This window comes from Saimiri boliviensis, chromosome 6 (genome assembly GCF_048565385.1).
Source record: "Saimiri boliviensis isolate mSaiBol1 chromosome 6, mSaiBol1.pri, whole genome shotgun sequence".
NCBI classification, from domain to species: Eukaryota; Metazoa; Chordata; class Mammalia; order Primates; family Cebidae; genus Saimiri; species Saimiri boliviensis.
The window spans coordinates 57705070-57993427 of NC_133454.1; the positions used below are offsets into that span (position 1 = coordinate 57705070).

General features: G+C 39.6%; 1 long non-coding RNA gene across 1 annotated transcript; it reads right to left on the minus strand.

Moving 5' to 3' along the window:
* Nucleotides 1-58762: 58762 nt before the first annotated feature.
* On the minus strand, nucleotides 58763-207591 carry LOC104650663 (uncharacterized). The gene is made up of 3 exons (XR_012518048.1): nucleotides 206759-207591; nucleotides 132653-132770; nucleotides 58763-108233 (listed from the first exon to the last, which is right to left on the minus strand). It is a non-coding gene; the product is annotated as an uncharacterized LOC104650663 (long non-coding RNA).
* Nucleotides 207592-288358: the final 80767 nt, after the last annotated feature.

Here is a 288358-nt window from a genome sequence, read left to right on the forward strand (position 1 = left end):
GGCTGCTATTAATACCTCCTATTTACAGAACACACACCTCAGAAGAGCTCAAAACATTTACAGAAATTAGCCAAGCCCTGCAACATCCTGTCAAGTATGCAGGGGCTAGATCGTACTTTCTTCATTTCAGAGGAAGCAAATGAATTATTAAGAGGGCAATTTTTTTTACTATGCCACAAAGATAGGACACCATCACCCCCTCATTTCTGGGGTTCTGCCAAATAAAATGGGTTTTTCTTTTAATATTGTACTCAAAAGCTTGTTACACCAGTATTTTTAAGACACACACAGGCACACATCATGATGTAAAATCCTGATGTGCAAATATGTCTTCTTTCCATAAATCTCCCCACAAGTATTATCACAGGTTTCCTCTAGTAGGTGATCAGTAAGGATGATTGACTGGTTTGCAATAAACCTAACATCTTTCTGGAGTATTTTTCTTCATCTTTTCCTAGAAGACTCCCAGATTCTGCTCAAATGTTGTTTCCTCAAGTGACTATGAGGTTCCATCTGCAGCCAGGGTTTTGGTGATTCTGTAGTACCCACCTCACCCAGCTCTCACCTCACTGGAATTATTAAAAAGCATTATAGCAAAAAGAAAGGAACTTTGTAGTCTTTGAGATAGACAGGACTCCACTTGAATCCAAGGTCTGCCATTGGGGGACAAGGTAATTAACTTTTCTCTATTTCCTTATCTATAAAAGGAAGACTTTAAACAAGGTATAAAAGGAAGACTTCTCTGTTTCCTTATCTATGAAATGATATAATAATATCTACTTTGGAATTCATCAGGATGCTATTTGTAATACATGAAAATATAAATGATTTACTATTCAGCAATATAGAAATCATCAGATACATCCCCAGTATTAATGAGCATCAATGCTGAGGGATACTCTGTCGCCCTCATAAAGAAATACTAGACATATATAAAGCAAGAACTGATCAAGAAATACTTCTAAGACATATTAAGTGTGAAGGCCAAGTTGATGAGAATATATGTGATTCTATAAACATAAAAAATTCCCAAACTATTGTTGCAACTAAGCGAGTTGTAAGGAAAGCACCACGCTCTGAGATTGAATCAGGAGACCTTTATTGCCAGCAACCAAGAGATGGCTAACACTCAAAATTCTCTTGGCCTGAAGAAGGGGCTTGATTCCTTTTTATACCTTGGTTAGCAAAGGGGGTAGCAAAGCAGAATTTTACAGAAGCAGAACAAGCATGTTAGATAAGGAAGCAGGTAACCAGGAGGCAGGAGGTTCCCAGGATTGTTGGTTACCAAGTGGGGTAGCAGGGGGTACTTTCCATACAATCAATCACCAAGGGGGGTAGGTTATTCACAATAGCAGATAGAGTCATCAAGCAGGATGTAGTTACAATGGTTGCAAGGTGCTGGGTACAGCATGATGCAGCTGTGCACCTGAAGGAGAAATGCAGGGGAGGGAGAGGCCAAGATGGAGTTTGTCAGGCTTACATCTAAGATGGAGTCTGTTAGGCTATCACACTATGTGGTTATCATACAATAATATACAGGCTTACTGAAAAGCAGGGAATGAGATAGGTGAATTAGATAAACTGTATGATGTATGTATAAATAAAGTGCTCAAGAAATGGTAGTTCCTTCTGTTAGTATTATGTGAGTTCCTAGGGGGTGTGACTGTGTTTCAATCTTTTATTTGTAGCTCCTGGCAAACCATAGAGGCTGACTGAGTAAAAGAAAATGACTCAATAAATGACTCAATCAGGAATTAATTGTTGAGTCAGTAAATAAGAGCACTAATGTGAATTACAAAGAATCTTATGTATTGTTTGGAATGTTTTTGAATGTAGGGAGGCAACATAGTCCTTTGGGAAGAAACAGGACTAAGAGTCATAGGACTTGATTCTTGATTAGTATTTCTTAAAGTGTGGTCTCGGGACCACCTGCAGCCAAATCACCCAGGAGGCTTATTAATCATTAAAGATTCCTAGGACCCACCCCTGATCTGAATCAGATTCTTTGAAATTGAGATCCTGCGATCTGTGCTGTAAACAATTTCTTTTTTTTTTTTTTGTCAGCTTTATTGAAGTATGATTGACACATAGAAATTGCATCTATTTAAGGTGTACAACTTGGTGTTTTGATATATGTATACATTGTGAAATGTATATATTTTGACATATGTGTTCATTGTGAAATGATCACCACAATCAAGCTAGTTAACACATCCATTACCTCACATAGTTCTTTCTCTTTCTCTTTCTTCCTTTTTTTTCCTCTTTTTTTTTGTGGTGAAAACATTTAAGATTTACTTGCTTAGCAAATGATGAGAGAAGACACAGATAAATGGAAAGACATACCATGTTCACTGATTGGAAGACTTAATCAGGTTAAAAATGTCTATACTACCCAAAGTGATCTACAGATTAAATGCCATTTTAATCAAAATCCTAATGGCACCTTTCACAGAAAAAAAAAAATTCTAAAACTCATGAAAAGTCACAAAAGACTCCATATAGTCAAAGTAATTTTGAATAAAAGGAATAAATCTGGAGGCATCATGCTTTCTGATTTCAAAATACATTAAAAAGCTACAATAATCAAAGCAGCATGGTAGTATCATAAAAACTGATAGGCATACAGACCAATGGGACAACATGGAGAGTTCATAAATAAATCCACACATTTATGTTATGGTCAGTTCATCTTTGACAAGAGTGCAAAGAATGCATAAGGTGGAAAAATAGTTTCTTCAATAAATGATGTTAGAAAAAACTGCATATCCAGATACAGATGATAGACCCTTGTGTCACATCATATAGAAAAATCAACTCAAAACAAGTTAGAGACTTAAAGTAAGACCTGAACCTGTAAAACTACTAGAAAAAAACATAGGAAAAAGGCTTCTTGACATTGGTCCTTGGCACTGCTACTTTGGATACAATATCAAAGACACAAGCAATAAAAGCAAAAATAGACAAATGGGATCACATCAAATAAAAAGCTTCTGCACAGCAAAGAAAACAATCAACAGAATAAAATGGCAACCTACTGAATGGAAGAAAATATTTTTAAGTCATATTTCTGATGAGGGGTTAATCTCAGTGGTATTTACAGATAAAAGTTTCAGAATTGCTGGTTTAGATCATGTTCTGACTTCCTGTTTGACTTTGGGCAAATCACTAATCTTTCCAAAGTATAGTTTCTTCTCTATAATGTAGTAGTTAGATCTTAAATGCACCTTGAAGTTGTAAAATTTTATACTCATGACTAATCCAATTCCCTGACTTTAGGTAGGTCTGTATATAAGCCACATAAAATGAACTATTCAAACCTGGTTTGAGCGGTCTTTGGTCCTTGGGCTATCATTTGGAAACCTTTCAAATTCAGAAGCTGCTGGCTATTCACCCTTGCTCCTTATAGTCTTTAATTATTAAAACCAACTAGTAAGGACATTATCTGAGCACTGGTTCTAAATGATTAAAACATATTTTAATTTCTAGTACATTTGTATTACAATTACAATAAATATATTAACATAATAACTATAACAAATAATATAACACATATATTCTCTCTCTCACACACACAAACACAACACAGCACAACATACACACATAAGAAAGGCAGAGTAGTATGAAGAACTTGGAACAGATATGAAAAACAATGTTAGGGAAAGATTACTGAAAAATGCCAATAAAATGTCTCTCTTTGGCCTGGGGTATGTATGGAATAAGAAGAATGTGTCCAGCCATTTTTATGAAAATTAAAAGCCAAGAGCATAGATGGCTGAGTTGAAATCTAGCATATTTTAAGTGTAGAGGAAAAAAAATGGCAAGTGATAGTAACAACCAATAAACCCCAAAGGTTTTAGAAGGCAAAATCCAAAACCAAATTAACTTTTCCTTTTGTCTTCCGACACAGAAGTGTTTCTTAGTGTCACAAAAAAAAAAAAAAAAAAAAAAAAAAAAAAAAAAAAAAAAAAAAAAAAAAAAAAAAGCTCTGCATCTTAATAAGAGGGTTCTGAAAGAGGTTTCTACCTAAGAAAGGACTTTGGAGTCAATAAATCTGGATTTTGTCTACCCTATTTATCAGGTATATGGTGTTGGCTGCCTTCCTGAGTCACTCGGAGCCCCAATTTTCTTATCTATAAAATTGAAATCATGCAAGATATATTTCACAAGACTATTAGAACAATGCAATGAAATAATGCATGTGAAAGTGCCTAGCATTGTACCAAGATGTATTGAGATTTTAGTCAATATTGAAAAGAAAGCACACTTCATTTAGCCATGGTATAGAAGGTAATTGCCTCTTGAGCCCTGTCTTGCCTTTGTCAGTGAGCCTGACAAGACAAAATGGTGATTTAGGACTATTTAAAAGGGCCAGGCTTTTGAAAATCCCAAATTGTTTCCATTCTAGAGTTCCTATGTTATTCAACTGTATTCCATGTTTCTTTAGAATTAAAGGCAAATCACGAACCTTATTATATATAAATCCTTTTATCAAAAGCTGGAGTCTAATGACTCTGAGACACATTGAAATGTATCTTTAAAAGGAAAGCCAAGATTATCAATGCTAACACAGGGTAGTGATTTTGGGCTGATGAATTACTAACGTCTAGGACCCTGCCTAACACATAGCAAGTACCAAATATGCTCTAAATGAACACAAGATTGGATGCCTCTAGCTATTTTAAAAGTGGAAACAGACTTTAAAAAAAAATTAATAGAGTATGGATGGTAGAGATGGTGGGGCTAAACTCTAAAATTCATTGGAAATCTGGGTCAGAGTTAAACAAGACATCTGGAAATAAGCTATCCCACCAATAACCCAGATTGCTGGTGTTAAACATTTGTCATAATTCTACTAAACTCATTGCTATAGTTTGAATGTGTCCCCTCCAAAATTCAGGTGTTGCCAATATGGCAGTATTAAGAGGTGGGGCCTTTAAGAGGTGATTAGTCTTTGAGAGGTCCTCTATCATGAATTGGAGTAAGATTCTCATAAAAGACGCTTCATGCATCATTCTGCCATGTGAGAACACAGAGGAGGCTGCACCCCTCTGAAAGATGCAGCCTTCATCAGACAACAGAACTCACCAGCACCTTGATCTTGGACTTCCCAGCCTCCAAAAATATGAAAAATAAATTTCTATTTCTTATAAACTACCCAGTCTGTGGCATTCTGTCATAGCAGCACAAAGAGACTAAGACACTCAAGTTCTGTCACCTCAACAACACCAAGCTCTAAGTTTCTAAGGGAGACAGTTAAAATTCTTTAAGTGACAGCTGCTATCTTCAGAATTATTTGGACCTAAAAATAGGGAACGAAGAGCTCTTAAATATGGTTTCTGATTGACTTTCTTTCCGTTTTTGTTTGTTTGTTTGTTTGTTTGTTTGTTTTTTTGTTTGTTTTTTTTTGTTTTTTTGTTTTTTTGTTTTTTTTTTGAGACAGAGTTTCACTCTGTAGCCCAGGCTGGAGTGCAGTGGCACGATCACAGTTCACTGCAACTTCTGCCTCCCAGGTCCCAGTTCAAGCAATTCTCCTGCCTTAGCCTCCCAAGCAGGTGAGATTACAGGCAGGCGCCACCATACCCAGCTACTTTTTGTATTTTTAGTAGAGATGGAGTTTCACCATGTGGGCCGGGCTGGCCCTGAATTCCTGACCTAGTGATCTGCCCACCTCAGCCTCCCAAAGTGCTGGAATTACAGGCATGAGCAACCGTGCCCAGCCAGTTTCTGACTTTCTTACTGTCTCACTCCTTCCCTGCTACTTTCTCACCCTCATGTCTCTCACTCATACTCACTCTCATTTTCACCTCTGAGTCAGACATCTGGGCTTGCACCTTCCTTAGATGCAGGCCTCACACATTTCTTGTTCACTGCCATGTGCCCAGCCCTGGCATACTGTCAGCCATACAGAAGTACAGAAAAAATAGTTATTAAACAAATTATATATTAGTTGAACAAGTCAGGGAGATTTCATATCAGGTAGAAAAACTCACTGTTTTACCTCTAAAAGTATCCTCAATCATTTGTACTATACTCCACTATTTCTTTTTGCTAGGCATATATTATGTATTCCATGTATTTACTTGTTCACTATCCTATGAGTTGTGAGAGCCTCACGAATGAGGAAAATATCTTCTTCCTCTGCATCCTCTCACAAAGAGCCACTTCAAGGCTCCACCCACAGTGGTTGGTGATTCACCAAGTATGGCTGACTGACTCGGAACCAACAAGATACTTACAGCCTACTCTGGACCTTCCATGGAAGAAGGGACCACATCTCACTCATCCTGGCACTTAGTCCAATGCCTGACACATTAAAGACACTCAATAAATACTGGCCAGGAAGAAAGGAAAGCAGTATGAATGAATAATACTAAAAAAATTTGAATGTTTTATTAAAATCAAACATGAAGCAAAATAAACTAGCATGCTTCTTCCATTCATTGTACCCTGCATTCATTCAACAAGTATCTATTGAATGCCTAGTTTGTGCCAACCAGTGTGCTTTGCACCAGTGATTTGCAGATGAATTATGTATGAGTGAGAAAACAGGTCTGTATGGAATTTCCACTCTAGCGAGGAAGGTGGATGATACACAAATAATTCCACATGTGCTAGCATTGTCCACGGGCAATGAGAAAGTACATCTCTTGTAGAGGTGTTAAGGAAGCACAAAAAAGACAGATGAGTAGGGAGGGATGAGAAAAGGAAAGAGACTAAAAATCTTTAACAAAATATATCTGCCTCTGCAACAAGAAACTTCTTATAAAGACAAATGTACTTAGGACATCAGTGGCTCCTTAAACTCATGATTGAGTATGATGGCAAATTGTGATATAGCAAACAGATATACTTTACGCGTAGCAACACTGACATGCATCAGCCAAAAAAAAACCAACATTCCCATTTGATTGACTTGTTGGACTGACTCAAATGCCCATGCTCAAGTGTAGGCTGGGCTCCCTGACCTTAGCACTAACTACACGAGGTGTTTCAGTATGTTTCAGCAAGTTCTTAGAAGTGGTCAGCTTTTGTTTAACTTAGTTTTCACAGAGATATCTGTTGCCTTGCACTTGACATTCAGTGTAATATTTTGCACCAGGGATTCAAGCTCAGTGGGAAAGAGCAGCAGGGATAGAGGATGAGGAGGAAAGGCATCTGAGAAGTTTTCAAGGTAGAAGCACAGGAACTTAAACACTAAATAAACTACTTGAAAAAGAAATCCAGAAGGGAGTTACAACAATGTTTTAGAATAAATTCAAGCTCAAATGCAACTACTTTGAACATCAAGATGAATAAGAGGAAAACCAAGGTGTTCTAGTATTTGGCCAAACACAACCCTTTGATCTGGCTCTGATAAAACCGTTTCTGTTCTACATTTTTCCTCCCACAACCATAGTGGCCCATACTATACCAGAAGTGAAGTCATGGACCCTGATCTGTAACATGGAAACTTTATAGTTGCATTAGCAGGAAAGATGAGGGAAGACTTAAGTTTACATATGTAGAGATAAAAATGAGTATCTCCCACACACACGAATGTTCATTGGAGCATTGTTTACAATAGCAAAGATCTGGAACCAACCCAAATGCCCATCGATTAGATAGACTGGACAGGGAAAATGTGGTACATATACATCATGGAATATTATGCAGCCATCAAAAACGATGAATTCGTGTCCTTTGTAGGGACATGGGTGAACCTGGAAACCATCATTCTCAGCAAACTGACACAAGAGCAGAAAATCAAACACCGCATGTTCTCACTCATAGGCAGGTGTTGAACAATGAGAACACATGGACACAGGGAGGGGAGCACTACACACTGTGGTCCGTTGGGGGGAAATGGGGGAGGGACAGGGGGTGGAGAGGTGGGGAGAGACAGCATGGGGAGAAATGTCAGATATAGGTGAAGGGGAGGAAGGCAGCAAACCACACTGCCACGTGTGTACCTATGCAACAATCTTGCATGTTCTTCACATGTACCCCAAAACCTAAAATGCAATAAGAAAATAAATAAATAAAAATAAAAATAATTTTTTATTGCATTTTAGGTTTTGGGGTACATGTGAAGAACATGCAAGATTGTTGCATAGGTACACACGTGGCAGTGTGGTTTGCTGCCTTCCTTCCCCTCACCTGAAAGAAAGAAAGAAAGAAAGAAAGAAAGAAAGAAAGAAAGAAAGAAAATAAAAATAAAAATAATTTTAAAAAATGAATGTCTCCCTGTATTGGCCTGTATACAAAACGAGTGCATGGAAACAAGAAAATAAGTCTTGAAACAGAATATTTGTTATCACCAAGCATGTCCTTTTATCCAGGTTTTCGGAATTTTCTTTTTGTCCTAAGGAGTTACCATGTAAATACAGAGGCAGACAGCCAAGGGTTGCAAATATGGTCCTACTACTTAGGTGGAAGCCTAGATAAGTTACTTAACTTCCTCATACTCAGTTGTTTTTTTTGTTGTTGTTGTTTTGTTTTGTTTTTTCATCTAAAGCATGTTGAGTTGGAGAATACATAAAGTCACCTGGCACCTATAGATGTCCAATAAATATGGATTACTTTTTCCCATTTCCTAACAGAAATACCAGGTAAGAACCAAGGTTGTGTTTGCTTAGATGTTTTTTTAAAACAAGGAAGGTTAATGAGCAGTATAAGCAAGTACATGGGGAACATATCTGAAATACAGTATTAAGTAACCAAAGGTGAATACAGGACTCTCAGAGCAATAAGGGAAAGAAAAATGGCACTGTTCCTTTGGGAGATAAATTCCTTGTTTCATTCGCTTTTGCTCTTGTGACCTTCCTGTTTCTGTGGTTCTTTCACATACCCACTTGCTTCTGAATGCCCCAGTGCCCCAGGCTCAGTGACATCTCCTGAAGAAGCTGGCTGCTGTAGACAGCTATATCCCAGCCACGCTGCTATCCTTCCACCCTAACTTCTCAGGTGAGTCCTCCCACTGGGACAACAGGCTCTGAAACTTCTTGCAGCACATGCTGCTGCCCTTACTTGGTTGGAGGCTCCTGAGTCAGGCAGACCAATACCATTCTAATTTTGCTGGTTATTTCTTTTATTGAATCCAAGATTGAGAGAAAGAGGGAAGGGTGCATGGCCACAGACTGCTGTGGCCTTCTAAAGAATTGTTCTATCTGAATGGAGGTAATCAGAAAACTGCTAACAAACTAAATGGCAATTGGCACACTCACAAAAGTTCACTCAAAAGCCTTACATCCATAATCTGTAAAATTTCTAATTGTCACAGAAAAGAGACATAGAAGGTACCTTCTTTTAGTGGTTTATCAGTCAACTGAGCTTCCAAAATATTATGTTTATCAACACATTACATAGAGGACTCTTGTATTTTCCTCATTGGCATAATATAAATAAAATATGAATAATAAGTTATTTACACTGTAATATAAATATTAATGTCCATCTAACAAGCATTTATTTACTACCTTCTGTGGATCAAGCAATGAGTTAGACCAACAGAAATGCATACATGAAAGAAATTTTTATATTCCCTTGAATAGTATTTATGAATATAGTGTGGATACAGATTTCATGAATATACAGTGAAATATCCTGCCATATTTTTCAAGTGCATAAGATTTAGCTTTCATAATATTTTCATAAACATAACATTTTCACTCTTAGTGCATTCTTTCTTCAAATTATTTTTGGCCAATCTCACCAAACTGCCATCTCTAGCTTTAAAAAAATGGGATTCCCATTTAGGATGATGATACGCTTGCTATGGAAATATTGATTCTAAAAAGAAGGACTGAGATCAGATACTGTTGGACTCAAACGCCAAACAGAAGTGAAGCACATTAATGCCAGGATGATGAATGTCCTCACATGAGGCCATCCTTCTTTATAGTTTCCAAGGTAAGTTTGCAGTGGTTTTTGGAGAGAAGAATGAGGAACAAGAATGGGGAAGAGAAAGACAAGTACGGTAGGAAAAAACGTCTGTAGCTAAAACACACAGTACATGTCATTAATAAATTTTAAAAATGATTAAAACATGTTCATTCCAAAGGAAAGTAACACTTGTCAATGGGGTGCTGGGAGTCTAACGCCAGTTGTTATTATTTTTGCCCATAAGAAGTGGGCTTAAAGATGAGAATATGGCATCTCAGAATATGAGACGCCATATTCTCAGTGTTCATTAAATCATGGATCACTACTCAGCTATAAGAAAAAAAAAAAGGGAAATCATGTCTTTTGCTGCAATGTGGATGGAACTGAAGGCCATTGTCCTAAGGGGAATAACCTTGATCTAGAAAATCAAATACCACATATTCTCATTTATAAGTGGGAGCTAAACAATGGGCACACAGAGACATACAGAGTGGAATAATAGACATTGGAGACTCCATAAGGTGGGAGGGTGGGAGGAGAGTGATGGTTGAAAAATTCCCTATTGAGTACAACATTCACTATTTGGGTGATGGGTTCACTGAAAGCCCAGACTTTACCACTATGCAATAGATGCATGTAAGAAATTTGCACTTATATCTCCTAAATTTACAAAAAAATTTAAGAGTGGTGGTTAAACTATGTTGATATTCTTAGGCCCAGCTCCTGCCTTTTTGGCAGCCTGTATCTACAGGCTCAGCTCCAGCCTTAAGAAAAAAAAAAAAAAAAAAAAAAAAAAAGTTGATGCTTATGAGGAATATAAAATGGCAGCTAATGACTCAGTGAATAGACAAAGGCAGGAATAAGCTAAAAGCAAAGAAGGGAAGAAGATACTTGGCACTGCCTATCAGCTCATATACTCTGGTGACATGAGTTCCATGGGACTCTCACCACTATTAGCTACTGGTTTTTGAATGCTTCTCAAATGCCAGGTGCATTACACAATTTACATATACTCTCCTTTAATTCTCAATAACATAATGAGGGAGGTAATGTTTTCCCCATTTTATCCATTTTCTAAATAAGGATGTGAGACATAGAGGAGTGGCATGTCTAAGCTCACATGGTCAGAAAATGTAGAGGCAGGATCTAAGCCAGGACCCAAGCTTGCCCTTATGTTGCTTACCTCTGATCAAGTTCAATCCAAAATTCAAAGTAGGAAATCTAGTTGAAAGGAAATAAGGGTTGCTCCAGAATATTTTCTCCATCTACAATAGTGACTCTTATTATGTGTTGGGTCTCAGACTCACAAAACAAATTTATCAAAGTGGTAGACCCTCTCCTTAGAGAAAGACATATATGTTCACAATTGTTTGCATGTGTACTTTTTAGGGATTTCAAAACTCTGCAAAACTAAGGCTAAGAAACTATGACCTGAAAGTTGCCACTAAAGAGAGACCTAGATTACAGACAGAACCTGACTGGGATGGAGTGAAAAGAAATGTTTCCTTGGCCAAGCCAACCCAGCTGGTGCAAATCCTCTAGTGTAAGCAATTCTTTACAAGCACAGAATTGAACCTTAACAGGACTAGTCATGATAGACAAAAACCCGAAATTATAAAGGTACTCACAAAGAACACAGGTTACAACCCCATTCTTGAGGGACCTTTGAGTGAGCCAGATGCAGTGTGCAAGGGATTAGCAAGAATGTTGCTAGAATAAATGTGAACTTTACAGTTGGGCTGTGCCCCTTGGTCATGACCTTGAGACTCAAAGAATTGGCTCAGACAGTTCTGAGCCGAGTAGCCATTTCACAGACAGCCCACAGCCCAGCAGGTCGCCGCTCTCTCACTTTGCCATCATGACATTGCCATCTGTAGCCACTGAGCTGAGATTTCTCAAGACCAAATTTATCACACCCAAGATTCCATTCTTACATAAGAATCACCTGTCGATGATGCATAAACTTTAGCACCTAGCAGAGCCAAGGGTAATGAGGATTTAAAAGAAAGTGGCCTGAATAAATTCAAGCAGATTTCCTCTCTGTGGGACTGAGTTTTGAAAAACCTTTGTACCCTCATCTGCCTCTCAAAGGAGACTGTCATTTTTCTACTTTCTGTCTGCATCACTATTGTCGGGGGAATGATGCTCTCAGAGCCATAGGCAATCTATCTTCTTGGAGGTTCTGTTCAAGCTCTGACCTTGGTTTGTTGCAGTTGATGTCTCTTCTCACAAGTTTGAGCTTGCTCTCCTCACCAGCTAAATTAACCATAAAGTACCTTGACTCACGTTACTGAAGCCTCAGAGATGTCGGTAGAAGTCCGGAGACCTGCATCACTATGTCAAAGAAAGCACTCTGGGTCAACGAGAAGATTCCCTTATCTTGAAACCTTGGAATGAAGGTACAGCTGCGCTGGCTGAGAGCAAAGAAAATGCTATTTGAAAGCACTGGAAGGAAGGAGAGTTGTCTAAAAAGTGGTGGGATAGGGACCACACTGGATGGTGGGAAGGATCTGGGAAGGAGGATATTCCCTAAACTAAAAAAAGGGCCAAGGGCAAGAAAGTCACCTACAGCTCTATTTAGTGAAATGTGAGAAAATTAAATTAGGGTTAACAAATATCTGAGAAGGTCTGCATCTGTGACCTTGGGCAAGACCTAGTTTCCTTCTCTGGGTTTCCATTTGTAAAATGTAGAAACAGAATGGAGGCTTCTTCCAGTACTAGCATGCCAGGATGGAAGGTAGAAGAAAAGGCCTTTGAAGCCAACATAATTGCTCCTCTGTCCAGAGAAATATAAACAACAATAACTCCAACAGCCTTCAGCTCTGCTTTTGAATGAGTTCTTTGCTTCTGCCTGAGAGGTAAAGTAGTTCATTCCTTGGGGAAAAGTTGAAAGTGGAATGCTAGGCCATGCCCTTCTCACTTTGGTTTCATTATGTTATTCTGAATGATTATTAATACAAAGAACAGTCAATGTAAGTTAACAAGGCTTTACTGAGTATCATGCATCCAAGGCTGCAGTTGGTCCTCTAGGGTAGATGAAGAAAGAGTATGTGACATGTTCTGGGTCTTCAATTCCCTTAGTATCCCTTAACATAGGTTTGTATGCCCCTTATCAAAAGCCAAGCACAAAATGAGCAAAAGTGTGGCTAACTGTTTAAGTAAATCTTACTTCTCTGTATTAACATAAGCAATTGAGTTTAATGAAATTTGCTAATTTTTACGCTCTTACTAATACATACTGCATATGTGTTATGCATATTTGTTGTGTACGTCTATGAGAAGCCTCACTTTGGCATTTATAGGGTGTGTATTGGCTTGATTCTAGTCAGATGCATCTGGGTGAAACACAAATAAAAGTCAATCAAAAAACTTTTGACTTTTCAGGTAAACACATGGTTATACATTTTGAAGTTCCACTCAAGTGCAATCTCTATATGACATGAAAGCAAACTAAATGAATCATTTTGTGAAAACTACTCTAATTCCTGAGTATGCACATTGGTTAATTTTTTGCATATCTCTGGAACGCCAATCCTGCTTCACATTAATTACCAGCAATGCACTATTATTCTTTGATGGGTACTTATTTTTTTGATACCAAGTAAATGGTCAATTATGTCACCTTTGTCAGACTCTTTTGTTTTCCTTTGAAGTTTTCTAAAACTAATCAATCAATTTGTTGTAAATGGCAATCACATCCAAAATATGTCTTGGATACAAAACAGAACTTTTCAAGAAGTAAAGATGATCCAAATGAGGTCTTTCAAATGCAAAATATCTTCATGATAACCTGAAAGTACTTGTCTTAAATGTTCTGTATAAACATACTCTTGTTTATTTTCAATTACACGTATGTAAACACATAAGGTTGAGATAAAACATGGTTCCAGTTACATATTTCTAAGCACCAAGAATGATGAACCAAGAATTAAGATGCATTATTCTTACTTAATAACTAATTAACTATAATATACTGTATTGCTATGTTTTTCTTCCAATACCCCAAAGCGCTATATTTGGAACTTAGGTTTAGAATGGAGTTGATTATTAGACTCTTCAGTACATGAAATGTCAAAGCACTTTTATTCTGTTGCCCATATGGTGAACACAGTAAGAGAAGAGAGGTAGGTATTTAGTGTGACCAACCATTCTAGTTTTCCCCAGGACTGAGGAGGCTTTTGAGACATAGCACTTGCCATGGGAATGGCCAAGGCAAATAAGAGACAAGTTGACCATCCTGCAGGTATTATAATTCCCGCTTATAATTGGAGAAACAAAGGTACAGAGAAGCAAAATGCTTTGCCCAGTTTACTCAGGAAGCGACAAGCAGATGCAGGACTGAGTCCAATGTGTTCTAACAACAGCCAGTTTACAAACACACACATCGGTACTACTTCTTCTGCACCTTGCTGTCTTCTTGAACTTTAAGAAAACCCATGTCGTCTTTTACTTTTTTGTGTGCTACCATTCCAAAAGTGCTAGGGGAATACCATGGGCAGTACTGAATGGAGTCCTTTATCTATGTTGCAAATTACTCAGGAGGAACAACATTGCCACTTTGCGTTTTAAAGAGAAGAATGAGATGTTATAATTATCACAGCCCTCTAAAGCAGAGGAAGCACTAGTACAAGTCCTGTCTACCCACCAATTATCTGTTAAGACCACTAAGATCTCTCTAGTCTTGACTGGGCCAGATGTATAATTTCATGAAACAAATCAACCTAAATGAACCTCAGGAAAAATGGCCAGGTAACCACCTTTTGAACCACTATACGGTAACAGCTAACATTTACTGAAGGCTTACTATGTGTTGGATGCTACGCTTAGAGCTTTACATGGATTCATTCAATTAAGCCTCACAACAATCATTCCATGAAGTTGCAATTATTGCCCCCATTTCACATGTAAGCAAAATGTGGCTGAGAGAGGTTAAGTAATTCACCAAAGTCACACAGCTGATACGGGTTGGAACTTGGATTAAACCTCAAGCAGTTCAACTCCAAAACAAGTGCTTTCAGCCACCCAGTACATCACTTTTGATAAAAACAGCCAAACAATGTTTAATCTGTCCAAACAGTGTTCTGACTTCCAATCACTGAGGCAGTTTACTAGGGTAGATCTAAAACTAGCTAGACTACAAATTGCTGTGAAGCAAAGCAGATATGTCTGTCTACCTGTTTAGGTCAAAAGGTATAAGACTTTCTGGTCATAGATATTAAAGGATCTGAAGGGAGAGATTTTTAATCTGTGGATTAATTTATGAGCTTAACTGTGCCCTGCCAAGCTACTGTTATGTCTTCAGTACCCCATTTCCCTCTCTGAAAAATGTAAATAATACATCCTGAGCTTCTATGAGAAATGATGGGTAAAACAACAGGAAAGCACTAAGCAAACTGTAAAGTGCTTTAAAACAATTATTTCATATGTTAAGCAGCTTACAAACTAGCAATTTCTTCAAATGCCCTTGCAAAGAAAATGAGACACAGCTGCTGGGATGCTCTGCAAAGAGACGGAAATCCAGCTCTTTAAAATGTCCAAGGGGAAAACACACACTGTAAGATTACTCCAAAGATGAATTTTACAAGAAGGATGGAAGTGTCATCAAGTTTTTCCACAGTTAATTCTAAAAGAATGCCAGCATCGAAAAGATCAAAAAAAGCAGTTCTGCAACAGAAATCTGGGAAAATATTCTTTAAAGACATTGCATAATAGAAATAGGAATTAAACTCACCTGAGGAGCAGAAGTGAGGAAGCCAAGTTTATGAGTTCTTCTCAATTTTGTCCAAAGTCAAGTCTGTTGGGAATAAAAAATATTAAGAGAACTTAAAAAAGGAAAAGAAAAAAAAAGAAAGTCAAGAAGGATGAGTTGTCATGGAATGCTATGAAGCTTTGAGAGTGACTCAGCGTTAGCCAAGGGGCAGCAACAATTAAATGAATTTGTTGAAAGAACCCTAATAAAACTCAGTATTCCCTGTAATCTCCTAACAAGATTGCACCACTAAAGAAAATGTTAAATCATGCATTTGGGGGGGCTGTGGTTTGATGAAGTTGGTTGGGGGTGGGGGAACTCAGGGCTGAGTCACAGGCTTCTTAGAGGAAGAGCCATTGGGTCTCTGCCCTCTTGCCTGTTTCTCTCCCTCTCTCCAGGGATTTTAGTTCCTCTGCAATTAGCCAAAAGAAGCAAGTGAGCTGGCCACTGAAGGATGAGAAACTGTGATTCACTTGTAGCATAAATGATCAACCATATACACTGTATAAATAAGTCCTGAGATGGAGAGGCGGAAAGAACTTGTGCCACATCTTTTGCACCCACGAGAATCATCAGTGCAGATGTCTGTTTCTAGATGGAAGAGCACCTAGGCTATCCAAAATGGATGCTGAGCAGATTTTTTAAAAATCCTCTGGGGAAAAAGATCACAATTCCTCTTACTAATTTATTAGTTACTTTTTCTAGCCATTAGGCCCCAGGCTACAAAGACCCTAAATTTCCCTGTTCTAAACTGGCCTTGTTGGCTGTGGATGAACAAGTGGTTTTTTCACTATTGAAAAATATAAATCCTTTATGTATTTGCACAGAGTTATTCTTATACTAAACCCAAAATGGAAACCCAGGCCGTTCTCCTCTCCCTTCCAGGATGAGAATTCTCCACCTTTCAATCCAAGTTACAGAAAGAAAGAAACATTTTGATAATCTGGCATCATTTTTTCCTATTTTCATGGAGTCAGCTATAGACTCAGTCAGTGAAGCATTTACATGTCACATCTTTAAAAAATAAACTGAAAGGGTTAAAAACTGGAGCTTTGACATTTCCATAATAAGCTTTCAAAATGCTTATATTGATTTATTTTTTGTTCTAGAATAGACTCAGGTACAAAATATATTTGAAAGTTGTTCTGCCAGCCAAACTGTTCTCCTTCATTTATAAATAAAGTTGCTCAGTGTTCAACAACTGATTGCCGTGAATGAATGGGGTATGATGTCCTTCAAAGTCTCCAAAGAGCTGCTACAACTTAGTTTTCCCCTTGGGAGAAAAAAAAAGTTATTTTTCTATTGATTTTTTTCTGTTCTGAATAGAAAAAATAAATTAGATCCTTCCTTCCCTCCCTCCTTCCTTCCTTCCCTCCCTCCTTCCTTCCTTCCCTCCCTCCTTCCTTCCTTCCCTCCCTCCTTCCTTCCTTCCCTTCTCTCCTTCCTTCCTTCTCTCCTTCCTTCCTTTCTTCTTTCTTTTTCTTTTCATTCTCTTTCTCCTTCTTTCTTTTTTCTTTCATTTCCTCTTTCCTTTCTTTCTTTATTTTTCTTTCTCTTTTCCTATTTCTGCATTCCTACAGGAAGAGAGAAGGAATATTGTACTTTTCATCAACCAGAGCAAGAGTTACATGAGTTTGAAACACAGCTAGTTTTTAAGGAAACTATACTGTTGTCTTCTGAAATGGGAAGAGAGCTTTTTCTCTCATGGGACAAAAAGTCAGATTTTTCTTCTGTCTTCAACCTTTATCAGTACAAAAGAGTAAACCTCTCTACACACATGTTGAGAAGCGAATCCCATGACTAATTGCAGAGTAAGCAATCTCCTTGATTCAGATCACACCAGCAATGTGCATTTGAATTTAGGTTGGATTCAGATGAATAAGTAAATAACAGTATACTGAAAAGAAGACTGGGGACTTAAAAACCAAATCCCATAGTGACCTCAGTGAGAATTTTGCTCTTTTATGGACAGCTTAGTAGATGAATTCAGTCTTTTAATTTACTTACCAAATTGTGGAGAGCTCTCCCATTGTAGCAGTTAATCATTTCCCCCCCAACTCAATTTCCTCATTCATACAATTGGATTAATACAACTTACTGTGCAGGGCTATAAGGACAAAATACAATGTGTATCTAACATGCTTACCACAGTACCTAGCATGTAAAAGCTGGATGAATTGTTTCTTTCAATTCATTCTTTGAATTTGTTCTCGATGAAGTGATGCTGGCTCTAGTAACCTTCTGTCACCTCTGCCCACAACACACACATACCAACCACACACACACACAGCAGCTAACTAAGAACAATTCCCTAATTTTGTCAATTTTACGGAATCTTTCTTAAGGCACCCCATCACCACCTTGTACCTACTATAGTAACATATTAGTCATTTACCATGGGCCATGCACTGCACTAAGTTACCTTACATGGGCAATATCATTTCATTTCCCCTACAACCCTATGAGTTCAATACTATGGTTATTCCCCTTTTGCTTCAAACTCACTTGATCACTAATGTGAAAGAATCTTGACAAGTATTTTTAAAACATCTATCTTTATATTTTATTACGACAATTGACTGAATATTTGTGGCCCTCCAATATTTATATGTTGAAATCCTAACCCCCAATGTGATGGTATTAGGAGGCGGGGGTTCTGGGGAAAAAATTAGGTCATGGGGGTGGAGCCTTTATGATGGCATTAGTGCCCTTATAAAAGGGACCCCAGAGAGCTCTCTTTTCACCATGTGAGGGTACAACAAAACTGGCAGTGTGACTCAGGAGAGGAACCTGCACGACCATGCAGGTACTCTGATACTGAACCTACAGACTCCACAACTGTCAGAAATAAGTTTATGTTGTTTATAAGCCACCCTGTTTATAAGCAGCCCAAACTAAGATCATTATAATTGCAAAACGTTTATGCAGTACCTTGTTATGTTTTGTAAATTTTGTTCAAGCAAAGCAGTAAAATACAGTTTCTAACCTCCAAAAAGTGACTTTTTATATACCAGAGAAGAAACAGAATTTACATTAAAGGGTCCACCATGTCTTTTTAAAAAAATCATACAGGTGCTTCCTATCTCTGATTTAAGTTTAAGTACTTATTATAAATAGGAATAGTGGAATCTCCTCTTTATATCTATTTAAGAATTGCAGCCAATGTCTACAACATACCAAGTTGACAACACTGGCAAGATGACAGGGGCCAGTCATCTTGTTAAAATGAAGAGCAAGAGATGGTTAAAGATTGTTTCATGGAAATTAACCTATCCACATATAACATCTTAAAAAGTTACAATTTGGCACATTTAATTGGCGAATAGAAAAAATTATATATAAATATCCCTATTTTTGAATAAATCTGAAGGTTAATGAAGCAATGAATAATGCCTATGCTTAATACAGAGATATTTACCAGGAAAAGAAGTGTCCCTAGTTGAAAAGACATTAGATCCCTATTCTAAAATCTCAATTGGTTCATGCAGAAAAACTCCTAAAATAGAACATTGATGGCATACCTTTTGTATTATGTTTGGCTGTGTTTTATTTTTTCAATAAATATTTATAGAGCCATATACCTGAGCTTCATTTTTCTTTTGAACAATTTTTGAAATTTTATGCGATAATGTTTCCTACTTCATGGAGAAACTAAGTGATAACAGAGGGCCTCACTGCTATATTTACCCTCTCTCAAGCAGCATTATTACCCTAAGCATGCCTGTCACTATGGATGACAATATCCTATCTTCTCTTTGAAGCCAAATCTTCCACTTGGACATTAGATACTACGACTATTTGCTGACCCAACAAAATTGCTTAAGGAATTGTTGCTATCTTTCCTAAAACATTAATCTCTCTCTCTCTCTCTACTGGATCATTTCCATCAGCATATAACCATATTGTAATTTCTTCTAACCAAAAACAGCAGCAATAACAAACCCCTTAGGTTGACCTCACTTTCCCCATGTGTCTTCATCCAATTTCTTTGCTTCCTTTCGCAGCAACCTCAAGAGTTGGATTTCCTCACTGTTTCCTATTGCTCTCCTGCTATTCCCTACTAAGCTACTTAAACCAGGATTTGACTGTCACCATTCCACCAAATCATGTTCTTGTTCAAGTCACCAGTGATGCTCACTTGGGAAATTCAATGAGCGACTTTCAGTATTTATCATACTGGATCTATCAGCAGCATTTGGCACTACTTCTCACGCCCCTTTACTTGATGTACTTCATTCTCTTGCTTTTTAGAACGCTACATCCACCTAGTTTTTCTTCTACCTTGATAGTCACACCTCAGTCTCTCCCTGATAGTTTCTTCTTTTTTTCTTGACCTCGTAATTCTGAGGATCCCCAGAGCTGAGTCCTCGTCTTCTCTATTTTTTTTTTTTTTTTTTTTTTTTTTTTTTGAGACGGAGTTTCGCTCTTGTTACCCAGGCTGGAGTGCAATGGCGTGGTCTCGGCTCACCGCAACCTCCGCCTCCTGGGTTCAGGCAATTCTCCTGCCTCAGCCTCCTCAGTAGCTGGGATTACAGGCATGTGCCACCATGCCCAGCTAATTTTTTGTATTTTTAGTAGAGACAGGGTTTCACCATGTTGACCAGGATGGTCTCGATCTCTCAACCTCGTGATCCACCCGCCTCAGCCTCCCAAAGTGCTGGGATTGTCTTCTCTATTTATACCTACTCACTTGATAACATCACTCAGCCTCACAGTTTTTAATCCCAAAATGTTGGTGACTCCAAGGTCTCCCTCTTCAGCCAGGGAAAAGCTGGCATTCTGACTAGCTCCAAAGATGCATGATCAACAACCGACTTGACATCTATAATTAGGTGTCTAATAGTCATTTCAATATCAGTATTTCCAAAACCAAAATCCCAATGTTCCTCACAAACCTGCTCTACCACCCCAATCCATAGCAATTTCATATTTTTAGTTGCTCAAGCCAAAACTTTGCTTTCTTTTCAACTCATACTCCATGTTCCATCTATCATAAAATCTTGTTGGATTTTGCTTTTGAAATATGGCCCTATGCAGACTACTTCTCATAACCTCTATTGACCAACCCATGGCATAAGCCACATCATCTTTTTTGGAGGGTTGCTGTCACAGCCTCCTAATTAGTCTATTTGCTTCTATCCTGGCCCTGCTCATGTAGCCTATATATAATATCCTGAAAGACTCTTGTTAAACAGTCAACTCTTCCTCAGCACCTTGAAGTAACACCCATTTCACTCAGATTAATGCCAAAGTCATCTATCAGTAATCTACAAAGCCTTATACAGCCTCACTCTTGCCTTTCTGTTATCTCTCTGACCTATTATACATTCCCTCTGTCTCTTTGCATCAGCCACACTGGCCTCTTTGCTGTTCATTAAGTGTGTCAGGCAGTCTCCTGCCGTTGGGCCTTTGCTCAGGCTGTTCTCACTGCCTGTGACACTCTTTCCCAGATATATACTTATAGACTCACCTGCCTCAGATCTTTGTTCAATTGACACCCTATTTAAAATTGCAACTGTGCACATAGTCCTCCTCTGCCAGCACATCCCCATCTTGAACCTAATTACTCTGCTTTAATTTCCTCTGTTCCATAGCATTTACTATGAAGAATATAATATATTGGCTGATGTACTGTTTACTCTCTACCTCCCTGTGCTAGAATGTATGTTCTGCAATGGCAGGGATTGGTGTCTGTCTTGGTCATGTCTTTTTTGTTAAGTCCCTAGAATAGTGCTTGGCATAGGAAGTCACTCAATGGGTGTTGAACTAAATTGAATAAAATGGGCTTCCAGGAAAAGAGCCAGAATTGATAATATTGTACCTATATGAAATAAGAACTTGCTTAAAAGAACTTGATAGAGAATTACTGTCTAGTGTCTAATTAGATCACAAAGCAAGAGAGTAGAATACCTGAATACATGGCCTGTTTGTTGGAAAAGAGATGACAACCTGGAATGCTACCTGAAAGAAAATGAAACATATCTTCTCTCTCTCTTTTTTAAAGATTCCGGCAATATATTTTAGAATGACTCCAGAAGGAGCTTGGAACAGACCACAATAATGTATCCTACAAAGTCATGGAAGAGCTGAGCTGAAAACTTAAATTTAAAAAAACTCTGTCGCTCTTTATCTAGGGTTCATTGTGGTTTTATACAGACACTCTAACCCATAGATGTCTGCCTGTGGCTTGTGCTATTGATGCCTTATCTAAGTCCTATTTCATTAAATTAGTCTCAGAAAAGAGCAGCAGTAACCGTGGAATGTGTATTTTTACCAGCCTTGGCAATCTTAAGGAAAATCAAGTAGCACAGTGTTCTCAATGTGTAGACCCTGTCCTGTGGCATTAGCACCACCTAGAAACTGTGACAATTGCAAAATCTTGGGATCCACCCCATCCCATTAGAATTTACAACATCAGAAATCTTAAGGGTAGTACCCAGCCATCTGTGATTTAATAGGTCCTCCAGATAATTTTGATGCTCACTCAGGTCTGAGAGCCATTGAGGAAACAGAATTGTTCATTTACAAGGTTACAATAATTTTCTTAGCAAGGCAGTCTTAGAATACAGACTTCCTCCACTGATAAATGCAATAAATTTGCTCAGTTATCCAGCACCCAACAATGACTCAATGGACTTCTCTTTTGCACTAACTTTTGTGAAATAGTCTTTCTGGGCATTCTGCCTCAGATTAATGAGAAAGAGGTATACTGCTCACATATTCCAGAAGCCTGACTTAACTGATTTCATAATGCTCTAAGCTGCTTGGCTCCATGTTCTTCCTGTTAAGATTTATGAATCCAGATTATAACAGCATTTCTCAACATATCTTCAAGTTGATTATTTTGTTTCAATGGTAAAGTTGACCATAATGGAAGGTGAAGTAAAGGGAAAAGAAAACAATATTGAGGGTTGTGGGAATTTGTCAAAAATGACTTACTAACTAAAAATATTAATCCAAAAGTAGGTCACCAAGTGCCCCTTTGCTTTGATTATTCACATAAAACCCATTAGTCTGTAAATTATTCACTTAAAAACTAGAACTCCATCTGGTCTGTGAAGTCTAAAACAAATATTCCTTAAGGCCATTTCCTAGGACTCTCGCATTCCCATTAAAGGTAGACAGAGATCCCATTTAAACGATGACATAACAAAAACTCAGAGACTTAGCTAAGGTCACATCATGATGGACAAAGTCACAACTAAGGGACAGATTTCTTGAATTTTCTTATAGATGTCAATTCAATGTAATTAACATGTATTAAGTACCTGCTCTGTGCGAGACCCTGGATTAGGGGATGGGGGACGGGGGATGGGGATATATACATTTCTTTTCTTTTTTTTTAGACAGCATCTCACTCTGTCTCCCAGGCGGGAGTGCAGTGACACAATCTTGGCTCACTGCAACCTCCACCTCTGGGTTCAGCTAACTTTTGCATTTTTTTTCTTTTTATTTTAGTAGAGCTGGGGTTGCACCATGCTGGTCGGGCTGGTCTTGAACTCCTGACCTCAAGCAATCTACCCGCCTTGGCGTCCCAAAGTGCTGGGATTATAGGCATGAGGCACGACGCTCGGCATAAATTTCTGACATAGTGTCTGCCTTTAAGGAGTTCAATGCAAGAAACCCTATCTCCCTGATTATTTAATATCTTCCTTTGGCTGACTTCAAACTCCAGTGAAGCAATGAAAGGAACAGTAACAATTGTTTATTTTTACATTGAAGAAATCATGTGACAGAAAGAATTTCAGCAGGAGGAGAATCAAGGTACTCACACTGACCACGCACTATTTAATCAAGGCACCAAGATGTCCTGCATCTTGGTGATGAAGAGATTAAAAGTGCCCTATTGTGGGCCATTAATATTTCATACCAGAACACAATGTAGAGATACCATGTGAGAAAATGATGAGCTTGTAGAAAAGGCAGTGAGAATTGAATCTCGAGGTCAGAGAATAATAAAGGCTAAGTATAAACAAGTCACATTTTACAATTTAAAAATAACATGATGTTCAGATATAGTCCCAAAACAAAGGCATAGTAGAATTGGTCTGCACTTCTGCTTTTCCCTTCATTATATGAGTACAAGGTCAAGTCTGGGAGGTCTACATTTTTCAAAACACTAACACTACTGCTTTAACAAATGTTCAGGTTAAGGCAATAAACTTGTGTGGCTGAGAACTGGAGGCTAAGTTCTGGTCTCCACTCTAATATTCACTGACTTTATAACAAAAGGTAAGACAATTTTGGGTGGTAGAAAAGGTGAAAAATAAAACAACTGCAGGCAGGATTTTATAAGGAAATTAAAGTTTTCCATAAAGCCTTAACACCTACAGAAATATAAGATCATATTTATTTAGTCACCATTTTAAGCATCTGTAATATACTCTGAGTGGCAACATGTCCTGGGGATACCCAAATGCATATGCTGTCATCACTTAGCATCTGTGGAGAACTGGTTCCAGGATCCCCTGCAAATACCAAAATCTGCAGATGCTCAGGTCCTTTATATAAAATGGTGTAGTATTTGCATATGACCTAGGCACATCCTCCTTTATATTTTAAATCATCTCTAGATTACATATGATATCTAATAAAATGTAAACGCTGTGTGAATAGTTGTTATGTTATATTGTTTAGGGAATGACAAGAAAATAATCTGTGTTCAGTACAGACACGACCATCCTTTGCTTTTTCCAAATGTTTTTGATCCAGAGTTGGTTGAATCCCTAGATGTGAAACCCACGAATATAAAGGACCAATGGTAACAAAGTGTTGGTGTTTTTTATTCTATTACTAGAATAGCTGGCAAACATCCTTAGAAGAGTAGCCCAAAGTGACTTGAAGTGTTAAAAAAAAATGGATATAGAGAGCTTTTTGAGCACGTTTAGATTACTTGATGGGAAAAAAAATTTTTAATGGATATAAGAGAGCTCTTTAAGCAAGTTCAGATTGCTTGATTGGAAAAATAAAAAGAAATAGGGAAGGTAGCCTCTAATAACTTAAACAAATTTACAGTATCATTTTAAGAAGAGCTTAGGTCAGTGAGTATGAAAGCAAAGAAAAAGAAAAGTTAGCCTCAAGTCATCGCAAAAGTAGGAAAAAAAAAGATTTGGAAAGAGATTAGGGAGACTTTGATTTTTCTGGAACACTAGAGCTAGTTATTGGGGGAAAAGAAAAACCCTGTCGAGTTGCTCTTCTGAAAACATTTGGAAAGTTATTAGCTAATTCTCTTTCTCAATGAGTTTAAAGATATGACTAAAAGTGGGTGCTAGAATAGTCATTTTCTTGAAGCTCCACTTCTAGAACTCTGAATGGCAATGAGGTAGATTAAAAGTCCGTTCTCTTCTCCCTCCCTTATTTGGCTGGCATGTCTAATTCCAAATTGGAAACTCATAGACATTGCTATGAAATGTATCATAGATCATGACTCACTATGAAAAGGACAAGTGTGCAAGTTGCCTTACCAGTAAAAAATCTTCTGCCTGCCCTCTTTCTTCCTGGGACAAGACTTCAGTTCTTTCTCTCTGATTCATATCCTGAGGAAATCAACATGATACAAAATGGCTGTGTTCAATTAAAAAATGTCTCCAACCCACACTTTAAAAACGTAAGCTCTTTTCAATCCAGATATGTATTATCTTCCTGCGAAAGTCTTTTCCTTCAGAAGAATTTGGTGCCATTTAAGATAGGCAAAACAGGCAGAATGCCATTTCTGCACTGAAAGTTATGCATTTAGCCAACATAATCTGCAAAGTGCACCTGCTGTGGCAATCGATTTAAAAAGATGGGAATTAGTAGGAGAAAGAACTATGGTTTAACGGAGCCCATCAGCATCAGGTATTCTGGTGTCTTCAATAGTAATATTTAACATTAACTGAATGGTTGCTAGATATCAGGTACCATTCTAAGTTTTCCTTGCATTATTTCATTTAATCCAAACAAGTTCATGAGATAAATCCTATTATGGATCCTAACTCACAGATGAGGCAAATGAGATTCATCAGAGGTTAACCAATTTGTTCAAGATGAGGTAGCAAGTAGCAGAGATGGGATTCAAACGAGAACTGACTGACATCAGAACTTAAACTTTTAACCATTCCTCATCTAGTCTTTTAGGACAAAGTAAATACAAGATCCCCATTGTGTATGTGAGAAAACGGAAACTCAGAGAAGATAAGAAATTTGATTAGGAGCACAAAGATTACTGATGTTTTTGGCCTGGGATGTGAGCTCACGTCAGGAGGACTCCAAAGTTCACTTTCCAGTCATATCAATAGAAAACCTAGGAGATGAGCAGATATCCTCACATTCACTCCATGTAAATTATTTTTAACTCAAATAAGCAAATGCCCACTCTGTATAAAACTCTGTGTAAGTCTTACTACACGTAAGACTTTGAAGATAGTATGAAAGAATTAAATATATTGTACCTGCCTCTGATGAACTTTAAATTCTAGTTGACAAAAGAAAACACACAGATGAATAAACCAAGATCGGTTGCAAAGTATTGTGACACCATAGGTAAAATAACATCCTATTCATTAAATAGATTCAGAAGAAATGCTGGGAGAAGCAATGATTAGAGAAGAAATTTGATCAGGAAAAGCTTCCTAGAAAAGGTATAACATGATATGCATGATGAATAGAGTCGATCCCATTGCCTGACTCCCTGACTATTTCATGGGTAGAAAAAAAAAAAGATACTTTAAAGAACCTATGAAGAGAAAATATGATTTTAGTATCTATGAAAAAGGTCTTACGAAAGATATGGCTCACAATTACAGAGCCACAGAAAGGTTAAAGGAAAGGGAAAGACTTCTCTGTGATTATAGTTAAAACTACTAGTGATTACTCTTTCCCTTGGCTAATAGGTTTCCATAGGGTCCCATCAAATACAAACAATAACAGTTATAAATCAAATCTACACTCATTCTTTATGAAAAAAGGCAAACAGGGAGAGGAGAGGGAGAGGAAAAGTCAATTTCAACATTTTCAAGGGATTTTCCATGAGATCTAGTCTGTCTAATAGAAAAGAAAATTTTCTTTTCTGAATTAATTTTAGAAATAGAAATTTTCTAGAGGAATGAACTCAAATGTTGATTGCTTATTTCACCTCCCACCTCCCCAGCAAACCCCTAATTTAATAAAGAATGGACTATTAAAAAGAACCCTTGGATGATAAGCATGTATTCCCTATTTATAAGATTTATCTAAGTTATGTTCAACTTTTTTCAGTCTAAGGCATGGACTTCAGCCTTCAATAGGACTATTTACTGAGACTTCTCCAAGAACATTATCTTCTTATTACCTAGAAGCAAGAAGTATTCAAGGTGTTAATGAGTATTACTAAACAAAATAGTTCTAAATTCAAATAACTTTAGAAAGGTTGAACTCAAATGTTTTATTTTATTTTGCTTTATTGTATTATTTTTATTTTACAGCCTTAGATATGCTCATGTACATTTTGTAGGTCCAGTGGAGACATATTCAGGATTTCTTAGACTTGTTTGACCTTAGGATATCTCCTTATTTTGTGGAACTTATACTGATATCTCATAGACTTCATGTTCCAAGAAAAGAGTCATGCTCTTTCCTCACATAAGTTTTAGAAAGGCGGCTCTTAGAGCAGTTAGGTCCAGGTGGAAGGAGTAATGGGTGGAGAAAAAGGACTACCAACCGGCCATAACTTCGAGCCTATAGCTGGGAGTGATGGGCCTCCACTTTTAGGTTCCTCGACGTCATCATTCAGCGAGTGAGTGACAAATCTCTAAATTTTTTTATGCTTTTCAGGGCCACATTTATAGCCACATGGAAAAGCACCGGAGTCACTCTCCTCTGTAATGATCAGCTCAGTGTTGGTATCAGTGGGAACAAGGGAGACCAAGCAGAGGTTTCTTCCCACAAGATAGCCAAGGGCTGTCTAGAATTGATGGACCACGTGGAGTGAAGGATCATTTACACTGCATGCCTGAACACACTGTGTCAGCTACATTTTAGTGTTTCACCCATAGGCTTTGAAAAGGATTCAAAAGAGTTCAGATTTCTTTTTTTTTTTTCTTTTTTTTATTGCATTTTAGGTTTTGGGGTACATGTGAAGAACATGCAAGATTGTTGCATAGGTACACACGTGGCAGTGTGGTTTGCTGCCTTCCTTCCCCTTCACCTATACCTGGCATTTCTCCCCATGCTCTCTCTCAGATTTCTTTAGTGGGTCATTCTGTATCTGTTGGATGTTCCTTGCCCTTTCCTATATCTGACCAGAGTATAAGACTAATGAAATCAAGCTTCTCTAAACATCTCTTGCATGAGTGTGATTTTTAAATGCTGCCATTATTTACAGCCATTTAAGGAGGAGCAAATGGAGACAGTGAAGAGAAAGTTGCACCACTTAGAGTTCTATTTTGAGACTGAAATCCTCACGCAAAACTCTGTCTACAAGAATGTAGTTTGCTTAGTAGAGAGATTACCTCAAAATTAGCACACCCGAACTACTTAATTCCCAGCACATCACATGTACAGCTGAATCAGATGGCCCACCCTAAAGGCCTGTTTTTCTGCCCTATCCTAAGAGTCAAAAATATACAAAAAGACAGTCAACTCATTAACACATTTGCATTTTGCAATAGCATTAACCAAGATTTTTATCCAGTAAGTAAAATTAACATATTTCTTCATGTAAATATTGTATCATTGCATGTAAATATACTTAGACATCTTTTTATATCATCCAAATATCCTTATCAGTAAAGAATTCTCTATTTTACAGATAAACAGTTTTAATGAACAACTTACGTTTGTATAGTGCTTTACAGTTTACAAGTCTTATTCTAGCCTCAATAAAACTCTGAGAGTTGAATCTTAGTGTCTTCATTTCATGATGTAGAAGTTAAAGATTGAGAAAATATCACCAGGCTAATACCTGACAGAGCGGGACTGAAACCTGGACTTTTTGATCTCAGATTTAACCCTGTCATTTCTTATGAAGTGAGTCAGAACTCACACTTTCTGAGAGATTTCCAGAATAAGTCCATGGTGATCCATTCTATACTCATAGTTCATCGTACTGCAAAATTAGTACTTGATTGGAAACTGTCTTATTTTCCCTGTGTCTCTGTCTTATCTATCACACCCAAACATAAGCCTTTCATTATGTTGCTCTTTGGGGCATCTCCAGCTTTCTCATGTGCTACTCTTACAGCAGAGAATGTTCTCTCCCTTCAGAACCCACACAACCACGCTCAACCCTATTCAACAGGACTCAGGCCAGGAGCAATACCTTTCCCTGCTTGGAAGCTCTTGCTGGTGTTCTCAGCGACCATCCTTGCTTCAGGAAGGATACTCTCCTATGTGCTCCTATAGCAGCCAGTGCTGACATGTGTAATGGATTCCTCCCACTCTCTTGCACAGCCAGTGTCTATTTATCATACATTCCCCACATGACCTTCACCACCTTGAGAACAGGACAACTATGTTACTTCTCTTTGAATCCTTAGAACCTACCACTTGTAGGCTGTTAATAACTGATAAATAAATAATTGAATAAATAAAGTCACACAAAACCAATTAAGGCAGTTAGTTAGTGCCCTTGAGGAGTTCCCGGATTCATGGGAAGAAAAATCAGTAAAGAGACCAGGACAAGCAACACAGCAAGGTGTACTTCCCCAGTACAGATGGGTTCAGGTGCCTTGGGGGCATACACAAGAAGGGATTGTGCTGCCCTGCCAGCCAGGCCTCAGAGAAAGCGAAGTTGAACGGAGTCTTGAAAGGAGAGAAGAAAGTCACCAGTGTTTGTGGAGCTGAGAGAAGCAGGTCGGAACAGGCAGCAGGAAGAGAAGGCAGGCTTTAGCAAGGCTCTATTTTATCTTGACTGCGTAACAACCTTTTCTCTGGGGGAGCTGACCTTCTCTGCATCCAACCTTGGGGTTCTATAGCAGCTGCCAGTCATGTTATCTTGTTTTCCTGGCTCAGAGGACTTCCCAGAGGTTTTGCACGTTTTTCCAGCCTCATGGAGGAAGGTCTAAAAGAATAAAGCTGATCCAGAGAGAGAAGCTTAGGGCAAAGTGGGAGGAAGTGCTTGGGTCCCTGATTCTAGCAATTTCTGGAGCCTGGTATACCCCAGCCCTTTCCAGAGTTTGGTTTTTTACCTAAGTAAATCAAGCTGGGTTTTTGTCACTTGCAAACACTAAAGTACTGACCAACGAAAACCTCAAAAATAGCTGGGTGCAGTGGCTCACACCTATAATCCCAGCATATTGGGAGGCCAAGGCAGGTGAATCACTTGAGGTCAGGAGTTCGAGAGCAGCCGGACCAACATGGTGAAACCCTGTCCCTACTAAAATTACAAAACTTAGCTGAGTGTGGCAGCATGCATCTGTAGCCCCAGGGACTCAGGTGGCTGAGGCATGAGAATCACTTAAACCCTGATGGCAGAGGTTGCAGTGAGCCGAGATTGTGCCACTATACTCCAGCCTGGGTGACAAAGCAAGACTCGGTCTCAAAAAAAAAAAAAAAAAAAAAAAAAAAAAAACCTTAAACATCTTAAACATATCTTCTGTGGGCTGGGCATGGTGGCACACACCTGTAATCCCAGCACTTTAGAAGGAGGCAGGAGGATCACTTGAGCCCAGGAGTTTAAGACCATCCTGAGCAACATAGTGAGACCCTGTCTCTGCAAAAAATAAAACAATTAGCTTTGTATGATGGCACATGCCTGTAGTCTCAGCTACTCAGGAGGCTGAGGTGGGAGGATCTCTTGGGCCCAGGAGTTTGAGGCTACAGTGAGCTATGATCTCGCACCACTATACTCCAGCCTGGGTGACAGAGTGAGATCCTGTCTCTAAGTAAGAATAATAACAATGACTCTCCACTACAGCATGCACATAGAGATAGGCACAAAGTAGCTACTCAAGATTTTGTTTCTCAAATGCACCTTTCCCCATCATCTGTTCAATCCTTTCATTTAAAGACGGAGACACAGACTTAAGTATCTTTTTCAAAGCCACCCATCCAATTCATAACAGATTTTATGCTAGAGCCTGAACTTCCTTCCCACAACAGTGCTCCATCCACCAAACACTGTTTCCTTTGCTTTTTGCTGGCTAATTAGCCTCAACGTAACAGACAATCATGGGATTCATATTTGATGAAAACAATCAAAATGAATAAAGAATTCATCATATGTTTACAAAGTAATGAAATTATTGCTTTTAATTCACTCAACAAATAGTCCCCATATGCATCTGCCTCTGTGGGAGGTGGGTATTTGGGGACAAACAAGACATGCTCCTTGACCTCGAGTAAGTTCACCAAGTGGAGTGAGGAACTGCACAGCTTACCAGAGCTTCATATACCCTCAAATCAGAAATCTGGGAAAATATATACTTATTTTTTCAATTGCTGCTAAGTCCCTTTGAACCAGTTATAAGGCAAACAAAAATGTCAGCTTACAATTTTATAACTGCACTTAAATTTTTTTTATTATTATTATTATTTTAGATGGAGTCTTGCTCTGTCGCCCAGGGTGGAGTACAGTGGTGTGATCTCAGCTCACTGCTACTGGTTCAAGCAATTCTCCTGCCTCAGCCTCCAGAGTAGCTGGGACTACAGGCGTGTGCCACCATGCCTGGCTAATTTTTGTATTTTTAGTAGAGACAGGGTTTCACCACGTTGGTCAGACTGGTCTAGAACTCCTGACTTTGTGATCCACCCACCTTGGTCTCCGAAAGTGCTGGGATTACAGGTGTGAGCCACAGCACCCCGCCTTAAGTTCATTTTTATTCAAAAACAGTATCATCCAGCTGGACCAATTGAATATGGCACTTGGGTTTTTTTGAAAGCACAAAATAGCCTCAAAAGACAATGAATTTCTTCCACTAAGTCTATTAAAAGAATATGCTATAGATTCTGAGGTCTGCTATGAAACAGGAGGTTCAAAGATGTTTTGCCCAAGGCTAGGTAGTATCTCTGTCCTGAAAGGAACTACACTATTCTAGATGAGTATGTTTGTATGCATTTGTTAAAATAATGAATTCTAGAATTTATATTAAATTTCCAGACAGACCTAGAGGCAGATGCCAGGATCACCTTATGTCACCTTGAGTCTCTTCCAGCTCTCTGATTCTACAATTGCTTATACTGGATTTCTTCAACCCTGTGATGGGCTGAAGAGCTATTTCTGTCCTAGTTCTTTGCCTTATATAGGTCAAATCCCATCCCAATGAGTACCATAACAATAACCACCTCATGGCCTGGTTATTTTAGACAACCTGATAAAATGAGAACCAAGTATGACCTCCAAACAGAAGTTGGCTGTTACAGAATTTGATCTGAATATGACTTAAGCAAGGAGGTGACCAGTGTCTTCGGTTTTTATTTTCATGGCACTGGGCCATTGCAAAACAGTCAGATTGAAGGTATCAAGGCTCTAACAGTGAATCCAAACAACTGTACTGAGTCCCTAGTCAGTGACTCCATGTGCCTGACAGATATCACAAAATCAGAATGTCAGGGGACTGAATGCTCTGAATTTCCATGTAAAAATGGTCTCCAACTTATGTCTGTCCACTATATCCAGAGAGTCTCGGGGAAATGTGCCCATCTTAATTTGGGGCTATTAATAAGCCTTCTTTTCATATTAGGCATGCCAAATCTGAGGTTTCTTTCTCCAATCTCTCTCAGGGAGCTAGATTCATGCTTCTTTTGGCATACATTGTTCTTGTTTGAAACGATGTGCTAGTTGCTGCTCGCTGAAACATACCTTTACAAGAGAGTAAAGACCCTCAGGATACATATTTGTTTGGTTGACTCCCAACTATGCTTAATATCTGGGTCCTTTCATTAAAATTAAAGTTCCACAAAAGCATGAAATCTCATGTCTAAAACAGTGCCTGGCACATAGTAAGTGCTTGCTCAATAATTATTTGTTGAAATAATGAATGAATAACGAGGAATACTTATTCTTTAAGACCCAATTCCAATGCCACCTGTCCACTCCCAAAGCAGCTATGTGTCTCTCCTATGATCCTTCAGCACTGTTTGCATTTCCTTACAATAATACTTACAGGATACTCTCTTTGTTGTGTATATCTGTTTTCCCAATTAAGCTGGGGAAAATTTGTGGCAGGAACTATGTTTTGTTTGTTTGTTTGTTTTGAGACGGAGTGTCGCTCTTGTTACCCAGGCTGGAGTGCAATGGCACGATCTCGGCTCACCGAAACCTCCGCCTCCTGGGTTCATGCAATTCTCCTGCCTCAGCCTCCTGAGTAGCTCGGATTACAGGCATGTGCCACCATGCCCAGCTACTTTTTTGTATTTTTAGTAGAGACGGGGTTTCACCATATTGACCAGGATGGTCTCGATCTCTTGACCTCGTGATCCACCCGCCTCGGCCTCCCAAAGTGCTGGGATTACAGGTTTGAGCCACCGCGCCCGGCCGGAACTATGTTTTTTAATGCCACATTCTTTGTATCTAAAATAATAGAAGTTCAATAAATGCTTACTGCTTGAACGGTTGAAAGAATGAATAAATATGTTTCTCTTGTCATGATGAATGCTAAAGATTTGTGATATAACCTTATACCTCATATTTTGCCTGGATTCAAGAGCTTTCCACAGATCAAACTGAAGAAGCCATGAGTCACTGGGCTTGGAGGGGAGGGCTGTTTGTTTGTAGAGGATTTGCTTCCCGACCTCGATGAATCACATGTATAATCACCCAAACTGCATCCTGTCTGGGGAAGTAACCAAAACCCCTATTTCTGGCCCCAATGGCTTTTGGTTTTATGAGTAAATGCCATTGGCATGTCATTAAATAAATGCCCTCGGAAAGTCCTCAGCCAGTGCTGTAACCTACAACAGTCAGGGTCGTGACAGAGAGGCAGTCTTGCAATTGAAGTGCAAGGTGGAGGGGTACCTTTTTTACCTCTTCTAGTGACCTGCCTCCAACTTCTTATCCAATATCGGTCACACTCTACTCCCAGTCAAAGGTGTGACCATGTAATTCTCCTGCACACAAAGAATCAATGGCTCTCACTATCTACAGAATAAAGACCAAACTTCTTAACTTACAATCCAAGGCCCTCCAGAATCTGGTTTCATCCTCTTTCACCTCTCTCATATTCTTCTATTCCCACATAACCATATGTTCCACAAGCACCGAACAATTTTCTGAACACATCTAATCCCTACACTTTGCTCTGATGCTTCTGTTCCCTCAGTTGCCCCCTAGAATGCCACACCTTCCCGTTCTCAAATGTCCAATACCTGTGTATTCTTCAAGTCTCACAAAATGCCACTTCCTCCATAATATCCTCTGTGATTGTCGAAGGAAGAATGACTTCTCCATTAGGAATCTACATACTTAAGATTTTATCTGTACTCCCATCCCATTGTTTATTCTAACAACACGTCCACACATGTTTGTTTCTCTAATCAATTTTCTTAGTCACTGTGATACTTTAAGTCGTAGCAGTGCCTGCACAGTGGACACTCAAAATAAAGATTGGTCGAATGAAATACTGAATTAGTTCAATTGTTTAAATCTTTATCTTTGGCTTGGAATCTTCAGGAAAGCAATGTAGAAATTTCTTATTATTATTTGTTTCATTTTATCCCTCACCCTTTTCCAAGAAAACACGAGATTAAGAAAAAGTTTTGGTCCCAGCAAACAATTGCTGCTTTATGTCTATGAATCTTAAAGGCAGAGTTTTCATTCCAGGCTTCCTTCCTCCTGATATCTAGAACTTTAAGGCCTATTTTGCTAATAGATGTTCTAAGCTCAGAAGGGAAAATATAATTTTGATATTAACTTGAATAAAAAAGAAACATAACTAAGAAAGGATTTACTGTTTCAAAATGCAAACTTTTTAAAGAAGATATTCCAAAAACAAAGACTTTTCTGTTATCTGCTGTTTTGGAATATTCATGCCACAGTGCCAATTTCAGCATGGATACATTCCTGTCAGTATGGATAAGCGAGAGGTGATGCAATGTAGTTTAGCTTTGACTGCAAACCACTTTGCTCTCCTTTCTGTTTATTAGTATAACTGGTTATATGAGTAAGGATGTAGAGGCAGACAAGGCTAAAATCGCCCCAGCCAGGGTCAGATAATGAGAGAAAAGAATGTTAAGAGTTTTGTTTTCTCCACTGTCTTTGGGCAATGGTCACATCTAGGTGTATAAAAGAGACAGGTAGCCATTACTACAGTTTGAGAGCTAGCTCCATTCCTGCTTCTTGAAAGCTACCATTGGGGCAGCATTCTTCCATCTTTAGAGGTCAAATCCTTTCTACGCCACTTTACGGTTGAATGACTATGGAAACGTGGGCGATTTCTTCATCAGTTAAGTGAAGGTAATAATACCTGTTACGACATAACATGATCAGACTTTATAAACTCTAAAGTGCTGTTCAAATATTAACTACTGATGTAAACTCAATCTTGAGTTTGTTTTTTTTTTTCATTGCCTAACACAGGGGTTGGCAATTTTTTTTTTTTTTTGTAAGAGAATGATAATAGCATTTTAAGATTTGTGGACCATGTGGTCTCTGTTGTAACAACTCCATTCTGCCTCTGCAGTAGAACAGCATCCAAAGACAATATCTAATAACGGATGGGCTTTGTTCCAATAAAACTTGTTTTATAACATGTAGTGGATGACATTTGGCCCATGGGACACATTTGCAAATCTCTGTCCTACACCTTTGGTGAGAATGAAACACTAGTAGCAGAGGGAAATATCTAAATTCTGGTTTTAGCATGAAGAGTAATATAGTTGGGTTTTGTGATCGGCTGTCCTGAGGCTTTCAAACATCTTTTTAAGGTACTCTCTTTAAAATTAGAGTTTTAATTTTGTACATTATCACCACCATCTTCATCATCATCAATATCATTTTGCACCTATCTGAGAAGTATTACCAAGAAAGGCATAAAAGAACCCTAGTTTTCTATACCTATCACTTGACCATACTCTCTTCTGGGAAAGACAGCTCTGATTATTGTTAAAGAAAGTATCAATCATACTTGTGGTGAAAGGTCGCTACATTTTTTAACAAATTGGTCCTTTGAGCAAGATGAATTTTAATGGATTGGTTTATTAACCTAAAGGTTGAACCAGACTGAGAGTAACTGAATGATTTGCTCATAATTAGTATTATTTATAATTATTTTACTTGGGAAAAAATATCACCTTAAATGTCAGGATGTTTTTTAATTGCTTCAGATGAGATTCAAAATAATTGACTTCACAAATTTATTTTTAAAAACTCATTTAAAAATATCTGAAGCTGCTGACAGTCTGTCTAGAAGAGGCAAGATATTGATATTCATTACTAGGAACAGGGCAGAAATTGATCCATGATTTTTTTAACCACATGAATTGTGTACTGTGGTCATTTCTGGACTCTGAAATAGCTGCAATACTGATAGAGTGATGCCCTTGTTCCTCTTCCTCATTAACTCTGCTATCTAAGTGCAGATGCTGTGTTTGTGGATGTAGGTATATGTTTCTCACTCAAATACATATTTGCATATATTTTTAATAAAAGGGGGATAGGCACATGCTTGAAAAAAGGGATGTATATATGTATTTGGTATGGTTAGAAAAATACAAATAGCCTATGTATACATTGTGCATCTATTCGTGTGATTTAGATAGGATATAACTTTTTGGCAATGAGTAGTTATATGACAAATTTAGCATTTCTATAAATATTTGATTTATCAGTTGATTGGTGGAGATGAAAAAAAGTAAGAGAACACATTAACAGCTCTGGAAAGGCAGCTTTTCAAATAATTTAAATAAATAAAATAATTTCAATTGTGAAATATGGGTAAATCATGTAAGAAACATGCAGCAGAATAATGGCAATAAAACCTTATAATTATACTGCACTTGGAGAGTTACAAACTGTTGGTGTGCACAGTATAATCTCATGTGCTCCTGACATCTACATTTGGATGCACGAAGAAAGGATGGTAACAGTCTCATCTGACAGATGAACAAGAGAAGTCAGGTGATTTTCCCACCATCTACATTGCCTTCCCCATACACCACGTTGCCTCTGGAACCCAAGGGAAGGGTGAGTGCATCTACAGGCATCAAAGCCAACTTCAGTCTTCACAGGCAGACTCAACCAGCCTGACCCCGTGTGCAGAATCCAATTTTCCATCTAAGATGGTTCAATGAGTTAAGTAATAAACGACCCAGAAAACACACACACACACACACACACACACACACACACAAACATTTCAGGCAGGGAATATAGCAGTGGGATGATTAACTGATTAACAGAGTCTCTTATTTGCTTCTTCCAAGCATATTTAGTCTGATCATGTGCCTGAGACAGTGTGACATTTGTTCCGGCAGCAGTGTCCAGGACACAGACGAATCACTCATCCAGGTAGCCAAGCAGACACCATCAATCATTATTTGCATGTTTGAGAAATACAAAAATGTAGCCAAGATCAGGGAAAATAACATCTGATGGTGGCTAAAAGGTTCAGAACACAAAGATTCCTATTTGTCTGCCAAAGAGGTTACTCTAACATGTGCTGTGGAAATAGAGTCATATATTTAAATTTCTTCACAGATAGTAGGTTAAGGCTAATATATCTTTATAAAATATATGTTATACATTATCTTATTCTTCACATATATATGTGTATACAGATAGGTGTGTGTGTGAAGCTCAGTAGGCAAACCCCCTGTTTAGAATAGGAAGAATATATTAACTAATTAATATTATTCATGCCATCTTTTATTTAACTAGTAATTGTAATCTATTAAGAGCATTTGTTCACACTATCTTACTTACTCAACCCTCAGAAAAACTCCATAGGGCTCATAAGTAATATATTATTATCTTCCTTTTATAGACAAAGGAAAAGGAAATGCAGATATTTCCTTTCTTAAGCCTATCTCGCCAATAAGTGGAAAAGCCTGGACTGGAATGTGGAATTTCTGACTCCTAATCCATTACCTAGAGCGACGGTGGAAGATCCGAAGGAAGAAAGGGAAAGCGTGAAACATAAGTTCTGAGTGGAGAGGACCTGAAAACACCCTCAGACCAGAATTCCTTCTAGTGTGGGTCAAAGTCCGGAGTAGGTGTGGCTATACGACACACAAACCGAATGATTTGATTGACTTCCTGGCACACCTACTCACTCGGAATTTTCTTATGCAACTGAGCCTTCAGTGTCACTCTCCCATCCTCTCATGCCTTGTGAAGTTTCTGGGGTGGCCGAGTTGGAACCAACTTCAAACCCTCTTATGCCTCTGATTCACTTTCCAAACTCTCCCTCTCCCGCTCCGTGGTCAGCCTTTTGCATCACACCCTGCAAACATTTTTTTTTTTTTTTCTTTTGCACTCCTTTGGGATGCCTCCCTCCTCTCTCCCTCCATCTCCCAACTCCTCTGCACGGCCTTTCCCCTTTAATCTCTGATGACCACCTTCTGTGACTGCTCCATCCACTCCTCCCCCCGTCACGGCTGTCCTCTTGCAGGTACCTACCTGTGTGCTCTGCAGCCACACGCACTTCCTGGTTGCCCCTCAGATGTCTTGATTCTGTCTGTCCGATGCTGCCAGCCTCCACCCAGGGCCTGGGAGCTGTGCATGTCTTCGAGCTCTTTGTTACTTTTCCTCCTTAATTTATAATGCTAGGCAAATAACAACACACAATAAAAGATGATATCAGCTGTGTTTCTCGCCTGCAGCCTCCAGAAGTATTATGTTAGACCCCATCATTGCAACAAAGAAATCTCTCAGTTGAGTGAGTGAAAACCAGTTACAGGACAGGAGGAGAAAACTTCTGTGCTTCCAAAATTCCGCAGCCCCAGCTGCCCTCCGGGGGCTCCCCCTTGTGGGAGATGTGGAGCATGGCAAGGCAGTGCCCAGTTGGGACGGTGCCCGGGTGGGAGGAGGGTGAGAAAAGAGTGTTCACACTCAGGGATATGCCCCAGAGGGCATGGGGTCTGTCTCTAGCCATGAAGAACAGCCTCTGTGTGAGTTGCAGGGTTGAGGTACTCTGTAATTTATCAGGGAAACGCTTTGGGGAGACAGAGTCCTCAGTGCCTGGAGGTCTCTGAGTCCAGGTGAGTGTGGTATAAGAAATAAGCCTGCTTGGCTTACATTCTGCATGGGAACTCGTGTATCACAATGTATCGTAAAGTCAGATGTTCACATAAGGTGGTTTTGGGAGACAAGGTGTGGTCTCCACTCTCTGAGTTAAAGACATGATGGTCCAGTCTCCTGGATTCTCCTGCCACCGTGGAAACTTGGTCTCTTGGTGCCTCTAAAGCCCAGGACACACTCTGCTCCCCACCTTAGTGAAAACAGACTGTATGTCCAAATAGTATCTTTTTCCAGAGGAACACACTCTCGTTTGCACTAACCCACCCCGGCAGGTGTTGTTATCATCCTTCTTCTCCTCATTTCAGTGTCACACAGCTTCTTTTGCTTATGGTTATTATTGTTTCATTTTTTGTCTTTATTCCTGTAGTACCTATGTTTCTTATGGAGAAACAGCTCACGAAGTAGTTATGGTTTTTAATAAATGAAGCTTTATTGTTGTTGTTATTATTATTTGAGACAGAGTCTCGCACTGTCACCTGGGCTGGAGTGCAGTGGCGCCATCTTGGCTCACTGCAACCTCTGCCTCCTGGGTTCAAGAGATTCTCCTGCCTCAGCCTCCTGAGTAGCTGGGATTACAGGCACCCACCAGCATGCCCAGCTAATTTTTTGTATTTTTAGTAGAGATGGGGCCATGTTGGCCAGGCTGGTCGAATTTCTGACCTCATGCTCTGCCTGCCTCAGCCTCCCAAAGTGCTGGGATTAACAGGTGTGAGCCACCATGCCCAACCAAAGCTTTATTATTTTAATCCACGTTCCTTCTTCACATATGTTTCAGTACAGAGCTGCCACCAACATCAGAAAGGTCGTGGAATTTAATAGAGGCCAGTGGAAAATGGTCTGAAATTTGTTTTGCTGAAATTAAGAGCTCCCTTGCCAGAACTGCTGGAAGAGTCGATGAGACAATGTGACGTGGCAAAACCAGCTCTAGGCTTCAACACATCTAGACTTGACACCTATCTCTACTACATGTTTTATGTTCAATTCACAACTCTTGCCTCAGTTTCTTTATCCACAAAATGGAGTTAAGTTAGTTTCACAATAAAGATCTCACAACTGGTATGATGGCAAAATGAAATAATATGTCACAAACCACGTGCCAACCTACAGTTCAGTGCTAGAGCACAGTTGTCATTCTGGAAGGTTTCCTTGTTTGGATTCCCCTGCCTGCCCTGGTCAATAGAGACCATCTCACCAGGCCCATGCGTATTTCCTCCATGTTTGACATAATGACCAGTTTTCTCCTGCAGACTGCATCTGGGTCTCTCTGTATCATACCCAGCATACTGTTCTCACAGAGGGAGAGCCAATCAATGCTTCTTAATGGTGTGGCTCATTGTCCTGTACTAAGGATGATTAGTGAGTGTCACTCCCACGTTTCTTCAGAGACAGGACATAGTCTAGACATCCGGGGCAGGAGGATGTCAGGAAACCTGGGTTCTGATCTTAGCTCCACTTGCTAGTGCACTAGAAATGATGCTGGGTTCCACGACCCTCTGATTCTGTTGCAGCTACTTTATGTGCTCTTTCTTCATAACTAACATTGGCACTATAGGAATAAAGACAAAAGACAGCCATAACTTTAAGCAAAAGAAACTGCGTGCCACTTAATGATGATGATGATGATGATGATGATGACAAAAGAGAAGAAGGGATGTCAATTGATGATCTTGCTATGAACCGTGAACTCAGTAAATACTTATTAGACCTATGTTGGGCCTTGGGCTGAATACGAAAGGGTTAAACTGCCCTCAAGATAATTAAACCCTGTTATAAATTCAAGCCAAGAAAAAAAAAAGCAAAAAGAATTTAGAGAATTCAAGAAAAGCTGCAAAAACAAAAAGATTCCTTTTCATGCAAATAGATCTAAAACTGAGAACCTTTAGTGACAGGCCCACTGTGAAAGATGGGATCAAAATCCAGAATTACTTCTACAGGAGGAAGTATCAGAGGGTCTGGAGCATGTGAGGGACAGGGGGCCATGCGTGGAGAAACGCGAAAATGAGTGGTGACAGCAGGAGAGTCTTGTTCCCCTTTTGGATTGGCCAGAGCATTCCGTCCTGCTCTGCGCCCCACACCAGGAAAAATGCAGGACCCAGACAATAGGACAACCAAGATACAGAAGCGACTCGAAACCATGTCATGAGGAATTTGAAGAACTGGAAATATTTAGGCAGATAAAAATGTAACTCTGTAATTGCTGTCTTCAAATACTAAAAGAACTCTCAGTTAGAAAAGGGGGATTTGCTCTTCCCAGCTTCAGGAAATAGAATGAAACTAATAGAGAGACACGTCAAAGGGAAATATTTTTGATCCACTGTAAGAAAAATATTCTTGTAGCTTGGTCCAAATTTGGAAAAGTCACTTTGTGTCTAGAGAAGGCTGTGACAGCTCTGTCACTGGACGTTCTTTGGTCAAATGGAGGGCCAGGCCTGGAGGCTGCCTGCATTGAAATAACCTTTGGGGATCCTTCTAGCTCTTGGACTATTTGAGTCTATGAACAACCTGGGATCCGAAAGGAGAAACTAAACAAAAGAAGCGTGTGACGTTCTCACACGGAGCATTGGAACTCCTGCTGAGGGATCTCGTGGTCTGACACGTTAGATGATCAGATAAATCCAAAGTATGCTTGCGGCCTTTTCCTCTCTTTCCCTTGAACAGCACTATTTCTTTTACTATCACAGGTAAGCCCAAGAGTTAAGCTCCTCCTCCATGGGGTAAATGGCCTTTAGTATAGTGGAAAACACAAAAGAGAAGGCAAAACTCCTACACTCTGATGATCAGTTTAAGGAGAATCGTAGGTTTTAAAAGAGATGTTTAGAAGCCATTTTATCAAATACCTCCCCCGATGTCTGAATTCCATCCATATCTTCCCTGATTGAATGGCTGTCTGATCTCTGCTTGAACTCAACCTCTGAAGTCAATTTGATTGGAGACCATTCTGATGGGGCTCAAGAATAAGCAAAACACACACATAGAAAATACAATCAGCAAGACGTGGACACACGGGAAAGGACACCTCTAGTGTAGTACCAGAATACAAGACAGAACCTAAAGCTCATTCTAATTTCTTAAAGTCAGAATTACAGTAAATTTTAAAAGTCCTGTCTTCAGTTTGAGGAGACACACTTGTGACACACAGTACCAGTAAAAAGTACAGGTGACATTGTTGCCTATTCTGCAATCTTTTGCATCTATGTATCGACCTTACCTTGCAGGCTAGGAAGGTATAAGAATAGGGGCAGGGGAAATAGAAAGGGTGCAGATTGCTAAAAAGGAAGGAAAAAATATGATGGGGCTGTTGGTGGAGCTGGTATATGGAATGTGTTTGGAGTGGCTTTTATGATATTATCCCTGAGAGAGTTGCAAAAAGGGGTGCAAAGCTGATGAAGGTGTCAGATAAGATGAACAGAGCATTTGAGAATTGACCTCTGACTGAGCAAAGGGAACACTGAGCTCAGAGAGAGGAGAAAAAAGAGTTCAGGGATGAAGAAAAAGGGAGAAAAAATAAAGGTAGGGAGACATGAAAGAAGAACTTACATGGGAGGTCTAAGATATCTGGGAGGTTTCCAAGACCATCTTGGGGTATCAAGGGGTGATGAGAGGCAAGAATAAGAATAAATATTGAGGAGGAAGAAGGAGGCCAGGCATGGAAAGATATTTTGAGTAGAAAGAAACAGAAAGAAAGCTAGACCCATCGTAAGACTTGGTGTCTCCATTTCCTGACTAGCTCACTTCTCAGGGGACAGCAGCAAAGGGCACCTTCCTCGCTACAAAAGATTTTTAGTTCACGAGAAAAATCTGAATCGATTAAGTGTTGACTAGACACCTCCTATATGCTCAAGATACGGGAGAGATACAGAAATCAAGTTCCACAGTAATCTGGATTACTGTTAGTCAGCTAGCAATCATTTGCTCAGTAACTACTCTTGGCCAAAGACCATGGTAAGCATAGGGAACGCAACTGGAATGACTAGGCTGACCCTCCCAGGGGTCACAGAGTAACGAGTGAAGGGGAGAAACACGGCCAAGTGTAAAACTCCTGCAAAGGATTATAGGGTGCTGCAAAGGAAAACAACAGAATATCCAAAGCATCATTCGTAGGTTTTATGTTTTTAACAGAAAAAGCATGTCAGACGCCACAAAGAATCAGAGCACTCAGTCTACAGGAAGTGTCGTCCTGGCCTGGGAATGTCAGAGAGAATATTCTTAGTCCCCAGTGTCCAGATAAGGGCAGTAGAGGCTGAGCCCAGAAAAGGACCACTGAGGAACTGGCCAGGAGCCACACACACTGGGGGCTGCACTCCTCAGGGCAATGAGGAGGCTCGGAATGGAAGGAGGAAGCCTCCCACTCCAGAACCTTCTCCGGCAGACCCCACTCACCCTGCCAGGTGACAGTTCAGTGGATGTGACTTCCACCCGTGGCTAAGCAAGGAAACAGCCTCTTTGGAGCCTCTCCAGCGTCGCAGCTCTCCTGTCCCCTGCTGTTCTACTCAGGCTCGCAGATGAGCCCAGTGCCTCTCCTCCATTCTAAACGCCTCTGTTTCAGGGAAGCGTTTGCATTTTCCTTGGCACAGGTACAGCTTGCTGAATTCTTTTAGGCCAGGCCAATTACAACAAGCCCTAAAATTGCTGAGCCAAGTGGTTTCTTCAGAGATCTGCTTACATTCCCTCCCTGAAAAAAGCAGGGGGCCCGCTTCGTGCAGTCTCTGCGCACAAATAGTGCACATTTCGCTTTTAAGGTGGAGTAGGCACAGGATGGTTTTCCCAAAGAGAGGGTGAGGTGCAACCTGTTTTCACTTTGATTTTACATTGCTTGATTGGGCTTCATTCCATTTCACAGGACGGACAACATGGCTCAGGGGAGGCTCCCTTGAAGACTGTTTTGAGAAGGGACTAGAGAGGCTTTTAGCGCAAACCCCATGGGATCCCAAGTTGAAAGAAGTATTTACACGTGTCAGTACCCTCTCATTCCTGAACTTCAGGGTTCAGTATTGCAACCACATTCTCGTAAGTTCTGGCTTTGGGAGGAAGACGGAGTCAGTAATGTATAACATATATATATATATATATATATATATATATATATATATATATAAAATGATATTTGGGTAGAAATAATGTGATTCCAAAGAATTATTTAGATTAGTCTAAAGTTGGTTTTTTTCTGATTTTGAAATTGTTACACTATGACTTTTCAACAAATTCACCTCTTTGTTTATTTTCTATTATGCTTACATCAGAATGCATAACATTCCCTAGCCATTGCTAGCTTGAAGGAAGACATGGAGAGATATCTTAATGAGAACAGGTCAAGCGGTGGCATAGTCAGTGTGGAATTTAAAATTATCCGTGGATAATAAATAAAGCGTGTAACCTAGTGCAGATCATTGAAAACTGACCAATTCTGAGAGGTATTTGCCAGAAAACCAGTGTCCTTCCCACAATAAAAATTTATCACAGATAGAAGTGTGTCCTTGATTCTTGGCATTAACTCATGGCTAGCAAGGCCACAGCACTGCAGGTCCGTGCTCCGAGTCTGAAGGCCTTCTTCAGATGGGGAAACAGGATCTCTCAAAAACGGAAATTTAAACTCATTCTCATAGCCAAAATGACCTATATGTGTCCAGAGATATGAGAGCAGTCATTCAGAGCAGAACTCTCTTAGACAGAAACTAAAGGGTCACAAGGCAAAAAACTGCCATTTTTAACTTAAAAGACAAAAAATCAGGGCAAATCTCATGTGCAGACGGATAAATAAATTTTAGGAACCTAATTGGGTTCTAACATCCTTATCAAAAAGCCTGACGTGATGGACAAGAAGGCCTCCGGTGATCATTCTCCTGGGAACAATTTCAGGGCCCCTCAACCCAGAGACTTTCAGCTCCCGCTGGGTACTTGGCAATCAGAAGTAACCACCTGTCTATGCTTTTGAGGAAACTTTATCAACTGAAATTTGCCTGGCTTAAGTAGAAGGACACTTAGTTTTTCTGTATCAACCAATAAACAGGAGACATTCACATTTCCATACCAGGAAAGGAAGGAACACCTTAAGTTCAGAGCAGTCTTTAATATGGGAAACCAAATGGGAGGGTGAGAGGGTCAAGTTTCGTGTCTTTCATTTAGAATACAGCTGGACTCAAAAGCTGCTCATCTTCAGGGAATTTCACAGGTCCTTGGTTCGGGACCAAGCTGGGTCATAAAAAGAGGAAACCCCCTTGGGCCCAGGTAGAGCTCTAAAGAAAAAGCTTTGGTTGCCTGGGCTTTGTTTATCAAAAGAATACTTTTCCTCGTCCTAGAATCAGCAAACACGCTGCCAGGGAATCTGAGAGGCCCCCAGGGAGATGCCAAGAGGACAAGTCCAGTAGTCCCATACCAAAATCTTTCATCCTGAAGGCCACTGAAGTGCCATCTTCACTACATTTCCAAATGCCTACTGCCTTTGGGTGGCATCGCAGCAGTAAACACAGGACTTAATTCAAAGTCATTTCCATTTCATTGCTAAAGTCAAGGAGATCTGGTACCATAGCCTTGAATTTATAAGTAGGAAAATGGCACCAAAAAGGTGAGGGTGGGAACTAACTTAAAACACTAAAAGTCGCTCAACACTGCTGGTGGATGGCGGAGGATACTGCCGTGGCACGTTCTGTTAAATTTCTTTCTCCCAGTTCTTTGCAGAATTCTCCTCACTTGTGTATGCAGAAAGCCCTGCTAACTAAAAGCAACCTGAGTATTACATATTGTCACCACGAAGGGTTAGGGCAACGGGACCCATCAAATGGCAACATCCCTCAGGAAACTACAAACCCTCATCCGTGACCCTATTTCTGATCTTGACTCACCCCAGGACAGGGTCATACTCCCCTCATTATGATAGGTTATGGGGAGGTTCGCACAGCTAACAGGCAGCTGTTACTCCCTGCTTGTTTGTCGGCAAGAAAAGTGCAGAAAGTTCAGTTGCTCCCATTGGCCATTGGACAAATGCCCAGTTGCTCTCTGGGGAAATCTGATTGTGACTGTGTCTTATTAATTCCTCCCTCACCCATGCCTCTCCTTTATAGCTGCTTGCCTGCCAGGCTCTGTCCACTCTTTCTCCACTGTATTTCTTGAATTAGTACCTTTCTTTTATTTCTACTACAGTTATCCTTGGTGAAGTTTTCATTTTTTCTCGCTTGGACTACTGCTATATCTTCTTACTTGGTTTCTGACTGCTAGTATCTGTCCACTGTAATCCATTTTACATGTAACTTTTAGTTCAGTCTCCCTAATGCATGCCTCTGATGATGTCACTCATGTTCAAAAATGTTTGGTGATTCTTTGATGCCTGCTGTTCACAAGTGATTCTGCACTGCCTACTGACCCAAGTCCAAGAAATAAATTGACGGCTTTCTTCACAAAGATGAAATTGTCCTATGACTCACATGTTATCCCTTAATTAAAGGGCTGAGACCCAGAAAGTTACTCAAACTTCAAGTAACCTATGCCCCAGAGGTAAATTTCACTTGCCCTATTTAAACAGGTTTTTCTTCAGTGTATCCTCCTTGTCACAATCAAAAAGTTATTTCCAGTGTCTGCCTTGAATTAGCCCTTAAGCTCTTGAACTCTACTATCTTTAACTATTATTTGTTTTAATAGCAAGTTCCACTCTCAGAAATGAGACTAGGAAAGTAAAAAAGAAACAAGTGACTCCCAAGAAAAACACCAGAGCATGACAGCATAGTAAGCTGAAAGGGGCTGAAGTTGGAAGTGGGCTCATGGCTGTTTATGATTTTTGTTTGTTCAACACCCTACATCTTAGGACCTTAATCCTCTACAGACTGTTATCTTGATTTTGATGAGTATTTCTCTGCTACACTTATGCTTCAGTTCCTCAAATCATAAGCATTTATTATATGTCACCACAATCAAGTTATAATAATAATCCACGATGATAGTGATAGTCTAATGAAAAAATATGCTCTGGTACAGATCCTTGGATATCAGAGAGAAATATAAAGATGGTAGAGACCAGGCACGGTGGCTCACACCTGTAATCCCAGCACTTTGGGAGGCCGAGGCAGGTGGATCACCTGAGGTCAGGAGTTCAAGACCAGCCTGGCCAACATGGTGAAACCCTGTCTCTGCTAAAAACACAAAAAACTAGCCAGATGTGGTTGTGCATGCCTATAATCCTGGCTACTCGAGAAGCTGAGGCAGGAGGATCACTTGAATGCAGGAGGCAGAGGTCGCAGTGAGCCGAGATCACGCCCTTGCACTCCAGCCTGGGCAACAGAGTGAGCCTCTATCTTCCCCCCACAAAAAAAAAAAAAAAAAAAAAAACTGTAGAAAGAAACTTGGAGAATAATTCATAGAAAAACTACTCAGACACCTTACCCTTCATTACAACATTGACATTTCTGGGGTTGAATGCAGTGGTGGCTAGGGATGGACATTAACTTTTCACACTGAGGGCAGAACACACTATACCACACACAATGTTGAGGATTCGTATTCTAGAGAACATCTTTTTGTTGTGTGTTAAAGATGGATATAAAGGTTCTCTATATGAGGCCTATGATTGTCAATGACCATTCCCCTATCTTGGGAATGGTATGGGCTATATAGATAATAGTATAGAGAGGCGAGAAACTAACTTTTCTTTCAAAAAAGGTTGAAGAAAGGAAGGGAAAAGAAGGGAGGGGAGGGGAGGGGAGGGAAGAAAGGGGAAATGAAGGGAAGGGAAGGAAAAAAGGGAAGGGAAAGGTAGGGAAGGGAAGAAGGGAAGAGAAGGGAAGGGAAGAAAAGGCAAGGGAAGAAGGGAAGAGAAGGGAAAAGAAGGGAAGAAAAAAGTGAAGTAACGGGAAGAAGTGAAGGGAAGGGAAGGGAAGAAAAGGGAAGGGAAACTCACTAACTCTGGGACACAGCTTACAATTTTGCCTGATACCTTAACCACACTGCACAGCTAGGAAGTTCTTCTGAAGATCTAACCTGTGTTTCTTCTGCTGTTTTTGTTGTTTACCATAGGTTATTTATAGCTTTTTTGCAAACAGAGAAATACTCACGACCCTTTCCAGCTGGCTGTTTGGCTCAGCTAACAGGGCTGTTCTAAAAGTAATAGTTAAAACTTCTTTGCCCTAAAAGTGTCATTGACTTTGCTCCGTAAGAGAGCTGTATCAATCACCCTTCCCAAGTGACAGTTTTGCCATACATAGAAGAGAAAACCAGGCAGGTGAGTAGATACCATTATCACCACTGCTTCTATTTAAAAAAAAAAAAAAAGCAAGATTTCTGCCTGCTCTCCAAACCAGCCAAAGAGAACCTCAGGGTCAGACACCTGGAATTAACCCTCATTGCTGCATCCACAAAGGACGCCTGGCCAGAGCAGTGCCTGTGGTGACAGAGCTGGGACCACTGACAATTGAAATGCATCCTGAACTCCAGCCCTCATGTGGTACTTGCTTGTCTCATAAAATGATTGTTTTTTTGAGGGTGCAGATGAGGTTCTTTAACAAAATTTTCAATCTACAGTTGTACCCCCAACATTTTCCTTATACATCTATAATTTCTTCTATCTTACAAAATAAAATATCCCCCTGATTAAGAAAAAAAAATGACTGCATTTCAAAAAAAAAGGAACCTCAGAGGCCATGAGGCTTTTTACATTTTGCCAGAACCAGGCTTTTGTCTCTGCTCGTGCCCTGAAGCTCAGGGGTTTCTTAGGAACGAGTGTACAAGTGGCCTTAGGACCTCAGTCATTGGTAAAAGACACCTTGAAGGCTGGGAGGAGGAGGTAAGGGCAGAGTTGCATCCCTCTGTGCTCACTTTCCTGTTCAGAGTTACCGGGGCAGGCTGATTAACATCTCCAAACCTTGGTTTCCTCACCTGTAAAAATGAGAATAAGAAGGCAGCACATCCCATGGGATCTTTGAGAATACTTAATTCAATGGGATGAAACCCTTAGCACAATGCCTGGCACCTTGGGAGTGACCATTAATGGTTCCTCTTGTTATTAATATTATCACAGTCATCTCGGGGGGTAAAGTAGCAAAGACTGACAGCGGGAACAAGAGCTGAGGGAAAGTGACTGAGGCGCTGCCATCCCTGTGGTCCTGCCCATGACCCCGCTGTCAGGGGTGCAGAACATTCCTCCCTTTCACCAGGTCCCAATTCGCTCCCAGATAGAGCAACACGGTGGAACAATAAAAGCCTGGCTCCCGCAAGATGGCACCACGACGGGCTGTGCCTGGATCCAGAGGAGACGTCTCTGTCCAGCATTTCCATCAGGCTCTTCTGAGCCAGCTCCTGGGGTGTGCACAAAGACCCATTCAGGATGGCTGGAGTTCTGGAAGCCAGCAGATGAGCCGAGGGGCCGGGAAGGGGGTGGAGAAGCAGCACAGCGCCTGGCACTAGCCCCGCTGGGACTGCCCTGGACAAGTGGGCGTGGAGGGCTCAGGTCTGCCGCCCCGGCTGCACTCTTTGTTTTCCCACAGATTCCGTTCTCTGATGGTGGTCCAGAGCACCAAGGACACCAACTGCCATGGCTGGGATTGAATGCCCTCCCTGGGGTGGCTAGGAACCTCCACCCCCATAGTGCCAGCCCAATGGGCAGGATACCCAGTGGAAACAGGCCATTACTAACAGGCCTGCCATTTCAAAACTGCATCTTTCTGGGAAAATTGACTCTCAGAGTTTCCCACCCTGGGAAGGTACTAGCTGCAGCAATGAAGTGAGAAATAAGAAGCAAAATTACTATGCAGTAGCCAATAGTTGTTCCCCAAGTCCCAGAAAGGGACTTCATGCCCTTCAGCCTCAGTTTTCCCACCTGGACAATGGAGCTGGGTAGAACAATCTGTTGGAACTCAAAAAGTAGCTGCTGAGAGAAAATTTTCAGTAGTAGTTGGTTTATTCTCTTTGAACTCAAATATATCAGACCTGATGCATCAGACACCAGTTCCGCAGCTCCCTGAATGTTAGAGCACAGAGGCTGCGTAATGGACCATGACTTTCGGATGCAGATAGGATTCCTTCTTTTACTCTTTCCCTCCTAAATCTACAAGAGGCTCTGCCAGCACGGTGACAAGCTATACATGGAACAGAAAACTGAGCCTCTTTAGGCTGCCAGGCTTATAAGACATTTCCTATGGGACAGCAGCATTTCCCAGATGACTCAATCCCAAAGGACTGAAAAGAGTTTCTATGATCTGAAGATGTTTGTACATCAGCTAATCTAGCTTTCCACCTTTGCTGGAATATGCTGACTGCACTTATTCCTCTAGATATCTCCCATTCAATAGTAAGAGTCAGTAAAAGCACCACCTCCTCCAGGAAGCCTTCCCTGACTACACAGCTTGAATTAGTGCCCCTTCATATTCTTCCACAAAACCCTGGGCACATTTCTGTCTTAGCAATCAGGAAATTATATTGACATTGTCTGCTTGTTTGTCTTTCATCTTGGTGGCCAGGTAATATATACTCTTTTTAACTCTAGCATATAACACGGTGCTGGCATAATGCAGGAATGTAATAAGTGTTTATTGAACTGAATGTTTGTGTACCTCTCTCCAGAATATTTACTAACATAAACCCCCACTTATATTTTATAAGGGTATCCCATAACCTCTGCTCTCCGGAAGTTCTATCTCATATCTAACTCATTTCTCTCCTGCATGCTTATGTTTTTCTTTTTTCACACCTTGGGAGACCACAGCTGGTCACCATCCTCATTCTTATCAGAGTGATCACAGAAATCGCAGCACTCACTCATCACTGGTTTTCTCTCAGGGGTAGCTTTTTTTTTTTTCAGTCTTAAATCAGGAATAAACTTACACAGTCTCAGCTCTGACATTTTTTTCTTTTTACAGACAAATAGAAAAGAACTTCCAAGAAGGATTTTGACCAGATAAAGTCTGCTCCTTTTAACAGGATGTATGAAGCACCTACTGTGTGCCAGGCTGTTGTGTGATGGAGAGGGAGCAAATGTGTAAGTCCCTGCCTTCAAGAGATCTTCAGCCTAAAACAGAGAATAACGGGGGTAATTAATTTAACTAATAAAAAGCAGCACCCCAGTTTCTTGTGGCTCCTTGGTTAGAATCACCAACTTTTGTGAGTTTGCAGGAAAGTCCAGAGTGCTAAAAAGCAAAAAGCAAAGATTTCCATTTCTGAGCAACTTGGGAGAAACTAAGCCCAGTCGGGAAACACGTTGGGGAGTCCCTTAAAGGATCAGTGTCATGTGTCTGTTGACATTTCTAAAGAAATCCATTTGCTTTTTTTATTGCTAAGGAGAGGTCGGCCTCCACTGGCCACACATTCAGAAAGCTGGCAGGAACCGCTGGTCAGCAACCCCCAATCAAACAGGCTCCCTCTTTCTGGCCAAAGAGCTCAGGGTCTGCGTGACTTGAGGCGAGTCATCCGGGGACATTTGGGATTCTCATCTAGTGAGCCAGTGAAGGCGGTACAGATAAGGCCCAGACAGAAACCTAGCCTGCTAAATAACATCTGGTTGGTCTGAGGTTTGGACTGGGGCTGGGGCTGGGAGCCCTGGGCTGGCAACTGGCGAGTCTGCGTTTGGCGCTGGTGACAGCAGGTGGCGCAGAAGAGCAGAAACCAACCCTCAGTGGGTCCTGAAAGAAATCCTGGGGTTAATGCCACCCCAAACCACAGCCAAGCAAGGTAAAGGTGACCATGTTGTCCTCACAGTCCTGAAAAAGACAAACTGCACAGAGCGAGCACGGAACCATATATGGGCAATTTTCAGGTAAAGAAAAACCAAGGTAGGTCATCAGAGATCTGGTTAAATCCTGGGAGGGTCAAGGACTTCTGAACTTTAGGAAATGTGCTAAGAAAATGAAAGAGAAAAACAATACATAACATTAACTTCAGGAGCAATATTAGAGCTCCTAAAGCTGAAAGGCTCAAACTACTTTGAACCCTAAGGTAGCTGATAAGCCAGGTATAATGCTCCAAATGATCTCTCCTTCCCCTCCAGCAACAGAATGAAAACAGAATATTCACAACAAAAACCTTACCTCTTCCAGTTAGTAAAGCTTTGAAAATCAATATTTTTAAACAAAAAAAAATGGAAAAGTTATCTCCACATTAAACTAGTATAAGGTACTGTCTTCATGCTCCTATCTCTGCGTAAGTTTGCCGCCAAAGCATATCACTGGGAGAAGAAGGGAGAAAGTTCCCCTCCAATAAATATCCAAGGTTCTTCAGTTTCTGTGGCCAAAAGAGACAAAAAGCATGCTCCTACTTATCTATTTACACAACATCATAAGTCGAGGAATTTTAAGCAGCTGATTCTGAAACCTAGAATGAAAGCAGTACACACAAGATATGAGACAACCTTTCTCCTCCAAAAGATAACATGCAAAAGCAGTAGACTGCTGAGATATGCAATAGAGAATCTTCCCTCATCCACTTAAGCAGTAAGGGTTGGCTTTGGGGTAAATCTCAGGGAACGCAAAGAATATTATTTATTTTTCCATTTGGTTTACTTTCACATTGTTACTTCTCTCATGGGAAGTAGATGCCTAAGCTCTGATGTATATAAATCAATTTTCAGTGTTTACTTAAGTACATATACATATACTGTAGCAAAATGTTGCTTTGCTTGAAAAATCATTGAAACATGTGACGTGTTTGCTGTCAATCAGTATTCTGCAAAAAGCTTCTGGGTTTGCTGCTCAACTAGGACAGTAGACCAGTCTGGAGTCTTTTCCAAGAGCTCCCTGCCACTTGCCAGCTCTGTGGGGCTCCACATCACAGTTGTCCCAGTAGTAGAAAGTATAAGGGCTATGTGATTTAGGCTCCAACAAAGGGTGATGACAGAACATAGAAAGGCAAGGTGAATTCCCTCTGGATGTGACCAGAAAGGCTTCATGGAGAAGGACGCTGCAGTTGTTTGACTACTCCGTAACTCTAGACACGTTTTGTTTGTTTGTTTTGTTTGTTTGTTTGTTTGTTGCCCGAAATGCCATGCCTCAACACTCACCAACATCTTTTTGGGGAAATTTCTGGTTTCCTTCAAAACTAAGTTCTGACTTTTTCTAGAGCCCTCCCTGACATTGACTTTGCCCCTTAGAAGTCCTATACAAATCTTATTCCAAATACATGGCACAGGAATGATGCTCATGTCTTTGTTGTCTTTATTATAATAATGTTCACTCACCAGCCAGGACACTCCTTTTTTTCTGCTTCTTAATGGTCTCCTAGATACCTCTCCCCACATCTCCTAAGTAGAGTTGCCAGATAAAAACAGAACTGCCCAGTTCATTTTGAATTTTGAATAAACAACAAATAATTCTTTTTTAGTGTAGTATGTCTCAGATCCTTTGTGTGTCATATTTTCATTTGTTAACTATGGCAGTCTTACTCCTGAGATCACTGAGTTCATGCCTTGTGCCCCCTCCCTGCCCTAGGGCGGCCATTCAAAGCTGCAGGTGCACTTTCTCAGCATTAAGTCTCTCCCCAGCCCTCCAGAAGAAAGGAGACACTCCTTGCGCACACTGTTAGCAGCCTGGAAGAGTCATCTAAGGTCAATTTCAGATCCATTTTGAGGTTTTTTTTTTTTTCTGTCCTGTATTGGCTGTATTTGTTCAATAAAAGTCAAGTTTAAGTGTTTCAATTCAATATAATACCACTTGTTCAATTAATTGTTAAATAGGAGGGTATCATTTACTTTTCATTTATATGCAGTTTAATGAATTACATGAATTGTATTACTATGACACTTTGCAATCTGTTAAATCCATGTGTAATTTCAAACTATGGCAGGCTGGATGTTGTGACATTTACCTTTTCAGTTCCTGCTGTCTCTTTCTACCATGTCTCTCCTGCAGAAAACAAGGGAGATCCCACTCAGAAGGTAGAAATCTCCAGAAACACATCAATTCTATCAGAGTGCCCATGATTGGGAAACACTTTTAAGTTAAAGTCACCTGCTTTGTTTCACTACCTTGGCAAATGGAGCTTTAAAAATGGAAATGAAAACATCTTGGATTCCTCTAACAAATCCTTTCTACCAAGACTAATATTTTTTGCATTTACATCCCACTTCCCAGGTGAAAAATTACACAAAGGATAATTTGTAACAATGTTGCCCTACTGTTTTCACTTCATGACAGGCACAGAAAATTGTAATAACTGAATGACTGGGATAAATTGGTAAGAATTTGAGAGATTCAATATGAGGCTTAGTAATAAAATTAATTAATATAAATTAAAATTAATAAAAAATTATTTATTCATTATTATTTCTTTTGAGATAGAGTTTCACTCTTGTTACCCAGGCTAGAGTTCAGTGGCATGATCTTGGCTCACCACAACCTCTGCCTCCCGGGTTCAAGTGATTCTCCTGCCTCAGCCTCCTGAGTAGCTGGAATTACAGGCATGAGCCACCACACCTGTCTAATTTTGTATTTTTAGTAGAGATGGGGTTTTACCAAGTTGGTCACACTGGTCTTGAACTCTTGACCTCAGGTGATCTGCCCACCTCAGCCTCCCAAAGTGCTGGGATTACAGGCATGAGTCACCATGCCCAGCTATTTATTCATGATTTTCAAATATAAAATTTTATATAAAATATATTAAATGTGAAATTTGCATAAAATCTCCCAGTTAATCGTTTTCTATCTAGAAATGCCTAATATCTGATTCTCAAAGGTAAAAATAAAAGTCACATATGCCTTCTGCCTTATTAGAACAATACAAAATATAAGAGCACATTAAATGAGAAAATAATCTAATATTTTATACTGCAGGCAAAGCGAAGAACTTCCCTGAGAATAAATAAATTGTGACTAAAAAAAAAAAAATTGAACTCATTCTAGGATAGTTTAACAGAAAGATACAAGGAGTGAAATGTTCAGCCATCCCACAGCACTCTGGTGGCAGGCTCCATTCAGAGAGTTGCATACACCTAAACAGTCATCACAGAAGCTAGCGAGTTTATAGACAAATGTATGTTCAAATACACTTGAAAATTTCTAAATGGTCATCCAACTGATTTTAATACTCTACCACTACAAAAAGCGAATAATCACTCAGGGCACACCTGGAGGCCATTCCAGGTGCCCCCAAGACCACACAGCATCTCTGGAAAGCTCTGCCTTATACAAAGAGGTCACAGTGTGCTTACAACCTGGCACATTTTAAATGAATGAGTACCAAAGAAGACAAATACTTTAATCTTTTAACCAAGCGAAAATCTTCCCCCAACTAATAGAGATTGTAGTGGGAAAATGTAGGGATAGCCTCCCTTCCCTAGCCAGCCCTGGTGTGTGGAAAGGGTGTGTTCAATCTCACATGCAAGTAGCTGTGAGACGCCAGGCACTGGGGTAGGCACTGGAGAGAGAAAACATGCAAACATCTTAGTCCTATTTAGGATCAGCTCACAATGTGGAGAGTGAGACTAATACATATAAACAGAGATGCAGGAGAATCTATGGTTTATCATCATCACGCCGGTGATAATATTCAATGATTCTTACAATTCAAGAATTCTTCTCTTCTCACCCTCAATCTATACTCCAAGCAGACATACATAATTTTAGTATCCTGCCTTTCTCTTGACTAAATCTCTTTTCCCCTAATAACTTAGTCTACACTTGACTCTTAAGAGTGTTTCTCTCCTACTGAAGAGTCTGCCACTGTTCTCCTTCTCACTCTCAGCTAGCCCAGATGGTTTCAGAGCTTGGGAAGAAGAGCACAGCACCACCGGTTACCATTTTGTGGCTGTATTCCTACATGCCTAGAATGTTAAACTCAGATGGCTGAAGAGCTGGGTTGACAATGAACCTCACAGTGTTTAAGGAGAGTTTTCTCTACGCATCCTATTTTCTAGGCCTCAGCAGGGTTTCCTTGAGCAGATGACTTTGAAATTGTCAGCCAAACCTGTGCCTCTCAAGAGCCTGTCTCCTTTAGTTCCAGCCCTAGAAGGATCACAGGATTGAGCCATGTGGTTTTGTTGACTCCGTCATGGATGGCACATCCATCAGGGAGTCCCATCTGAGCCCCCAGCAAAACAAAATTAACTAATGTGCATAAATTAGCACCAAATGTCTCCTCTGTGGAGAAATGCCAAAACCATTCTTTCCTGCAACAGATAACTGACCATCCCCCAGTTGCCATCAGACTCTCTTCAACAATGACCTGCACCTCACCGCACCTTGTGTTTGCTTTTATATCTCACCAATGATTTCAAATTTATTTTCTCATTTGACCTTTGGCATTTGGGAAGCAGACAATGTAGATGTTTCATTTCCATTATATACATGAGCAAAGCTCTGAGGAGTTAAACGATGAGCCCACGTCACACCGCTGACTCTTGAAGGGGTGGTTGTTGGATCAAGATCTTCTGACTCTGAATCCAGTATTCTTGCCACTACACCATATCCAGCCAGAAGCAATAAGAAAAATATTTGAGAAAACTGACATTGAAGGAGCCAGCATGTCTCTTTCGTGTTCTCTCAACCTTCAAAACAATTCACCAGAAATCTCTGGCACGTTTCATAAATGTCTGAGTCACTTTTGGTGCACAGTTGATTCTTAAAAAAAGCTACACACATACATGCACACACACACACACACACACACACACACATACACACACTGATAAATGAATAAAATGTATTATCATCCCAGTATTGAAAACTCTTTATCATGTTCCACATTGTTCTTCTCAATGCAGTATATGCCTATAACCTAGTTCAATAACTATTTGCTGAATGAATACATTAATGTTTATCTCTCTCATGGCTATATCTTCTTCTACATCTCAGAATCATTTTTCTATTTCAGCTTTCCCCATGTCCTACCTGCCCCCACAACCTTGCTGCATTTTTGGAACACGCTCAGCGTAAGAGCATGCCACACACAGCTAAATAAATCGCATCCAGACAGAAATAAAACAACAGTCCCTATTCTGCTGAAACACAATCTATAAATTCCAGCTTCAGAGGTGAGTGGGGTAAATAAATGCTTTAATCCTTTGAGACAGATAATCCCTTGAAATAGATATGCAAATCTCATTTTTTTAGCGCAGAGGTATATGCCCAGAGGAGTTAAATAACCAATCAAAGTTCCCACAATAGGCAAGTGACAGAGGCCGAATTTGAACTCAGTTCTGAATGTTCAGCTTACTGCTGAGTATCTAGTGTCTGGCATGGTAATGGGCCTCTCTGGTGCTTCTTGAAGATGTATTGTATGTTCCACTCGAAGGCCTTTGTACTGGATGCACACTTGGCCTTCAAGTCTCTTCCTTAGCTATTTGCTAGATGATAGCTAACTCCCTCACCTCCTCTGAGGCTTTGAATTTTACTCAATGAGCCCTTCTCTAACTACCCTAAGTTGCAACCCATCCTTCCCCCAGCCTCCCTCACTCTAGATCCCTCTTGCTCTACTTTGTTGTTTTTTCATAAAACTTATTACTATATCTCCCATATAAAATTTAGTCATTTATTATTTTTATGGTTATTTTCTAAGTGGGCTTGTCATTTGGTTTGTTTTTCAACAGAGTCTTGCTCTTGTTGCCCAGGCTGGAGTGCAGTGGCACGATCTCAGCTCACTGAAACCTCCGTCTCCCTGATTAAAGTGATTCTCCTGCCTCGGCCTCACAAGTAGCTGGGACTACAAGTGCACACCACCATGCCCAGCTAATTTTTATATTTTTAGTAAAGACAGGGTTTCACCATGTTGGCCAGGATGGTCTGGATATCCTGACCTCCTGATCTGCCCATCTCATCCTCCCAAAGTGCTGGGAGTATAGGCATGAGCCACCACACCCAGCCAGATTTTGATCTTTTTAAATGTACTGATGCAACCTGAACACTAAGAATTCTACCAGAAAAAGGTCAGGTGTTCACAAACTATTTGCTGAATTGAAGGAATAAATAAATGGGAGACACTCATTAACAGTAGTTAATATTTGTTGAATGAATGCCTTATCTCAGACATTCTGGGAATAGGTCTCATTTGTTACACAGCTCCTGTATCCTAGGCCCAGTGATGCATAAGTGAGCTCACTAAATCAGGCTCCCAAACCTTTGAGATGGAGACTAGCATCTCATATTCTAGATGAAGATATGAAAGTTCAGGGAAATTAAATTAAATTAGCCAAAGATCATACAACTGGTAAGTGAGAACGGCAGAATTTGAACTCCGTTCTGTCTAACTTCAAAGTTCAGAGGTCATTCTGCCCAGTCACGGCACTTCTCAATGCACTCACACCTAGAAAGGTGCTCCTCTGTAAATGAAATGCTGCCCCATATGAATAGGTAAGTTTTAGCCATTCATAATTAATATTATTTTCTCATTAGACTCAAGTTCAACCGGAGAGGCTTCCACTAACTGAGTTGAGGCTGCTTATATCCTCTGCTGTCCTAGAGCTGGGCAGCAACGTTCCATGCAGAACGAAGCCCGGTAGTTTACATTTCTAATCACTCCAGAATTTAATTAGTATCATGGCCTTTATCAGGTGCACTGAAAATACAGCTGATGTCATCAGTGCTTACTTAATTAGTCTGAAGGAGAAAAAAGTTTTTTACAGTCTGAATGTGTCTCCACTAGTATGGCCTCAGGGGTTCGTGGAGGAGAAAAGAAACCAACTTGAATCTGGATTCTGTGATTAAAGACTTTTTTTTTAACATTATCTGGGAAACATTTTTGAAACTGTAATATCGCTGGAAATAAAAATGTGAAGGTAACCAAGTGGTGATTTCAACCATTTTTTACAACCTTATTGAAGTATAATTTACGTACCATAGCATTCACCAATGGTAAGTGTACAATTCAATGATTATTTGTAAATTTATAGAGCTGAGCAATTATCACTGCAATCTAGTTTTAGAACATTCCTATCACCCCTCAAAATGTCCTCAAGCCTCTTTGTCATCAATTTCTGCTCCTGCCTCACCCCTCGCCATTCTCTGACAATCCCAGGCAACCAATCATCTGCTTTGTCTGAAGTTTGTCTTTTCTGGACATTTTACAAAAGTGGAATTATACAATATGTATTCCCTTCTGCGTGGAGTTGGAGTTATTACTTTCTTTCTTTTTTTTTTTTTTTTTTTTTTTGAAACGAAGTCTTGCTCTCTCCAGGCTGGAGAGTGCAGTGGCGTGATCTCGGCTCACTACAGGCTCTGCCTCCCAGGTTCAAGTGATTCTCCTGCCTCAGTCTCCTAAGTAGCTGAGATTACAGGCGCCTGCCACCACACCTGGCTAATTTTTGTATTTTTCGTAGGGATGGAGTTTCACCATGTTGGCCAGGCTGGTCTCGAACTCCTGACCTCAAGCAAACTGCCCATCTTGGCCTCCCGAAGTGCTGGGATTACAGACATGAACCACCGCACCCAGCCATGCCTGGGTTCTTTGCCTTAGTATATTTTTAGGTTCATCTATGTTATAGCGTGTATTGGTATTCTGTATCTTTTTCTTGCTGAATAGCATAAATGCATTCCACTTTGTTTCATCACTCATCAGTTGACTGATGTTTGTGTGGTTTCCATTTTTTGGCTGTTGTGAACAATGCTGCTATGAACATTCATGTATACTCTTTATGTAGACATATGCTTTTATTTCAAAATATTGGATAGATTCTTGGGAATGGAATTGATAAGTCTTACGCTAAGTTGCCATTTAATTTTTTAAGACACTGCCAAACCATTTTCCAAAGTGGCCGTTTCATTTTAAATTCCCACCAGCAACAGATGAAGGCAACCATTGAGTTTTGAAATTGCTTCAGATGGTGGAATTGAAAGTCTTCAACTTCGGTTACATTTGGTTTTTGAACTGTAAACTTGAAAGAAAACTGTGAAATACCCAAATCATACTGTATACTCTTAAAGAGAAGGAATGATGGGAAATTAATTGAAATAATGAGGTTTAGATAAGAGAAGAGATTTGTAACAAATAAGTGTTCTCAGGGATAGCTTTTTCAGCTTTCATTTGCTCAAAAATTAAATCAACCAATTAAATAAAATAACTCTCCATAAAGATCAGTTAGATTTGCCATATAGATTATTCATTTACCAAAATGCACTTTGAGATTTATATAACAAAGACACTGGTTTCATTTATTTCATTCTTCCTTCTTTTAGCTCCACATCTTGGAAAGAAGAAATATTTTATGAGCTTCATCCAGTTTTAGTATTTACTAGTAAAGCTGAATTGAGCCCACGTCCACATGGGAAGCTATAAACTGTTTTATTTTGTTTGAGATCTTGAGACAAAACTCCTGCATCACCAAGATGATGCAGCCAAATCCTAAGATGCAAATTTAGTTGGAGAGAAAATTTAGGCTCTCTGTTCCACAGTTCATTAGTTCATTCATTCACTCTGGAAAACATCAATATGCTTCTTGAGATACCAAGACTCCTAAGGCATGGGCTATGTCTTCAAGAGAGAAATAAGCATGTCAACAGACTGCAGTAAAATATTACAAGTTCTATCATGAAAATAAATACAAATTGGGGAACAAAACCGGACACACAAAAAAGAATAGGTTAAGAAACATAATATATAATATATATGTGTAGAAATATAATTTTGACTTAAGATCATGTAAGAGGTAATTATTGGATTGCTAGATTAATTATTGGCAATTATTGGATTAAAGACAAGTAGATGTTTGCCAGAGAGACAGCCATGGGGTGAGGGGGGTGGTCATTCTATTTAAATGCTCTAGTAAGAGCAAAGGCCTGGAGCTGTTAAACAGCACAGAGTGTCTGGAGAAGTCCAGAATCCTGCAGTGTGTCTGGAGGCCTAAGGGACAAATGCGTGGATGAGGCAGAAGAGAAAGGCTGGTGAGAGCCTTATTTGTCTTAGCAAAGAGGATAAGTTATTCTATAGAAAACAGGGAGCTATTTTATGCTAGATCTGACATAAGATTTGGATTTTGCTCAGTTTATTTTGAATACTGTAAAGAGGATAACTCAGAGACCAATTAGAAGCCTGTTACAGCAGCCAAGCTAGAGCCTGAACGAAGGCGGCAGCAGTAGAAGTAACGAGGAGGCGTAGGATACGAGCCATGTTAAACCGTAGGATCTAGAGAAGCTATTTGGGGTGGATTACCACGAGCTCAGGCTCATGATGAGATGCAAACTTTCAGGTCCCATCGGCATGATTTATGGGTCTGGACTTTGGCCTAGGAATCTTCATTTTCATAAACATTTCAGGTGATTCTAATGCACCTCGACTGAGGATGCTGACCTGAAGTTTGTAAGCTCACAATACAGAACCACTGAATCTCCAGCAACCACTGGAACCAGGGGAATCAGGAGACTTGGGAATCAGGAGTAAATAGACGGCTAAATGTTAGGTGAACTTGTCTTTGCTAAATTACCTCCTCACTCTGGTTCAGATACTTTGAAAAAGAAAATCGTAATTCAAAGGAAAACAAATTGAAATTAGTCAACAAAGGCAACCACATTTAATAGAAATCTCTTTGCCCATAAGGTTCCAAAGAGGGTATCTCATACTCATCTAAAATGAATTTATATATCACCACATGGGTAAATAACATTTCTATGAACTAACTCAGTACAAAAATATTATTCTGCCTTAAAAGTATCTTCTCCTTCTTTCTCTCTCTCCCTCTCTTTCATCTCTCTATCTACCTATGAGACAGAGCTCAGTATTGTCTCTTTTATATCATAAACTCCAAAAGGGTAGAAACTCTATGCATCAAAAATCATGTTATTCTGGTGTGCATATGGAAAATAAGTGCAAAATAAATGCTTTGTGATGATGAATCTGCAAATATGTTGATGCTTTATTTGCATATTGCCATAGATGCTGAATGTATAATTTGTGTATTATGCCAATTTAAGAAAGTAGGGACTGTGCTGTGTTTTGTTTTGCACAATTTTAAAATGCAAAAACACCAGAGCAATAAATTAAACATTTTAACTAAGTGTTGTGGCATACTGCTGGTAAACTTCACTGTTACATGGCTCTGGTAACTGTGTGTCAAATAATGTCCTTATTACACATCTGCATTTACTAGAAGCCTGATAGAATACGGTTAGCCTATATCTGATCAACTTTTATTATGTCCCTCAACCAGAATGATAAATGTTGTCAAATACTATCGCATATATTTAGTGCCTAATTATTTCATGCCAGGTACTAAGTGCTTTATGTAGAAGATTTAACTGAATGTTCACACAGACCATAAATAGTTGATGTTATTATGAGCCCCATTTTACAGATGAGAAAACTAAGGCTTCAGACAGTTAAGTAAACATAGTCAAGGCCATGTGATAAGTAATTACGGAGTAAGAATTTAACTTAGATTGAGCAGAGTGAGCTCTTAAAACGAGTCCATTATTTCTTAAGTTTCCATTCTATGTGAGCAATTAAATAAGTGAATTTCATGTGATAGACAATAAAGAACAAAATCTGGAGTATAGAAGATCCTACCTCATGATGGTTATCTGTAGGAATCACCAACTGGAAATTCACCCTACCTCTCTTTTAGTGGTGTGATCGTCACTGTTTACCATGCCACTATCTAGGGAAGAGAAAGTCCTGATTTGTAGCATTTGCAGATTTCCGTGTTGTAAAGACTCTCACCACCTGTCCATTACTAAAAGTGGAGTTAGGAAGAGATCACACACACAACTGGCTTGCATGAGCTGCTGAGAGCTGGTTCCAGGATACCACAGTGCCTGTTCCCTCCTAAAGATCAAATTTCTCATCATCTCTGGACATGCCCCAGAGAACTTGCACCAAGGAGAAGATACTTACCTTTTTCTGTGGGAGGAGCCAGTGCATGGAGGAAGTGTGGTGCTCAACTATCTACATCAGAGTGCTGGAATGTACATGCCATCAGGCTAATTTTCATTAAAAAGTGATGACAGCTAAATATATTCCCTGACTCTGCAGCTAATAACTTCCTGACCTAGACCTCACTTGCTAGACCCACTCCTGAAACCAGACCGTACTAGCCCCTGTGGGGCTTCTATTATTGGCGAGCTGTCTCAACAGATGCAGGTCTAACCAAATCCATGTCGAATATAAGCATGCAAATTGGGAGATGAAAGGGAAAATTTTATGTGCTGAATCACAATCCACAGAGAGAAAAGTCAGAACGTAAGCAGCTGTCTGGAAGACAGGACACCAAAAGTCATTGTCATGGAGGTCACAAGCAGCACAGGGTTAATTCTGTCCAGCCATCATTCATAGCTATGCCTTTTGTATATTCATCTCCCACATTAAAAATCTTTGCCTCGCTGCCCTGTTATGAAGGTAGCGTATGTGTATCAAAGCATGGATTTTGCAGTGATACACACCTGAAGCATTTTATCTGCTTTTAACTACACATGTTAACACCATTTAATCCTCACCGTTATTATGCCCAGTTTATAGCTAAGAGAACTGAGTCACAAGGACTTAAGTGGAATTTTTTAAATTAAAACCAAAATAAGCCTAACTCTAAGAGCTGAGCTCTTTACCAGTAAGTCTAATTTCCCTGCTGACCAGGCTCTTCCTCTTACTTCAACAACCACACTCATTTCTTCTTCTACCCCTGTTTTGTTTTGTTTTTGTTTTTGTTTTTGTTTTCTGAGACAGGGTCTCACTCCCATTGCCCAGGCTGGAGCACAGTGGTGTGATCATGGCTCACTGCAGCCTTAACTTCCTGGGCTCAGGTGATTGTCCCACCTCAGCCTCCCAAGTAGGTGAGACTACAGGCACATGCCACCATGCCCTGCTTTAAAAAAATCTTTTCTTTGTAGTAGAGGTGGGGATCTTGCCATATTGCCCAGGCTGGTCTCAAACTCCTGGGCTTAAGCAATCCACCTGCCTCAGCCTCTTACAATGCTGTGATTACAGGCGAGAGCCACCATACCAGGCCCATTTCTTCTTTTAAGAGCTTGCCAAATGTTACTATCTCAGGCTGGAAACTCTCCCCACCTCCATCCCTTAAACCTCTCCAAGCTCCAGCAACTCTTTAAGGCTCAAGTAGGAAAGTCTCAACTTTCCTGTAATGTTTTCCTGGATGATTCTAACCCAGGTAGATATCCCACTCATATTACACATGCTGCCTCTGTACAATTGGCATTAACTTGGTGTTGCCTCAGTTGTACCCTATTTCATAACTTGTTTGTCTTATTTTCTGACCTAACATGCAAATTGTCAAGGGCAGAAACCATGTGTAGAACTCATAATGCTAAGTTCTAAGTAAATACTCAAATTTTAATTAATTAATAATACCCATTGATACCATAGGTCTGTTGATGGACTGAAGCTCTGCGTATTCTAGAACTGGGAATTCAACATTTTTAAAGGCTTACTATATGCTAAGCCCTAAGGTAGGCATTTTACACAATGATTTTACTTAAACCTATATGGCTGATATTGTGACTTCCATTTTACAGATTTTTTGAAAGGTACAGAAAGGTTAAGAAATTTGCTAACACATTATTAGACTGTGGCAGAACTATGACTTAAATGAAGACCAGTCTGACTCCAAAGCCCACACCACGCTGCCATGTAGGTCATCACCGCATCTGTGAATGAGTGCACCTACACAAAACCCCAGGGGATGGGGACTGCAGCTAACCAGAAAGAAATGACAAATGGTCCCCTGGTAATACATTCTAGGTTCTATTAATTCTAATATTCAGAAAGTTGTTCCTCATGTCTGACTTAATTCTCTCCTGCTTCCATTTCATGCTGTTTCCCTTTATTTTGCAGTCAAGCAGATGGAAAACACCTGGCTACCATTTCCTAGACAATATTCCTTCTTGGTCTAAAAAATTTCCTATGGTAGCAGCTCAACTTTATTTTGTGTAATCTAAAATATAGCCACACATCTTTTAGAGTATAGATTGTCCTAACTGATAGGCTTTCCTATTCAGGCAGAATTACAGCTGTCAGCGGAGAAAATGAGTGAGAGCTACTGGCAGGATGGGTTAATCCATGGTCGGATGCTCTTGGATCAACGATTCATGCTGAAACCAGCCATGAGAGCAAAGAAGCCAAGTTCATGGATGAAAAAATGAGGCTGGGAAGCACCATGCACCCCAGTTACCTGCCATTACCACTGGCCCCAAAATAGCCTTGGAGCCAGGACAGGGGGTGGAAGAATATTGAAAACGGGCAAGTAGGCCATGGCAGCCACTAATTTGGGGAAACCAAGGATGGGCAGGCAGCCGCCATCCCCTGGCATCTGGGGAACAAGGGCAGCTGCTCAGGAAACATAAAAACACCATAGAGGCCAGAGGAGGGGAGTCTTTCAAATGACAATGTTAAATGTTTGGAACCCAGTGGCTAAGAAGGACGTTGCCAAGTGTCACACTGAAAACAGGAAAGCTTTCCTGGGCCCTGGGTGTGGAGGCCACCGAACAATGAAAGGGGAAGCCTGTAAGAAGAATAACAATGACACGGAAGCCTGCTCTAGCCTGGTGAAATCCCTTCTGCAGTTCTTACAGGAAGCAAAACAAAAAACAGTCTGACCCGTGGGCTCGTCCCCGACGCCACACCCCCTCCTCGGTCCGCCTGTTGGGTCAGGAAGGGCAGCGGTGTGGCCAGCTCCTTAAAAAGGATTTTAAGAACAAAGCCTGTGCCGTTTACCTGCAGATCAAAGTTTGCTGTTAATCACATGTGTGTTGCAGAGGGCAGAGTGAGGACCGTTGCCCCTGCATTCCATTAAAAAGGGATTATGGGCTGTCTGACCAGGTAAGCAGTGTGATCTGTGAACAGAAACTTGTCCTTTGGAAGTGGGGGCTGAGGCAAAACAAAAGCCTTAGGAGACATAATCAGCAACCGTTCACTGCAGCAGGGCGGTGGCGCGGTGTCTGTGTTTGTGCCTGTGTGCAAGGGCATGTGCGGTATTTTCTGCTGTTGCTAAGATGGGTTCCCCCTTCACTGGTCTCTCGCCCAATCGAAAGGTAGCTGCTCCTCATTGGCTGCCTGGCTTTATCGAATGACCATGACGAGCTGGAGCGAGGCCCACCTTATTGGCTCACTCCTTGGCCCATTGTCAGGGGAGAGCAAATCAGACACCTAATCAATATTTTGTGAAGTGGCACTAGACTCTTAGCTAAATTTGCATTAAATTTCTCCCTGTCTGTGCCTTTGCACTCAGATAAGCATCATATTAACTTCGGGCATAGAGAGAGAGGGAGGCAATCAAACACTGTCATCCTTCAGCCATTTTGGATGTGTTTCTGAGTCTAGGCAAAAATCTTGGAGTGCGGAGCGTGCAACAGAGGAATTAGTCATAAACCAGATGCAAATCTCCCAAGCAGAGACATATTTAACTAGACTAGATTGGTGGTGGCCCTTCTAAACAAAAACTGACTCCCTCCCCGCCTCCCTTCCTTCTTTCCTTCCTATATTCATTCAACAATTATTTATTGCACACCTATTCTGAGTCAAGTTCTTCAGTGACCCTAGATTTATCACTGTGCCAGGCAAGAAATGTTTCCCTGCCAGGTCTTTCAGGGTGCTAAAGGGTCAGGGTTCCTCACATTTGAAATTACCTGGCTCTTAATAAAAAAAGAGGGGGCTCTGACCATCATCCATGGAATGAGATGGAACCAAAGTCCCACAGATGAAAGTCTCCTAAGTAGACAGATTCTGAATGAAAAATTGGCCTAGTAACCAGAGTTTCCCTAGAATTCTACATGAATCTCAGTTACAATGTGCATAGGTAGTGAGGTAGTGATCCTGAGGAAGAAAAAAAAATGGATATGAATACATTTCCTGTCTTTCACAGAGAAAACTGGCAAAGAAATTCCATATGCCCTGTATCTCCCACCACTAAGCAGCTGAGCTGTACCTGCACCCCTGCCCTCTGTGCTCCTTCCTGTTGAGATAAACAGTGAGGCCATGTTTCTATCAAAATCAACCCTTTAGATTGTGTACAAGACCCATCCCCATTCGCCCACTCCAGCATCCCTGTCATTCTCACCTTGTTCTCTTACATCATCAAACTTTCAAACTTCCCCTCTCTTCTGGTCATTCTCATCATCATTTAAAAATGCTGCAATATCCCTCATCTTTAAAAATAAAGATAATAAAGAAAATAACACAACTCTTTATAGATCCAAGGCTGATGTTCAGCTGGCACCCATGGGTACTATTATGATGATTGCTAAAATACCGAAAGACTTCTGGATGGGTTGGTGAGCACTGCTATCCTGAGCCTCCCAACTATCTGCCTCCTACCTTTTCCAACCCAGCCTCTTCTATGGGACCTCCGGGACAGCCTATAATCCAGAAACCAAAGGGTTAATGCAGGACCAGCAGGGCCCTCCAAGACCCTGCTCCAGCCCTATAGCCAGCATCCCTTCTGACTCCTCAGTGCCCATGCCACAGTTATTCTAATATCATCCCTGCTTTAGACCCAGCATTTTCTTCACGTCATTCCCTCCCCCTCCGCCATCACTTTCCTCTCCTTTAGAGTAAATCCTCTGAAAGCCTTGTCTATTCTATCTCCATTTATCTTTTTTTCTTTTTTTAAACCCATTTCAATCAGATTCTCTTTCCAATCTCTCTTCAGCATCACGTCTCTCAAGGTTATCAAGGAAACCTCCACTTTCCCGGATCCAAAGATCAGGCCTCAGTCCTCATCTTATTTGGCTTTGTAGTGTCACTTGACACAGCTAACTGATTCCTGTTCCTTAAAACATCTTTTCTTCCTTACTTTCTTTCCTTGTCTCTGAGATGCACTCTCTCCTGGCTCTCCTTCCCGTTGGTCTGCCTTTTCCTCTTCTTTTCTGGTTCCTTCTCACCATCCTGATCTCTAAGGCTGAAGCACTCTAGTGCTCAGTCTCTGAAATTTCATCGTTTTTCCTCTCTGCATTCACTCTTTGAGTGATCTCTTCTAGTCCCTTGACACTGAATACCATCTATATGCCAATGATTGTCAAATTTCTATTTCCTGCAACAATGCTTCTACACTCATACATCCAATTGCCCTCTGCACCTGCACCTGAGTCTATCATATACATCTCAAATTTTAATTGGTAGAACTGCACCCTTACTATTCCCTTCAAAACTTCTTCTTCTTCTTGACTCTGGTCTTCATTTTAGAAAGCGGTAACATCATTTTTTCTACTGCTGAAGCCAAAATCCTTGGAGTCAGCCTTGGCTCCTCACGCCACACTATAATCTACCAGCAAATTCTGAAGCTCTACCTTCAAATCAGATCCAGAATCTAATGATTTATCACCACCTTCCACCACAGCCATTTAAGTCCAAACCACTATCACATGTCCCCTTTATTAATGCAATAACCACCCAAAGGTTTGCCTTGCTGTCAGCCTGACCCCTTTTACAATCTCTTCTCTGCATATTGGCTGAATAAGTCTCTTCAAGTCAATTTAGGTCATGATACTCCTTTGCTCGAAGTTTTCAAATGGGTTTCATCTCATACAGAATAAAATTCAAAGTCTATAAACTACATTTAGACACTAAAAGGAGCTCACACTTTATTAGCTGGGTTCCAGCCTTGTTCCACAGTGTGTCCATTTTCCAAATATGTTATTCATCACACGGAAGACTGGGCAAGAATATAAATGTTTTATTATGCAAATCTAAAAATAAAACAAACAAAAACAAAATATTTGTGACCAAGTTAAATCTTAATGATGGTCACTTAAGAACTTCAACTTTTTATTTAAGGTTACTGTATTTCCTTAATATGCATTAAAATGATTTCATTTAGTTTCCACTCATACCATAAACTGAAATTAAATTATATCTGATTGTCAGTATACATATTGGGCACTCAAAATATCTACTGAATCAGCAAATGCTTAGAAAATAACCTTGCTATAGTAATCAAAACAGCATGGTACTGGTACCAAAACAGAGATATAGACCAAAGGAACAGAACAGAGGCCTCCAAAGTAACACCACACATCTACAACCATCTGATCTTTGACAAACCTGACAAAAACAAGCAATGGGGAAAGGACTCCCTGTTTAATAAATGGTGTTGGGAAAACTGGCTAGCCATGTGCAGAAAGTTGAAACTGGACCCCTTCCTTATACCTTACACTAAAATTAACTCCAGATGGATTAAAGGTTTAAACATAAGACCTAACATCATAAAAACCCTAGAAGAAAATCTAGGCAATACCATTCAGGACATAGACATAGGCAAGGACTTCATGACTAAAACACCAAAAGCGATGGCAACAAAAGCAAAAATAGACAAATGGAATCTAATTAAACTCCAGAGCTTCTGTACAGCAAAAGAAACAATCATTAGAGTGAACCAGCAACCAACAGAATGGGAAAACATTTTTGCAAGCTACCCATCTGACAGAGGGCTAATACCCAGAATCTACAACGAACTAAAACAAATTTACAAGAACAAACAACTCCATCAAAAAGTGGGCAAAGGATATGAACAGACACTTTTCAAAAGAACACATTTATGTGGCCAAAAAACATATGAAAAAATGCTCATTGTCACTGGTCATTAGAGAAATGCAAATCAAAACCACATTGAGATACCATCTCATGCCAGTTAGAATGGCAATCATTAAAAAATCTGGAGACAACAGATGCTGGAGAGGATGTGGAGAAATAGGAACGCTTTTACACTGTTGGTGGGAGTGTAAATTAGTTCAACCATTGTGGAAATCACTGTGGCAATTTCTCAAGGATCTAGAAATAGAAATATCATTTGACCCAGCAATCCCATTACTGGGTATATACCCGAATGATTATAAATCATTCTATTTTAAAGACACATGCACACGTATGTTCATTTTGGCACTGGCAAAGACCTGGAACCAACTCAAATGCCCAACAATGATAGGCTGGATAAAGAAAATGTGGCACATAAACACCATGGAATACTATGCAGCCATAAAAAAGGATGAGTTCATGTCCTTTGCAGGGACATGGATGAGTCTGGAAACCATCATTCTTGGTAAACTGACACAAGAACAGAGAACCAAACACCGTGTGTTCTCACTCATAGGCAGGTGTTGAACGACGAACACCATGTGGACACAAGGAGGGGAACATCACACAATAGGGTCTGTGTGGGGGGCTAGGGAAGGCATAGCAGGGGATGGGGAGATTGGGGAGGGATAACACTGGGAGAAATACCTAATGTAGGGGACAGGGGGATGGAGGCAGCAAACCACCATGGCAAGTGTATACCTATGTAACAATCCTGCAAGCTTTGTTCATGTACCCCAGAAATTAAAGTATAATGAAAAAAAATTTTTTTCAAAATTCTAAAGAAATAAAGAAAATGACCACTTTTTTTTGAGACAGGGTCTCACTCTATCATCAAGCCTATAGTGCAGTGGAGCAACCACGGCTTACTGTAGCCTTGACTTCCTAGGCTCAAGTGATCGTCCCACCTCAGCCTCCAGAGTAGCTGGTACTACAGGAATGCACCATCACACCTGGCTAATTTTTGTATTTTTGTAGAGTTGAGGTTTTGCCATGTTGCCCAGGTTGGTCTTGAACTCCTGGGCTCAAGCTGTCTGCCCACCTCAGTCTCCCAAAGTGCTGGAATCACAGGTGTGAGCCACTGGACTTCTTATTTCTTACCTGCGATGATGATAATGATAACCACAAATTGAATATTCCATGTAAGGTATGGCATTTTACATATTTAAATACTTACACATTTTCCCAACAACTTTATCTCCATTCTAAAAGTGAAGCTGCAGTTTTGTGGCTCAGAAAATTTGATGCCTTACTCAAAGGATAGTACTTACTACGGTAAGTAACAGAGTTTGATATTTAAACAATGGTCTGTGTGGCTTGTGCTTTTGCAATAGCCATATCATGGTGAGCCATTTATAGCTGTAATACTTTTGTCTTTATCATTATTATCTCAATAAACTCTAAAGATCACTGACAAGTGAGAAGCTGATATTGCTGTCCTCAGTCTGTGAATGGGTATGCTGAGCTCCAAAGAGCCTCAAGCTCAAGTAAGAAGAAGAAAACCCCAGTCCTCTGTTCCCATCTCCCAGTACATTTCCACTAGTACCTTGTGCTACTTGACCTATATTCTTCTTAGTTAAGTGAGTGAATTGGATCTATTTACCCTTATAGCTTCAGAACAGATTTCCTAGAATCTATCAGTTTGTAAGTCACCTTTTTCTTATACCTTGCTCTACAATGCCAATTCCCCATGGAAGTCTACTTTCTGAAGATGTTCTCAAGCCCATGGGGAGCTGAGCTCAATTTACTGATTTTCTGATGTCAAATTCCAATCAGGTATTTGTTTTTAACATGAAAAAGAAACTAAACAAATTCAAAACTGTTCACATACACTGCATATTCTGACATAACCCAATAAAGAACCACTTTATTGAAGCTAGATTTAAGAACCACTTAAAGAACCACTTTCTAAAGAACCTAGATTTCATAGTATTTTTTGAGAATTAAGTTTCTGTGAACTAATCATGACTTCCCTATTTGCCCCAAATATGCCCCTTTTGCCTGTAGCCTCTGTGTTGAGTGATTCTTCTGTCCTTGGTCCAGGGAAGAGCCAAAGAGGGGAGAATCCTATTGAGGAATCAGAACAATGGAGTGACATTGTGTAGCCTCTGCCACATGAAGGCTGATCTTCTAAGTCACATAAATATAAAGCCCCAGCTGGCCAAGTGAATCAGGATACAAGTGAATCAGGAGATACATAGGTTCATTTCAATTCTCTAAAGAAAACAGAAACTCATACAAAGCTCTGCAATGGGGTCAACTTCATGGGTTAAATAAATGAATGAATGGTCATTCAGTCATTCAACAAGTACACCTGCTGTTTTCAAGTCACGGCTCTGAAGGGAAATTCTTTTTAAAGTTCTTCATTGTATGTACAAGTTACATATTAATAGCCACTTTGATTGAATGTTGCTGCTAGATGCTTCAGCACTTGGATACCTGGACATCCTGCTGAAGGAAACTCACCCTGACAATCAGGGTTAGAGAAGCAATAGTATAGTAATACATCCTTTTCATACAGTCTGCAGAAATAATTTTAACACATGTAAAACACAGTCATCACTAATGAAACAAGTAAACCTCTTTTACATGAATTGCTAATATTATAGTCTGCATAGAATAAATATTTTCAGACAAAGACAAGCCCAGTAGTTGCACAAGCTAAGCAATCCCAGTGTATAGTCTAGGAATTTAAATAAGTGCATTTTTAAGGTATGTTAATTCTGGGTTGGTTTATTAAAATTAACCTTGCAGATGATTTTTCAGAAATCAACCAATTTCCTTAAGATGAGTTATACCATTGAAATATAATAGTCAGATGCTGTCACATTCATAGTTAACAAGCTTTCTTCTAAGTATTTTTCATGTGTGTAATCTGTGAACGTAAGATTTCTGAGGGTACATTACAGTAACTATAATAGCTTCTTATCCTCCAGGGTTTTATCAATCCTGAGTATAGAAAGGACTCTTGTACAAAGTTCAAAACAGAAATAGATGATCTCACTAATGGGAACACTTCTATGGACTAGAAAAAGGTTACCATGACACCAGGGACCAAGGGCATCTATAACACATTGGGGACCTACCAATTCACATGATTCAGAGGGAAAAGGAACTGGGTAGGTCTCACCCACTTCTCTTGGTACCTCCGTGAAACCTGCAGGGCTCCACAGAGAACAGTTTGAAGACTGCAGACATAGCCTACCTTCTTCGTTTCTCAAAAAGAGAAACTGAGACCAAGAAAGACAAAATGACTTCTCCAAAATTATGTAACCAACTGTTACTGAGCTGACATTTGTTTCCTGTTTCCGAAGACAGTACTTTTCCTTATCCCAGACTCATCTCAGTTTCAGAATTTACTGCAGTCTCCCTCCTGCAACCTTTCCTCTCTATTTTAGGCAACCAGAGCAGGCCAGGTTGGGACTGAGCCACCCAAAGCCACTTGTCAGTGCCAGCCTCCCACTGAGCAACGCTAACCCCAGCATCTGTTCCTGACTCCCGGCACTTAACGCTGTCGTGATTAAAGAGCTGACGTATGTAAACAAACCAGAACTTAAGCACAACACGGTCAGTGAGTAGAGCCCAAACGTGGATGAGTGCTGACTCATAACTGAAGAAGTAGCCAGTTTACAAACTTCTAGTCTTGCTTTTTTCTTGTGACAGGTATATAAATATTGCAGTTGCTACAGACAGCTTTTTTGTGCTGTACATTTGTTTTTATTTTCATTTTATTCTTCGCTTTTTTTTTCCAACATTAAGGTTCAGGGGAACGTATGCAGATTTGTTACATGGGTAAATTGCGTGTTTAGTGTATAGATTGTTTCATCATATATATATTATATATATTATATATATCTTATTAGTCTGTCCCTCTGGAGAATCCTAATACAATGTGATATACCACATAAACAGAATTTAAAACAATAATCACATGATCATCTCAATAGATGCAGAAAAAGCATTTTATAAAATCTAGCATCCCTTTATGATTAAAACTCTCAGCAAACTATCAGGTACTAAGCTAGTACCCAATAGATAGCTTTTTGATCCTCACCATCCTTCCACCCTCCATGCTCAAGTAGATCCCATGTCTATTGTTCCCTTTTTTGTGTTCATGTGTATTTAATGTTTAACTCTCACTTACAAGAGAGAATATGTGGTATTTGGTTTTCTGTTCTAGCCTGAGTTTGCCTAGGATAATGACCTCCAGATCCTTCCATTTTGCTGCAGAGAACATGATTTCATTGTTTTTTATGGCTGTATAATATTCCATGGCACATATATACATTTACTTTATCTAGTCCACTGTTGTCAGACATCTAGTTAATTCTATTTAACCTTTGCTATTGTCAACAGTGCTACAATGAACACACATCTGCATATGGGTTTATGGTAGAACAATTTATATTCCTGTGGGAATATACATAATAATGGGATTGTTGGGTTGAATAAAGTTCTGTTTTAAGTTCTTTGGGAAATCTCCAAACTGCTTTCTGCAGATAGCTTTGTGTAATTCTTAGCCTCAAATATTTCTCAACCCCATAGCAAGTTTAACAAAATGTATTCTACCCCGTTTTGTCTAAGTAGGACTTTTTGAGGGCCAGTAGGTTGGAGTTACCTTCAGATTTGAATCAGGGCTTGATTACTCAGTGGGATACGCCTGGGCCAGCACAGTGAGAAAATTCGTTGTGGCTCTTTCCAGGTCACCACAATAATCTTATTTGCTGAGACTGTATGTAATTTTACTGGCTGTCTTCTTGGGACAGATACCATTTTGAGTGGCCACACCCAGACAATATGTGAAAGCAAGATCAAAAAGATATGCAGCCGTATCAGCAGCATAATCTGAGAGATGTGCTGTTTTCCTCTGTTGCTAAAATCTGGTTGCGGTTATTTTGTGTGACTAACAAGATGTATTTCCCACTTTGTGAAACAAGCTAGAGCCTCGCCATTCAAATTGTGGTCAAATGTATTGGCATTACCTGGGAATTGGTTAGATTGGTGGACTCTCAAACTTCATAGAATCCAACTCACTCAATCAGAATCTGCATTTTAACAAGATTCCCAGCTGATCTGTAAGCACACTGAATTTGAGAAGCAATGATCTAGAGATTAAGACCACGATCCTCTGGCTTCATCATTACCTCCATCTACAAAATTCAGTTAGTGGACCATGTTGGTTTGGGACAGTTAAATAGAGAAGAAAATCAAATCCAAAGCTTCCTTAAAGTGAATTCTCTTTTCGCCCCAGCAGGTTTATCACTTTCATCTTTTCCTTTTAAGAGCTGTTAAAGAATGATATAGTTTGGCTTTGCATCATCATTCAAATCTCATCCTGAATTGTAATCCCATAATCCTCATGTGTCCTGGGAGGGACTCAGTGGGAGGTAGTTGAATCATAGGGGTCTTTTCCACCCATGCTGTTCTCATGATAGTGAGTGAGTTCTCATGAGATCCGATGGTTTTATAAGGGGCTTCCCCCTTTACTCAGCACTCATTCTCTCCTGCTGCCCTGTGAAGAGGTGCCTTGTGCCATAATTGTAAGTTTCCTGAGGCCTCCCCAGCCATGTGGAAGTGTGAGTCAATTAAACCTCTTTTCTTTATAAGTTACCTAGTCTCTGGCAGTTCTTTATAGCACTATAAAAAAGAACTAACATAGAGAATAATTTTCTTTGAATTGCCAATGAAGATTTGAATGGGGTTATACATGGTGGACTGTTATAGCTGCTAGTATATATGCTGGCTTTCAATCAACAGTCTGTTTGGCTGGGCACAGTGACTTATTCCTGTAATCCCAGCACTTTTGGAGGCCGAGGCGGATGGATCACATGAAGTCAAGAGTTCTAGACCAGCCCTGCCAACATCTACTAAGAATACAAAAATTAGGTGGGTGTGGTAGTATATGCCTGTAATTCCAGCTACTTGGAAGTCTTGATATACAAGAATTGCTTGAACCCAGGAGGCAAAGGTTTCAGTGAGCCAAAATGGCACCACTGCACTTGCCTGGGTGGCAGAGTGAGACTCTGTTTCAAAAACAAAAAATCTCTCCTTCATTTCTAGACATTCAGTTGGCCACCAAAGCCTTTTGATTTTACCTCCTAAATTATTTTCCAATCCGAGTTCTCCCTTTTGTGCCCACTGCCCTACTTTAGATCACATCCTTATCACCTATAAAGTAGATATTAAAATAGTCTTACAACTTGATGACAGGCCTCCCTGTGTCATGTCTTCCTCTCATCTAGTGCATCTCCAAACTGTTGTCAGAATATTCTCAAAGGCAAATCTAACCATATTAAAGTCCTCCAATGATACCTGATAAAGTCAACACTTTCGAGTATGTTACGCAAGGTCTTTGGTCATGTTGTTTTTTTGCTACCTGCCCAATCCCATTTCTTCCACTTTCCTATTTTTATTCCAACCTCCCAACATACACTCCATGCCTTTCCCTTTGTGCAGGCAGCCTCTCTACTGGGAATTCTCCTTTTTCTTTCTCTTCCACATAAACCTCGTCTTCTAAGATAATGTAATGCTTTTTATGTGAAGCTCTTCTTGACCATGACTCTCTACCACTAAGGTAGAGTTGACCATCCTCAGAGCCTGACAGCACTTCATACTTGCTCTATAAGCAAGTGAACTGAAGTTTTGTAAATGTGTCCATCTTTGCACTCGTCTAAAAGAATTTTGGGCCAGGAACCATGTCATACCTTTTCTTTGTATCTTGAGTACCAAATACCATTGCTAACATATAGTAGACACCCAATAAATATTGATGAATTAAATAACTAAATGAATATAGTCATTGTGCAACATAGTTATCACATTGTCCCTGGGAACTGTGAAAAATACACAACCACCACAGATGTAGGAACTATTTTCAAAGGATTAATTTTTTAATTTCTCCAATGATGGATATTAAGGAATTGGATTGATGTTAACAGTAAAAATTACCTACATGAGCTCTGCCACTATCATAAAGAAAAACAATCTATCTCAAATCCTATATTAAACATTAGATAACCTGTGACATCCAGTGAACAGCAGAATTACAGCCTAAGGCACAACATGGTGCCTATCTTCCAGGGACTTGGATGGTTCACGTGAACACCAGCCACTCTGCCAGATGGTCCTAGAACTCTTTCCCTTGGGGCCCAATGTTGTTGTCAAGAAGGGGAAAAGACAAGACGCCGATCAGGTGGAAAGAACAGATCTAAAAAATGAGTCTTGGCCTCTGCTCCTCCATATCCCCACAGGGAGGTTCATTGAATCCTCTGATTCAAACTCAGCTCAAAGGGTCTCCACAAATGATTGGGGCCTTGATCAGGAGAGAATTCCAGAGCCCCAGCCTGGCATTCTTTCTCAGAGGTCAAGCTACACTTGCACCCTACCTCCTAACTCATATTCCCCTTCCCTGTTCTTCAGGCCCACAACCCACCTTATACTCCAATTTCTGTTGATGAAAATAGTAATAATAACAACATGATTTCACATTAATACAACCTTACTATGTGCCAGGTACCATTCTGGGTGCTGTACATGTATTTACAAGTTTAATCACCACCACATATTGCTTTACTAGGTATTGAATTATCCACATTTTACAGATGAGGAAAACAAAGGCACGCAAAAACTTTGTGAGTTGTCTCCTTTTTGGTTTCTCATTATTACGACATGCCTAATTACTGCAGACTCCATCATGCTGACTGCTGTTGATCGCCTTACCCTTTCGATATTATGCCCCGAACACTTGCGACTAGACCTGCACACCCCCATGTCTCCTTCTCCCTTTCCCCTGCCGCCTCCTGTCCCTTGCCACCAGCTATTACAGATCTACCTGCTTATTCCAGCCCTGTCCTGAACAGGAAAGGAAAAGATAGACTAAAACTCATTTATTCTCTACTCTATTAACATGGATGCTTAATTAATGCTGATAGAAGAATTAAACTCAGGGTATGTAATATGAGTAAAAGGCCTAGTGGTGACAGACATCCACAATCTATAATATTTAAATTAGGGTCGAAGAAAGACAAGGCACAGTTTGAAAAAATGTGTCATTTTGTGGTATTCTGTTAGACACGCAGACTCCATAAACTCTCTTTGTAATGAAACACAGGGTGTCCATTAACAAACTGAGGTGTCTACACAGCACAAGAAACAAACTGTCACTGCTCCATTACCTGGGAGAGAGAATCCATGGAAACACCAGACTCAGGATCTTATTTGTCCCTAACGAGCCTTTTCAATGAACTTCACACTCACTTACTCTCACATTTGCATAGTTCAGATAATAACAGCTCTCTATTTCATTCTCAGTGTTGAGGTCAATGTCAGAAAAAGCTGTTTTAGCAACGATGCCCCTTTGCAGTCAGTTCTGGGATCAGGTGGAACAGACAACTTGGAGAAGTGGGAACTAAAACCATCTACTTGCTGTGCGTGGAGTTCTAAAGCAGATTGCATTTCCAGACACACATATGGTAATTTTAAGAAACAAGTGCATAGCAGTGTCCTCTGGAGAACTTTGAGAAATATAGATTAGATTTTATTATCCTACTCCATCCCTTTAAATCAGAATTTCCCAACACACACACACACACACACACACACACACATATATATATATATATATATATATATATATATATATATATATATAACTAGAATATGTATTACTGACCAAGAGATCCTGCTAGAATTATCATCTCGGAAGAGCAAGAACATTAATAGTACATATTATGCTTTAATAATATCAGGAAATGTAAGTGAGATACTAATAAACTAAACCAAAAGAAATAGAAATAAGGAAATATCCTTAAATATCAAAGAATTCTGATCATGTTGAAAACCTCATAAATGATGACTGCTCCTCAGAGATATTTAATTTGAAAACAGGGGAGGACTGAATGTTTAGCTAACACCTACCTTAGAGAAACATGTTTTAAAAATTCCGAACAAATAAGAAATTAGGTGGAAATTAGGAGAAGGAAGATGAGTTTGAGGGAAGATTACTGGCAGGACTTTTCATTGCAGTTCATTGACTATCTGGTATGGTGAAATGGTAATGTAACTTACAAATATTTGATGAACATAATCTAAAGCAAAACATGCTCAACTACCTACCCTATAAACATAAGCTGATACCTGGACTAGAAATTTCCAAGCCCACAAAGGTGAATTTTCAGAAGTCGCAACCCTGGCCACATTTTCCTCCCATTTCTTGTCAACTTCTGCTCCAATGTTGGTGACAGTGGTTGCCTGAATTGAAGACATCATCCAAGACAAAGATCTTATGTGATGGAATGTATGGGTCTTACACAAGCAGGACCCACACAGAACTGCAGGAGCTTTGGGTCCTTTTTAACCAAGACAGGTCATTAAAAGAAATGAAAAGATGTCTTCTGGAGGCTTAATTAAGAAAGTTAATTCTAGGCCCCATCATAGGCCCATTAACCTTTCTCTGTTCCTAAAATATCTTATGTAATGTCAAAAAGAAGCAAGGATGGGAAAAGGAGCAGTGTAATTAAACCTACTTAACCTTAAAATGGAAATGTGTCAAGGGATAGAAGCAATTGGTATGAAGCTCCTAACCTGTATTTATGACCCCAAAACCCAGAACCCATATGCCTCATTTTGCTATGCTCTTCTCACATTTTCTTTGCTACTGTGTTGGACAATTTGGCCTGCTAATTTACTTAGCATGTCTGACCTGAACCATGAGAAGTCAGTTCTGAAAATGCTGGAAGGCAGCACTGTCCTGGTATAGGGAACAAATAAATTGCTGGTTTCTATAAAGATTTCTTGCCATGTAGAATATTTCTCAAGATTTTCAAAGAGATGGTTTTCCCTGTCCCAGGAACACCTGAGCACCAACTTCCCTCTCTCCAGTCCTGTGAGAAGGTGGCCTGGCTGGGGTTGAGTTTGGTTAAGAGCCAGGGGAACCTGATGGATGTATTACCTTCAATAAAACCACATTGGTTGTTAATGTAAATAAATTCTTCCAGAATCATAATACAAGGTTGAGCATGAAAAGGAGGGGCATAGCAAAAATTCAGCTGCCTTGTCAACTCCAGCAGAACCTTGTGAAGGGAGTGTGACCAGCAGGTTCCTGCCCTAGCAGGAACCCATCGCAGGGCCAGGGAATCATCTGGTTGCAGTTGTTTCTGTTCTGTTTAGTCACCTCATTCTCTCCAAGTTCTGTGTCCCAGGCTATAACAATTAGGAAGAGAGCATTTTCCACCAATCTAAAACTGATCAGAAATGCTGCAAGTTCCCAAAATTAACATAAGCAATCAAGTCTATTAAATATAAGTAAATTATGTACACTCTAGTTAACTGATGATGACTCTGTGTTCCCCAGGAGCCTCTCAGTGCAACCTCTTATATTGGGGTTGACATAAAATACAGGACATCTTTATTTTTATTTGCAAAATCTGGCAACCCTATTTGATAGCCAAAGGGTAATCATCACCATCACCATAAGACAGAGAGAGCTTGGAGCTAGCCCTACTATCTCATTTTACGTATGAGGAAATAGAGACCTGGAGCTTTCTTTTTGATGGGGGGGGAAGGGTTGCTTGTACTTAAGTCTCACAGCTAGTGAGGGGCAGCATACGGACCAGAAGCCAGCTCAATTTCTATCCACCTTGTTTCCACTGCCTATGCTGCTTCTCTAATAAATGCACAGTTTTACAAATTGTTGTCAGGTTAACTAGGCTTTCCAAAATCTTTCTTAAAACTCTGACATTTGTTGAGGCCCTGTTCAGGCCTCTCTATGCTAAATGTTGTGCACAGATAAAAGGAAGTAACATGATCTCCCTGACCTTTAGAGCTTTTATAGTTTTAATCAGTTTAAGCACTAAAGAAAATAAAATTAAGAACAGTTTTAATACTGGAAAAGGGCCAAAGAATAATTTTTTCATGCCCCAATATGAAGATACTCTATTTAATGTACTATTTAAAATTAATTAGGCCATTGTCTTCCTCCATCAATGTTAAAAATCCATGCTGGCATTCCAGGTAAAGAGTAGAAAATACAGTAAGGCTTTAGCCAATCTTTAGGTCACTCGGTTCTACATAATCTGTTGTGGAAGTTTATTCCACTTTCCATTTAAATCCATCTGGAAGGTACCACATACCTTCAGTCACCGTCTATCCAGAACCTTCCTTATAAACTTTTTTTAGTAGAAGTCGTGATATGAAAATTTGACGTGTACATAAGTCTTTCACTCACTCATAAAGAGCTAAACAGTAGAATAATAGCATTGGCTATATTCAAGGTATATGCAAATGTTGGAGGAAACTTCATCTTTTCATTCATTTTTGGGCTCGGCCTGGTGGTTCATGTTTGTAATCTCAGCACTTTAAGAGGCCAGAGTGGAGGACTGCTTGAGGCCAGGAGTTCCAAGGATTAAGAACTCCTGGTTGAACATTAGGTTCGATACCAACCTAGGCAACATAGCGAGACTCCATCTCTACAAAAATTGGAAACAAAAAAAATTAGGACATGGCGGTGCACACCTGTAGTTCCAACTACTTGAGATGCTAAAGTGGGAAGATCACTTGAGCCCAGGAGTTCAAGGCTACAGTGAGCTATGACCAAGCCACTGCACTCTAGCTTTGGCAACGGAGAGATCCTGTTTCAAAAAAGAAAGATAAACTTACTCCTTTCTAGCCATTGCATGCTACGTGAACTCTTTATGTGCCTGTGCCTTTCTTGTTTAAAACAAGATTTTTTCAGGTCTTTCTCAGGAATAATTGATTTTGCACCTGTTTATAAAATATGATTTTGGACTTTGCAATAATAGACATCATATACTAATATAAATGAATCTGGTCTAGCTAAAACTTTTACCATGATACTATTAATCCACTTGGAAATTCAACTTTTATTTAGCCTTTAAATAAAATATTTATATTTTCAGGTGCTCAGACTGAATGGTGTCCCCCTAGCTCCAGGAGTTCATATGTTGAAGTCTTATCCTCAATGTGATTATCTTTGGAGACAGGGCCTTTTAAAAAGGGAATCAAGCTTAAATGAAGTCATAATGGTATGGTTCTAATCTGATAAAACTGGTGGTCCTTATAAGAAGGGAAATGACAATAAAGATGTATGTGCATAGAAAGACAAGCGTGTGAAAACACAGTAAGACAACAGTCATCTGCAAGCCAAGGAGAGATGTCGTATGGGAATCCAACCCTGCCAGCACCTTGATCATGGACTTCCAGCCCCCAGAACTGTGAAAAACTTAATTTCTGTTGTTTATGCCATCCATCTGTGGTACTTCGTTGTGGCAACTCTAGCAGGCTAATATAATCAGAATAATTTTTATAAGCATTAGTCAAATAATTATTAGAGTGCCACAAGAATTCTGTCTTGTTCACTGCAATATTCACAATACCTAAGATAGTGCCTAGCACATAACTGTACTTGGTAAATAGCTAGCTAAAGATTAGTAAATGAATTTATACCTATTCCCTATAAGCTATATTATCCATAAAATGTAACCAGAGTTTGATATTGTGAAAACTGGGCCTGTGGGGTCAAACTGGTTTTATCCTTGAGTCCCTGGGACCTTGGGGAAGTTTCATTTTCTTTCTGGGGCTTGGTTTCTAATCTGTAAATTGGCAATGGTAATGTTTTTATCATTAGTTGTTGCAACGATTAATTGGGGTAATGTGCCTGCACATATAAAGTGATAGTTGCTGTGGTGTTGAGGCAAATGGTGAGGAGCTTCATCTTTTCATTCATTAATTCATTCACCAACTATCTATTGAACCCCTCCTATGCACCTAGCATCATTCCTGACATTAAGGATAAAAAATACATAAGAAGCCAGTCTCTTAGTCATGTGCACCTTACATTCAAGAAGGTGGAGTCAAAAATAAGAAACAATAAAATAATTTCAGAAGATGATAATTGTCACAAAGAAAATAAAGCAGAATAATGTGATAATGACTGTGGGTGACAGTGTCTGTGCAAGGGAGCAGAGGCAAGAAGTCTCTTGGAGAAGATGACAGGTGAGGCTGAGTCTCAAATGAGAAGTCAGTCAGCCTAGAGGGTGTCTGGGGAAGAACATTCTAGAGAGTACAGCTGGTACATAAGTCCTAAGTGGGGAATGACCTTCGCATATCCAAGAAGCACAAAAAAGGCTGGTATGTCTGTAGTGCTGTGAGCAAAGAGGAGAGAGAGACAAGATGAGGTCCCAAAAATTAGTTGAAGCCAAATCATGTGAGGACTTACAGGCCAGAGGGGGTCCGGATTTTTTCTATCTGCAATGGGAAACAATTGTAGAGTTTGAAGGAGGGGAGTGCCATGATGTGATTTATATTAAAAACAATGTTCTGCTGCTATGAGGATGGGTGGTAGAGAGGCATGAGTGGAAGCCGAAAGCTGGTCAGGAGTCCTGTCCAGTAGCCCAGGAGAGAGAGCATCGGCTTGGACCAAGGTGGTGTAGAGTTGGACAGTGGATGAATGCAGTTGCTATGGCAGCAGGTGGACGTGTACATAAGTCTTTCACTCACTCATAAAGAGCTAAACAGTAGAATAATAGCATTGGCTATATTCAAGGTATATGCAAATGTTGGAGGAAACTTCATCTTTTCATTCATTTTTGGGCTCGGCCTGGTGGCTCATTACACCCAACTTTCATCCTTCCTGGTATTACTCCTATACAAAAGGAGTAATCATTGATGGATTGGATGTAAGGAGAAAAAGAATGGTCAGGGACAACTTCTGGGGTCTCAGCTGAAGGAACTTGGTGGGATGGTGCCCTCTGTCGTGTTGCTTTATGGGTTGGAGGAGGTAGGGAGAATCAACAGAGATGACATTAATCCTAACTTTGTCTCTATCAGTTGAGTTGATGCAGCAACCTTCTTGGCTTAGGCAGCAGAAACCTGTCCCCTGAGAAAAATCACTGGTGATTGGTCATCGACATTTCAGGTTAGTTATTCACTCATTAATCATTGCTGAGAATCATACTTTAAACAGTTGTGTGAAAAATAATCTGTGTGAATCTTAAGTTTTTCACAGGACTCCTAGTCTAGATTTCGGTTTTCTTTGCTATGGAATGAGACTTTCTTGAGAGTTTATTTTTTAAGACGCTTCCCAACTGAGCCACATCATGTACACTCACTCTAAAAAGGCAAAACCAGAGCAGAAGTGTCTCCTAAGAGTTACAAGGATAGGAGAATAGAGACTGGCCAAAATTAGGACATTCTGTGACTTGTGCCGAGTTCAGATTTCTTGCTCTCCCTTATTCTGTCCTTGCTACTCTTTCTTTCCCTCTTAGGCATCATCTTCTTCACATAGGGCTCATATGGATGCCATTGGCTGGCTTTAATTAGTGTGGGGTACTGAGCATGATTACCAGGTTGGTGATGTTAAATTTCAGTATACTCAAATACCACGAGCTGAAGTCACAGCTCATGACAGCCGCAGGAAGCTAGCCTTGAACTAAGCTGGAAGATAATTAAAACAGGCAGGGGCAGAGATTGTTCATACAGGCCTCTCCTGCACTCCGACCCAACGAGCCTCTTTTGGTGTCATATCTTTCTTCCTTTGTCTTATTCATTTTCTCTCCAGCAAAGGTTATTCTAAAGTGGGCATCTAACAAGGATGACAATATTGTAAGCAAGAAAAGAAAGCAAGTAGAAATATAAAATGTCTGTCCTGAGAAGCTGCCTCTGGTGGGTTTAAAATCATGTTGGAATAAAACCAGAATGAATTGCTCTGAGCAATACCAAATGTGCCTTTCAGGCTCAAATACTTCTTTAGTCCTTCTATCGTGTCTACATGAGGATGAGCAGAGTTTTCTTTCCATTGTATTAAAGAGCAACAAGACAGACACAAATAGTAGCTAAACCAAAATCACTGACAGATAGCTTTGAAATTTACTTAGGCAAAAAATATCTGTCATAGGCAGCAAGCAGACATTCTATTTGTCACTTAACCTGAAACCCACCCACTCTCAACCCTCACTGTCACTGATCCCAAAGTAAAGTGTAAAGTTTGGTGTTTTACTTTTTAGAAAGAGTTTCGCTCTGTCGCCCAGGCTGGAGTGCAGGAGCACGATCTCGGCTCACTGCAGCCTCCGCCTCGTGGGCTCAAGTGATTCTCCCGCCTCAGCCTCCCTAGTAGCTGGGATTACAGGTGTCCACCACCATGCCCAGCTGAGTTTTGTATTTTCACTAGGGATGGGGTTTCACCATGTTGGTCAGGCTGGTCTCGAACTCCTGACCTCAGGCGATCCACCTTTGGCCTCGCAAAGTGCTGAGATTACAGATGTGAGCTCCCGCGCCCAGCCAGGTGCAAAGAATTTTGATTGGCAAACAGAAAGCTTGCCTCTATGCAGTTTGGATACATAACTAGCCTTGTTCCAAATCGAGGTAAGACTGGATTCTAGGAGGTGCTATTACGGAAGCTATAGATACAAACAAGCAAGCAAATGGCTTAGTATCTAACCTCAGAGCAGAGATATTTGGGAAACAAGCCTTAACCTACAGGGACTACCCCCACTTCCAGGTTTAAGTCATTTTAGGTAAAAATAAGCTCTAAGAAGAAAATCAAGCATATGTGTGATAGAGAAGAAATAAGCGGCAGGAGTGTCCTCTCTGGGAAGGTTAAATTTAAACTGAAGCATGAAAAATGAGGAGCAACCAGGCTCAGAGCCAGACAGGGAAAGAAAACAACAGGTGCAAAGCTCCCGGGGTGGGGAAGAGCATGGAGTGTCGTAGAAACTGTCACAAAGCCAAGGAGGGCTGGGTAACAGTGACAAGGGGCACGGAACAGGGGATGATGTTGGAGAGATAAACAGGTGGGTAGAAGCCAGATCCTATGTGGTGTTTAAGGCAGAGATGTTTTCTATGTAGAATCAAAAGTCGTTAAAAGGTTTAAGCAGGGAAAAGACAGGAACTGGCTTTGTTTTGTGTTTTAAAGATCACTCTAGCTATTCTAATGAATGGTTTGTTGGTGTGGGATTGCAGCAGGGAGATCAGCGAGACAGCCACTGCAATAATATGGGCAGTAGATACGCTGACTTGGGTTGGGATGGTGGCAAGAGGAGATGAGGAGAAGAAAACAATTTCAGGTGCATTTTAGATGTAGAATCAACAGGATGCGCTCACAGACTGAATAATGTGAATGAAGGAAGGGCAGAAATTATAAGCAACTCCCAAGTTTCTGGCCTGAGTCCACAGGTGTGTGAAGATGTCCCTTTTGCATAGGAGTAATACCAGGAAGGATGAAGTTTGGGTGCAATGAGAAAGAGTTTAGGAGCAGGCGAAAATCAAGAGTTCCATTTTAGACATCTAAATACTGGGATTCTTATGAGGCATCTAATTAAAGGCATCATCTATCATTACTTACGTAGTTAAGTTCATGAATCCAGAGTTCAGATGAGAGGGCAGGGGTGAAGATATGAATGCTGAGGCGTCATCACAGTGATGGCATGTACATCACTGGGCTGGATGAGCTCACCCAGGGAGAGAGTGGAGACAGAGCCGAGAGGATACCCCCGAGGTCAGATACAGGAGGGGACTCATCTTCATAAAGGGAAGAAATGGTGATTCAAGGCAAGGAGTGATTCACCCAACCCAGGATGAATGGACCCAAAAAGAGGGAGACAGCCAAAGCAACGTGGTCCCACCCCCGAGCCTAGTGCCTACCAAGGAAACCACAGAGGGGCCCTGTGAAGATTAAATGAAATAATGCACAGTAAAGCATTTCGTGAACTACAACTTATTACACAATAGGTGGTAAACGGAGTACTTTACTACCTGATCTTTGATTTTTGTTACGTGTTTACTGCTTTTCCTTTCACTAAGGGGAAAAATCATAAAAGCAAAGATGCCACTTCATTCACTCATCTTGTTCTCTAGCACCTAGAACAAGTAAATGTTTATTGGCTAATGGGTCGATTGTTCTTTTAACCATGCCGAAGAGAATTACTCTCCAATGCCTGCTTCCAGTTGGTTTCTGATAGACAATTATTGCTGCTTCCTGCAGCTTCACACTTGCAAGGGACACATCAGAACTCTAATCCTGAGGAAAGCATGCAGCAGAATCTCCTTTCCGATCGATAGGAACAGAATAGATGCTCATCTGTTCAGGATGGATTTTTTTTTCCCCCTTTAGCTTTGCCAAGAAAATTCAAAATCACACACAAGAGTAAGAGAACTCACTTGAACTAAAAGGAAACGAGGGTTTAACTGAAACTCTTGTAAGAGATACAGACTTCAGCATATTTCTCTGCAGGGAACATCAATAAGGCAGACCATCAATCAGAGCAGAGCAAATGCTACTGGAGAACTTTGTGAGAGGAAAAAAATAAATTTTCTAACTTTTTCCTCTATCAAGTTGTTCTTGCTTACTTTTCAAAGAAGCTTTTCTTTTCTCCTATCTGTTAAAGCCAAATACAGCTTCAAGAAAAAAAAAATTAACAGATCTTCTCACTTATGTTAGAAAACCACTCTTCCTTCTCATTGGACTTCTAAACTTTTTTTCTTCACCTAACTGCCTTTCAGGAAATCTGAGAAAAAAAAAAAAAAAAAAAGATTACTCTTTATTGCAAAAGGTGAGAAGGTTTAGAGGTTAAGCCATCTCAGCAGATAATAATAGAATGTACTTTCAAAACACATTTTGAGAGGATGTACACCACTCTCCCCACATCAAAAATAAAACTCCATGAGAATGGCCAACATCTAAAAGGTCTAGAAGTGGAACTACAAATGATATTAACATGGCATATATGGAAGCTGTCCAGACTTCACCATCAGAAGAGATTGGTTTCTGATCCTGATTTGTTGGCTGTGGAACCTTGGGAGAATTATTTCTCTACATTTTTTTCTTCATTTTACAAACGGACTAATACCACTTCCCTTGTACAGTTTTGTAAGGTTTAGACACAAAGCACAAAGACATGGTACTCGACATGGCAGAATGGGTTGGCAAGCAGACACAAATGCCTACTTACTACTCTGCTGTGTTTGTAAGGACACATGGGAAACTGGTGTACAGTAATAACAGTAAACAATATTTTTGAGCTCTTACTTTGTGTTAGACACTCTTTGAAAGCAGTACCCTCATAAAATTTAAGACATTTTCCTGCAGTTGCTCAGTAGGAAGTGGTGAAACTGGAATTCATATCCAGACATTTGGATTCCAGAGTGCCTTCTCTTCCTACTAAAAATATACTGTTTCACAGGTAGATTAAAAAAAAAATATATATATATATATATATAGAAACAGGGTACTTGGATTCTAGTTTGCATTTCCCACAGATTTAGTTGTTTGGCCCTTGGGAAAGTCATCTAATTCCTCTGACTCTCAGTCTTCTCAATTGAAAATGGGGAGAGTGGCCGGGTATGGAGGTTCATGCCTGTAATTCCAGCACTTTGGGAGGCCTAGGCAAGCAGACCACTTCAGGTCAGGAGTTTGAGACTAGCCTGGTCAACATGGTGAAATCCCATCTCTACTAAAAATACAAAAATTGGCTGGGCATGGTCCCAGCTACTTGGGAGGCTGAGGCAGTAGGATAGCTTGAACCTGGTAGGCAAAGGTACAGTGAGCTGAGATCATGCCACTGCAATTCAGCCTGGAGGACAGAATGAGACTCTGTCTCAAAATAAAATAGGGACAGTGAGACAGTAGACACTACTGGATTGCTCAGATCGTGGCTCTTCTATAATCATGAGGTCCTGTGATTTTATGCTTGTTTTAATCAGCTATGGACATCTAGCTTTTCAAAACAGGCCAATCCCTTGGCTGACAGAACAGAAACCATGAAAGTCTGCAGAGATGAACCAAGGTTTCGCATATCTCAAGTGGGCTGAAAAACCACTGGTTCTATCTTGAACCCCAGAAATGGAAGGAATTGGCAATTTTTTCAGACATAACAATGAGAAATTCCACAGTCCCTCTCTATCTCATAGTCTTGTAGAGTTTCTTGCTATACTCAAACGTAAAATATTTTATATTACAGATGCTAAGAAAAAGCAATGGACCGAGGAGTAAGGGCAGGCCTAGAACGCAGTGGAAGCCACAATCATAGCCCACTGTGATGACCACACATTACAGTACTCATTGCACCTGTAGAAAAACAGGGCCCATACCACCAAGAAAGCAACAGTCACGTGGCAAAAGCAGGGCTGGAAGCCAAATGTCTGACACTCGCATGCTGAGCTTTTCTTCTGACTCTTCTGTTTAATAGCATCAATAGGAATCAAAGAGCAGATTTTCCTGATCCAACATGATTAGGTATCAAATTTTCAGATATAGAATGATGGTGTTCCCCTGCTTAAAGAGTAATGATTAAGTTCCATCCGAAATGGCTGACAGAAGCCCTGTCGTGGCTTCAGTCTAAATTGCTGAAGCATCAGAATTATGTGGTGCTTTTATTATCTTGTGGAATGCATGTCCCTGGGGTACTCCTTTGAGTTCAACTAAAATGACAGTTTAATTCTCAGTAAATGAGTGCTAATTAAAATGCTGGGGGAAAGACTGTCATAATTGAATAATGAGAATAATGTAGCATAAATTTGTTTAAAGGTTCCTGTAAGCTGAATTTCAGGATCAAAAAATGGTCTTTAGGAGCTCACAGGCAAAACCAACTCTGAAAAACCTTTAACTCAGCATGTGTATTCACTAAATTAAGTCTCCATTCTGAATAGGAATTGTTTTTTGTTGTTGTTTTTTGTTTTGTTTGTTTGTTTGTTTTTCTGAGATGGCATCTTGCTCTGTCACCCAGGCTGGAGTGCAGTGGCACAACCTCGGCTCACTGCAACCTCCGCCTTTTGGGTTCAAGCAATTCTCCTGCCTCAATCTCCCTAATAGCTGGGATTACAGGTGCACACCACCACGCCTGGTTAAATTTTTGTATTTTAGTAGAGACGGGTTTCCCCGTGTTGCCCAGGCTGCTCTCAAACTCCTGAGTTCAGGCAATCCACCCACCTCGGCCTCCCAAAGTGTTGGGATTACAGGCGTGAGCCACCGAGCCAGGCCAGGAATTGTTTTAAAGCTGATGTAAGGTCTAAATCCTTTCTTCACATTTCATCTCTTGCAAACTGTTTGTGAATGTCTTCCTTGCTCTTAGATTTTGTGAAATGTAAGCTAGAGTAGAACTTGCAGCATTGAAATCCATTTCTGATTTACTCTTAGACAGGTAGCTATGATGGGCTCTCTGGGGCCAAGTCTCTAGAATGCAATAGTCTTTGACATAATAGTGCTTTTGCAAAGCTGGAGAATTAGACAATGCCAAGATTAGAAGTGTTTGGAAGGAAACCATGTGAAAGTTAGTGGGAAGAGCATCAGATTCTAATCTTAGCCTTGTCAATAATTCTAAAACAGGATATAAATAATCTATCCTGGATCAGTATCATTTAGTTAAACCTGTTTGGAGGATAAAATGAGATAATGCATTTAAAAATAATTCTAAAAAAAATGATAAAAATGAAATAAAACTTTATCTCAACAACTGGTTGAGTTGGTATAAATTTAAGTAACAACTGGTTGACTTTGGTATAAATACAGGTTGAGCATACAAAATCTGAAATTTTTTGAGGCCAATAAGATGTCACAAGTGGAGAATTCCACACTTGACTTCATGTGACAAGTAACAGTCAAAACTTTGTTTCATGCACACAATTATTTAAAATATTGTATAAAATTCCCTTTAGGCTATGTGTATAAGGTACATGTGAAACAAATGAATTTTCATTTTTAGACTTGGGTCCCATCCCAAAATATCTCATTATATATGTAAATATTCCAAAAAATCTGAAAATGATTTCTGGTCCCAACCATTTCAGATAAGGGATACTCAATCTGTAACATAAACCTGATATTTATTTTCCTAATTCAGATGACTCTGGTATTAATATATTTAACAGGGTAGGTCTGTAATGGCCAAGCTCATTACAGTAGTATGTTATTATGGAAATCTGTATTATCCTAAAATACAAAATGTATCCTTAATCCCACACAATATTCAACTTATATACTAACCCCCACCCTCAGCTACTGAGATAATTGGATTGACTTTCATGCTTCTCAGTTTCTATGTTTCCTTTAGCTCTTCCATCCTAATAATAGTTAATTTCAAAGGCTTTAGGATTGTACTGAATGCAATCTATTCAGTGAGTTTCTGCCCTGTCCTTAAAGATCTATGGGAAAAATAAATTCTATAACCTCCTTCTATGCCTAACAACTTTTACAGTGAGTAAATTGTGTACAATCTGAATTCCTTGATTGTGAAAAAATGTCCCCAGGGCCACCCATTGGGAGGCCTCCCATACACTTACTAATCCAACACAGCTTAGAGGCCTTGACAGCTCCAGCGGTGCTGCTTAGACACCCCCCTTATGAATATGCAAAGACAATCTTTCACTTACAAAAGAAACTGATATAGCCATTATGGCCTGTGGTTAATCAAACCTCCATTCACTTCCCTCTGCTTTGAGAACCATCATCAAGAAAATGTGTTGCTAAGCAAACTTAGTAAGGAAGGACCTGGTTCCCGTGTAAATGACTGCCTAGAGGGCAGCTTGCTTAGAAGTAAGAATCCAGGTTTTTTCCAGCTTCTAATTTGATTTCCTGTAAAATTCAAGCTCATCATTCAGTTTAAGGAAGGTTTGAAAGTTGCTCACACATTTCTCATTTAAACAAGTTCAAGTATACACACACACAAACACATGCATATGCATGCACATGCACACGTGCGTGCACACACACACACACACACTTCCTCATACCAGGTCCTCCCTCTTGCTTCTGCAATTGTTTTTTTTGGAAAACCTCCAAACTTAAGCCAAGGAAATGCATAATAGAGAAGCTGCTGACTTTCCAAGCATCTGGTGAATTCACAACTTTCAGTGAGCCTTACATAATATATCATCAATATTCATTCTTACATAGACATATATCTTAGTCATTCCCACCTCCCCCAGGAAACTTGGTCAAGAGAAAACATAAAGGACATTTCATTGCAAATTCTTAATGGAAAGTACACAGGAATAGAAATACACCCTGCTTTGCAACTAACTTTCAGTGTGACCTTAAAAGATCACTTAAAACAATCAGTGCCATGGATTCCATAGTCCCAAAATGGAGAACAATATGCTTTCTATGGTACCAAGATAAGGCCTTAAGCCTACTGACACAAATAGTTTACACATGTCATGAACTACCTGGATTATCACATTCTGTCTTGGTTAGCCAAAATTTGTTTTATAGGATTTAGGCACTAATTTTTTCCAGTGGGTGGTAAACCAGTGGTCTCAATTCTCCATTCTACGCAAGAAGTTTAGTTTTCCACTTGGAAAAGAATTCAAAGAGGTGAGATAAGACCCAGGCAGGATAGAACTGGATTTTGGTATTGAGTAATCAAATCTGAGCTACCAAATTTATTTTAGAAAAATGCTTTATTAGATGGTGGACATATATTGCAGGTTATGTCATATAATGTTCACATTTAATTGCTTTATGCCAAATAACATTGCTTTTACCATTTCTTAGGGTATTTGTTATTCTCCATTTCCCTAGATTCTGTATTTGTCTATCTGACATATATGTTTAATTTTCTATATTCTTGATGTTTTGGGATTTGAAGGTCTTACATACCCACGAAAAGACTGTCCCTTCCAGGGTTACCTAAAGATAGTAAATGAGTGACCTGAATGCACATCTCTCATATGCAAACCAACCATCCCCTTTATCTAACTCTCACATACAAAGCCAATATTTCTTCTGCCCTAAATCTTCCCAGGACCAACGCTATGATTTGGGTGTGATTTGTTCCTGCCAAAACTCATGTTAAAATTTGAGTTTCAGTGAGGCAGTGTTGAGAGGTGGGGCCTGGTGGGAGGTGTTTGGGTCAGTGGGGTGGATCCCTCATGAACAGATCAATGCCCTTCTAAGAAGGTGAGGGAGTTCTTGCTCTTGCTAATAGGTTAGTTCCCATGACAGCAGGTTGTGAAAAAAGGTCTAACTTCTTCTCCTCCCACGTCATCTCTGCACATACCGTCCCTGCTTCCACTGTCCACTGTGAATTGAAGCAGCATGAGGCTCTCATGACATGCAGCTGCCCAACCTTGAAATTTCTAGCCACCAGAATCATGAGCCAAATAGATCTCTTTTGTTTATAAATTACCCAACTGCAGGTATTCTGTTATAGCAACATTACAATGACAAAGATAGCCAAGTACCAGGTATCTAAAGACTACCCCTATAGCCCAAAGCCCTCTAGAATTATTAATACTAGTCCAAAACTGCTTACTCTGCTCTGCATTTCCTTTCCTTTGGAAACCCCGTAAAGAAAAGCTTTGGCTTAGATTCTCCCCTCCCCACGTTCTGCCTTCTGACCAATACTCACACTCCCCATATGCACCTGTGTAATGTGACATGGCCCTTCTCTGGGGAATGCAAGTGATAAAAACGTTCTTTCCATGGCATGAGCTTCTTCATGTCACCACTCAGTAATCTCCATAAATTAAAGCCTTGTGGGCACAATTGAGACATGTCTGCCCTCAGTTTAGTTTGTTATGGTATTAATATTATCTGATATAGGATAAGTGATATGGTTTGGTTCTGTGTTCCCTCCCAAATCTCATCTTGAATTGTAATCACCACATGTCAAAGTAGAAAATTGATTGGATTATAGGGGGATTTCCTCCATGCTGTTCATGATAGTGAGTGAATTCTTAGGAGATCTGATGGTTTTATAAATATGGTAGTTCTTCTTGCACTCATTCTCTCTTGCTTGCCACCATGCAAGATGTGCCTTTGCTTCTCCTTTACTTTCCACCATGATTGTAAGTTTACTCAGTCCTCCCCAGTCATTCAGAACTGTAAGTCAATTAAACCTCCTTCCCATCTAAGGTACAGTCTTGGGTATTTCTTTGTAACAATGTAAGAATGGACGAATACAATAAGAGGTTGCAACAAGTAAATTGCCCTCTAAGAACTTTTAAGCCCACTCAATTCTGAACTTCTTGAATTACAGAAACAGTGTAATTATTTATCTCTGTCTCCTGGACACAGTGTTTGGCACATGTGAGGTTCCAATTAATTAGTTTTGACAGAATAAATAAATTGGAAAATGGTGACCATGGATCAATGGTCCAGAATCATCTGAGCACTTGTGAAAATATGAGATTCCAAAGTCCTGCTTGAGGCTTTTTGAATCCTAATCTCTCTTGATGAGGCCCAGAGTTCTGCCATTTAAACAAACTCCAAGGCAGTTCTTAGTTACATTTTGGCAAGAGAACCTCTGCTTTGCTTTTTTTTGTCTCAAAAGCATAATTCTTGGCTTTAACGGAACTCTATAGCCAAGATGAAGGACATGATGATTCTAAAATGTGAGGAACTCTTGTTCCAAATACTTCCTATTCATACATAGTTTGAGGACTTCTCAGTTTTTTATTCCAAAAACCTATCAACAATGTCAATACCTGGATGACTGTTTAGTGCTCAATCCATCTCTGATATCAGATGCATGAAATCAGTTTCTGCTAGATCTGTTTTGCCTTCTAAGTAATATGAATTGATTGGTTAAGTTTTTCCAATAAGGAAACTAACAGACTTTTGAGTCAAATTGTGTGTGTGTGTGTGTGTGTGCGCGCGCGCGTGCACGTGTGTGCGCACGTGCGCGCGCGCTTGCCTGCATGCTAACATGTGTTTAAATGCTTTGGTTTTCTTTTGTTTTACTTTATTCAATTCATTCATTAGCATGCAACTAGTGAAGTGTAACTTCTTAATAGTGTGGGTTATGTATACTCCTTCAATCAACTCTTGGCATCTCATGCCCTCATCTTCTTCTCAGAACATTCATATGAGAACTCTGCCTGCTTTGGCTACATCTTATAGAAAAGGGTCCCTGAGGTCACTTGTGGATATTTTTTTATTCAGCCATGAGGAAAACCATGAAAGTACATTCTAATGAATATTCAGGCCCACATTCCTGAAAAATACGCTCCTTAGGGGCACCATGGCATAGCTTTGTGAAAGAGCCCTTCTCTAATAACAGTTGATATGAATCAAGGTCTCATCCAAGCCTTCAATGAAGTTTTCCATCCAATCTTTTCTCTTAGAATTGACACTTCTGGCACTTCTGTCGACATTGTGCCTACAGCATCTGTGACATGACTCAAACTCCTCAAGGGCAGTAAGTGATGGCATGTCTTTTTTTCCTTTCATCTTACCTTCTGCCTCTCTCAAAGGCATCAGGAAAAATCTGAGATAAGATGCTTACTTGTACATAGGTGACAATGCAGCCACATGAATAAGTAATTAAGTATAAGTCAGTTTCTCAGACCTCAAAGGTCCAGAATATTAGAATGCAAGAGGGTGAGAGATATACACTGAGTGTCCCTGGAAAATCTGTGGGGACCTCAGCATCTCTAGGACCATCTCTGGGCTCCTGGCAGTTCACATGTTTGTCCTAAAGGGACAAGCTTCCCCTCTGATGCAGCTAATCATGTCTGCCCTCTGTTTCATGATCTAAATTCTGGCTGTCCTGGAACTCATGGATCTCATTTGCTGATCACCACTATTCTTGGCCTGTTCTCTCTTATGAGTCCCCTTATGACACAGTTACATTGGTCCTTGTATGGTTTGGATGACATTAACATTTTAAAGATACAAGAGTGGGATGGAAAAGAAAGAAAAGAGGTAGAAGAAGGGATCTTCCTTCCCTAGCATTTTGATGCCTTCATAAAGTCCAAACGAAATGGTACTATTCTTTTAAGGCCTTTAATTGTGTCCCTTGTGTGACTATATTTCATTTGATTTGATTTCTCAGTGACTTTGATGAAATTCTGTTCTTCAAAGAACAAAAATTAAAACACTTGCCACTAGTTCTCTCTGACTGCATCAGACAACAATGCGAATGTGACCACATTTAAGACCAAAGCTCTTCGCTCTGCAACAACCAGGAGCCCTGGGCAAGGACTGTGCAGTGACTATCCCTCTTTTAGTTGTCCTGGTCCTAGGGCCAGCTATCAAGACTACAGCTCTAGTCTGTCCACTTATTGCTCCTCTTTCTATGAGACCCTGAGGAAATGAGAATTTTGCAACCTTCCCAGTTAAGCCCTAATGCCCTAAAGCAGCTACCTTCAAACCCTTTGTCATGCAAGACTTAGCCAGATTCTGCCACAGAGATGAAGATGAACCCCCTCCAGCTATCCAGTAAAGTTGCCAATTAAATCAGAGAGACCAAATTGGATGAGTAGATGTCTCTAACTCAACTGGTTCCAGGGAAATAGTGACTGCCACCAGGTGGTTCAGAGCAACTCTTTGTAACATTCATTTCATGTTGCTTAAAGATGTGAAAAAGACCAAGTCTACCAGCTTCTGGTTTTTGACAAACTAAACTCTTGTTGGATCATATCTGAACAGACAGCTGTTTCTGAGTGTGCCAGGGAAAGCCTTCCCAGACAATCAAGTAAGGTCAGCAAAAATTCCCCAGACTAGCTAAGAACTTGTACGCACCTAATCTCACAAAAACCTAGTGGCAAGCTATGTGCACTGTTGATTTTTTCGTACACATATTTGTTCATTCACCCATCACTCATTCACTAGCCATTCAACAATTACTCATCCAGTTCTAATCTGTGCCCATCTCTGTCATGGGTGCTGGGCACACCCTGTCCCAGCCAACACAAAGCCTGCAAGCTAGTGGCCAATAACGACCATGCCTATATTTTCTCATGCATCAATCAGAACCTTTCCTGAAAAAAACTTACAGGATGGAATTCTTGCTAATAAAACAAGATTGTCAGCAATGTTTAATTTAATTATTTGATTTTGTAATTGCAAAGTAAAGTGACAGAATAAATGAAGTATTTATACCCTGGATCAAAGTCAAATAGAAGCTCTTGTCTAACCCAGGAATAGATTTCAAGTTGCCTAATGTCTAATCTGGTTTTCTCACTAATTTTCACTTCATCCCTTTGCAAGAGAGAACTGGTAAAAAGTGTAAGAGTCCCATGGCTAGAAAAAAAAATCTAACTTAGATTGTGCCTAGAAATAAAACAAACAAGTAAACAAAACTCTAATAAAATACAACCATATAAAAGGACAATTCTTACTTTATGGATAATATCTGAGATAGGCAATGAGGGCAAACAACATCTGAATTCTGAGTCAGCTGTCATGAGAGCATCTTCTTTTTCCCGGTCTTCATCTCAGACTCCCCCTGAATATGAGTTCATACATCTTCTTCCATAGTTGGTCAGTGGAAGCCTTCCTAATACTCACTGGTGTATAATTCTTAATAGCTTATTTACTTAGTGATTTGGAATGCATCATATTGTAAATAACGAAAGAGAAGGGAACGGGAGTAAGAAGCTTTTACATTAAGCATGGTAGGAGAAATGCATGTTGATAACGTGGGAAGAAGAAGAACTGGCATTAGGCACACAGCTATTCTCAGGCGTTAATGTTTATCATGATACTGGGTGTTCATCCTGCTGGTACCCTTTTGCTTGACTAGGGAAATAACTGAAATCCTAGAGAAATTAAGTTTTAAGAAGATAACAAAGCTATGCTACATTTTTGATAGATTTCCATCAACAAATAATTTAGTAACATTCACTTATGCTTGAATTTCCAAATAGTGCTTTACTCTAGAATGGTAGTTTGTACAGTTTCTCAGACATGTGTTCAACCCATTGATTTTCATAGCAACTCTGTGAGACATGTAGATATTCATTTATTTATTCATTGTTGTTCATTTATTTTCACTAATTTTTAAAATTTTTCTTCTCATTTATTCTGTCAGTCAATACGCATTTGTTGATTTCTTCCCTGTTCTGGGCACTGTGCTACACTATTATCCAGGACTGTCCAATATGGTAGCCTCAAGCCACGTGCAGCTATTGAAATTAATTAAAACTAAATGAGATTTTAAATTCAGTTATTCAGTCACACTAAACACATTTTAAGTACTCAAAAACCACTTGTGGCTAAAGGCTACTTTATTACACTAGAGGACAGATATAGAACATTTCTATCATTGCAGAAAATTCTATTGCATATTATCCTCCACTGACAAACAAGAGTCACCAAGACTTGCCAAAGATGCCAAGCTGATTTACATCTCCTTAAGATTTACTATGTCTGACTTTGAAAAAATACTATCCTTCTACCTCATGCTTACTTATACTTCCAAGTCTCTATATGGGAGATACAAGGGCAAGAGAGATAAGGAAGGATGAGAATATACATTTGTTTCAGTCTAGAAGGTGCTCAGTCCAGCCATTCCTCCACGCCTACCTGTGGAAGTATATCCCACAACTTCCCTTCTCCTGTTAGTTATGTTTTGTTCTATCTTCAGCACATCTCATTCACCTACACTGCCTGAAGTGGTTAAGCAGGTGACTGTCTCTCTTCTTTTCTCAATGATTTCTGAGAACTCCACATCCACAATTACTAACCTACTCTAATGTACCATTGCTTGTTTTAAATTTCTGTCTATATTGTTGACAACTATGAAAATAATATAATTTCCTTTCCCTTCTTTGCTTTTACCTCCCTTTTTCAGATGACAGAGTCCAGGTTGGAGGATTCTTCCAAAGATCCCTCAAGGCAACAAAACTGTCATCTCTCACAGGTAAGTTGCCTGATCTTTCACCTTCTGCTGTGTTCACTTCTGACGCCAGCCCCCATAACAACAAAATCTATCTCTTAAAGAATAGCTAATGTAACTTCTCCAAGAATGCTCATGTTTTTCTTTCAACCAGGAAATTGGATATTGAAAAGGTACAGTCTTTGATACCTTAGAGTTATTCTGCAGGTTCGATTTCTTTTTAAGCAGAAAATATAGACTCAAAATGAAGAGGAAGCATTTCCATACCCATGCAAGAAAAAAAAGATAAAAAGAAACTAATAAGGGGGTTGGGGACAAACCCTAAAGATAAATCAAAGATTTTAAAAGGATTCATTGTCAAGCACAATGACCCACGCCTGGAATCCCAGCACTTTAGGAGGCTGAGGTGGGAGGACGGCTTGTGCTCAGGAGTTCAAGACCACCCTGGGCAACAAAGCGAGACCTCATCCTTACGAATAATTTAAAAAGACAAAAATTAGCTGGGCATGGTGGTGTGTGCCTGTGGCCCCAGCTAGGTGAGAGGCTGAGGTGGGAGGATCACTTGAGCCCAGGATTTTAATGCTGCAGCGAGTTATAATGGACTCCTCTGCACTCCAACCTGGGAGACAAAGTGAGACCCCATCTCAAATAAAATAAAATAATTAGTGTTGTTTATAAGAAGAGAAGTAACAGAAATGTGAAGAGGTGATTCTGCAAGCCAACCAGAAGAAGCCGAAAGAAGCCATGGGAAAGACCACATTAAGCCCAAAGGAAAACACAGACTCAGTTGTTAACCACCAAAATCTTATCCAAAACCTTCACCAGACACGGAGCTTTGGGAAAGCACTGCAGCCTTATCTAAAAAATTACACTAAATACAATAAATACAACAAAATAAAATAAATAAAGGTTGTTTTGTGAAGGTCAGTACAATGAGTGAATGAAGGGACTGTTGTAATTTAATGTAGCCTTTAATTTTTAAAAATATTTAGGGGTAAGAACATTTTCCCCTGGCTGTCAAGTATTGGTTAAACACTGTGGCAGCATGGTCTGCATTGAAAGAGACATGAGAGGTAAGTGTGTTCCCACTCAGAGGGAAAGATGATGACCTGAGCCTCAAAACCAATACTGGACCGAGGCCCCCAGCTGCCCATCTCCAGCCAGCTACAGGTGCTGAAAACCATCAAACACTGGGCTTTTCTGTGTCTTCCCCCGAATGAATGTAACCTCTAAGGAACCCCACTGCCCTGAAACCCCAGTGGATGAACCCACAAGAGGTCATTCTGCCCTAGATATACTTCAGTCTACCCAGCTGAAGCCTTCCTTCCTCCTACCTGTTACCCAGCCACTGGTTTCTAGAATACAAGCGAGTTCTCTCCTGGACTAGAGTCCTATTCTGAACCCAGGTGTTTTGCTAGCATTCACAGGGAGGCTGGACCCTGCCAGGCACGCTTAACACATCTGGAACCACTAGCCTGGGGCATCACGGCTTCAAGAACCTTATTATAATACCCTCCTCCCAGATTGATCCCCTAAGGATATTCAGGCCAGCCTACATTGGACCCAGTCTGCCATGTCCCCTTAATATTGTGATTTGACCACATTTTAACAGCTGTGTTTACCCTCCTAGCTCTGGTCTAAGCTCTCCCACCCAGCTGATCACTGAGATTCTAAGCAAGTTATCCAATTTTAAGCTGATCATTGCAGATCCAAGATGCTAGTATAACACAAAATCAAACACATGAATGCCTGTAAAGCCTTGTAGACCAAAGTAAAAAATTTCTATTTGATTCTGAGTAAAGAGTTTTATAGAAGATCGACATAATATAAGGTACCTTTTAAAAATGCAACTCTAGTTATGACATGAAGAATAGACCTTAAAGTGGTAAGAGAAGAGGTGAGGTAACAAGTTGGGAGAAAACTTAGTAGACAAGGGCTTACCTAGTGCTCATGTGGTAGTTCAGATGAGAAACAGTGATGACCTGGACTAGGGTGACAGCCGTGGAGATAGAGAGAAATAGAAGGATTAGAGATGTGTTTCAAAGGTAGAGTTAATTAACATTTTTACACAGAAAAATGATGGATGACTGCAGCCCTTGTCCATATCAAGGGAACACCAATTTAAACTATAACACACAAAAAGGATTTCAGTAAGACATAAGTAAGAATTTCATGTTAATTTAGGACTAAATAGCACTGATACAGTTATTCAAACACAGATGTTGGAATTTTTTATGGTGGTGAGGGGTTCCTTTAGAATAGAACAAGTATCCAACTGCCTAATTTAAATGAAGTTAATTTTAACAGTAATTTCTTGCTTGGACATAATAATAGTTTGCTCTAAAAATTATTCCTCCCCTAAATAAAACGTTCCCAGTGCAACAACAGAAAAACCAACATGCTAGCTCAACACTGTGACTTTTCAGAAAGATTTTTGTGGTGGAATTAAGTACATTTTAAACTGTTTTCAGAGACTCTATCAAAGCTTGTTGGCTACTATTAACATATTTTTTGAATTCCACAAATTAATATGAGCTGTTGACAAAGGATTCTCTGACCACACTTGAAAAAGAATCTTGGGTAAAATAAGCTAAGTAGCCTGGAATACGTTTTGTTCATTGACAATATTTTCAATGTTACAATCAATTAATCAGCAGACATGGCATCTATTAATGCTTTCATTTGAATTCATTCAACTGTATGTGTATGCCTCGGCCAATGTAGAGATTGCCTTCTGATATGACAATACAGTTTCCTTGCCATACTTTATGTACAGAAAAATCACTCATACTACTTATACTTCAATTTTTAATAGAATTATTCTCTGGCCTACTCCCCACTCTCTTTTTCCGTTTAAATTATAAACCAATTTTATAACCATTAAAATGTATTATTAAATTTTACCAACATGAAAAGGTGAGTCAGAAAGTCTAATGGTAGCAAATAATCCAGCAAAACTCGAGACTGGAACTGAGTGATGACTCGGGCATCAGCATTAGATAAAGTTCTGCTAGACATATGGCGCAGTGTGAAGACATGTTCCCTAACCAAAGTCTTCAAATGTGAAGTTGATCACATATGTGTAAAATGAAAACATCATTGAATGGGATTACCAAAGAAAATTGTAAACTAATAAAAATTATATAGACATTGCAGCCACCATGTATATGGAATTTCCTAATCCTTTCATAAGAGCACAGGTTCTGTGTCAATCTGGATACTGATTCTGTGTGTCTACAATCTTTAGTAGGAAACCATCAGGGCCTCAGTGCTACTTATTATGTGTGGTCCTTTACCATTCTAACATTCTATCATTCTGTCACCTTGTACTATGTTTTCTGAAGAGATACACAAGAAATCTAAAAAATACTACCCTTTTCCCCACAACAAAATGAAATAGAAATCCTCAAAGCTGTGGTTTGAGACAGATGGCACAGTTATGTAATCTAAGTGGCAATATCTCCACTAGGCTGTGGATTTCATTTGTGAAATTTGTCTCTGAACCATGACTGATGATTGTTGGATTTTTTTTAAGTGCCTTCAATAATCTCATCAGTGTAACAAATTATCAAATGTCTTGATCCCAGATAAAGCAAGAGCCATGACAAGTACAATGGTTAGACACATTTGTATCGCAGAGACCATCAGAAGTTGCGCATGCTTGGGCTTCAAATCTTTTACTGTATTTGCTTCAAGACAAGATGAAAGTAGTCTATTACCACATGAGTTCCAGAAATGAGGCTTAAAAAAAACTCTCCAGCAGGCTCAAAAGAAGTAATTCCAAACACAGGATCTACTGAGTTTCCAGGTTGGAAGCAGCATTCAATTGCTTTTGTAGTACCTGGGGAGGGATTTACTGTACCAGCAGCTTCTCATCTCGCTCCTGAAGATTCCCTTCTGGTTGCTGGAAGATGTTCTGCTTAAATAAGCAAGGGTGACAAGGTCTTCTGCCAGAATCACTTAATGGAGTCAAATACTCCAAACTAAAAATCCAATTTGCAATAGCATAAGCTCTATGAGCTCAAAAATAACAACAACAAAAAAATCTCTACAGTGAACTACAGTATTCCTGGCATATGTAATGTCTATGGTCTGTGCAGAGGCAGCAGGGACCCTTCAGCTCTGTCTACCTAGTACAACAGATCTATGATATTTTTGAGGCAGATTATGTGGTAAATTGACTTTTTTCTTGTAATTTTCTTCCAGTTACCTACCTTTAGGGATAATGAATGCAAAGTCACTGACCCTAAAATACTTTCTTACATTCTCACTTTAGCAAATTTTCAAATTGTGACGTGATACAAATTCTAAAAAGATTTGGCAGAGATCAGGGAAGAGGACTTTGTTGTCATCAGAAAGAAACGCACCTGTTTGATGGGGGCAGGGGAGGGAATTACCCTGAGGTGTCAGGAATTCTGAGCATGTCAATGGTGCTACATTTACTAACTGCATAACTCTGGAAAAATTCTCTAAACTTCCATTCCTCGTTGCCATAGCTGTAAAATGAGAATAATCAAACATCCGCAGCCTACCTCACTAGACTGTCACATTCCCAAAAGGCATAATCCTTTTGCAAATTGTAATCACAATTCATGTACTTAAATGCCTGATCAATCAGTTATGTAATTAGGGTTTTGTTTTGTTTTTTTTTTTTTTTTTGAGATGGAGCCTCGCACTCTCGCCCAGGCTATAGTGCAGTGGCGTGATCTCGGCTCACTGTAATCTCCACCTCCTGGGATCAAGCAATTCTCCTGCTTCAGCCTCCTGAATAGCTGGGACTACAGGAGTGCGCCACCATGCCCAGCTAATTTTTTTGTGTTTTTCACAGACTCAGGGTTTCTCTATGTTGGCCAGGATGGTCTCGATCTCCTGACCTCGTGATCCCCCTGTCTCGGCCTCCCAACGTGCTGGGATAATAGGCGTGAGCCACTGTACCCAGCCAATCGGGACTTTTTTTTTTAACAAGAGGAAATAGGTAAAACTATCCCTTAGTTGATATGGAATAAAATGTCTCCAATCAACCTTCAGAGTCAGAAAATAAAAAATCAAAAACTCAGAGTGGTAACTTTGATAATAAAGCAAATAATGGCAGAGCTCTCACTAAATGCCAGGCTTCAACTTATTCATACATCATATAATTTAATCCCCACAGGAAGACTATGAGGGAGAGACTCTCTCATTTTGCAGAGAAGGTGACTAAAGCTTGGCAGATTCAAGATTTTTGCCCATGGCCACTTCCCCAGTATGTAGCTGAGTCAGCACTCAAACCAGGGCTATCTGATTATAGAATCCATGCCCTCAACCACAGGGCTGATCACCTCCTAAGAAGCTGTCAGTTCAGAACCCAGCTCCGTCTAGTCTAGCCTCACACTTCACTCATCACTCAACCTCAGCTCAATGGCTTTCTCCAGCTCTGCACTCTTCCTCATTCTCTCCTTTCCTAAATAATCTCCTCAGCTTCACTGCATTCTTTGCATCCTCAAAGGCTCACCAGAAGCCTTGTCTCTGGCACATGCCTTCCTAATAAAATTCCATTTCCTATTGATCACTCTCTGTATTGCTCTGATTGGCTAATTATGTCTTACATGTCTCCTGTTGCTTTAGTCTTTCATGAAGGCATAAATTACATAATACATGTTTTCTCTTTCTCCTCCCCCCATCCCCTGCCTAATAAATGCCTAAGAGTATACTAGGTTACGAGAAAATTTCTTAAATAATTTCTTGGAGACATTAACAAAACTTTTCCTTGTCCTACTCAAGTCCAGGCTGACTTTCCCATTCCTGATATCTCTGGAGGCAAATACCATAAACAACAACACACTGTATGCAGGTGAGCAAGACACGGTCCCTTCCTGCAGTAACCTGTTCAGTTTCTCAGGGAAGACAGAAAACAAGCAATCCCGTTAGGCTAAAAGAAGTATAAATTACAAGAAAGGCACAAAGTAGCCACAGCTGCCCCAGTCCAGGGCCAAGAGAAAGATATTTAGTGAGTCTGGTATTTAGGCTAAAATTTTAAGGACTGCATAATGATAATAACAATACATTATGGAATGTGTCCTCTCTTCTTAGAACCAGGTGTACCACCTCATTTAATCCTCTCAATAACTCTATGAAGCAGTTGCTATTATATCTCCCTATTTTACTGATAAGAAAACTCGGGCTAATGCAGAATAATTTGCCCAGGGTTACTAGTACATGGTAGAAATAAGATTGAAACCCTGGCAGACTGGCTCCCAGAGACCATACCTTTAACTGGTACGCTATCTTTCAAGTAGATTAGCCACTGAAGCGAGAAATAAAAAGATGGTTCCAGGGAGATGGCCTAGAGTTTGTAAAGGTCACAGGAAGAATTCAAGCAAGATATGTAGAGAAACTAAAAGAGTTTAATACAGGGCCCTGACAACTCCAGGTGACTCATTGGCACCTGAGATGGACATTTAGCTGTTTCCCAGTGAGCGTGTAGGAAAGCAACTGAGTCCTGTAGTAGACCACCTGCACCTGCAGGGGGCTTTGCAGCTCTGCCACAGAGAGGCCTTGTTACACTGGGATCATGGGGGACTGTGCCTTCCTGGCCTCAAGTGCCAGCAGAGTCCCCTCCCATCGTGCATCAGTAGGCAGGCCTCTGACTCTCCTTTTAACATCAGTCCGTCCCTACCCTATGGAATCAGAGATTCCTCAAAGATCCCCTGATTCCCGATGAGAAGAGAACCAGAATGGCCTGTTCCTCGATTTCCAGGTTTCCACACTGTCAGATTACAAAGAAGATTCCAGAATTCCCTTAACTTCTCATTTTAATGTCAAATTATCCTTTCCATGAAGACACTCTTACTCAGATCGGATGTAAACCCTTCATGCTAAAAATCTAGCTCCAATTCTCAGCTCTCTTTGCATGGATGGCAGAATAGTAGGTCATCTCCTCTGAGAAGACCACCTCAAATGCCCATGACACAGTCATGCCTGGAACCTGCAGTCACTTTGGGCCTCTTGGCTTGACCACTTGTGAGCTGTGACATTAGGCAGATTACTCAACCTCTCAGTGATTTCAGTTCTCATCTGTAAAATGGGAACAATAATTAGGTTTATACATGAATTTGAGGATTAAAAATAGATAAAAGGCTTAGCTCGGTTGCCTAGCTCATCATAAATGCCTATCAAATTTTAGCTTAAAAAAGAAAAGAAAAGGTCTAAGTCCATTTCATCTTGGGCTAATGCATATACAGCTCAGGGACTAACAAATAAACCTCTGGGCAAGTTTTCTAGTGAGAATAAAAGAGATCAAATGCCTAAAAGTAATAATTACACTTTCAGTCTTCTTATTTTCTGCAAGTATGCAGACAAATAGAACATCCAGTTTTAAATGGCAGGTATCTATCAGTTATAAAAGTGTTAAATCTGTGAAGGCCAGGAAAAAAGAAGAAAGAGACAGGAACCATCCCGCTATTGCCATGACAATGAGGCACATTACCTGGACAAAGATTTTGGAAATGTGTAAAAGAATAGCCAGAGATGCTTCCATCTATTTTGGGAAGGACAAAGTCTTCTTTATCCTGCACTAAAGACACACATCCACTTGTCTGCTGAGTATCTCCCAATTAACACAGGGCAAGATCCGAGAAGAGCGGGGATGTCGCAAGCAGGCAGGAGGTGGCATGGAAAGGGACTGGGCAGGGGGCTGAGAGGTGAAGGCATGTATCAGTGGAAAATGCGAGATCAAACTGCCCAGAATCTCTGTTGTTTCATCTAAAATGCCCAAAGATCATTCATTAAAAAGCATTATTCTCATGCATGAAGACCCCCAACTGCTACAGATTAAGCTTACACAAAATGGAATCCTAAACCAATAACGCTTTAATTTTTATTAACAGTAGTAACATGAAGAAAGTGATTAAAAACTCTAGTGGGCAAGACTTTCCTTGTAAGTCATTTTTACATGTAGAGGAATAGAGAGCTTAGGATTCATACGATGTGTTTTTTCCTCCATCTCTTTGGGTGTTTGCATGTAGGTCGTGTGTGTGTGTGTGTGTGTGTGTGTGTGTGTTTCCCTCCTTCAATCTGTAGTTTACACTTAATAATCTTGCACACCTCTTTCGTTTTTCAGTTAATCGATAGTATTTTTAAAGCAACAAATAGAGGCTATTTGTAATAGTATTTCCTTTAATTGCATATTTTTCAAACATGAGACTATTAAAGTAGCTGTCCCTGAAAGCAGTCATTCAATTCTCCTCTGAGGTGCCCCTTCATTCTGAAAGGGCCTCCCTCATCAAGCTCAATAGCATCTCTTGGCTGCCTGAGAAAAAGCACTAGAGGAAAAAAAAAAAGAAATCTATTTTCCAGATCAAAGTAATCCCTGCTCCATTGCCATGGCTCCAGACGTCTCTTTTTTCTTTTCATTGACCAGACAAGTTTCTTCTCAGCTCCCTGCTTCTTTTTTTTTTTTTTTTTTTTTTTTTTTTGCCTGAATTTGTTTTCTCTTTGGGAAAAGTGGTCATTAAAGTATTAGTTTAGGTTGATTGGTTCTTCAGCAACAGAAGAGGCTTCTGATGCTTTGTTATCCTTGACATGCTCTCAAAACAGCTGCCTGATTATTATATGATATGGAAATAATAACTCAAGGCAACTGGTCTCCCTCTGAGACCAATGCAGGGTGCCAAGTATAGGATTGCACACCTAACCTACGGGTATTCTCATGGGTGCTTTCAGGGCTTGAGTGTCTGGCCACACCCCTGGATGTTACAGAGGACTTCACCTCCCTGCCCTAGCCATAGAGACTGCCCTCCCATGGACCTGAATTCTTCCCAAGTGATCGAGGCTACTCAGCACTTGTCTCCATTTATACCAACCAGTGGTGCATTTAGTGGGAAGAATTAGGCGAACAAGAGGATGGCTTTGATGTTTCCAGGGGCAGGAAATCACTTGGATGGTCTTCCAGGGCCACTTGGCAGCAGGTAGAGGGTGTAACAGCTGGTGGGAAGGTCGGCGGCTGGGATGTGACCACTCAACCATAGCAGGGAACTGCTCTGCCCTTGCAAACCGAGAAGTTTATTTCTATAGTCTGGTGGGGGGTAGGGATGAGGGAGAAAGATCAGAGGGTCTGGCACATACCACCTGGGAAAATAAGAATTCAGAAACAATCAAATAACATGCCAGAAGAGTTCACTACTTTTAAAGACCAATGGGCCCAAGTCTTTAAATCCAATCTAATAATAATGTATGACTACCAGTACCCAAGAGGTGGTACAAATGGTGGTTAGCCACATCAACCTTGAATCCAGACTTTAAGCCTATCTTTGTTATCTGTTAAAATGCAGTTAGTAACGGGCTTACTGTGAGGACTAATAATAATAAGGCTTACTGCATACCATGTGTCAGGCACTGTGTGTAGTACTTGGCATGCATTCTCTCATATCCTATTCACAATAACCCTTTGGAATGGATACCAGTGCAATGCCCCACTTTCTTATGAGGAAACAGGCATAGTGAGTTCAAGTTATCCAGAGTCACACAGCTGGTAAATGAGGCCAGAATTCAAATCTAATCAGCCCAAACTCTAGCGTCTGCACTATTAGCCATTACTTAAGAATGAAATAGAATAATGTATAAAGTATTGATTCTGGTACCAGACACTCAGCAACATTACCCATCATTAATTTTACATTACCAACACTATCATTTAGACTCTCTCTGTTGCTTTGGCCAATTGAGCTAAAGTATGTGAGATTACTTCAATAAGTGAAAGGGCTTTATTAAAGCAAGCACATAAAATACAATGAGGGTGGCTAGAGCTGGCTCAAAGAGGTAATGATCTAAAAGTTCCACGTCATAATCACACTTACAGAATTTGCTGGTAAAATGGCAAAAGGAAAGGCAGTAAGGAAATGGGGCTTGGGTGTTGGGAGGGCAGCTCATTTCTAGAGGTGTACAAACAAGAGGTATGACCAAAAGGTCTGGAGACACTGGTATCATTGCTGCCTTAGCTGGGTGGAGGTATAGATGTAGACAATGTCTGAGAATTAGGCAGGGAGAGGGAGGATATCCAGATGGCAGGTGCATTCTGATTAGCCAACTAAACAACACCGAACCACATGTTCACTCCCATTCATACTCAGGAAACACATTCACAGAGGAACTAAATCTTTCCCCACTCCTATCTGAAGACCCCCAAGTAATCAAGTGCTACTGCCATCTGCAAATCTTAGGGAGAGCCAGAAAGCTTATTCAAAAGCCTAATTTATTTATTCATTGGAGTAGTATTTATTAAAAATCTTTTATGTGTCATAGGTGCAGAGAATGTAGGAAGAGCTTACTCCATCCCTGACTCATAGTAGGAGAATATGGAGAGCTTGCATACAGTGGTTCCAGCTGGGAACTTTAGTCTCAGTAAGAAAGAAGACACTGTATGCTCAGACTCAAGTAGAAGAAGGAGAAGACAGATGAAGATATAGAGAATTTTGACATGGAGGGAAGTTGAGGCAACTCACATCAGATGGTCCCAACCTTCTCGGCAAGGAGAGTTCACCTGTTGAGAGTTTTAGAAAAGGAAGTGAGGATGTTGCAGGAGAATGCCCAGAAGTCACTGTGGAAAATGCCATTCCCCATTTCTGTCTGCTTGGCAAACACCAATAATCCTCCAGGACTCAGATCAAACACCATCTCCTGTAACCTCCCAAGTTCTCAGAAAGGGTTGGGAGCTCTGTTCCCTGTACTTGTTTGTTCTTTTATTACCTTATTAGTCAGATCATATTGTAATTCTTTTCATTTCTGTCTCTCTTTTCCTTTTGCCTGAAATCCTTGCGGGTGGAGACCATATTTTACTCATCTTAATTTCTCCAGCTCTAATCTGGTACAAAATGATATTTAGGAAATGTGTGTTGAATGCATAAATAAATTATCCATAAGCCATACATAAAAGAATTGCAATTCAGATCCAGAAAGATTAAGGAATAACATTTTAGAACTGGCATCCTAAATGTCTAGTTTCATTTCAGAGCAAAACAGTCTGCTCTTGGGCAATTACCCTAACCTCGCTGCATCTAATAACCCAGGCTCTGAGAAATGGAGACAACAATTCATGGAGCTGTGAGCTTCAGCATGAATGCCTGTAAAGGGCTTTTTAAGTGGCAAAGCAGATAATTACAGAAAAGGCCCTTGAGGAGGAAGGATGACTAAGACACATCTCGGAGACAATGAAAGACCATCCTTCCAGGATTTCCAGCACATTTCACTCTGATACAAACAGTTACAGAGGATCCAGGGCCCTCTCAAAGGCCTTGTCACCACTAGGTTTCAAGATTATGTGTTCACCAAGTTCATGAACTGTTGTGAAAGAATAGTGGTTAGAAATCACCAGAGTCCTGCTGCTCAGCACCTCCCAGCTCAGGGCCACTGTGCTCTCTGCTGAACTTTCAGCTTTTTCTATTGTTCTGTTTTGCCTTGGCTCCTGGTTTCCACTCTTGCAGATCATCAACAGATCACTCAAATGTGCTTGACCTTTGGAAATACACTTGTGTTCCTGGGAAGTACATGATCATTTATCACTGCCATTTACCAAGTGTTAGCAAGATAAATAGCTACCTGGGTAAGGCTTGAGAGCAGCCACTAGCCCATTTGCACAAGATGTGATACAGTTTATTCCGGAATGGCCACAGAAACAGTAAGATGCTGAACAATAAGACCTGTTAATAGATGCATACATTCTGGAGCTTTAAAAAAGCAACAAATAGATGATGACATTTTATACTTATTTCTAAGACCACAGAAACCTAAAGCACAATCTATTCTAGATTGCCTGTTCTAATTTGCAGTAGCACTACTATGAACAAAAAAGAAAAGTGATAATTCTAAAACATGTTTGATTCATAATTCCCCTCTACACACACAAATGCACACAGACATACAAACACACACATACACATGTGTGCACAGACACCTGCTTCTAAAATTGGATTTTGCTGAAGATAAATTTTAATTAGTTTTCTCCCCAATACACATACTCTAGGTTTAGCAATATGTGTGATAATGATGGGTAAGGATAGCCTGGGATTTTTAATTGTCATAGTTAATCAAAAGGTGACTATATACAGATGAACAGATGAGAGTTGGAAAGAGTAGTAGAAGAAAAAGAGTAATTGTGACTAGAAGAGAAGAAAAAATACACAACAAAAAATAAAGATAACAGTCTTTATTACTAAATATAAGCATCATTTAGTGGTCTCAATTCTCTCCCATACTGATTGTCAATACATATTAAATATATGAACACCTCCAGAGTAGGAGCAGTTCAGATTTGAGGAGGACCTTAAATAGCTATATGCATTATCCTAAAGGAGCTTTTATTTTCTGAAACTGCAGGCTGCTTTCTTATCACCAGAGCCTGCAGTTACTCACCAACATTAAATGTAGAAAATTTGCTACAGCTATAATTAAAATTCTGGTAGGTACCTACATTAGCTAGTTGATGTTAATGTTAGCCACTCAGTTCTTTTGAAACTTATAATTAGTTGGAAGAGAAATAAAATGACAATGTTTCTTGTTATTCATATAACTTAAGGGTCCACACAAAGCCTGAATGGACTTTAGTCAAGGATTCCATACACAGAAGCCTTTCAGTTGCTGGGAAGTTAGATCACCTATAACTGTGTAGTATGATTTCGTGACCTTGTGTGAAAATGGCAAGACTACTCTATGATTTAGTCTTCATTAGAATGTTCCATCCCTGCTGGAAAGGCCACTTGTTCACTACGTGGGAGAAACTGCTAAAACAATAGTCAGTCCTGCTCTCACTGACCAAAACATCTCCGGGGATCCTCTGTGCTACTTGGGCCCAGAGGACCTGACTCTGTGTGCCTTGATTAACTTTCCTTGGCCCTGGTTCATCACTCAGAAATGTCTGTCTTTCATGGAACCTTAGCTTGTGACATTTTTTGAGTAAAGTCAAGGTAAAAAAAATTTGGAGCCTGACATACTTCAGGAATTGTGGGTCACTATTCCATCAACAATAAAAATATAAATAAAAGAAAGCCTCATTCAAAAGAAGAAACCAATATGTCACCAATGTAACAGACATGAACTAGAAGAGTTAGAACGATGATACTATCTTTTTCGAGGTCTAGGCCCTCAAATCTCTCTCCTCAGCATCTCAATTCCTTTAAAACAAAATTCAAGTAATGAACCTGGAAAGATTAAAGTCTAGGGAAGAAAGAGTATGGTGAAAGGAAGACCAGTAGCTTAGAAGGAGAAACGGGGAGAGGAGAAGAGGGCTTATATCATGATTAAAGCTTCCATCATGCAATCAATCAAATGCAGGATTTAAAAGGCAATTATAATGAAAAGTACAAATATTCACTGCATACACTTAGAATCTAAGACTTGTAGAAAAAAGTAGGCTATAAGTCATCACTTCAACTGTCCACTTATAGAAACTAAGGCTCAAGGCTCTCAAGTGACTAATGGGCTGTCGTAGAGTACAAGAGAAGCAAAGCCACCACCAGAGCCTAAGAGCCAAGGTCAGAAAACCAAGCAAAACCATGAAATTCTCTTCTTTTTCCTTAAAGAGCATTCAAAGAGATAAACAACTAATCTCTTCTAAGGCAAAATGCATAAATATATACAGTAACTCGTAGATAAGGTTTTTTGATCTAATAATCTAACTGCCTCAATTTCTTCTACTTGTGAACTCTGCATTTACATCGATGCTTTGTCAATTACTTTATATTTCCTGGTTCCATCTCCCAAACTAAACTCCAAATACTTGAGGGAAATGTCTTTTTCTTTTATCAATCTCAATTCCTTACTGTGTTCACTATGTTTGATAGCGTCCCATAGAATAACTGAAAAATGTTTAACACAAGTCTAACTTCAGTTTTTCCTTAGGCAAGAGGGATTTGTTGAAGTGCAACCATCTTGACCCACTGCGAATGTCACTACCAAAATTCTTCATTTGAGATATTGATAATAATCTGTACCTTCTTTCATTTGTATTGCAGTGATTGTAATATTTCAAAGTACATTTTATGGCTTCCATTTCATGTGGGCATTTGTTTCATGAGTAGACCTCAAAGAGCATTACAACTACAAATCCACCAACTGCCCCGCCTGCCAAAAAAGGTTATATCCTGGGTCTTGGTGTGTTTTGGTAAACTGGTAATTGGTTATTCCTACTCTAGGCATGGAAATCTCAATTCACAATTCAATGGGTTAGAATATAACAACAGTCAGCACTGGAGACAGCGCTCCATTGACAAAGTATATCAACTCAGACTGTAAAAAGATCCAGTAGGTAAAAACACAAACCTTTTTAATCCTTGTAGTGTTGAGGGAAGAGATCTCAGTGCCCTTCCATGACCCCCTCCAGTAATGTGTCCCTAGTGTTTATAGCAACCTCCCACCCTGGCATTTCCTCATAATTTAGCATTCTTGGTAAGGCTGAAAGGAAAGCTGAATTTTTCACTGGAGGTAGGTCATGCTGACAGTGATAGCAACTGACAGGAGATGAAAAGAAACCAAAGATACAGTGTTGAAAAAGTCTCATCAAGGTCACCCACTCATGAGAAGGTAAGTGAAGAATGAGGGAGAAATATAGGCTTATCACTTAAGAATCATCAGGGACAACTACATTATCTAATTATTTATGCCTCTTCATTTCCACCTCCTCTAGTCTCCCACTTCTATACACGTGCTTTTAAGCCAGTGCATTATTTTAAAATACTTTACGATAGTTCTCCTTATCAGTTCAAGGTATGGCAGTCCCTACCCTGCCAAGTAGAGGTAGCTGCTCCAGGGCACTCAGCTGATCCTTTTGCTATAGCACATACATGTTTACATTACTTTCTCCACCCAAAACTGTGAAACTGTCGTGTGTTACAAGCATGTTTTATTCATCTTTCTACCTACCTGCATGGTGACAGAGCTAGCCAGCTATCTATTAACTTCATAATTCTCCCCTAATACAGAGTTGTTGCTGGGAAGCTGCTACCAAGCCAGGCACTACATTTTTCAGATCCGTTTCCATCCAGATGTGGCCATGGGATAACCATTAGCCAATGGAAAATGAACAGATGTGACATATTTCACTTGGAGGCTTTTATAACACATCATGTGTGTGTGTTAATTATTTATATTTATTTATTTATATTTTATATATAGGGAGAGAGAGAGAGAGAAAGAGAGAGAGACAGAGTCTCTCTCTGTCATTCTGGCTGGAGTGCAGTGGCATGATCTAGGCTCACTGCAACCTCCACCTGCTGGGTTCAAGTGATCCTCCTGCCTCAGTCTCCTGAACAGCTGGGATTACAGGTGCCTACCACCATGCCTGGCTAATTTTTTGTATTTTTAGTAGAGACAGGGTTTCACCATGTTGGCCAAGCTGGTCTCGAACTCCTGACCTCAAGTGATCCACCCACTGCGGTCTCCCAAAGTGCTGGGATTACAGGCGTGAGCCAATGTGCCCAGCTATATTTTTATAACATGCCACAGTCTTTGGCCTGCTGTCAGGTAAGTGGATGAAGAGGTTGATAAAGAGTAAGGAGCTGGCCAACCCCTGTGATGGAAAGAACCTGGACTCCTGAAGTTCTTTCCATCACATTATCACTTGGACTCCTGAAGTTCTCTCCATCACTGTATCAAGGAAAAAACTACTACTGACCAGAGACAATGTATTGGACTATTACAAGAGAAGAAAATAGACTTCTATCTTTAAAAATCTTTATATATTTTTGGGTCTATTTTTTACTGAAGTACACTCTAACTAATACACGAATTTAATACAGTGGCATATATAGGTGTTCATGACGGTGAATAACTGAATAAGGCACTTGCCCATTTGCCCATGGAAGAGCCTGAACATTTCATACTTTCCCAAGAAAGATTATTTATGGATTGCAGCACATGAAATTATATGCAATAATTGTTATTATGGAAATCTTCCCAGAATGCTATATGAAACAGACTAATATGACTAAGGTTTTATTTAATCTTACAATTGTTTCTTCAAATTCATAGATACAAATTTTTTTTTTCTTTTTTTACTGTGGGAGAATGTTGAGGCTGCCATGGCAACAAGTTAAAGCAACAGCGTGTATGTGATGTACTGAGATGCTTGGTGCTAGCCATGCCAGCAAAAAAGTAAAATGATTAAATCATACAGAAAGCTAGACTAAGGGCTATGGTCTGATAGTCAGCTATTTGTCTTTCACCTTCTATTTATTATAATGTAAGACACTGATTAGTTATTAATTTCGACAATATTGCTAGTTCTGTAATGAAATTAATTTTAGAATAAAGATCATCATTCTAACCACCCTATCCCCACCTGCCTGAGGGGAAAAAAATAGACACACAGACACACACACATACACACACATCCACTGCAGAACAACATTTCAGTAAACAACATACTGCATATATACAATGGTAGTCCCATAAGGTTTTAATGGTGCTGATAAATTCCTATCTCCTAGTGACATCATAGCCATTGTAACATCGTAACATAACACATCACCTTTTCCATATTTAGATGTGTTTAGATGCACAAATACTTGTGTTGCAATTGTTTACAGTGCTCAGTACAGTAACATGCTGCACAGATTTGTGGACTAGAAACAATAGGCTATACCAAATAGCTCAGGTGTGTAGTAGACTATACCATCTAGATTTGGGTAAGCACACTCTATGATGAGCACACAACAATGAAATCACTTTATGATACAGTTGTCAAAACATACTTCATTGGTAAGTGAAGCATGACTATCTATATATGATGCATAATTCTCTCCCATCCATTTATATATCTATTCATGAGAGGTTTTGGAGCAAATTTTTAAAATAATTACCCCAAATCTCTGACTTATTTTACCACACAGACAAGACCTTTACTGATTCCTTCTCTGTAGACCAGGAACCTATTTTTCTGCCACATATTTGCTACTCATTCAAATTATCATCATTACCTTACAGAAAATTAAGCAATTCAAGCAGTGCCATCCTACCTTCCCCAGGGATATTATTATTCTCTCCAAGTAACCCTAAAGCTTCAAAGTGTCTAGAGGCACTGACACTTGTCTCGAGACAACAAAAAAGACAGGTGACTTGGATTATTATGCAGGATCCAGAATAAGCATGTGGTCAGCTAGAGCAGAGTAGTTTGGCAAGCAAGGGTGATTTGGGGTGACTAATATTCCTAGCTTTCTTTCAATGAGTAAAATAAAAATAAATTATCCAGATTTGGGGTGACTAATATTCCTAGCTTTCTTTTCAATGAGTAAAATAAAAATAAATTATCCGGATTTATTTTCTCACTAAAGCCCTAGAAGGTAATTCAGAAAAGCCTTCAACTCTTGGGGTAAAAAAAAAGGAAACATGACATCTCCACTTTTAGCCTAGGGTCCCCCTTTTTTCCCCATCTCATTCTGTCATTTTTGTTTATGTGCTGTTTAAGTAATTTCTTCTCCAGCCCCCTCCTTGCTTCATTCAGAAACTATATTGACCCAACTTCCTCGAGAAGAAACCCAAGCTTTGAGAGCCCCTTCCCTAACTGGGACAGCAGGAGCCCTGCAGGGAAGAGATTCTGACACTGTGAGAAGTCATTACTATATTGAGAAGTATGACACAAAGGATGCAGACCCTCAACTCCACTGCAATAGTGCAAAGCATTTTAAGATAGAACAAAAAGGCATATGCAAATGTAAAGAGGAATTAAATTCAGTCACAATGCCAGACAGTCTCCAGTGCCCCCCCCTCCCTTGACTGCTCCTTCTACAAACCAGGGTCAAAGGTATCTGACATGGCTCAGTAGGCAGAGGAGATCAATAATGCTAAAGAGTAGTGTCTGCAGTAAGAAACAAATCATTGCAAATAGATAAAATGGTCTCTGTGCTCGGGGTTCCTGATGAAAGCCCCACATCTGCCATTTGACATTAGCCTAGTGACACCGCCTCCACAGGAGAGGAAAATAAGCAAGAGAGATAGGAAAAGAAATAGCAGGAGCCAGAGGTGATATCACAGGATTGTGTTGTCTTCAACTGAGAAGCCCCAAATAGCTGTGTCCATCTGCCTAATTCAAGGAGAAATCAATGAGGTCGTAAACTATTTTTGGAATCACTGGGGATAAACTATACATCAGTTTCAAGAGGTCATAAAGTAGCTTAGTGAAGTCAACAGAAGGATAAACAAAAAGCTAATTGTATTTAATGACATATTTATTAAGTACTTATAACATATACAAGATGCATTTTACTAATAAGAAATATAGGTTGGGCTCGGTGGCTCACGCCTGTAATCCCAACACTTTGGGAGGCCAAGGCAGGTGGATCACCTGAGGTCAGGAGTTGGAGACCAGCCTGGCCAACATGGTGAAACCCCGTCTCTACTATAAATACAAAAAGTTAGCCAGGTGTGGTGGCTCATGCCTGTAGTCCCAGGCATTCAGGAGACTGAGGCACGAGAATCGCTTGAACCCAGGAGGCAGAGGTTGCAGTGAGCTGAGATCACCCCACTGCACTCCAGCCTGGACTACAGAGTGAGACTCAGTCTCAAAAAAAAAAAAAAAAAAAAAGGAAAATATGAGGCTCAGAGGAGTTAAATCACTTTCCCAATATCATAAGATTATAGATAGTAGATCCAGAACCAAGGTCTGCTTCACTAAAAAGCCAGATAGTGGTCTTAACCTCAATGTTGCCTCTGTCAAGCTTCATTTGTAGATACAATTAAATATCTTCTTCAAAGCATTTCTTTGTGGTCTTCACCAGGTAGAGGTCATTAGTGTGCACCTGACCTATCTGGATTCACAGCCCCTGGTGAAATAAGGGGAAAAGTGTGCCTAAAGGTGATTGTGCTATCGGAGTATAGGGTAGAGCCATAAAACAATGGATTGTAGGGAAATTCAGCCAGCATAGAGATTTAAGCCTAGTACTATGTATGCCATTTGCTTCCCTTGGCTAAGTCTGTTCAAAGAAAATTATGCTGTTGAATTAAAGCAATAAACTGGTGAATTCTATTGTGGGTCACTTAAGGTTCTGTGTTTTTGCTGTTGTTAATATATGACATATAATGGTAAAAACCTTCACTGATAGAAGCAAGTATAGGAGACAGAGAACTGCTTGTGAAGAAATAAATTCCATATTGGGAGTGTACTTGTGCCTTTTCCATAGGCAAAGTGGCCTCAGTATTCCCAACTCTCCTGACTCACTTCACAGTTGCTACCCTAGCAGTAGAAGAAGAAAAATTCTAAATGACCAACATCCACTTTGTTTTACTTGTGGTTGAAAATTACTTTTCTGCTTTATGAAGAAAACTAAGATTTATTGAGCAGGTACAATACATTTCTTATTCTAGGTGATTTATACACACATTGTCTCACTGACTTCTCACAACTGTCTTTTGAGATACTACATGCCCACCTTTCAACTGATGGAACTGGAGTTAAAGTGATCAATTTGGCTGGAGCAGCAATCTGTGTGGTTGCATAGGAATTCAAGTCCATATTCTTGGGATTTTCAAGTCAGTACTCCTTACTCTCTTCCATGGTCCTCTTTAATGATTTAGGTCCTTGTCACACCTCTTTGGGTTAGCATTCTAAATTTGAACAGTCATGGTTCAATAGAGTAGAAAGTATAGATCAGAGATGTCCAATCTTTTGGCTTCCCTGGGCCACATTGGAAGAAGAAGAATTGTCTTAGGCCATACATAAAACACGCTAACACTAATAATAGCTGATGAGATTTTTTTTTTTAAATCTCATAATGCTTTAAGAAAGTTTACAAATTTGTATTGCGCCACATTCAAAGCCTTCCAGGGCCACATGCGGCCCATGGGTCATGGGTTACACAAGCTTGGTACAGAAGATTAAGCTGACAAAGTATACCAAAATAAATATATATTCTTGAAGTTAATGCTTCGTCTAAACTCCTAAGCCAATTGGTTTATCTCTATCTCTTTCAACTAAAGTTGAGATATGAAAGAATCATTTCAATTACTTAAAAGTTTGGGTTAGCTGATTCCAGATTTCCAGAGACTTAAAGATAAGCATCTCATATCAAAAAAAAAAAACACCCTATTAGATAATGAATAATTGGCAAAGAATAAGAGACGAGTGGGTATAATTCATCTTCAACCTCTGGGAACCACGGATGTAGAGGAAAGAGCTTGACCCAGAAGTCATCCAGTCCCAAATGAGAATGCTGGATCCACCACTAGGTAAAGCTGACAAGTCGTTTGATTTCTCTGAGCCTCCTTCTCTTCATCTTTATAATCAAAATGATGCCACCAACCTTAGGGTGTTGTTATGGGGGCCAAATGAGATGATATATACAAAATGCCAAGCATTATGTCTGGCACATAGATACATTCAGTAAAGCTTAGTTTATTTCCCAATCCCTTCTGATACAGCTTTTTATTAATACAGATTTTTAAATTTTATTTTTAAATTTTTGATATTTTAAAAATATTTGTACACTTTGGGGTTACACGATGATATTTTGACACGTTATGTGTAGTGATCAGATCAGATGAATTCGTATATCCATCATTTCAAATGTCTGCCATTTCTATGTGTTGAGCAAATTCACTACCCTCACTTCTAGCTTTTCGAAAATATTTATTATTTTTGTTTTGTTTTGTTTTGTTTTGTTTTTATTGCATTTTAGGTTTTGGGGTACATGTGATGAACATGCAAGATTGTTGCATAGGTACACAAATAGCAGTGTGGTTTGCTGCCTTCCGTCCCCTCACCTGTATCTGTCATTTCTCCCCATGCTATCTCTTCCCACCTCCCCACCCCCACGCCCCTCCCCCATTTCCCCCCAACGGACCCCAGTGTGTAGTGCTCCCCTCCCTGTGTCCATATGTTCTCATTGTTCAACACCCGCCTATGAGTGAGAATATATGGTGTTTGATTTTCTGCTCTTGTGTCAGTTTGCTGAGAATGATGGTTTCCAGGTTCATCCATGTCCCTACAAAGGACGTGAACTCATCGTTTTTGATGGCTGCGTAATATTCCATGGTGTATATGTACCACATTTTCCCTATCCAGTCTGTCATCGATGGGCATTTGGGTTGGTTCCAGGTCTTTGCTATTGTAAACAGTGCTGCAATGAACATTCGTGTGCACGTGTCCTTGTAGTAGAATGATTTATAATCCTTTGGATATAAATGGGATTGCTGGGTCAAATGGGATTTCTATCTTTAGGTCCTTGAGGAATCGCCACACTGTCTTCCACAATGGTTGAATTAATTTACATTCCCACCAACAGTGTAAAAGTGTTCCTATTTCTCCACATCCTCTCCAGCATCTGTTGTTTCCAGATTTTTTAATGATCGCCATTCTAACTGGTGTGAGATGGTATCTCAATGTGGTTTTGATTTGCATTTCTCTGATGACCAGTGATGATGAGCATTTTTTCATATGTTTGTTGGCCTCCTGTATGTCTTCTTTTGTAAAGTATCTGTTCATATCCTTTGCCCATTTTTGAATGGGCTTGTTTGTTTTTTTCTTGTAGATCTGCTTTAGTTCTTTGTAAATTCTGGATATCAGCCCCTTGTCAGATGGGTAGGCTGCAAACATTTTTTCCCATTCTGTTGGTTGCCGATTCACTCTACTGACTGTTTCTTTTGCCGTGCAGAAGCTGTGGAGTTTGATTAGGTCCCATTTGTCTATTTTGGCTTTTGTTGCCATTGCTTTTGGCGTTTTGGTCATGAAGTCCTTGCCTACACCTATGTCCTGAATGGTTTTGCCTAGATTTTCTTCTAAGGTTTTTATGGTATTAGGTCTGATGTTTAAGTCTTTAATCCATCTGGAGTTAATTTAGGTGTAAGGTGTGAGGAAGGGGTCCTGTTTCTGCTTTCTGCACATGGCTAGCCAGTTTTCCCAACACCATTTATTGAACAGGGAGTCCTTTCCCCATTGCTTGTTTTTGTCAGGTTTGTCGAAGATCAGATGGTTGTAGGTATGTTGTATTTCCTCTGAGGCCTCTGTTCTGTTCCATTGGTCTATATCTCTGTTTTGGTACCAGTACCATGCTGTTTTGATTACTGTAGCCTTGTAGTATAGTTTGAAGTCTGGTAGTGTGATGCCTCCTGCTTTGTTCTTTTTGCTTAGAATTGACTTGGCTATGTGGGCTCTCTTTTGGTTCCATATGATGTTTAAGGTGTTTTTTTCCAGTTCTGTGAAGAAGGTCATTGGTAGCTTGATGGGAATAGTGTTGAATCTGTAAATTACTTTGGGCAGTATGGCCATTTTCACGATGTTGATTCTTCCTAACCATGAACCTGGAATGTTTCTCCATCTGTTTGTATCCTCTCTTATTTCGTTGAGCAATGGCTTGTAGTTCTCCTTGAAGAGGTCCTTTACGTTCCTTGTTAGTTGTATTCCTAGGTACTTTATTCTCTTTGTAGCAATTGTGAATGGCAGTTCGTTCTTGATTTGGCTCTCTTGAAGTCTATTACTGGTGTATAGGAATGCTTGTGATTTTTGCATGTTGATTTTGTATCCTGAGACTTTGCTGAAGTTGTTTATCAGTTTCAGGATATTTTGGGCTGAGATGATGGGGTCTTCCAGATATACAATCATGTCATCTGCAAATAGAGACAATTTGATTTCCTCCTTTCCAATTTGGATACCCTTGATTTCTTTTTCTTGCCTGATTGCTCTGGCTAGAACTTCCAGTACTATATTGAATAGGAGTGCTGAGAGAGGGCATCCTTGTCTAGTGCCAGATTTCAAAGGGAATGCTTCCAGTTTTTGCCCATTCAGTATGATATTGGCTGTTGGTTTGTCGTAAATAGCTTTTATTGTTTTGAGATACGTTCCATCAATACCTAGTTTATTGAGGGTTTTTAGCATAAAGGGTTGTTGAATTTTGTCAAAAGCCTTCTCTGCATCAATCGAGATAATCATGTGGTTTTTGTCTTTGGTTCTGTTTATGTAGTGAATTACGTTTATGGACTTGCGTATGTTGAACCAGCCTTGCATCCCCGGGATGAATCCTACTTGATCATGGTGGATGAGCTTTTTGATATGCTGTTGCAATCGGTTTGCCAGTATTTTATTGAAGATTTTTGCATCTATGTTCATCATGGAGATTGGCCTGAAATTTTCTTTTCTTGTTGAGTCTCTGCCGGGTTTTGGTATCAGGATGATGTTTGTCTCGTAAAATGATTTGGGAAGGATTCCCTCTTTTTGGATTGTCTGGAATAGTTTCAGAAGGAATGGTATCAGCTCCTCTTTGTATGTCTGGTAGAATTCAGCTGTGAACCCACCTGGACCTGGGCTTTTTTTGGGTGGTGGGCTCTTTATTGCTGCCTCGACTTCAGACCATGTTATTGGTCTATTCAGGGTTTCGGCTTCTTCCAGGTTTAGGCTTGGGAGGATGCAGGTGTCCAGGAATTTATCCATTTCTTCCAGGTTTACTAGTTTATGTGCTTAGAGTTGTTTGTAATAATCTCTGATGATGGTTTGGATTTCTGTGGAATCTGTGGTGATATCCCCTTTATCGTTTTTTATTGTATCAATTTGGTTATCCTCTCTTTTCTTTTTTATTAATCTGGCTAGTGGTCTGTCTATTTTGTTGATCTTTTCAAAGAACCAGCTCCTGGATTTATTGATTTTTTGAAGAGTTTTTTGTGTCTCTATTTCCTTCAGTTCTGCTCTGATCTTAGTTATTTCCTGTCTTCTGCTAGGTTTTGAGTTTTTTTGATCTTGCTCCTCTAGCTCTTTCAATTTTGATGATAGGGTGTCAATTTTAGATCTCTCCTTTCTTCTCATGTGGGCACTCATTGCTATATATTTTCCTCTAGAGACTGCTTTAAATGTGTCCCAGAATTCTGGTATGTTGTGTCTTCGTTCTCATTGGTTTCGAAGAACATCTTTATTTCTGCCTTCATTTCATTGTTTATCCAGTCAACATTCAAGAGCAAGTTATTCAGTTTCCATGAAGCTGTGTGGTTCTGAGTTAGTTTCTGCATTCTGAGTTCTAACTCGATTGCACTGTGGTCTGAGAGACTGTTTGTTATGATTTCTGTTCTTTTGCATTTGCTGAGGAGTGATTTATTGCCAATTATGTGGTCAATTTTAGAGTAGGTGTGATGTGGTGCTGAGAAGAATGTATATTCTGTGGATTTGGGGTGGAGAGTTCTGTAAATGTCTATTAGGTTTGCTTGTTCCAGGTCTGTATTCAGGTCCTGGATATCCTTGTTGATTTTCTGTCTGGTTGATCTGTCTAATATTGACAATGGGGTGTTAAAGTCTCCCACTATTATTGTGTGGGATTCTAAGTCTCTTTGTAAGTCATTAAGAACTTGCCTTATGTATCTGGGTGCTCCTGTATTGGGTGCGTATATATTTAGGATCGTTAGCTCTTCTTGTTGCAGTGATCCTTTTACCATTATGTAATGTCCTTCTTTGTCTCTTTTGATCTTTGTTGCTTTAAAGTCTATTTTATCAGAGATGAGAATTGCAACTCCTGCCTTTTTTTGCTCTCCATTTGCTTGGTAGATCTTCCTCCATCCCTTTATTTTGAGCCTTTGTGTATCCTTGCATGTAAGATGGGTTTCCTGGATACAGCACACTGGTGGTTTTGGCTTTTTATCCAATTTGCCAGTCTGTGTCTTTTGATTGGGGCATTTAGTCCATTTACATTTAGGGATAGTATTGTTATGTGTGAAGTTGATACTGTCATTTTGATGCTACCTGGCTGTTTTGTTGGTTAGTTGATGCAGATTCTTGATTGTGTTGATGCTCTTTTACCATTTGGTGTGTTTTTGGAGTGGCTGGTACTGGTTGTTCCTTTATATGTGTAGAGCCTCTTTCAGGAGTTCTTGTAGGGCAGGTTTGGTGGTGATGAAATCTCTGAGTGCTTGCTTGTTCACAAAGGATTTTATTTTTCCTTCACTTATGAAGCTTAGTTTGGCTGGATAGGAGATTCTGGGTTGAAAGTTCTTTTCTTTAAGGATGTTGAATATTGGCCCCCAATCTCTTCTGGCTTGTAGGGTTTCTGCTGAGAGATCTGCTGTGAGTCTAATGGGCTTCCCTTTGTGGGTAACCCGACCTTTCTCTCTGGCTGCCCTTAGCATTTTCTCTTTCATTTCAACCCTGGTGAATCTGACGATTATGTGCCTTGGGGTTGCTCTTCTTGAGGAATATCTTTGTGGTGTTCTCTGTATTTCCTGGAGTTGAATATTGGTCTGCCTTGCTAGGTTGGGGAAGTTTTCCTGAATAATATCCTGAAGAGTATTTTCCAGCTTGGATTCATTCTCTTCATCACATTCAGGTACACCTATCAGACGTAGATTAGGTCTTTTCACATAGTCCCAACATTTCTTGAAGATTTTGTTCATTCCTTTTTGCGCTTTTTTCTCTGCTCTTGCCTTCTCTTTTTATTTCATTGAGTTGATCTTCGACCTCCGATATCCTTTCTTCTGCTTGGTCAATTCGGCTGTTGAAGCTTGTGCATGCTTCACGAAGTTCTCGTGTTGCGTTTTTCAGCTCCATCAATTCACTTATACTCCTCTCTATGCTGTCCATTCTCGTCAGCAGTTCGTCCAATCTTTTTTCAAGGTTCCTCTTTTCTTTGCGTTCGGTTAGAACATGTTCTTTTAGCTCACTGTAGTTTCTTACTACCCACCTTCTGAAGTCTGATTCTGTCATTTCATCACCCTCCTTCTCCATCCAGTCTGGTTCCCTTGCTGGTGAGGAGTTGTGACCCCTTTTAGGAGGAGAGGTGTTCTGGTTTTGGGAGTTTTCATCCTTTTTGCGCTGGTTTCTTCCCATTTTTGTGGGTTTATCCACCTGTTGTCTGTCTCTGTCCCAGGGAGTTGGAGCTTTATGAGTTTCCGTTGCACTACTGCCTTTTTTGATTTTTCTTTCAGGTCTGACCTGCCCAGCTAGCAGCACGCCTAGCCACTGCCTGCCTGCAGGGGGTTTGCTGAGCTGCTGTGGGCTCCGCCCAGCTGCCCTGAACTCTTCCCTGTAGTCCTTTTTATATGGGCGTAGTTAGAACTGTCTCTGCAATGGTGGCCCCGCCTCTGTTATGGCGGATTCTCTCTGTTGTGGCAGGTTGCCTCGGCAACGGCAGCCTGCCTCCGTAGCACTGGAGAGTCTCAGTAATGGCGGAAGCCCCTCCCCCACGGAGCCGGACGTCCCGGTTCAGCTGTGCTTGGTTTGAAGGGCTCAACCCAGAGGGTTTCCAATTACTGTTTTTGTTTTCGTTGTTGTTGGGGGCGGAGGGGTGGGACCCACCGAGCCTGATCACCTGGCTCCCTGACTCAGAGTCTTTTCTTTTAAGTTGAAGGACCCCGCGTTCCGGTCGCTTGTTGAAAAGGCGCCGGGATCTCCCGTGCTGCGACTCACAGAGTCGGCTCGAACTGCGGCGCCGGCTCCTGGCGGATTTTTTGCCTAGGAACCTCCTGGCCTGACTCGCCATTTCAGATGAATGGGCTATTCTGCCGTCTCAGGGCTCTGCTCGCCAGCTAAGAGGGCTCCCAGACCAGTGGCTTTTGTACGGACAACCGCAGCAACAGGGCGTGGTCACAGCAGCCGCGCGGGCGGAATCAGCCCCGCGGGGGCCAAAACAGCCGCACCGGCTGGGACTGCGACGCTGGCGACCCCTCTGCCTGGGTATCTCCTGGTCTGTGGGCAATAAGAGTTCGTCTGGAAATGCGGCGTCCACTCACCCTGTGCACTTTCACTGGGAGCTGAAGTCCTGCGCTGTTCTTAGGCGGCCATCTTCTATATTTATTATTGTTAACTACAGTCATCTTACATTGATCTAAAGCACTAGAAGTTATCTCTCACATCTGCTTGGTATAGCCACTATGAAGAACAGTATGGTCATTTCTTAAAAAATGTATACAGCAATCCACTACTACATATTCTTTTTTTTTTTTTTTTTTCTGAGACAGAATTTTGCTCTGTTGCCCGGGCTGGAGTGCAGTGGTGTGGTCTCGGCTCACTGCAACCTCTGCCTCCCACGTTCAAGCGATTCTCCTGCCTCAGCCTCCCAAGTAACTGGGACTACAGGTGCACAGCACCACATCCAGCTAATTTTTGTACTTTTAGTAGAGATGGAGTTTCACCATGTTGCCCAGGCTGGTCGCAAACTCCTGACCTCAAGTGATCTGCCTGCCTCAGCCTCCCAAAGTGCTGGGATTACAGGCATGAGCCACCACACCTGACATACTACTGGATATTTATCCAAAGAAAAGGAAATTGATATGTCAAAGAGGTGTCTACACCTTGATGTTCACTGCATCACTATTCACAATGACCAAGGTATGGAATCAATCCAAGTATCCAACAACAAATGAACGGATAAAGCAAATGTGGTATATGTGCCCAACGGAATACTATTCAGCCATAAAAAAAGAATAAAATCCTGTCATTTGCGGCAACATGGATGAGAGCCTGGAGAACAATATGTTGAGTTAAATAAGCCAGGAACAGAAAGTTAAACACCACATGTTCTCACTCACATGCAGAAACTAAAGAAGTTGCTCTCATAGAAGCAGAGTAGAGTAAAGGTTACTACAGACTAAGAAGGGTAGGGAAAAAGAAGACAGAGAGATTTCTGTTAAATGATGTATCTGTTTATTACAGTTGGATAAGACTGGGTGAGGGCATGTGCAGTGCCCACTGTAGTCCAGAGGAGAGTCCATCTAGAGAGGAAATTGTTTCTTATTCTCATTTTCTGCCAACTTAATTGGGTGGAGGAAGAGGCCATTTATAGTCTTGCCATTTATAACCATGACTACGCTAGTATTCATGGCTGGGAAGGTGGCATTTCAAACAAAGAATGTCTGACAATTGTAAGGCCAGATGATTACTTTACTACTATTTGTTGTGTTGTAGAACAGATCTCCATATTGTGTCATTCAGAGTCACTCACAACTGCCTGGATCCCACAGATGGTGTCTCCGCTTTTATACTGCCCTACTTTCCCAGAATCTCTACATCTCCAGGGCCATTACCGCCTCCTGACTCTCTCACACTTATCCTATTATGCTATTATCCTGCACCCAGCACTGGCTGTTTTATTTTCTACTTTCTGACACAATATTATGGTCCTGAGTTGCAGCCTCCTAGATAGTGTCTGTCTGCTCGTTGTTTATGTACTTCGCTGGGGAAAACGGTGGTGCAGAGGCTCCATTTGTCTATACGTTTTCCAAGGAGAGACAACGCCAAAGCATTCCAGTGAGTGGGAAGCATGTGACTGGGGACGCTGCAGGCAGAAGGAGAGGTAGAGAACTCCATCTAAAAGAATTAAAACCCATAGTCTGAAGTCCCCACATACTCTGATACGTAAACAATCCAAACTGAAAGGGAAAATTAGCAGTTAGCTGGTAAGTTATTTTTACATTCATTCTCCTTTTTAAAAATCACTTTGGGGTATTAATAGCAAGAATGACTGCCTACACAGAATTCTCTGCCTCAATTACAGCCATATTTGTGGACAGACTGAACAGGATGGAATTCAAGGGTTGTTTGGATCCAGTGTTAGGTTCAAATTACAGCTTGAGTTTCAAGCGTTAGTGTGTCATCTGGATTATAGTCTTGGTTCTGCAGTGAGTCTGCCAGATTACTCCGTGTCTTTTGAGCCTCCATTTCCTCATCTATAAAATGGGAATAATACTGTCTATCTTGCATGGTTTTAGGAAACATAAATGAAATATATATGAGCTTCTGATTTCATGCCTGATCTATAATCAAAGCAACTGATGTCTCCTTACCTACCCCCCTTACTTCTTTAACATTCAAATTCATCATCACTCCATCAATCCACAAGCAATTAATTATCACATAACTCCAACGGCCTATCTTACCAGCTAAACTGAAGTTTCCATAGGGCTGGAATCATTGCGTTTTACTCAGCCCAGGGACTTAAACTAAAAGCTTATCAAATATTAGTGGATTAGGAGAGAGTGGGATGATAAACCTGTACAACAACTGATGAGTTCAAGGGAAGAGAAGATCACAGTTTCCTTAATTTGATTTTGTGGCCATGTTCTTATACAAATTATCATTAATAGTCATTAATAGTATCCTCTTCAAAAATATTCCTTCTCCATTTTATGTACAGAAAATGACAGAAAGTGAGAGAAAGGAAGGAAGGAAGGAAGGGAGGAAGGAAGGAAGGAAGGAAGGAAGGAAGGGAGAGGGAGAGGGAGGGAGGGAGGGAGGAAGGAAGGAAAGGGAAAAGAGAAAGAGAGAAAGAAGACAATCCTTCGAAGCTTCCTATGCCAAATAGCAGTCTCTGGCCACCCATCTTAACCAGAATGCTCACAGAAAACCAACCAACCACTTCTAAGGACAATTACTACTAATTCTCTTTAGTGTTAAGGATATTGTAAGGCCAGATGATTATTACTATTTGTTGCAGGCATGATAAAGTTTGAATCAAACTCTGATTTACTATTAATTCTCTTTAGTAGTAAAGATAACTAGTATTACTACTAGTTTAGTAGCAATACTACTCAATACTAGTAGAACTAGCATGATTACTACTAATAATTGTAATTAACTACTAACCACTTCTAGAGATAATTAAGAAGGAAGATGTGATTTGGAAAAAGAAGAAGGGAGAACCCCTGCCTCCCACAGCTAAACAAACGTGACTTTTCAATTCTCTGACATTTTAATACTATCAGTGTTACTATTACATTCCAATGATGAAACAGAAGGAAAGTTGATGGTGTATCTTTCCCGAACTCTCAAGCAGATCATAATCAGACATCATCTTTATTTACTGAACACCTACTACATGTTTCTAGGTCAGCAGCCCAGAAACTAATTCAGATCAGCTTAGCCCCCATGGGATGAAGTTTGAGCCATGCATGATAAAGTTTGAATCACACTCTGATTTAGAAGGAAGGAACAAGCGAGCCGCCTCAAAAGGAAGGAAAAGGGCACCGGCCCCCAGTCTGGGAGGGACAACGTCTCAACCTCTCCTCAAAGGAAGTCTTAAGTGTGGACCCAGGTGTTGCTGAGGGGGGCCTGGTAGGGCGGGGGAAGATAAAAGGCTTTCTGGAGGCCCTCTGACCCCAGCCATCCCACGGGAAATGAGTGAGGAGGCTGCTGGCTAGCAGACAAGCAGGTGTGCCCTAAAGAAGCCACGGAGATTAGCCGAGGCTTATCCAAACCTCTGCAGGAGGCAAATCTCTCCTGGTTCTCTCAGGAGACCTCAGTGCTCCTCTGGCATCAAATAAGCCAGATGCAGAATGAACATAAACTTGGCCTTTTGTGAATCTAGGGCCCCAGACTGGGGATCTGGACACCATCATACTCACCAGGGCCCCAAAGGGAATACGTTTTTAGAAAGTAAATTTTAAGAAAGGAAAAGAGGGAGAAAAATGACTTCAAGGCAGGATCACAGATAGATGAAGCTTCACTTATGTTTGAATCTTTGTCTTTGCAGCAATTGTCTGCCACCCACATTAGACCAAAAACTGCTTTTGTCTCTAGAAAACACGACTTCTGGGGAAAATAGGTGACATTTTCTGTTTAGCAAAGGTTAAAAAAAAAAAAAAAAAACAGAAGATTCAAAGGTTGAGAGTTCTCTTTCTCAGAAACTCCAAGGGAAGAAAGCAAATTAGCAACTTTAACAGTGAGAGGAGGGGGGAAGGAGGTCCCCATGGGTGTAGAATATGTCAGCTTTGTACTGTGTCAAAGTATATGATGTGCAAGAAAGAGCAGTGGCAGTAGATCAAATGCATTGAAATTCTGATTCTTCTATGTATCTGCTGTGTGACTTTAAATCAGTCAACTAACCTCTCTGAGCATCAAACATGCATCCCACCCTAAGATGACCCCAGCAACGGCTCCTTCACAGAGCAGTCTGAGCATTAATAAGATAACTTATGTAAACACCTGGCATGGTAACTAGCACATAGAAGGCGCTAAACAAAAGTTGGCTCCTTCTTTTTTTTTTTTTTTTTTTTTTTTTTTTTGAGACAGAGTCTTGTTCTGTCGCCAGGCACCAGGCTGGAGTGCAGTGACACAATCTCGGCTCACTGCAACCTCCGCCTCCCGGGTTCAAGCAATTCTCCTGCCTCAGCCTCCAGAGTAGCTGTGACTACAGGCGCGCACCACCACACCCAGCTAATTTTTGTATTTTTTAAGTAGAGACAGGATTTCACCATGTTGGCCAGGATGGTCTCGATCTCTTGACCTCGTGATCTGCCCACCTCGGCCTCCCAAAGTGCTGGGATTACAGGCGTGAGCCACCGCGCCCGGCCAAAAGTTAGCTCCTTCTACTTTTTCTCCTCTTTCACCAATTCAATCATACATATATGATCTATATAAATAGGTATTATATATTACATATCTACTATATATTACATTAAATGTTGTATTACATATTTTATCTATCTACAATGTATATTATATAATTGATATAATATATAATTGATATATATCATTTATATGTAATTAATATATATCATTTATATCATAAGTCACAGATATCAATTACATATCTCATATATCATATGTCATAGGTATCAATTATATATCATATATTATAGATTTATATATAATATGTAATACATATTATAGATAATATATATCCATAATGTTTCAGATATCTTTCTCATTTAAAGAAAGAGATAAAATCCTTACTATTTTGAACTTGTAGAAACCCATTCTCATCAGGATAAGTCACTTGCCCAAACTTTACATAGATGGAAAAAGCAGAGGTTAGAACACAGATCTCCCCTATGCCCTTGCTAGATCTTGCTGTTTAATTGGTACCATAAAGATGGCCTAATACCCAGTCTCGGAACCATCCAATAATGGCCATAGCAGAAGAGGGACGTTGGAATCAGACACCAGTATATCACGGGCCACTTCTTGCAGAGGTGTCCATCAGGGAGATGGTAGTTGTAATTGTCTCTCAAACATGGTGGAAACTGGCTCCCAGAACATGTAGGGCTTACAGAGTATGGGTGGGACTGGTAGGGGTGGTACTCATAATTTTTTTTTTTTGAGACAGGGTCTCACTCTATTGCCCAGTCTGGAGTGCAGTGGCACAATCTCGGCTCACCACAAACTCCACCTCCCGGGTTCAAATGATTCTCCTGCCTCAGCCTCCTGAGTAGCGGGACTATAGGCACACGCCACCACTCCCAGCTAATTTGTTTTGTATTTTTTAGTATAGATAGGGTTTGGCCATGTTGGCCAGGCTGATCTCGAACTCATGACCTCAAGTGATTGTCCCACCTTGTTCTTTCAAAGTGCTGAGATTACAGATTTGAGTCATCGTGCCCAGCCTTAATAGTTTTAAACTAGTAGCGTTACCAAGAGCTCCTTTATATTTTAAACTGGTTGTGCCACATATATATCTAAGTATGACAGTTCACTTTGGAGAGGCTGAAAATGTTGAGCTGTCTCTAATTCAGTAACAACAACAACAACAATAATAGTAATTTTATTTTCTTTTCCAAGCCCCTCTCTTCACAAGCACTTATGGCAAAACAGGAATATAACTCTGAGGATTGATGCACGGCCTTCCCATTAACTATCCCGATTATTTTTGTGGTAGGAAGTTTCTCTGTGAGAGGTCAGATTGTAGTAAACCTTGTCTTTGTTCCCAGAAATAGTTGAATTTCTACTCCTGTTGGAATTGTCTTGTCATCAATATCTAACGTTTCATAATTTTAGAACTAGAAGGAATCATGTACAGTGGTAATTTTCCCTTCTTGCTTTCTAAATTATGAAATTAAGGGAGACTCAGAGATTCAGAATAACTCATCCAAAGACAAGAAACAAACGTGGCCACCTCTCCACTTTATGCTTTGCCCAGAGTTTCAGGGACTCATGTGTGGATAAAAGAAACAATCTTCTTTGGCAATCTTTATTTTCCCCACAGAGCTAAGCGTGCACAGAGACATGATAAAGGCACTTAAGTCCAAAAGAGCACAATTATTATGACAAATATCCAAATAGTTCATTAAACATTCTCAGGAAAAAAGTAAACAAATAAAATGCCAAAAAACCCTTGAAAGCTTTGAAAACAGCATTGTCTTTTTAATTTAGAGCTTTCTTTGTGGATTGTCAAACATTTAAAATTTTTGAAACTGCTATAATTATTATTATTATTATTAAGCTAGAAAGTCACTAAAATATAATATTTGGTTTCTTTTCATTATGTCTAATGAAGTTGTTTCATGCAACTAAAGTTAACTGAGCACTTACTATGTGCCAGGTAGATGCTAAGTACTTAGAATACAATAATGAAAAGCCACAGTCTCCCTGCTCAAGAAATTCAGTCTAGGGTAGCGTAAAACAGGTGCTACACAATATAGATCAAAGACCTAAATGTAAGACCTAAAACTATAAAACTCTTAGAAGAGAACATAGGAGAAAATTTTCATGACACTCGATTTTGCAATGAATTCTCAGATATAACACCAATACTACATGCAACAAAAGAAGAAATAGATAAACTGCATCAAAGTTAAAAGCTTTTGTGTACTAAAAGACAAAATTAACAGAGTAAAAAGACAATTCATCAGATGGAAGAGAACATTTGCAAATCATAGATCTGATAAAGGATCCAGAATATATAAAGCACTACTACAACTCAACAACAAACAGACAACCTGATTCAAAAATGAATAAAGGACTTGAACAGACATTTCTCCAAAGATATATAAGTAACCAACCAGCACAGAAAAAAATAACATCACTAATTATTAAGAAGTGCAAATCAAAATCGTGATGAGATACCACTTCACTCCTATTAGGATGGCTACCATTAAAAAAAAAAAAAAAAAAAAAAAAAAAAACAGAAACTAATAATTATTGATGAAGATCTGGAAAAATTGAAATCCTTGCTGGAATGTAAAATGGTGCCACTGCTATGGAAACTGGTGCAGTGGTACCTCAAAAAATTGAAAATATAATTACCACTTGATCTCTCAATTCCAGTTCTGAGTATTTACCAAAAGAAATTGAAAGCAGGGGCTCAAGGAGAGATCTGTAGCAGCATTATTCTTAGTAGCCAAAAAATGGAAGCAAACCAAGTGTCTATGGATGGATGAATGAATGCATAAAATGTGGCCTATATATACAATGGAATATTATTCAACCTTAAACAAGAAGGAAGATCGGACACATGCTATAACATGGATGAAACTAAAGGAAATCATGCTAAGTGATGTAAATCAATCACAAAACAACAAATATTGTATGAATCCAATTATATGAAGTATCTAGAGTTCAAACTCCTACAGACAGAACATAGAATGGTGGTTTCCAGAAGCTGAGGAGAGGGAGTAACGGAGAAACATTTTTAATAGATACAGAATTTCAGTTTTGCAAGATGTAAAGAGTTTTGTGGATGGATAGTGGCGATGCTAGCACGATGGTGTTAATCGGCTCACAACTACTGGATATACACTTAATAATGGCTAAGACAGTAATTTTTCGTATGTGTTTTTTTTTTTAACCAAAACTAAAAGAAATATACAAGCACCACAATCATCATTATTAGTAAACTCACCAAATGCCAGCATAGGTCTCCAGGGACTATATTAGATGGAATCCCTATTGAAATTCACTCAAAAAGAAATCTTCAGATTCTACTAAAAGTATAAAACGATATACTGAGAGTAGAAGAGAAGTTTTGTTGAAAAAAGCTGGTAAACTGCAGAGCCCTATCTAGTCTTTTTTGGAGACCATACAGCTCACTAGAACTTTATAAAACCAATAATGCTAAATTTTTCCATTAACAAAAACCATTTTAAATGCCATTTGCATTTCTATAAAATATACACATTAGGACAGACAAAAATTAGTTTTTGCCATTGACTGTTGAGAGGCTATGCTTCATAGTATATGGCAGGGCCATGGGTAAATGCCCTGCCAGGGCATTTACACTCTCCCAGGCATGGGAAATCTTTGTTGTATTTGGTACATTTTAAAAAGAAATGTTAAACTCGCTGGTAAGGGCTTACCGGTTGTACTTCCTCAAGGAGACACTCTAGATCTCAGTTCCTCAGTAGTGAAAGTTTCCTGGAATGTCATCATCTTGGAAAGAGGTGAACAACTGGACGTGTAACACCAGGATCTTCACTGAGAATGAATATAAGAAAGATCAATTATCTAAGGTACAGGTAAAATAATTTCCCATGACCCCAACATTCACAGGTGTCATCCAATCTATCAGTGCCCTCAGAAAGCCACACCTTTACTCATAGCATTTAACAAGCTCTCCTTTTATGTCTTCTCTTTGCTGGATGCTGTGCTAGGTTAGGGGTATGCATAAACAAGATACAATCCCTGTATTTGATAACCTTACATCCTAGAGTATGACGAAGCACCAAGAATCAATGACAATGTCATTATATGGGATATATTTTGGTTTCATCTGCATAAGCTAAAGAAAGCACACACATCTCCCCTCATACCACTTTCCAACAAGACAGAAAAGCCCACAGAAACAAAAAGTGAATCACGTAATGCCACTTCACACATTTTTTCCAATAAGGTGACTGTCTTAAATCCATATTCTCTGATGCCCAGGGTCCCCCTCATGAGATGCCCAGTCTCTGTCTGAACTTGGTTGGAGCCAGAAATCAAGACTGAGATTATAGTCTCCCATTCTCATTCAAGCTCATGAGCCTCCCAAATAGGAAACACTCCCTGTCCCTTGGCCACAGAATAGGCAGCCATTTGATCAGAAAGGCCCAGCCAGCTAGTGCAAATGGCAAATCCATCAGCACTGTTATCCAAATGGTAAGGTTTGGCAGTATTGTCTTCACGAATTAAAAACGACACATTACAACAATTACATGGCTCTGATAGTCCTCACTGCCTGACATGCTGGTTCAGCCTAATTCCCAGACTGTTTCAGACACCCAAACAAATTAACACATTTCCTAATGATACAAAATTGTGTTGCTCTGTGTGTGTGTGTGCATGCATGCGTGTGTGTGTGTGTGTATGTGTGTGTGTAAACCTTCATACAACCACATTATTATCAATTAAGTATTTATCAGAGTTCCGCTGACCTGTGACAAGCATCAGCAATTGGCCCTTGGAACATTGGTGTTGGCTATTTTTAAAAGCCAGCTTCTAGCCTCGGTCAGCAGAACATGTTAAACCTCAATGAACAGCTCTCACTATCTTTTGTACTGGATCCATACTCCAGGCTGAATGAAGCTTTTAGAACCAGCAAGAACCAGATGGCCCTCCAAGATCATTTTGAATGTTTGGATCTGAGTCATTTGTATGCGGAAGCCTTCACAAAATAGCAATCTGGGGAACATGCTCCAGGCTGAGTCCAGCTTTCCAGACAGCCCATCTTTGCCTACAATTGAGAAGACAAGCACAATATTGTAGGGTTCCACAAAAATATTGCAGCATATATCTATATGTGTAGCACCAAATACATGGAGTGTCCCAGTCAGGCTGTCACTACAATGGTAGCTCGCCACCACTCTTCCTCCTCACTCTCCCTAATTATTTTTCTTTTTTCTATTGTACCTATAGTTTCTCTTCTAGCACAGGCATAAAGCCAGCTTTGTGAATCAGCCAGCAGAGGGTACTACAATACTGGTGCAATAATCCAAATCACAGCAAATTTACAGCTGAAAAAGATTTAGACTAATTAAAAAGGGCTTCACTATTATTACATGCTTGGAGCTTTTAGCCAGAAAGAAGAGGCCAGTGGGATGGAAGAGATGGAACCGAAACTGGTAGACAGGGACTGCTCATCAGAAGAGGGAAAGCAGGAGTATAGGTTCAGTATCACTAGTCCGGGGGTGAAGGAAACCTAGATTCAAAAATGAGAAGGAATCAAAACTAAGGGGTCAGCCACTTCTAGTTGGGGTCAACCATTTCTATTCATCCTAGAGAAACTTTTTTAAATACCTGTAAGTGAACATTTATAACAGTTCTATTTATAATCACCCCAAACTGGGAACAACTCAAATGTCTTTTAATCAGTGAATGAAGAAACCAAGTGTGGTATATCCATACAATGGAATATTACTCAGTGATAAAAAAAAGAGAGATTATTAATACATACAGTAACAGGGATGAATCTCAAAGGCATTATGTTGAGTAGTAGAAACCATTGTTGAAAAGAAAGTTACAGGCATATGATTCCATTTAGATGACATTCTCAACAGATCAACAGTTGCCAGAGATTGGGGCTGAGGAGAAGGTATAACTATAAAGAAACAGCATGAAAGAATTCTTGGGAGTCGTGGAACTGTTTTGTATTTTGTTATTGGTGGTGATTACATCAATCTACATGGGTTAAATTTATAGAACTGTACACCAAAAAAATTAATGCCAGTGTTTCAACTGAATGTAAAATTCTTTCATTAATGGTATGCTAAATATAAAAAAGAAAATTTTGAAAAAAAAAAAACATTAAAAAAGATGGAACTTTTTTAAAAAGAGGGCAGAATGGTATAAGCAGACAAAGAGTGAAGCCAATTTGTTGTCTCATCAAGAACATATAGAGGAGGTAAATTATGAGAAGACAGAGTTGAGTTGAGACTTGGAGGACAGGCTAACAGGAAATTGGTGAGAACATCAAGTTTCTCACACTCAATTTGTTGTGAACAGCAGTGTTTCCCTGAGTACCAACCAGCAGCTTCAGCTGAAGGGACCAAAGAAGCCACCTGGCCCTACATGGTAGTGATGGAGCAAGAAGGTCACTAGTCAGAGTTGGTACAGGACCAGAATCTGCCCACCCTTAGGAGCCAACATCTATGATGATGTAGAACAGAATCAAAATAATTCCGGTAGTCATCGTCCACAACAGTGCAGACAGCCTCAGTGTAATTCTTCACCTCATTCACTGGTAGGGATAGGCTCATTGCCTTTAGTCAGGGGTTTAGTTGAGACAGGAAGTGACAAACAAAAACTAGATATATCTAATCTAACCCTCTCATTTACAGATGAGGAAGCTGGGAGAGCAAAGTAGTGTGAGTCCTCCAAATCGCACAGCCTGTGAATGCCCTTCAGGGCTCTGTATACTGACCTGGGACCAGGGACCAGGGATGGTATTTCTTCTCATCTGTCCTAGGTAGGTGAGATTGTGTTTTACATTTAAAAGATAGCAAGAAAAAGGTGACTCCACAGCATGCCATTAGAATCCACTGAAAAATATACTACCTTCCATAAAACCCTTGTTGTTATTCTTTTCTCAGATGAATTGCTTGTGAATTCCTGTGTCTGATTCCTGTATCAGCCTTCTCTTCTTCAAGCTATTCAATCCAGTGATTAGACTGCTTATTGCAAATAGTCCAAGAGTTCTTATCTATCAAATTACCTCTTACGCCTATGTTTTTTGTTTCCATCTAACTTTGGAGAGCTCAGAAGAGGGAAGACAGTCTCACACATTGCAAATGTGGTGCACTCAGATTAAATGGTATGTGAAAAAGGTCCTGGTTGAGAAGTTGAGACACAGGCTTTGCTCCAGATTTACTGATAACTGCATGTGAGATTTTAGGTAAGTCTCTTTCTTTCTCTGGGCCTTAATTTCCTCCTCTATAAAGTGAGCCAGTTATATTTGAAGATCTTTAAGGTACTTTCTAGTCTTACAATGTTTCACTTCTGTGTTTAGTCTTAAATGGAAATGATAAATACTGAAACTGATGCACAAAAGAACTTATAATTTTCAGTTTAATTCAAAAAAATATGTACTTAGAGTCTATTTTCAGACTATATACTAGCCATGAGGGATATTAAAATAATTAAGAAATAAACCCTACCTTAAAGGACATACAACCTATTGGATTAGAACAAGAGTGGAGTCAAAGGGTATAGATTCAAGGACACTGCTCTACTTGGAATGACTCAGATCGCTTATTTAACATCTCTGAACCTATTTCTTCACCTATAAATTGTGAAAAATAATAGCTCCTGCTAGGAGTGAAGAATAAATGGGAGTATATTAGTTTTTGTTATTAAGTCATTCATATTACTATCCTGCCCTCTTGAAACAGCATTTTTCTTTGTTGCCCCATAACTTTTGGCAAATGATCTCCATTTTTAATCTCTCAAAGCTGAATAAGCTATTCATACTTTCAGATGGAACTCAGGTTTCACTTCTCTAAGAAGACGTATCTGTCTGCTCCAGACAACACAGATCTCCCTTGCCTCTGGTTTTCTGTTGCCAATGTTTAGCATTTCAATGCTACTGTCTATTGCTTCACAATTGCCCTGGGTATCTATGGTTTTAAGCTCTCCTGAACTCCAGTTCTTTATGTTATCAACTGCCTATAGTAACTTCAAATTCTACCTGTATCAAGTAGAATCCACAATTATATCCAGAAACCCTACTCCTCTTCTTGGGCTCCTTTTAGTTTATAGCATCTCAGTCACTTAAACTAAACACCTGTTTGTCATGTTTCCTTTTTATTACACTCTCATCCAATCCATCCTATGTAATTCCAACTCACGTGTCTCTCAAATCCATTCTTTATCATCTCCATTGTCACAGCCTTACTTAAGTACCTCTTGGCTAAATTCAAGCAATGGTAAAGGGAAAGATTTGTCAGTATCACCTAGCAAGCATTTTTCAAAATGCTTACCTTCCCATAACCCCGCATCACATCAGAAGTGTGGTTGAAGGAGAAGACAGAAGAGTGCAGGAAAAAACAGGCTTGTGTATTTTGCAAAAGTTTTTCAGGTTATTCTTATAGATTTTTCCATTCCTGTTGAGAATCACTGTCTTAATCTTTCTCCTTCCAATCTTTCCTGTCCCTCCTGCCCAAGTTACTTTTAAAACCTTCTGGTTAATCAATAAAGGCTACTCATTGTCTTTCTTCAGTCTGGCTTTCACATCCTGCTCCAGGCCACTCTCTTGACCTTGTTTTCTTCAATTGCTTCCAAGCTTATGCTAGTCCATTTGTATTTGCATAAAGACACACGCAAGGCTGGGTAATTTATTTAAAAAAAAAAAGAGAGAGAGAGAGATTTATTTGTTTCATCGTTCTGCAGGCTATAGAAGAAGCATGGCAGCCGGGTGCTCATGCCTGTAATCCCAGCACTTTGGGAGGCCGAGGTGGGGGGATCAAAAGGTCAAAAGATCAAGACCATCCTGGCCAACATGGTGAAACCCCATCTCTACTAGAAATACAAAAATTAGCTGGGTGTGGTGGTATGCACCTGTAGTCCCAGCTACTCAGGAAGCTGAGGCAGGAGAATCGCTTAAACCCAAGAGGCAGAGCTTGCAGTGAGCTGAGATAGTGCCACTGCACTCCAGCCTGACAACACAGTGAAACTCTGTCTCAAAAAAAAAAAAAAAAAAAGGCATGGTACTAGCATTTGCTTCTGTTAAAGATCTCAGGAAGTTTCCAGTCATGTCAGAAGGTGAAGGTGGTACAGGCACATCACATGGCTGGAATGGGACTCAGAGAGAGAAAGGAGAGGACTCAGATTCTTTGAAACACCCAGATCTTATGTGGACTAACTGAGCAAGAACACTCATCATCAAAGGGATTGCACAAAGCCATTCAATAGGAATCAGTGCCCATGACCCAATATCCCCCACTAAGCCCCATCACCAACATTCGGGATTACCTTTCCACATGAGATTTGGAAAAGACAAACATCCAAACCATATCATTTTCCCCTGGCCCCTGAAATCTCATGTCCTCATATTGCAAAATTCAGTTATCCATTTTCAATGGTTCTTCAAAGTCTTAACATGTTCTGGTGCCAACTCAAATATCCAAAGTTCAAAATCTCATCTGAATATGAGATCCTTCCACCTATGAGCCTGTGAGATCAAAAACAAGTTATTTATTTCCCAGATACAATAGTGGTAGAGGCATTTTGTGGACATTCCCATTGCAAGAGGAAGAAGTTGACCAAAAGAAAGGGGCAACCAGCCCCATGCAAGTTTGAAACCCAGCAGGGCAGTCATTGAATCTTAAGGCTCTAAAATAATCTCCTTTGACTCTATGTCCTGCATCCAGGGCACACTGGTCCAAGGGGTGGGCTCCCAAAGCCTTCAGCAGCTCTACTCCCGTGACTTTTGGAGAGTGTAGCCCCCATGGCTGCTCTCATGAGGTGGAGATAAGTGTCTGCAACTTCTCCAGGCTCAGAATGTAAGCTTCCATTCTTGGGTCTGGAAATCAGCAGCCTTGTTCCCACAGCTCCACTAGGCAGTGCCCCAGTGGAAATTCTATGTAGGGGCTCTAACCCCACATTTTTCCTCTGCACTTTCCTAGCAGATGCTCTCTGTGGTGGCTCTGCCTCTGTAGCAGGCTTCTGCCTGGGCACCCAGTCTTTCTCATACATCCTTTGAAATCTAGATGGAAACTGCCTAGCCCCCTTCACTCTCACATTCTGTGCACCTGCAGGCCTCACATGTGGAAGCTGCCAAGGCTTACCAAGCCTTGCACTTCCTGGAGCTTTTGACCTGAGCTGCACCTGTGGCCCTTTGAACTGAGACTGGAGCCAAAGTGATTAGGATGCAAGGAACATCTTCCCAGGGTGGCATAGAGCAGTAGCACACTGGGCCTGGCCCATGAAATCATGCTTTCCTCATAGGGCTCTGGGCCTGTTATGGAAGAGGCTGCCTTGAAGATCCCTGAAATGCCTTCAAGTCCTTTTCCCCATTGTCTTGGATATTAGCACCTGGCTCCATTTTAGTCATGCAAGTCTCTCTTGCAAGTGATTGTTCCACAGACCACTTGTATTTCTCTCTTGAAAATGCTTTTTTTGCTTCTTTATCCCATAGCTAAGCTCCAAATTTTTATTCTTACAGTTCCAAAATTAAGTCCTTTCTTTGCTCCTGTATCTGATTATAGGTTGTCAGAAGCAGCCAGGTCTTGAATGCTTTGCTGCTCACCAGATATTCTAGGTTATTACTCTTAAGTTCAAGCTTCCTCAGATCTCTCGGGTATAAACACAATGCAGCCAAGTTCTTTGCTAGGGCATAACACAGGTGACCTTTACTGTAATTCCCAATAACTTCCTCATTTCTGTCTGAGACCTTGTCAGCCTAGCCTTCACTATTTATATTTCTATTAGCATTTTCTTCACAATCATTTAACTAGTATCTAATATGTTCCAAACTTTCCCTCATTTTCCTGTTTTCTTCTGAGGTCTCCAAACTCTTCCAACCTCTGCTCGTTAACTAATTCCAAAGTCACTTCCACATCTTCAGATATCTTTATAGGAATAGCAACACCCCACTCCCAGTACCAATTTTCTGTTAGTCCATTTGTGTTGTCATTAAGAAATATCTGAGTCTGGGTAATGTATAAAGAAAAGAGGTTTGCCCTGGGGCACAGTGGCTCACACCTGCAATCCCAGCACTTTGGGAGGCTGAGGCAGGTGGATCATGAGATCAAGAGTTCAAGACCAGCCTGGCCAACATGGTGAAACCCCGACTCTACTAAGAATACAAAAACCAGCCAGGTATGGTGGCACGTGCCTGTAATCCCTGCTACTCAGGAGACTGAGGCAGGAGAATCACTTGAACCCAGGAGGTGGAGGGCGCAGTGAGACGAGATCGCACCACTGCACTCCAGCCTGGGTGACAGAGCAAGAGTCTGCCTCAAAAAAAAAAAAAAAGGAAAGCAGTTTCTCAAAAAAAAAAAAAAAGGAAAGAGATTTAATAAGCATGGTGCTAGCATCTGCTTCTAGCAAGGGCCTCAGGAAGCTTCCAATTATGATGGAGAGAAAAGGAAGTACAGGTGCCTCATATGGCAAGAGCAAGAAGGGGTAGGTCTGAAACTCTTTTAAACAACCAAATCTCATGTGAAGTAACTGAACAAGAACTCACTCATCACTAAGGGGATGGTGCTAAACCATTGATGAGAGATTTGCCTCCATGATCCAATCTCCCCTTCTAGGCCCCACCTCCAAAATTAGGGATCACATTTTAATGTGAGGTTTGGAGGGGACACATATCCAAACCATTATCAATGCCTCACAAGTTCCAGCCAAACCAAAGTATACCTTGTTTCTCTGAATATAGCAGAGCCTTTCACAACCCCAAGCACTGGTGCATGCTATCTCATCTTCTTGGGATTTTCTTCTGTTCTCATTTCACTCTTCCTGCCTGGGAGAATTCCACTTAATTTTCAATGCTCAGATAAAATGCCACCTCTTCCATAAAATCTTAAGAAATTTCTAATTCCAGGCAGAATTAGTCACTCCTTCCTCTGCATATCTTCATTACCACTCTATTCACAGTGCTAGTACACTGAATAGCAGCTTGGGTAGCCCACCTTTCTTAACTCCCTCCAAAAGGATCTGGGTTCCTCCTTTGGTCTCCTAAAAAAATTTTTAGACCGCTGTTATAGTCTATACCCTATTCCACTCTGTGTGTATGTGGTGGTCACTTAAATTAGACAACAATCCCCCTCAAAGATAGACACTGCCTGATCATTTAACTTCCCAGAATGAAGCAAACATTCCCCAGTTTTAATGGACACTAAATAATTCTTTAGGCAAGATTCAGATTACACATCATCTTCTCAGGAAGCCTTTCCAAGCCCTAACAAGTGGCAGTGAGCTGCATTTGTCACATCAGCACCCTACATGTAGCACATTCTGTGAAATTACCTGCTTATGAGTCTGTATCCTTCACTAGACTGCAAGTTCCTTCTGGGAAGCAACAGTGTTTTTCTCTCTCTTACCATGGCACATTGCACAGTGCCTGGCAGACAGTTGTACTCATCAGTGTTCCAGAACAACTAAACTGAATTTACTGTAATTTCCTTGCAGATTATCAACTCTCCAAGTGCACTTACGGTATCTTTTACCACTCTCAAATTTTTGACAGCATCTTCCTCCAGCCCTGAACTGAGAAAACATTCAAACAATATTTGTCAATAGACAAATTATTATTAAATATTTCTGAATAAGTTTAGGCCTGTGTATAAGAGGATAGAATATCCCTCTTTGATGTGTTCCCAGGAAAGGAAGGATTTAGTCCTTTAATGGCCATACCCCAATTCTGTTTGTTGTCGTGTGTGTGTGTGTGTGTGTGTGTGTGTGTGTGTGTGTAACCTGATATTTTAGCAATGATCAGTCAAGCCTCCAGTAAGTTGGATATGTCACTGATTCAATCTCAGCTTATTGATTTGGTTCCATACCAGCCACTTTCCTCCTCTCCTGTGGTCCCAATACGTCCACCAGACTGGCATATTAACCTTGTCTAGGAATTTTTAAAAATTAAAAGGGACATGGAAAGAAAATTTGGGAGAAAATTTAAAATAATGCCTACTCATGAGACAAGTGCCATTCCAACAAAGCTGAGGGTTGGGTTATTGCTCAGTGCATTCATAATATACAGTTACAATGCTACTGTGTGATATGTTTTATTTTAAGCATAAAATAAAGCATGTTTTATTATGTTTTTAAAAGCATAAACATGAAAAGAAGCTTGCTTTTTTTCCATTGTCTAAATAAAATAACATAAATATCCTTTTGCAAATTTATAAATTAATCGACCATTGTTGAATACCTGGGCATAACTTAGCTGACCATATCCAAACATTAAGCTAGCTAATGAGCAACCAATGAGAAGGTAGTTTTTCTAGAAGTTGAAAAATCACATTAACTTGATGTAAATAAAGAAAAAACAAGCTCAACATTGATCATAGCATATCAACTGGGAGGAGGAATGGAACCACGGTTACCATCATAATATATCACAGTCGCAGAGATGTCAAAAAATTTTAAGGGTTTTTCCAGATAGGTCTAGTATGAAATTACTTGGAGGCAAAAAATAATGACATTGCAATTCTTACTTAAAGTAAAACTCATGGGATATCAGTGAACTTTAACTCACATCTTATGATTTTATTTAAAAGTCCCCAGAGTCCTGATTACTCCAAAATTCTGTGATCTAGGATTGATGATTTTCCTCTTTGCAGTGAGGTCATTGATGTGATTAGCTGCAATGCAGTATTTAAGGCTCCATGGAGAAGAATGAAATAAAGTGAAGAATTGAGGCACTCATCCAGATTAGTCTTATAAAATCTGATACTAAATGAAAAAAAAAAAGTTGGTGTATACTTGAATTGTCCCAACTGACTACCTGTACAACCAAAACTCACTAGTATAAAATGGGATGATGTGGAATATCCAAAATTACTAGTCTAGTCAGAGAAGGCCAGGCCCACCCTGCAGGCCTGAGCTGCCATTTCAAACCATTTTTCAGGTTAGTATATGGTGGGGGGAAAAAACACACACACATTTTAGGGAGTTCTGACACATCTCATATTATCCATTCTAATATTCCTACATTCTACTTTTGTCAGTTTTACATAAAAGAAATAAAAATTCACAAGTATGTAAAATGTCTCAAATGTGCAAAAAAGTTGATTTTCTCTACCAAGAAAGAGGTACCTGAAGCCAGCAAAAGGCATCATATTGAAATAACTTCATTATGTAGTTGCAAGTTTCTTAAAGGGCAGTCGGGGTCTCAGGTCCTATTAAGCAGCCCAGAGCAGCAACTGAATTTCTGTAAAATCTCGAACACAACCTTGAAAAGTAATGCACACTAGCACAAGGATCTGGACCAGAGAGCATAGGTCTTAGCCTCAGTACGTGCTCCAGCACCACATTGTTTCTTAACCTTAGGTAAGCCAAAACTGTTTTTGTTTTGTTGTTGTTGTTGTTGTTGTTGTTGTTGTTGTTGTTGTTGTTATGGAGTTTGGCTCTGTCGCCCAGGCTGAAGTGAAGGGGTGCAATCTGAGCTCACTGCAACCTCCGCCTCCCAGGTTCAAGGGATTCTCCTGTCTCAGCCTCCTGAGTAGCTGAGAGTACAGACCTGGCTGATTTTTGTATTTTCAGTAGAGACAGGGTTTTGCCATGTGGACCAGGCTGGTCTCGAAATCCTGACTTAAGGTGATCCACCTGCCTTGGCCTCCCAAAGTGCTGGGATTACAGGTGTGAGCCACTGCACTTAGCCCAAAACTGTCTTCAATCTTTAGTTTTCTCTCATGCATGTCAGGAAAAAAAAATCACCCTTCCAGGAGTATGATGATGAAATAGGTATTGACAGTCAAACGACTTTAATTTCTTGGGAAAAGGTTTTGCACAATAACAATAACCTGTTTTCTTCAAGAAATTGAATAATATGAATACATCACATTTACTCTGTCAGTTCTTGATTTATAGTTAGATACCCTGCTCTCCATGGGTAAGGGCACTGGTGTTCCCTGCCAGGCTTTATTGTAGCTCTACCTTGCCAGTGGCTGGGGCAAGGATAGAACGAGAGGACCCAAAAGAATGGGGGATAATAAATGGGACTGAAGAAGGGCAGAAAAGCATTGCTCACTTCTTAAAGAATTGCTAATCTAGCCGGGCGCAGTGGCTCACGCCTGTAATCCCAGCACTTTGGGAGGCCGAGGCGGGTGGATCACGAGGTCAAGAGATCGAGACCATCCTGGTCAACATGGTGAAACCCCGTCTCTACTAAAAATACAAAAAATTAACTGGGCATGTTGGCACGTGCCTGTAATCCCAGCTACTCAGGAGGCCAAGGCAAGAGAATTGCCTGAACCCAGGAGGCGGAGGTTGCGGTGAGCCGAGATCTCGCCATTGCACTCCAGCCTGGGTAACAAGAGTGAAACTCCATCTCAAAAAAAAAGAATTGCTAATCTGAGATATTCCTGCCCACAAACTTTCTTTTCAGCACTTGTGGAATAGGTATTTTGCATATATTATTCTCATGCTTCCGGATTTACACTCAGAGAAAAGTAAAGGGGGCATTTTCTCCAAATCTTCACTGTCTCTTTTACATAGACTTTCACATTAAATGAATATATATTCCCTTAATATGAATGAATATATAAAAATATATATCAATAAAATACGTATCAGCCATGGATTAAGACATAACTTCTCTTAGAATATGCTTGGGAATTTTATAATCTACTTATCACACCACCTGTCAAAATGATAGAATTATTTTTCAGGGAAATTCCAAATGTCAGTCTATATGAATGAAATAATACCTACCTCTCCCACACACTAAAAAAATATTGGAGAGGAAAACAGAACTTTGTCAGAACATTCTCTATAATAGGATCTTCATTTTGCATGCTTGCTTATTTTTAACCCCAACTCCTTGAATATAAAATATCATTTCCAAATGCTACGCCTTTGCTAACTTAACAAACCATGAGAAGTTTTCTGGTTTTTCACTCAAATATTGCAAGTATTGTTTGTTGTATTGGTTGATTTGCACTGTAGAAAGTCTTTGTTTTACTGATACTTTTCACTTGTTGTGTGAGTACTACCAGGAAACTTGCCTCGAAGTAAATTAAATGAGCACGTTATCTCTGAAGGCCTTGTACAGTTAAGAAGTGGACGGCATTCAGAAAGGGGAAGCTCAACTTTGTCCTCCCAATTCAGAGTGGAAAAAAGAAATCCAAAAAAAGTTTAAAAAGTAGTAGCTCTGAAAGCTGTGTCTGCTACTTAAGTGTAAAGTCTCAAGGACATGCTTTTGAAAAAGGAAACTTTTTTGATTAAGGGGACATTGAAAATAAATTTAGTATTTTTGATTGTGTGCTGCCATCTTAGAAATTATTTTAAGTCAGGCTGAGGGTACTATGGGTAAAAAGGAGAAAGGCTACATCCTATTTCACCTTCTATCTACCAATACGTGTGATCTTCTGCTTCATGTTCTTCCAAAATTCCAGAATGTATGCTGTTTCTCTTTCTTTTTAAAAGATATTTGTATTTTTAGGGCTCAAAAGACATAAATTACAGACAAATTTGACTGTATTATGTTTAGTATCTTAAATGTTGGAGGTGGCCATTTTTAAGAAATGCCAAGGTTAGGTCTTCAGTCTAATTTACAAGTTTTATATCTATTGGAGCCATTACAGGCCCTTGTTGAAATGTTTGGATTAATGGCTGAACTTGAACCTATGCTTTTAAAATGTCTTGGGATGGACCTTTGCCACAAGATCTGTTGTTCCTTTCAAGTTGTTCCAGAAGTTAAATATCTGCAGAGGACACAAGCTAAGAGATGGGGCTCCCTCCGAATCTGTTCTCTCATGGGTTTAAGCATTCCTTCCAGCTCCTTGGAGAACTACACTATTTGTGAGTGCAAAGAACTTGTTTCAACTGCTTCAACCATAGAGACTCGGCTTTTCATTAACCTCTTAGTCTCTTCTAGCATTTTAGGTGGAAATACTACCCAGTCTTGGAATATTTCAGCCATTTCCTGCCCTCCCCCTTCATTTCACACTTTATTAAAGTATAACTGATCAGAATATGGGACCATCCATTTTTCTCTGTCCAAAATGCACTGAAGAAATTAGCAATGCCAACTTCTTCTTTCACAAAAGCTTTAGAGTCATTTGTTTAAATTTGACTTTTGAATCAGCCTCAAGTGACTGTTCCTTGGCAACAAAATATGTAACTTTATCACAGATAAATTTTCCATGCTTACAATTTCTGGCCTGGATTTGCTGTAAGGATCATCCAGACACATGCTGGAAATTAAACAGTGTACTACCAGGGTGGCCGCAATTAAATTCAGACTTGCATTCAAACCATGGCCCGCTCTGCATTTCTTCGAGAAGTTTGCTTTCTAAAGACATTTCAGAATGTCTTTTCACAAAAGAAAGAGGCAGGGTGGCTGGGCCGGAGTCACCTAAATCAAGGCAATGAGAACGAAAAGGGAGAGATGTATTTGCAGCATGCCAAACTAGATGTTCATATACAGGAAGATCTCAGGCTTCTAATTTAGGGTGTTTTATTCTGGAACCCAAAGGTAGTTCTATCCACACCTTCACAGACAGACGACAATTATTATTTGGGAAAGAAAGAAGTCATGAGTTCTCATTGAACATCAACCCACCAGCATGTGTTATAAAATGGAAAGACTCCTTGAAAGAAAATATTTCCTCTTCTGCATGCAGACATATCCCCCTTGACTTAAAAATATATTTTAGAATTGAAATGCTGAATGCTTAGCAAATCCTGAATATAGTGAAGAGTTCTGGACTAAAGCCAAACGTTATATGGCTTAAGGGAAAAAAATGATCAGTTTAGAATAATTTTTTCTGGTAATTATAGATAGTACAATATTTGGAAGGAAGAAAACTATGGAGGACCATTTATAGGTATGCAATATTTCTAGGCTAAAACTAAGTTTGTAAAATGTGTAAATTTATTTTTTAGCAAAATTGTTTGAAGACGGAGTTCAATTTAATCTGTTCCTCTGATTCTTTTTAGGTTGAATCAGTTTTAATCACTTTTATTCATTTGAAGAAATATAAACTGCATAAAGTTAAAGTTGCTGGAAGAGATCCCCACATTTTCATGTCATGTCAAATGCCCATTTGAAATACTTTCCTAAAAATCTGTTTTGAGGGTGTAACTCTGTAACCTTTGAAAACTTTGGGAGTCGTCAGGAGTTGGCCTGTTCCTAGAAGACAATCACTCATGCATAAATGTCATTCAAAAGAACAGCTATGTTTAAGGTACAAAATAACATAGTTCCAAGACTTAGCCACACAAACGATAGTCAAACCTTTTTTTCCTACAGATCAGAAAGTTACCATACAAATTTCACACGCAAGCATAAAAAATCTGAAAAAGACAATCACCGATTTAAGCTAAACTGATTTCAACATTTGAGCAAATTACAAACAGCAGAACTGGCCTGCCTTAAAATGTCCATCTAGTTGTTGCACTGAACAAAAATAAACAAATGGAAAGCTTGACAGATGAATAAGACTTTTCTCAAGATTTTTAAAAAATGAAAATGCAACAGGAGAGCAAATATCACCACCGAAGTCCTTCCGAAGAAACTGCCTTTGGCATGTAGACTGGAGCAAACAAGACTCCAAAGCCTCCCCTGGATCTCCCATCGGAATCCTCCACTTTTGCTGTTTTTCCTAATTTTGTAGACTCTATTTCTGAGCTCTTTATCAAAACAGTGTGCAATAAAAAAGCCTCCACCATTCTACTAACTTGCAATTTTCTCCCTCCTCCTGGACAGAGGCCACTAGGACAGGAAAGAAAAAAAAAAAAAAACAGAGCAGTGAAAGCAAAGAAACAATAGACAACCGTGGCTTTGACAATGCCTTCCCTCAGCCCCCTTTCTGCTCCTGCTGCGACACTCCTGCATTCAAGAGCAAGGGCGGCTGCCATCCGATACATGGACAATGGAATGAGGAATACAAGGCAGGGGGGAAAAAAGGAAATCAGATGAATTCTGAGCTAAGATGGCAGGGCTCTCACCTTTTCCATTTTGGGGTTTTTTGTTTGTTTGTTTTGAGGGGTTTTTTTGCAAAAAAAAAAAAAAAAAAAAATGTCTGGATAGAGGCTTCCCGCAGAGAAGAAATAAAAAGAGTGTTTGAATTGAATTGCTGGATGGTTCTGAAGGCTTCTGAATTTGCAAACGAATTTTAGAACTGTTTGCAGAAGTCTACTTGCTGCCAGCCATCTCTGTTTCTCTCTCTCACTCCTCTGTTTTATGTCCTGCTATCTCCATCACGCCTCTGTTACTATGAAGACTTTCTGCCTGTGTAAGTAAGTGAGAGTGTACATTTCTTAATGTTTGAATCAAGACACACGTCTGCATGCATTTTTAATCTAAGAAGCCTAGAGCAGTTACTACAACTATCAATTAGTCAGCAATAGCTGAGACTTCCAATGCCTCTGAAGGAACAAAGGTGGAAAAACATGCAAATACTCCAGCATCTGGATCATGAAACTTGCTGGCTACAAATAACAGCACTTTCTTCTGCTTTTATCTGTGTTTAGTCCTCAAATCTATGTGATGTTATGGATTATTAATGTATCCAGCCACATAATTAGGTATGGAGCGTCTAAGACATATATGTTTCTTTGGCATCACTGAGAATAAAATGCATTAAGCTGAACTAAAAAGAAGTGCCTGCTGACAAAAAAAGAGTTTATCGTATATGTGATCTACATACCATTTTAATCAACTCCCACTAGAACTGAAATGAACTATACAGTAGAGTTCTTTGTTCCTTTCGGTGGTTTTTTGAAATAAACTAAGAAAGTAGTGATTTTAAAAAAGGAAAGTTAAATATTTAGCTGAAGAAAAGCATATAAGAAGACTAATTTTCCTCCATAAATGAAATCATTTTGGTTTAGACTCAAACCTGAATTTTGGCTAACATTGAGTGGGTTTGTGTGGGGGGGCTGTGTGTGTTTAGTTGCACGTGTTGTGAGTACAGGCTTACATTGGATATGTCTGTGTTAACTTGTATCGAATAAATTCTGGGCTGACCACCTGAAACAAAATAAAGACTTCTTTTATCTCGTTTTACAGAAACCTCAAAAAAATCAACCCTTTTGAAAAACAATGCTCTGCCTTTCAGTTTTCAAGGACATTAAAATATTGCTAACTTGAATACACAAGAAGAAAGAGGGTGGCATAAGTAACAGCTGATCTCACTCACTTTTAAATATAAATCATTTCAAACGGAATGATGTACTTTGCATCTGATGTTATCTGTGATTTTGTCCCTGTTTTCTAGTGCATGAAAAGCAATGCTTCTTTCCTCCACACTTCTTGTTAGAATTGAAATGATTTTCAAACAAAATACAGAAAATATCATGAAGGTTAACATTTTTCTCTAACTCTGTAAACACGACAGAAAAGTCTCACCTGAGCACAGGTATTCACAGCCAAGCTGTAGCAAAAGCGACAAAACAGTACCACCTCATTTCCCTCTGCTACTCATTCCTTTTCTTGGGACTATTACTCCAAAGAGCAATTTTTTTTTCTTCCTAAAGAAAATAGCTCAGACAATAATATTACCCCTGTTAACTTGTGAGGTAACCGCAGAAGCTGAGAAATTTGGAACTAACACTCAAAGAGAAAAACCAAACAATAGAACATAAAAACTGAGTTGCAGGGACTGGGAATGAGAGTCTAGCAAGCTTTTATAATGAGGAGAGGTGTTAGAAATCAGGATAAAGCAAGTCCTTATCAAGATAAAGCAGGGGTAGAGAGGGAGGCACAGGAACCCCCATCAAACCCTGCACCTTAGAAAGAAAATTCTAACAACGTTGAGGAAGAGAAAGGAAATGGTGCTAAATAGCTGGCGAGGTGACCCACCGTCCTGTTTGCTCCTTGGCTCTTGCCGAGGGGAATAACAGCCACAGCAGTGACAACGGAGTTCTAATGTGTCAGGTGCAACCTCTGCCCCGTGCTCTCTACCTCCCAAAAAGGAAAGAAAATCATGCCTCAGAACACAACAGGAACGAGCAGGCGCCATCGGCAAGTCCCGGACCCCATCAGCACCGGCTGGTCTATGAAAGCCTTGTATCAAGGGTCCCATTCAAAGGCAACGAAGAACCAGAGACAATGGCAAATCAAAAACTGGCAGGGTTTCTGGAATAATTTAACTCCTCACTCCAGAATTTAGACGGGTATAGCAAGAAACACAGGCGAGAGCTCCTTCACACCAAGACGCGAGCATATGCCTGCCTCTCTGTGGATGTATTTTTAGACATAATATCATGGGGAAGGCAGCCTGTGCACTCATCAACAGCATTTGCTTCCTAACGTGGGTGCAGCCTCTTTTTCACTCTGAGAGTAGCTGATGAGCAGAGGAAGCAATCCACATTTCTCACCAAGCCAAAGGTCAGGAAGGAGGACCCCAAACCACAATCCATTGTCTCTGTGCTCAGAAAGCATTAAATACATTTTCAAGATGTGTTCTAGAATGAGGTCATGCCGTGTGGCAATTTGCTCACTTCTATTTTTCTACGAATGACTTATTCTGTCATCCAAAAGCATGACCAGAAAAAGAAATCACACCTTGACAAAGACAATTCAAACACCGTAGACAAAGGATAAAAATACTTGGCAGGACATCTATTATTAATAGCATGTACTAAACTTTTTAACACGTCTGTTAAAAGCAAGAGATAATGTTTTACGTTAGATTTAAATGTTCTTTAAAATTGAGTATTACTCGCACTCACTTCAAGCTTCAAATATTTAAAATAATAAACACAACAGAAAAATTACTCAGCTCATTAAAATGTGATAAACTAGAAAGGAACAACTCAGCTTTTGCAAACAAATTAAGCATAATCTGGTATATTCCTGTCTGATCTGGGGAATTTTCCCTTCATGTGGAGGATTAAAAATTTTTAAATATTTCTTTAAATTTTTCACATTAAAGCACTAATCAAATATATATGTGGACACATCTACACATAGACAAAATTTGCAAGTTAATTTAAACTTACAAGAGAAATCCAAGAAATAGCAGGCCAAACTATCAGATAAGAAAAATAACCATAAAAAGCAATCTTTAACCACATACCAATCTCTAATTTCATGAACTTCTGGAATAGAAATGGACTGAATGGAAATGAATGAAACTAATTTTTCACAACCACTATATTGCAAAACAAAATTTCTTAAAATGAAGAACAAAATGCCCATCTTCCATATTTTCGAGTCAGAGTTTGTTTGTATCAGAATTAGGTTTTTTAAAAATATCATATGTAAGTAATCTATAAAAGAGTTACAGGATGGATTATTTCTAACTCTACAAATAAGCATTCTGAGTTTTGATTTTCCTTTAACAATAGAAACAGTTTACAATTTCACATTGTAAATCTCACTAGGACTGAATAATGCTCTCACATGGATTGACAAAGAAAGAATAATTCATGTCAGACCAAAAGGCTTCTTTCAGTCAGTTTCATGCAGCTTTCTTCCAACAGATCTGGGCCAAAACAAATGTAGAATCTTGAGCTGAACTATCCATCACATTTTCCTAGTCTTTCAATTAATGACACTGCAATCAGATCGATAGAATGTAATAAGAAAAGAGCTTTGCATTTCTATACCTATTAATTCGCTGAGTAACTCCAGCAGTAAAACGTGACTTGAAAGGAAAAACACTCAAGGAAAATGAATTCTCTTAGCATATTGAGCAATGACTCCCTGACCCAAAAATGAACACTAGAGTTTCTATCTTCCAACCAGAGTTATTAAGATCTGAAGATCAGATTGTCTTGTCAAGAGTGAGCTTATTCTTACTCTTTTTTCACAAGATTCTCTGCAATACGCTCATACCACGAGAGGTCTAGTCAAATTGCCATTTTTTAGAATTTTGGAACAAACATCCCTGAAATTCAGGTTAGAGTATCTGAAAGGAAAAGCATTGTTCTTCACTTCCTAGGCCATCCTAAACTACTGCATAGCTGATCTTGGTTTTCTGTGATGATCTGCACCGAGGAATTGGGTTTAGAAAGGGTGAGGCAGGGAAAGAATTGTGGGAATGCTAATTGAGCTCAGCCCCATTCCAAATTATTGCATTGGTTTGAGTCTATGCAAACAGCGACAGACATAACAATGCAACACGATGTCTGGATACTCCATATTTATCACCAGAGACAGAGGACCAGGAACACACAGGATGAGCTCTCTGTGGGAAGGATGAGGCAAAGAAAGGCTGCCCTGAGATGTTCTCTATTACCATGTGCATGTCTAGATTTGAATGTCACTGGAAGTTCATAAACAGTAACTTCAGTCATAAAAAAAAGTAGACTCTTTCTACTAGATTAGGATTATAAGGTAGTTCAATCAACCACTAGTGTAGCAGAAAGAACATAGGTTTCGTTGCCAGACAAACCAGAGTTTGAATTTCAATTCTATCATATACTAGTTAGCACCTCTGAACCTCAGATTTTTTAGTGAAATAGAAATATTGTTGCTTACTTCAAGGGCTACTATGAGAGCTGAGTGAGGTAATGTATGTAAACTATGTGGCACATGATAGCTAACCTTTCTCCTCCCAATCCTTACATTTTCAAATATAAACTAGCAATAAAAGTACAATCTTGGCTGGACACAGTGGCTCACGCCTGTAATTCCAGCACTTTGAGAGGCCCAGGCAGGTGGATCACTTGAGCCCAGGAGTTCAATATCAGCCTGAGCAACATAGTGAGACTCTGTCTCTACCAAAAAATGTTTAAAAGTTAGCCAGATGTGGTGGATGTTCCTGTAGTTCTAGCTACTTGGGAGGCCAAAGTGGGAGGATAGCAAGAGCCCAAGGAGGTCGAGGCTGCAGTAAGCTATGATCACACCACTGCACTCCAGCCTGGGCAACAGAGTAAGATCCGGTCTCAAAAAAAAATAAAATTAAATAAAATAAAAATAAAAAAGGAAAAAATACAATCTTACTGTACAAATTAAATGAAATACTATATATAAAACTCAATAAACTGCAGCAATGCACAACTGAAGGTATTAATTGTTGACAAAAATAACAATAATGCCTTAAAATTTGAATATGTTATTCCATGTTAAGACATAAGGAAACAGTATGGTCTGGGACCCCACTTTGTTTGCAATTATGTATTTCAATACAAAGGGAAATATTGTTACTGGAAGAGCTGTATCGAGTGAATTGGCCACCAGCAGTGTTTCAGTGGATCCCAATCTTAGTTCCCAATGGTAGCACCATCTTTTGAAAGTTAAAAAAAAAAGTATTTAAAATTCCAAGATAAAATTACAAGAGGAAATCTAGAAGTGAATCAGAAACACCTTTGCTGAGAAGTAAGAATAGCATAGCTAGGTGTTCCCTGTGTTTTCAATAAAGGGGGAAAATATCTAATTATTCATTTAATAAGTTTTTGTATTTCAATTTATAAGACAGTGTAGGTGGAAGCTATAGGGAAAAGAAATTGCCCTCAAAGAGCTTCAAGTCTAAAGAAAAAATATTTACATCATAAAATGAAAATAATGACAAATCCTGAAGTGAGAAAAATACTACTAGTCTTGGAATAAAGCTTTGTGGTAATTGATGTTTGACATCTGCAATATCTGAAGTATTTTTAAAGGACCTCTTCTATTACTTTGTCATGACAATAATTAACTAAGGAAATCAGACAATAGATGAGAAAGCTTAAAATAATTGCTGCCGAATATCAAGCTTTATTAAGACATCAAGTTCATTACCTATGCACGGTCTGGATAGAAAATATTGGGAGGCTTGCAGAAATGAAGAAAACAATTCAATAGGTATAACTAACTGAAGAGGATGTCTGCTGCTTTTAGGAGAAAATAATAATAACAATATCTATCACTTACAGAGTACTTATACTATGCCAGGCAACATACTAAGTGTTTTACATCTAACAACCCACTTGATCATCAAAATATCCAGAAGGGGTATATACTACTGTTATCATCACAGCTTTACAGATAAAGAAACTGAAGCACAAAGAGGGCAAGTGACCTGCCCAAGATCACAGAGCTAGCACATGGTAGTCAATTTCACATTCAGGTAACTTGGTGCCTGAGCCCATGCTCTTGACCACTCTCATCATTTTTTCCTTCTTAGAACTTCATTAATCTGATTTTTAGTAAAAGTGGGACCAAGTGGCCAATAAGCTAAGTCTACTATGGGTAAACTCTAAGAAAAAGGAGAGTTAATCCACATGGTCAAGTAAAATTTATGGTCAGAAGCTAAATATAGCCCTGTAAATTTATTCATTCCTTGAGTGCATTCATTCATTCAGCAAATATTACTGAGTATGACTCTAATATACTGAGCAGGTCTCTGCCCCATCAAAGCTCACAAGCTAGTATATGAGACTGATACTAAAAGAAGCAATTGGGCCAGATGTGATGACACACCTGTAATACCAGCACTCTGGGAGATGAGGTGGGAGGATGCTTGAGCCTAGGAGTTCCAGACCAGCCTGGGCAACATAGCAAGACCCTGTATCTACAAAACTTAGCTGGGCCAATCCCATTACTGAGTATATACCCAAACTATTCTACTATAAAGACACATGTACACATATGTTTATTGCAGCACTGTTCACAATAGTAAAGACTTGGAACCAACCCAAATGTCCATCAATGATAGACTAGATAAAGAAAATGTGGCACATATACACCATGGGATACTATGCAGCCATAAAAAAAAAATGAGTTCATGTCCTTTGCAGGGATATGGATGAGGCTGGAAACCATCATTCTCAGCAAACTAACACAGGAATAGAAAACCAAACACCTCATGTTTTCACTCATAAGTGAGAGCTGAACAATGAGAACATACAGACACAGAGAGGGGAACATCATACACTGCAGCCTGTCAGGGAGTAGGGAGCTAGGGAAGAGGTAGCATTAGGAGAAATACCTAACGTAGATGATGGGCTGATGGGTGCAGCAAACCACCGGGGCAAGTGTATACCTATGAAACAAACCTGCACATTCTGCACATGTATCCCAGAACTTAAAGTATAATAAATAATAATATTCAGATAAAACAAAAACAAACAAACAAAAACTTAGCTGGCCATGGTAGGGTGCACCTGTGGTCCTAGCTATTCAGGAGGCTGAGGTGAGGGGATCACTTAAGCCCAGGATTTTAAGGCTGCAATGAGCTATGATCCTGCCACTGCACTCCAGCCTGGGTGACAGTGAAAGACTCTGTCTCAAAAACAAATAAACAAACAAAAACTCACAAGCAATCACAATACAAGGAGTAAGTGTTCTGTTAGAAAAGCAAACAAACAGAAACCCACAAGCAATCACAAAAACAGGGAGTAAGTACTATATTAGAAAAACTGGAGGTGAAAAATTATAGTAGTATTTTTCCATATGGGATAACTGTTAAGAGAGCAGGTTCAGGAGATCAAAACTGGCTGGATCCAGATTTCCCAGACAGGGACAGTTATCAGTAGTATTTTCATTTGGTTTCATGCTAACCACAATCATTCCTTCTAATCTGGGGCTTTGGAAAGTGTCTGGGGAGGTGATGTTTTTTGGCACTGTGTGACATGTGCAACTCACCGGGATGCCGTTTTGAGTTCCCTGGAGATACATCTTCTCTACTTCTGAAACAACTTACTCTAGCCCAGATACCACAAAGGGAAGAAAGACACCTGACTTTTTACCTCTCTCCCCTGATGTTTTATAGAAATTTAAAAAGAAAGTTCTGTAATAATCCAAGGAATGCAGGTACACACATTTTAATAATGTTAATTTCCCTGATTATAATAATGACACATTTGCTCCAAAATTTTAGAAAAAAAACATATTGAAAATAAAATTATCCATAAAGATTATTAGACATAACCACTTGGTATTTTAATAAATTTATTTCCAGCCTTTTAAATATATGAATGTTTCTTCATATTTATGTATTTTTTACAGCATTTAGATCATAATATAAATAGTTATTCTTCTTACTCTCTTAGTTTAACACTGTATCAGCAACATTTTTGATGTTTAATTATCTTTCAAAAACAATTTAAAGGGCAACATAATATTCCATTTTATAGATATAAGTTACTTGATGATTCCTCCAGTATTGAACATTTAGGATACTTTACTTTTTCTGCATTATACATAAGGTTGTAAGAGACATCTTTTTACGTGAATATTTGACTGTTTTGCTTAGTACAGATTAGGAGTGAAATTATTGGATGAAAGTGTTTTCTTTCTTTCTTTTTTTTTTTTTTTTTTTGAGTATTGCTAAATCGCTTCCTAGAAAGTTTTGCCAATTTGAAGAGAGTTGCAATTTCCCTAGGTTTGAGTTTTATTTAGCAGTGCTTTTTAATTTGTTTTTTATTGAATTCTAGTGAGATTGGACTGATAGTTCAAGAGTTCATTGATTGCTTCCCTTCTTTTAAATTTTGTTAATTACCTGGTTGTCTTCTTTGCCATTTTCTCAGTGGTGCTGCTATGTTTTTTCTGTGTGATTTGAAACACACACACATATATGCATGTGTATATGTGTGTTTGTATATATATGGACGCACCCATGCACAAACATACCTCTATGTATGCATGTATTTAAACTCTTTTTCGGTTACTGCAAATACGTTTTCTACTTTTTTTATGTTTACAGAACTGTTCTATTCTATATATGCAGATGTATTGAAATTTTCTTTGGGGACATCATCACATGCTTTTATATTTTGAAGTATTTTTATTGCAAATCAAATATTCACATATTGCTTTCAAGTTATTTATGTATACAATTTTTGTATGTAATCTACCTGAAATTAATTTTGGTGCTTTTTGTGAGATGAGAATATAACCTGAGCGTTTTGCTTCCCCTTCAACAGGTTATTTTCCTAGGATTCATTCCTATTTATATTGATATTTTAAGTGTGACAGCATTGTTTATATATTCAAAACTGTTTTGTGGCTGTCACCTATTCCATTCGGATGTTTGTATTTAAATTCTTTCTAATAAATCAAACCATCAAAACATATTTCTGTTTTGCCACCACTAGGACTATCAGCGTGAGAGACAAAAACATCCTATTGTTTAAGGGTTGGGCCAAGTTGTATTGCTGATTATGGATGTGATGAGACAAGTGCAAAAACTTCCTGGGTCTCAGGAATGGCCTTGGTGGCAAAGGGACTAAAACTTAATTCAGAAGGGTTGAGATTAGGACAGGAGATTCCACTTTAAAGCAACCAGAGAAGCTAGGAGTCAAAGGGGTTAATCAAATAAAATCTGCAGAAGAAAGCCAAGCCTCAGGTACTGACAAGAGCACTTACAAATTAAAGGTTGACGAGATCAGACCAAACTTGAGCTCATCTTCCCAGAACCAAGTGAAAACAGGAGCCAAGGCATCTCAAAGAGGGAAAGATAGAATATGGGGTGGGAGGAGTGGGGATTCAGGCTCATCTTCTAGGCTAGCATGGGGACACTGCATGGATGGAGAGAGTGGGTCCAGGGCAAGGAGCACAAATTCATTTGGGCATCTTGTTTGCAGAAAGGTAACATCAGTTTTTATTTCCTCAAGATACAGTGAATTTATTACAGAAAGCTGACTTGCATAATTTAAATGCCCTTGTTTTTGATTGGTACAAAGACAAAGTTTTGACTGAAATAAACAGAGAGGGATACCTGTCTCAGTTCACCTTCTTTGGCTGTGCCAGAAACCGATTCAAGTGGAAAGAATGAAAACTGAAGCAGCTCATTTACTGGGAATGTGCTAATATTGAAAATAAAAGAGTTTTCAATTCTGAAAAATGGGTCGATTTAACTAAACATTATTGTCAAAAGAAGATCACTGGTGAGTTGCACATGCCACACAGCACCGAAAAACATCCCCTCCCCAAACACTTTCCAAAGCCTCGGATTAGAAGGAATGATTGTGGTTAGCATGAAACCAAATGAAAATACTACTGATAACTTTTCCCGTCTGGGAAATCTGGATCCAGCCAGTTTTGATCTCCTGAACCTCCCCCATCCAAAATACAGTGAGGAAGGGGCTGTAACACAATTATAGAAAAACCTGCCAGTGTCTACTTTCTGCTGCAGTTTTGATGAGTCACCGGCATGGTGCACAGTTAACTAGTCCCACAAGGCAACCATGCTGCACTATCCACACAAGGGCATTTCCGGGAGTGCACGGGGAGTAATGGGTAGTGACTGGAAATGCAGTCTTTGGTATAAGCTGATCAAAGCTTGGGTCTGGTAATGCCAATAACCAACTAGCTGTGTGACCTTGAGTAATTTCCCTAACCTCTCTGAGCTTCACTGTCATCACCTGTGACATGGGCGTAATAACTGTATTCCCTTCATAAGGCTGTTGCAATAACTAAATAAGAAAATGCATATGAACTATATGTGGGCCTGATACATGTGTAGAATTCAAATAAATATTAGACTGTGTTTGGAAGGCAGTATAGTGAATGCGAGCGGTAGAATTAAACCTGGATTCAGACATCAGCTCTACTACTTGTTTATACTTCTATGCCGCCTCTTGAAAATGTCCATATTAATACAGTGACATCTATGCCATAAGACTGTTGTGAAAATTACATGAAATTAATGTGCACAGGCACTTGGAATAGTGCCTGTCTCCGTAAAGACAGGCTATAGTTGTTGCTATCATTTTCGTATCCAGAATGTAAAGCTAAAAATCTGCAGGTCAAAAGTCAATAAGAAACTGAAAACATGAAATAAGGGAAAATTTCTTTTCCTTTGGAAATCTACTATAACTGAAGCGGATTTTCTGAGTTGGCTTTCCCCTCTCTAATGGAAAATCCACATTGCAATAAAATGGATTCCTGTGGCAATGCTAGAGGCATCCAGCATGTAATCACAGACAAGGCAGCACCTCTAAAACAGCTGGGATGACACTTGCAAGGCTCTGTTGAGTTCATTCAGAGGGCACAGGATGTCTTTTCTCCAGACTGTGACAGCAGGCATTTTCTCTCAATGCTTTCTTGGGAATCCTGTGGGTGATTTCAGAGCCAGCAGCCAGGAAACATCTCTGGCTATGATAAGAATCCCGAGGAGACCTTGGGTGTCCTGATTCCTAGGGCCATGTATCTCTACCCACTCAAGATTTTAGTTTTGAATCCTTTCATCCATCCATCAAGCATTTATTTTTGAGTACCTAGGCTACGGGCTAAGTGCAGAGGGGTAAACAAAACAAATTAGAGGCCGGGCATGTTGGCTCATGCCTGTAATCTCAGCACTTTGGGAGGCCGAGGTGGGTGGGTCACTTGAAGCCAGGTGTTTGAGACCAACCTGGGCAACATATCAAAACCCTGTCCCAGCTACTAGGAAAGTGGAGGTACGAGAATCACTTGAACACAGGAGGCAGAGATTGCAGTGAGCAAAGATGGCACCACTGTAGTCCAGACTGGGCAACAGAATGAGATTCTGTCTCAAAAAAAAAAAAAAAAAAAAAAAAAAGTAAACAAAAAACAAATTAGGTCCCTGACTCATGGAACTTACATTCTAGTGCGAGAGTCAAACATGAATCAGGTAAGTAGATAAGTTAACATACAATTACAGATCGTAATGTAAGTACTACAACTAAAAAGCAGGGGATTGATTAGGTCTATCTGTAGGAGAAGACTTCCCTGAGGAAGGAGCATTTAAGCTCATATGAAGCATGAAGCCGAGTGTAGTGGCTCATGCCTATAATCCCAGCATTTTGGGAGGCTGAGGCAGGAGGATCTTTTGAGGCCAGGAATTTGAGATCAGCCTGGCCAATATAGCGAAACCCTGTATCTACTAAAAATACAAAAATTAGCCAGGTGCGGTGGCAGGCACCTGTAGTCGCCGCTACTTGGGAGGCTGAGGCATGAGAATTACTTGAACCCAGGAAGTGGAAGTTGCAGCGAGCCCAGATCTCACCCACTGCACTGCAGACTGGGAGACAGAGCAATACGATGTCTCAAATAAACAAACAAGAACACAAATATGAAGCATGAGATATAAGACGCACCATCAGCTCTGAGTATAAAATCTTCATGAACATTGGCTTGGAGGAAGCTGCCACCAGGTTGAAGAAATTACCGATTCTGCTCACCAGAATTTACACCCCCACTGGTGAGTACCACACTAGCCAACCAAAGATCCCTGGGTATCTGAGCTTGCCAGTTCTTCATTAAAGGAGGCAAAGGTGAAGGCAGATGCCGGTTTAGTCCTGCCCACCACAAGGAAGAAAGGCAAAGTGTATAGTCATGAGTCCTTTTCCGTGAGCCTATTCCTCCTCCAGCACCTAATATGTGTCTTTTAGGAGGGGTGCTTTTTGGAGAGTGACTAGCACAAAGCTCCGTCAGTTTAAATGATAGAAGCTCAGTATAAATGAGAAGCTTCTTAAGGGATATGGATTATAAGGTGGGCAGGATGGTACTTATAACTTGCATAGGAGTAGTCTCCAGGGGAGAAAGGAATGAAACCTTAATTCCTATGTAAGCTACACAGACATTAAGATGTTTCTCCCAAACCCTCTATTTTCTACCAGTTTAAATCCAGCGCATTCCTCAGAAGCCAATTCAAGACTGGCCTCATTCCATTAAACTTCCCTACATCCCAGAGCGTGTCGTCTGGCCCCACAGTATCATCCTTCCACCGTACTATGCTGCATTGTTCTCGAGTCACTCAGTGAATTATTTTCCTTCCCACTCAATAAGATGATATACTCCTCAAGGACTAGGACTATTCCTTTACTTCTTTTGTATTCCCCACAGTGCTGTGCTTAGTATTGTGCCCACTCAAGGCACTTAACATATCAATGCCTGTTGGATAAATGAATGGTTTAATTAATCCATATATCTGGAAGATTTCAGTAGATGGGAGGAAAAAAAAAAAAAAGAAGTGCTCTGAGTATAACAAGATTGAGCCATCCCTGGCTGGGGCTGGATAGTTATCTTTAGGAGAGTGTTTAATACTGTATATTGGTTCTTACTTAAACAGAGGGCTTAGGGTCCTATATCTGGAGATTTTCATCTGTCTAGGGTAACTGAAGGGCACCTCTGCCTGGCGACAAGCAATGGCCCTAGAAAGACCTTTCAAAGCCCTTTCCATTTCTAATTCTGATTCTGTAGATGCGGATGTGTTACCACCTCAGTCTAGAGAGTACACGGTGTGAATGTTAGCCAGTCCTTAGAACGGTCCCTGAACCATGTCCTGCAAAGGTGCTCTGGAAACTCCAGACCCCTTTCTGAGCTCTGGAATGAAAGATACCCCCCAGCCCCTACCAAATCAAAGCATATTCCAGGGACCACCAAAGTGCAGTCATTGGTTTAGCCTCATTAATGCTGGGCTTCTATCAAAGAGTGGGGAAGAAAGAGGATTGTTGCATTCAACTATTTGTCTAAAACTGAAACAAGGAAGATTCAGCCCGGAGTGCACTGCTGCTTTACTTTCTTCCTGTTTTAATGGAGGTACTGCATGAGGTAATCTTTTAAGGAAGTCTTAAAAGGTTGGAGTAATTTTATTATGCATTTATTATTATTCGCATTTAGAAGACTCAGCTCTTTTATTCCCAGTTAGGATTAAAGGGCTCCTTTCTATTTACTTCTAACAAGCTTTAATATAAAACATAGGAACATAAAACTTGCCTCTCTAAAGGCGCCAATAGCCCATCAAATCTGATGTCACTGGCTCAGAAGACACTGAAACAAAAGGCCAGTCTCTGCCAAGCCAAGCATCTCACACAGCCCGGCAGCAGCAAGGCCGCCGGACAGGAAGGTCTGAGCCTCCACGCATAAAGCATCCATCACTCCCTGGACTCACCCCAGCACAAAGGACTCGGTTTTCTCCCATTAGGCAGCACGGTATGCCCTCTTACAGACCCCTTGTCACATTCTATGACCTCCCCCGTTGGTGTGGTCTTTGTTTCCTGCTCTCATGTTTAAATGATTCAACTGGCATAGCATTGAAGCCCAGCCAAGTTTTTAATTTAAAAGTTGCCCCTGTCTTGAAAGCCTTGGGTGAGTTTGCTGCTAGGCAGGTGCCGTGCTTTAAAGCTATAAGAAGGCATTGTTTTCATAAGTATTGTCTACCTATAGACAGCGGGGGAAAAAAATACACATAGCCTTCCACAAAGAAGTGAAACTGTGTTTTCCCAGGATAGGTCCTACCAGCAGAGCTGCTTGGAATTATTTTGCTCACTTTGGCTTTTCTAGTCCCACTTGGCACCTTCTCCAATCTGTCTGGTCCCCTCAACCCTAAGACCCTAGTTGGAGTTCAGGGAAATCAATTCACTGATGAAGGAAGAAAGTATTTAGCAACACAGAGTTCCCCCACACAGCAGTCACTGGCAGCATAAATCACAGGAAACTATAGGAAGGGGCAGCGAAAACCCAGCGAGCTTAGTCCATTACACATTCAGCCTAAAATAAAGACCTCTAATTTATTTTAGCTACATTGCTCTTTGGTAGGGATGCCCTAATCTCACTCCAAAGATTTCAGAATATTTTTCAGTAGTTCTTGCCTTTAAACCCAGGAATATGGTTTATTCTCTATCTGTGGAGTAGTTAATCTACTCAGACATTTCCCCCTACATCACCATCTGTTCTACCTTGAATTTTTTACCTCTTCACACTATCCCAGCCTTAGCCTGCTCTGCTGGCTCAATCAGTGATCTTTAATTTCTCCTATGCCTTTATGTCTGGTTGCTTATGTTTTGGGGCAGACAATAGAGGTGATATAGGCCACTATTCATGAGTAGCTTCAAGGGTAACGTGAGAAATGCCTCATCTCCTGACCTCTTTTAGCATAAGAATTGCTGATAAAATTCTGAACTGAAAAGAAAAGTTCTTCTAAGAAAAAATATTAGAGAGCTACTCACTCTGGAGCAGCTTCCTGGAGACAAGACCTGAGGTGGGGAGGGAATCCATAAAAATTGTAAAAAATAAAATTAAAGAAAAATGCTTCACACAAAGGAATACTGATTATAATTGAGATCACCAGTTTACTACAATCCATAACAGCATCTGGGAATGGCAACGCAAATTCAGAAAAATGAAAACAACATCATGATAGCCAACAGCTGAGTGGGACTATGTCCGAACCCAATAGACTAGGGGTCTTTCACAGGAAGCTGAGTGGACCCTTTCGTTTTCCCTCCCCTCACCTTCACTCCATCAGCCTCTTGGTATTCCTCTCCTCACCTTCATTCCATCAGCCTCGGATGAGCAATGGCATCGCAGAAGATAACAGTAGGGAGGAGGAAACTCAACTAACCTACCTACCTACCGGCAACCTCATCACTCCCTACACACTCTGGAGTTGCCAGTAAGAGAAATGTGCAGCTCCAGTAAAATGCCCAAAACTGTGGTTCTTAGAGGAACTTTATCCAATAATTACCATATGTGTAGTAAAATCCTCTGGCATCTGCAGACACAGGCAAAACTAAGGAATTTCTCCCTGCCCATTCTCCCTGAGACATCTTTTCCATAGCTCAAGCTTCAACTCTTCTCTACTCCACTGACAATGCCCATTCATATTCTCTTTGCCCATCCCAAGTCTCTCTCCAGAATACCAAATACCTCCAAAGCCCTGGTAGACTTCTGCCAGTGGCCCCCAGGAAACTAAAATTCAACATAGCTGAACAGAACACTCCACATCAGTGCTTAACCCTATATGGCTGGTGTCGATGATAGACAACCATTCACCCAGTCACCAAAGCCAGAAACCTGGCAGTCACCCCAACTCCTTCCTTCTAAATGGCTCTCCCCTCCCAATGACCAATCCTCCTAAACATATCCAAAAGATCTCACCAATCTGAGCTGCTTTTCCAGTGCCTGTGCTGTAGTCTTAATGTGTGTCTTCAGTTTCTCTTGCTTAGATGGTAGTAAAACCTAAAACCAGCTTCCAGTAATCACACTCTCCAAGCCTTTTCTACATAAACAACAAAGTGCTCTCTTCAAAAAAAATGAACTTGTCATTTTATGTTTGAAATCATGCAATGCAACTCTGTTGCTTTCAAGACAAATAAATGTTCATCCCTTTGGCGTGGCATAGAGATTTCTTCACAATCTGACTCCAGCCCACTTCCTTCAACCCAACTTCTGCCAAAGCCTCAGATTCTCACTGTGCTTTAGCTATGTGGTGACATTTGCATTCCCTGGATGTTCTCTCCTAATTCTTTACACTGTACGCACCATTCCCTCTGTTTGTCCTGTCCTTCCTTCCTCTGGCCTTTGGTCTAGGTAGTGCCAACTCATTGGTCAGAACCCAGTTCAAGGATAACTTTGCCAAACTCCCCTGGCACTTGAGTGCTTCTTTCCTGTCCACAGCAAAGCACCTTGCTTTCATTATTCACCTGAAAAAAAATTGTTAAATGCCTGTACATTGTTTATATTTTGTACCTCTGACTTACTACATGTGAACTCTCCAAGTACAAACACTATACCACTCATATTCCAGTTTCCCTCATTCTACCACAGTGCTTAGCCCAGAGTAGGTGCCTATAAGAACGTATTAAGTGAAAATACTTGGCATATATAGACCCAAGGTTAAAGCCAATGTTCCATTCTCCCCTCAAAGAAATTCTTTTTCTGGTCTCCCACCCAGATCTTGGAAAACAGCACAGAATATGACTTTGAGCACTACTCTAACTTAGAACACCTAGGTTCTAGGCCAGGTCTGTCATCAGGAATGTTTGAGATCTGGAGCAAAGCACCAAATAAACAGCCAGCATATGCTCAACATCGATTATGTGACAGATTCCCTGCTAAGCATGCTACATGCATGACCTTTTTTCCTCACAGCTACCTGAGGCAACAGATATTAATATCATGCACATGTTACAGATGATGAATTTAAGTAACTCAAATACATGTTTGATGCCACCTCCTTTCATCTGGGTTATGGATAGATAAAATGAGACTTGGTATGTAACACAGTTCTGTAAACTATAGAGATCTATACAAACATAAGTCACAATAAGTATAGAAAGCAATGAAGATTCTCTAAATGTAACTGAAGCTTTGTGATTACAGTAAAAAATAAGATGTAAAGATCTAAGCTAGGCACAGTGGTTCATGCTTATGATTCCAATACTTCAGGAGGCCAAGAGGGGCACATCATTTGAGCCCAAGAGTTCAAGACAAGCCTGGGCAACATGGCAAAATTCCGTCTCTACAAAACATACAAAAATTAGCCAGGTGTGGTGGACTGCACATATAGACCCAGCTACTTGGGAGGCTGAGGTGGAAGAATCCCTTGAGCCTGGGAGGGGTGAGGCTGCAGTGAGCTGAGATGACACCACTGTACTCCAGCCTGGGTGACAGAGTGATGCCCTGTCTTAAAAAAAAAAAAAAAGAAAGAAAAGAAGAAGATATAAAGTTTTTTTAGACCTTGTTTAAAAATAAATAAATCAATCAAAGATATAAAGATTTGAGACACAGCGAGATCCTGTCTAAAAAAAAAAAAAGTTATAGATTTTATAAAGGTATTAAGATCCATCATCTCACACACGTGAATTAAGAAGACTCAGCTGAAATAAACCCCCACATCAGAGATATATTGCGAAATCGTAGGCCTGGGAACTCAATGTGTCCAAACTCTTCTCATTTTGCAATGGAGGAAAAGCCACACCCAGAAGCCGCATAGCTAATCTGCAGAAACCCAGCACTCCTTAGTCAAAAGCCACACTATTTGCCCCACCTTGTAGAAACAGAATATGAGGTTCAGAGAGTGGGACTGATAGAACTGAGTGTCCAAGCCAGAGAGTGCCTGAGTATTTAAGAGACAGCATTGAACTCAATACATGCTCCTGACATCTCTCCTCCCAGATGTTGTGAATGAATACATCTGCCCTTACCAGGCATCCAACTAGTACCACATCAAACAGCACCAACATATAAAAAACAGAAATGACATTTATCCAGGAAATTGAGTTTAATGAAAAGCATTAGGATGTAATAGAAAGAGTAAAGACTTTTGAACCAAAAGATGTGGGTGGAAATCCTAACTCTACCACTTACTGTCTCTTTGATAATTGAGCAAACTGCTTTTCTGAGCTTTGTCTTTCTCAACTCTAAAATGAATGAAATGATACCCCATTATTGAGGGAATAAAATATTTGCCACTGTATTCAGTACATGTTGGCTTCTCTACTATTCATTAAGGTGTGTTGATGCAATACATGAGCCTTGGCCAATTTGCTGAACCACCATATAATTTCATTTTTCTACTTTAAGAAGTGAAAATGTTTGTCTGGCATAACTACATATAAATGTAGACACATCAAAGACATAAAATATGTTTCTCCTTTTTCTTGTCACAAGTATCAAGCCTACATTCAGCCAACATGAGTGCCAAGAACATCCTTACTGAATGACAGATTCAGTGTGTGGTTTATTGATGCTAAGTTCTCCTGCATGACTCTCAGAAGTCTAAAAAGAATGATCAAATGTGGTGAAGAAAAATTAACAGGAGTTTAATATACTGTCATGCCATATCCTACTTCATGTAGTGAATAAGAGTCTGGGCTCTGAAATCAAATCAACATAAGTTCAAATTTCACTCCAGTATATATTAGCTGTCTGGTCTTGGGCAAGTTACTTCTCTTTAGTTGTGGAATTTTCTTATCTGTAGAATGGGCAGAATAATAGAACCTACTTTATAGACATATGATGAGAATTAAATTAATGGATATAAAGTAGTTAGCACCTGGTCTGACACATAGAAAGTGCATAATAAATGCAAACTGTTGTCAATATTACTTTAAATGCATTGTTAAGTCCAGAAAGAAAACATTAAACTAAAAGAAGTATAAACCTAATTTTACTGAAGAGTTCTGTTTTTGTTATCCTTTAGTTCTGCTAATTTGATAGCTGCTGTATAATACTATAGGGTGCTTTGTATGAGGAATTTCTCAAAAAGGTACCTTGTTCACATGTCCTCCCCCATTTCTCAAATTCATCATCTAATCCCAGTCTATCTTCATCCATTATGAAGCCTTTAAACAAAGTCTAATGCCACTGACTCCTCACTCCATGAAACATTGCCAGAATCACCAAGGAAAAACAGCAATTTGTTCCACTCATACTCAATTTAATAATGAAGTTCTAAAGACTACACCATTCATTCAAGGCCCCATCAATGCAGTTTCATTTTGTAGCCATACATATTTGGACAATGCCTACTATTTCCTATTTGAAGAGCCTGTAGATTTGTGAAACTAGCACTCAAATTGGCATCAGGAGATGTGAAGTTCAAACCTCACTCTCTGCTCACTTAAACTTTGGTGGAGGTGCTTTATCTCACTGAGCTTCATCTTCCTGATGTGAAAATGTATATAATAACACTCATGCAATGGAATATATTCAGCTCTGAAAAGAAATGATCTATCAAGCCAGAAAAAGGCATGCAATCGTAAATGTATAATGCTAAGTGAAAGAAGTCAATCTGAAAAGGCTATATACTGTATGATTTCAGCTACATGACATTCTGGAATAGACAAAACTATAGAGACAGTAAAAGATCAGTGGTTGCCAGGGGTTGGGGAGAGGGAGGGATGAATAGGCAGAGCATGGAAGATTTTTAAGGCAGTGAATCTATTCTTTATGAGACTATAATGGTGTGTATGTGTCATTATACATTTGTCAAAACCCATAGAATGTACAACACCAGGAGTCAACCCTCATGTAAACTATGAACTTTGGGTGATAACGATGTGTCAATGTAGATTTATTGGTTGCAACAAATGTACCATTTTAGAGGGGGATTTTAATGGGGGGAGTCTGTGAATGTGTGGGGAGTGTGGATATGTGAGAACTCTCTGTACCTTCCGCTCATTTTTGCTGTGAATTTAAAAGTACTCTAAAGAATAAAGTCTAGTTTTTATAAAATGCCTGTAAACTTGCTCACAAAGCATCTAGAATATTGTGTATGCTCAGTAAATGTCAACTGAATCTAACTGTTCCCTCCGTATATCCTGTGGGATTGTAAATTCCAAGAAGGAAGGTACCACATATGACTAGAGCATTCTAGGAAACACCTAGCAGAATTCTAAAAACAATTAGTCATGAAATGTTCATATGATAAGGATAACGATTCTGTCATAATTTTGCAGGCTAAACTGTATATATGCACTATCTTCTTAATCTATGCTTCTTCAGGAAGCATGCCTTTTTAAAATAATTAAGACAATATTTTTAAATGAATTCGCTTGTCACTGATGCACAAACGGATACACACACACATAGAAGAATTAGGACTAGGACTGGTGAGATGAAAGAGGTACTTGCATCAGATACAAATGAAGGTGGAGCCAAAAATCTCAGTAAATCCAGATAAATAATGTATTATTACATTAAAACATTATTTTCATTACTTTACAAAACATTTAAAAAATACATTATTACATTTAATGCAATATGTATTATAAAAATTATAATTTGTACAAAAAACTCATGATGAATACAGCATCTTTTTTAATACAGAATAAATATAACTAATTATTTCCTTTTGACTTAGGTCCCAACATGGTTTGGTCCAGCACTAAAATGGCACCAAGGCACCTGCCTCAGGTATTTCACTAAGGCAAAGATTAAGTAGCTCTTATTCAGGGGTGTCAGGTGCGTCAGTGGTACCAAATGCATTACTGGCCTTTTCTTTTAAAGATCAAACACTTCCTAATAATGCCCAGAATTATTCTTTAACTTTTCAGCAGTATCCATTAGAAGACATACTTTAGAGGGTGATTTTAATAAAACACTAAAACCCAAAAGCCATGAAACTAAGTCGTTTCCAATTTCTAACTCCAGCTCTTACTCTCCTCTGATAATACTGTGCAAGAGTTTACTGGCCCTCATCATTTCATTATAACTAAGACACAACTGTACTCAGACTAATAATATATTCTAGGTCTTTGACTTGGACAAAGGGTCAGTGGCTTACCTAAGCACGAGTACCGAAATTAAATGAATGGCAGAAGTTCACGGTTCTTCTCTTTACTTCCTAAAACATGATGAAAACAGGGATGAATGCGGAATAAGCACGTGTGAGAATCAGTTTGTTGGGAAGGTTGGTGGGACGAAAAGTGTAAAAGGAGGGTATCAGAGAACGTCTATGATCTCCCACTTCCAAAGGATACCTTGTCTCATTTGTAAACAAGGGCAATTTGCTAGCCCATTCTCCTTCCTATGCAGATGATTCAACATTCATTCCATAGATATTTCCTGAGCTCTTGTTAGTGCTTCAAACTATTCAGGATACAAAGGAAAAGTGTTGGTGTACAAAATGCAGCACTGGGGTTCCTAAGACTTGCAAACTAATAGAAAAGATAAAATGCAATAAGAGCCTCTTTACAGTGTATAACACTTTCACACAAATTTCATTTTTACACTTGATCTTTATCCTACTCTCACAAGGGTTAGATAGACATCCACAATCTCATTTCAAAAATGAAGAAATCATTCCGAAAATGGTGACTGGAGCTACATCATAGCTAATGCTATGTCTTCTTCCATATTAAGGCAGTAGATGACAAGTTCCAATGCGTCAAATAAATCACCGAAGTATTGTAGATTATAAATGGTAGGATTACTTTTGAATGGTGTCCTACAATAAGAAATTACAAAGTGGATGTGAAAAAAAAGTAAGGCCAGGCAAAAGAATGTGGAGAAAGAGTGGTAGTGTGGAGGATAGAAAGGAAGAAAGTAGACATTTCTACCTAAGGGGAGAGTCACAGGCAAAGCATAGAGGTAGGCAATCATCAGGTGCCTTTTGGGATAGTCAGCAATCAGATAGCTACAGGGTAAAGTTTTGTTAGGAAATGGTGTTAGACAAAGCAGTAAAATAATGTCATGGACACACTGGGAAGCCTTACATATCAAGCTAAGGAGGTTGAACTTTACTGGGTAGAGAAAAAAGAGATTAAGTTTTTACATAGAAAAGTGGTACAAATGTGAATTTTAGAAAGATTAATCTGCTTATACATTGGATGCAGTGTGATTTGGTGGAAAGATACTATTCTGAATCAAAGACAACTTGTTAAGAGGCTGTTTCAGGGGTCTAAGTAACAAGATCCTGACTTAGGGATGGAAATGGAGAAAAATAAAAGGGAGTTGGTGTCAGAGAACCTGATTTCAATTCTCTATTACCTTATCCATTTCCAAATGGACAGTGGAAAACTAATGCTGACCCACCTTTTGATGCATATTTTAACTAATCAAATATTAGAATTCACTACATGCCAGACGCTATATTAAGCATCAAGATACCAAGGTAAAGATGAGTCCTTGCCTTTGAAAGGACAATGAGAATGAGAAAGAAAGAGCAACCAGACGTTCTGGGACAGTCAGGGAGGTCTTGATAGAAGGATAGATGCTTGAACTGATTCGTGAAGCATGAGCAGTATTATGGATGAAATTGTGTCTCCCACCAAATTACTATAATATGTTGAAATCCTAACTGCCAATGTAACTGTACTTGGAGATAGGGCTTTCAGGAGATGGTTAAGGTTAAATAAAGCCAAGGGTGGGGTCTTAATTCAGTAGGATTTTTAGGCCTTACAAGAAGAGGAAGAGAGTGAGGGTGGAAAGAATACCAAACACACGCACACCAAGGAAAGGCCATGTGAAGTCACAGCATAAAGGCAGATATCTAGTAACCAGAAACCAACCCTGGCAGTTCTTTATCTTGGCCTTTTCAGCCTTCAGAACTGTGAGAAATAAATTTCTGTTGCTTAAGCTGCCTAGTCTAGGCTATTTGTTATGGAAGCCCAAGCTGACAAATACAAGTAGGATGCTTTCGAGGCAGAAGATAAGGAGTGAGTATACTTTGCAAAGAGGAAAGAGGGTGGAGGTATGCAGACAGAGAAAGAGATAACATGGAAAGACGTTAAAATGGTATAGTGCATTTTAAGAATTCCAAGTAATTTGGTGGGTCTGAAATAATGGCAGATTTGAAGAAGTGAGAAGCAGTAGGATAGTGAGAAGGGGCCATATTGTCCACACTAAACTGTTGGGACTTGTTTTTGGAAGGAACTGGGGCCATTTTAGAATCTGCAGCAGGACAATACCATGTTCAGAGAAATGACTCAGAAAGATTATTCCAACAGAAGGGTGAAGAGTAGATGACAGGAGATGAAGGCTGGAAGCAGGAAGTTTATTAGGGGAAATTTATCAATCATCCAGACAAGAGCAAATGAGAAGGTCGCGCTGTAGGAGAAGCAGTGACTAGGAGTGATATTTAGGATAAGACTCATCCACTCCTTAAGGAACATTGCAAAATCTGCAAACCACGGAAGACAAACACCTTTTAACTTGTCTGCCCACTTCGATCATCTGAACTTTCTTGGAATTTCCTAAAATACTGTCCTGACTATCTGTAGCCAGACCTGGCCTCAGAGGGAAAGGGGGGCCACAGCCATTGACTAATACCATTTGCCATGGGCGTGTCAGAAAGAAGTAGTGATTGACAGAGTGACTGCCAATCCACTCTCCTTTGGAGCAAGATAAACCTAAAACAAACTACATCAACACAATTCAAGTTTCTTTTAAGAACCTCTACACAAGAAACATGTTCTACCATAAAATGCATTCCGGGTCTCACAATCCTGATTGTTAAAAGAAAAGCTTAATCTCTGAAAATTATTCTTCCCTCAGCCCTCTTTCCATGAGGAATAATTCTCATCTATTGAGTCTTTCCTTCGGGGCCTTATTCTTCCTTGTCACGGCTTTCTTGGAAAATTACAGCTGCTGCTAACCAGTTGGATGCCTCCTACCCATTCATCCTGAATCCTTCCTTTCTTCTAAGTAAGTCTATGAGGATAACTGTGATCACAGTCCTGCTCCACATAGACAATGGCCTGAATGAAATCCCTCTACTGCCTTGCTGCCTGATAGAACAGCCAGTATCCTCTGGTCTCCTTGTGTTCACCACACATGATCATGGTCTGCTGTGGTGCTAGCTAACCTCAGCTAGAATTTTCCCTCCAGCTTCCTCTCCGTAAAAATCACATTCTTCCCTTATTCCCCCTTGACTCAGCTAATAGTCAAGATTTATTTTTCTGGGGAAGACTTTCTTCTATGACATCCCCAGTCAACACACACACACACACACACACACACACACACACACACATAATGTAATGCTGTTACATGGTCAAAGCCACACCTCTTCCACAGTTATGCATAGAATAAAGAACAGGATCGCTTAATGTTTAAAAGCTTGACATCTGGAGTCAGACAGCCTAGATCTGCCCTTCATTGAGCCAGTTATTTACAATTGCTGTGGTTCCGTTTCCTCATCTGTATAATGTAGATCATAATAGCAGAGTGTCCGCCTCATTGGTTTTTTGTGAAAATTGAATGAGTTAACATGTGCAATGTGCCCGGAATAGTGCCAGTCACATGACTAGCTATAAACGTTCACTAGTATTATTATTGATACAGTGCAGTGATTAAGAGCAGGGTGTTGGACCTCTCTGAACTTCAGTTTCTTTATTTAAAATACGGACGGAATATACCTATTTTATAAGCTTGTATGAAGATGAAATGAGATAGTGTCAAAGATTTTAGCATAAAGCAAGCAATACATTGCATTAATTATTAAATTTATTGTTATTATAATTGAATACTGTCCATATACTAAAAGAACTTGCATTTATTTTCTTAAATGCCCAGACTGTCAGGAACCTCAGACACTGTTGACTTCAATCTCTTCATTTGCACAGGGACCTGTCTAATAGAAAGTTGACATGGCTTGGCAAGGCTGCATTTCCACATGGTGAGTCAGAACTAGAACTCAGTCCTGCTGACTCCCAGACCTTCTTCTCACTACATCACATGGCATGGCATGGTTTGTCTCTTTTCTTCTCTGTGTACTGTGTAAACCCTTCTAAACAGCACAGTGAAGACAAACTAGAACTCTTTCTTTACTTTAACTTGTATTTCAGGTTGGGGTACATGTAAAAGTTTGATAAATATGTATACATGTTTCACAGGGGTTTGCTGTACATATTATTTTATCACCCAAGTATTGAGCCCAGTACCCAATAGTTATCTCTTCTGTTCCTCTCCCTCTTGCCACCCTCCCCTCTCAAGTAGACCCTTACCTCCCCTCTCAAGTAATCTGTTCTTTCCATTTATTTATTTATTTATTTATTTATTTATTTATTTATTTATTTTTGAGACAGAGTCTCACTCACTCTCTCACTCAGGCTGGAGTGCAGTGGCACCATCTCAGCATACTGCAACCTCCACCTCCTGGGTGCAAGTGATTCTTGTGCCTCAGCCTCAACAGTAAATAGGATTATAGACATGCACCATCACACCTGTCTAATTTTTGTATTTTTAGTAGAGACGGGGTTTCTCCATGTTGGTCAGGCTGGTCTTGAACTCCTGACCTCAGATGATCTACCCACCACAGCCTTCCAAAGTGCTGGGATTACAGACATGAGCCACCATTCCTGGCCTGTTCTTTCCTTCTTTATGTTCATAAATTTTTATCATTTAGCTCCCACTTATAAGTGAGAACATGCAGTCTTTGGTTTTCTGTCCCTATGTTAGTTTGCTAAGGACAATAGCCTCCAGCTCCATCCATGTTCCCACAGAAGACAGGATCTTGTTCTTTTCATGGCTGCATAGTATTCCATGGCGTGTATGTACCATATTTTCTTTATTCAATCTATCATTGATGGGCATTTAAGTTTATTTGATGTCTTTGCTATTATAAATAGTGCTGCAATGAACATTTGCATGTATGTGTCTTTATGGTAAAATAATTTATATTCCTCTGGTATACACCCAGTAATGGGACTGCTGGGTGTATAGTAAAAACAGGATGGTAGTTCTGCTTTTAGGTCTTTGAGGAATCACCATACTGCTTTCTACAATGGTTGAACTAATTTACACTCCCACCAACAGTGTATAAGCATTCCCTTTTCTCTACATTCTTCCCAGTATCTCTTATTTTTTGACTTTTTAATAACATCCATTCTGACTGATGTGCGATAGCATCTCATTGCGGTTTTGATTTGTATATTTCTAATGATCAGTGATATTGAGCTTTTTTTCATATGCTTGTTGGATGCATCTATGTCTTCTTTACCTTTGAAGTTCCTCTGTGTCCCTGTTCATATACTAAATCCTCTCTCACACACCTGCCACAGACCTGCTACAGTTCTTAGTGCACAGCATGTGCTCAAGTATGGCAATGACCTTCTTTAACATTTTAACATTTGTCCTTTGAAGTCTTATCATAGGAATCTTTATATGTGTGTGAATATTTGTAATGTCATATTTGTGTCTGTGATGAAAACAATTGACTTAGTCCTGAGAGCTGCATTTGATATGCCCTATGTTCTGGCTAGCAGTGTTCCATGAAACAATATACTGCCTCATGTCTAAAGCCATAAAAGAGGCATAGACAATAATCTTAAAAGCAGGCAGGGCTGGTCCCATGTCATTTGTATAGCCAAAAAGTTCCTCTCAGCTTCTGCAAATTGAGTAGAACCATCAAAGGTAAGCTCGGGTCACTGAAGAGTATGTCCTACCCAACCCAGCAATTTACAGCCTTTGAGGTGAAAGCAATCCTTCTTTATCAGATTCCTCATTATTCCCAGTGTCACCTGCACCCTTCTGCACTATGCAAAGAAGGCAGTGTGATTCGACTGTCCATGTGACGTGTTTCATTTTATTCTTTTCTTCTTTTCTGTTCCATTTCTTTCCCTTCCCACCCTGTCCTCTCTCAGTCTTTCACTTTTTCCCTTCTTCCTACCTTCCTTTCTCCCTTCCTCCTTTTCTCCCTTCTTACTTTCCTTTCTCCCTCCCTCTCTCCCTTCCTTCCTTTCTTCCTTCTCTTCTTCCCACCTGCCTGCCATAATGGTCATGTCTTGCCTGAAAGGACAATGATTAATAGCATTTCCTTACATCGGCATAGTTTTTTTTAAGTACTGCCCTTTATCCATTTCAAATGTTTCCTTTGTCTTCTCACTTGATCCTTCATACCAGCCCCCATGAAATGAAGCAGAACAGCCATTTCTAAAATTATTGAAAAGGAGTTCATACAACAAGTTAGTAACAAAGCCAGGAAAATGAGCCATGCCACTCATTTGCTTATGTATTCATTCACATTAAGTTCTGCACTGTAAAATTCATTACAGATTCTTACAGGGAGCCAGACTTCACACAGGCCAGAGTTCTAGGCCAGAGGGCCTTACCAGCGGCAGGTGCTCCCTCCCAGCATGGAGAAGTCAGTTAGGTGGAACTTTTCATAACCATTAGTAAGAAGTAGGAAAGGAATGTCTGGAAAAGTACAGACTTTCCATGTCTATCCTAATCCTTTGGTGGGACCAACCATAGGAAATATCAAGTACCCTCCTGTCTCCAGCATCCCTCATCAAGTTGGACATCCTTCATTTCTTCTCATCTCTACATGTATCTATTACAATATGCACAACACTTCAATCTATTTATTTATATACTTGTTTATCTTGAACAGCTAAACTACCTGTTAGTGAACATTAAGAATTAGCTCAGCACCCAACACACTGTGGGCACCTAGACATTTTGTGTCAGTGAATTAATGAATGAAATTCACGATTGTAGTATACCATACTTCCTCTGGAATATAGCAGAAACCTGGAGGCAGAAGGGTCAGTGCGCTGACTGCATCGCCCTGTTTCCTTCTGCCCCTGAAGTCTAGACTGAATGGCACTGAGACTGATTTTCCTGGTCAGACTTAGTAACGAACTCATTAGGGGCAACAGCAGAGGAGGGATTGATGTTTGGCTCTTTGCTGATTTGGAGACAAACAGGCAAAGGGGAACAGTTCTTATCAAAACATTTAATTATCTAGAGTCTCCCAAGACATAAATTATTCCTGCAAATACCTCTAAATGCTTCAAAAATGTTCAGAGCAACAGGTTTCCACTTATAATTTATGAAGTTTAAGAATGATTAAGTACTCTCTTTAGTCTGAAAAAAATAGCATTGCTTCTAAAGGAAGCTAACATTCTCTAGAAGAACAACTTTATTTTATTTTATTTTATTTTTGAGACAGAGTTTCACTCTTGTTACCCAGGCTGGAATGCAATGGTGTGATCTTAGCTCACTGCAACCTCTGCCTCCTGGGTTCAGGCAATTCTTCTGCCTCAGCCTCCTGAGTAGCTGGGATAACAGGCACGCGCCACCATGCCCAGATAATTTTTTGTATTTTTTAGTGGAGATGGGGTTTCACCATGTTGACCAGGATGGTCTCGATCCCTTGACCTCGTGATCCACCTGCCTTGGCCTCCCAAAGTGCTGGGATTACAGGCATGAGCCACTGCACCTGGCCTGAAGAACAACTTAACAGTAAGAGAATCAGTCCCTACACTTGGGCCAATGTTTATGACAAATCATCAAGCTCATTAAAACTCCCAGAGAAAAAAGCAAAGAGAATGGTATTTGGTCCTTGATTAAGATTTTGCCATTGAATCCTTCACCCTCTTACTGCTGCTTCTAGCTGTCAATTTCAGAATTTGAAATGCAGGGCAAGTGATTAGTGGGTGTGCAGAAAAACCTTCCTTGTGAAGCAGGACAGTGTCCTCACACTCTGACCACAATCAAATACCATTAACTTACAAAAGACATAGCCTGCAAAGCTGGAGAAAAGGAGACTTGTATTCCCCGAGTCAGTCTTGAAACAGGCAAAGAAAAACAGGGAGATGAATTTGCTACAGAATGCAAATAAGATTGCCTGTGTGTTGAAGCCTCAGGAAAACAGAAAAAGATATAAATTATAAAACTGTTCATACTTAATGCACAAATCTCTCCAGAAGAGGTAGCCCTAAAACATTTCCACAAGCTAGTGATGGAGAAAATTTTTTAAAAAGCAACTTTTGCAGAAACCCACAAGTGAGTACTTGATCTTGCTCAATCTCAATTTGTTTCTTTAGGAACTTTTTTCCATAAACGCAGGCCTGGGAGCCGAGCAGTACGTGCAGAGGGCCCATATTCTGAGGGCTCAGGGACCTCCATGTTCCACACCCGTGCCAAGGAAAACACAGACAGAGAAAATGATCACCTCTGGGGGACTGCTTTTCATCACTCCACTCCATGTCAGGGGGAAGTGTGTGTTCAGAGTCCCAGGGACCCAGATTGTATATTGACATCTTCCTTAGAAGGGTCCAGGGAAAATTAATCAGATTTTCTTGAGCCACAATTTGGCCTCCAAATCAGGTAGGAACACCTGAGAGTTTTAGGCACTCTTTACATTCAAAATGATGGTAATTTTGTGTGCTTTTATTGGCATGGGGTCTCCATCAATCCAAATCCCAAAATGACATCCCTACAATAGGTGGTTCAACGTGCAAACAACTTTGCCAGCTGAAATGGCTGGGATCCTTGAAACCAAGGAGCAAAAAATCATAGAAACAGAATTCTAGAGCTGGTAAGGTCTTTAAAAATGATCCAGGTCAACAACAGCATTTGCAAAAATAGTGTCTAAGTGTTGCCCAAGAGATGAGTATTGGTCTAATTGTAACAGTCTTTTGCAGAGTGAAGGAAAGAGAAAGTCACTTTCTTTGCTCTTCTTTTAGGCACAATACATACCTTTCCTTAGATAAGCATAGCTTGGAAAAGTTCACACAATTGGGATTCTTCAACCCCACAGAACCAGCCTTGTTACAAAGTTCCATTTATGGCTATTAAATCTTTTTTCTTGATATCAAACCGTACAGGGCAAACAGGTAGTCAAACAGAATGGCTTTAAAAAATAAAAGAAAAACGAAAAGATGTCTGCTATAAATGAATCCCCAATTCTGTAAGAAAATACTAAGGGAATGTTCTTTAGAAAGTCATGGGATATGTAAGTAATAAAGAAGAGAAGAATGTTTCAAGAAACAGAAGAATGGCATGGGAAATTGATTGTCAAAGCATTATTTGAAAGTGTTCTTAAATTTAGTATAATATCCAACAGAATATCTCCTTCATGGTGATACTAATCTCTCTTTAAAAAAATCAACACAAAATCTCATTAGAGTCACACTATTTCAGAATTCAGGATAATTGAAACAAGACAGCTAAACTTACTTTTGTAAGTTACTGCCAATTCTCTTTAAAAACTCAGTGCCAACAGGAAAAGACATAAAAATAGTTTTGGCACTTTACAAACATCAACTTACATACAAATAAATATAATATTATAATTTTTTATACATTCATGAGAAATTACATGAAAATTCTAAATGGTAATACTTGTTAATTCTGAACACGGCACAGAAGGGATCAACGTGGTCTGCCCTGGAAAGACACGATTTCAGCATTTCCCAGGCCATTTTTGAGCTGTGGGAGCTTGGAGAAAACCACCTGATTTCCCTGGGTCTCTGTAGCTTCTCTGTAAAAGGACAGTTAGTTTAGTAATATGTCACCCAAGGACCAGGGGCTTTCTTGCACCCTCCAGCTTTTAGGTTTCTGTTATAACTTTCATGTAAATACCAAGTGTTTTTCTCTTAGATCTCTTCTTTAGTTCAAATTTCTCATAAGTTTAAACTGAACCACCCACAAATTAATTCAAATGAACAAGATTTTGTTGCACAACACACATCTTTCAGGCTACAATCTGAAACATATGTTGACCAAAGGAATATATTTATCTTCAGTGCTGCTCTGAGCACAAACAGAACAGAAAACCAAACAATGGATGATGATGATGATGATGCACTTTCTTCTCATCATGTTCATTTCTGTAGCAATCTCTGCCTTTTGGAGCCTAATGATCATGGAACAAAACAGCCATGGAATGGCAGTTTGTGCTGCTTACTCTGTCTGTTTGCTATTTCATAACCAACTTGTAGTTTACTAAGACACTTCTTAGTAACCCAGCTTGGATTATCAGAATAATTCAAACGAGATCTTGAACTCAAACTCTTCTGTGTATATAATATTATATATATGGTGATCTTCTCACGTGAAAATTGATACCATAATATTATTGTTATTTCTCAGAGAGAAAATTATGAATTATGAATTATGTTGTAAATAAGAAAAAGAGAAGAAAACAAAGTATGCGATTTAAATCACAAAAGTGGTTTTAGAATCTAGTTGCTATTTATTAACTGTATGGCTTTGGGAAAGTTATTTAGCCTCTCCAGGCTTCAGCTTCTTTACCCAAGAAGTGGGCACAATGATTCCTAATTCATAGTGAAACCGAATGACTACATGAGATAAGGGATGAGATATTGCCTTATACATTATCTGCCACAGATGAAGTATTTGCAAATACTTTGTACTTCCCTTTCATATAAACATTTGTAAGCCTAAAGAATGCAAAAATATTCATCTTTACCTATGATAGACAGACGATTCTCACTTAAGACTCTTTATAAAGAGAAAGTTATTTTCTGAAGGTTTTTCATGACTATAATCAGAATTGTTTGAAATATCCATTAAACACAAAGAGAAAAAAACAAGTTTCTTGACTGTTTTTACCCCTGGCTGTTGGTATTGGTTTCACTCCACCCACTTCCAGCTTGACTCTTGTCTCCTAAAGGGCAGCCACAGGAGCTTATCTTGGTGTCCCCTGCCAAGCCTTGCAGAATCCTCACATGGAGTATCTGCAATGCGAGTATTTGTTGAGCCAAATTTATCTCAAAATTCTTCTGTCCATCAAGACAGATTGTTTTTAACTCATATGGTATTTGGATACAAAACAGTCAACTTTCATGACCCCAGATGGGTCAGCAGATCAGAGACTGCACAAGAAAAACACTTGACCTCTGTGAATTCCAACTAAGATATTCATGTTTCCTGGTTCTGTCAAAATACCGTTATCTCTAAGCAGAAAGAAAGGTTAGTATTCTGAAGGCCTGTTGGAGGTTTTCTGTTTGGTCTCTCCTTAGATCATAGTGAGCATTCCATTCACTGGTAACAAAAAGACTGGTACTAACTTATTATAGAATTCAGCAATCAACACTTCAAAGAGTCACGAAACACACATGTTTGTTCCCTTGGCCTTTTAAGTACCCACTTCATGGGGAAGAGCTTTTGCCCTCAGCCAAACAAGTACCCTTTCTTTTTCAAGTATCATCAAAATTCATATTAATGAAATTTTGACGATTTTTGAAGATCATTCATTGACTTAATAGAGATTTGCATAACCACCACATGCCAGACAGTGTTCTAGATGCTGGTGCTTATTAGCATGAGTAGTATGAACAAAGCATCTCCTGCCCCCTTCCCCTCCACACACACCTGCTCTCTTGTACTATACATTCTCGCAGGGAAGGGACAAACAGGAAACAAAGAAGGTAAATATAATATAGTAAGTCTGATAGAGAGAAATGCTAAGAGAAAAGGAAAGTAGGGAAGAAGCTTCAAGAGAACAGAGGGGAGTAAGGTCTTGTAAATGGCAAGATTACAGAAAAAAGTAACAAAGACATCAAACTTGTATGCCTATGTTCACCCTATGGTGGTTACAATAATAATAATAATTATTATTATTATATGTTAATCATCTTTCTAGAAAATGTACCAACTAAGCTGATACATAAGAATAGGCAGAAATTAGACTAATGATAATTAGGCTAATGATAATATATTGATCAACAGGCACTCAGACAAGCAATTTCATGTGTTATCCCATGAACTGTCACAATATCCCATGAATTCCATGTGTTATCCCATGAATCCTCTAGGGAGGAGGTGATATTTAACCAGTAAAGATAAGGAAACAGCACAATGAAGTTATTGGCCTGACATCACAAACCTAGCGGCAGAGTTGGATGTGACTCCAGGCCCCAGGCTCTTGGCACTAAACTGCCCTTTGCACCAATCCCAAGATATTATTTGAAACAACAGATTCAAATAAATATTTCCAGGAAATATAGGGGATACCTTATTTTCTAGAAGACAGAACAGATGTTTGATGTTCCACTTCTGGAGAGATTTACTAAATTTAATCCCTTCGCTTCACTCTAAATTACACTAAATTGTGTGTGTGTCTTTCAGGGCAGAAAGTACCCAGTATTCCATAACTTTGAGCATTCTTAAGTTTTTACATTTAAACAAAAAGGTTGCTATAATTTATGAAAGCAAAATAAGGCAAACCTACAGTGTGACTCAAGAATGAGCTCAAGAAAAAAGAAACCCAAAGCTGATTAGACCAAGGTTACTAGCAAAGATTTGCGAGGACAGAAGCAAATCCTTTGCTCCCTGAGCCACCCAAATCCTAGACTGCCAACTCAAAAACAAGAGCTGGGTTCTTAGGAAAAAGTTAGTGAAAGTATGTGGACCGACATGAAAATTCACCCCTCAGCAGCAGAGAGCAAGGCAAAACTCTCTAATTCCATGCTATGCTCAGGCAATGTAATTATGTTTTAATATTTATATCTTGCTTTATTCCAGGAACGATAAGATAAACTAGATGTAGAAGAGAAAACGACAGGAGGAAAATATGGATAACAACATAGAATGGAGATAGGAATGGAGCTAATACAGAAATACAGGCCATCAAGACCTAAACATTTGTAGCAAGTGTAGAGGGGATAAATATTTAGATATAAGCTGGCTAGCAGCCAATCAAAGAAGAAAACCTAATCAGTTACACTACCCAGTGTCTGGAAGATAAAATACGTCAGTAGTGTTCATATAAGAGTAGGCATTATTAAATGATGTCCTAGCTCCCCGCAAATAAATCATTTCCAATTGATGAAAGACAGAAGAGGAGTGAGCTTCATTTTGCACAAAAAAGGTGACAAGATGGAGTGGACAGATTATAGGCTCCTTTCCTTACAGATAACCTTGATTGTTGTAAGGATTAAAGGACACCATATTTGTAGTGCCTGGTAGGCTCTAACCCATGATAGGGGCTCAACAAATTGTGGTCATATGATGAAGATGAAGATCAGAAAGAAGATAATGGAGAGAAGGAAGAGGTGGAAGAGGAGGAAGACTTCTTCAAGACAACTTTAGCAATTACTCATTAAACAGTCTTGCTGAAGTGATCATGTCTCTAGTCCTCATCTATAAGATTGGGAATATTATCTATTTCAAGGTTTAATGTGAGAATTAAGTGTGATAACACATATGCAAGGATTTTTTTTAATGAAGCTACCTTTTACAAGGAAGCTATGATTGCTAAGCATTTATTCTGTGATCACTCACACAGAGCCATACATAGCTGGCCCTAAGTGAGTGTTCTCATCCTATGGTGATGGAGAGTCATGGAGGTAAAACCTCCTATCCTTTCCACTGTCTGCTGTAGACACATTTGTTCTCTTCTGTCTAAAGGCTTTCACATGTACTGTTCCCTCTGCCTTGAACAATCATCTTCTCTTGCTACCCTTCACTTAGAATCACATACCTTTCATTCTGACATATAATCATAGGCAGAATAGTCTCAGCCCTTTTCTGTGAAAGTCTTCCCTCCCTTTCCTTACTGACTTTCATGTATCTCACAGTGCCCTGTTTGTCTCTGGTCATAACATTGCCTTGCAACATTCAGTGTGCTTGTCCAGACCCTGACACTGGACCCTAAGGTCCTCAAAGGTAGGGAATATGTCTCCTCCTTACCACTGTAGTTGTGAACATGTAGCCCAGCATCAGCACATGGAAGGAATTCAGTAAATATTCATTGAATCATAAAAAAGTAAAAGTGGATTCAAAGTCATGTGATTCTTCCTTTTTCTCCTAAGATACTGTGATGCTGAACTGGTTGTCATTTTTTCTTGCACTGAAGATGTAGCATCCACACTCTCAAGTGGAATTAACAAGTGCTAGAAATTATACTTAAACCTGTGCTCATTCATGTTTCAAAGCCACCTTCCAGAAAGCTTAGGAATATTAAAAAAAATTGTTAGATGTGAATATTTTTCATCTAAGAGCATTTAGAAAGGTTCAATAAGTCAGTTCAGCAAACATTTATCTTGAACCAAGTCCTTTTTTTCTAAGCTTTTTACAACTTTGTTCAGTTCAAAAGAAATGTAATCTCTTATATTATTCCTTCATTTGTTTATAAATCATTAATAAGATTTGAATGAGCTTTTAAAGATGAAAAAAATCACCTTTCATAGATTTAAAGCAGCTTTTTCTCTCAAATATGGATGTCATTTTTTACAGAAGAAAATCTGAAATACACCAAGATACCATTTCCTCCTAATCTGTACCATTTGAAGTACCAAATTTGACTAAATACATTTTCCTATTATATTTCTACATTTTCAGAATGTACCTCAGATTGCAGTGGGCCATTCAAAACTACTCAGCAAGTCAGCTATCAAAAGCTTCAGACATTTTAAAGCAAACAGTGAAAGGACATTAAATGTTTTGGTCATCTATAGCAACAAAGAGCTGTTGAATGGAAAAATAAAATTACTAGGGCTACTTAGTGAAGCTAACACCCAACATATGACCTTTCTTCACGACCTTATAAATATCTTCCACATCACAAGCGGTGCCAGAATTGAATAGAGAGACTTTAAAACAAGGCTGTTTATAGGCAATAAGCTATTATCCTCTAGGACTTAGCAAACTGGCTGTCAGCCAATCTTATATTTGGATACTCCTGGAAGGATAAAATATGACAGTTAATTGATTTATGTGAGAAGAGTAAAATATCTTAAACAAAAATATAGCCCATGCCAGTCAAATGCTGCAGAAGAGTATTTCCTCAGAAAGCCACATCAACAATATCAGACACATGTAAGCAGAATATCTTAAATAATAGTAAATAATGTATTAATGCTTACTCTGGAAATTCTCTTTCTCCCTTTACTCATTGGCTATGAGCTTGTACAACTCCTTCAAATTGAGCCAATCTGCAGGTACTCCAAAATCACTGCAGTTGATAGATAAGAGGTCTGTTCTAATATATTTTATAATAAAATTTCCACATGGTACCTTAAATCCATGCTAAATCAATCTATCTCATATAGAGATAATGTGTAAAAGACTCTAGTGGCCAAATGATTCAACTCTAGTTTTGCAGCTAAGATTACTTGTCCCCTGTTATGTAACAGGGGGTTATTCATAGAGATTGTTCATAAGCAGGTTATTCATAGAGCCAAGTCTAGAATGCAGGTCTCCTGACCCTTGCTCAGGGCTCCGTCCACTACCCCAACTCAAATCTTGAAAGCCTACTTCCCATGAGTAACTCACTGTTGCAAAGCTGTGTTAAAGCATGCACATGTGCACACATGTATATACACACACACCCCTTTAAAGAGCATTGTATTACTCTGTTCTTGCACTGCTATAAAGAACTACCTGAGACTGGGTAATTTATGAGGAAAAGAGGTTTAATTAACTCACAGTTTCACAGGCTGTACAGGCAGTAATGGCTGGGAGGCCGCAGGAAACTTACAATCACGGCAGAAGGCGAAGGGGAAGGGAGCATGTCTTCACATGTCAGAGCAGAAGATTGAGAGTGAAGGGGGAAGTGCCAGACACTTTTAAACCATCAGGCCTTTTGAGAACTTACTACCACGAGAACAGCAAGAGGGAAATCTGCCCCTATGATCCAATCACCATCCACCAATTGCCTTCCTCAACATTGGAAATTACAATTTTACATTAGATTTGGGTGGGGACACAGAGCTAAGCTATATCAATATCTACAGTTTGCTTGATTAAGAAACAATTTGTACACATTCCTGAGTCCACCCAGAAGGAGTGAAGTATTGTCTGAATGGGAAGTGTAGGGAAAGAAGTTGCTAGAAGCAAAAAGGGGACTATTCTCTAAAAGATTTGTAATCAAGCTAAAGAGAAGAAACAAAGATACAGGCAGAAAGAAAGCCATGGTCATAGAAAGTAAATAGTGTGTTCACTCAGAATAGCAAAGGGTTTGCACCACAAGTATGGCCAGTAAAATCAGTGGAGAAGAGGACTCAAAGAATGGCTGGGAAGTGTAGAGGAGTCAAGAATCCTAAAACTCTGGATGTGAGACAGAATGTTCCCTTGATGAAAGTCCCAGGTATCTCACTGGTATTGGTAGAGAACAGGATTTCCTAAAGGAGGCAATCTGGTCAGAACATACCCATTTGTCCCTGACACAGAGGAACTTCCATTTGTGTTCACATCTCATCATTGTGATTCTGTGATTAATGCATGATCCCTGCATCAAATTCCAGCTGGAGGACCTCTTGCTTCCACTTGCAGTTTCAGACTTGCTGCAGTTTTCAATTAGCCCTTGTCTCCTCATCTACTGAAAAGATCAATAGTCAAACACCAGCAAGACCAAGGCCAAGCACTAAATCTAAGAACCACAGGCAGAATGGAGTTTAAGGCTGCCAAGCCAGGCATTTGAAGATGGGCTATGATTAGACAAGAAAAAAAGCCACTGAAAAAACTAATGAGGATATGTTTGCAGTGGGTGTTTAGGCTAGAATCAGGGGACAGAGGCGGGAAAGGTATGCAGTGGCTGGCTAAATGTAGCTGGTATGATTGGCATGTGAAAGACACAAAAAAGGAAAATTCTTATTTATAATCATTCTACTCTATGTTTTCAAAAGACATTTGAACATACACTAAGGCTAACTGCTATGGATAGATGTCTTTTCATTTGTAATCCGCAATAGGACAATCAATGTTTTCCCAATCTGATGAATATTCTTATTAGTTCAGAGAAACAAAATCGTATGTTTGACTCTGTACTTTCAATGGCCCTAGTAATTTCCAACAAAGAATTGTAAATTAATCCAGGAGGACACTGTAGGGTTTCTTTCACTGTATTTCTTTCCAAAAGTAGTTGTGGCCCTGATGAACCACAAGCTCTGTGATGCCCAGTCACTTTACTCCTCCAAGTCCCTCTTGCATCATCTGCAAAATTAAGGCATTAGTTCCAAAGACCTCTCCTTTCTCTCTTACCTTAGCAAGCCATAAATCTCAGAATGTATTCTGGATTTGGCCTGAGTACATCTTTACATAGACATTTTATCTATCTTGCTACAATAACAACCACATGCCCCAGATGGGAAAACTATGCTGGAAAAACCCCAAGGCTCTGTCAGCATAATGCATGGGTGTGGTGAAGACAGGCAACTAGATTGTGTGTGAGTCAAAAACATGATTAGAAAACGGCAGATTCCGATAAACAGCTCAAGCTCATGGAATGTAGCTCAGAAAGACAGCATAAAAAAATAGTCCATAGATTCAGAATATCACAGGTCAGACAGGATAATGAAAACCAAATAAAACAAGGGAAGGGAAAAGATGCTTTTAGAGTGATACTACAGTAAAGCATTGCTAATTACCATTTGGTTATTGATACCAAGCCTACATTTTTATTTAGGTGACTTTTAAACTTTCTTACCCTCATGATTTGTGGTCAAATCACATCACCGCTCACCTCTCTCACCCCAAAATGAAATTCCACATTATCCAGAAATGTGTGATTTGCATTTGAGAAAATTTTGAGTTTTTCAAACAATTAGGTTAGGTTTGAGGAAAACAAAAATGGAAAAGAAACATCCCTCCTAATTATTTCCACTCTGAATATTTTTTTAAAACAAGATAGTTGCTTCCTATGAAACAAACCTGCACGTTCTACACATGTATCCCAGAAATTAAGTTTTAAAAAAATTTAAAGATAGTTTCAAAGAACACCAAAACTTTATCATAATCTCCACTATTATCTAAAATTTTGCTCATCACTTATTTCAGAATTTGAAGGTAAACAGAAACTATTTCTCACTCCCATTACATAACTGAAGATACAGAGGTTCAAAGAAGTCAAGTAACTTGATCAAGGCCACACAGCTGAAAACAGGAATCTGGGCTGTAGGTTTCTCTAAGTCTTAGACTACCCTGCCTGGCACGCCTCTTGTTTGGAGCAAAATGCTAGGCAACAAAGCTCCCACAGGCAGCCTTTTGGCAGAAATCTACTTCTGTTGGGGGTGAATGTGCTGAACCCCAATTGCTAAGAATAGCTCAAAGCACCTTGGAAGGAGTGCTGGTTTCTAAAGAAATCCCCACTTAAGGAGTGTGCCTCCTTCTCCTCAGCCCATCTGTCGTTATGAATCTCGAGTAACGCATCAGAGATCATTCAATCTATGGAAACATATTGAAGGTATTATATATGTCAGAGATGCCTTCTCTCATATTTCCATTAAAAGCTCCCAGCTATGCCAAAAATGTTTCATTCCCAAATAAGGCACATTTCAGTAAATGAGATGATGGATAGGACTTAAAGAACCCTCTAAGGAAGAAAGAAAGTTCCAAAAGGAGAGGGAAAACTTGCCAAAAAAGAAAACTGCAAGCAGTCTCATAAGAAAGGGTTTCTTTCTTTAATAATACACTGTCTTTTAAGGCCTGTAACCTGCAAAGCACAACTTTCCATTTGTGTCACTTTTCCAAACTTCTATTTCAAAATTAGATAGCAAAGATCAGTGGACCAAAAAGTAGACAGAAATGAGTCTATGTGGATATGCATGTGTTTGTGAACATACATGTACAGGTTCTCCTGTGATCGTGGGATGCATTGTTTATTGGAAGAAATGCAATGATCCTAAAAGTGTTCATTTCCAAATCTTTTTCCGGTTTCAACCAGTGGCCTCAGTTTTGTGATGTACATTTAAACTTCAAAGGATCTTTCTACTTCAGGGAAGACCTTTCTCTGACAAATATGAAATTTCCAGTCTGTTTCAGATACAAGGTGAGAAACTGGAGATACGGTTGTGACCAGGATAGACCAAGTCCTGCTCACATTTAGATTATAGTCTATCGAGAAAGTCTTAAACTCACATCTTTAGGACAACTTGTTACACATCTGTCAATGAGATCTGAAGAGAGTACCTAAATTCTAGAGACATGGCAGAGAGCAGCTAACTCATTTATATCTCTAATTCTCTAGATAACCTCAACACTTACAACTTGGAATCCTTGCAAGGTCTGAGGATATCTGTGCCACCATACTTCAGAAAAGAGACATAACGAAAACTACTGAGGTGATTCTTCCTATTCATTTGAAGCTACCCTTGCCCCAATGCTTTAGTAATTACCAAGCCTCTGGTTATTGTTCAGGTATTATCTTGCTTGACCTCACTCTGACATGTGCTAATGAAGATTATTTCTATATATACACCCAGCACTCCACATAGTAGATACTCAATTAATACTATGTATGATTAAAAAATAGAAATGGTAATCTTTATCATAGAGATGCAATATAGTCATAATACATTCAGTTTTTAAAATCCTTTAGTTTTCATAGTACAGTTAATGCTATTAAAATAAATGAATATTACATGCTATTATTTTATAAGCAAATTTTTTACTTGTGAATTTTATCACTCTACATATTTGATGCTCCTTTACCCTCCACCTTCATGGAGGGTAATTCAATGGCTTTTTTTTTTTTTTGAGACAGAATTTAGCTCTTGTTCCCAGGCTAGAGTACAATGGCACAATCTTGGCTCACCGCAACCTCTACCTCCTGGGTTCAAGCAATTCTCCTGCCTCAGCCTCCCAAGTAGCTGAGTTTACAGCCATGCACTACCACATCTAGCTAATTTTGCATTTTTAGTAGAGACAGAGTTTCTCCATGTTGGTCATGCTGGTCTTGAACTCCCAACCTCAAGTGATTCGCCCACCTCAGCCTCCCAAAGTCCTGGGATTACAGGTGTGAGCCACTGCACTTGGCCATTCAATAGCTTTCTATTGGACATTCCAAAAGTGTTCAACTGAACACATCAACACATGCTTTGTTCACTTAACAAACACCCAGGAATGCCTAGAACATAGAAGGGAGTTGGCATCAATATAAGCCACCAGTCGGTGTAATATGTCATCGACTGATCACACAAAATGTTAATAAAAACAAAATTGGTTGCCCAGTTCAGTTTTAAGGCACCACAGGAGATTTGATTATTGTATTTATGCTTTTTCACCTTCCTCTGGTTCTAGAATCTATCCTCCTGTTACACATTCCTGACGTTTTCCACCTCCCACTTGCATGAAGATCAAATAGGCTAATCTCCCCCTTTCTCTCTCTAGCAATTGAGTCATGATTTCTATGCAAATAATCAATATGCTGTATAAACACGAGTTCAGTGCCCTCTCTATTTTAGAAAAGAGCCAATTATCTATCCATTCATGTGCAGTGGTGTGATATTGGCTCACTGCAACCTCCGCCTCCTGGGTGCAAGTGATTCTCATGTCTCAGCCTCCCAAGTAGCTGGGATTACAGAAATAAGCCACCATGCCTGGCTAATTTTTGTATTTTTTGGTAGATACGGGATTTCACTATGTCAGCTAGGCTGGTCTCGAACCCCTGACCTCAAGTGATCCACTCACCTCAGCCTCCCAAAGTGCTGAGATCACAGGCATGAGCCACTGCACCTGGCCTTACAACACCATTTTCTGCAGAAGCAAAACTCTTCCCGTTAACATTGCCACTGCACTTGGCCTAACTTAGTGTCTGGAAGGTTAGTATTATTCTTTCTACTACACCAATAGAGATTAAGTTACATTATTTTAAAATAATTCTTCAGCATTCCTATCATTCTTTATTCTGGAAATAAAACAAATAAATGGTCAAACCATTCTCCATTCTAGGTTCCAAAGACCTTGACTGGCTGTCATCCAATCCACACAGCATTCTCATAACTATTTGTTATTCCAAAGGATTTAAACAGGTTTTCTCCTCCTAATGGCAGCAATAATATTACTTTTCTATCTCTCTGTAAGGGAGCACTGCAAAATCTGGAAAATTTCAAAAGTATCATCTATTATTTTACCTTTATTAAAATCATATTAAAACGTACTATTATGCCCATTTTACAGATAACAAAACTGATCTCAAGCAAGTTTAATGGCTTGCTCCAGTTAAAATAGCTGCTAAGTGAAGAGCCCAAGACGCAACGGGGTCTCTTAAAGTCTCAGTCCACAGCCTTCCCCCATAATCTTCTTGCCACATTTTCTTGTCCCCTACTGGTGTTCAGAACATGCTGTCTCCAAAACACACATTCCTGAACACAAACCTCTCTTCTTTTTTTCCCATAAACTCACTGCCTTCAGGAACTCTTTCAAAATTAAGAGGAAAAAGATATCTGAAGCAAAGAACTAGAGAGAAATTGTAGGGATGTTTTTACATGTGTGCTTTCTTTAAAATGCAGCTTCCTTGCAGATATTAATGATTTCACAAATGTTATCCAGGCTGGGCATATTTGTGGAGGCCCAACACAGTTTATGCTTACCAAGGGATGGAGTATCAGACAGCATGTCACTGAGGGAGAGGGTGTTAGGGATAGAGGACAGACCTCAGAATCTCCTGTCTCTAATCACTTAGGCACCTTTCCAACTGGGCTATAAAAGCAGCAGCACTCTCAGTTGTCTGATGCATTCCGACACAGTAAAGAACAGCCATAAGCAGGACCCTGCCACATGCTACTCACACTGGCCTGGAGGCAGCCACGCTCCTCCTTCAACAGCAATTTCTCATGTCTGCCCATTTATGAGAAACCTTCATGACTATGTTACAGTCAAGAGTCAGAGGTTCCTATCACTTGTTCAAGGAAGTCTCAAGTCACTTTGCCTCTTTCTAAATTCATCTCCTGTGCAACCTTCCAAGCCCTGCAATGCACACACGTGTGCTCTCAACACCACCTCCATCACAGCTAAAATGAATCAGACTCTTTCTTCATTTATGTTGAAAAACTCTATTCCAAAAAGGACTTTAAGCATCCTAGGCCAGGGAGATACTCTCAGCCCCACCTTCTTTCCTCAATTAATAACTTTCTCACCACCACAACTTGGCCCTCTCTATGATAGTAACCAAACTAAAATCATCCTTGATGTGGCACTTTTTTAAAAAAAAAACATAGTAAACAGTTTAATTATTCATTTTTCATCATGAACACCCACGAACTGAAGAAAACACAACATGGTCAGATAAGTTAAATGAAGTATCCCAAGACAGAAGCAGATGATCCTGGAAGAATGCAGCTTACACAAGGATGGCTTTCCTCAGGTTTCACCAGCTCCAGAACACCCTTTGCCTTCACTCCTACTCCTATTTCTCTCCAAGCTGCCTTTCTCCCTGTTTTTCTGCAAGTGATTTCTATTTTTAAATCTAGCCCCATCATCTTTGCCTCTGAAGATCTGTTTCCAGCTTGGACTGGAGGATGGAGTGTCTCCTTCCTCTGTGTTTCTGGAGTTTTGTCCATGTCTCCATTCTATCATATCTCACATGGCATTGTAATCAGTTGGTAGTTTTTTTTTTCTTTTTTTTTTTTTTTTTTTGAGACAGAGTTTCACTCTTGTTACCCAGGCTGGAGTGCAATGGCGCGATCTTGGCTCACCGCAACCTCCGCCTCCTGGGTTCAGGCAATTCTCCTGCCTCAGACTCCTGAATAGCTGGGATTACAGGCACGCACCACCATGCCCAGCTAAATTTTTTTTGTATTTTTAGTAGAGACGGGGTTTCACCATGTTGACCAGGATGGTCTCGATCTCTTGACCTCATGATCCACCCGCCTTGGCCTCCCAAAGTGCTGAGATTACAGGCTTGAGCCACCGCGCCCGGCAGTTGGTAGTTTTTTTTACCCACCTCTCACAGTAGATTAGGAGATCCTCAGGAAGATAAACTATGTCTTCATTATAATTGTCTCTAGGACCTGCTAAATCTGGCGTGTAGCCATCCTTCACAAGTATTTGTTCACTGCCTCTTATAGTACCATGGCGTCATCTGAGTACCTGCTGATACCTTTGTGTTAGCATTTTAGTGTCTTAGCTAGGACTCTATGTCTTGTGTTTATCTTTACCATCAAACTAAGCTTCTTGGGGGCAGGAGGATGGCATTTCTTTCTGGCATTCTCACAGCACCTACCATAGTGCTTCGCTCATGGTTGATGTTCGAAGATACATAATTATCAACAGTAATTATCATTCCCCTGTAGAGGTGTGGAACTGCCAATAACGAAAGTCTCAGATTGACCATATATTCGTCATATTGTTCCCAAACAGAATGCAGTCTTTAGTCCAAGAATAGGATGCCAAGCCCTTGCAGGCATTCATGCCACTTGACTGCCTCTGTCTCCTTTGAGTCATGGTACCTGCCCATCAGACCTCCTTTGGCTGAGCTGAGATGAGAAACTGCGAGTATAAAAGGCATCCTTTTTCTTCATGAGAGCACAATCACATAAAAATAAGCATAAAACATTAATATGAAGGATGATGGCACCTAAAATTAGGAATGTGTAGAAGCCACTTAAAGTGCAATGAATGACTAGTAGCAACATGGTCAAATTCCAACCACTATCTGAGATCAACCGTCTTGTCATTTCTTGGTTCTTAGGTAGATATGAGCTCAAGGTGTAACAAAGCATGGAGCAAAATGAAAATTATAATTCACTCGTGCTATGGTTAATTTTAGTACTAACTGGTAACCACCAAAGTGAATGGTAAGCTTGACAAAACATACATTAACCCCTTCCCTGCTGGTAAACATTAGAATCCTCTAACATTCCCCCATTCCTAAAAAAGTAGGGGATAATTTCTTTGACAAAGACAAAGCCTTAGAGAGAAAATGAAATGTAATTTATATCAGGGTATGACTTTGTGATAAATAATTCAGAAATAATTTTAATTTAAGAATATCTGTTAAAACATTGTCGATGCACAACTATATACCTACACTGCCCAAGACACTGACCCTTACTCATACAAAATGTGGGTATTGAACACTTGAAATGGGGCTAGTCCAAACGGAGATGTGTGGTACGTATAAAATACACTTCCAAACATGTAGACTTACTAAAAACATGTGAAATACCTCATTAATCGTTTTCATATAAATTTCATGATATACTTTCGATATAATGGGTTAAATAAAATATATTATTGAAATTAATTTTACCTGTTTATTTTTACTTTTTTGATGTAGTTACCATAAAATTTTAAATTATATATGTGGCCTGCATTTTATTTCTATTGGATAACACTACTATAGACGACACGGCAGCGAGACCCAGTAAAACGTGGCGTATGCTACAATTCACACTGTTTTCCTCAAACTCCAAGTGCAGGTAAGACAGTCTGGGATCAGCTTTAAGGACATGTAGTAAAATTGACCACAGCAGAAACAATAAAACTTGTATCCAAATTTAAATGGAACTAAGGGGAGACGAAACAAGGAAAATAGAAAAGAATGGAAAGTTCCAAAACCGTAACCTTTTGATCACAGAAAATAGCATATGCACTCCTCTACTGGAGACACATACTGAGACACTACCTCCTCCTTCCTCAACTCCTTCATACCTAGCTCCCTGATGAAAACCCGTCAGGTCACCCCTCCCAGTAACTGTCCTCAGGAGACACTAAACAGTACAGAGCTTGGTAATGGGAGACAGACACTCCTTCTGCTACTATGGATGGATAGTTACTGATATCTGATGGATAGTCACTAATATCTGATGCAAATTTCCAGGTGTTCCTTATGGGAAGGACGGTAGTCTTTGGTCTTTTCAAATGGACAAGTATAATTTATTTCTTATGTTTCCATTAGAAGCACAAGAGGGGAAGCCCAGAGGGGGATAATATTTACAAAATAGAAAGTAATTACCTTTCTTTTTCCTCCAACTTCCAAGACAGGGAGGAAAATTCATTGATGAGTATTTATTAGCTAATGATGAAAGGGCACTTCAAAAATGAAAATGGCTCTAAAATGCACTGCATTATCCTGATTGCTGAAAATGGAGACTAACGGGAAAGGGCGCTCTATAAAATGTCCTCTGCAATTGGCTCCGTCTCTCATGAGCCACTCAGATTCCTTTGTCCCTCCCACGATAATAACTTGTCTTCATGGTCATAGCCAAGAACACATTCTTTGTTTGGTTACATAAGCTTCTAAAAATAGCAATTTATCATGGAAATGCTAAAAGATCCTTGAACATAGCATTTTAATGGACTATTAAGTTATTGCAGTGTCTGTTTTCTTTAACATATTATAATTAAAGATAAAACCTTTTGGGGCACTTTTCAAACTAGAAGTATATCAGTCTCATGCTTTGGATATTTCTTCATCTTGAAAAACATGAAGAAAGGTTTCCTGTGGTCAAAGAAGTTTTACCACAGGCAGGGAGATGAATTTTCTCCTCATTATTGAGGTACAATTAAAAAAAAAAGAGGAGGCTAATTCAAAGTGTAATTTATTTTTTCTGTCTGTCTAGCTAGGTTTGATAAATGAATTCAAAGTAAAAGAATCTGAGAAATTAGCTGGCAGAATATTTAAAGGAAACCTAATAATGCATTTCTCATTTCTTCTTTAGTTGAGAACTTTATAACTGAAAGAATTCCAAAAAATAATCTAGTTAATTTCCCTCTAAAACCAGAAGGGCAGTCTATGGCCATACCACCCTGAATGCTCCCGATCGCGTCTAAAACCAGAAGGGTAACGTACCCACCAAAGTTATACGGCAGGGCTGGCTCCCTGTCCTCTGTCCTGCATCACGTGTTATCACTCTCCTTAGCACCCAGTGAGTGAACCAGTAGATAAATGAATGAAAGAAAGAAAGAATAAAAGAAATGACTCAAATAGAACTTGGGTACTCTTGGAGGTATATGATACCAATGTGCTAAGCTGGGGCCACAGAAAGTAGAAAAGAAACATAAAGAACTGTAGTGGACTTTCTTCACAAAACTCACAAATGACCAAGACAATATAAAGAGCCACAAAGCCTTCCTATACAGTCAACTTCTTCAGTGTTTTTGTACTTTTTAAATTTATTTTTATTTTATTTTGTAATTTTTGAGAGAGGGTCTTGCTCTGTCACCTACGCGGGAGTGCAGTGCCGTGATCATAGCTTCCTGCAGCCTTGACCTTCCGAGCTCAAGCAGTCCTCCCACCTCAGTCTCCTAAGCAGCTAGGACTACAGTTGTGTGCCACGTTGTCTGGCTAATTTTTTCTTTATTTTTTTGGTAGAGATGGGGTCTCCCTGTGTTGCACAGGCTGGTCACAAGATCCTGGGTTCAAGTAGTCTTCTTGCCTTTGCCTTCCAAAGTACTGAGATTACAAGCATGAGCTACCATGCCTAGCCCAGTGTTTTGCTTTTTTTTTTTAAATAATTTTTTAAAATTGAGATTAAATGCACATCACATAAAATTAGCTTTTTTTAAGGAAACAATTTAGTAGGATTTAGTAAATTTACAATATTGTACAACCACCACCACCACCTCTAACTAGTTTGAAAACATTTTTTATTATTATTTTTTTTTTGAGATGGAGTTTCGCTCTTGTTACCCAGGCTGGAGTGCAATGGCGCGATCTCGGCTCACCGCAACCTCCGCCTCCTGGGCTCAGGCAATTCTCCTGCCTCAGCCTCCTAAGTAGCTGGGATTACAGGCACGCACCACCACGCCCAGCTAGTTTTTTGTATTTTTAGTAGAGACGGGGTTTCACCATGTTGACCAGGATGGTCTCGATCTCTCGACCTCGTGATCCACCCGTCTCGGCCTCCCAAAGTGCTGGGATTACAGGCTTGAGCCACCGCGCCCGGCCCTGAAAACATTTTTAACATCCCCAAAGAAAACTCCATACCCATTCAGCTTTCCATTTTCCTCTTCCATAGCCCCTGGAAACCACTAATCTGCTTTCTGTTTCTATAGATCCACCTATTCTGGAGATTTCATATAAGTGGAATTACACAACATGTAGTGTTTTGTATCTGGCTCCTTTCACTTAATATAATGTTATCAAGGTTCATCCATGCTGTAGCATGTATCAGTACTACTTTATTCCTTTTCATGGCTGAATAATATTCATATATATATATATCACCATGTAGTCAACTCTTTCTTAACTGTATGTAACTTATGTGTGATAACTTTTGACTTTCAGTACTCACTGAACTCCCTGCCATCAATTAACGTACTCTTAAGAGTCCTCACTCAGAAGCCAGTCATTGTTTTAAAAAATGGAGAGCTGTTTTAATATTGAATCGAGTCAATATAATGACTCTCTTTGTAAAATTGGTAATATTCTACAAAGCATTTCTAACGACAACCCAAGGAAGTAAGTACTATTATTATTATCTTTGTTGTGAAGATGAGAAGACTTTGCTGTAGTGAGCTGAAGTAGCCATTCAGTGTCACCCCTGGTAAATGGCAAGACCAGAACTGGACCAAGCCTTCCCTTTCCATCTACTGCCCAGGGTCCGAGCTCAAAACTTATTCCATTTTCAGAGGGAAGAGATATGAAACTCTGAGGTACTCACTGCACATTGCCCAGCCCCACTCACTCTACTTTGTTCCAGTAATTGAGGAAATTCCAGGAGCAGTGAGATAAGAGTCCTGTAGATGAGGGGGCTTGAATTAAGGAAGTTCCCAGACAAATCTCCAAAGAGAGACAGGAATAGATATGAAGACAGAGCACACTCTCAGAGCAAAGCTTCAGGATATGTCAGAAGTAAGGAGAGAGATAAAATGGAGCAGGAATTAGGTTTATTTGCTGTTCAGTGGTGGGTTGATTGGTCCAAATCAGAGCTTGACGTAAATTCCAGAGTTAAATAGAGATATTATGGAAAGTCGGCCATTATGACAGCCTAGATAATTGAGATGTCAATAATTGTACATGCCTTTCAAAAACTCAAATGATACAGCATAAGTTCTCCTCATAGGCACAGTGCTTTAAAGTTTATACAACACTTTCACATCCATTATCTCCTGAGGTCCTCATAACAACCCTGTGAATTAGGATGGGTATTTTTCTACCCATTTTCTTGATGCAGAAATTGATAAGGAAAGTTGAAGCCTGTAGCCACACACCCAATAAGTCATGAATCCGGGACTCAAACGAAAGTTTCTTAAGCCTGTAAGTCTTGAATTCTCTCTGCAACACCAAGCCACCTCAGGCCAACTTCAAGGGAAAAACAATTATCCTAAATTAGTTTGCAAAAAGCAAAAGAGCCGAGAAATAAACACTGCTCCAGGCAGGAGAAATAGCAAAACACGACATCTCACACTGTTGATAGGGAAGAGGATATGGCTTCGTCTTGAGCGTTTCTCATTTGGTAACTCACACACATCCCTTTTCAAAATCTTAAGTCATGAGACAAAGGTTATGTCTGAGACAGTAGGAATGTAGCCTACCACCTGTAAAGGAGGAGTTGAAGGTTTTTCCAAAGTTCAGATCTTTTCAAATCAAAATAGCTTCCGTTAATCCAGGGATATGCACAGTTACATTTTATTCTGAAACACTGGGCATTTTATTTTGTCTATAAGATTACTCCTTCTTCTTTAATTACAAGCACTTACTCAGGAAAGAAGCTTTTCTGTGACACTGTCATGTTATTTTTCTAAAAATAGAATAAAGCCGGGTGCGGTGGCTCACACTTGTAATCCCAACACTTTGGGAGGCTGAGGCAGGCAGATCACTTGAGGTCAGGAGTTTGAGACCAGCCTGGGCAACATGGCAAGAGCCCGATCTTAACTAAAAATTTAAAAACCTAGCCGGGCATGGTGGCGCATGCCTGTAATCCCAGCTACTCATGAGGCTGTGACATGAGAATCGTTTGAACCCAGGAGGCAGAGGTTGTGGTGAGCCAAGATCATACCACTATACTCCAGCCTGGGTGACATACATACATAAATACAATAAAAATAGAATGACTCAAATCTGGGGCCTCTTCATTGGGCTGTAGGGCTCTGAGCTCAATCATCAGTCAAGAAGAAATGGGCTGCTCTTCCCCAGTTTGAGGGATCCAAATAGAAGATCCCCCCCGCCCAATCACAGTTGTGGAAGGCCCACTAGCTCACCATCACTACCATTTTGTTCTACTGCTAACATCTTGGAAGCTCCTTATACATCATACTATGGAAATAGGAGAGGATCTTACAGTATCTGGGATTTATAGGCATAAATTCCATTAGCCAGCCTCACAACTAATTATTATTCTAACACTCAGTGTGAGGTAAATTATGATTGATGGTAATACATGAGGAGTAATGATTTATTTTAGTCCCTCTAAACAGTAGAATATTATCTGTGTTTATGCCAAGGTGGGGTGGAGGGCCAGTGTGTGGGAAGGAGGGAGAAAATGGTCACTAGTGAATGTTTTGCCCTTCTTTCTAAAAGCTTATCAGACCTCACGTGGACTGACCTTGGACATAAATCAGATGAGTGGAAACTTAGATATCTGTGTGTTTGGTTGAGTTCTGATTCATTTCATTATTGTCTAAGTGGTTAGGCAAATTTTGACCTATCGTGTCTCCCACTCTCTAGCTTCTGCTGCTCAGCACTGGGTGACCTTGGTGAAACATTACGGCCCTAGCACTACCATGGTGTCTGGTAACGCAACCTGAATCCGGAATCAGGTGCCCTAGACTTGAATCTTGCATTTGTCATTTATTAGTCACGTGACCTTACCTAAGCAGCAAGCAGGCTGATAAGCCTGCATTTGTTCAGCTGGGTACAGAAAATAATACACCTACTTCTCGGCACTGTTAAGGAAATAAAATAATGTATATTTTTAAAACTTGAATGCTTTAAAATGCCATTCAAATATGATTTATCTACCCACTATACACATGCAAGTCACTATTCAGGTGAAAATAATCATCTACATACTTCCTTGTGTAAGTTTACTGCTATGTCTTCTTAGTCATTTTCACAGGATAAAATTAAGAGGATATTCAAGTAAAACCAGACCAGAAAGGGCTAAGTTGGTATGTTCTAGGCATAGAGGGTAGGGAGGCTTATGTTAAAGTGGTTCAGTTTAATATCTCACATGTCACTCATTGTAAACGCAGTCCCAGGGACTGACCCATGAATGCCCTGTTGTTGAAAATCCCATAATGAAGAAGAGAATATGACTTCACCAGTCTCCTTCCTGCCCCTGGAAGGGTTTCCATCATTTCATTAAAAGAGAAAAAAACCACCACATACTGCTCAATATGGTGACTGGCTCCTGAACAGTCAAGACGTTATTTTCAAACACATTCTTTCCTTGCTTTTCCATCCCCATGGGGCCCTGCTCTAATTCCTGGCCTTCTGAAACCCTGTGGCTGCCGCTTCCATCTTACTGAGCAGATTTTTAAACAAAGTCCCCTTGCTGTGTGCACAGAACGGCCCTCCAGAGCTGCAGGCATGCCGGTCGAGGGGCTCAATGTTGGATTTATTTCCCACGTCTTGTACGTGGCGTTGCTTTCTCTCTTCTCTCCCTCCCTCCCTCCAGTCGCCTCTCCCCGCCTCCCCTTCATTCCTAAATCCTGCAGCCATGACAGAAATAAATTAGCTAGAGGTACAGGTCACACCTTGGAGAGCAGTAAACGTTCTGTGGGAAATCAATAGAGAAGATGGGATTCTCAAACAGCTGAAGCAGAAGGAATGATGCATTGAAGGCTATACATAAACCAAACAAAGGAGTCTGAGAACTGCCTTCCGGGGAGGGGCCCGCACACTGGGCTTCGTTTATTCTAACACCTGAACCCGAGACAGCACCGCAGAAAAAGACACTCCGCAGATACCTGGGCTTTTTTCCTCAGGAAGCTCAATGTTGCTGGGCGAGTGTTGGTGAAAATGAAAATTTATGTTCAGATCGTGGATGTTAATGCTGGATCCCCCCCAGGAACCCTCTGGAGAACCCTAAGCTGAGTGTGTGAGACATATATCTGTTTCAGGGAGACCTCCCCATCCACGGATGCTGACAGCAAAAGCCAGAGAGGGATTGGCTGGATAGTTAACTGAAGAAGTATAATTCTTAAAGTAATTAAGTGTGATGTGTTGGAAATGCCTAGGCTTTTAGGCTCTGACAGACCTGGGTTCCAGTCCTGGCTTAAGCACTAGGTAGCAAAAATGGGCAAGTTCCATTTATAAAGTGACAATAGGAGGTCTACCTTAGAGGCAATTGTGTGGATTAAATGAATAATGCACATAAGCACCTAGTACAAAATAGGCACTCAATAAATGCTAGTTGCTTTCCCTCCCATCCACCTGCCTGATTATAAGTGGCTTTGTCATGTCTCTGGAGTTCTACAACTTCTCCCACACGGAGCTTCACAAAGGCAGGCCCTTGTAAAATTTTTATCTTATGGCAAAAGCTGTGTCTAGCAAAAAGAGGTGTTCAGCAAGACTTTCGGTGCCTTACGGTCTCGATCAGCAGCCAAATGCCATCCCAAATAAGGCACCTAAGTGAAAGCAGTGTACCTGCTATGCAAACACAGGGATGGAATACAGTCCTGTCCCTGAGCACCTCATATCTAGAAATCTGGAAATTTCCATTGCTATATACCAAGAGCCTATTTTTCTCCTGTCTTCTCTTGCCTTTTTTTTTTCCTGAAAACTGCATTTTTATTCTCTTTTCCTCCTCAGTTTGAGCCTGGTTTCTTCCTCACACACAGCTGAATTTCAGTAATGAAACAAATACTTACAGTGAGAAGCCATTATAAATTAACTAACAAAGATAATTTTTAGTAATCTCAATCTTAAAGTGTTTAATTGTGGTAAATGTAGATAGCATAAAGTTTACCAGCTTAACCATTTCTAAGTGCACATTCAGTGACATTAAGTGCATTCACATTGTTGTGTTACCATCACCATCATCCCTTTCCAGAACGTTTTCACCTTCCTCACCAGCAATGCTGTGCCTACTAATCAGAACTCTCCATTTACCCATTTCACAGCCTCTGGAACCCGCCATTCTACTTTCTGTTGCTATTAATTTTACTACTCTAGAAACCTCCTGTAAGTGGAATCATATGATATTTGTCTTTTTAGGTCTGTCTTATTTCACTTACTGTAATGATCTCAAGTTTCATCCATTTTGTAGCATGTGTCGGGATTCCCTGCTTTCTAACAGTGACTAGTTTTCCATTGCATGGATGTACCACATTTTGTTTATCCATACATATCTGATGGGCACTTGGATTGTCTCCACCTTGTGGCTATTGTGAACAATGCTGTTATGAATATGGGCTTGCAACCATCCTTTCAAGACCCTGCTTTCAATTCCTTAGGGATATACCCAGGAGTGGAATTGTTGGGTCATACGGTAATTTTATTTTTAATTTTTGAGGAGCCATAATATTGTTCTCTATAGCAGCTACACCATTTTACATTCCCACCAACATTACAAAAAGGTTCCAACTTCTCAAGATCCTTGTCAACACTTGTTATTTTCTGTGTGCTTGAAAGTAGAGATTCTAACATCTTTTCATGGTTCGTATCATCTCTGGGAAAATGGGGACCATATATGAATGCCAACCTTTTCTTTGGTAGCCTGACTTGTTTATTTCTCCTTAAATACAGGAAGTTCTTAAGGTCAACCAGATTCTACTCTGCCTACAGTTTCTGTCTAATGTCTCTGTCTTTTCCAAGTCTTCCATCTTTCATTAATTAAGGAAATGTAAAGTTAAGTGGAACAATTCAAGGGTTTTCGGTACTCTAATATGACGCAGTTTGCCTAGCTCAGTTACTCATGCTACCCTCCATCTCAGTAAATAAAAAAGGAAGCTTTTTTTTTTTTTTTTTTTTTTTTTTTAGACAAAGTCCCACTCTGTTGTCCAGGCTGGAGTGCAGTGGCACATGATCTCGGCTCACTGCAAACTCCACCTCCTGCTTCTCCTACCTCAGCCTCCTGAGTAGCTGGGACTACAGATGCGTGCCACCATGCGCAGCTAATTTTTGTATTTTTAGTAGAGATGGGGTTTTGCTGTGGTGGCCAGGCTGTTCTCAAACTCCTGACTTCAGGTGATCCGCCTGTCTCGGCCTCCCAAAGTGCTGGGATTACAGGCATGAGCCACCGCGTTTGGCCGGTGGAGAAATAACAGAAAAGGTAAGATCGTTAGAACCTACTAGAAAATACTGAGATAGCTTGGAAAATAAAAGTCACAACTCTTAAATAGCAGGCTACATTTTTAAAAATCATTTAATATTGTTACTTCGTTAATTTTATTTTATTGTATGTGAGAACATGTAACACGAGGTCTACCCTCTTAACAAATTTTTCATGTGCAATACGGTATTGTTGACTATAGGTACAAGGCTGAATAGCAGATCTGACCATCTCACCTGAGAAAATTCTCATTGACAATTTCAGATGTGGAAACTGAGGCACAGTGAAGTGAAATCGTTTACCCAAAGTCAGACAGCAAGTAAATTCCAGGGTCAGGACCCAAAACCCAGTCATATCATTCCAAATCCCATTGTTTACAAAGCTATACAATACTACCTAATGATTACTAAGCTCTTTACTTCTGAAACTGCAAAACTTTTAAGGACCTATTTGTAAAAAAACAAACAAAAAAGAAATGTGGTTTGAACTTGCTGTTGAAGTAGAACAGTTCCCTAAAGGCAGGCAGTATAGAGACTTCACCAAGCACTAACTTCATGGGATGTGATTTGTTCAACTCTGGACAATACACATTAATAGACCCAGAATGAGGCAAGACATAGGCATCACCCATGAAAGGAACGTAGTCTATTGGACAACAGCAGTCCTTTCCACCTAGAATGTTTCTTGAAGGCCTTGTGTGACACACAGCATCCTATGCTCAGCTGGTGAATCATGTGACTCCTTGTTGCCTCAGGGGCCATATTTTTTCTCCTATGAGTATAGGTTTCCTCCTCTTTAAACTTCCCAGGGGTATTGTGTACTTTAAATATAATAGTGATAAAGCATGAAACCTAGCATCGGGTGTGTAATAGATGCTCAATAAACCAACACCCATCCCCATCCTCCTGCTATACCCTCAGAGTAGCTTTTCCTTCCCAGCAGGGACAAGTGGTTGAAGGCCATGGAGAGGCATCTGAAAGAGAACTGTGAACTGAGTTGTAAAGAATTTAAGAATTTTAGGCTGGGTGTGATGGCTCACACCTGTAAGCCCAGAACTTTGGGAGGCCAAGGCAGGTAGATCACCTGAGGTCAGGAGTTTGAGACCAGCCTGGCCAACATGGAGAAACCCCACCCTCTCTACCAAAATTACAAAAATTAGCCAGGCATAGTGGCATATCCCTGTGATCCTAGCTACTTGGGAGGCTGAGTCAGGAGAATCACTCAAATCCAGGAGGCAAGGGTTGCAGTGAGCCAAGATCATGCTAATGCACTCCAGCCTGGGTCACAGATCAAGACTCCTTCTCAAAAAAAAAAAAAGAAAAAAAATTAAGAATAGACATTTAGCATATTTAACCATCAACCATCAACCGCTGTCCCTGAAGTTCGCCTCACACTTCTGCACCAACAGACTTGTTTTACCGATCTGCATTTGAGTGCTCCATGCACTTCTATGTACCATTTATTCATCTAGACTGCACGTGCTTTCAGGGAGTGGACCCTCCTTTCCTTTGGTCTTGCAGCCTTGTGACTGCGGACTTACAGTTACCAGTTCTCTGTACAGAGAACAGTCCATTACGGTTCACTGATTTGGTCAGAAACAGGTCCTTGAGCTTCATCTCTCTAAAGGGATTTCTGTAACGTAATGCTATGTGTAAGCCAGGAACCTCAGAGCCCAGACACTTAGTGGACCTCAAGAGCTCGGTCAGCACTTGTCAGAAGGCCCCTCAAAACTCAAAATCTTGACAGTTCTAAAGCCTGTCTGCATATGTGCCTTTACTTCTTTTTTGACTCCCACTGAACCTATGAGCCTGTAATTGACTTCTTTCCCTTCATAGGGATTCCTCACTTCTGAGAAGCCTGCTTAACCACATTGGAAAGTCACCAAAGATAACTAGATTTGACTCAACAAATGTGCACTTATCTTAGACACGTCTGCCCAGATAGCCTCCCTCTGATCTCTTTGTGGACTAAGAACAAGAAGAATAAGCGTTTTGCCTCAGTGAACTCTCTGTGCCGTTTAGCACATTTTTGTATTTTCAATAAATACGTCTTTAGCACTACTCATCTTGTGGTGTTAATTCATCAACACAAGTGCCCTGAGTATCTGTGGGTTGAGCCAAGAGCTAACCGGGATTCACAGTAAAAATAGCTCATGCGTACCTTGGGTGATACAACACAAGCAACAAATAAGAACATATGCCAATCAAAGCATTTTAGGGTTTAGTCTGCTGTGTGAAATACCATGCTAAGTAATTTACATGCATAGTCTCATATAATCCTCACAGCAACCCCTTGGTATCCGCATTCTACACATGATGAAAATTTAGCAAAGCCCATGTGCTTAGTCACTACACAATAGGACACACGCTTTGGGATTCCACAGATAGGATTTAAATTCAAGTCTCCATCTCCTTGAGTGTGACCATGGGTGCAGTAACATACTGTCTCCAGCTGGAGTTTTCTCCTTCGCAATGGGGCAATATTCAAGTCTCTGGTGCTGCTGCACTTTTCACCTTCATGAATCACGGAACTCCTATTTTATACCCTCTCTACCTCAGTAACCCAGGGATTCGGGGTGGTCTAGAATTTCAACCTGAATTCCCATCTAGCCTCTATCTGGACCTTAGGTTGCAAGTCATTCAAACTTTTAGTTTCATCACTTGTCAAAAGAAAATAACAACACTGGCCCAATTAATAGGTAATATTGAAGATAAGATCAAAAGAAACATGTCAAAGTCCCCTAAAAAGCTTCAAATACTTCTCAAATTATTATAGTAACGGATCCAGTTTCAGAACTTACTGCACAGAATGTCTTTGTCCAAAACTTTAAAATGAATGTGGAAACTGAGTTCTACAGAAATGAAACCCAGGTTATTTCTATTCTTGTATAGGTAGAGACTGGGACTGGAGCTCCAGGTATCTGTATGTTTGCTCCAGCCTAGACACTGCTTTGGGCAAATCACTGCACTTCACTACAAAATAGGGATGTGATACCCGTCTTCCCCCAAATCCTATGGGTAGGATGTGGGCAGTAGTCAAAAACACTCAGAAAGCTTGAGACAAGAAAAACTCTAGAAAGTCAATTATATGCATTTTTTAATGTGGTGTCAGATTTTTTTTTCTCCCACTCATTTTCCCTTGTCTCAATCTAAATTTTATCCAGATGTGAACATGAAGAGGCCTGTCTTTGTTCATTCTCTGCTTCTTTGCATGCCCTTTGGTTTTTCTTTGTGCCCTCAAAAGGTTTTGGTGCTATGCTGCAAGACAGGTCATGAAGGGGAAACAGTTGGGGTGTTGCAGGGAGAGTGCAGTATTAGGAACGAGGACTCAGAGTAAAGAGTTACAGCACACTCCAGAATGTGCACCTCCTCTTCGCCAACACAGAGACAAGGTGATGAAAAGATCCCTGGCTCCAGACAAATGCCCTCAGCCTTGCAAAGCCTTCCAAGAGGCAGCGTCCCAGAGCCCAGACTGCAAGTGACTTGCGCGTACACACACACACGCTCACACACATACTTCCATGGAGAACTGTGCTCTCGCATCCCAGAAAAGGTTTGTCGTTTCAATTAAACCTCATCAAGATCTGTGCCACATGTCAGGGAAGAAAATTTAAAAAAAAAAACAAACAAGACTGAATTACTTCAGCTATCTCCTTAGGGATTGATCTGTATCAAATAAACCACCATCTACACATGGGGAGAAGCTTTTACTTATGAAAAACAGAGGCAGGTGCAGAAGAGCAGCATTTGGTACTAAATCAAAGCCCTGGGAGCAGAAGGAAGTGGATTTAGATGCATCCACTTAGCTCCTCCTGATATCTAACTTGCAGGGTGGGGGACAGATCACAGGCTTGGTTGGGTCTGGCCTCTGCTTCCTGGTCCCCCCTGAGGTCCCATTCCACTTCGCTCACTGCTTCAGCTGCCCGGTAAGAACAGATGGACAGGAGTTAAAAGAGCAAGGTCAGCTCATCGGCTAAGTCTCATTTCACACCCTGCCCCACCTCTATCATCCCTTTCTGGGACATAAAGATGAAGAAAGCAGGGCAGGAGTGCTGCTGCATTTGATTCTGGCTGAAACTATGGTCGTTTCATTTACATCCCCTGAATAGCTGGCCAATCTGATTTACACATTGATAATATGTGATGCTTTGTATTCCAGCAAATATTTAATCCCTGACCGATCAATAATCCTCGCCTGATTGTTCTTTTTTGAAAAGAAATAAATCCCCTTTTACTCTTAAAATTCTTGAATAAAATTAAACTGCTTTAGCCTAGGATGCACTGCTTCTACATGAAGCCATGTGGTTTCATAACCTCAGTCCTCAGATGTTTTTAAAGGGGCCGCCTTTGCTAACTTGATTTTTCTGAGATCCTAACATCTCTCTAATGAGTCCTCTGTGTTATCAGCTGATATTATAAAACAGCCCTTTAAGATCTGATACACTTTTTAAAAAATTAAAAAGTAAAATTATTAACCTAAACTGAATCACTGTGTATATAGCATGCAGTATTCTTTTGCATTTTTTGCTTACATTCACCATGACAGTCTTGATTCAAATTCTTTATTACAAACCTTTCTATAAACCATTTCCCTCCAAAACTACATTTTTTTAAAAAAACTCTACTCCTACACAGATTCTTAAAAAGCTATACTCTTGTCTTAGAGTTAAAGTTGAATATTTTGAAAAACGCACACTAAACATGGAAAGAGATGGCTCTCCTCTCTATAAGGAGCTCCCAAGGCAGCCTCAAAGCTCACCAAAAGTTCCAAAACAATATCCACAACAAAACAAACTCCCTTTCATCTCTGGCAGCAACAAAAGCAATAACTTTCACCAAACCTACCCAAGCCAAGAATTAATATAACACAGAACACATCCACATTACAGCTACATCAGCTCACCACAACATTTGTTTGAAAAACACGTAATTTGTGGTAGAGAGAAAGAACCTTTCATACAAAAAGAGGTTCTTTCAAATGCAAATTCACCAAAAGACATATTTTCCCTGTGTTTGGGAAATCACTCGAACGCATGAAAAACATAGTTTTTGTGTGGAAAAAAAAAATCAGTGTACACCCACCAGTTGAAAAGGCAATTAAATTTACTGTAGATTATCTTAACAGTTAAGAAAAGTTAATTCCTAGCTCCGTAGTCTTTAAGAACTTTATTAGCATTTACTGACCTAAGTAGTCTTCAGTTCCCAGGTAGCAAAGTTTCTTTTCTTCTCCACTGAAATGCTCACATGGACACTGAAGGACATTGTATTACTCAACTGATCGGAAAAGAATATTGTTTCCATTCTTCTGGAGGAAAAAAAAATGGAAAGAAAGAAAAGAAAGAAGGAAGGAAACAAGAAAGAGAGAAAGAGAAAGAAAGAAAGAGAGAAAGGAAGGAAGGAAGGAAGGAAGGAAGGAAGGAAGGAAGGAAGGAAGGAAGGAAGGAAGGAAGAAAGAAAGAAAGAAAGAAAGAAAGAAAGAAAGAAAGAAAGAAAGAAAGAAAGAAAGAAAGAAAGAAAGAAAAGCAAGGCAAAATGCAGTCTAATCGAGTATTCTTCCTGGTGGGAAAAAAAAAAGTAAATCCACTATTCTGGAACGAGTTCAAACATAGCTTGACAGGCTCCAGGAGAATTTACACTGAGCATGCTTAGCCCCGCACTGCTTGCATGAGACACTCTTAATGAATATTACTTCCTTCCCACTGGCTATTCCTGCTGGAAGTCCACACCCACCCCTCTTTCAGAAGTCAGGAATTTAGCTTCAGCCAAAGTCCAGAAAACATGCTTATGCGGAGACAAGGCCTCACCGATCCATAAACTTTCAGGTTGTGACCTGCAGGTCAGTTTGACAAACAGAACATAGGGGTGAATTGTTTTTCTGCCTTGGTTATGTTCCCAGCTTTGTGCCTGTCCTAAACTGCAGTTCCTCTGGAGAAAAGAAAAACAGACAGCTTTCTTTCTAAAGAACGTGATGTCCTAAACATCACAGTAAAAACCTTTTCTGATCAAGCTTCCAAACTCAAATCAGAATAAGGCTTATCTGCATATTAAAATACAACATTTGATGATTTTTAGCTTCTGGATAAAATAAAAGTCCTATCCCAAATGTACGCTTTTTGATAACTTACATAATATCTCTCTCAAAAATGCTGCATGCCAAAGCACACTCTGAAAATATGTTCAAAATCCAGCTTTAACCTGCTGTGCTATCTAAACACTGAAATCATAGACATTTAGGTCACACTAAAAACTGATTTTCTTTTTCAAACAATGCTTTTTCTTTCCCTAAATCTCTCTGTCATGTTTAATGATAGGAGACCTGAAATTCTGGAAATTTAAAAATAGATTACTTTTCTGACAGTCTGAGAAGGCAAGATTCTTACTCTGCCAAAAAATAGGGGGAGGAGGGAAAGGGGAGGAGAAGCAGGTGAGGGCCTGATACAGACATAGTAAGGGAAGGACATTTCATATTTTAAAAAATAATAATAAGATATATTTTGGTGTCCATTCGATATTTCTAGGGTGCCATTTATATGTATCAAATTACAAATTATAAATATTATTAAATACTCATTTGAACTGAAATGCTTATTTGCCTAGACACACAGACATATATGCACGCACACGAACACACACCCCAATTTGTGGTTTGAAAAAAATGATGTCACAAAGCTTCAAAAGGCAATCGAAATTTTCTAAGTCTCCAAGAAATATGGTGTGCCCAGCCTCTAACACAAAGCCTGCCTGGCTAGCATTGATTCTTTGGATTAATAAACGATGCATGTATGAATCTGATATGTAAATCCGTTTCCTCTCCATGCCTGTAACACTTATGCAGCCCACTGCTGAGCTGCCATGGTATGTTCTCCTTATGGAAGGTCTTTGTAGCATAAAATATGTCTTTGCCCGCTATTAAATAAATACAATCTCCTCAGCATATTTTCCTTCAGGTAACTATGAGTTTTTTGGAGACTTTAGGCATGGTGGTTGTTTTGTTTATTTTTATGCTTTGCCTAAGGGAAAAACAAAATGTAGCCCCCTGCCCCAAGTGTGTTTATTTATCTTAAAAGAGCAAACTAAGTTTTCAGCAGTTAGACGGAGCCTAAGAGAAATCAGACTTTGAAAGGCTAAGTAATCCTCGTGACCACACATAAGATAAGTGTAAAATAAGAAGGACATTCATTCATTTGACTCAAAGAGATTGCCTAGAGACAAGGTCCCACAGCACAGAGGACAGGGACCCTTCCCTGTAGACAACATCTCCCTGCCATTGGGGTGCACTGTTTCTCAGGTCCCATAGCATAGAGGACAGACATCCTTCCCTGTAGACAGCTTACCTCCCTGCCATCAAGGTGCAGTTTCTTTTCTCTTCTTCCGTGAGGATGACTCGCTCTTCTAGAGCTAAGGGGAGACACAGAAGCCTGTGTAGGAAACACAGCCGCCTGAGCCGAGCCATGCGGTTTCCAACTTCAATGTTAAAACCACTCTTTGCAAAGCTGAGACAGACTGTACAGTGTCATCCCACTCATTAATTCAATTAGCAAATATTCATTAAGACCCTATGCTGACACTCATTTGGGCACTGGAAATTGGGAAGCGACTAAGACAGCGTTCCTGTCCTCAGAGAGTTTATGTTCTGGCAATTAAATGTTTTAATGAAAAACATTTTAGAAATTCAAGATGTAAATAAGTAAATAGTAAATATGTTTACAAAATGTGATAAGACCAAGAAAGAACTTAAAGGGAAATGATGACAAAGAAATAGGCTGTGCATGTGGGGGGCTGAGGGACAGAGCGTCAGGAAAATGGAAGAAATATTTGGGGAAATCATTGGTAATCAATCCAATATAAGTTAAAATGAAAAAACACATAGTATGACTGGATTAAGGCCTTGAATGCAAGATTAAGGCATTTGGATTTCACATGGTGTATAATGGGAAGCTATTGAGGGCTTCTGAGAAGAATTATTTTTACCATTTTGACTACAACTATTCTTTAAAAAGATGGAACTATTAAAAGAATATAGCAGTTTGTAGTATACACTGGGCATGAGCATGAAAAGACCAAAGCTTTTGGAAGAGCAAAGATTGGCAGAGGTGGGGAGAACACCTAATCTAAGACAATGCAAATAGTGATGCAGGGGAAAAGACAGCAATGAGCGGTATTATTATTTTTATTTTTATTTTTTATTTTTTGAGATGGAGTTTCACTCTTGTCACCCAGGCTGGAATGCAATGGCATGATCTCAGTTCACTGCAACCTCCACTTCCCGAGTTCAAGCAATTCTCTTGCCTCAGTCTCCTGAGTAGCTGGGATTACAGGTGCCCACCACCACACCCTGCTAATTTTTGTCTTTTTGGTAGAGATGGGGTCCCACCACATTGGCTAGGCTGACCTCGGGTGATCCACCCTCTTGACCTCCTGAACTCAGGTGATCCACCCTCCTCGGCCTCCCAAAGTGCTGGGATTACAGGCATGAGCCACCATGCCTGGTCAAGAGGTATTATTGAGACAGAATGACAGGCTTTGACAACTAACTGGATAAGTAGATGAGAATGAGAAGGCATTTAAGAGGAACTCTAAAATTTTTGGTCTCAGTAGCTCTCAGTAATCAGGGTCTCAGACATCTTTTCACTTACTTCATGCCTGAACCCATGCAGCTGAAGATAGCTGGAGAAAAATGTACCCACATGTCTAGCTGGAGAAAAATGTACCCGCATGTCAACTGTTCTCATAGTATGCTCTTGCTCACTAAAGCTCATATGGTTCTTAAGCAGATGGTGAGAATGGAGAACGATGGTGCCTTAGGCAGAAATGCAGAAATCTAGGGAAAGAAATGGCTGGATAACATGGAAAGAAATGCCAGATGTAGGTGACGGGGCTATGGAGGCAGCAAACCACATTGCCATGTATGTACCTATGCAACAATCCTGCATGTTCTGCACATGTACCCCAGAACCTGAAGTGCAATAAAATATAAATAATAATAATAAAGAAATGTCTGGGACATAGTGAACTCAAATATTTACTGGATGTGTGGTATATGGAGTTTGAGGGTTAGCAGGATATCCAGCCTACACTATTATTTTAGTGGGGAATTTTATTTAGCTGTTAACAGGGACCTGATGATAGTCAAACACTTAAGGGTATACTTTTCTCTCATTAAAAAAAAAATCAGAGATTGAGAGTTCAACAGGTGACTATCAGGGACCCTAATTCTCCTCTTTTTGACCTCCCATTTTTAATGCAAGATGTCCATCTTCAGTTTTGCCTTATGGTCCACTGTGGACTATGCCTAATTTTGAGTAAATGAGTAAATGTAGCAGTCAACTCTAGAGAAAGGTTTGGTAGCCAGAAGACCAGGGGCTCAGACAACTCTTATACAGAAATCTGGGTCATACACAGCCACCTGCACAAGCAGAGGTGCTAGCCAAGGAGGAGGAGGATCTAGAATGGACAGTACAGTAGACAAATGAGGAGTATCAATGGCAGCCTCTAGAAGGGTTACAGAGGCAGGATTAGGCCTGCTAACCTTCCTCATGTAAGACTGCCTAGGAAAGGAAACCTACCAGAATCCAGGAGAAGGTCTTCTTAGAAGGGGTAAGCTTAGTACACAAGCAAACAGTTTCAAGGGGCGAACTGTGGCAGATTCTGTGGCATGCCATCTATTACCTTCCCTTCAGGACTAAAGTACTCATTACCGCGCCTACTAGGAGTATTAATTTCTGCCATCTCACAGCCAAGTTCCTCCTGAGGAAAGAAGCCAAGTCACTTCTTGGGAGACTCCTTGCCCGCAGGAATCCCATGACTAAATGTATACAAAGGGGCACAAATGCCAAGCCTCCATGCTCCAATTTGGGACAAATCAGAGGGTTGTTCCAGCTCACAGCTCCCTGTAGGATTGCCTGAGACCTGTTACAGCTGCACTTCTGTTCAACCCCTCCTCTGCTCATTCCTCCTGCCCTCCATCCCTTAGAGATGTTGCTTCTGAAAACATTCAGTAAACTCCTGCACATGAATCTCGATCTCACTATCTGTTCTATGGAAACCCAATATAATCCAGCAAAATAAAAACCCTGGCTAAATTCAACTCTTCACTTACTCCATAACTGAACTCATGCAGCTGAAGATAACTGAAACACACAAACATCTCAACTGTTCTCACGTTATACTCATGCTCTCTAAACCTCACAAGGATTCACCCCAGAAATCATTCGTTTCTCCCCAATCCATTTTTCTTTCACTCTCCAGAACAAGTATTTCAGATTTTCTGCTATAATTTCCAACACTCATTCCTCACCCTTATTCTCAGTAGTGAATCTTGCTTTCTACTATGATGAGAAAAATAAAATAATTAGAAGAGAATTTTCAGAAACCTCAACCTGAAATCTACACATCTGCCAGAATCAAAGTGAATATACTTCACCTCCTCTTCTATTACTATGGATGAACTTTCCATCCTCCCGCAGGGCAAATCCCTCCACCTATGCACTGTATCTTCATTCTCTCTTCCCTACTTGAAAATGTTGCTCCACAAAGTCTTCTCTCTTTCTGGTTTTATCAAACTTTCCTTTTTTTATTATCGATTGCAGCATCATAAAATACACTGGTATTTCTCTCATCTTAAAAAAAACTTTCTTTAATCCAGATTTCCTATTCAACTAATGATTTGCTATTATCCCTTTCTTACAGCATTCTTGAAAGCATTCTCTACTAGATCTTTCTAATATCTGTCTTCCCATTCTTTCTTCTTCTAAAAAATGCTGAATGAGATACAATTTTCATGCCATAAAATTGTACAAAATTCAAAATTTTAGGACATAGAGTTGTGTAAGCATTAGCACAATCTGAGTTTAGAATATTTTTATTACCCCCCAAAAACCTGCCAATGAGCAGTCATTTCCTATTTATCTCCATCCTCTATCCCCCAGACCCAGGAAACCACAAATATACTTTCTATTTTTATAGATTTTTCCTATTCTGGTCTTTTTCACATAAACGAAAAACATACAATATGTAGTCATTTGTGACTGGCTTCTTTCACTTAGCATAGGGTTTTCAAGGCTCATCAATGTAGCATGTATCAGTGTCTCGTTCATTTAAATTCACAAATATTATTCCATTATAAGAATATACCACATTTTATTCATCTATACATCAGTTGATGAACATTTAGTTTGTCTTCCCTTGTTAGCTGTTACAAATAATGCTGCTATGAGCATTCATGTACAAGTTTTTGTGTGGATGCATGTTTTTAATTCTCTTGAGTATATACTAGAAATAAAATTTGGGGGTCATATGGTAACTCTATGTTTAACTTCTTGAGGAACCATCGGAGTTTTCTACGTTGTTAAACCATTTTACATTCCTTCAAGCTGTGAATGAGAGTCCAATGTGTCCCCTTCTTGTCAACTCATGTTATCACCTACAGTGTTTATCATAGCCATCCTGGGTGGGTATGAGGTGGTAGCTCATTGTGATTTTGATGTTTCCTTTGTATTCCATTATGTTGGACATTTATCTTTTCATGTGCTCCCATTCTTTCTTAAACTCCAATTAAGCTTTTGTCTCCATCACGTCACTGAAATGACTCGTCACATGGCTACCAATAATCACCTTGTTACATTCTAAGACCATTTCTCAGTCCTTATCTTTCTTTACCTATCAGTAGTTTTCCACATGGGTCAAAACTCTCTCAATAAAACACTATATTCTTGGCTTCCAGAACACCACATTGTCTTGCTTTCCTCCTTCACTTCTAGTTGTACCTATTTAGCTCCTTTTCCTGTTTTTGTTTCTCATCTTTCTGACCTCCAAACGTTATATTTCCACAAGACTCAATTCTAGAATGTATTCTTTCTTACTGTCTATACTCATTCCCTACACAATCTCATCTAGCATCTACATAACGTCTTCTAGAATCATGACTTTAAGTGCCATCTATATGGTTGTGATGACTCTCAATATTATATCCTCAACCTGGATCTCTCCACATATTCAAAACTAACTATTTAACATCATCACTTGGATGTCTAAGAGGCAAAAGTAAACATGCCCCAAATTCAGCTCCTATTGTTTTTCCCAAACCAATTCCTTACCTTTCTCAATTTATGGCAACTTAAAACTTGAAGCTAAGACAGAGGTGAAGCAAGATGGCAGAATAGAAGGCTGCACTGATCATTCTTCCATCAGAATACCAATTTGACAACTATCTACACACATAAAAAAACACCTTCATAAGACTCAAAAGTTACATGAGCACTCATAGTACCTGGTTTTAACTTTATGTCACTGAAAGAGGCACTGAAGAGGTAGGGAAAACAGTCTTCAATAGCCAACCCACCCATCCTCCATCTCCTCGAAAAGGTAGCATGGTATAGACAGTATTTCTGTGCACTGGGGAGTGGTAGAACTCAGAGATTGTGAGGCATTGAACTCACTGCTGCCTGTTATAGCAGAAAGAAAAACAAGACCAAGCTCAGCTGATGCCTGCCCAAAGAGGGAATATGTCCCCAAGAAAGAGGGGAATTACAGATTCCAGCATTTGGAACTTGAGTTCCTGCAAGACTTGTCATCATGGTTTAAAATTTTCTGGAGCCCTTAAAAAAAAACCTTGAAAGCCAGTCTAGGCCACAAGAATTGCAACCCCTAGGTGAGCCCTCATGCTGAGCTGAACTCAGAGGCAGAGGACTTGGGGGGCAGCGACCTAATGAGATACCAGCCAGGGCAGCTAAGGAAGTGTTCATGTCACCCCCTAGGCTGCACAGCTAGTGGTTCCAAAAGAAATCCCTTCCTTCTGCATGAAGAGAGAAGATGGAAGAGTGGGGAGGACTTTGTCTTCCATCTTGGTTACCAACTCAGCTACAGCAGGATAGAGCATCAGTCAGAGTTTCGACATCCCCATTCCAGTCCCTAGCTCCCAGATAACATCTCTAGACACACACTGGGAAGCCCATTGCATTGAAGGGAAGGACCCAGTTCTGGTAGCATTCATTATCTGCTAACTGAAGAGCCCCTGGGCCCTTAATAACCAGCAGTAATACCCAGGTACTACACTGAGGGCCTTGGGTGAGACTCTGAGTTCTGCTGACTTCAGGTGAGACTCAGCACATCCCCATCTCTGGTAGCTATTGGGTGAGACTTCTGCTTAAGGAAAGTGGAGGGAAAAGTAAAGGGGACTTTGTCTTGCACCTTAGGTACCAGCTCAGCCACCAAGTAGGCTCTTGGGGTCCCTAATTCCAAGCTTTGGTTTTTGGATGCCATTTCTGGATCTGCTCTGGGCCAGAGGGGAGCCCACTGCCCTGAAGGGTGAATCCCAAGCCAGGAGGCATTCACCACAAGCTGACTGAAGAGTCCTTAGGCCTTAAGGAAACATCGGCAGTAGTCTGTCAGTACTCCCTATAGGCCTGTGGTAGTGGTGGCCATGGGGTAAGGCTCCCCTGCCTTTGGAAAGAGTAGGGAAGAGTGGGAAGGACTGCGTCTTGTGGTTTGAGTGCCAGCTCAACCACAGTACAATAGAACACAAGGTAAATTGTTAAGATTTTTACTGCAGCCCCTGGCTCCCATGTGATACCTCTGACCTGCCCAGGGCCTGGGGGACCTCACCAGCCTGAAGGGAAGAACACAGGCCTGGCTGGCTTTGCTACCTGCTAGTTGTAGAGAACAGGGCATTGAGCAAGCATAGCTGGTATCTAGGGAGTGGTTACAGCAGGCCTTAGGCAAGACCCAGTGATGTGCTGGCATCAGGTCTGACTCATCACAGTCCTAGTGGTAGTCACCACAGGGTTCATGTGTCACTCTACCTCTAGCTCCATGTGGTTCAAAAATGGAGTCAGAAAGAGACTTCATTTGCTTGGGAGAAAGTAAGAGAAGAGAGCAAGAGTTTCTACCGGATAATCTAGAGAAGTCAACTGGATCTTCTCCAAGACCATCAAGGCAGTACCCCTATGAGTCTGTAAAAGCCACAGTGTGACTGAGCTTTGGGTGTCCCCGAAAGCACATACAGCTTAGATCATGATACACAACTCCATATGAATATCTGGAAAGCCTTCCCAAGAAGGACGGGTACAAACAAACCCCAGATTGCCAAGACTATACTAAACATGTAACTCTTCCTTCAATGCCCATATATACATGAATATCTACAGATACTAAGATGATCCAGAAAAATGTGACCTCATCAAATGAACTAAATAAGGTATCAGGGACCAATCCTGGAGAAAGAGAGTTATATGACTTTTCAGACAGAGAATTCAAAAGAGCTGTCTTGAAGAAACTCAAATAAATTCAAGATAACACAGAGAAAAAAATTCAGAATTCTGTCAGATAAATTTAACAAAGATATTTAAACAATTTTAAAGGATCGAGCAGAAATTCTGGACCTGAAATGCAATTGGCCTGCTAAAGAATACATCAGAGTCTTTTAATAGCAGAACTGATCAAGCAGAAGGAAAATATAGTGAGCTTGAAACAGGCTACTTGAAAATATGCAGCCAGAAAAGACAAAGAAAAAAGAATAAAAAACAATGAAGCTTGCCTACAGGACCTAGAAGATAGCCTCAATAGGGCAAATATAAGAGACACTGACCTTACAGGGAAGTGGAATTAGGGAAGAGATTAGGGTAGAAAGTTTATTCAAAGGGATAATACCAAGGAACTTCCCAAACTTAGAGAAAGATAACAACATTCAAATATGAGAAGGTTATAGAAAACCAAGTAGACTTAACACAAAGACTACCTGAAGGCATTTTGCAATCAAACTCCCAAAGGATAAAGAAACTATCCTAAGAGCAGCAACAGAAAAAGAAATAATATACAGTGGAGCTTCAATGCATGTGGCAGCAGACTTTTCAGTGGGAACCTTATAGACCAGGAGAAAGTGCATGACATATTTAAAGTGCTGAAGTGCTGAAAAGATAAAAGGAAAAAAAGAAAGAAAAAAAAACTTTTACCCTAGAATAGTATGTCTCGCAAAAATATCCTTCAAACATAAAGGAAAAATAAAGACTTCCAGACAAAAAAAAGTGACTAATCAACACCAATCTGCCTTATAAGAAATACTAAATGGAGTGGTTTGATCAGAAAGAAAAAAACATTAACAAGCAATAAGACATTATCTGAAGGCATAAAACTCCCTGGTAATAGTAAGCATGCAAAAAAAACAACAGAATATTATAACACTGTAACTGTGGTATGTAAACTACTCTAAAACAGAAAGACTAACTAATAAACCAATCAAAAATCATTATTACAGATCATCATGGCAGATGGGAGGCAGGACTAGATTGCGGCCCCAACTTGGATGGACAGAGCAGCGTGCAGAAGCTCACATGACGAATTTTAGCTCCAGGACAACTGCAAGAACAAACCAAGAATCCTGAGAGGATCCTCAGACCCTCTGAAGGAAGCAGACTGCTCCTACAGGAACCAGGAGACACCCCAAATACTGCGAGTGTCCAAACTGCAGAACTAGGAAAGGGAGACCCTCCACTCCTGAATACACACCACCTATGGAGAAAAGGAAGGTCTATTTTGTGGGAGAAGTTTCTGACCTTACCTGGAGCTGAATCAATTTAGAGAGCCAAGCAAAATACAGAAGTAGAGGGAGCAGCAGGAAAGGCCCTGGGAGGTCACTGGGTTCCCAAGCTGGCCATTCCTGCTTGGCACCACGGGGGCACTACAGGACAGTGGCCAGAGGCATGGAGGAAGACACCACAGGGAAAACACAAGCTCCATCAAAATACCATCATCATTCTTCACAGAAATAGAAAAATCAATTATGAAATTCATATGGAACCAAAAAGGAGCCCACAAAGCCAAAGCAATATTAAGCATAGGAATGACAGAATGGACTTTGGGGACTTGGGGGAAAGTGTGGGGAAAAGGTGGGAAATAAAAGACTACAAGTAGTTAGTGTGCAGTGTATACTGCTCAGGTGATAGGTGCACTACAATCTCACAAATCACCACTAAAGAACTTCCTTATGTAACCAAATACTACCTGTACCCCACTAACTTATGGAAAATATAAATAAAAATAAATAAAATAAAAAACAAAAATAAATAGAAGTAACATCAACGATTATTAAATAATAATAATTACAACAACTTTTTAAGACATAGACAGTACAATAAGGTACAAACAGAAACAAAAAAATTAAAAGTTGGGGAAGACAAAGTAAGGCAAAGTTTTTATTAACTTTCATTTTGCTTACTTGCTTATGGAGAAAGTGTTAAGTTGCCATCAGCTTAAAATAATGAGTTATAAAATAGTATTTGCAAGCCTCATAGTAATCTCAAACCAAAACCATACAGCAGATACACAAAAAATTAAAACACAAGAAACTAAATCATATCACCAGAGAAAATCACCTTCAGTAAAAGAAAGAAACAAACGAAGGAAGAGAAGCCTACAAAACAACCAGAAAACAAATAATAAAATGGAAAAAGTAAGTCTTTGCTTATGAATAATAATATTGAATGTAAATGGAGCAAACTCTCGAGTCAAGGCATAGAACAGTCAAATAAAATAAAAAAAAAACCCAGCCAGGCACAGTAGCTCATGTCTGTAATCCCAGCACTTTCAGAGGCCAAGGCGGGTGAATCACCTAAGGTCAGGAGTTCAAGACCAGGCTGACCAACATGGAGAAACCCTGTCTGTACTAAAAATACAAAATTAGCTGGCTGTGGTGGCACATGCCTTTAATCCAAGCTACTTGAGAGGCTGAGGCAGGAGAATTGCTTGAACCCAGCAGGTGGTAGTTGCCGTGAACTGAGATCATGCCACTGTACCCCAGCCTGGGCAACAAGAGTGAAACTCCATCTTAAAAATAAAAAAAGACCCAGGGACTTCCACCAAGATGGCTGAATAGAAACAGCTCCGGTCTGCAGCTCCCAGCAAGAGCATGCCAGAAGACGAGTGATCTCAGCATTTCCATCTAAGGTATCAGGTTCATCTCATTGGGAATGGTTAGACAGTAGGAACAGCCCAAAGTGGACAGGCCAAAGCAGGATGGGGCAGTGCCTCATCCAGGAGACACAAGGGGCCAGAGAACTCTCTCTCTCCCAGCCAAGGGAAGCCATTAGGGACTTCTCTGGACACTCTGGCACTCCAGCTCAGATACCATGCTTTTCCCATGGTCTACACAACCTGCAGACCAAGAGATTCCCTCACGTGCCTACAATGCCAGCATCTGGGTTTCTAGCACAAAACTGGACTGCAGTTTTAGTCTGGTGGCACCTGGAACACCAGCAAGACAGAACTGCCCATTTCCTCTGAAAAAGGGGGCTGAAGCCAGGAAGCCAAGCTAGCTGACTCAGCGGGTCCCACCCCCACAAAGACTGGCAAGCTAAAATCCACTGGCTTAAAATTCTCACAACCAGCACAGCAGTCTGAGCTTGACCTGGGACATTTGAGCTTGGTGGGGGCAGAGAGGGGGGTTCCTGCCATTGCTGAAGCTCTGGTAAGTGGTTTCAACATTGCCTGTGTAAACAAAGCCACCAGGAAGTTTACACAGCAGTTTAGCAGAGCCCAGCATAGCAGCTCAGCAAGGTCTCTTCAGACAGACTGTTAAGCAGATTCCCTTCTTGCTGGGCAGGGTATCTTAGGAAAAAAAAGACAGCATCCCTTCAGGAACCTAGGAAGCCCCACCTTCCTGGGACAGAACATCTGGGAAAAAGGGCAGTTGTGGGTTCCACTTCAAGGGACTTAAATATCACTGCCCGGCAGCCCTGAAGAAACCAACAGATCCCCCAGCACGGTGTTTGAGCTCCATTAAGGGACATGCTGCCTCCTCAAGCGGCTCCCTGATCCCCCATGTATCCTAACTGGGTGGCACATCATACAGGAGAGCTCAGGCTGATATCTGGCATGTACCCTTTTGGGATGAAGCTACCAGAGGAAGGAACAGGCAACAATCTTTGCTGTTCAGCAGCCCCCACGGGTGACTCCCAAGCAGGGTCTGGAGTGGACCTCCAGCAAACCTCAGCAGACCTGCAGCAGAGGGGCCTGACTGTTAGAAGAAAAACTAAAAAACAGAAACAAATAGCTTCAACATCAACAGAAAGGACATCCATTCAGAAACCCCATCCAAAAGCCATGAACTTCAAAGACCAAAGGTAGATAAATCCACAAAGATGGGAAGAAACCAGCACAAAAGTGCTGAAATCATCAAAAACCAGAATGCCTCTTTTCCTCCAAGGGATCACAACCCCTCACCGGCGAAGAGAACAAAACATGATGGAGAATGGGTGTTACGAACTAACAGAAACAGGCTTCAGAAGGTGGGTAATAACAAACTTCTCCGAGCTAAAGGAGCATGTTCTAACCCAATGCAAGGAAACTAAAAACCTTGAAAAATGTTAGACAAAATGCTAACAAGATAACTGGCATGGAGAAAAACATAAATGACACAATGGAGTTGAAAAACACAGCACAAGAACTTCGTGAAGCATACACAAGCTTCAATAGCCAAATCGATCAAGTGGAAGAAAGGATACAGAGATTGAAGATCATATCAATGAAATAAAGTGAGAAGGCAAGACTGGAGAAAAAAGAGTGAAAAGAAATAAACAAAGCCTCCAAGAAATATGGGATTATGTGAAAAGACCAAATCTGTATTTGATCGGTGTACCGGAAAGTGACAGGGAGAATGAAACTAAGCTGGAAAACACTCTTCAGGACATTTCCCAGGAGAACTTCCCCAACCTAGCAAGGCAGGCCAACATTCAAATACAGGAATTACAGAGAACACTCCAAAGATATTCCTTGAAAAGAGCAACCCCAAGGCACATAATCATCAGATTCATCAGGGTTGAAATGAAGGAAAAAATGCTAAGAGCAGTCAGAGAGAAAGATCAGATTACCCACAAAGGGAAGCCCAGCAGACTCACAGCGGATCTCTCGGCAGAAACCCTACAAGCCAGAAGAGAGTGGGGGTCAATATTCAACATCCTAAAAGAAAAGAATTTTCAACCCAGAATTTCATATCCAGCCAAACTAAGCTTCATAAGTGAAGAAGAAATTAAATCCTTTATGGACAAGCAGTAGCTGAGAGATTTTTTTCACCACCAGGCCTGCCCTACAAGAGCTCCCAAAGGAAGCACTAAACATGGAAAGAAACAACCAGTACCAGCTACTACAAAAATACACCAAACTGTAAAGACCATCAACACTATGAAGAAAGCTTATCAACTAACGGGCAAAACAACCAGCCAGCATCAAAATGAAAGGAGCAAATTCATACATAACAATATTAACCTTAAATGTAAATGGGCTAAGTTCTCCAATCAAAAGACAGAGACGGGCAAATTGGATAAAAAGTCAAGACCCATCAGTGTGCTGTATTGAGGAAACCCATCTAATGTGCAAAGACACACATAGGCTCAAAATAAAGGGATGAAGGAAGATTTACCAAGCAAATGAAGAGCAAAAAAAAAAGCAGGGTTGCAATCCTAGTCTCTGATAAAACACACTTTAAACCAACAAAGATCAAAAGATACAAAGAAGGGCATTACCTAATGATAAAGGGATTAATGCAATGAGAAGAGCTAACTATCCTAAATATACATGCACCCAATACAGGAGTACCCAGATACATCAAACAAGTTCTTAATGGCCTACAAAGAGACTTAGACTCCCACACAATAATGGGAGACCTTAACACCCCACTGTCAATACTAGACAAATCAACGAGACAGAAACTTAACAAGGATATCTGGGAATTGAACTCAGATCTGGACCAAGCAGACCTAATAGACATCTACAGAACTGTCCACCCCAAAACCACAGAATATACATTCTTCTCAGCACCACATTGGACTTATTCTAAAACTGACCACATAATTGGAAGTAAAACATTTCTCAGCCAATGCAAAAGAATAAAAATCGTAACAAACAGTCGTTCAGACCACAGTGCAATCAAATTAGAACTCAGGATTAAGAAACTAACTCAAAACCACATAACTACATGGAAACTAAATAACCTGCTCCTGAATGACTACTGGATAAATTATGAAATGAAGGTAGAAAAAAAGATTTTCTTCAAAACCAATGAGAATGAAGACACAAAGTACCAGAACCTCTGGGATACATTTAAAGCAATGTCTAGAGAGAAATTAATAGTGCTAAATGCCCACCAGAGAATCAAGGAAAAATATAAAATCGACATCCTAATGTCATGATTAAAAGAACTAGAGGAGCAAGATGAATCAAATTCAAAAGCTAGCAGAAGACAAGAAATAACTAAGATCAAAGCAGAACTGAAGGAAATAAAGACACACACCAAAAAAACCTCCAGTATTTCAAAAGGAGGTGGTTTTTTGAAAAGATCAACAAAATAGATAGACTGCTAACCAGACTAATAAAAAAGAAAAGAGAGAAGATTCAAATAGATGCAATAAAAAATGATAAAGAGGATATCACCACCGATTCCATAGAAATACAAACTACCATCGGAGATTACTACAAACACCTCTATGAAAATAAAACAGTAAATCTAGAAGAAATAGATAAATTCCTGGACATTTACACCCTCCCAAGACTAAACCAAAAAGAAGTTGAATTCCTGAATAGACCAATAACAAGGTATGAAGTTGAGGCAGCAATTAATAGCCTACCAACCAAAAAAATCCAAGACCAGATGGATTCACAGCCAAATTCTACCAGAGGTACAAAGAGGAGCTGGTACCATTCCTTCTGAAACTATTTCAAACAATACAAAAAGAGAGAATCCTACCTAACTCATTTTATGAGACCAACATCATCCTGATACCAAAACCTGGCAGAGATGCAACTAAAAAGGAAAATTTCAGACCAATATCTGTGATAAACATTGATGCAAAAATCGTCAATAAAATACTGGCAAACTGAATCCAACAAAACACCAAAAAGCTTATTCATCATGATTATGTCAGCTTCATTCCAGGGATGCAAGGCTGGTGCAACATCCGCAAATCTATAAATGTGATTCATCACATAAACAGAACCAAAGACGAAAACCACATGATTATCTCAATAGATGCGGAGAAGGCCTTTGACAAAATTCAACAGCCTTTTATGCTAAAAACTCTCAATAAACTAGGTATCAATGGATTGTATCTCAACATAATAAGAGCTATTTATGACAAATCCACAGCCAATATCATACTGAATGGGCAAAAATTGGAAGCATTCCCTTTGAAAACCGGCACAAGACAAGAATGCCCTCTCTCACCACTCCTATTCAACATAGTATTGGAAGTGCTGGTTAGGGCCATCAGGCAAAAGAAAGAAATAAAGCATATTCAAAGAGGAAGAGAGGACATCAAATTGTCCCTGTTTGTAGATGACATGATTGTATGTTTAGAAAATTCCATTGTCTCAGCCCAAAATCTCCTTAAATTGATAATCAACTTCAGCAAAGTCTCAAGATACAAAATCAATGTGGAAACATCACAAACATTCCTATACACCAATAACAGACAAACAGAGAGCCAAACCATGAGTGAACTCCCATTCACAATTGCTACAAAGAGAATAAAATACTTAGGAATACAACTAACAAAGGATATAAAGGACCTCTTCAAGGAGAACTACAAACCACTGCTCAAGGAAATAAGAGAGTACACAAACAGATGGAAAAACATTCCATGCTCACGGTTAGGAAGAATCAATATTGTGAAAATGGCCACACTGTCCAAAGTAATTTATGGATTCTATGCTATCCCCATCAATCTACTAATGACTTTCTTCACAGAACTGGAAAAAACCACCTTAGATTTCATATTGAACTAAAAAAGAGCCTGCATAGCCAAGACAACCCTAAGCAAAAAACAAACAAACAAACAAAGTTGGAGGCATCAAGCTACCTGACTTCAAACAATATTTTAAGGCTACTGTACTCAAAATATCATGGTACTGGTACCAAAACAGAGATATAGACCAGTGGAACAGAACAGAGGCCTCAGAAAGAACACCACATATCTACAACCATCTGATCTTTGACAAACCAGACACAAACAAACAGTGGGTAAAGGATTCCCTTTTTAATAAATGGTGTTGGGAAAACTGGCTAGCCATATGCAGAAAGCTAAAACTGGATCTCTTCCTTATACCTTATACAAAAATTAACTCTAGATGGATTAAAGATTTAAACATGAGGCCTAACACCATAAAAACTCTAGAAGAAAACCTAGGCAATACCACTCAGGACATAGGCATAGGCAAGGACTTCATGACTAAAACACCAAAAGCAATGGCAACAAAAGCAAAAATAGACAAATGGGATCTAATTAAACTTAAGAGCTTCTGCACAGCAAAAGAAACTATCAATAGAGTGAACCAGCAACCAACAGAATGGGAAAAAAATTTTAAAATCTGCCCATCTGACAAATGGCTAATATCCAAAATCTGCAGAGAACTTTACAATAAAAACAAATTTACAATAAAAATTTACAATACTGACAAATTTACAATAAAAAAGCAAACAACCCCATCAAAAAGTGGGCAAAGGATATTAACAGACACTTTTCAAAAGAAGACATGTATGAAGCCAACAAACATGGAAAAAATCTCATCATCACTGGTCATTAGAGAAATGCAAGTCAAAACCACATTGAGATACCACCGCATGCCAGTTAGAATGGCAATCATTAAAAAATCAGGAGACAACAGATGCAGGGAAGGATGTGGAGAAATAGAAACACTTTTACACTGTTGGTGGGAATGTAAATTAATTCAGCCATTGTGGAAGACAGTGACGATTCCTTAAGGATCTAGAAATAGAAATACCATTTGACCCAGCAATCCCATTACTGGGTATATACCCAAAGGATTATAAATCATTCTATTATAAAGACACATGCACATGTATGTTTATTGCAGGACTGTTCACAATAGCAAAGACTTGGAACCAAATGCTCATCAATGTTAGACTGGATAAAGAAATGTGGCACATATACACTATAGAATACTAAGCAGCCATAAAAAAAGGATAAGTTCATGTCCTTTGCAGGGACATGGATGAAACTGGAAACCATCATTCTCAGCAAACTGACACAAGAACAAAAAACCAAACGTCACATGTTCTCATTCATAAGTGGGTGTTGAACAATGAGAGCACATGGACACAGGGAGAGGAACATCACACACCATGGCCTGGGTGGTGGAGAGATAGGGGAGGAATAGCAGGGAGAATTGGGAAGGGTTAGCATTAGAATTACCTAACATAGATTGATGAAGCAATGGATGCAGCAAACCACCACCACGGCACATGTATACCTATGTAAGAAACCTGCACATGTACCCCAGAACTTAAAGTATAATAAATTAAATAAATAAACAAATAAAAATTTAAAAAGACTCAATGATCTGTTGCCTGGAAGAAACATACTTCACCTATAAAGACACTCATACACTAAAAATAAGTCAATAAAGAAAAAGACATTTCATGTCAATAGAAACCAGTAAAGAGGCTGAGCAGCAACGCTTACCTCAGACAAAAGATTTAAGACAAAAACTATAAGAAGAGACAAAGAAGGTCACTATATAATGATAAAGGGGTCAATTCAGCAAGAGTTTATAGCAATTATAAGTATATATGCACCCAGCACTGGAGCACCCAGGTATATAAAACAAATATCATTAGACCTAAAGAAAGAGAAACTGCAATACAATAATAGCCAGAGACTTCAACACTCCACTTTCAGCATTGGCCAGATCTTCCAAACAGAAAATCAACAAAGAAACACTGGACTTAATCTGCACTATAGACTAAATGAATCTATTAATAATAGGTATTTCATCGGGCATGGTGGCTCACGCCTGTAATCCCAGCACTTTGGGAGGCCGAGGCGGGTGGATCACAAGGTCAAGAAATCGAGACCATCCTGGTCAACATGGTGAAACCCCGTCTCTACTAAAAATACAAAAAATTAGCTGGGCATGGTGGCACGTGCCTGTAATCCCAGCTATTCAGGAGGTTAAGGCAGGAGAATTGCCTGAACCCAGGAGGCGGAGGTTGCGGTGAGCCGAGACCGCACTGTTGCACTCCAGCCTAGGTAATAAGAGCAAAAACTCCATCTCAAAAAAATAAATAAATAAATAAAAATAGGTATTTACAGAAAATTTCATCCAATGGCTGCAGAATACACATTCTTCTACTCAGCACATGAATCATTCTCAAGGACAGATCATATAAGAGGTCATGAAACAAGTCTTATAACATTCAAAAACGGAAATAATATCAGGCATCTTCTCTGACCACAATGGAGTAAAACTGGAAACCAGTAATAAGAGGAATTTTGGAAACTAAACAAATACATAGAAACTAAATAATATGCTCCTGAATGACCAGTGGGATGGAAGGATGGCTCAACATACATAAGTAAATCAATTTGATACATCATATCAACAGAATGAAGAACAAAAATTGTGAGATCATTTAAATTGATGCTGAAAAATCATTTGATAAAATTCAACATCTCTTCATGATAAAAGCCCTCAAAAATCTCAGTACAGAAGAAACACACTTCAACCCAACAAAAGCCATATGAGACAGACCCACAGCTAGTATCATACTGAATGGGGCAAAGCTGAAAGCCTTTCCTCTAAGATCAAAAACACCACAATGATGCCCATTTTCACCAGCTTTATTCAACAAAGTACTGGAAGTCCTAGCTAGAGCAATCAAAAAAGAAAAAGAAATAAAGGGTATCCAAATTAGAAAGGAAGAAATCGAATCATTCCTGTTTGTGAATAATGTTGATCTTACATGTGGAAAAACCTAAAGACTCCACCAAAAAACTATTTAAACTAATAAAAAATTAGTAAAGTTGCAGGATACAAAGTCACATATAAAAATTAGCAGCATTTGTATATGCCAACAGTGAACAATCTGAAAAACAAATTTAAAAAGTAATCCTATTTATAATATCCACAAATAAAATTAAATACCTGTGAATTCACCGAACAGGTGAAAAACCTCGGCAATCAAAACTATTGAACACTGATAAAAGAAATGGAAGAGGACACCAAAACATGGAAAGATATTCTATGTCCATGGATTACAAGAATCAATATTGTTAAAATACTGATACTGCCCAAAGCAATCTACAGATTCAATACAATCCCTATCAAAATACCAATGACACTCTTTACATAAATAGAAAAACCAATCCTAAAATTTCTATCGAACTATGAAAGACACAGAATAGCCAAAGATATCCTAAATGGGGAAAAAAAATAATAACTTGGAGGAATTATATGACATTACCTGACTTCAGATTATAGTATAGAGCTATAATAATTGAAAGAGCATGGTACTGGCATAGAAACAAACACATAGACCAATGAAACAGAATATAAAACCCAGAAATCAATTCACACACCTACAGTGAATTCATTTACAACAAAGGTGCCAAGAACATACACAGACGGAAAGACAGTCTCTTCAATAAATAATGCTAGGAAACCTGGGTATCTACATGCAGAAGAATGAAACTGGATCCCTGTCTCTCACCATATACAAAATTCAAATCAAAATGGATTTAAATCTAACCTAAATCTAAGACCTCAAACTACGAAACTGCTCAAAGAAAATATTGAGGAAGTTATCCAGGACATTGGACTCAGCAAAGATTTCTTGAGTAACACCCAAAAGCATAGGCATCCAAATCAAAAATGGACAAATCAAATCAAGTTACAAATATTCTTCACAGCAAAGGAAACAATCATCAAAGTGAAGAGACAACCTACAGAATGGCAGAAAATTGTTGCAAACTACCCATCTGACAAGGGGTTAATAAACAGAAAACATAAGGAGCTCAAACAACTCTACTTAAAACAATCTAATAATCTGATTTTTTAATGGGCAACAGATTTGTTTATTTATTTATTTGTTTTTGTGGCAAGGTCTCCCTTTGACACCCAAGCTGGAGTACAGTGGTGCATTCATAGCTCATTGTAATCTTGACCTCCTGGGCTCAACTGATTCTCCCACTTCAGCCTCTCCAGTAGCTGGGACTACAGGAGCAAACCACCATACTCAGCTAATTTTTGTGTTTTGTAGAGACAAGTTTCTGCCATGTTGCCCAAGCTGATCTCAAACTCCTGGGCTCAGGTGATCCACCTGCCTCAGCCCCTAAAAGTGCTGGGATAACAAGCATGATCCACCATGCTCAGTGTGGGCAAGAGGTTTGAAAAACCATTTCTGCAAAGAAGACATATAAATGACAAATGGACATATGAAAAGGTGCTCAACATCATTGATCATCAGAGAAATGTACATCAAAACTACAATAAAATATCATCTCACTCAGTTAAAATGGCTCTTATCCAAAAGACAGGTAATAAGTACAGGCAAGGATGTGGAGAGAAGGGAACCCTTGTACATGGTCAGTGGGAAACTAAACTGCTGTAACCATTATGGAGAACAGTTTGGAGATTCCTCAAAAACCTAAAAAACTAAAAGTAGAGCTACCATATTATCCAGCAATCCCACTGTTGGGTATATACCTGAAAAAAAGGAAATCAGCATATCAAAGAGATATCTGCACTCTTATGTCTATTGAGCCACTGTTCCCAATAGCCAAGATTTGAAAGTAACTTAAGTGTTCATCAACAGACAAGTGAATTTTTTAAAAACATGGTACTTATATACAATGTAGTACTCTTCAGCCATGTAAAGAATGAGATCCTGTTAATTGCGACAACATGGATGGAAATGGAGGTCACTGTGTTAAGTGAAATAAGCCAGTCACAGAAAGACAAATATGGCATGTTCTCACTTATTTGTGGTATCTAAAAATCAAAACAATTGAACTCATGGAGAGTTCACCTGAGGTCAAGAGTTTGAGACCAGCCTGGCCAACCTGGAGAAACCTCATCTCCACTAAAAATACAAAACATTAGCTGGGTGTGGTGGTGAATGGCTGTATTATCAGCTACTTGGGAGGCTGAGACAGGAGAATTGCTTGAACCCAGGAGGCAGAGGTTGCAATGAGCCGAGATAACTGCACTCCAACCTGAGCAACAAGAGGGAAACTCTGTCTCAAAAATAAATAAAGAAAGAAAGAATGTATTTCTCCTCTGCTCAGAATCCTGTAATGGCTCTTCATTCTGCTCCAGGTAAAAGCCAAAGTCCTTACTGTGACCTACAAGGTCCCAGGTTATCCCCTCTCTTTAGCTTTCTTATCTCACTTCCTCCTAGTCCCCACTCCTCAGTCTTTCCAGTTCTCTCATTCTGACCTCCTTGCTGTCTCCCAAAGACCCCACGTCTGCACCTAGCTCAGGCCTCTGCCCTTGCTGTTTCCTCTGCTCAAAGCATCCTTATCCCTGATGTCCATATGATTAGTTCCCTTACTTTCTTCATATCTTTATTCTGAAATCACCTTCTCAGGGACGCTTTCCAGGTCATTCTATCTAAAATATGAGTTTCCCTCCCAGCATTTCATATCTCTCGTGCCTGCTTAATTCCTTCTTGTTACCACCTACATGTAACATTCTGTATATTTTAACCATCAATCTTACTTATTTTCTGTCTCTTTAACTAGAATGCGAACTCCCTAAGTGTGGACTTTTGTCTGTTTGTTCATTGATATATTCCAATTAACTGGGAAAACATGTAATGGATAGTAGGTGCCCAATAAATAAACATTTGATGAATGAATTCCTCTATAATCTTTTCTCCCTAGAATATTCTTCCTCCTGTTCTCCATTTGCAAAATATATTTACCAATTTAGATGCAAATAAATATTACTTTCTCTCTATAGCTTCTTCTTTTTCTTTGCTTTCTCTGCTTTCTCTTCTTTCTCTCTGTAGTTACTTCTTCTATAGAGTTTGTTGCTTCTTACTCTGCTCCAAGATCACATTACATGTAACCTTTACTGTTGCTTATAATACTGCTTTGTGACTTACAGTATCGAATTTTCCCATAAGATAATGAGTTATTGCAATGCAAAATCATCATTTTATTTTTATCATCCCTGATGCCTGACCCATCAGAAAATTTAATAAATGTGTTGAATTAATCACCAAACCCACTCCCTCTTCTTTCAGCTCCCTCTCTCCCCTTTTCATCACCCCTTACCACTACCCCAAAATGACAGCTAACTCCTCCACTCCCAAATTATCCATGACCCTCATTCTGACCAGACCTTATAGGCTGTGTCTGTTTCCTGTTCCCATATTCTGCCTTCATACCCACCTCCTCCTGGTCAGACAGTTATTTTCTCAGGCATTTGCTAAGAAAGATAATATAACTAATTAATTTGTGCCAAGATTCCAGTAAAAGTTAATGGATTGACAGTTGAATATTAAAATTTAGGTTACTACATAATTTTTAATGCAACTAAGCAACATCATGCTGTGGGAAGAAAATTTAAGGGCAGGAAATCCAAGCAGAAAGTACTGCTTAGTGGTTGCCTGATTGCTGTGATACAGAAGGTTTTGACCTCAGGGTGAATTCATTTATCAGATTACTTCCTGAGAACAGAGAGAGGATTTCTTAAGAAGAGAATCAAGGAGAAGGGCATGGATATACTGGATGTCTAAGAAGAAGAGGTAGCTCCACTAAAGGAATGAAACGGGCATCAGGGTGACACCATCACCAAAGACAGTTTTAGGGAGAGCCTTAGTTCCCTTCCAACTACTCCATATTACCCTTGAATGCACGATCCATGATCCAGATAATCCAATACAGAAAGGGCTGAATGAATAGGAGAGGCCACACAATATGAATCGTGAAAATGCTTTGGAGACTAGAATACACCATTCATCAATATGCACTGAGCCCAGAGAAGTAAAAGCAAGTCCAAGCACATGTTGCGTATTGAACATCAGCTCTGTGAAAGAATTGAGCAACAGGACTACAAAGATAAGTAAAACAAATCTCTAATCTGAAAGTAACTTAAGATCTAATAAGGGAAAAATCAATGCCAACAAGTAGGACAAGTACTAGATAATAGAATTATGAATATATTGTAGTACAGAGGCAGCATTCAGCTCTGGTTAGGTAGCTCTGGCTAAATGAGACAGTGTCATGCAGTAATATTTGAGGTGGGTCTTAAAGGATGAGTAGTTTTCTGGACAAATGGGAATTGGTAGAAAGAAGGGCATAAAAAAAGGATAGGGTCACAAAGCAGTCTGGGTTAGGGAAAACTATTAGTAATGGGATATGGCTGAATCATAGGGTTTGAGAGGATGTGTAATAATAGATGAAATTCACAGATAGTAAGAGATCAGGTTATGAAAGGTCTTGAATGCCATGCTAGAAAGTTTAGATTTTGTCTTTTCAGATAATCACAAGCCATTTAAGAATTTTATGCAAGGGACTAACATGTTCAGAATTTTATTTTTGAAAGATGATTCTAGCTATAATACTGAAAATGGATTGGAAGGTGAGGAAGACTGAAGGCAGAAAGACCAATTTTTTGACAGGTGTGTTATGCAAATGAAGATGAATGAGAGTCTGAGTTGGGCAACAATAGTAAAGATGCCTAGGAATAAACAGACAGAAGATATACATAGAAAATAGAAAAAGACTTCATGACCAATTTGCTATGATGGGGAGGAGTCATGGATAGCACAGTCAAGTGTTTTGACTGCTCTAGTGGATTTGCTGATATGGATAATATAGAATTCTTTTTACTGACAAAGTTTTTGTGGAACTGTAAATCTGTGCTGGGTTATATTGAGTTTGATGTTGCATGAGACCAAGATAGAAGTTTGGAAGACAAATGGAATATGGATAGTCAAGCAGGAGGCAGATCTATTTGGAAGGTGTGAACTTCAGAACATCAACATCTAATGTTATGTGGAAATCACGGGTAGAGATAAATTGTCCTAAGAGAGTATATTAAAAGACAGCCAGACATGCTAGGCCCAAATGTGAAGACTGGTTGAAAAAGGAAACCTATACAAGAGACTAAGAGTATCCGGAAACAGAAGAGGAGAATAGAGTGACCATAAAGCTAAAGGAACAGAGTTTCAATTAAGGAATGTCAAAGACATAAAGAGACCAAAGAGGAGATTTTCAAAGCCTGAACATGTTCCTTAAATTTAACAGTACAGAGATCATTGTGACCTTGGTAAGAACACATTTAATGAAGTGATAGGACTAAGTGAGTCAAGTGAGGTACCCAAGGAGGAAAATTTAAGGTGGCACTCACTCTCAAAGTTGTGCAAAGGTGGGGTCAGCACCTGAGAGTGAAGGTAGCCTTAAATCTGGCACCCAAGGTGCCTCACTGGCCTCACCCTAGTCCCATGTTGGCTGAGGAGTAAATCAGGGGGGAAGAAATAAAGTGAACAAGTGTACTTTGACTGCAGTGACTCAGGTCTTTCACTCCTTTCTGCTGTAAATCACTCTGGAAAAGTAGGCTGAAGCCACCATATTTTGTCTTATATGAACTTCCAACTCAGGTCTCATTTGACTGGCTCAGGTATGGACATGTGACCCAAGGACAGCTCATTTTAAACTCTCAGTATGTGGGTCAATCCTATTTTCTCTCCTGAGATTTTGAGCAAGAGAATACCATAAGAATGTATTACTTGGCACTAGAAAAAAACTGCAGAAAGCTTATCATTTAGAGGCTAGAACAGCCATAATGGGTCATGCATATGCCCAAGTTATGAACTGTGACATATCAAATCCTTTGGTAGAAAAACAATGGAATCCAGGCCAGGCACGGTGGCTCATGCTGTAATCCCAGCACTTTGGAAGGCTGAGGCAGGCAGATCACTTGAAGTCAGGAGTTCGAGACCAGCCTGGCCAACATGGTAAAACTTCGTCTCCACTAAAAACCCAAAAATTTGTCGGGCATGGTGGTGGGCGCCTGTAATCCCAGCTACTTGAGAGGCTGAGGCAGGAGAATCACTTGAAACAAGGAGGCAGAGGTTGCAGTGAGCTGAGATCGTGCCACTGCACCCCAGTCTGGGAGACGGTGTGATACTCCACCTCAAAAAAAAAAAGGAATCCAGTAGGAGAGAGAAGTGAGGCAGTACAACAGGCATAAGGAATCACCAGTCTCCACAACCTCCTTAGCTCTAGAGAGCTTTTTGTGTCCTGTCCAAATGCTTTCACATTAAGCTTTTTTTCACTCAAGTTACTTTGAGTTAAATGTTTCTTCCTTGCCACCAGCAGAGCCTAACTAAAGTTACTTTTAAAAGAAGCTTGTCAGAGCAACAAGCAAAAATAGACAAGTGGGATTCCATAAAACTAAAAACCTTATGCATGACACAGAAAACAATCAACCAAATGAAAAGGCAACCTATGGATGAGAGAAAATACTGATGAGTCATACATTTCATAAGGGGACAGTGTTCAAAATATATAAGAAATTCAACTCAATAGCAAGAAAACACATAATTTGATTTTAAAACAGACAGAAGACCTGAAATGGCATTCCTCTGAACAAGACATACAAATGGCCAAGTATATGAAAAAATACTCAACATCAATGAGGATTAGAAAAATGTAAATGAAACCCACAGTGAGGTATCACCACACATCACTTAGGATGGCTTATCAAAAAGACAAGACATAACAAGAGTTAGTGAAGATGCAGAGAAAAGGAAACCCTTGGACATTCTTGGTGGGAATGTAAACTAGCACAGACATTATGGAAAACAGTATGGAAGAAGTAAAATCAGCAAGTGTATGTTTAATTTCTCAAAGAATTATAAATACAACTACCATATGATCTGGCAATTCTACTTCTGGGTACACATTCAAAGAAAATAAAATCAGCGTGTTGAAAAGATATCTCAGCCTTATGTTCATTGCAGCATTATTTACAACAGCCAAGATAAGGATGCAACCTATGTCCATCAACAGATAAAGTAAATGTGATATATATACATACTATACACTAGGCAGCCTCTGTCACTTGTGAACCTGGAAGGCATTATGCTAAGTGAAATAAATCAGGCCCAGAAAGACAAATACTGCATGATCTCACTTACAAATGGACTCTAAAAAAGTTGAACTAACAGAAGCAAAGAATAGACTAGTGATTGGGAAGATATTATCAAAGAATACAAAATTTCAGTTAGACAAGAGGAATAAGCTCAGGAGATCTGAATGCTGGTGACTGTAGTTAATAACAATGTATTGTATACGTGAAAATTGCTAAGATGGTAGAGTTTACATGTTCTCACCACAAAAAAAAAAAAAGATAAGTCTATCTGGTAATGTGTACATTAATTAGCTTGACCTTGCATTTCAAAATGTATGTGTTTATCAAAACTTAATGCTGTATACCATAATTGACAAAATATGGAATTTTGTCAATTGAAATAATAACAATAATTTTTTAAATAAACTTTTCAAAACGGGAGATTGTCTGTGAAATAAAGGGAAAAGCTCAGATATTAGAACAGGTCCCATTTCAGCTATATATAATGCAATGAAAAGAGAAAATGTTAATGAGCTACTTTGACTAACTTGACCAGCTTATTTGTCTTATTGATTTGTTTCTAAAGAGCTCTGGATTTGCAAGACAAGAGGTGTAATGCTTGCCTAACTCAGTTGGTTATTAAATACATCACAGTGGAAATGTAAACACACTGATGAGGTAACACACTGAAAAGTGAAAATGTGAGATGTTAATAATTGTGAGTCTTATCAATTATTGTAAAAGTAATGATTTATATTTACTGAACAGTGCTGCACCCACCCCATCTCACCCACCTGCCTCTCCCACTTCTTTCTATCTCTTCCATGAGTGCTTGAAGCTATTTGCTTACTCTGCCATTGCTGTCTTTTACTCTCGGTTGAGTTTTACTAATGTCTGATAACTGAATAATGAACAAACCTCACCTGGAAAAGCTCTAACGTGTTTGTTCATCTTTAAAAAAGTATTCTTGCTATAATGGAGCACTTTAGAAACAGAAAATGTTCTGTGGTAGTGGCCATAGTAGTAATAATGGTAAGTACTGGTGGTGTAGTAATAGCTGTCTACACTATAAAAAAATTATATTTATTAATCTGAAATTGAGCTTAGGTCTTATATCTTTGCATCTTACAGAGAGTCCTATGTTGACCCTTTTGTCATATTTCTTAGACCAGAGTTTTTTCATGCCATTAGACTAAGTTTCAATATAATATGAGAGCATCAAAATCTAATTCATTAGCAGATAGATGAGAATAACACTGTTATAACACAGTCTCATGAACTGCATAGACCCCAACCAATTTCATGCCCATGGAGGCCAAGAGCTAATTCAGATGGAGATTTAGGGTGCTGTGAAAACTTTCACAGGAATAGCAGCATTTTGGATTCTATTCGAACATGGGTACATTTTGTTACTTCATATGGAAATGTATTGCTTTATTCAAAGATTAAGAGAAATGTTTGGAGCCCTCCTCCTGGTCAACACAGGAAGTCATTTGGCTGGTTCACAAGAGACTACTTCATGATGCAGTCTGTGAGGCTAATCTCATGCAAACCAGTGAACAGTAACATGAATAACAGCATAATGGCTAAGAAGCCAGCCACTGTGGGTCCCTCACTGGCTGGGCAGAAGGGTTCTCTGTGCATTCTCAGGTCTTCTGCCCACCTGGGGATGGGGAGAGAAAAGCACTCACATGCAGTCCACAACCCAGTGTTCCAGAAGTGCCTCAGCAGTGCCCAGGACTCTATTCAGTGTCACCCTTAGAGAAATCTTCATCCTTGGGCTATTGAGCAATTCACCCTGGCTGAGGCTGAGGTGGGGAAAAGAAAGGTAAGAGGGCGCCTTTTGGTTCTGAATTTACCTGTCAAGCAAGGTGAACATCTGTAAAGAAGGCAGCTGAAGTGATGGGTTCACAGGGATTGTTATACTATTCTCCCTACTTCGGTGAATGAAATTTTTCATAAGTACTAAAGTAGAAAAGGCAGCTTCTTCACTATAAAAACTAAGGGTTTTGGAAAAAGAGATCTTTCTTCCCCAAATATTTTCCATCATTCTCCTGGACAATGCTTTTGGTTTCACAGCTGGAAATAAGATTGGACATACAAATATAAATTAGAATTGGGCAGCAAATAAAATTCATTTTCAGATGGAAACTACTGAAAGCAGATCCTTTCCCAAGAGAGAGTGGCAGGGGACCAGGCACCTAAAGAGAGACAGCGAAGCACCGAGGAAGGGACATGGGAGACAAGAAACTGGGACCCTCAGAGACACATTTTATTGACTTCTCAGCGTGGCCATCTCTCTGCCTCAAAGGTGTTCGTTGGAGGGGTCAACCTTGTACTTACTAAGGTCCCCTCTTCTCCCATGAGCTTCCCTTCCTACCCCATCCCTGACACAATTATCCTGGGCTTCAGAGACAAAGTCTCTCACTGGCTTTTGACCCCTTCATAATATTAGGCTATAAAGTTGCTTAGCATGAGGAGTTGCCATGACGACGGCACCCATGTCCCTGTACAAGTGCCAGCACTGAGACCCAGGGGCTCGGGCACATGGCAAAAGGACAGCTTGTGACAAACAATGGAGGGAGCCGACTGCAGATTCTTTTCATGCCTAATTACCCATGAGCACATGGCACAATGGCTTATTTAACTCTGCCTTGGCTCAGAGTAGAGACAGGTTCTCATTCCAGTTGGAAAGGATTCCAGCTCTGGCCCATTGCAAGGAGGGGCAAAAGGAAAGGGAAAGTGAGTTATCGAAATGCATAGACCTTGTCTTCTTAATTATTTTGCATTTGGCCATCTTTCCTTGTCTCAGAGGCTAATTATTCCAAGTCAGGAGAATTGTTCCACCTCAGAGTTAGCTCCGAGCAAAATGCTGACAACTGGTGCTGGGAACGACAGTTTTCCATGTCTAGTTAGGCAATAGAAGATCATTCTTTTTCAGAACTAACTCAGCCAGTCAGAGGGTAGAATGACTGTTTAAATCCTCAGGATGTACAAGTGATCCTACCTGTCTTCCTTCTCTCTTTCTTAGAGTAGAATTCAGCCCTCATCCCCTTCAATTTTGCAGACTGTGGAGAAACAGCCTTGCCAGAACCACGCTGTAAGGTGATCCAGGCAAAAGAGACAGAATGGACATGCAGGCAAAGAAGATTGTCTGCTCTGTGAAGACTCAAGGCCATGTGACCTTCTCCACACAGCAAAGCCACAGGTAACCAAAAGTGCTCTGAGTCCTCAAAGATGGTGAGAGAAAAAAGGAGACCATTGCCTTATAAATGTTAGAAGGGCAAGAGCTTTCAGAGATGTAATTCTATTGGTTTTTTGTGGGTTCTTTGTCATGGGAGCCAAATACATGTGGTAAGAAATATGTGGAGAATATATCTTTTTATTGATTACCAAAATTGCATCCAAGTCAACCCAGATAACATTGCTTCAATTACCTGTTTGGATTCCTACTTCAGGTCCTGACCCCTTCTTCTTTCTTCCCAGTGTTTATCACCTGACTCAAATAATGACAGGCAGGAGGTCAAAGGCTTTCAACTCTCTTTCATGACTGAGCAAAACCCAGTGGGTCCACCTGTATACCCTCTGAATATTTCTGCCTTAGCAGTGAAGGTGCTGGAATATAAGATTTTGGAAGCCATAATTCTGGAAGGGTCCAGAGCACACTCTTCATTAAGGCAAAAAGAAATGCACTGTTACGGGGGTCACTTGCATCTTTGAGGAGCTCAGTGGTGGCTGTCTTCTGTAAAACAGGACTGACAGGAAATGTAGCCAAACCTCTTAAGTGGAGTTTCAAGTGGGATCCAGAGTAAGATAAGGCTCTGCTGCAGGTCCAGGCTCCAGTTCACACTGTCTTGCCACTCAGCCCTAGATCCAAAGCTATAGAAGTGCTGGAGATGGATAAAGAAGATATGTAGAATTGCAACCCCCACAAGGAGACTCAAAGCACAGATCTGTGATTGTGAAGGAAAACCATGCCTTCCGCAGCACAAAATTACTCTCATATGAAAAGAAGTTTATAAGTAGCTGAATGAAAGTAGAATACAAAGTGATTATGTGACCAGGGCTGCTCATCAAGGTTGGAAATTGCCTGGTCAACTGATTCATAAGATCAGGTGGTCAAGGAAGTAATTTCTATGTAATAGAAATTGTGCATCAGGCCTACAGAACTCCAGAAGGTACAAGTAAATGATGTGAGCAAGTGGCCAGACGTCTACATCCCCATCCCCTTGCTCCATTTCTCTCTCAACTCACACCTATAAAGAATAAAAAATAGTTCAAGTCCAATTAAAAGACTGGGACTACACTATATTTGGTGCTTGCAAAAAAATGAACTACTGACACATTACAGCATCACTCAGGAATGATATTAAGGGATCTTGGTGAAGAAACATTATCCCAGAGGTCAGAGCTTTAAGCACTACACTGGGCTATTCACTTCCTATGGAAGCAAATATGAAATGTATATATATATATATATATATATATATATATATATATATATATATAACTCCCAAGAAGTGACAACTTACTTGGCTCAAGAAAACAAGACTGGAATGTTTGTGTATTAGTTTCCTGTGGCTGCTGTGACAAACTACCAAAAGCTTGGTGACTTAAATCAGCAGAAATTTACTGTCTCACAGTCTAGAGTCCGGAAGTTGGAAATCAGTGTCACTGGGTTGAAAGCAAGTTGTCTGCACCTCTTCCAGTGTCTGCTTGGCTTCTGGCATTTGTCGGTCTTGTGGCCACAACACTCCAGTCTCTGTCTCCATCTTCATATCACCTTCTCCTCAGTGTATGTGGAATCTCCCACTACCTCCTTCTTCTAAGGACACTTGTGATTTTATTTAAGGCCCTCCTGGGTAATTCAGGATAATCTCCCTATTTCAAGATCCCTCACTTGGTCACATCCACGAAGACTACTTTTTCAATAAGGTAATAATTACAGGTTCTGGGGAAAAGGATCTGATATCTCTGGGGGTTGGGGGTGCATTACCAACCTACCACAATCTGGAACCGGTAGATTTTAGGAAGACATTTGTGGCTGAACCTATGGAAATGGACACAAAAGGTGCAAGAATCTTTGTGTCTCTCATTGCAGCCCACCAAGATGTATTCACCTCAGAAAGGTTCTCAGTCCCCAGGGAGGTGGTATAACTGTGGACATCAATCAGTCTCTCTTTATGGTTTAATACTATCTCAGGCCATTGAGTGAACGGCTGTGATGGCAAAGATGGAGAACTGCATGGTTGCAACAGTCTGGGCTCCCTCTCACCAAGGCTCTTGATACTCCTCAATCTACCATCATCAGAAACTGATTATAATCACTTGAAATGATTCTATTCTTCTTGGACAAAGCATCTTAATCTTCAGTGAGTAAACAGGTTTTATATTTGCTTTTTTAAAAAAATAAAGAAAGAAAGAACTTTCAAATACTGGCCAGGCACACAGTGGGAGACTGAGGTGTGCAGATTGCTTGCTCCCAGTATTTTTGAAGGCCAAGGTAAGGGGATTGCTTGAGCCCAGGAGTTCAAGATCAGCCTGGGTAACATGGCAAAGCCCCATCTCTACAAAACAAAATACAAAAATTAGCTGGGCATGGTGGTGTGCACCTTTAGTCCCAGCTACTCAGGAGACTAAGGTGGGATAATTCCTTGAGCCTTGGGGAGGTTGAGGCTGCAGTGAACTGTGATTGTGCCACTGCACTCCAGGCTGGGCAACAGGGCAAGACCATGTCTTAAATAAATATCCAAATACTGTGGAAAATAATTTAATATAATTCAATGACATCATCACAGAAATAATAAGAAAAATTATCTGATGCTTAGATGTTGCAGCAATGTGAAATTATTTTAAAATGTTCCTTAACACATACAATTTCTATACTTATCACAGATTGGTAACAGTGTGCAGACCAACCCAGATCCATGAATTATGTTTTGGATTCACTGCCCTAGAAAATTATCTGGCACCTTTTGGCAGATCAGGTACATCAGATCTGTTCCAGCTTCAAAGGGGTAGTGATTCCTTTTTATCCAAGGTTATATCTTTTCAGAAAATGATTTTTCCTCCCCTGCTTTACCATGTGGCTTTTATCAGCATCACAGTCTAAGTGCCTAATCAATGGACATAGTATGACACTCAACATTGCCTCAGGCCAAGGGAAATATTTTACAGCCAAAGAGGTGCAACCATGTACATATAACCATGAAACTCATGGGTACTACCATGTACCCCACACCCAGAGAAAGCCAGTCAAATAGAAATATAAAACAGCCTGTGTCCCTAAAAACTGGAACTCATGAATCTTGAAAGCAAAAAATAGCAGTAAGATTGAAACCTCTCTGAATCACTCCCAGTGACCTACTTGCAGAATGTGTGCTTCTCTTTCCTGCATCATTAGACTCTGACAGGTTAGAGGTCCTAACTTCTGGGAGAGAATGCCTCCACCAGTAGTTTTACTGAATTGAAGGCAGAGACAGATGGCTAAGCCACTCTTTGCTCCTCATCCCAGTGAACAAAAAGTCAAAGAAAAGCATTACTGTATTCCTAGTAATAATTGAACCTGATGACTCTGAAAGGTTAGGATTGCTGCCCCATAATAAGAGCAGGAAGTCTAAGGAATCCAGAGATCCAGTGAGACTTCTCTCTGTGTTTCTATGACCAATTCTAAGAGTGAATGAGCAGCCAGATGCAGTGGCTCATGCCTGTAATCCCAGCACTTTGGGAGGCTTACGCAGGCAGATCACCTAAGGTTAGGAGTTCAACACCAGCCTGGCCAACATGATGAAACCCCGTCTTGACTAAAAATACAAAATTAGCCAGGCATTGTGGCATGTGTCTGCAATCCCAGTTACCTGGGAAGATGAAGCAGGAGAATAGTTTGAACCTGGGAGGCAGATGTTGCAGTGAACTGAGATCACACCGTTGCACTCCAGTATGGGTAACAAGAGTAAGACTTCATCTCAAAAGAAAAAAATATATATATAGCAAATAAGCAATGTAGCAACCATAACTCAAAAAGGCAAGGCAATTTAGGCTGCAAACCCCTCAGGAATAGAAATGCAGATAATCCCACCGGACAGAAAACTCAGCAGCTAAAGTGGATGGAGGAGAGGAGAGATGATGATTATTAAGCATGGCTTTGGGAGCAGATGCAGCTTGTTTCCATATCCTTCTTGCTGTCAGTCCTCTCCCAAATTGCTGCTAGCCACTATCCTGAAGGGGTCTTTGTCATTGGTTGGACTTGTCCCTTCCATATCAGAACATAAGTGAGGACATTTTGTTTTCACAAAAATTGAGGTACCAAACTGTAATAGCGAGCCAGATATAATAGGAGGGTCCAAACGGACTTTTAGTAGTGCAAGAGTTACACTATTAGTCACTTATTTTGCACCATCTCAGATCCTCTCGGCCTCATCAGTTTTGGATACTTCTAACCACTTGTTCCACTCCAGTTCCCACTGCAAGAACAAATACTCTGAGTTTCAGTTCACTTAACTGTAAGCAGAAGACACCTTGGTAACATATCCTCATATTGGCTCACTCTCTTAATCTGCCTCACCATTCCTTCTTTTTTTGATACTGTACAACTTAATCAAGTAGTAGCTCAGAAGCTTTTGCCTTAGTCTCTGTTTAGCTAAGGGCACTCTGCCAGTGACCACAGAGTCCATGTTATCACTGCCCTTCTTCCTAGGTAGATCACCAATTATTTAGCTACTAATAATAGTGTATATTTTTTCTGCTAAAGCTGAACGTCTTTCTTTACCTTTGTTTGTCAAACAGTTAAGGAATATCTGGACAAGTTGAAATGCTGGAGTAAGGCAGAAAGAGTTTAAAGAAGCAGAGACCAATCACAAAGGTCAAGAGATCAGCATGGGGAAAAGTGAAAGAAAGAAACTCTATCATTGGAAGAATGCCATGAATAGGAAAGTATTCCCACTGACCCTGAATTAAAATATTTGCAGAAGATGCAATATTGCATAGAAAAGGCAACCTCCTTCAGAGAGAATACATTATAAATGTTTCTTATCAGACTCAAGATGTGTGTTGTTAATGCCAGCTGGCTTTTCCTGAAATTCAAAAGTGAGGAGGGTATAGTAAGGCATGACTGGCCCTCCCTTCCCATTGTGGCCTGAACCAGTTTTTCAGGTTAACTTAGAAAAGCCCTTGGCTGAGAGAAGGGTTCCATTCAGATGTTTGGGGGACCTTAGAAAATACTTTTTTCTGGTTTACACATTAATCTTTTCTTCTTTTCTTTTTTCTTTTATTTTTATTATTTTTTGTTTGTTTGTTTTGTTTTGTTTTTGAGATGGAGTTTTGCTCTTGTTGCCTAGGCTATAGTGCAATGGCTCAATCTCAGCTCACCACAACTTCTGCCTCCCAGGTTCAAGAAATTCTCCTGCCTTGGTCTTCTAAGTAGCTGGAATAACAGGCATGTGCCACCACACCTGGCTAATTTTCTATTTTTAGTAGAGACAGTTTCTCCTTATGGGACGAAGATAACAGAAAAAGAAAATTTTTGCAGTCTACCCATCTGACAAAGAGCTGATATCCAGACTCTACAAAGAACTAAAAGAGATTTACAAGAAAAAAACAAACCCATTCAAAAGTGAGTGAAGGATATGAGCAGACACTTTTCAGAAGAAGACATATATGAGGCCAAAAAACATATGAAGAAATGATCATCATCACTGGTCATTAGAGAAATGCAAATCAAAACCACATTGAGATACCATCTCACTCCAATTAGAATGGCTATGATTAAAAAATCTGGAGATAACAGATGCTGGAGAGGATGTGGAGAAACAGAAACACTTTTACACTATTGGTGGGAGTGTACATTAGTTCAGCCATTATGGAAGACAGCATGGCGAGTCCTCAAGGACCTAGAAATAGAAATTTCATTTGACCCAGCAATCCCATTACTGGGTATATATCCAAAGGATTATAAATCATTCTATTATAAAGACACATGCACATGTATATTCATTGCAGCACTGTTTACAACAGCAAAGACCTGGAACCAACCCAAATGCCCAATGATGATAGACTGGACAAGGAAAATGTGGCACATATACACCATGGAATACTATGCAGCCATAAAAAACAATGAGTTCGTGTCCTTTGTAGGGACATGGATGAATCTGGAAACCATCATTCTCAGCAAACTGACACAAGAACAGAAAATCAAACACTGCATGTTCTCACTTATAGGCGGGTGTTGAACAATGAGAATACATACACACAGGGAGGGGAGCATCACACACCGGGATATATTGTGGGGGCTAGGGGAGGGACAGCAGGAGGTGAGGAAGTTGGGGAAGGATAACATGGGGAGAAATGCCAGATATAGGTGATGGGGGGATGGAGGCAGCAAACCACATTGCCATGTATGTACCTATGCAACAATCCTGTATGATCTGCACATGTACCCCAGAACCTAAAGTACAATAAAAATAAATAAATGTTCTTTATTAGAATGTGAAAGTACACTGTTTCACTATTTTTTAAGAGAATAAACAAGAAAAAAATAAAAATAAGCAAAAACCAAAGAAACAATTCAAGAAAGCCTCGGGGAAATTTTTTAAGTGTTGTGTATTAATTGAAAGGACTGACTACCTGCCACATGAAAAAGTTCTTTAATTAACACAACAAAACCTTGCATAGTATTTCCTGGTAATTAATATTACAAAGAAAAAAAAAACAATTTCTATAATTCCATCACAGAAAAAATGAAAGAGAAAGGATTTAAGTCAGTGAAGTCTCTGGCATTTCAGGAATTCTAAATACCAATAAAACATCTATAAGAGTTGGAGAGAAAAATATTTTGACATAAAATGTTATTCATCTAAAACACCTTTCATGTGTAATTAGCACCTATCCTAATGCCTGGCAGGCAGCAGTAGGTCTTAGTCCAGTTCGTATCTTCCCACCCTGTCCAAATGCCAAGTCCCTAACCCAGGCTAAGCAAAACATAGTAGCCTTTTTTTTCTGACTACAGTGACTGGATATATGATCTGAACTCTGTCAATCAGAATCCTACCCTGGAATCTTATCTACCACAGTTGAAAGAAAGAAACTCTTGCCTCCAGTCGTAGAAGTAAAATGATACAAACTTGGAGTTGCTGGTGCCAGTGTTCACACCAAACGGAAAAGAAAAAAAAAAAAAGCCATCTTCCATAATGTAAAGAAAGATAGTGTGTGTGCATGAGAGAGGAGAGAAGGAGGAAGTCAAAACTATGTCAAAAGAAACAAAGATGAGAACAAAGAAAAAAACATTTTAACAATGACTGAATCTCTGATTCCACTCCCTGGCTTACCAGGAGCTAATTCCCCTGAGATCTCTTCTATTCTGGATTTTTGACAGTATTTTTCCAACATTTTCTTCTGTTGGTTTTTTTCCCTAAGTTGAATTGAGTTATTTCAATGGCAAACTACTGCATAGAGAATTGCTACAGGCATGAAATATTGCAAGTGATAGACCCTACAATGTGGAATTGCCTAAGTCAAAATTAAGTAGTGGGCATATTTTTATATAAGAGGATTGATTTTGTTTTCTCACTTTTCAACTCTACTTTCAAATAATATCAGTATAATCTAAGTTGAAAAGTCATATCTTGCTATAAAATTGTTCTTATATAATTACTTTCTGATTTGTTAATATTTGCCTTAAGAGAAAGAAATAAAGCGTATTTGCATAAGAAGAGAAGAAGTCAAATTGTCTCTATTTGCAGATGACATGATCCTAAGTAAACCCCATCACTGGCTGAGCATGGTGGCTCACACCTATAATCCCAGCACTTTGGGAGGCCAAGGAGGGTGGATCGCCCAAGGTCAGGAGTTCAAGACCAGACTGGTCAACATGGTGAAACCTCAACTCTACTAAAAATGCAAAAATTAGCTGTGTGTGGTTGCAGGTGCCTGTAATCCCTACTCCTCAGGAGGCTGAGGCAGGAGAGTGGCTTGAACCCAGGAGCCATTCTCCTGGAAGCTTCATTGAGCCAAGATTGCACCACTGCCCTCCAGTCAGGGGGACAAGAGCAAGACTTTATTTCAAAAAAAAAAAAAGAAAGAAAGAAGAAAGAAAGAAAAAGAAAGAAAGAAGGAAAGAAAGAAAAGGAAAGAAAGAAAGAGAAAGAAAGAAAGAAAGAAAGAAAGAAAGAAAGAAAGAAAGAAAGAAAGAAAGAAAGGAAGGAAGGAAGGAAAGAAGGAAGGAGAGAGGGAGGAAGGGAGGGAGAAAAGGATGGAAGGAAAGAAGAAAGAAAGGAAGGAAGGAGGGAAAGAAAGAAAGAAAACCCCGTCATCTCAGCTCAAAAGTTTCTTAAGCTGATAAGCACTTCACCAAAGTCTCAGGATACAAAATCAATGTCCAAAAATTGCTAGCATTCCTGTACATGAACAACAGACCAAATTATGAATAAACTCCCATTTATAATTGGTACAAACAAATAAAATACCTAGAAATACAGCTAAAAAGGGGAGTAAAGGACCTCTTCAAGAAGAACTACAAACCTCTGCTCCAAGAAATTAGAGCACACAAACAAATGGAAAACATTCCATGCTCATGGATAGGAAGAATCAATATTGTTAAAATAGCCATAGGTGCCCAAAGCAATTTATAGGTTCAATGCTACTCCCATTAAATTACCATTGACATTTGTCACAGAATTAGAAAAAAAAATTTAATTCATATGTAACCAAAAAAGAGCCTGAACAGCCAAAACAATCCTAAGCAAAAAGAACAAAGCTGGAGGCATCACACTACCTGACTTCAAACTATACTACAGGGCTACAGTAACCAAACAACATGGTACTGGTACAAAAACAGACACATAGAGCAATGGAACAAAATAGAGAACTCAGAATAAGACTGCACACCTATAATCATCTGATCTTCAACAAACCTGACAAAAACAAGCAATGAGGAAAAGATTCCCTATTTAATAAATGGTGTTGAGAGAATTGGCTAGCCACATGCAGAAAATTGAAACTGTACTCCTTCCTAACATCTTGTACAAAAATTAACTCAAGATGAATTAAAGACTTAAATGTAAAACCCAAAAACTGTAAAAATCCTAGAAGAAAATCTAGGCAGTACCATTCAGGACATAGGCATGGGCAAAGATTTCATGACAAAAACACAAAAAGCAAATGCAATAAATGCAAAAAATGGCAAATGGGATCTAATTAAACTAAAGAACTTTTCCACAACAATAGAAACTATTATCAGAGAGAACAGACAACCTACAGAATGGGAGAACATTTTTGCAAACTATGCATCTGACAAAGGTCTGATATCCATAGTCTACATGGAACTTAAGAAAATTTACAAGAAAAAAAAAACAGGGCATTAAAAAGTAGGGCTATAGATGTTCATGCCAGACATTTCTCTAAAGAAGACATTCATATGGTCAACAAGCATATGGAATAATAGCTCATCATCACTGGTCATTAGAGAAATGGAAATCTAAACCACAATGAGATACCACCTCACACCAGTGAGAATGGCGACTATTAAAAAGTCAAGAAACAACAGATGCTGGTGAGGTTGTGGAGAAAAAGGAATGCTGTTCTTCCACTTCCAATGTTGGTGGGAGTGTAAATTATGTCAACCTCAGTAGAAGACAGTGTGGCAACTCCTGAGAGACCTGGAACCAGAAACACCCTTTGACCCTGCAATACCATTATTAGGTACATGCCCAAAGGAATACAAATAATTTTACTATAAAGCTATATGCACTTGTATGTTCACTGCAGGACTATTAACAAAGACATGGAATCAGCCCAAATTTGAAAATGTGGTACATATACACCATGGAATACTATGCATCCATAAGAAGGAACAAGATCATGTCCTTTGCAGGGACATGGAGGGAGCTGGCAGTTGTTCTTCTCAGCAAACTAACTCAGGAACAGAAAACCAAACATGGCATGTTCTCACTTATAATTGGGAACTGAACAATGAGATCACATGAATACATAGCAGGGAACAACACATGCTAGGGCCTGTCGTGGTGCAAGAGGAGAAAGAGCTAATGAATTCTGGGCTTACTACCTAGGTGATGAGTTGATCTGTTCAGCACACTACCATGGCACATGTTCACATGTGTAACAAACCTGCACATTCTGCAGATGTATCCCACAACTTAAAGTTGAAGAAAATGAAAAGATAAATTTTTTTAAATGTTTGCCTTTAGTTTTATAATAGTAATACATGTTACACAGCAAAGTTGCTGACTTCATGTATGCCCTTTTGTGTCTTGAGGATTAATTAAACAATGCTTCCTCCAAAGCTGCTGTTTTAGGGGGCTTGCCACTGCTCATGCGGTACTAGGTTAGAGACAAGCATTAGTCCAAACTAGCTGGATCTGAAATCAGAAAAGAACAGCAAGGCAAAGGTATAGCTTTATTAAGAGAATTTCTGCCTGTGGCCCCTACTCTAAGATCATGGTAGGTCAGAGCATCCTGTACTCTGTAGAAATGCAAAAAAAGTACTCCTTCACACTTAAGTTAGTGTAAAGAAGGGAAGAATATAGGAAGCCCTTGGGACATAAATTGGAGAAAGAATTGAAGGAAACTTGATTCCTCAGATTTCCTTCAAAAACTTCTGCCTTACAGTTTATAAAATCAGATATAATCCCTACCCCACTTCCTTTGTAAAATGCAACTCACTGGGGAGCAGTGCGGCAGCAGGGATCATATTTTCTCTGACCACCATACCAGTTTATTACTTCATGCTGCAGTGAGGCAGAAAGCCAGGCAGGGAAACCCTGGACAATGGGTACATCTCTTATGCCTATTGCTGAGGGAGAGAAATCACAGAGGAGGGGTCCAAGTTCAAAGAGTGCAATTTTAAAAAATAGCATTTGCTAGTATCTCATATAAAACTTTAAAAAATAAAACTAAGAAGCAATTTGTTTTTTGTTTTTTGAGACAGAATCTTGCCCTGTTGCCCATGCTGGAGTGCAGAGGCATGATCTCAGCTCACTGCAACCTCTGCCTCCTGGGCTCAAGCAATTCTCAGGTTTCAGCCTCCTGAGTAGCTGGGGTTATAGGACCCCACCACCATGACCAGCTAATTTTTGTATTTTTAATAGAGACAAGGTTTCACCATGTTGGCCAGGCTAGTCTTGAATTCCTGGCCTCAAGTGATCCACCAGCCTTAGCCTTCCAAAGCGCTGGGATTACAGGCATGAACCACCATGCCCAACCAAGAAGCAGTTTTTTAAATCTGTGTGTTTTCACAGAGAAAACTCAAATCAGGCAACCAAATGTTTTTTTATTTTTAATTTATTTTCTACAGCTCACACATTCTACACTTAAAATCAGTATTTTTTACCCTTTTTATATAAGACAATTGATTTATTTTGCTTTCATTTTCCCACTTCTCACCCTTGCTTCCAAATATTGTCAACATAATATAGACTAAAAAGCTTGCCAGAAATTTATTCTTACAATATATTTCCTTTCTAATTGTTTATATTAAATTTCATTTTATAATGGCATTTATAACAATCATATAATAAATTAATGTTTACTGGTTTGGGTGCTCACTGTTTTTTAAAAAATTATTTCTCATTGAGATCTAATTTATATAAAGTAAACAAATACTGTGTTCGTTCAGGTTGCCCCCTACTCCCCACTCCCAAACTGTACTTATGTAAGCATCTTTGCTACTGCCACCTACATCAAGATTCAAAAAATTGTCAACAAGTTTCTGGGCTCCCACATGTCCCCCCACGGCAACAGCAACCACTGCTTCGTGGCAACCACTATTCTGACCTCTATCATAAAAGATCTGTTGCCTTATATAAATTTAATCATACAACATATACTCTGTTTTGTCTGGCTTTTTTCACTTAATGATTACATCTGGAAGATTCATTCATGCCATGTGCAATTTTAGTTTGTCCTTTTCATTGCTGTGCAGTATTCTACTGCCTCAATATACTACAATGTGTTTTTTTCACTCAAGTCTTGATAGATATCTGGGTTTTTTCCCAGTTTGTGGCTATGCAAACATTCTTTTTTTTTTTTTTTTTTTTTTTTGAGATGGAGTTTTGCCCATGTTGTCCAGGCTGGAGTGCAATGGCATGATCTCAGCTAACTGCAACCTCCACCTCCTGGGTTCAGGCAATTCTCCTGCCTCAGCCTTCCAAGTAGTTGGGATTACAGGCATATGCCACCATACCTGGCTAATTTTGCATTTTTTTAGTAGAGACAGGGTTTCACCATGTTAGTCAGGCTGGTCTTAAGCTCCTGAGCTCAAGTGATCCATGTGCCTTGGCCTCCCAAAGTGCTGTACAGGCATGAGCCACCACATCCGGCCTGCAAACATTCTTATGACTGTTGATGAGCATAAGCACTCATGCTTTGGGGGAATATATTCACTAATTAATCACAGAATATGTGTGTTTAGCTTTATTGAATACTGCCAAACAGTTGTTTTGAAGTAGTTGTGCCAATTTACTAACCTGTCATGTAACAGAGTTCCATTTGCATCACATCCTCACCAGCACTTAGTATTGTTAGTGAGTCATTTGCTTTTAGCCATTTTGTGGAGATGTAATGGCGTCTCCCTGTGGTTTTAATTTTAATTTCTCAATAAGTACTGATGCAGAGAACATTTTCATATGCTTATCAGTGTTTGGATATTTTTTTGACTGAAGTGCCTGTGGAGGCTTCGCCTTGAAGAAAGAAGGCCATTCAAGCTAAAGGAACAGAAATGTCCAAGTCGCCACCACCAAAGTAAGAAATGTGCTTTTCTCTACATTCATTTAGCTTGAGCCTCATTGATCTTTCTGATGCTTTGGTTTAAGTTTTTTTTTCATCAAATTTGAACAGTTTGGGCCATTAATACTTCAAATCTTTTTTCTGCCTCAGTATTTCTCTACTATCTACTTGCAGGTGTACATTACAGGTGCACATGTGAGCAACATTAAAGAAATGATAATGAGGCAATTGCGATTAGGAGCTGTGGAATACACTGTGTAAGGAGCTGTGGCCAGAAATAACAGTGTACACATAAGCTTGGGCCATATCACAAAAGATTCAATGCCTAGATCTCTCACTTTCATGTCCGTGTTTTACTCAACGGATTTTTATTCAATACTATTTACTATTTTCTATGTGTAAGGCACTGTCTTAGTCCATTTGTGTTGTTATAACAGAATACCTGAAAGTAGAGAATTTATTAACAAAAGAGGTTTATTTAACTCATGGTTCTGCAAGCTGGGAAGTTTAAGGGCACAGCCTTGGCCTCTAGTTAGGGCTTTTATGCTGCGTCATAACATAGTAGAAAAGGTCAAAGGGAAAGCAGACACCTGTGAAGAGACCAAACTCAAGAAATGTCCTAGTTTCAAAACAACTCACTCTTGCAGGAATTAGTCCATTCCTGAAGGAATAAATTCAGTCTCACTAATTTAGAACAAGAACTTACTACAGCAAGAATGGCACCAAGCCATTCATGAGGGATCCACTCCCATGACCCAAACACCTCCCACCAGGCTCCACCACCCAATGCCACTACATTGGGGATCAAGTTTTAACATGATATTTGATAATGGGATAAACAAACCATTTCCAAACCATAACAGACACTATACTCAAATGTTTAGGAAATGCAAAACTAAGTCAAGGACTTGGCTGTCCAGAAGGTTAAAATCCAGATGAGATGGTTTGGGGTATGACACTGAACAAAGAAATGATTCTGTAAATAAAGCCGTATCTGCAATGGGACTAGAGTCTTTTTTAGAAGAAAAATGAACCTCTTTGGTCCCATGAGGACAGATCAGGAACAGAAGCAAGTAAACACATACAAATAATTAGGATTAAAATTCAGGAATGATATTAGAATTTTTTTCATGCCTCATACTCTGCTCATTTCATTGCTTCCTCTGAATTAAACACAATTGCTAGTAGAAACTAGTAGAAATTTTAGTCTGCCACAAAATCCTGACCTAGCTAAAGTTAGGGGCACTCTTATATCAATCTCTAATCTGATGAATAAAATTGTTTACTTGAATCCTAGACACACATATTTTGCTGGAACACAGAGAAAACGCAGTAGTAACAAAAATATCTAAATTCTAGGCTTTATTCACTGAAAAGTTTACAAGATCTTTTCCTCATGACGTTATTATGCAAAAGTGTGCGTAATTAGACAGTCCCAAAGCATAAGCGATTCCAATGTGACGTGAGTATTTTAGGGGAGAGGTACTTTTGGTGGAATTTATCAATTACTACTTCAAAAAAGTAAACTTGGCAAATCTATCCCTTCTTGGCATTAAACAGATACCGTCTTCATACTGGTAAATGGTCTCCATGACTCAGCCTCCAGTTGCAAGGCAGATGAGAGGTCTCTAAAGCTGTTGGAGAGCCCATAGGGTCATTTAAGGCAACTGCCTGCCACAGTCAGCTATCTATCTACGCACCACAATAAATGGCTGGTCAGTTCCACTTTAAATATCTCTCAGACAAAGACCTATGATCTTTCCCAGTAGATTTCTTCAGTCTTTTCTTGTTCCAAACATACTTTCTGTAACAGGATACTGCTGCTTCTTCTGTTCTCCACAAATGGCAAATACTTGCTCAAAGTCATCTGTTTAGTACCAGAGGCCACATTATCTCAAAAAGTATTATTTATAAAAAGGCTGGATTCTGCAATAAAAAATGTTTGCTTGGAAACACTCTCTGTTTCAAAGCAAATCTCAGTTATTGTAGACTTTCTATACCCATTTCTCTCACCTTCAATGAAACAAGAAGATTTGTCCTATACTATCTATTCTTCTTCTCTTTCCATTCAAATCTCCTAGTCTGGGATGACATTATGCATGGTATTTAGGTGAATGCTACAGTCTCCAGGCTGTTTTACTGGTTCCAACCTCTCCCCAGATCGATCCTGCATATATATACCACCTTTATCTTCTTAAAATACTGTTTTTTCCTCAATATGCTTCCAAATTGGAAAAGAGGGAAACATAAGAAAAAATAAGAGAAGATTCTCATGACTGAGAGATAGACAAGTATTTTTAGACAAAAAATAATAATAATAAATAAATTGATCTATATTAAAATCAAGAACTTCTGTCCCTCAAAACAAGCATTAAAAGAATGAAAAGGCAAGCCATAGAGTGGCTTATGTATATAATACAAATATATGACAGAAGAATAATAATCAGAATATATAACAAATTTCTCAAGCAATAAAGAAATTATTTATTTAGTAGAAAATAGGCATTTTATGAAGGAAGATATCCAAATGAACAGTAAATCTGTGAAAACATATTTAACTTTATTATTCATTAAGAAAATAAACATGAAAGCCACAATAAATTGCTACCGTCCATGTCACCAGAAAGGCTAAATAAAAAAGACAATATCAAGTGATGGTGCGAAAGTAGAGCAACTGGAACTCTGAAACCCACTGATGGGTGTGTAAATTAGTGCAACCATTTAGGGAAAACTATTTGCCAATATTAAATAAACTTGCTCATACACATAATCTACACCCAGAAATTCTATCCCTAGATATACATCTAAGGAGAATTGTATACATATTTGATGAAGTACATATCCAAGAATATCCATTCATTCAGCATTATTTGTGATATCCAAATCCTGAAAGCAACCCAAATATCTACCAAAAGTACAATGAACAAATATATTGTGCTGTAATCATATCATGAAATACTAATCAGCAACAAATGTGACTGAAGTATTACTATGTGCTGAATCTCAGAACATGAATGAATCTCAGAAAAATGTTGCATGAAAGTAGCCAGGAACACAAAGAATACATTCTGCATGATTTAGTTTGTATAAAAGACTAAAACAGACAAAATGAATTTATAATACATGGATTCAGGATAGTGGTTTCCCTTAGAGGAGAATGGCTTTTGGGGTTCTGGTAATGTTCTGTTTCTTAATCTTGGTGCTAGATACATGGGTATGGTTACTTGGTGAAAATTCATCATGTTTTACACTTACGATTTGTGCCTCTTTCTACATATAACTTTAGTAAAAATGTTAAAACAAAATAATGTATACATTTTCCTCGTATTACTCAATATGAGTAATGAACATGGCTTTCTAGGATTTACCAAACCAAGGTTCATTTTTCACACACACAGACATTCACATGCACACATACACACACACATGCACACATGTGCACGTGCGCGTGCGTGCACACACACACACACACACACACACACACACACACCCTCCTTCACATCTATATACTCACAATTTCCTCTTACTGAAATATTCCTTATTCTCCATATGCTGGTTTGGTAAATCATATCTTTTCGACATGTACTGATTTGCTCAGTACAGTCCTAGCTTAAAGCTGTTGCCCTGGAGTAATTACTGAAAGTAACTAGAATAATTCTATATCTTTAGATCATTTCCCTTACCTTTAGAGTTGTCTTTGCCATACTTAATTCAAAAAAGCAAATTTTTAGTGACTGTTTTCCCCCGTCTTTGCAAAGCATTTAACATAGTTTTTGTAGGAACAACATTTCATGCAACATGTAATTAAGTTATATCTATTTAGCAAGTAAAACTGACAGAAACAGGAACAAACATTTGTGGCTTTCAGGAGCTCCACTGATGGAGAGGCAAGCTGGTGTACTGACTGCACTGCATTAGCATTGCCTCTATAGCACCCACTTACGTTTTACAGAGAGAATGGGGAACCATATTTCATCTGTCTAGTCAGTTAATCAGAGGCTGGATGAGAGAGTTTCTACTATATATCCATTTGTTAAGAAAACTACCAAATACATCACGTATAAAAGCAAAGATACCAAATCAACAATGAGTAAAAGGAATTTATTTTTAATTTGACCTAGAGTCAGACTCTTAGCCTCCTTCAAACTAGCTGCGGATTTAGTCAGGACGTCAAAAAAGCTTCAGGTTAAACTACATAAATCTCTTATGGAATCTAAAAGCCAGCAGTTGTATTCAGAAACATTTTCATCCTTATACAGCCAAATGCTTGATGCAAAACCATCAAGGAAAGAACAGCACTAGGACATAGCTTCTCCCGAGGGTACTCAGAGTTTTCCTCTAACCTGCAGGTTAATGTTGACATGACCACAGAAACCTCCAACCTGATCATTAGCCAGTTCCTTGACGGTGGCATAGGTGAAAGGAAGAAAATCTAATGGGATTAGAAAAATGAAAAGGTAGGCTGGAGCCAAAGATGACATCAGACTAAGATGGGAAAATATTACAAGAAAGGACATTCTTAATTCATGTCATCTTCAGAAAATCCATTCATCTTAATGCTAAATTCCTTGGCAAGGGCTAAATGTGAAATTTAAAGAAGCTTTTGCCATTAAATTGCCACTTAGCATTATACATTTGGAGAAAAAAACTCCCAGAAATGAAAGTTTTGTCATCTAGCTGTCTGACTACTCAGCAGAGTGAACAGAATTGCTCCATTTCTCTGAATCTAGCACTGCTCACTGTGTCCTAGTCAAGTCCACCAGGAACAGGCTGACCCAGAATGTCTAGGAAGAAGGGAATTAGATCAAAGTGCTCTTCCATCCTGGATGCCTTTAAATAATGTTATAGGATTAAAGGTTTTACAAAAAATGTAATTCGATTAACTGGTTCCTTTTACTGTTTTCTTAAAACAACAATGATTGAATAGATTTGTAGACCCTAGGACAGAAGGGCACTATTTAACCCTATTTGGAGGAGAACTCTTTTTATGAGATTGCTTTATGTTGGTAAAATCCATCATAATCACTTTTTGACTGTTCCAGAAAGTCTCTGAACCTGATCAACACAATTGCTCATCACAAATGGAGGAAAAGCAGAAGCAACAAAGATAGACATGCAGTCAGAAGAGAATAAAAGGAGCAAAAATAATGTGATCAGTAGCAGATCCCTTTCCTCATAAGCTGTTTCTCTCAGAATCAAAAAATCACTACCATCCGCACCCCAAACCATCCAACACATAGGGCTCCCATGAGCACTAGCTCAGCTGTCCATCTGCTAGGACTGGCCAAGCTGTCAGAGGAATCTGGTGCTGGCCTCAGTAAATGGTCATCACTTTCCCTTCATCTTGCCTCATGAGGACACTCCTGTTCTGTGTCTCGCAGCCTTGGGGCTACAGGCAGTAAGTCCCACACTTATTTCATATTCTAGTCATTTTCCAAACTAAAAAAAAAAACAAACAAACAAACAAAAAAAAACAGCTAAATGCCTTTTATACAAATAAATATGTAAAAAGGTAGAAGACATGTGTTAGTCCATTTTGTGTTGCTATAAAGAAATGCTATAAGGAAAAGGGGTTTATTTGGCTTACAGTCCTGAAGGCTGGAAAGTTTAAGATAGGCATCTGATGAAGATCTCAGGTTGATTTCATTCATGGCATAGGACAAAGGGGAGCCAGTCTGTGCAGAAATCAGATGGCAAGAGGGGAAGCAAGAGAGAGAGTGAGGAAGTGCCAGGCTCGTTTTAACAACCAGGTCTCAAGAGAACTAATAGAGGAACAACTCACTCACCTGCAAGGGAAGGTATTAATCTATTCTTGAGGGATACACCCCCATAACCCAAACATCTATTAGACCCAATGTCCAACATCAGGGATCAAATGTCAACATAAGGTTTCAAGAAAACAAACATCCAAACCATTGCAAGGGGTCTTCTCTGGTTGAAGCAGAAGAGAGGCAAAAAATGTCCACATTCCCTGTGTCTCCCTCCCCTGTCACCCTCCAGGGACACTGTGCAAGGAAACTTGGCTTCTTAGAACAGAATGAAAAAACAACTGACAACAAACTGCCTGGCAGATGTGCTTATAGGAATAAAGAAAACCAAAAATATTTTACCCTAAAATATACTTATTTAAGATGGCTATTCAGAGGGCACCCAAAACAGGAATAGCTTTGAAAAGCTGCCTTTTGTGGAGCAGATTTGCATCTGTACAGAAAATCTACATTGGTGAAATAAATAACCAGGCTTTTTCTGCCCCCTGTCCTCTATCTGGATCTAGAAAAGGTTGTCTCATGAAAGAGAGACTGAAAGTCTGAAACCTTTGGAGGTCTGACAGAAACTTAATTCTTTCTGAGAACTGTTACCTGTGAGGTTTCATCTGCATAACAAGACCACTTTTGCTAGCCTTGCCTTTCCTCTTTTCTCCCTCCCTAAATCTGTCTTGCCATGTTCCAGCCTCTACTCTTTCTATAACCTCAAGATGGTATAAAAGAATGGGGCTGGGTGCAGTGGCTCATGCCTATAATCCCAGCACTTTTGGGAGGCCAAGGTGAGCAAGTCACCTGAGATCAGGGGCTTGAGAACAGCCTGGCTGATAGGGTGAAACCCCATCTCTACTAAAAATACAAAAATTAGGCTGGTGCAGTGGCTCATGCCTGTAATCCCAGCACTTTTGGAGGCCAAGGCGGATGGATCACGAAGTCAAGAGATCGAGACCATCCTGGCCAACATGATGAAACCGTGTCTCTACCAAAAATACAAAAATTAGCTGGGTGTGATGGCTCGCACCTCTAATCCCAGTTATGCGGGAGGCTGAGGTGGGAGAATCGCTTGAATCTGGGAGACAGAGGTTGCAGTGAGCCGAGACCATATCACTCACTCCAGTCTGGTGACAGAACCAGACTCAGTCTCAAAAAAATAAAAAAATTAGCCGGGCGTGGTAGTGGGCACCTGTAGTCCCAGCTACTCAAGAAGCTGAGGCAGGAGAATCACTTGAACCGGGAAGGCAGAGGTTGCAGTGAGCCAAGATCGTGCCACTGCACTCCAGTCTGGGAGACAGAGCAAGACTCCATCTCAAAAAAGAAGGAAAGAAAGAAAAAAAAGAGAGAAAGAGAGAGAGACAGACAAGGAAGGAAGGGTCAACTATCTGGGCTTTTCTTTGAGTTTTTATTTTTGTATTACTTCCATGTGCATGTGTACATGTTAATACATTTTGTATGCCTTTTTCTCCTATTAATCTGCCTTTTGTCCATTTGTTTTCAATGAAGTTTCAAAGGGTGAAAGGGAAGTTTTTCCTTGGCTCCAACAGTTTTTGGTACTGTGTGAGCAGGATAACCAGAACTGTTCTGCTCTTCTGAAAGCTGCAGTCACAGTTTCTCAGAACCTGACAAGCCAGCAGAAGGGCACACATTTCTTACCAGTGAGATTCCTGGGTGTCTGTCTGTGGAAATCCAGCAAAGCAGATGGTAAAACTTAGTTTCTTTCTTTTCCCTTTTCCAAATTAATTTTTTTCCCTTGTCTCTATCTTTTTATGATACTTGTCATAAAGAGTTCCTCTCATTTTACACCCTTGAGAGCTTGACTTATGACCAAGTAACTCTCTCTTATTCTCTGATCTCCATGGGGTCACGTTTGGTGGCCAGCCTGAGAGAAAGGACTGGGAACCTGACACACATGAGATGTTAAACAGCAGATTCTGTATTCTAAGTGTGCCAAGCTCATAGGGCAATTTGACTCAAATCCCAGGTGGGCCTACCCAGCATCACAGATTAACAGATTTGTGACTGTGGACCCTCACAGATTTGTGAGATACTGGAGACACTATAGTCGTAAATAGCAGCCGTAACTGTCTATGACAAGAGTCTTTTGCTATCTTAGCCCTATTTCTGGGACTAAATTCGTGAGATGACTATCACTGAGGACGTGCAGCTTTTGCATCCATTTTCAAAACGCCACTTATGACCATGGTATTGTAAACCTAGAAAATTACCCACGGGACTTTCCATGGAAAAGACTTATTGGCTTGAATCACTGATGGAATAAATAAATTCACTAGATTTAAAGGAAAACTCTTTAGAGAGCTCTTGTCCTAAATGGCTATCTTATCAATACTTAGGAAAGAAATACAGCCTTATAAACTCCCTTGGCAAGATTTTTTAAAAGCAGAAATCAGATTTAAAACTAAGTGGAAATCCTTCAGACATTCAAACTTCCTGCTTTGGAGCCCCCACTGGATCCTCAATGAAGGCTCTCCAGCCTGCAGTCTACTGGCAAGGATTCCACACATTCACTGCTGAGGCCTGAGTTTAGTTTCCAGTAAGAGAGTCAGTCCCCTCGGGATGTAAATCTTTTAACTCCAGAGGAAAAAAAAAAAGAAAGAAAATAAACTTCTATAAGAATTAGTTTGAAATGGCCAAGTGCGATGGCTCATGCCTGTAATCCCAGCGCTCTGGGAGGCCTAGGCGGGTGGATCACAAGATCAGGCATTTGAGACCAGCCTGGCCAACATGGTGAAAGCCCGTCTCTATTAAAAATACAAAAATTAGCCAGGTGTGGTGGCAGGCACCTGTAATCCCAGCTACTCAGGAGGCTGAGGCAGGAGAAAGCTTGAACCTGGGAGGCGCAGGTGGCAGTGAGCTGAGATCGTACCACTGCCCTCCAGCCTGGGCAACAGAGCAACACTTCATCTCAAAAAAAAAAAAAAGTTTGAATTATTTGTTTTGAATTTGTGTGACTCAACTTTTTAAGATATTCATTTGTTATTGATCCTTTTCCCTTCTGTGGACAGCTATAGTTTTCCTGTTCATCTCCAAGTTTCTTTTTTCTAGCTTTCTTTGGAGTGGCTCTGGATCTTGTGGGTACTGCTTTTTTGCTTCTCTTTGGAGATGGCTAGGGTATCCATGGTGAAATCATAAAAAGGATGTCGGTTTTGGTTCTGAGTCACTTGATAGTGACCTTCGATTGTTTTTATCTAAAAAAAAAAGGGGGGGGTGGGGACAAAAAGAAGGTCAAAGCCAAGAATGTTGGCTACTTGTCCTGACGAAAATCTTGTAATGAAAGATTAAACATATATATATATATGTATATACATATATACACACATATATCTGTATATATTTTAAGAGCTCTATAGCCAAAAGTCTGCTTAACTAAAAGCTGACATTCAGACTTACTTAAAAAAAAAAAAATACTACTCTTTCTCTTTTGGATCCTATTTCTCTCATGTGTATTTTTTCAGTCAGCTGAACCCCCTTTTCAATTTTATGTTTGGCCCTTCTGTTAGCTTCCTCTCTTGTTGACAAAATTTTTGCTTTAAAAGAAAAATGTAAAATTGTATCAGCCTTTGTGAGAAGCTTAGGGTTTTCCCAAACCCCAAACTGGCTCCCCTCAGACTCATTCGCCCAGTGGCTTTTGCCCTTCCTTTTGCCACCTTTGTCAGCTCCAACGTCCATTTGGTAGTCAGTAGATTTAAAAATGACAGACAGGAAATATGATGGCTTTAGTTGTTACATAAAGAGATCTAAAAGAGGCTTCTAGAGACTCTAAATTCCTATGAGGAACACAGCCGAAGCACCACTGTCCTTTTTTGGGGCCCCTGTCTTCCTGATGGAGCCCCAAGAGTCATGAGTAGATTCAGCACTATTTTTTAATGATCTCTGTCCCAAACTCAGTTATCCAGTTAAAAACAGAAACTATGTTAAAAAGCCACCTATCCAACTTTATCAGTTTCCAAAGTACAACTTTCTGGCATTTAGCGGGCTATTTTTTAAACTCTTTGTAAAAGAAATTTGTATCTATAATGAAAATCTCCATTTGTAAGGGCATCTTCCTCTACACAAACCACTAGAAACTGTTACAATGGGAAAGATATTTACTTAAAAGTTGACATACAAAACCTTACCTTTGTTTAAGATCCTTTTCCTGACTATCTTGCCTTAACTGGGCGTTTACCCATACCCTTCTTTGTCTTGGCAAATAATGATGTTTACATCTAAGTTTTGTGCTTTTAAGACATAAATTTTCTTCTTGTTTCACCTCAGAGTTATCTTTTTGGGAGTGTGCATTTAGAGTTGCCTAGTTAACAATTGCTTAGGGCAATTAAACAGGTAACTAGAAGTGTAATGATCTGAATGGAGAAAAACAAAAACTAACTAGAAGCTGGCAAATGCAGAAACTTGATGAAAGCTTTAAGATCTGCTTCTGCAGAAACAGGACCCCTTCCTGACACCTTACACCAAAATTAACTCCAGATGGATTAAAGACTTAAACATCAGACCTAATACCATAAAAACCTTAGAAGAAAATCTAGGCAAAACCATTCAAGACATAGGTGTAGGCAAGGACTTCATGACCAAAACGCCAAAAGCAATGGCAACAAAAGCCAAAATAGACAAATGGGACCTAATCAAACTCCACAGCTTCTGCACGGCAAAAGAAACAGTCAGTAGAGTGAATCGGCAACCAACAGAATGGGAAAAAATTTTTGCAGTCTACCCATCTGACAAGGGGCTGATATCCAGAATTTACAAAGAACTAAAGCAGATCTACAAGAAAAAAACAAACAAGCCCATTCAAAAATGGGCAAAGGATATGAACAGATACTTTACAAAAGAAGACATACAGGAGGCCAACAAACATATGAAAAAATGCTCATCATCACTGGTCATCAGAGAAATGCAAATCAAAACCACATTGAGATACCATCTCACACCAGTTAGAATGGCGATCATTAAAAAATCAGGAAACAACAGATGCTGGAGAGGATGTGGAGAAATAGGAACACTTTTACACTGTTGGTGGGAATGTAAATTAATTCAACCATTGTGGAAGACAGTGTGGCGATTCCTCAAGGACTTAAAAATAGAAATCCCATTTGACCCAGCAATCCCATTACTGGGTATATATCCAAAGGATTATAAATCATTCTACTACAAGGACACGTGCACACGAATGTTCATTGCAGCACTGTTTACAATAGCAAAGACCTGGAACCAACCCAAATGCCCAACGATGATAGACTGGATAGGGAAAATGTGGTACATATACACCATGGAATATTATGCAGCCATCAAAAACGATGAGTTCACGTCCTTTATAGGGACATGGATGAACCTGGAAACCATCATTCTCAGCAAACTGACACAAGAGCAGAAAATCAAACACCGTATATTCTCGCTCATAGGCGGGTGTTGAACAATGAGAACACATGGACACAGGGAGGGGAGCACTACACACTGGGGTCTGTTGGGGCGAAATGGGGGAGGGGCGGGGGGGTGGGGAGGTGGGAAGAGATAGCATGGGGAGAAATGACAGATACAGGTGAGGGGACGGAAGGCAGCAAAGCACACTGCCATGTGTGTACCTATGCAACAATCTTGCATGTTCATCACATGTACCCCAAAACCTAAAATGCAATAAAAAAAAAAGAAAAAAAAAAAAAAAAAAAAAAAAAAAAAAAAAAGATCTGCTTCTGTTTTTATGTCTATATGTATATGTGATAGTTCATATGATCTGAAATAAACTGAGGTAAATAAAGCTAGTTTTAAGATTGTTGGTAAAATAAAATAGAAACATTTTCAGAATTGTTGGTATTAAATATAATTCAGACATCTTTGCCTGGGTCTATTGATCAGATAGGTTTATGCTGTCTCTGATACGTGTTTTAAGGTAATGAAACTACTTCTGTCATATTTCATATACATACCTATTTTATCTGTAAGCTAAAGCTGTAAAGTCTGACTGCTAGGCTTTCCTGAACCCTTGCACACATCTTGCTATAAGCTTATGTTTTTTATTTTGAACCTCTGAATTCTGTAGTCTGAACAGGTGGCCATCATGGGGAGTAGGGGACATATGAGTGTCCAGAGTACCTTTACAATTAGCTGCAAGGAAAAGCCAAGCTCAGTTTGGACCCATCTTCCCAGATCCAGCTATGCCTCTTGGCCATCCTGAAAAGGGGCAAATCCTCCAGACATTGATAACAATGCACCTTGAGCTGCATGCACACACTTTAAGATCTTATAATGGAACTGGGTAACAATTTCAAAAACTCCAAGGAAAAAAATGGACTTAAAACATTTCCAACCTAACATCAACCAGAATAAGAATTAATTATGTGGGATGGTACCTATGGGAAATTAAAATGACTTTTTTTGTTTAAAACATTACTCATTCTTTTTATATTTTGCTTTCCAGAGTCAAGAAAACTTTTTTCTTTCAAAGTTATCTATTGCTGGTAGCAATTGGGTCAAAACTATATGTTTGTAAGCAAAATTGACTTTTCTTTCTACCTGATTCTTCCAGAATTTGAAAACTATTCATGACCATTCTTATTTTATGGCAACGTAAGTTTGTATAAATTCAGTAAGAATCTGTTTTCTTTTGTAACAGAACACAATTGGAGACATTGGTTATTTTACCAAGGCTCTGTCTGGAATGTAATATTCTCAAACCAAATTGCTTTAAGGAATTGAGATTGACTTTATAAGACCAATAGACTTGGGAAAACACAAGTCTAGTATCTTGTTTATGTGATTCTCTGACAAGATTCCTGACCTTGTGGCAAGTAAAGAATGTCACTTTCTGACAGGCCCAGGAACCTCAAGATATTTGTGGGACCTCAAAAAAGAGGAATTTACCCTATTTGTACAGGTATTACAGAGCCTTTGGCTTGGTTCCTAAGCATCCAGAGGTTTTTAAAGGTCAAATCTGAAATTCTTTATAACAATGTTCCAGGAAAGCCAACTTTTAAAAAGCCTATATGGCATACCACTATTCTTAATGCACTTTATGTAAACAATCAGGCCAAGTATAATAATGAGACTAACACTTAATTGGCCAATAAAGGTCTTAGTATTATTTATTCTCAGTAGAAATGGGGTACTGAAAAGAGAAAAAAGTATGTTCTGGAAGAAAACCTATAATAAACCCATTATTCGATAACAACCTTTCATTTGTTTGTTTGAGGTTTTATTATTTACCTACTATCCAAACCAAATTCTAAGTTGTTAGTTCCTTCAACTATCTGGCTGTGACTATTCAGACTAATGAGTCCCATTTTTCTCCCATGCTTATTACTTTAATTGATAGAAATTAAAACTGTGCTTTTCTTAAAGCCCTACATAGTAGAGTTAGATTACTTGATATAAACTTTGGAAGAAATCACTACAGCAATTTATATATAAATGGCTTTTATGCCTGCTGATATATGAACTATCCAGACAGTTCACTGGAACATCTGATTCAAACTGCAATCCAGAAAAGTCTACCAGGCTTCCACTGTTTGCCTACTGCAACTGAATACACTTCAGAGACTCTAGAAAACCAGCTTATAGGCAACTCCCGACATTAACTTTTGTTTTTCTTCTGTGTCCATAGATATGCCTCTTATTAAAGATCTGTTTGCCTGCATCACATATAAAGGCCTAGATTTGAAAATGTAGGAGCTCAGAAAATAATATCCCAAAATAAAGGCCTCAAAATTTGCTCTCTCTAACCTTCTCCCACCCTTCTTTCTCTGGTCTCTTATTCTTTCCCAAAGTTAGCCATAGAAACCAGAATCCTTTTTCCCTGAGGTGGTTCATAGAAATCAGAATACCTTTTCCACAAAGCCAGCCAGAAAATGTTAAAATATTACTCTGACTCTCCCCAGCCTCCACAACACACACCTTTCTGTGTAAAAATTGACCAAAAAGAAATTATCCAACCTGTCTTGTTTGACTGTAGGTCCCAAGATCCCCATTCCAGAGAGGGCCCTGCCCAATACTCAGAAAGAAAGAATGCTGCACAGAAAGGCCAAGAAGAATCTAACCAGACAGGCCTTGCTGCATTTCCCCACTCAGTCTATTACCATTATATTACAGCTTTTTTGGCCAATCATATTTCTATGTGGCTGTTCATACACTGTTAAACCTAAGCATAAAAATTGAAAACTTCCCCTGCATCTTTGGGGCTTCATTCAGAAGACTCCAATGTCACATAAAACTATCACCCAATAAATTTATGCCTTTTCTGCTATTAATCTGCCTTTAGTAAATGATTTTTCAGTGATCCTTCAGAGGGCAAAAGGAGAGTTTTTCTTGGCCCTTGCAAGAGCCCATCTGCAATGCCATCTCCTAGAGCAGGCGTCCCCAAACTACGGCCTGGCCCACAGGTCGCATGCGGCCCCCTGAGGCCATTTATCCAGCCCCCCGCCACACTTCAGGAAGGGGCACGTCTTTCATTGGTGGTCAGTGAGAGGACCACAGTATGTGGTGGCCCTCCAATGGTCTGAGGGACAGTGAACTGGCCCCCTGTGTAAAAAGTTTGGGGACACCTGTCCTAGAGTAAGCCACAACTGTTTAACTGAACTGACCTATTCTCATGACTAACAGACTGATTCTAGAAGATATGGGATGCTTGTACCAATATGGATTTCTTTTCCCCTTTGCCAACTTTGTATCTCACAATCTCTAACCCAAATCTCCCCAAACCCACTTGAACACTCTAATATGTGACACTCTAAAAATTAAAGTTTCAAATGGGGAACTAAAGGAAAACAAAAATATTCATCTCAAAATACTTCCTTGACAAATTTTGAGATGGCTACTCAGAGGGCCTGCAGACAGAATAGCCCTGAAAAGCTGCCTTACGTGGAGGAGATTCGCATCTCTAGAGGAAATCTCCATTGGCAAAATCAACAGGCAGGCTTTCTCTGCTCACCCCTTTGGTCCCTGGAAGAAAGGGAAGAACTGGCTTATGAGAGAAAAAGACTGAGAGTCTCACACCTCTAGGGGTTTGACAGTAACTTATTCTTTCTGAGAACTGCTACCTGTGAGGTTTCATCTACAATAACAAGACTGTCTCAAAAAAAAAAAAAAAAGGATAGTAATATACAGAAAAATAAAAGTGAGGTAGAGAAACAGCCGAGTTGGCTATAGCTTGGTATCTGCATTATTTAAACATGGTTTGAACAGTTGGCCTCCTTTGGCCAAACTTCTGTGACTGGCACAAGAATAGGCTATAATCTGTTTAGAACTCCATTTAGGTTATAGTTCACGATGTACAGATATATCTTTAGGCCAAACTTAAAATATGCAAGAAGGCAGCTTTGGACTAAACTTGATTTAACAAAAGAATCAATCACCTGGTCCTATCTTTGAGTTTTCATATTTTGTATCACTCCAGTGCACATGTGTGTATCTTAGTAAATTTTGTATGCATTTTTTCCTATTTATCTGCCTTTTGTCAGTTTATTTTCAGTGAACCTGAAGAGGGCAAAGGGGAAGTTTTTCCTTGTCTCCTGTGGGAGAACATCACAGAGCCTTCTTCCTAGCTCCCAGAGCACAAACACTCCCTTCACTGGCCCTTGGTAGACAATTTAGGTCAACGGCTCAGCAACTGTTTGAAATGTACAAAAATCCTATTACCTCTTCCTGAAGCACACCCTTTATAACACCTATGCTCAAGGCAGTGCTCTTGGTGTCAGAAGAGAAAAGAATCAAATTCTAGAACTTTAAAATTACAAATGAGCATGACATGGAAAACAAGTATGCTCTCCTCAGAGCCAAAACAAATATAATAATCTAGATGGAAACTTTCTGATGGATATTCTGAGTTTATTGAAAAGCAGAGATCACAGCTCTCCATGTGAGCTTTGGTATTCTTCAAATTATGCTGGTTCCCATTATAATTAGAGGCAAACAGATTACTTTTTCCTCATTACCCTTTTTAAAAAATGAGTATTTTGGCCGGGCACAGCAGCTCACCCCTATAATCCCAGCACTTTAAGAGGCCGAGGTGGTTGGATCACTTGAAGCCAGGAATTTGAGACCAGCCTGACCAACATGGAGAAACCTGTGTCTACTAAAAAATACAAAAATTAGCTGGGCATGGTGGCACACACCTGTAGTCCCAGCTACTAGGGAGGCTGAAGCATGAGAATTGCTTGAACTAGGGAGGTGGAGTTTGCAATGAGCCGAGGTCACACCACGGCACTCCAGCCTGGGCAACAAAGCAAGACTTTATTTCAAAAATATAAAAAAGAGTATTTTGTTGAAAAACAGGAACAAAAACCCTAATATCATTAATTGCTAATAACACTTGTAGGCAGATGCAGAAATGCACTCACTGAAATACACTCTCACACATACAGAGCACTCACCACACAACCCCTTTATATATTGAGACATTATATATACAAATTCTTAGCTATTGTAGTCACTGATTAGTCTATTCCAGATATTCTCCAAGTTTATATAGTAATTACAAATGGATCTCTTAATTTGAGTCTGGACTTCTTCTATAATCTCTGTATTTTGAGGCTTTCAACAACTTCACCAGGCATAAAAACCTGGCAATAACTCTTCCATTATAGATTTGATTTCTGTAAAAGGAAGTAATTTGATAGCCAAGGCTGGCTCTCTCTCTCGCTCTTTCTTTCTCTCTATCTCTTTCCCTGCAGTGCTCAGCATACTATCTACACTTCTACCTTCTTTCTTTGAAAGAAGAAATTGCTTTTCTTCACCATTCAATTACAGAAAAAAAAGAGACCATGGACACATAGTGTGTATTCACATCAACAGTATGACACAAGTCCATATTTTGCCATCAGAAAAGCTTAATTTCCTTTACAATAAAGACTCATTTCTTCTCACCTGAACCACCTAAGACTTCCAGTGGCTAAGCTCTGGTGAATCTAAAAACAATGGCATCCCTAGCAAACCTCTCTAACACAAGACATTTTAAAACTTCCTTCTTTTGTAGGTATATCATCGGCCTGGATGACAGAGCAAGACTATGTCTCAAAATAAATAAATAAATAAAAATATTCATTTTGAGCTTCAAGTCCCAGTTAATGCAATCATTATAAATACATTTATGTAAAACCTGATGAAATCTGAAAATAAAATACAATTACAGCATAGCAGAAATTTATATCACAGTGTGAGATAATTTTACCCTAAGTACTTGCACTTGAGGTCAAAGTCATTTCAGCCTCTGCTCCTAGTGTTCCTATCATTTCCTGAAATTGACAGTGATTGGAGAGTACAGTAACATGCTGTCTGTTAACTATCTACAGCATTACCTCATATAAAAACATTCAACATAACCATGCCTAGACTTGAAAGATCTGGCTGCCTGAACTCGTTCATGGCTCCTCCTTGGAAACTCATAAGTGACTTAAAGTCATGGGATTTGCTGGACTTGTGGCTTAGGTTATGCTAATTCTGCTAATAAAATTTTACACCAAACAGGCTTTTCTCTTTTTTCTTTGCATTCAGTTGTTTTTTGTTGGTCTGTTTTTTCCTATTTGAAAATTAAAGGAATGGAACCAAAGACCCACAAGTTCTCTTCTAGCAAGACTGGAGTACTAGGTTTGAATATTGACCTGGCCACGTGGGACATTAGTGGTGTAGGCAAGTTAGTTGAGCCATCACAGCTCACTTTTTTCCTTTGTAATATTCTCATCCCAGGGTGGTTGTGAACATTAGGGAAAACATGTATATATAACAGGCTTGGTGCTGTGCTACTCCCACGGATACCTGAAGGATAACTCCCCTCCCCTTGAATATGGTCTGGCCTTAACGATTTGCCTGAACAGTAGACCTCTGAGGCCAGGTAATAAGAAGTCTTTTGGATTCAACCTAGGATTCTGAGAAGAGTAACTCTGGAAACCTAAGCTACCATGTAAGAAGTTCAATAGCTTTGAAATCACCATGCTGTAAAGGCCGTGTAGAGATACCTTAAAATGACATAAAGAAGAAGATATTCCTGTCTTACCCTGAGCTCAGCCCCCAGATATGTATTTCATCCCAGGGAAAACCCTCAAATACCATGGGTAGCAGAGACTAGACCTAGGGAATCCCACCAATTTCTGCCCAAATTGCAGATTCATAAGCAAAATAAATGACTGTCATTATTTCAAGGCACTGAATTTTGGGGTGATTGGTTATATGGCAAGAGATAACAAGAGCACCCACATATAATCCTCAAGGGACAGGCAGCTCCTAATTTGATAATCCAGAGTTTCATAGGTGTCTGCTTACTCTTCATTGCCAAAGAAATGCTGTACCAGTCAGTAGACAGTGGATGAAAACTCAGTTTTGCACTTACCTAAGGTGGTGCCGAGCTGAATGAAGCCCTCCTAACGTTCCATTGATTGGTCTCCCATTTGAAGTGGTGCCCTTCTTATCTTTAGCTAGAATTCTGCAAGCTCCCTGAAGAGCCACATGGACACAACCCCACTGAAACAACCTCAAGGAAATTTCTGGCAGGATTAAAACATCAAGAGAACACACAAGGAGAGCACTCACCTTAATGGAATTTGCCTACGCAAGAATGACGCACTTGGAAACAAAAAAATGAACCCTTATAGTCAATGAGTTTTGCAGCATACATAATATTTCTTGCCAAATCACTGGAAGACCAACGCACAACAAATTCCATTTAGTTGCCTTGATAAAACACAGATAGGCTAACAGCACCAGTGATCTTGGGGCTACAGGCAGAGAGGTGCTGCCCTGGCATCACGTGGGCTGGCTGGGAGAGTTTACTCCTCCCCGAGAGCTCCAGCGGTACACAAGGCACTTTCAATGGGCACACTTTAACATCTTAAATGTGTTTTTTTTAACATTTAAAAAAAATTTTTTTTTCCAAAGAGCTCACTAAAAATCCACTCAGGAATGAAGAGGAGAAAACTTTTAGAGAAAATAATGGCACCTTTCTATATGAGATATTTACTAAAGAAAAACATAGGCCAAGAATACTTTGTGTGAACACCATGTCTTCCATACAGCCATATTTCCCAGACTTAAATGAGGATTCACAATGTGAATTTACATGAAATTCCAGGCTTCCAAATATGCACAGTGGCATGTCAGCAAACCAGTCTGTAAGAACTAGGAGAAAAAAAGTGACACCAAAATTCATCTCCCCCTCCATTTGGAATCATCATAAATGATGTTTGCAGTGAGAATATACTGGATTTTTTTAAAAAACAGTAATTAAGTTTAATGTTTTCAAACTATATACAATGTTTCAGCTGAGAGAAACTTTAAAGATCCTTTTATTTTTTAAACTAGAGCTTTTCTTTGAAGGAATGCCACAGAGGAAGCCCCATTTGCAAAAGAGGTGAAATGCAGAGATGCTCTTGTTGGGTGGGAGTTTGCAGTAATCCTTGAAATACCTGGCAGTACATGAAACAACAGATCTATCCCCACAATCTCATTTTAAAATTAGGAAACTAAGGTCTAGAGAAGTTTCATGTAAGCCCAAAGCCACACAGCTAAGTCAGTAGCATTGCCAAAACTAGAACCCAGGAATCCTTAATCCCAAGTGAGGCTCTGCAGGCTCACTTCTGATAAGTTCGGACTGGCCACATACCCTGTGGACATTGGGAGGTGGTTTAGTATAAGAGCAGTGCATCACCCTCAAGGCAGTCAGGCAACTGCCACAATCCTGAGGTTGCCACCCCATACACACAGCAGGCCACCCTTGACCAGCCAAGACTTACCTAAAGGGAAATGTGCAGCAGCATCACCAACCAATAAGCATCACTCAGAGACATGGTCTTAACACGAGACAGAGAAAATTGATACCATCTAGCTTTAAAATGCCTGTTTCATACTTCTCGCCCAAATTTTATTCCCTGGAGTCTAGACTATCATACTGGGTTCCCTGCTTGAGAATAACATATTTCCACTAAGCACTCAATCTTTGGCCTTGTAGTACATTATTTCTCTTTAACACTGCTCTACACAATGCCATATGGATATGAATACACAGCCTGGCTGAATTGAAGCAAGCACTGATAAGACACTCAGTGGATTCAGGCAGAGTAGTTACCAATTTTCTTGAAGAAAAATGTTAAATTATTTAGAAAATTACCTTTAATTTCACTTCAAATTTTCCGTACAGATATGCAACTAATATATTCTTAGTCATCATATGCATTCAGAAATGAAAACTCAGATTTCTTGAGTTGGAGACTAAGAAAATTTAAACAAAAAGTAAAACAGATATGGATCCATACCACCCAAACCTCCTCTTCCTCATTCTTCCTGGGTTTGATCAATGACTTTCTGGTGCCAGTTGACTAGAACATTAAGCCTCACCAGTCCAAACATTTGAGTAATTCTGGAGTTTTCAGCTAAATTTTTCAGAGCAAGTCAAGCATCCACCCACCATACTCCAGACATGACTTCAGAACATTTTTTTTCCATTCCCAGTCTTTAAAACAGCCTGATGCTGATTACAGTAACTTCCACCCACCATTTAAATGACTGAGTAATACTATAGAAGGTTTGTCAAATCAGAAACATATTTAGAAATTTAAGGCTTGCTTAGGACTGTAAAATAGAAGGAAATGTAAAGACTGATATATTTGGGGAGAAACAATTTTTATAAATAGGAAATATTAAAAAGAAGCTTGTAGCCACAAAGAAGCTTGAAATGAGGTTTAACTGACCGGAACTGCCCCACTGCCACCAGATCTTTACCTTACAACATTCCTACTTAGTTTAACAATGTGATTAAAAAGGTGGACTCTGAAATTGAGCCATTTAAGTTCAAATTCTGGCTCTCCTCTTAATACTTACACAACCCTAGATAAATCAAACCTCTCCATATCTCAGAGGATGGAGATGAGGATTAAGATGAGTTAATAACAGTGTCTGGCTCAGAGTAAGATCAAAATAACTATTAGCTATTAACTATTTTCCTCATAGGTTTGTTGTATCTTAGGGTGGTTATGAGGATTAAATGGCATTATTATGTAAATCATAGTACATGATACAAAAGCTTAACAGATGTTTCTTCTTCTTCTGATTATAATTATTATTATTAAATAATAGAAAATTACAACTGAAAGGAATTTTAAAAACTTAACCAGATCAAAACTCTCATTTTAAATATGAGAAAACTAAAGCTGAGAGAGGGAACAAATTGTCCATGGTTACTCAGTAAGTATATCACAAAGCTAGGATTTCATTTATTCACTCATCCATTCATTTATTCATTCATTCATTCATTCATCCATATATTCAACATGTATTTCCAAACAGTAACCAGCCAACTCAGTCAGCCCAGTTTTAGTTATAGGACATAGAGAGGAACACAATGGACAAATTTTGTGAGATTTGTATATTGGTCTTAGCCCAATACACTTTCCACTACAGCCCTTGTAGTATGAAGCTGAAATAGACCACAAATTGACTTGATATCAACAACAACAAAAAAATATGCCTTTAACTAACTTTATCTTCTTGGATAAACAACTTTAGCTCTATGTGCCTTGATTACTTCAAAGGTAAAATGAGAAGGATGTTTTAAGGGACCTCCCAGATACGTTATACAATTGTTCTACCTATGCTTCTGTCTCTTAATCATCTAATTGTTGATCCACTGGAACACACATTGTACTCACCAAAGATCTCATCTCCAGGAGAGAATGAATTTAACACCTGTTGACAATCTAACAGACAGGGACAAACCAAGTTTCTATTTCTATACTTAGATAAGTTCAGATGGTAAAAAAAAAAAAAAATGCAATAATCCCTCCTGTTTATGAAGCAAACAAGATGACTTCCTGTGTTCTGAGATACTTCACTAATTGTAAACCACTTGACTCATGCGGTGAAGCTGCTTCAAGGAGAGGTCTATAAACCCAGTTAATTAATTGGAAAGAGGCTGATGACAGCACACACCTTATAATGTTCAAGAGAAACAGTAAATACTGGGTAACACAACTTTTCAGACACTTTTGTTTTAAAACTATTTGATACTTCTCTAAGAAAAAGGCAATGTCCTTTCAGACTAGTCTGGAATCCTGAAAACCAATGTGTGTATTAGTATTTGACCTCTTGTAGAACTTCAAGATAAAACTTTTATGAGTCTTCTTGACTTGCAATATTTTAGACTTAACTTTAAACCAAAGAAAAACAACTTCACTATAATTTTCAAATTTCCATGGTTAATATGATGGATGAATTATTTTATTTAGGTATGATGATCACCTGTGGTAGGCAGTTTTCAGATATGACATTTAAAGACCCCCACTGGTATTCACGCCATGTGTAATCCCTTCCCCTTAAGTGTAAGAAAGATTTAATGACATGTGTCTACTAGATAGAATACAGCAAAAATGATAAAATATGTTTTCTTGATCAGATTACAAGACACAGTGACTTCTGTCTTGCTAGACTCTGTCGGCTTCTCAGGGCCCATTCTTTAATGCAACAACCTGCCATGTAGAAGAAACTCACATGGCAAGAAACTGAGGGTGGCTCTCAACAATATCTAGTGAGGAACTGAGGCCCTCAGTCTGACAGCCCTTGAGAAACAGAATCCTATCAAGAGCCATGTGAGCTTGGAAGCTGCACTTCCCATGTTAATCCTGGAGGTGACTAAAGCCCAGCCAACAACTTGATAGCAACCTGGAGAGGCCTTGAAATAGAGATCGAGCTAAGACGTGCTTGGATTCTTAATCCACAGAAATTTATTACACATGGTATTACATATGTGTAGTTTTAAACTAGTAAGTTTTAGGGGAACTTTAAATGCAGGAATAGATACCTAATACCTCATCCTAGACAACACTCTCTCTCTCTCTCTCTCTCTCTCTCTCTCTCTCTCTCTCCATGTAACATTTTTAGAAATCAATCAATCCTAGTCATCTGTAGATACTAAGATTCTTTATATATAGGCTCAGCACTGACTACTTTTTAAGATCAAGATTAGATCAGATCAAGGCAATAAGTACATTGGTAGTTTTACATTCTTCTCTTCCAATGAAATTGATCCAAAATGATTGGGGTTTTTTCTTTTCCTTTTTTTTTTAAGAGATGGGGCAGCAGGTGGGAGAGTTTCGCTTCGTTGCCTAAGCTGGATTGCAGTGGCATGATCATAGCTCATCCAGCCTTGACCTCCTGGGCTCAACTGATCCTCCCACCTTTGCCTCCTAAATAGCTGTGACTACAGGCATCTGCGCTACACCTGGCTAGTATTTTTATTTTTTGTAGAGACAGGGTCTCATTATATTGCCTAGCCTGGTCTCAAACTCCCAGTCTCAAGCAATCCTCCTGCCTCAGCCTCCTAAGTAGTTGGGATTACAGGTATAAGCCACTGCTTCAGGCTAAAACTGATTTCTCTATAATTCCCAAACAACAACAACTAAAAGAAAACCTGAGAGTTGGACTAACTACCATAGAAATTCCATCTAACATCTATGCAGATCTGAATTTATCATTCCAGAAACATGAAGAATGACAAAATGGGGAACTTACAAATCAAACAAATCTACTTTCCTGTTCCTGTGCTAAATAATTCTGTGATTAAGCATGTCTTCCCATTTTTGTGCTAAACAATATTGGGACCAAAAAAGAAAAAAATCCCAATCATTTTGGATAGGTAAACCCCAGAGGCCATGGGAATGAGAAGTAGCCACTGTGGGTAAGTTCCAGTGATTTCTTACTGGAACTGCTGTAGTAAGACAGACAAGATGTGTCTCAAATGGAGTAATTCACGGAACATTCTTACAGGGTTTAAGGGCCTGGGTTGCATGGTTTTAAAGCAGGTCTTACAAGGATGGAACTGGGTGAAACTGGGCAAAGTTTATGACACAGTAGCTTTGCTGTGGTGGGCACAATAAGTCAATGGCCTTAAAATAAGCCTTGATAACCATCTTGTTAGTTGCTTTTTGTTGTTGTTGTTGTTGTTGTTGTTTTAGGTGAAATTCACATAACATAGAATTTACCATTTTAAAATAAAGGACTCAGTGGCAACTAGTACATTCACAATGTTGAACAACCACCACCTCTATCCAGTTCCAAAACTGATAGGAAACCCTTACCCACAGTGGCTACTTCTCATTCCCCTGGCCTCTGGGGTTTACCTACCCAAAGTGACTGGTTTTTTTTCTTTTTTGGTCCCAATACTGTTTAGCACAAAAGTGGGAAGAGATGCTTAATCACAGAATTGTTTAGCACAGGAACAGGAAAGTAGATTTGTTTGATTTGTAAGTTCCCCATTTTGTCATTCTTCATGTTTCTGGAATGATGAATTCAGATCTGCATAGGCGTTAGTTAGATGGAGTTTCTAAGGTAGTTAGTCTGACTCTCAGGTTTTCTTATTGTTGTTGTTTGGGAACATAATTTCTTGGATCATTTGACTGGTGCACAGTAGCATTTAAGACTCTAGAAGCCAAACATCTGAGCACTGCAAGGAGAACAAACGCTAAGAGGAGGTGCTATGATCTGAATGCCCTCTCCAAAATTCATGTTGAAATTTAATTGCTTTTATGATGGTGTAAGAGTTGGGACTATTCAGAGGTGTTTAGGTCATGAGGATGAAGTCCTTACAAATGAATTAATGTTGTTCTTGTGGGAGTGGGGTTGTTATCATGAGAGTGGATTGTTATAAAAGCAAACTTGGCCCTGTTCTCTTGTGCTCTATTGACCTTCTACCTTTTACCACAGGATGCCATAGCAAGAAGGTCCTCACAAGATGTAGCTGCTTCATCTTGGACTTCCAAGCCTCCAGAACTGTGAGCCAAATAAAATATTTTTCTTTATAAATTATCATCTCAGGTATTCTGTTATAGCAGCAGGAAACAGACTAAGACAGAAAATACTCAGAAGTGGCTATCGTTAAGTGGGGCTGTTGCTATAACAAATACCTGAAAATGTGGGCACAGCTTTGGAACTGGTTAATGGATAGAGGTTGAAAGAATTTGGAGAAGCAGGTTAGAAAAAGCCTAAACTGAGCATTCAGGGCAATCCTGGTGAGGGCTCAGAAGAAAATAGCTATAGGAAAAATCTGAACCTTGTTCGAGATTACTTAAGTGGTTGTGATCAGAACATTCACAGAAACATGGCCACTAACAGCCATTCTGATGAGGTCTTAAACACAAACAAGAAACACCTCGTTGGAAACTGGAGTAAAGGCTATCTTTGTAATAGATTGGCAAATAACTTGCTTGAATTGTTTTCATGCAATCGGACTTTATGGGAGGCATAATTTAAGAAAAATAAATGAGAGTATCTGGCAGAAGAAATTTCTAAGCAAAATATCTAAGGAACTGAGTGGCTTCTTTTAGCCACATACAGTAAGATGCGAGGTCAAACAAATGTCTTAAATATGGAATTTCTAATTAAAAGAGAACCAGAACAAAATGATTTCGAGCCAGGCACAGTGGCTCACACCTGTGATTCCAGCATTTTGGGAGGCGGAGGTGGGAGGATCACGTTAGCTCAGGAGTTTGAGACCAGGCGAAACAACCCAATCTTTATAAAAAATAAAAAGAATTAGCCTAGCATAGTGGTGCACATCTATAATCTCAGCCACTCAGGGGCTGAAGTGGGAGTATTGAGTGCAGAAGGTTGAAGCTACAGTGAGCCATGATCACACTACTCCACTCAAACCTGGGCAACAGAGCAAGACCTGTTCTCAAAAAAAAAAAAAAAAAAAAAAAAAGTCTTTGAGAATTTTTTAGCCTGTTTATTAAAATAATGAAAAGGCATGTTTAGGAGAGCAAATCAAGGTTGTGGCCAAGTGACCATTTGTTAAAGAGATTGGTACAGATTAGAAGGAATTGAAGACAAATAGAAGAATGGCCCTGAAGGCATTTGAGAGATCTTCAAGGCTGCTTCTCCAGTCACAGACCCAGATCTCTAGGAGAGAAGAATGGTTTCAAGGGATGGGACCAGGGTTTGCTGCTCAGAGTCACCTCAGGTCTCTGCTCCCTGCAATTCAGCACAGTGACCCTCAACCACCCCAGCCCTGGCACAAGTAAGCCCAAGAGTGGCTCAATCCACTGTTCCAGAAGGCATAAGCTATAAACTTTGGCAGCATCCACATGGCACTAATTCTGCAGTCACAGAGAATGCAAGAACTGTGAGGGTACAGCTTCCTCCATCTAGACTTCAAAGATCATCGTAGACAGCCTAGGGGGTCCAGGCAGAGACTTTATACAGGAGCAAATCCACTGCAGAGAATTCCTACTAGGGCAACGCTTAATGGAAACGTGGGATCAAAGCCACCGCAGAGTCCCCAGTAGGGCAATGTTCAGTGGAGCCATGGGAGAAGGGCCATTCCCAAGACTCCAGAACTGTATAGACTATTAGCTTGCAAGATCACCCTGGGTGAGCTACAAGCACAAGACTCCAACCTGTGAAAGCTGCTGGGTGGAGTGAGCTCAGGAATGTCATAGGGGTGAGCTGTCTGAGACTTTGGGGGCCCAACTCCTGATCCATTGTATCCTGGAGGTGGGACATGGACTCAAAAAAGATCATGTTGGAGCTTTAAGATTTAATGATTTTCCTGTTGAGGTTTGGACTTGTGACAAGTTACCCCTTTCTTCTTGCCTATTTTTCACATTTGGAATGGGAATCTCTATTATCCTAAGCCTATCCAATCATTGTGTTTTGGAAACAGGGTAACTCAGTTTGATTTCACAAGTTCATAAAGGGAGAGAAATTTTACTTGAGATGAATCCTACTTTGAGTCTCATCTATATCTGATTTAGATGAGACTCTGGGCTTTGAACTTTTGAGTTGACTTGGAACAAGATTTTGGGGCTATTGGGATAAAATGAATGTATTATAAGTGAGAAGGATATGATTTTAGTGGGGTCCATGGGTAGAATGTTATTGCTTGAATGTTCTCTCCAAAACTCATGTTGAAATTTATAATTGTGATGGTGTTAAGAGGTAATTAGGCCATAAGGACTTTTGTCTCATGAATAAACTGATGTTGCTATTGTGAGAGTAGGTTCATTGTCATGAGAATAGGTTGTTATATAAGAGTGCAACCTTCCCTTGCTATCTTGTGCTCTCTTGCCCTTCCACGTTCCACCATGGGATGACATAGCAAGAATACTTGCACCACACGCAGCCCTTTGATATTGGACTTTCCAGTCTCAAGAAGCATGAGTCCAGTGAATTTATTTTCTTCATAAATTATCCAATCTCAAGTATTCTGTTATATAAGCAGAAATAGACTATGACAGAAGAAATTATACAATTAGAGTGTGTAGTCCACTTTCAAGCTAGAATCCTAGCATGTACAAATAAGATCAAGAAAATAGCTCCCAGCCCCAATCTAAAGACACTAAAGAACGAGATATGAAGGAATTGGCTTATTTTCATAATTTCATGATTTTATTTTTGTTTCCTAGATCTTTTTAGTAACATTAAAGACACTACAGAAGTCTGAGAAGACATGTTGTACAATAATCCTCCTAGCATGCATTCCACCTCAAGAAGCCAGTATTATATACATCATGAACCACTATATGTCAAATTTCATGAGCCTTTAGGGCAAGACATCCTATGGTCCTATTGACATTGTCTAGCTCTCCTATTCTTTTAACTATAGCATGTATGATTTTCCCACTTCAGGAGTCTCTTATAAAACATGAAATAAAGGGTCTTAAAGACAAAAGAAGGCAGTTCAGAGTTCCACTTGAGTTGTTAAAGACTCTGAATGCCAAATGAGGCACAGTTTTTCTCCTTTTGAATTAAATTATTTAAAGATCTCTTATGGTTCAAGATAGACTCTGGACGATATCAGGGGCTATCCTGAATGCAAACGTCAGTTTAGGAAGAAAACAAATATATGTCTACCTTGTGAGTAGTCACCAGTAGAATTTTACACTACAAATTTAATGACAGACATTAAGGGTCATCTAATGCTCTGTTTTCAAGTTAAATACTCCAATGAGGTTATCAAATAGTACAGGAATTTGCCATGTAGAGATTATCAGGTCAGGGCAAAGCAAAAGAATGTTAGGAATGAGGGAAAGCAGTGAACTTCTTTTGTAAGGTCTTAAAAAAAGTGAAACAGTCTCCAAATATACATTGAAACAGTCTCCAAACATACACTATCATTGCCTAAATCTTTCCCAAGCTCTATTTCTTAAAAAATTTGGTTATAACGGCAAGTTCTTTTTCTAATATCCTTTATTTTATAAGGTGAAGGAGTCAGTCTTTGTGCTGCGTAGTGGCCATACCATGAAACCCAAAGATAAGTTTTGTTTAAAATGTATCTTAACAGTTTGTTTAAAATGTATCTTAACAGTTTGATTGCTTTGATGTGGTGATTTTTACCTTAGAAATGGAAAGTCAAGAAGTGGTATGAAAGGCAACAAAATAGAAATATGTCAGCATATTCAAAGGCAAAAAAAAATAGGTATAAGAAAATGTTTAAATTATCCAGAAAATGTAACAATGATTACTAAAAAACTTAACCTTTGTCAACAAAAAAGAAAACTTTCTGTCAAAGCAATTCATAATATTCTGAAAGTTTCAGGATTTAACAGAATATTTTTGTAATTGAAAAAATCTCTGTTATCTAGACATAGAATAATTTGATCATGTTTTTAAAGAATGCCCAAATCCCCATTTTACACTTTGTATAAATATTATTATTGCTATGAACTAGATGTTCATGTTCCCCTGAGATGCATATGTTTAAGCCCTAATTCCCAGTGTAATGGTATTTGGAGGTCTTTGGGATATAATTAGGTCATGAGAGTAGAATTCTCATGACTGGATTAGTGCCTTATAAGAAGAGACATAGAAGGATGATCTTTTCTTGATACATGGGGATACAGAGAGAAGAGAGCCCTTATCAGACACTGAATTAGGACTCCAGGACTATGAAGTCCCTCAGTCTATGATATTTTGCTGTAGCAGCCCAAACAGACAGAGACAATCACCCATACAACAACTTGCAATAGAGGATCTGTGAGCCTTTCCTTTTGGTGGGTGGGGGCGGCAGGGAAATAAATCCATAAACTTGGAGCCAACTTTGTAAATAACATTTTTTAAAAATCATTGTTTCCTTCAAACTCATGCCAGTATTACCAACTTTGGCAAACAAACTTTGCCTTCCTCAGAGCTCTAACATTTAGGGTTTGCCTTAAAATTACATTTTTTCAAATTTTTAATATTTTGAATTAACTTTAATATACCTTTATATATGAATTTAGACGTATACAAATACTTTACTGTGAAAATATATTTAATCAAACTTTTTAACTTTCTTAGCATATCAAATAAAACAATGCATGTATGTATGTAGGGGTATGTGAGCATATATATAATTGAATTCAGCATACTAATAAACTGTAACCATTTCCTTAAAAAGCAAATAAACGACATTTATTATCTGGTATACATATTCATATTTTTCCAAAATTATTGTACCTAACACTATCTCAAAAATATATATTGTAAGCAGCTTTTTTTTTTAGACCTGAGACAAGAAACAAAAACAATCTAGCTAAGTTTTTCAACAAACATTTATATCACTTTAACAAATTTCAAGGTGAAAAAATAAGCATAAATATTGCATTACTTACTTAAATATTGCACACACTGTTAAGGTATAGCCATTTGTATATAAAATAAGGAGCCAGGGCAATTAAAACTATATTTTGTAAGTAATATTTCAATATTTGTCTTACTGATAAATTGCCCATATATCCAAAGCTTATATATTAATTCAATTGAATATTAGTCTAAGGGTGGCTAAAAATCTGGAAATTACAATTTAAGCTAATATGCTAATATATTATGTTCACACAATTTGTAGCATTACAAGAATTCACAAGATTACCCTTTTTTTTTTTTTTTTTTTTTTTTGAGACGGAGTTTCGCTCTTATTACCCAGGCTGGAGTGCAATGGCACAATCTCGGCTCATTGCAACCTCCGCCTCCTGGGTTCAGGCAATTCTCCTGCCTCAGCCTCCTGAGTAGCTGGGATTACAGGCACGCGCCACCATGCCCAGCTAATTTTTTGTATTTTTTTTTTTTTTTAGTAGAGATGGGGTTTCACCATGTTGACCAGGATAGTCTCAATCTCTTGACCTCGTGATCCACCCGCCTCGGCCTCCCAAAGTGCTGGGATTACAGGCTTGAGCTACCACGCCCGGCCCAAGATTACCCTTTTTGAAAGACATGAATTCTTACAAGTTCATATAGTTAAATATGATCCAATATTCTTTTAATTCTTAATCGATTTGTAGAAACAATAACTTACAAAACTCATAGAATTTATGTAGAAATTTTTAAACTTTAAGAAAATCTTAAATCATAAGAAACTAAACCCAGATCTTATCTGAAACAAAAATTGTGTTTATATCGTATTTACATGTCGATAAAATCAGAGAGAAAAAAATAGTTTTGTACATGCTAAAGGTCAATTTCTTTAATTTGATTAAAAGCATCTATTTATCAGAAATAATAATTATTTTAATACAAATTAACCTCTGTTGTCATATACAAAAAATGTGCACCTGTTAGCTCCCTCAAGACAAAAGGAGTCTTTTTCCCTTACTTCAGAACCCCGTACTGAGAAGGAGCACAATCTTTAGAATTGTGTCTCCACTGTGTTTCTGAACTTCCAAGCCACACCGCTCCTGTTTTTCTTCATCCATGAGATTTATCAATGAGTACATTCCCTCTCTCCTCTCTCCCTTCCCCCGTCTTTCTCACACACACACACACACACACACACACACACACACACACGTGGAAACACCTCCTTTATCTGCACAAACAGACCTTCTCAAGCAGTCCTGATTCACTTTCTAAAGCCCCGATTCATGTAGGAATCAAGTGAAGAAAATCAACGTATTTCACCCCTAAATATATTTATTTAACATCTTTTGATATGGCTGTTCAGAGGGTCTGCAAACAGAAGTAAGCCCTGCAAAGTTGCCTTTAGTGAGGGAGATTTGCACTTGTAGAGAAAATCTCCATTGATGCAGCCAGTCTTTCTCTGATGGTCTTCCCTTGCCTGATCTGAGAAAATTTAACAGAGAGTCTAATATCTTTAAAGGTCTGAAAGAAACATTCACCATCTATCCTCTCTGAGGGTTGCTACCTGTGAGATTTCATCTACATAACAAGACCTCTTGTGCTAGCCAGGCCTCCTCTTTTCCCCCTCCCAAAACCTGTTTTGCCATGATCCAAGCCCCCATTTTTTCTGTAATCTCAAGTTGGTAGAATATATAAGCTTCTTTATCCAACTGGAGTGTTGGGGTAGTCACTCCATCGTTCTCCTCCACATGCACATTAATAAATTTGGATGCCTTTTCTCCTGTTAATCTGCATGTTTTCAGTTGCTTTTTGGCGAACTTTCAGAAGGTGAAGGGAGAATTTTCCCTTGATGCCTACAAAGTAATAATGGACGGCTGCCTGAAGACACCAGTCCAGAAGCAGCACTGACACTTTGATTGTCCTTTCATAAATCAGTGTCATCTTGAACTGAGCCCTAACCTGATGACAGAGCCACTGCTTCTACACTCCAAGACTGGGTTTCACTTTGGTTAAAAGGTTTATTTTTCTCTGTGCCAAAAATGTCCTGTCTTCCCACAAGTCCCCACATCTGCTCCCAAAAGGTCAGAAAACCTTTCATTAAATACCAGAAGTACCACCATGTCCAACATTTCTATTCTTGTATTTCACAACAGCCAAGACTGAACCCTCCTTCCCCCACCAATAAATGATTAAAGGAAACATGAGCTGAGTGCCTGTTAATACTCTTGGAGCATTTATGAAATGTCTCCCATGTTGTAATTATCATCCGCTTAATATATATTGTCACATAGAGTGACTATACATAATTCAGCCTTATACTAATTCTTCAAGACAGGCACTATTATTTCTACTTGTATAGTTAGGAAAATTGAAGTGTAAAGACTTCAACTGACTTGCCCAAATCAAAACACCACTAAAGGGTTAGAATCCAAATTTGATTGAAGCCAAGTTTGACATCACAAATAGTGCTCTTTTTACTGCCTCTTCCCAGATACCTGGATTTTTTCCAGTAAATTAATATCTTCAGTTGGCCAACCTGGGTTACATTCTGCCAGGTTTCCTTTCCAAAGAGAGCCAAGGGAGGAGGCTGCCATTAGCACATCTACTATTCATAGCACTGCCCTCAAAGCTGTGTTTCCTGCATATTCTTCTGGAACTTGAAAACATAAGATGCAATATTCCCGAGCATGTCATAGTGATTGAACTCATGGTCAAGTACACTTTGGGAGTCAGCAATATATACAGCAGTACAGACAAGAATGTTTTTTATATTTACAAATGGTTGAGAAAACTAAAAGAATAATATTTCAAGACATGTAAACATTCCAAGAAATTCAAGTAACTTCAGTGTCCATAGATAAAGTTTTCTCAGAACCTGTCCCATTCCTTCATTTACTTATTGGCCATGACTGCTTTTGCACTGCAACATCAGAATTGAGGCATTGCAACAGAGACTGTAAGGCCTGCAAAGCCTAAAACATTTACTATCTGGCTCTTCTAGAAAAATCTTGCTGATCCCTAGTGTAAATGATTAATCACAGAGCCATTTTCTGAACAAGATTTTTTGTTTTGTTTGAGCAGGCTAGGGAAGGAAGAAAGGGAGTGCCAGGACAAATGAATGTTTAAAAATAAGAGAAGTAGTGACATGGTGAGAGAAAAACAAAATTGAAAAAGAGAAGATTTATCAGCTTCACAGTATGGCTTAGGGTTCACTCATGACATGGAAAATAAAATGCCAACTATCCACTTCAATCAATCAATTCTAAAATAAATAAAAGTGACAATCATTAATATAATAATAGCATAATAGCATTTCATATGGGCCAGATACTGTGCTTGATGCTGTACATGCTTAATCTCAGGGTAATTCTTTCCACAATCCTATGTCATAAATGCCACTATTACTCCACTTCTCATGTGAAATTAAGGAATAATGGGGTCAGCTGGGTGAGGTGACTCACGCCAATAATCTCAACAATTTGGGAGGCTGAGATGGGAAGACTGCTTCAGGCTAGGAGTTTGGGACCAGCCTTGGCAACACAGTGAGACCTGTCTCTACAAAAAAAAAAAAAAAAAAACTTTTAAAAATTAGCAAGGCATGGTGGTGTATGCCTGTAGCTCCAGATACTCAGGAGGCTGAAGCAGGAGAATCACTTGAGCCCAAGAGTTCAAGGTTACAGTGAGCCATGATTGTGCCACTGTACTCCAGCCTGGGTGACAGAGCAAGACCCTATCTTAAAAGAAAAAAGAAAAAGGAATAGAGGAGTTGAGTAATTTGCAGAAGGATTCAGGATCTGAACTGAGAACTTACTGTACAAAAGAGGAGTTCATAGAAAAACTCTTACAAATGACTAGGATGCTTTTAAAAGCACTAAACTTTGTCAAACAGGTCTATATTGCTAGCAAGAGCTAGCTCTTCTTTTGCAATGGCCCTAGAGCTAAAGGCTTGTTCTTTGATTTCAATGACGAATGTCTCCAGTCTTTGAAGATATGTCTGATTTTAAAAGTCATGTGAGGTTAAATATGGTAAGTGGTCAAGATGAGTGGCAACGGTTTGAGTTATTTTTTTTTTTTTTTTTGAGACGGAGTTTCGCTCTTGTTACCCAGGCTGGAGTGCAATGGCGCGATCTCGGCTCACCGCAACCTCCGCCTCCTGGGCTCAGGCAATTCTCCTGCCTCAGCCTCCTGAGTAGCTGGGATTACAGGCACGCACCACCATGCCCAGCTAACTTTTTGTATTTTTAGTAGAGACGGGGTTTCACCTTGTTGACCAGGATGGTCTCGATCTCTCGACCTCGTGATCCACCCGCCTCGGCCTCCCAAAGTGCTGGGATTACAGGCTTGAGCCACCGCGCCCGGCCCGGTTTGAGTTATTAAAAGCAAGGTGTTCCCTTCACTATAAGTGATGGCTTTCTTAGTAATAATCTTTCCCTAACTGGAAGGATAATTCCAAGAAAGATATTATTGAAGAAAATAAAATGATTCAGTTCTTGTCTTTGTAGAGCTTCCAATCAAACTAACTCTTTAAGTCAGTATGTTAGTCACTGAAAATTCTAACTTCCTTTTTTTTTTTTTTTTTTTTTTTTTCTGAGACAGAGTCTCTCTCTGTAGCCCAGGCTGGAGTGCAGTGATGTGCTCTCGGCTCACTGCAACCTCTGCCTCCCAGGTTCAAGCGATTCTTCTGTGTCAGCCTCCTAAGTAGCTGGGATTACAGGTGTGCGCCACCACATTCAGCTAATTTTTGTATTTTCAGTAGAGATGGGGTTTCGCCATGTTGGCCAGGATGGTCTCATATCCTGACCTCAGGTGATCCACCCACCTCGGCCTCCCCAAATACTGGGATTACAGACATGAATCACCATGCCTACCCTCTACTTTTTAAATAGTCAGATGGAAATATAGAACAATCTATTCATGCTATCTCAGAAGATTATAAATTTTTGAGTCACAAAGAAAAGGTACTCATCCCTATTTCCATCATTGTTGCCATTGTCAGCTGTGTGATCTTGAGCAGTTTCCCTGAGTCTCTTTTTCCTCATCTGTTAAGTTAGGATACTTCACAACTTTCTCAAGAGGGACTCTGGGAGGGAATTAAGACTAATGCCTTCAAGCACTCATTGTATAAAGGGAATCAATTTCTCTTCTGTCATATAGAATGGTACTAGTTATGCACCATCCTTTGGGTAATTGAGGAAACAACTACATGAGGATTCAATAGGATAATAAATAGCATTTATTGTGGGTATAAAATAGCATTTACTATAGGTGTGATAAATAGTATTTATTATAGGCGTTATTTATTATAGGCATTATTTATTATAGGCATAATAAGTAACATCATGTATGGCACATGGTTGGTACTCAGTAATACTAATCTTTTTTCTTTTCTACAACAGGCCAGAAATTGGGCTGAAGTTTTCATTGAAGATGATAGCAGTGCCCTTCCACAATGTGACTCTCAAGGCCAGCTTCCTGGCACCCATCTGTCCAGAATGACAATTTTTCCTATAAGGAGGCACTTTTGAAGAAGGAAAGGAGAGGGATGTTGATGGACATCCTGTCAAGCATTCCATCAACTAAGAAATGAATGGGGATCATGTTGGTGGCTGTAATGGATCTGACAACCCCATAGTCACTCCTTCTCCCCTGTATTTATCTGTTTACCTATTCCATTTCTTGACTCAAAGCTCCTTGAGGGCAGGTGCTAAGGACCAATCTTTAATTGTACCTTTCTATCTGTAGTGACCAGCAAATAATAATATCTGTGAGGAATTACTGACTTCACGGTATCCAAGGAAAGCCAGAAGGTATGAAACTGGGACTGTGGAGCAACCTCTTGCTTTTCATGGAACTTTCAGCCTATGAAGCATTTCAGGAAAAGAAGTTCTTCCTGGAACCCAGGAAGCTGAGTTCCTCACTTCTCTGAGCTCGGAGCATCTATCTCACGTCTAAGTTTCCTTCCACAAGTGCAGGAGAGGGTGACAGGAAGCCTGCATAATCACCCCCGCCAGCTCACACGCAGGCTGTCTATGACCTCCAGAAAGGACGGGACACCTTTAGAATACTTTCTACCATTTCACAAGCCTCTGGGCAGGAAGTTCTCTAATCTCAGGTTCCCACGTGACTCGACAGTCCATTTTTCTCTTCTCACAACTCATCTGGTCGAGCTTGACTAAAAATATCATGCGAACCACCTAAGTAAACCCTTGTCTTTGTCTCTTCAAATGGTGTCGATGATATGTCAGTGTACACACACACCAAACTGTTAATAGTACCGCTAGCAGTGTCTCTTTAAAGAGGAGGTCTTTTAGAAGGCAGAACACTCTACAATAAGAACCTTTTGCTGTGCAAGGTTCAGAGCTGTTGCTGTGGCAACTCCCACAACCTCGCTGAGTATCCAAATAAATAGTTTGTTCTTTTTTTTTTTTTTTTCCTCCCTAAGTAAGAGGGGGAAGGGGAACGATCGATGAGACTTGCTATCGGCATCCATTTGGAGTTGTGGAGTCAGTGCAAAAATTGAGGTTTCCTAAAACGACAAAGAAATAATGGCTTTGGAAAAAGCCCACACCCCTCAAAGGCTGCAGATGGAAAATGGAAGGGAACTGTGTGCGGGAACCTTAGCAGGCACCGAGGCTTTGAAAAGAAACTCCCAGCAGCAAACACCCAGGCAGAAAGAAAGAAAGCTGCGGGGTTCCGACCCCACATTCCGGCGGAGAGCTCGGGCCTCTCTGCGGGGGGACGCCCAGCCTCCCCCGGCCTGCCCCCCACCCCCACTCTCCCTCCTCCGCTCCCCGCACCGCCGCGTCTAACCAGCCCAGGATCTCGGGTTAAACAAAGAGAGTGGTATGCTTTAAAAAAAAAAAAAAAATTCTTTTCGTGTAATAGGCGATACGTGGAAAATTAATTACAGGAAATAGCACAGCGAAAAGCAGCAGCATTCGTCTTTAAATGGATATGGTTCCCCCCTTCTCCCCGCCCCCCTCCCGGCTCTTCCTCTGGCCTGCGCGGACAGCCACCGCCCCTACCCTCCCCCTAAACTCTTTTATTATCAGTTGAGTCACGTCTCGTGCCAAGCAAAAGGTCATTTCAGGTCATCGTGGAGATGAAAGGACGGGGCAATGTATGTAAAGGTGCGAGAATTGGCAAGCCAAAAAATACCTATATACACATACATATACATATACATATACATCATATACATACCGAGAGAGAGAGGTGGGCCGGCGCGGGGGGGGGTGCGGGGGGGTCGCGGTACTGGGGATGTGAGAAGCGCCAGCATTCTAACAAGAACAGAGTGATGCCAGAAAGGCACAGGAAATGTTTCAAAGCATGACAAGCACGACCCAATCTGTAGCTTATAAAAATAAGAACGTGGTTTATAATTGTGAGATGCCTGGAGGGTAGTTTCTAATTGTTCTCATCTAGAATCTTATTTTTGACCGTTTATCAGAGAGCCAGAGATGCCGCCCATTGCGAAAGTGTTATGTTCTGAAAACGTGCTGCGTCTGCGGGGCTTTGGGGAACCGGCTCTGCTGGGGCAGAGAGGCGGGACTCATCAGACTTAGAGCCTCCAACAGAAGGGGTTGGGGGCAGAGGGGTGGCTGGTCCAGTCACCATCTTGAGGGGGATTTAGAACCACCAGGGTATGTGCGCAGTCTATTTAGGATATTTCAGTAGCAAGCACAGACCTCTTTGTTTGGAGATAAGAAAAGAGAAAAAACAAAACAAAACAAAACAAAAACCTCGCATACAGTTGTTGTTATTGTTTTCCCTACACTGTTTCCTGGGTAGGGATGGCATGGTTTTTTCTTTCTCTACTAAAAGAGATGCCACTATCTCCTTTGAGTTTGTAATTCAATGCCATTTCAGTAAGGACAATTGGCTCTCGCTCTCTCCGAATTCTTGACAAGTGCATTTTCCCCTTTTTTTTCCTTCCCACTGCTGTATTCGAATGTCCTGTATTTGCCTCACCAATTTTTTTTTCTAAGAAGCAAGGTCTTCCCCTCCCCCTACCAGCCGCGCAATAACGCAGATGCTAACAGCAATCTATCAGGTGAATGGGAGATTTGGGTAATAAATTGTTTGTTCCCAGATAACCAAAAGTTTCTTACATGGAAACTCACACTACAGCCTCCGCTGCCATGGGCTCCGCTCAACTCCCTCTGGGCTCCGCTCCACTCCCTCTTCTTACTAGTCAAACTCTTATCTGCCAGCCCCCATTCTTTCCACACCCACAGAATTTCAAACAGGGAGGCTTCTAAGGCAGCCAGTTAAAGGTAAGCTGATTATTGACAGTTCTGTAATAGTAAAGCCAATGAGATTTGATGAGATTCATCTGTTACCCCACCCGTCCTGGGAAATAGCTTTCTACAATGGTTATCATCTCAATATGTTGCACCTGCGACAGAAACTGGCCTTCATATATGCTAATTCCCCAACTCACGTCTTTATAAAGTCATACTCACTGAAGTTTTACTAGCTCCCTCATTACTAGAGTCATGTGTTTCTAAAGAAATACAAGTCATTTTTGTAACTATTGTAGTTGCTAACAGCAGAACCCTCAACGTCCTGGCTATTTGAAGAGAATAGAGTCGGTTCTTAACAAAATGGCGTTAGTATATTTGGGGTGTAGGGAGGTGGTCATTGTGCAGAATGAAGGGAGGAAGAAGTAGAGAGTAGTCCACAGGGTCGGGCAAGATACCTTGATTGAGCCAAAGTCAGCAGCTGCCTGATTAATAATTGAAGTGCTGCTAATAAGTGGATGAGGATTGGTTGATGCTTACATCAATCAAAAAAACGTGGCACACCCCCCCCTCAAGTAACCAATGAGACTTTTCAGGCATTGGTTCTTTTCCATTGGTTACATGCACCCTGATGAAAAACCCCAAGGCAAAGCTGATGATGTCAGCTGGGGCATGCAACTGTCACAGAGAGAACATGGCATGTCTCCTCTCTTTGTCATTTCTGTTGAACAGTATTGTGTTACACATATGAGCAAACCAACAATATTCCATGTTCATATCTTCCCAGATCACCTAAAAGTTCCAACAGACTTAAAATACAATCAGGTATTTCCCATGCCTTACTGAGAAGGAAGAAATAAAGGGATCTAGTATTGATTAAATAATCACTATATATCAGGTGATAGTCACTTTAAATCACTATCACTCAGTCCTCACGTCAACTCTGTGGATAGTATAATTACTTCATTCACTGATGAGGAAACTGACAAGGTGAGTTGAGTTACTTAGAGATCACTACACATCTAACAAGGGACGGGAAGAAAGCTCATATTAGTGAGCACGCCTTATTTCAGAGACTATGCTTAGCTTATTACACATTTACTTTCAAATAACCCTATGCTATGCATAATATTGTCTCCATATTATAGATGAAAGTGAGACTCAAGAAACTTAAAATAACTTGTTCAAAATCACAAAGCTAGTAAATTCAGGAGCTGGAATTCAGACTCACCCCAGTGTGCCGCCCAAAGTCCATGCTGTTTTCCTGCAACTGATGCCTCAAATATTAGCCTGGGATAGAGGAATGAAGGGTTAGTTCTCAGCCTTATTCCCAACAGGATAGCACATGATATGTCCTCAATCCCTCTAAGCTTACCTCAGAAAAATTTACCTTGGCATGTACATGAAGACTGTCCATGATCAGTTATAATGACAAAGTCCCATATGTCTAAAGGAAAGCATTTCAGATAGTTTCATGGAGGATCACAAATAATAAGTCTCTAGGTCTGATCTTAAACTCAGACCTCACACGAGTGATGTTGGCTTGCTTAATGTTTCAAAGGCAGCAAAAGTGAAAGACAGGAAATCCCCAGAGCTTATTCTCATTCTAGCTTTTTACTATTAATGCTAAGGTTATTTCTGAATGC